The 288,358-nt window shown below is 32.3% G+C and overlaps 12 protein-coding genes and 1 long non-coding RNA gene across 36 annotated transcripts; 7 read left to right on the plus strand and 6 right to left on the minus strand.

Annotated features, from left to right (window-relative positions):
* Positions 1-6,978: 6,978 nt before the first annotated feature.
* Positions 6,979-7,533, minus strand: LOC126743177 (adenosine 5'-monophosphoramidase HINT1). Its single transcript, XM_050450158.1, has 2 exons — positions 7,367-7,533; positions 6,979-7,306 (listed from the first exon to the last, which is right to left on the minus strand). Exons 1-2 carry the CDS (start codon positions 7,475-7,477, stop codon positions 7,037-7,039), a joined length of 381 nt encoding a protein of 126 aa, XP_050306115.1. The 5' UTR covers positions 7,478-7,533; the 3' UTR covers positions 6,979-7,036.
* Positions 7,534-10,832: 3,299 nt separating this feature from the next.
* Positions 10,833-20,461, plus strand: LOC126743004 (homocysteine-responsive endoplasmic reticulum-resident ubiquitin-like domain member 2 protein). Its single transcript, XM_050449919.1, has 3 exons — positions 10,833-11,112; positions 15,901-16,361; positions 19,223-20,461. Exons 1-3 carry the CDS (start codon positions 10,978-10,980, stop codon positions 19,692-19,694), a joined length of 1,068 nt encoding a protein of 355 aa, XP_050305876.1. The 5' UTR covers positions 10,833-10,977; the 3' UTR covers positions 19,695-20,461.
* Positions 20,462-21,994: 1,533 nt separating this feature from the next.
* LOC126743274 (bromodomain adjacent to zinc finger domain protein 2B) lies at positions 21,995-116,101 on the minus strand. Of its 12 annotated transcripts, none has more exons than XM_050450296.1 (26): positions 115,790-116,032; positions 103,478-103,559; positions 98,985-99,019; positions 96,676-96,738; positions 92,722-92,842; positions 92,169-92,504; positions 81,553-81,850; positions 76,617-76,994; positions 74,736-74,756; positions 71,823-72,042; positions 71,484-71,721; positions 68,598-68,906; positions 64,883-65,209; positions 58,107-58,225; positions 57,883-58,043; positions 56,142-56,340; positions 54,102-54,167; positions 53,982-54,026; positions 53,612-53,665; positions 47,200-49,620; positions 44,735-44,913; positions 40,130-40,403; positions 37,744-37,865; positions 32,377-32,664; positions 28,241-28,588; positions 21,995-23,761 (listed from the first exon to the last, which is right to left on the minus strand). In XM_050450296.1, the coding sequence occupies exons 5-26, from the start codon at positions 92,825-92,827 to the stop codon at positions 23,605-23,607; spliced, it is 6,666 nt and encodes a 2,221-aa protein (XP_050306253.1). In that variant the 5' UTR covers positions 92,828-92,842; positions 96,676-96,738; positions 98,985-99,019; positions 103,478-103,559; positions 115,790-116,032; the 3' UTR covers positions 21,995-23,604. The 12 variants fall into 12 exon arrangements, with proteins under 12 accessions (XP_050306253.1, XP_050306246.1, XP_050306243.1 ...); XM_050450289.1 differs by having other exon boundaries at positions 40,070-40,403; positions 71,823-72,039; positions 115,790-116,031; XM_050450286.1 differs by having other exon boundaries at positions 40,070-40,403; positions 115,790-116,031.
* LOC126743276 (WD repeat, SAM and U-box domain-containing protein 1-like) lies at positions 103,906-173,708 on the plus strand. Of its 10 annotated transcripts, none has more exons than XM_050450303.1 (14): positions 103,906-104,121; positions 104,852-104,983; positions 145,600-145,726; positions 145,780-146,010; positions 146,069-146,155; positions 150,508-150,728; positions 150,785-150,962; positions 151,019-151,179; positions 151,237-151,477; positions 151,533-151,707; positions 153,038-153,180; positions 160,441-161,002; positions 161,062-161,257; positions 164,954-173,708. In XM_050450303.1, the coding sequence occupies exons 3-14, from the start codon at positions 145,605-145,607 to the stop codon at positions 165,265-165,267; spliced, it is 2,631 nt and encodes an 876-aa protein (XP_050306260.1). In that variant the 5' UTR covers positions 103,906-104,121; positions 104,852-104,983; positions 145,600-145,604; the 3' UTR covers positions 165,268-173,708. The 10 variants fall into 10 exon arrangements, 9 of the variants coding, with proteins under 9 accessions (XP_050306260.1, XP_050306261.1, XP_050306258.1 ...); XR_007662827.1 differs by lacking the exons at positions 103,906-104,121; positions 104,852-104,983 and adding an exon at positions 118,953-119,336 and having other exon boundaries at positions 164,954-165,335; positions 173,340-173,708; XM_050450305.1 differs by lacking the exons at positions 103,906-104,121; positions 104,852-104,983 and adding exons at positions 127,102-127,529; positions 127,583-127,652.
* Positions 173,584-179,126, minus strand: LOC126743277 (nucleolin-like). Its single transcript, XM_050450307.1, has 5 exons — positions 178,960-179,126; positions 177,932-178,666; positions 174,919-175,034; positions 174,020-174,292; positions 173,584-173,960 (listed from the first exon to the last, which is right to left on the minus strand). The coding sequence occupies exons 2-5, from the start codon at positions 178,656-178,658 to the stop codon at positions 173,727-173,729; spliced, it is 1,350 nt and encodes a 449-aa protein (XP_050306264.1). The 5' UTR covers positions 178,659-178,666; positions 178,960-179,126; the 3' UTR covers positions 173,584-173,726.
* An 859-nt stretch (positions 179,127-179,985) lies between these two features.
* LOC126742928 (uncharacterized) lies at positions 179,986-186,840 on the minus strand. Of its 2 annotated transcripts, none has more exons than XM_050449805.1 (3): positions 186,234-186,826; positions 180,334-180,479; positions 179,986-180,270 (listed from the first exon to the last, which is right to left on the minus strand). In XM_050449805.1, the coding sequence occupies exons 1-3, from the start codon at positions 186,658-186,660 to the stop codon at positions 180,214-180,216; spliced, it is 630 nt and encodes a 209-aa protein (XP_050305762.1). In that variant the 5' UTR covers positions 186,661-186,826; the 3' UTR covers positions 179,986-180,213. The 2 variants fall into 2 exon arrangements, with proteins under 2 accessions (XP_050305762.1, XP_050305763.1); XM_050449806.1 differs by lacking the exons at positions 179,986-180,270; positions 180,334-180,479 and adding exons at positions 182,303-182,379; positions 182,440-182,529 and having other exon boundaries at positions 186,234-186,840.
* Positions 186,841-188,418: 1,578 nt separating this feature from the next.
* On the plus strand, positions 188,419-191,909 carry LOC126743115 (uncharacterized). Its single transcript, XM_050450078.1, has 3 exons — positions 188,419-188,791; positions 190,292-190,482; positions 190,542-191,909. The coding sequence occupies exons 1-3, from the start codon at positions 188,554-188,556 to the stop codon at positions 191,706-191,708; spliced, it is 1,596 nt and encodes a 531-aa protein (XP_050306035.1). The 5' UTR covers positions 188,419-188,553; the 3' UTR covers positions 191,709-191,909.
* Positions 191,910-197,558: 5,649 nt separating this feature from the next.
* On the minus strand, positions 197,559-206,514 carry LOC126742996 ((Lyso)-N-acylphosphatidylethanolamine lipase-like). The gene is made up of 6 exons (XM_050449896.1): positions 206,200-206,514; positions 205,936-206,142; positions 198,413-198,739; positions 198,243-198,357; positions 197,999-198,188; positions 197,559-197,947 (listed from the first exon to the last, which is right to left on the minus strand). The coding sequence occupies exons 1-6, from the start codon at positions 206,282-206,284 to the stop codon at positions 197,669-197,671; spliced, it is 1,203 nt and encodes a 400-aa protein (XP_050305853.1). The 5' UTR covers positions 206,285-206,514; the 3' UTR covers positions 197,559-197,668.
* LOC126742997 (putative uncharacterized protein DDB_G0267716) lies at positions 205,665-212,180 on the plus strand. 2 transcript variants are annotated; one of them, XM_050449898.1, is made up of 4 exons: positions 205,668-205,784; positions 211,323-211,613; positions 211,671-211,840; positions 211,899-212,180. In XM_050449898.1, exons 2-4 carry the CDS (start codon positions 211,467-211,469, stop codon positions 212,119-212,121), a joined length of 540 nt encoding a protein of 179 aa, XP_050305855.1. In that variant the 5' UTR covers positions 205,668-205,784; positions 211,323-211,466; the 3' UTR covers positions 212,122-212,180. The 2 variants fall into 2 exon arrangements, with proteins under 2 accessions (XP_050305854.1, XP_050305855.1); XM_050449897.1 differs by lacking the exons at positions 211,323-211,613; positions 211,671-211,840; positions 211,899-212,180 and adding an exon at positions 207,821-210,191 and having other exon boundaries at positions 205,665-205,784.
* A 4,528-nt stretch (positions 212,181-216,708) lies between these two features.
* Positions 216,709-218,441, minus strand: LOC126742993 (BRISC complex subunit FAM175B-like). Of its 2 annotated transcripts, none has more exons than XM_050449890.1 (3): positions 218,259-218,441; positions 218,036-218,194; positions 216,709-217,205 (listed from the first exon to the last, which is right to left on the minus strand). In XM_050449890.1, exons 1-3 carry the CDS (start codon positions 218,340-218,342, stop codon positions 217,191-217,193), a joined length of 258 nt encoding a protein of 85 aa, XP_050305847.1. In that variant the 5' UTR covers positions 218,343-218,441; the 3' UTR covers positions 216,709-217,190. The 2 variants fall into 2 exon arrangements, with proteins under 2 accessions (XP_050305847.1, XP_050305846.1); XM_050449889.1 differs by having other exon boundaries at positions 217,312-218,194; positions 218,259-218,440.
* A 107-nt stretch (positions 218,442-218,548) lies between these two features.
* LOC126742992 (uncharacterized) lies at positions 218,549-243,940 on the plus strand. Its single transcript, XM_050449888.1, has 4 exons — positions 218,549-219,430; positions 229,904-230,013; positions 242,057-242,224; positions 242,941-243,940. Exons 1-4 carry the CDS (start codon positions 218,729-218,731, stop codon positions 243,095-243,097), a joined length of 1,137 nt encoding a protein of 378 aa, XP_050305845.1. The 5' UTR covers positions 218,549-218,728; the 3' UTR covers positions 243,098-243,940.
* Positions 243,941-272,499: 28,559 nt separating this feature from the next.
* Positions 272,500-273,810, plus strand: LOC126743143 (uncharacterized). Its single transcript, XR_007662797.1, has 2 exons — positions 272,500-272,824; positions 272,884-273,810. It is a non-coding gene; the product is annotated as an uncharacterized LOC126743143 (long non-coding RNA).
* Positions 273,811-278,016: 4,206 nt separating this feature from the next.
* Positions 278,017-280,135, plus strand: LOC126743230 (protein fork head). The gene has a single exon (XM_050450222.1). The coding sequence runs from the start codon at positions 278,635-278,637 to the stop codon at positions 279,958-279,960; it is 1,326 nt and encodes a 441-aa protein (XP_050306179.1). The 5' UTR covers positions 278,017-278,634; the 3' UTR covers positions 279,961-280,135.
* The last annotated feature ends 8,223 nt before the right edge of the window (positions 280,136-288,358 follow it).

The raw sequence follows: 288,358 nt of genomic DNA on the forward strand, positions 1-288,358 counted from the left end.
ACCGTGGAAGGGAAAGAATAATCATGAATCAGAACAGAATAATGTATCAATAGGCGTCATAACTATCTCGTTCTCGTTGTAATCTTATATGCGATGAATAAAGACAGATACATGCTAAGCGCTAAGACGCGACTTTTATTGTTTAAGCCTTTTATTGTAACAAATACTCTCCTTTATTTATATGATGTAGGTAAGTAGTGAGGGTATATTCCGTTTGTATCTTTGGCTATGAATGTAGTTTTTTATTTGCCCTTTGAAATGTAATAGGTCAAGAGCCTTAATACCTGTTGGAATACTATTATAAAACTTTGTAGCTAAATACCTGGTTCTATTTCTGGACCTTTCAAGTCAGTTAAATCTGGCATAAGATCTCTACAGTTGGGTAGTTGTAATAATAATAATAAATGTGAATAATATAAATAAATAAATAATGTAATAATAGTAATAATAATGTAATAAGTTTTGATAGACATGCAGCATAAGCACTGTAGAAGGTAAACAGAAGTTAGTGTGAAGATTTTAATGATTGCCTGCAATCTCACGATATCCCAGTTCAGTCAGGGTACGAATGCATTTTCTCTGCCGCCCAAACACCTTGTCTATATGGCAAGAGTGGCCCCATGACAAAACAGCATAATTTATATGAGCACAATTTGAAAGAATAGGATACTCAACTGTATTATTTCTCAAGGTAAAGTTAAGTATTTGAGTTGGAAAGACTATTTGCCAAAAACCACTGAAGAAGGTTGTTTTTCTGAAGGAGGTCTGAAAATCCATGTCATCAATATGCGAAGGATGATAACTTTGGTAGTAAGTTGTGTTGTCAGCAAAGAAAATGGGGCTTACTAATTCCCCTAGTAAAAAGACCATAATGCTGAAGCTCGTCTTAGTTTGGATCGCGTCCACTCTCATATATGGCGCATTGTTCCTCAAAATTGTATTGTCTTTGAGAAACAAGACACGTAGAGGTTGGTCTTCTATCGTTTAGTAAGTATTCTCGGATCATGCCTTCTGTATGCTTCTTTATTATGGTTTCCTAATTATGCAGTGCATATTCACAGGCTTGAATCAGTTCAACAAAAATTCTGCAAATTTGTTAATTTTAGGTTTCATAGTATATGAATGACAATTTTTTTTAAATTGTACAGGAAGAGGAAAAAACTACCTAAACTTTGCTTAAAGCTTATTTGACTATTGTTTTTTTGCGGAAATGTACCTGGAGATATATTTTATATATCACCTTCGTCTCTTTTGGTGTTTTTAAATTTCCCATGAAGTTATTGTCATATGGACATGTCTCCTTTTTGCAGTAAAATAAAACAAAATTCTATAATTTTGACATTTGCTTTATTCAAATAGTACATACTCATTCTACATCGCATTCTTCCTCACTTGTCGGCCAAGCCGAAATGATCCTCCAAAATTCCATATTATAATCGTCAGGAATAAATTTTATTGTATTTAATATATCAGTCATTTTTTTTTTGTTAATTGGTATCTTTTCAAGGTATGCTTTTTTAGAACATTGAGTTAATTCATTTTCAGCATTAGAAATAAAATACTTACCGGCGGTAAGTATTACTTACAGGGCAGTTTATAAACTCACGGCCAACTATCTGAGTGGCTGTTGAAATACTCAAATGTTGGAAGGATGCGATAGAAAACGATTTCTTTTGAGATCGTGGTACACTCTTTCCATAAGATTCATTACTCAGACAGGTTCTTTTATAAAATTGTGGCCACCAACGTTTGAAATCGTACACAAAATCGCTAGACACCTGAACAGTGGAAAATTTTGCTGGATTTTTGCAAGCCTGGGAAATTATTTCAACATAATCCTGGATGGTGTAAAATCGTTCTATTTTATTAAGCTATTATTTAATTAGGCAGAAGTCACGGTCGCAAGGCATAAATGAATGGCCTCTCATTGGGAAGTACATTTCAATCTCATTAAATCTCTTGAATTCAACTAAACTCATTAGAAAGCGAATCGCGGTATTATTTTAATTCTGCCCACTACAGTTGTAACAGAAAATGTGAAGAGTTTTATACGTTTGCTGATCTAAGTAATGCTTGAGAAAAGAGCATACGTCATTTGCACCTTTGCCCGCCTCCCCTTCATGGTAGACATAACAAGCAATATTATTAGATCCTAAATTATGTATCCCAAAAGTACAAACAGTGAGCTGTCGAAAGTAGTACAGATCTTGAACCGGAAGTTGTGGTAGCGATACATTCGCCATGAAATTAATGCAAATACATACCTAAGGTCTGCTCATCTTCAGTACAGCGCTTTTTTACCAAATCTAGAGCAGTATAAAACTTCTTGCTTCGTCTCTTGTGGACCATAAGCTCAGCAACTGCTACTCTTTTTGCATTATCGTTAAGACAGTCACTCTTTATTTTAGCATTAAGTTCCTCGCAGGTACTGCAAGTGTCTTTTGCTGGTCTACCAAATTTTAAGTTATAATTTTCTTTAAAATAGGACTAAAAAAATTTGTAAGAATTTTTATCAGTCGGATGTTTTTCTCTAAACATCTCAAACATTGTCTTTACTGATAATTTGCAATCTAGATAACGAATTTCTTGGCTCGTATAATGCCATATTTTTACCGGATAGGATTCAATGTGGTTCCGGATATTTGCAATAACAGATCCTTTTATTGCATTTCCACTTACATTTTTACCGCGCGTATCCTGAGGGGTTTTGTGATTTTTTAGGAGAAAAACAATGCGTTCGTATCGCTTCTTAGAGATTCCATAAATTGATAGAAATGCTCTTTTACAAGTCTATATTCTACTTGAACCATTAAGAATAAAATATTTGACACCTAAAGACTTTGGTTTACTATTAGAAGCGTCTATGCTACCCCTTTTTCGTCAAATGGAATGTATTTCTAAGAGTTCTTGTAAATGCATATCTTGGAAGTCTTTTGTTTGCAAATTACAAAACCAATTAAGCATACTTTGTTTTTCTTGTTCAGTCAGTCCACTTAAACATTTCTTGTACAAATTTTTATTAGAATGATTTGATTTTTAACACTTAAGCACCTTTGTTGACTAAAAAAACCCCAGATAGATTTCCTGATGCAGTCCCTGATTTCCATGCTAGTGTTGCAGTTAATTAATGTTGCCTTTCCCACTGTAAAGTATTGGCTTACAAAGGACTAAGAAATCTTCCAAAAATCTGTGCATCATTACAAAGCAAACTGACTGCCCAGCATTTCATTCTTACTTCAATTTCTACTGTTCATTATATGGCAGGCTTGCTAAACAATACCAGTATTATAATTGACTTAATGAGAATTCAAATATGTCTATGGAAGTGCATAAAATAGTAAATGATATCTGCAGTAACATTCCCAAATATGCATATCAATGAACTTTGCAAAAGTGGCCATTTTTTCCCCTTTGTAGTTGCAAAACTGGTAAACTTTTGTCTTACCTCAAATGACATAGTTACTTTCAATATAGCTTTCAAGAGGGTACCAATACAGAAATATAATAATGAAAAATATATGCAGCACTATTTAAAATCTCTTGCATGATCTAAATCCCCAAATAAATGGCAGTGGTGTGTTTTGCAACAATCTTTTGTGACCTATCATTTTTGGTTGTATTGGCCATGAAATTCTGCTTCAGAAGCTCCACTGCTATGGTTTTGGAGGAATATGGATTTGTAGTCCTGGTTTTAGAAATCTGGATATTTAGAGAACATTTACCTTGACACCAACCTTCATTTTTCAGGGCCCAGCCTCACCCCTTTTAATGCACTCCAGAGTACTGAGATAACAAAGAAATTCTCACTCTTACATGGTGGGAATTATTGTGGTTTTCTGAGCCTCTTCATTGATGGGAGTTTAAAGTTTGACAACCATGTTTTGGGCCTCTGGTTGTTTTGTAGTCAGGGTTGCAAGGCATGAGTTGGGAGGATTGTTTGCTCGTTCAGTTTATTTTGCCTTAATAGACTCTCATATCCGGTATGGGTTGCCATTTTGGGGTTTGTGCTTCAAGGGACTCCTTAACATAATTTTTTCTATTCAGAAAAAAGCATTAATATATGTATCAGTGTGGTGTTGGTCTGAGAGTCTCTTGTAAACCTCTTTTTGTAGCTGAAAGAATTTTAACAGTTTTCTCATTCTTTATATTGGTATACATAAGTCCATTAGTCCATCATCCTGTACCAGTAATAATATTCGTCAAGTAAACAACATATCTCTTTCAATCCCCTTACTTACGAGAAACTCTCTTATATTTATTAGTCGTAAGATATTTATACATGTTCCTTTTTCGATTAGGACTGTTACAGACCTTAAAAAGTTTAGGAGGGAACTAAAGAAATTAATCTTGCCAAAAGCTTACTACAGCATTGAAGAGTATTTTAACGACTCATTTTAATAATTAAAATTAATTATGTATCTATTGGTCAGATTTTTAAATTCTTGTTTTATGTTAGTTCTTGCCTTTTCTTTTTTTAGTTTTTTCTTTGATATGAAATATGCTCCTATGTACAATCAAAAATGGATTCTGTACCCTGTTTTAAGTTTAACCAAATAACTACTGGTATTGTAAATTCTAGGATTAGGAAGCTATTTACACAAGTTTGTAAACTTAGTAAATAAAGTATATTTGGACTTAATGGTAATTTTTAAAAACTTGTGCATTGGAGAGTCTAAATTGTTGAAAACTCTGCATTTCTTGGTGCCATCCTTGACAACAATCTTAAATTTCTAAGCCATGTTTTTGATACTGCTCATTAAGTTGGTGACCTTTTCTTCAGTTTTTGGCCTGTTGAAACTGTGCAGAACTACCACACTGAGTACCCAAGGAAAATTGATTTGGAAAAAATAGAGGCAAATCATACATTTATAAATAATGCTAGTACCCATCTCAAGGTATTTGCAGTCATTAAAACTTTTAATACTAATGTGGAAAAAATTGTTATCGCTCTACTCAGATGTTCAAAAAGTTTGCCTTACAGCACAGATGTATAAGATGAGTGATGGCTACTCTGAACTATAGAGTGCTAAAGTTGATATTTCAGTAAACTGAGAATTCTTACCCTCCCTTGTGCCTATTCTTTCCTATGTCTCTTATTTGTTAGTAAGTATCTTGAAAAATGTATGACATGCTTTATTAAATTTATGACAAAACTTATGTCTTTTCATACTGCAATATTTACAAATAATCTTAAGGTTTACCTTATGACGCTTCTCTTTAGAGGTGGTGAACCAAATGACGCCATAAATTACAGCAGTTAAATGTATTTTTAGGAATAATTTTAGACATACACTATCACTAATAACTGCTTCACACCTTTTTTTCATTGATTTTAATAGTCCATCAATATAGTCCTGATAAGTTGCTTTCCAGATATTTTGAATTTCCTGATGCAATTCGTTTACATTTTTTTTTATGAATTCTCCTATCAACTTCATCCTACAAATTCTCAATGGGCTTTGGGCTGGAAAAGGCATAACATCAAGTGTATTAATACTTTATATTATATTATAATATATTAACCAATTTTGATGTGTGTTGTGGGTCATTGTCATGTTGAAAACCCTTTCTTAAGCACATGTTGTCTTCTGCCGATAGTAGAATATGACTTTCCAATATATTTTGATATGCAAAGACATCCATAACACCTTCGATTTTCACCGATGGACCCATACCAAACCTGCTAAAGCAACCCCAAACCATAATGCCACCACCACCATGTTTTACGGTGGGTCACATATACTTAGGGTTAAATCTTTCATTCACCAGTCTCCTAACTCAGCAAATACCATTGGATCTAAATAGTTTAAATCAACTTTCGTCTGAAAATACTACTGTTTTCCATTTTTGGCAAGTCCAGTTAAGATGGTCTTTTGCGAATCTCACTATAGACTCTCTGTTTTTCTTTGAGATAAACAGCTTCTTTGTGGACTTTCTGCCATGTAAACCAGCTTCTTTAAGTCTTCGGTTTATAGTGCTTATGTACTCCTTTCTATCCCTTCCATTAAAATAAGAAACAGTTCTCAATGTTATGGATTTATTTGAATTTGTCTTTTGCTATTGTGGGGGATTGCTCCCCTTTTTGGAATCTTAATTTTCACTTGTGGTTTTTCATATTCCTTTTCAATAAAACGCAGTTTTATAAAGACACAAAGCCATAATATATTGAAGGGAATGACTTATTACTTAATATTAATTTAAATGTATAAATACATAAAAAATAAACCACATTTTGTTTTTTGACTGGGCACGGCGAACGTATAGTCCCTGACAAATCATCCAGCCAACTCACTGACAGCATGTTCAACTGCTGCAATATTTCTCCCACAGTACACAGAGGAAAATTTTTTTCCCCTGTGTACAGTGGGGCCCACACAGGTGCATAAAACCTCGCGACGGTGACGTCGTTTTATTAGTCCGGTCGATAAATGGTTGCTAAATTGTTAGTCTGGGTAGAGTAAAAGTAAAAATATCGAAAGTTCCGAACAGCTATTTTATGACTGTGTTTCTTCATTTCTTATTTTTTCCATAATCTCTTCCTTTATTTGCAGTGACAAATGTACACCTTGTTATTTTAAGTCTTTATATTATTAAATTCACCACAGATTATCTGAAGAGTACAAATGGAACTGAACAGAATTACAAATAAAGTTTAGTCGGTCTATAAATGGACCAAAAAAATTATCATCAAAGCCTGTGGTCTCCCAAGATTAACAAAAACATTCCGATCATTGTATTTGTTAAATGCTAAATCTTATTTATGTCTGAATGCCTAAATATTTTTAAGCCATAGGTTTTATTGTATTTTGGGTATATACATTTGAATTTCATTTTAGGTTTCTTAACTTGTGTAAGAATACTTTGCTATTGGTGAATAGATGAATAAATACTGCAAAATTACAGTTTTAGGAGAAATGTTGCTAAAAAAGTCTAGAGCCTTAAAGAGGTATTTGCTTTGGATCTATTTTAAACCACATGTTTAACAGAACTCTTTAGGTTTATTCCTGAAACTAATCAAAAAATATTTAAAATACAATTAACCTGGTGGCCAGTGCATTTGCCTTCCGCTCAACACGTGAATATGCAAGTGGTATACTGACTGGGCACCAATCGGTCCATCATTAACCACCAGTCGAAAGCCCTTATCCAATTTTCTTGTAGCGGCGATTTTCTTGGCCACAATCATTAAATGTCCAAGAAGGGCCTCGTCGGAGTCCTCGGCTTTGGACAGTTGCGAAATCGCTTTGCGAGGAATAACGAGAAAATGAACGGGGGCCTGTGGGTTAATGTCATCAAAGGCTACACACTAAAAAACCATGATTTATGAAGTGGGAGGCAGGTTAAATGTTGTTAATTGTATGGTTACCTGGTCGTCTTCGTAAATGAACTTACAAGGGATCTCTTTACGTAGTATTTTTCCGAATATTGTGTCTTCGCCGGCTTGGGCGTCTTGCGCCAGTTGCACCTCGTCCGCCATTTTTAAAAATGAAACAAAAACAAACTTTACGTCAGCTTGATTTGCTCTCTTTTATTGAAAAAAGGTGAATGAAGCAGCAACGTGAAGCAAGAAACATGGCATGATCTTCTTCTTCCTCTTCTTTTGTAAAAGTAGTGTTGCTATGTAGCAAAATCCAGAAGGAATGTATTTTTTACTTCACGTCGCTCATCTGTCTCTTCTTGTCTCTAATGTGGTTAATGTAATTTTTACTACACGTCATCTATTGGGTTGGTTTACATCGGTAACTTTTTATATCCCGATTCTAAATTATTTATTCGAGTCACTAATTTCACAGAGTATACTCATTTCTATTGATTAAGTATAATATGTAAATAATCACCTCCTAGAAAAGAGAAGGCAAAAGAGAAGGGAGGCTAATTATCAGGAAGTTTAAATAAAAAAAAAATAAGAGACGTTTTTTTCTTAGCCTAATCTGGATAATTTAATTTTGCTTACACGTCATCTAATGATATGGTTTATATCGGAAGCTATAGTTTATAAAGTCCTAATGAAAATGTTCAATGGAATCAAGTTACATATTAGAAAGAGATAAAAGATAAGAATAGAGTGCCTGTTTTTTCATTCACTATTTCATGCTCTCGACATTCAAAATTATTTGACTCTAATATAAAAAGATAAGCGACAAGGGGAGAGTGAACGTCTTTCCTTGTCTAATGTCAATTTCCATTGCACATAATTTCATTTACTGGTTTTATGTTGGAACTTCTTTAACTTCCTAATTGAATTAAAGTCGTTTGGTGAGCTGACGTGAAGTAGGAAATTAATGTGATTGTGATTGCTGGTCAATTAAAAAACTACACAATTTAAAATTAATATTAAACAAAAACATTTGTTCTATAGCATCGGTACTATATAGTGGACATTTATTTTTAGCTCATAATCGTTTTTATCGTTATTTATAATCCAAAATTAATTTTTTTGAACAAACAATCCTGATAGAAAAAGACACACAATCAGCTGATGTGCAATCACGAACTTAAAAATATACCTGGACTGCCAATTCAATGAAAAGTAAACACGAACTTAAAAATATACCTGGACTGCTAATGCATATGGCCACGATACCCAAAAATGACCACTGCATGGTGGCCGCCATTTTTATAGTGGTTGTGTCCTTTTGATGTTGGTCACTCTGAAAATTTTTAGAGTTGCCAACAAAAAATATATTAAATAACGGTAATGAAGTTGACATTTGACGTGTGAGTATAGCGGATTGCCTAGTTTTTGACGATTTGTAAACGACGCTTGGGTATATCGCCTGGAACAGGCGATGCATCTTTCTCCTTATTTAATACGTGAATAATGTATCACCATCTTTATTTAAAGGTATTTGGTTCAGTTTCTCAAAACCGAATTATTGTGAATTGTCCGTCTGTGTTGTTTATAATAGAATAATATATTGAGTTGTTGACAGAATAATGAATAATATATTTTTTCTATATAAACCCTTTATAATTACAAACCCTCATAAAATCATCTATATTTTGATTCTTATATATGGTTGTACCCATTAATGTGGAAACACTGTACATGGAAGGAAAGTAAAACTTGTAATAGTAAAAATAGAAAGAAAATAAGTGTTTTTAACTGAATTCGTTAAGTAAATACAAGCAAAAACTTAAATGAATATCATGGTATTAGGATTTATAAGATTCAAGATTATCAGAATGATAAAACAAATATTTTAAAGTGCATGCATCTATTCCAAGTTGATTGAAACGTTGTCTCATTTTAGGTGAGGATTACTTTCTTTAATAAATTTTAACTTTCATAATTCTTAAAGAAGTACCAGAAAAATCACAGATCTAACGCAACTATCTTAAATTCTTACCTATATGTAACTTTCTATTTTGTATTTTCGTAAACATAACCTCTCAAAAACTTTAATTGTTTTGTTTCCCTACAGTTGGCACAATTAAAATTTGTCAGAGTGACCAACATCGAAAGGACACAATCACGCAAAATGGCGGCCCCCTAGTAGTGGTCATTTACTTTCACGAACTTAAAAATATACCTGGACTGCCAATTCAATGAAAAGTAAATGACCACTACTAGGGGGCCGCCATTTTGCGTGATTGTGTCCTTTCGATGTTGGTCACTCTGACAAATTTTAATTGTGCCAACTGTAGGGAAACAAAACAATTAAAGTTTTTGAGAGGTTATGTTTACGAAAATACAAAATAGAAAGTTACATATAGGTAAGAATTTAAGATAGTTGCGTTAGATCTGTGATTTTTCTGGTACTTCTTTAAGAATTATGAAAGTTAAAATTTATTAAAGAAAGTAATCCTCACCTAAAATGAGACAACGTTTCAATCAACTTGGAATAGATGCATGCACTTTAAAATATTTGTTTTATCATTCTGATAATCTTGAATCTTATAAATCCTAATACCATGATATTCATTTAAGTTTTTGCTTGTATTTACTTAACGAATTCAGTTAAAAACACTTATTTTCTTTCTATTTTTACTATTACAAGTTTTACTTTCCTTCCATGTACAGTGTTTCCACATTAATGGGTACAACCATATATAAGAATCAAAATATAGATGATTTTATGAGGGTTTGTAATTATAAAGGGTTTATATAGAAAAAATATATTATTCATTATTCTGTCAACAACTCAATATATTATTCTATTATAAACAACACAGACGGACAATTCACAATAATTCGGTTTTGAGAAACTGAACCAAATACCTTTAAATAAAGATGGTGATACATTATTCACGTATTAAATAAGGAGAAAGATGCATCGCCTGTTCCAGGCGATATACCCAAGCGTCGTTTACAAATCGTCAAAAACTAGGCAATCCGCTATACTCACACGTCAAATGTCAACTTCATTACCGTTATTTAATATATTTTTTGTTGGCAACTCTAAAAATTTTCAGAGTGACCAACATCAAAAGGACACAACCACTATAAAAATGGCGGCCACCATGCAGTGGTCATTTTTGGGTATCGTGGCCATATGCATTAGCAGTCCAGGTATATTTTTAAGTTCGTGTGTGCAATTAATCCGATGCCTGGCTGGTTGCATACTATCCAAATAATAAACTAGGTCAAATATTCAATTAAATTAGACCTTTGTTTTTGTTGTTATGTTTTTAACAGGCAATAAACGAGCCCGTTATTACTTACTTCTCAGGAATCAAATTACATTTTACTACAAAATGCATTATCAGCACATTCAATTAGATTAATTTTCCAATTATTGTTACGGGGCGTATTCACGTGACTGTAAAAAGCTGACGCGGGCCAATCAGCGTGCGCCAAATACCGTATGTTACGAAACGTCACGGGGAAACGTCAAAATGGTCGCGAATATACGGAAGGGAAACTCCTAATCACAATACAAATCGACTGAAAATAATCGTGTTAAGTGCCAGTAAACCGCGTTTTATAGATTACCACACGTATAATTGCGTTGTTCAGTTTCGGACGGCATAAAAATGGACTCGTTGCCCGTAACATTGATAGTTAAAGCTCCGAACCAGCAAATCGAAGACCAAAAAATTAGGTGTGAAACGTCATGGAGTATAAATAAATTGAAACAGCATTTATCCGAGGTTTATCCCAGTAAACCAGTAAGTTATATTAGTTACATCCTGGTCGTTTAATATTTCCTTCCTTAACTGATTAGGCCCTTGTATAGTATGCTACATAGCACCTGTTAGTAAACAACGTTGCATCATCACATTACTATAATAATATTTATATTATGATTGCAATAAATTACACCGCCTAACAGCATGTATGTTGCATGGAATATTTTTATGATTCTAGGCTTATTTTTAATGCTGATATTAAATAATGTCATCAGTTTATATGTGTCAGCTCTAGTTTTTGAGTTAAAAGGAGGGAGTATTTTTTGGGAATTAAAAATACACTCAACGTACAAACATTTTTAATTACAAGAACTATACACTCAGGAATTTTCTTTTATATGATTTTCTACTAGTTTTGAATGAACTGCTACTCTGAATACTCCAGCAAAAATCGGCCAACATATGTGCATCCCAGCGACCCTGAAATCGTTCCTCCATGGTTCAAAGATCTTGGTGGAATCGTTCACCCTGTTCTTCACTCATGTCACCGAGATTTTCAGGAAAATGGTGTAAATGGCTGTGTAGGAAGTGCACTTTGATGCTCATGTTACATCCAAGTCGCTGGAAGTGTGACAACATCTCTTCGACGTGCGCAATGTAATCATCACCCTTCCTATTACCTAAGAAATTTTGGATAACCCAAACAAAGGAATCCCATGCATTCTTCTCAATTTCTGACATTGAGCTGGTGAAATTAGGATCGTTTACCAACTTGCGAATTTGTGGACCATCAAATATACCTACCTTGAGTTTTTCTGAACTTAGACTTGGAAATTTCCTTGAAATATATTTGAAACATTCACCATCTTTATTTAATGCCTTAACATATTGCTTCATTAAACCTAGTTTAATGTGCAGGGGTGGCAATATGATACGATCTCGTGGCACTAGAGGTTCATTTATAACATTAAGACTACCTGGAAGTAGTGCTTCCCTAGAGGGCCATTCTTTTTTTGACCAATGTTCTGATTTTGCTCTACTATCCCATAAACACATAAAACAAGGATATTTAGTGTAGCCTCCTTGTTGTCCTAAAAGGAAGTTCACCATCTTAAGATCAACGCAAATCACCCATTTATGATTGTTATATTTGATTTTGTTCATGACCAGTGCTATTGTGGGGTATTCTTCCTTAACTTTAGTTGAATGTGCTATTGGTATGGAGCCTAGTTTATTTCCGTTGTGCAATAGTACACACTTCAAACTCCGTTTTGACGAGTCAATAAATAAACGCCAATCGATTGGTTCATATTTCTGCAAGCCCATGGCAGTCATTAAACCAGAAATATTAGTACAAAATACAAAATTATCCTCCTCAGCGAAAAAGGGAAGTAAGTCTTTTTCTCGAGTGCGGTAATAAAAAACTTTAGTTTCTTTAGTTAAAAGATTTCTCTCTTTTAATCTGGAGGCCAATAATTCAGACGAAGTTTTGGATAGTCCAAGGTCTCTAATTAAATCATCAAGTGCACTTTGATCGAATGGTTTTGGTTCAAAGAGATTTTCTGGAACAAACTCGTCATCTCTCATTCTACTCAGTTCATTCAATTCATCAGAACTTTCTGTAGATGTAGATGGTAATGGTAAAGATGTATCTTTTGAGCTCCCTACAGGCCTCACAGCTGATGTTGATGTGGGGTAAATCCATTTGGAGCGGTTCGTCTTGTTGATTCCTTTTATATTAACAACGCAAAAATAGCAGTCATCGTGATGATTTAAAGGTTCACTCCAAATCATTGGGATTGGAATTTAAAAGAGAGTCTCTTCTTAGTGGCCCATAAACGTAATTCTTCAACACAAATTTTGCACACAATATTGGGCACCCAGCACTTGTTATCTGTTTCCAAAGGAAAACCAAAACACTCTAAATACGCTCGTTTCACAAAGTCTGACATATTCAATCGAAATTTTTGAAAAACATATTCACCACAAATATAACAAAAACAATTCGGATCGTTAATGCAGACCCTTCTTAGCGAAGTCATGATGAAAATTACAATAATTTATCTAAAACGCGACTATAATAGATAAAAAACCAAAAATAAAGATAAATGAGAAGAACGTAGCTATATCTAAACAACTCGAGCTGTTAGAGTAAAACTGACGACAGATTCGAAATCAGATGCCTCGAATTAGTAAAAAACAATAAAAATATTTCAGTCAACCTAAAATAACCTTCGATTTGTTGTGCAGTGTTATTTATTAAAGACATCAGATGTATGGAAAAAACTTCTTAATCTTAAGTACAAATGGTTCTCCGGGTATGGATATTGTACACCAGGGCGGTGGTACTTCCTAATGCCCTTCAGTAATAACATCTTACACCCTGTGTTTGTTTAGTGGTTAGTTTCTAACCTAATGGAAACTGGTGACCAAATATTCAACAACTCTCAAGAGTCTGTCTAAGCTCTTAAAGATAACCCATACTTTATAGGAGAACTCTTACTACTTTTGTTTATCAGTGATTTGGCTAAAGAGAATTGGAATTCAAAATATTTATTATTTGCGGATGATTTAAAATTATATTAAAAAAAATAAAAATATACAAGACTGTAAACATGATTTGAACAGGATTAATAGTTGGTCTAAGATATGTTCTACACTTTAATATTAACAAATGTAATGACCTTTAGAAGAAAAAAACTAAACTTACTTATCATTATAAGATTAATAGAGACGGTCTGCCTCGAGTGAGATGCAGAATTTTGGTGTCGTTTTTGATTCACAAGTTGATTTCAAAATGTATATTAGTGAAATTATTAAAATTGAGAACAAATCATACAAAATATATGGATTTATTGTCAGAAACAGAGAGAACTTTAACAATTTAAAGTGTCCCAGAATACTTTAGGTGTCTTACATAAGAACCACTGTTAGAGTGTTGCCCTAATATATGGAGCCCAAATTCCCAAATTTGATATCATTAAACATACAACTTAAAAACATTAGAAAGTCATGGAACTATGGCATGTTTGCATAAATTTATTAATGGTAGCGATGATCCTTATTTGATAGCTTTACTAAGTTTTTATTTATCAGCTTATCAAACCAGAAATTTTGTAGTGTTGTATGTTGATGGTGCATGTATAAACTATTATTTAAATCCTTCTATTATTAACATGTGTAAGTTATATATATAATAATGAAATAAATGAACAATATGATATTTTTAATATAGGTAGTCTTAAAAATCTGCTCAAAGAAATACTGTATTAATTTTCAGGTTTTATGTACTTGCATTAAGTTATTTTGTAAAATCCTCCTGCTCTGTAAATGGACATATGTCTGTAGACTTTGTAAATAAATAAATAAAAAAGTCTGAGTTAAAGCAACTGGGTTGGATTAATATGGGTAATCAACTGGAACTTAGCTTTGCAACATTTGTTCATAGGATAGTTTTGTCTACTAAAATTCCTCCAGAGTATAAAATGGACAGGATAATAAAACCTTTTTCACTCCTTGCCTAAATTTACATTAAGAATCAAGGCTTTTCATGCTTAGGGGGTGGTGGTTGTAGATTTTCTTCTCTATATACCAATTTCTTGTTAACTTCCAGATGTTTGTGTATATGAGTTGATCACAAAAATTCTAAAATTATGAATTAGAAGAAATACATATATCACTGCCCTCTTTTGCAAAGCAAAAAATGTGAAATAAATAGTCGGAACAAAAACCCCAGAAAACAACACCATAATCAACTAAGGCCAAGTAAGCAGTCCCTGCTGCCTCATAGGGCAAATCATTATGCATATGTTAAGCTTTCGGTTATTATTAATGTGCCTATTTATTAGATAACTGCCTAACCAGATATTATTCATGGAGTGAAACTTCTATAGACATTAGTCTTTAACCAGAGTCACACCATAGACTGATTTCTGCTAAATCTTTATGAATCGTCTCCAAAAGTTCCATGTCACTGGTTGCAAAAATCATGAATTTACAATAGATATTTAGTCTGACCATGCAATTTATGTACATCTATAGGACATGCTTTAACACTACAGCACTCTCTTAGAAATGTTTTAATTATATAGCTCTATCTAAATATATAATGTACTGACCAATATAAAACATCTATTATTGTATCATTTTTGCATTTTTAGGCCTGGTGTTATATATTCTGGCAAAACACTTTCTAGTTCTTAGTAGACAGTGAAAATTGTCTAAAATAGCCTATATTAACTGTGTTTCAGTTTAGATTCTTTAATCTCTGTATGTATATAAATAAAAGAAAATTTATTATTATTATAAGCTTCATATCATTTGCTGATCAAGCCTACTCATATTTCAAACTAATATTATTCTACCCTTTATTTTGTATGTTAGTTTTTCCATTTAAGTTCTGAATATCATATATTTTGATTGGAATATAATCAAAACAGGATGCAGATAACTCGGGTGTTTACTTTCTGGATTGTTAAATGTTTTTATAGAATCCCTCACACCCTGTACATAAATTAATTGTGAAGTTTATTGCTTATGTAAATACCACTAAATATGTATGTATATTTAAATAAATAAATACATTTCTTCCTAATACCTTGCTATGCTTTCCATGTATATATGTCACACATGAAATATTTTGTGTCTCTCACCATCTTAAACTCTATCATAAAGATGTTATTTATATTTTTCTACAAAAAAATAAAATAAACCTAATATTTGTATCAAAATTATTATATATATACACTGCTACGCAATTTCATTTCAACTTAAGATAAAAATCACACAATTAAGATAAAAGTCTTATCTCCCACCTTTCATTTTCAGCCACACCACGAACAAAAACTGATATATTCCGGCCAGCTTCTAAATGACACTGTGATACTAAAAGACATTCTCAGACAGTACGAGGGCCAAGATACTCATACTGTGCATCTGGTTTGCACACCTAAACAAGCAAAAATGGCCAGTAGTAGACCCAAACAGACCACTCCTGTGTTAGAAAATCCTAGTGGTGGAACCAGTCGTCAAGAACAAGGAAGTTCTCCAGAAAGGACAAACACACAACCAGAGAACACGCCGCAAAACAACGCGACAGCGAATAACAGGGTTCCACCGGCCTATCCTAATGCCCAATTTGCACCCAATGGTTACCCATGGTCGTATTTTAATGGACAAATTCCACAAGCCCCTCAAGTGGATTTTAATGCCCTGAACCAGTACCAGATGCAAATGGCTTGGATGCAACAGGCTTATTTGCAGTATGTGCAGGCTCAATATATGCAGCTGTAAGTATTTTTTTTTTTATATTAAATTGATTGCAATGAACTTTAACAATGGGTTTCTTTATTGTATTTCATATCAGTGCCAGTAAAATTCAATAGTCAGATTTTTGATAATATTTGGTTTATATTACTGTTTTTTATTGCATATTGTTAAATGTATATATATATTATTTAAATGTAATTGTATAGTATATACATGAACCCCACATAAATATTTACTTTGTAGATACATGTAAGTTGGTTATGATAAAGATTTAAAAAAAAGGTGACCTTGCAAATTGCTATTTGGCTTATCAAAATTAAATATACACAATTTACAGAATTGAAAAGTTTAGTTCACATTGTTATTTATTACTTTTTGTATTTTTGGCAAACAAATGAATAATTTATTAAAATTGCATTTTTAAATTTTTATGGATCCACAAAGGATGTAGTCAACTTAGCACTAAGAAAAATCAAGGTACAAGATATTCTGCTTTTGAATAAAAATGTGTTCATCTTTTTTGACTGAGCAAAGCCACGATTTGTCTACTAAATCACGTGTGCCTAATCAGATATTTCTAAAGCCAAAGGTCGCTTTGCAGTTAGGGCATTGGCTTAATGACCTTCCAACAAAATGTATTTTAATAAAACAAAAAATTAATTTCAATGCCTGTACGGTAAAAAAATGATCTTAAATATCTGAAAAACTTAATAAAATAGAAGTTGCTTAATTTATATGCAACACCTTGTATTTTCACCAATAATTGTAACAATGAATTTTTTTTCGAATTTAATTAGGTTTTCCTATACCTAAACCTTTATAAAAAATAGCAATATTTAAAATGAGGATTTTTTTAAACTTAAAACATAAAATAATAAATTTCATATCACATTTTCTTGTAATTCTTTTATTGTTTTATTAATTTTTGCCTGTTAAAGTAACTCCATAAGAAAAAATCCGGCACTGTCAAATCCGGCGATCTTGGAGGCCACTCCATAGGACTACCCCCTCCTATCCATCAGTTATCAAAATTATTATTTTAAAATTCATCCATTTGAAGCCACAGAATTTTTTGAAGGGGTAGAGGAATATTCTCCAATAATACTGGAAAATCATTATTTAGGAACTCCAAACGACTTGTACCATTTAAATTTGCATGAAAAAAATGTGGATCAATTACAGAGCCACTTATACATTAACAGATCATTTATGTTATGGACTACTCTAAACGCATTCAGATTGGAATCAGAGTAATGATGAAAATTAGATTTGTGGAAAGAGCCCATTATTGTGAAAAGTGCATTCATAGGTAAATAGAACATTGTTAAAAAAATCATTATTATCAACAACCTTATTCAAGACCCATATACAAAATTCAATTCTTCTAACAAAATCATTTGCCAACAGTTCTTGGAGATGATGGATTTTATAGAAACACTGACTTCTTGCAATTTGGTTTTGACCGATATGAGGATCTTCCATAACTGCAGCAATAACGGCCAACTCAATATCTTCGTTTTCCATTATGGGTTTTCTTTTAGGATCTGTCTTGTACTGAATACTTCCAGTTATTTTGGAGACACTCACTACGAATAAATACCATGTTAATTCGTTCTTCTCTAAAGTAATTTAAGCAAAACAAATTGTCAAAAGCTTTAATTTATAAACGAGAACTTAAGCAACTGACAATTTTGGTTTTTTCCATGTAAAAAACAATGCTTTTCATGGACAATTTCTGTTCTATTATAGTTAGAGCGTTGATTTAAAAACGACCAGTATAGAAATCATTAATTATAATAATGTGGAAAGTTTCAACGACCAACTCCCAAAAAAAGTCAAAATTTTGGGCAATTTTGGTTTTTTCCATGTAACAAACATTGCTTTTCATGGACAATTTCTGTTCTATTACAGTTAGAGCGTTGATTTAAAAACGACCAGTAAAGAAATCATTAATTATAATAATGTGGAAAGTTTCAACGACCAACTCCCAAAAAAGGTCAAAATTTTGGGCAATTTAGGTTTTTTCCATGTAAAAAACAATGGTTTTCAAGGACAATTTCTGTTCTATTATAGTTAGAGCGTTGATTTAAAAACTACCAATAAGGAAATCATTAATTATAATAATGTAGAAAGTTTCAACGACCAACTCCCAAAAAAAAGTCAAAATTTTGGGCAATTTAGGTTTTTTCCATGTAAAAAGTAATGGTTTTCAAGGACAATTTCTGTTCTATTATAGTTAGAGCGTTGATTTAAAAACGACTAGTAAGGAAATCATTAATTATAATAATGTGGAAAGTTTCAACGACCAACTCCCAAAAAAGGTCAAAATTTTGGGCAATTTAGGTTTTTTCCATGTAAAAAACAATGGTTTTCAAGGACAATTTCTGTTCTATTATAGTTAGAGCGTTGATTTAAAAACTACCAATAAGGAAATCATTAATTATAATAATGTGGAAAGTTTCAACGACCAACTCCCAAAAAAAAGTCAAAATTTTGGGCAATTTTGGTTTTTTCCATGTAAAAAACATTGCTTTTCATGGACAATTTCTGTTCTATTATAGTTAGAGCGCTAATTTAAAAACGACCGGTAAGGAAATCATTAATTATAGTAATGTGGAAAGTTTCAACGAGCAACTCCCAAAAAAAGTCAAAATTTTGGGCAATTTTGGTTTTTTCCATGTAACAAACATTGCTTTTCATGGACAATTTCTGTTCTATTATAGTTAGAGCGTTGATTTAAAAACGACCAGTAAAGAAATCATTAAATATAATAACGTGGAAAGTTTCAACGACCAACTCCCAAAAAAAGTCAAAATTTTGAGCAATTTTAGTTTTTTTCAATTTAATTTAATATGTATGTAACGACATTTCTCTTTTACAGTGCCACAGGTCAGCCATTAATTCCACCACCCCAAACAGTTCCTACCCCCGCACCACCCGCAAACAACCACATACCAAATGCCCAACCACAAGAAGTTCCACAAGCCGCAGCAGCTCAAGAAAACGTTGCCGCCGCTGCCCAACCCCAACAACAACAACAACCGGAAAACGAAGAACACGATTGGCTCGATGTGTTTTACATGCTGAGCCGAGCCATGGTCCTGTTCAGCGTCGTCTATTTCTACTCGAGCCCCCTCAGGTTCGTTTTCGTCCTGTTTTTGGGGGTCGCCCTCTACCTCTACCAAGCGGGGTTCTTCAGGCACATAAACATTAACAATAACAACATCGATGGGGCACCGGACGGGGCGGCGCCCCAGGAGGAACAAGCGCCCACCGGCCTGATGGTCGCGTGGACGTTTATAACCACGTTTTTCGCCTCCCTGGTGCCCGAAGTACCGAACATCAACGCGTGAACTCGTATTGAAGATTCTGTTTTTTTTTTGTTCTTTTTTATCTAGGGTGTAATTTTTTGCATTTATACACGACAAGGTTAATATCGAGGATCCAATTTTTGTCTTTTTATTGGTTTTTCTTAGATATATTGAATTTTGCCTAAAATTTGTACCTGATGTAACAATTTTGGCATTCTCCCGGGGTTGGGTTTATTATTAAAGATGTTCCCCCAATAAATTGTTTGTGAATCAAACATTTTATTATTATGTCACAGTAGTGTCGTCGATTTTCCGCTAGAAGTATTTCAGATGTTCCAAAGTGTTTTTTGTGATTAGTTTTATTGAAGTAAGTTTGGGATGTTTTTTATACAGGGTGGCCAAAGAACCTACATAAGTTTGGCCATTTACTCTTCTATATATTTCTTTTTCGGCTAATAAAATATATATTTTTTTGTTGAAATATTGTTATCGCTTATGTTTATTATTATTATTTGCCTTATTTAATATTTTATTTACAAATTGCGCCTTTTTTGTATCAAAAGGCCTTATTTGTTTAATTTTAGAGATCTGTTTTCATTACTATACACTTATTATGAATTTAAACTTGGATCTAAAACAACTTATATATAATTATAAAGTGCTTTGTTTAAAAAGTAATAATTGTATAAAAATTCTTAGTTACCTGTAAATAAACCTAATAATTCTATATTTGATCCACGTTTGTATTTTTAGCTTTAATTGAAATGTGATTTAGGTAAAAAACTGGAATAAAACATTTTTGATTAGGATTATTGGACTTTTATTCAGTTAAGTGTAAATAAGGTAGATTTAAGATACTCAGGCATACCTGACGCAAATATTTGGACCATCGCTTATCAATGAAGCGATTAGGGCGTCCAAATTCAATGTTTTATGGTCCAACATGTAACAAATCCTAATATAAGACAATTATTGAAATACTGACTGATAATTCAGTAATATAACAAATAACAATATCAAACTCACTGGTGTAATATTAAATTAATAGCAGGTAGTACATTAAATAATTAAGCAATCTGAAATAAAGATTTGAAATTATTCAATCTTCCTAAACAGAACCATAACTGAACAATAATTGTAATAAAATACACTGTGTCTTCTGATATGGATACAGAGGGAACAGCAAAATTAAAAGCCGAGACCTGACACAAATTTGATTGTAGCATATTTTAAATAAAAACACGAAACTCCCACAAATAGCAGATTGATGAAGAGAGTGCATTAAATTTTGAAAGCAATAACTGCTGCCCAAATTCCCATCTTAGAGTATATGAATCGCTAACTGCAGAAAGTGGACATCTCCAATTTCTTAGGAAATTCATATTTTCATATATTTAGATTTCATTACCTCAAATACATCGTTTACTGCATAAACGGGACATACGACATTGTCACACCATTTACTCGATAGCATTATAATTCTCGCTAACCGCAGAAAGGGGATATGTGAATGATGGAGAAGTAACCTTTCTGCGGTAAACTATTGACTTCGTTTCTTTTCGTACACCAATACAAAAGACCAGATAATATAATCACTAAAATGCAATAGAGATTCGGTGACCTATTTTAATGTTCCGCTCTGATTTATTTTGGTTTTTGCTGGCTGAGTAATAAAAAGCGCAGTCGTTTAGTTCTGTTTAGAATTTCATAGAAACAAGGAAACAACACGTGCTTATTTTATTTTATTTAAGTTGAATAGAAAAAATGAGTTCGAGTTCAGAATCTGAAGATGATCTGAGAAAAAAACGAAAAAAGAAATTATATTAAAAGGGCAAAATTGCAAGGCGTCCAATACGTAAATTATTCTGGAAAATGCATTCCTGCCAAAGAGGTTGCGGGTGATTTATGGTAAGTCTGGGGTTTTTTTAAATGATCGTTAGGCAAACTAGTTTATCCTTTTAGTCCAACTTGTACAGTACCCAGTTAAAGGGCTTGATGAGGTCACATGTTATCAATACCTGCAAGATTTCCTTTCTCAAAACTATTGCTCAATGCTGCTTGCAATACATAATATAGGCTGCCAAGTAAAATTAGTTAAGCTCTTAAGTCTCTTAACTAAAATATGATTGGTCTTAGGTGCAAATTAAGCACAATTTCCAAATATTTGCAGGACACCAACAAAATAAAACCAATATTCGACATCTACCAATATTGACCAATATCGGATTGGAAACGGAACTGATTTTTAAACAAAACTTCTTAAAAATGTATATTAGCGAATTATATCGTCATTTTAAAAATCTGATATAATTCTATGATAAGGTGAAATAAAACAATTGAAATACATTTATAAGTAAATATAATTAATATAAATATCTTACACTCAAATACATAATTCCTAGTTCTAAAGTTTGTTGCAAATTTTATTTGTTTGCACAGAACTAGCCTACCAAAACACATTCATTAAGTTTTATCTTTTATTATTATTTTTAAAAGTCTGCATTATATTTCAGCTTACATAAATGACTTTTCTTAAATCAGCTTTAGAGAGAATCGGTTACCATTATTTTTTTTTTAATAATTTTTTTTTCGAAATTGAGCGTAACTGCGCGTTTTTGGTTGTTATTTTTTACATATTTATACAAAATCGATCAACATACACGACTTAAATGCAATCAATTATTTCGGGGTCAAATTTATTTAAAAAAAAAACCGTTACTTAATACTACCGTAAGTACACAAAACAGCATGAATTTATTATATATATATCGTTCAAATGTCCAATTTGACCCTTCACACACGTGAAAATTGACCTACGAAATTCGATTTATCAATTGCAAACTATAAACGAAATACTGACAATAGTCACATTTGATCTGACGCGACACAAACAAATACCTAAACCTAAATAAATAAAAATCGATTGCTAAAAAAATACATAAAAATATCAAAAAATACGAAGACGGCTTTAATTTAAAATTAAATCACAAACTAGTAAATTAATTATTAAGTCTATTATTAAGTGATGTGGACCTTAAAAAAATACGCATCATGTTTGTCACATCTTGAAATGAGAAATTAGATCGTTAAATTTACAAACTATAGGCATATGTATTACATATGTACAATGTCAATTTTTATGTACAGTATTGTGCGTAAATATAGCAACAATTTTGTCAATTCTCTTGAGGCAAACTTGGGTGTATGAAAAAATGTGGATATATCTGTTGCTGCAGATGGATGTTATTTTCCAGAAGAATGTTACTTATTCTCCCATACACCAATGCTACCCAATACTCACAAGTCCATAATGCATTGTCTAATTTGTAATAGAAGAATATCAAATCGCTGCCTTTTTGCACAATACTGTATATTCGGAAAATTAATTTTAGGTAATATACTATAATTGAAGAGCCCCACTCAGATTGCTTAGCACTGATAAAAAAATACTGAAAAAACTGATTTTATATAAATTATTATTGTATTTAAACCCTTTCCAAGATTCTAAGACAACATCAAAGCTTACATAAAATTTACATTAATTAAAGGCTCAATTAGGCAATTTCAATAAAACAACGATCCTATACAGTCTTATGGGGTATCGCGATGAATATGAAACCCACCTCCCCAATCTATAGTCATAAAATCACTTTAAAAACTCATCGTTTTATTACTTCACCAAGAGAAAGCAACTATATAAAACATTTAAGCAGCAAAAACCGTGTGTCATAATCACCCTGTAACCAATATTTTAATCACTACGTGAGTGCCCTCAAGGTCACCTTAACACTGTACAAACCTCGGTCCTATATCCCCTATAGTCACAACATCCATATTATATTTTTTCTCGAAAAAGAAGAAAACAAAAACGAAAAACCGTGCCGGAACTCGAAGTAAATATTATATATGCATGAACCTATCAGCTAGTCAACTTGTACATATTTAACAATCCTCAACTGTGATTGGAGCACAATTCGTTCCACTTGGCCTCGAAAAACTGACGCATACAGTGACCCGCCTTACCGACCGGACTGTCATCTTCGTTAAACGTTTCGCAGTTATTGAAGATCTGACGTACGTCCGTGCAGAAGTCTTCTCTGGATTTGTAACTGGAAAACGTAAATTATTTATTATAATCCTTCTGTCCTAAACTGGATATGTACTGATCAGGGTAAAAATGTAAATTTTTTTGTCGAAAAAAAGATTTTTTCTGTTGAGCCTTCGGTTCAAAAAATTGAGGCCTTTTTGAGGTATTGGTATAAAAAAGAATGTCCCATTTAATCGCTGTTATGTCCGATATTTAGAACAATTTTAAAATAAAACGGAGTGACAAATAGTAAAAAAAAAAAAAATTGAACTGGAAACACCTTGTGCGTGGCCAGAGGCCTCGCACCACCACGCAATTTTTCCAGTTATCACAATTTTAGCATTTCAATTGCAACACTTTTACTAATACACTGTACAACATTTTATTAATATTTAGTACTGTTTGTCGTGTACTTTTAGTACAATTTAAATATAAGACTGGGTGACAAACAGTACAACATAATATTAGAACTTTCTACTATTATAAAAATGTATATCAAAATATCATTATACTTAAATAGTTTTGGTCACAAATCCGAAAAAAATGATCTTAAGTCACTACTAGAAGTGATTTTTTTAATTTTTACCCTTTATCTTAGAATAGAAACAGAAGAATTCAGAGCACATTCTTTCCAGACATTTAAAATTTTTAAAAACTAAAAAGCGAAAGGTACTAACTTTAATAGCAAGGAAGATGCAACGAAAAACGGGTTACAGTGTACAAACTTGATCCTTACAGTTGGACAGAGCCTAAGTCAGTTATTATACATGGTGGGAAAAAACTTATAAATATAAAAATTAAAGAGCTTACTTTAAATCAGCAGGAAGGACCTTTTTCTTCCGATTTCAAAAATATATAATATGTTAATGTTTGGTTTAGCAGTTCTCCAGCATTTAAAGAAAATCCCCACTACTATGACGTTCATTGTTAATACTGAAGTTATTTGTCAGACTGTCAATGTTAATGTTTTTTCTATATCATTTAAGTATGAGTTATACGGAAGAAGAACAGGTCGAAATTATTACGCTGTTTTCCAAAAACCACAATAATGTTGCGCTCAAGCGCAAGCTGAACATCACTGCAATCATGAGAGTTCCTGCTAAGTCCGCTTTTATTACATTGCGAACGCACAAATCTACAGAAAAAAAAACGCACAGTTTCAGCTAACGCGGATGAGAACTACAAATTTTATTAAATTTTCATGGAAAAACATCAATATTTAAAAACCTTATCAGATGTATAATTTATGCTTTGATTTTTTTACAAAAACCTAATTTAACAACCATAGATGCTAGTGGATACTTTAAATGTTCTAGAAAACTGATGCCAGTACAAAAACTAACAGATAAGCATGAAATTGGAAGACTAGCTTCAATAAGCTAGTCTTCCAATTTCAATTAACGATATTACAATTTACAACCATTACAATTAACGATATTTTAGATATGAAAAACAAAGATAACGATATACAGTTAAATTTCTCTTAGCGGACAGCTCTCAATACTGGAGTTTTTTGGCACGAGATTTTAAAGAACAATTTCCTATAAAATAAATTCTTATTAGCGGACGCTCTGTCGGACGGACAAGGACAAAAATTTTCAACCCCAAAACGCGCAAAATTTCCCAACAACGGACACGGATCTCCGAAAGCGGACAAAAATGACCGTTACGTTACTCCAGGAAAAAAATCACGCCACTTTAGTATCCACGTATGTATTGTTTTAGTACAATTCTTGTAATTGAAGCAGGTGACATGGCGCCCATTAGAAACTTTTTAACGCTGAGGCAAAAAATGGAGGTTGTAAATATTGCAGAACAGGAAAGTTTAAATGTCCGTAAACTGGGAGAAAGTTATGGGTGTAGGATTTTAATTTTTGTATTTTGTCATCACAATGTACATATTATTTTAGGTTTAATATAAGTAAAAGTCAAGCGGCGGAGATTGTAAAAAATAAAGAAATTATTCGAAGACAATGGCAATCGGGAGAAAATTTAGATCAGAAATCAACAAAATTGAAAGGTGAAGCTGCCCAAATAGACCGAGTTTGTTTTGAGTGGTTTGCCCGTGCAAGAAATCCAAAAATTCCCATCTCAGGGCCCCTAATAAAAACGAAGGCGAAAGAAGTAGCAATTGAATTTTGGGGCATCGCAATTTCAGCGCATCTGATGGGTGGCTGAATAAGTGGAGAAGAAGGCATAATATAAGCTTTAAGTGCATCTCAGGAGAGTCGGCAGATGTAAACCAAGAAGGAATATGTACCAGGAATGTTGCTAGGATATAGGCCAGAGGACATCTATAACGCAGATGAGAGCGGTTTATTTTTTAGAGCTTCGCCAGGTAAAACTTTAATGTTTAAAGGTGAGAAGTGCACAGGGGGCAAAATGTCAAAAGAACGAGTAACAATACTATTTTGCGCCAATATGGCTGGTGACAAAGAAAAGCTTTTGGTTATTGGAAAAGCTGCGCGCCCACGAGCCTTAAAAAAATTTACCACTTAAGAGTTTGCCGGCTACATGGACATCAAATAAAAAAGCTTGGACGACAAGAATTATCATGACAGACTGACTTTTGGATATCGATAAAAGAATGGGCTGTCAAAAACGAAAAATTTTACTTTTTCTTGATAATGCTGATTCACACCCAAGAGAACTTAACCTTAAAAATATTAAAATACTTTTTTTACCTCCCAACACAACTTCTGTATGTCAGCCCATGGACCAAGGTATAATACAAAATTTTAAATTATTTTATAGAAGCCAGATTTTAAAGCACATCCTATCAAAAATGGATGATGTATCGTCTGCTTCAGATTTATCAAAATCGATTAACATTTTGGAGGCATTACATTTTATTAAGAACGCCTGGAATAAGGTTACCCCACGCACTATACAAAATTGTTTTGTCAAAGCTGGTTTCCAAAAATCACCTCAAGGAGATACTCGAGCAGAAGACTACGATCCAGAAGATGACTTACCTTTGGTAACTTTAGCGGAATTCTGGAAAAAATGTCAGAAAGTTGGCCAAATTTCTAAGGCATTAGATAATGACTTTATTATATTGGATCAAGAACTTCATACAGAGGAAACATTTGAAGGAGGTCTAGAAACCATTGCTGATGAGGTACAAAATACAATTTTGCTGGAAAGTGATAGTGAAGAAAAGGAAGAAGAGGAAGAAAGGAAAGAAGCTTTGAGTACTGTGAATTCTTATGCCGATGCATTAAAATGTGTTGATGATCTAAAAAAATTTTCAAAAAATTATTTTGTCGCTTTTGAACACCTTAAAAATATCGAATCGCATTTTCAAACCTGCCTTTTTCAGGAAAAAATGAAAAAGAAGAAGCAGGCAAAAATATCTGACTTTTTTAAGGTATAAGATCTGAAATTTGCAACAAATTTTTAAGGATTTTAAATTTCCTAGTACCTATTTTGTTTATACTTGTAATTTTCATCAATACATGTTAGTTAATAAAAATTATGTACATACATTTACATATTTGGGTTTTCTTATTAGCGGACACTTCCTATTAGCGGACAATAAACTTGGTACCGTCAATGTCCGCTAATGGGAGATTACACTGTATTTAATAAGATGTTGTGAAGGGACGAAGCCGTGTTTACCACAGCAGGGATGTTAAATCGAAGAAATACTTATATGTGAGCACCAGAAAATCCTTACGGTTATCTTAAAATAAAAAAGGACGATAAAGATAGGACGTCATTAAATGTGTGGTGTGCTATCCTTAGAAACCAAATAATTAAACGCATTATGTTTCAAGGATCCTTAACTGGAAATAGATATCTCCTGTTTTTAAAAAATGAAACTGAAGGTTTCTTGGAGAAAAAATCTCTAAATCTCTCCCAATTTTCTATGACATTAAGTTTTAATGAGTGGATTGGAACTTATGGCTTCATTAACTGGCCACCAAATAGCCCTGATCTGAATCCGTTAGATATTCTTCTATGGGGGTATTTAAAAAAAGAAAAAAGTGAGAATTTGGAGAATTTAAGAGAAAGAATCCAAAAAAGTATAAACTACCTTAGTGAAGAACATCGTGAACCTATTTCCACAGCTCTGTTGAAATTAAACAGACTATAGAAACTGTATTAAAACAGCCCCATACAAAATACACATTTGTGAATTTTGGAAGAAAAAAAACGTTTCACAGCAATTAAGATTTTTTTTGTCAAAAAAAATTTAAATATTTCAAAGAAGGTAAACCAAATATTAACATATTATATATTTTTGAAATCAGAAGAAAAAGATTTTTCATCTAACATGCAATTATACAGGTGTTGTATTTAAAAAAATACTTTGTATTTTTAATAACGTTGCGATACCCCTGTATTATGTTTTAGAACATTTCATGACGATTTAAGGAAAACTTTACGATTTTGTTTTATAAATTTGTATAAATGTCTTTTTTCACCCCGTATAATAATCGAGCTTGGCTCTATCTAAACATAAGGAAGTAATAATGCTGTACAACAAAATACTCACGTTAAATCCTGTAGTCTTTTCTTAATAGTGCTCAAGTCCATAGGAATCTTAATAATTTTCTTATAAGTAGGAAATTGCTTAGTGTTCACCGGCAAGAGGAAGGGCCACGCGTCGTCGTGCAACTCGAGCTCGTCCAGGATCGCTTTGCACGGTGCCAGTTCTTTAATTAACTTTTTCTGGGCCTTTTCCTTGTCTTTCTCCTTTTTGGCTGCTGCCGAGGCCGAGGGCGAACCTTCCACAGTGATCACGCTGCTCGCGTTCGAAACGATCGACACGTCGCTCCCTTGGCTGCAGTTCGTTGTGGGCACGTCTTCGTTGGTTGTTACTGAACTATGGGAAGGGGTTGGACTGAAAAGAATTATTATGATTACAATTAAGAAGTGTAATCCTGGGAACAACGGGATTCCGGACAAAATTAAGTGTCCAAAAAATCCCGGGATTCTACATTTTAATTCGGGGAAAACAGGAATCACTACCAATATTATTTTAATCTCGAAAATCCCGGAATCAATTAAATTTCATGCTAAAAATTTTACGAAGTCTCCTATTAAAAAAGTGAGATGAGACGTAAGACTGCAGCGTTTTAAAATGTTAGAAAATTGCATATGAAAAGTTATGGTTGATTTAAAAATGCATTTTTTTTACTGATACTGAATTTGATGTAATCAAATAGTTAGTTCTAATATTAGGACCACTAAAATTCACTATAGACGCTTTATGTTAGACAGTACCTTTCTAACATGTACTTTTCTAAGACAGATATGAAAGAAATAAAAAAAATACATCGCTATATTCGTCATTAGGAAAAACTTTAATAGATTCCGATACAGTACGTATATAAAAACCCAGAACAGTTTTTTGAGGAATACTTGGCTATTTGGAAAATGCGATAAACCTCAGAACTGGAATATCGCCATTGCATAGAAAAGCTGTAAATAAATATTAGTGCTTAAAGTCCAATGAAGGCAATGGAAATGATTTCTAAAGATATGATATGATGATGGAACTATTGCTGAAATACAAAGGCAACAAATACGCCTGGAAAATCAATCTTTTAAGGAGAAACTTGAAATTGCTTTAAACTACGTTGAACCAGAGCATTTAAAGAAGCCAGCGTCAATCAAGAAACTTTCAGAAGAAATAGACTTGTTGAATGAATGACTGATAGTGGAGGTCTTGGTGTAAATCTTCAATTTGCTTCTGTCTACTTAAAAATCATCTTATTGACAAGTGTTGGGTCTAAAAAATGTTTTTCCTCAGCAAGGTTAATTTGTTCGAAAATTAGATCCAAATTAGAAGACTATAATTAGATGAATTGCTACTTTCGGAAATAAACAACGTGCGTTTTGTGTCAAGCGACTTTGTTAAGTTTCATTTTTAACTAAATTGATTAAAATATTTCGGGATTGTCGGGATTAGTCCCGGGATAGCAAACTCTAATTACAAGTAAATAATTAGTTACTACAGGTGGTTGCTATTTATTTAATTTAAAGCCAAATATCTACATTTCTATGTATGGGAGCTAAAAATGTAAGATTGGATTCAAATTGTGGCAAAGAAATGATCGTTTTAGTTGTTAAGTCAATAATTGAGCAATGTCAAAATTTTTGCATTTTTTTTGGATGCAGCAAGTAGAAGTAAAACTGGTTTCAAAGTATTGGACGACGTCCATTATATAAAAAAATATTTAGCACTTAAAGTCATTTTTTATACCTTACAGGCTTTAAAAGTTTTTTTAAATATTTTCCAGGCACTTAAAGCCATTGTAAAATTATTTCTAGCATCTGAAGCTGCTCCTTACTTTCGGGCAGCTAAAGTTATATTTTATATCTTGTAACTATTTAAAGTAATTTTTCATATGTCCCAGGCCATTGCGTTATTTTTTTATTTTATTCTAGGCACTTTACTTAAATTTTTTATATTTTGGAAATGAACGCCACACAGGTTAATTTTTGCCCTGTGCAAACCGTTTTTTTTTGTAATCACGGCGTTATCCAATTCGACATATATTTAGGAATATTGTCCAACTAAATGTATTAATAATTAATATATGTCAATAATTGTAAATTATATGATAAATAAATTAATTTGGAATTTGAAAGGCTGGATTCTGTATTCGAGCAATTAATTTATTTTAAAAGACAAAGTATTACGAGACATCTGCCAAAACAATTGTTAATTTATTAAAATTCTTCACTTTTTCATTTTTTTTTTAATGCAATAGAATTATTGGTTCACTTATTTCAGGAATTTTAAGTAATTTTTGAATCCAAAAATCTCATCCATTATTCTCTAAGAAACCAACATACAAAATTGACGAAAAACAAAGAAAAACACAAAGTCACGGTCTCACAACATGTAATAAAACGGGCTACACGTGTTTCGCTCTAATTAGAGCATCATCAGGCCTTTAGAAGCCATCTACACACTTCACAGTACATAAAATACAACAATATACGAAACACGTGTAGCCCGTTTTATTACATGTTGTAAGACCGTGACTTTGTGTTTTTCTTTGTTTTTCGTTAATTTTTGAATGTTGTCTGAAATTTATAAAAAAAAGATAATTTAATAATTTTTATATTATTCCACGCATTTAACCCACTTTTTTATATTTTCCATGCCTTTAAAATAAGGTTTCATGTCTTTCAGACATTTGCACTCATTTTATATTTTCTGGGCTTTTAAGGACATTTACCATGTCTCATTTTAATCTACAATTAGGGATAACTCATAATTTTTAGTATCAGCAATAAAGAGTATCTCAACCACTTTGACCTTGTGACTTTTTATGTTAAAACCTCTATTTGCTACACTGTGTTCGAAACTGTGCTTGTACTTGATTAGTGTTATTGTTCTCAGATTATTTAATTTTAACGATTGATTTATGTAAATGCTAAAAAACCAAGGTCCTCTTAACATACCTTGAGGCACTCCATATAGTAGTTTTCTGTTTTGCTTATTTGACCGTAATTTCTTAAAACTTCACAAATTGCATATTTACCAAGTAACTTTTCGAAAGTTCTACTTTCACTTTACCTCTTAGGCCATATTTCTCTAATTTGCTTTTAAGAGTATTATGAAACACGTACCGTATCAAAGTCCTTAGAAAGGTCGACAAATAGGCATAGGCTGCGTTTGTTTGAATTTAGAGCGTCAGTTATTTGCGTTGTTAAGTTAATTATTGCATCTTGAGTAGATAGTCAACTAAAATCATACTGTCTCTGAGAAAACGCATCAAATTTATTGAAGAACTGAACAATTTTTTCTAATACTTTCTCAGATACTTTTGAAAACACAGAAAGCAAAGATGCCGGTCTGAAATTTATTACTTGGTCTTTCCCGATTTATAAGGTTAATTTTTCCAGTTTTAAGGAAAGCAGTCATTTTGGAAATATGTTCATTAAAAAAGTTACTAGTTTAATTATTTCATTTTTTATTCGTTTTATAGTCTTAGTTTTAAGATTGTCCTAACCAGGGGATTTTTTTTTTTTTTTTTTGAGAGTTTATAGCAGAAAAAAAACGTACATTCGTCTAAAGCCTTCTAGATTTTCTCTTTCTTCAACTTGTGCATTACATAAAGGTACCCTATCTGCATAAGTTATTCCTAGAGTACAGTAACGCCTATTAAATTGATTACATAGATCTGTTTTGTCAGAGCTAGTTTGCCTTGTTCAGTTTTAACCTTATCAATCTTTATTTTAGTTTGTCGATATCTTGGGTCTACAACATTCACAGTCAGCTGATAAGTTTCTATTTGCTTTTGAATAAAATATTTTTTCTTTAAATTTTTGTGAGATGTCTTTATATAATTTTTACAACTATTATAATTAGTTTTTAGATCGTTGTCTGCAGGATTTTCAATAAGTTGACTATATAAGCAATGTTTCTCTTGCATTAAGTTTAAAAAGCCATTACTAGAGATCAAAATTGGTTACCCTCAATATTCCAGGGTTTCAAACTCATTTTCCCTAAATCTGGTAGCATCCCAATGACCTAACAAAGAACATTTTCCGTATTCTACGATACCTAATAAGACAAGGGCGGCACAACTTACAACAAATCTACCATAAAAAAACAAATTGTGCATTTCCCATTTTCATAAAAAAAACTCTTACCTCGATTAACAATCTTACCTAGCGGGTGGTGGAGGTTGTTCGCAGGACTCGCTCTCTTTAGCCGGCGTAGTCGGTGCGGACTTGTTCTTTTTCACCGCTTTCTTGGGCGGTTTCTTCGAGATGCACGTGGCACAGTACCATTTACCGCGAGGAACTTTATGGATTTGGGGTTGAATGCAGTCGGTGTGGTAGGCGCGAGGGCAGATCTCGCACGCGATCAGTCTGGTTCCGGTGGCGGACACTTTACGGCCGCAGACTATGCAGTTACGCTCGCCCGTGGCTTTGTTCATGCATTCGTGGCAGTACCTAAAGATAACAGAACGATATTATCAAAAAAAGTGAGAACCAGTGATTAAAATCAATTAAAATAAAACTATTTACAATGTAAATACAAAGTGATTTCATAATGGATACGTTTTTTTCGAAATAGAATCAGAGAAAAACAAACCACCGAGAAGCGACAAAACCCGCATTTACCGTTGATTTTCTGGGGTCCAATTTTAGTGCCCTTGAGCGGGCTTAAATGACTGGCGCTACATATTAAGTAACGGAGAAAAATCGTTTTGGAAATTTAATAGTTCCGTACACGGAGAGAAATACGACAATTAATAGATTAAAAATTTTATTGGGAATTTGAAATCAAAACTATTACATTATTTTACTGTTGGTATACTTAAGTTATAAGTATACCTAAACTATACCAGGTGACACAGGAAAAAGGGAACACGCAACAACTTTTTTATTTTTCAAGATAAACAAATGTATGAAAAAATAAACTGGGTGTCCCATTTAAAATAAGAAAGTTCGTGTCATTTCCGGTTCAACCGGAAGTGATCAAAAACAATTGAATACGTCAAAATATGCTTTTATAACCATTCTATTGACATACCAAATTTCATTTGTTTATCTTGAAAAATAAAAAAGTTATTGCGTGTTCCCTTTTTCCTGTGTCATCCGGTATAGTGCCAACTATAAAAATTACCATTTAGGATAAATAGTGGAAAACAAAAAATCTTCCAAACAAACTTTTATTTTTTGAGAAAATAATATTGGCCCATTGTATAATGAAACACAAAAATACATTGGCAATAATGAAATTAAACCTAGGTACATTTATACATTCCGCAAAATTTTTAGTTTTCGAACATTTGTATCTTTATTTGTTTTTAAGACCCTATTATTATATGTAATGGTGTAAAATATTTTCATAAATATAAATAATTTTAAGATAAAGGTTTTTGGAAAATGTGCACAAGGGTGTTCATAATTAATAGTTTTCCACACCCTGTCTTTGAATGACATCCACGAAAAGCACAGGTATAAGGCATATTATAAATATTTTTAATAAAATAAAGAGCACAACACACACAAAAAATAAAGACAGAGAAAAATTCAGGCAACACTTGACTAGACTAAACTAGGCGTCGAATATTACCGGACTAACCGACGGCTGGCAGGGGACCGGCAATAAGACAGGTATACCAAATAAGCTCGCACATGCGTAAGAAAAATCGGTCCCGGCTTTGTCCCTTCTCGGTGGTTTGTTTTTCTCTGATAGAATAGCAACCTGAAATGCCCAAGGATTATCGCAACCAGGAAAACTACATACTAAAGTATCCCGACCCCTAATAAATTTTTTTTAGGAGATTAGGAGTTAAAAAAAAAACATTTCTTTCATTTCATATGTCATATTACTTCCAGGGTCTTACTTATGGGTAATTATGTGGCTTCAAACAGGGTCGAATTTCAGAAAAGCATATTAGAGGATTTTTTAGACAAAAATTGACAACGAAATCTTTATCAGCATCACCAAAAACCCCCCTGTACAAATTTTTACCCCTCTAATGTAAAGGGTGTCCGAATAAAATGGTATTAATTTTAATAAAAATCGTTAATTAGACACAATTATCGGGCCACCCTGTATTAAGTATTTTTGAATTTTTTTGTCTAAAACACCTTTTGTTTGACCAATAAACTTCTCTGACCTAAAATGTAAAATACAGCACTCTTTTAAAATAATTTTTTGCGTTTAATTTTAACACAAATTTTATTATAATAATGCCTGGTTATACTTTAAATCAAAAAGTCGAAACCATATAATTGGTAGGAGAAGGCAATTGTAGTTTCTGAGAGGATTCAAATAAATTCAATCGGCGACATCCTGGAGTACAAATCAACCACAAAACGGTTGCTAAAATTAATAGACATTTTTATCAGCATTACGACTGCAAACCAACCCACTCGTCAACGTCGTCGACCAAGAACGGATAAAGAAATTGTTAACTTCTTTAGAAGAACCCAAGATCAAGCCTAAGAGATGCTGCCCGAAATTTAAACGCTTTAAAAAATTGGCTGTCCAAGGTTAAAAAAAAAAGGTATAAAACCTTTCAAACCAAAGCACCTGGAAGAAGGGTATTCAAATTCCAGATTAGATTACTGCCTGTGATTACAAAGGATGTACCTTGAAGATGACGGCGCCTTTTTAAAAAATATCTTCTACATGGCTGGAGCCACATTTACTACCAACCACGTGGTTTCATCATAAGACCTTAGGATGTGGAGTGAGACCAATCCGAATTGGGTAGTAGAATGTAAAAAGCAGCATTCTGTTAAAATAAATGTCTCTTGTGGTATAATGAAGGATAAAATAATCGGTCCTTTTTTTTGATAAGGAAACCTAAACGCGGCTGGTTTTTTAAACTTAACTTTTTAAAAACTGACTTTTCGAATGCCATTGACGAATTTAGAATATCTTCTATGATGAATGCCATTAGAATATCTTCGTAGCTGGCATTTACAATTAAACGAGGCACCAATTCATGATGCAAGGATTATTAGAAACTGGCTCAATCAAAATTTCCCTAATACCTGGTTCGGAAGAAACAGTCCTTTGGTTCATTGGTCGCCGCGGTCCCCGGATCTGACAACGCTCGATTTTTATTTATGGGGTATCTTAAAAAATAAAATCTACCTCAATAGACCTCAAACACGAGAAGAACTTCGCGATGCCATTACTGCAACGTGCAGAAGAATAAGGAACGAAGAGTTGCAAAAAGTTGTAGGCAATAATCGTCCAAGAGTTGAAAAGTGCATTCGAAAATTCGGTGGACATATCGAAATGAGCGTTATTTAAGCTTTAGATCAAAACAAAAAATCACCGATATTTAATACAGTACAATTTTAATTAAGCAGTTAAACTGTTTTAATTAAACTGAGTTTTAATCTTCTCCCGAAGATGCTAACGTTAGCGAAACACGTGTCGAGAATAAAATAAAGACTTTTGGTTAGTGGTACAACTGTCTTGTAATTTGAGTGTCACACCAAAGGTTCCAACCATAGAACTGACATCCATCCATGTCAGGCAACTAATTGAAAAAAACTCGAAAATTTAATACCCCTTTTCCTTTGTGCTTATCGATAAATAAAAATGGCAGCCACTCGAAGATGGGGACACCTGCCGACTTACAGTGGCGGCCAGCTAATTAAAAACGACACAAAATTTAATTTTTTTGGAAAACCATTTTATGCAGTTTTACGAATGATATTTATTTATAAGGGTTAGACATTAAACACATTCTACCATAAATCAATAGTAATCTATTCAAAAATCTAGGGAAAAAAATGTTTACAAATTAATGGACAACAAATTAAAAACGAATTCAATATTTTAATTTTACACCAAAAAAAATCAGTATTTGGTAGGATATCCTTTAGCTTCTTTTATTGCTAGACATCTTCTTTGCATAGATTCTATTAAAGTTTGACAGCGAGTAATTGGGATGGAATACCAAGCTTCTTGAACACCTTTCACTAGTTCGTCCATGTTTTTAAATTGGGTTTTTAAATTGGTTTATAATTTGGGTTGAGGTCTGGACTACACGAGGGCCATTCAATTACATCAACGACGTTTTGTTCAAACCACCTTTTTACTGAACGTGCTGTATGCTTGGGGTCATTATCCTGTTGAAATTTCCAGGTAATAGGTAATTTTTCTTCTGCATATGGAAGCATCACATTTTCTAATATAGATTTGTATTTCTCCTGATCCATAATTCCATCTATTTTATAAATTGGTCCAACTCCATACCATGATATGCAACCCCACATCATGATTGAACCACCTCCATGTTTAACAGTTAATTTTGTGAATCTTGGATTTATTTCCTCACCAGGTGGTCTTCGTACGTAAGTACGACCATCCGATCCGATGCGATTAAGTTTTGTTTCATCCGACCAAAGTATATTTTTCCATTGGGTAAGGGTCCAACTCAAATGATCTCGTGCGAACTGCAATCGGAGTTTACGATTCTTCTTTGAGACAAGTGGCTTCTTTCGGGAAACTCTTCCAAATAGTTCGGCGGCGAATTGTTCTTACTGATGGCTTCGGATCGTTTTGTGCATACATTTCACGTCTGATATCTACTGCTGTTAAATGGGGCGACTTTTTTGCTAAACGTACCATAATTTTATCCTCTCTTGAGGTTGTTATTCTAGGCCTTTTCTTCCTAGGTACATTTCTAACCGTGCCGTGAGTTTTATAATGTTTAATAGCATTATGAACCATAAATTTGGAACATTTTAGCATTGCTGCAACTTTACTGTATGAATGCCCTTCTTGAATCAAATTTAAAATTACTTGTCTTTTTTCAGAGTCACAACTCTTTTTTTTACCCATAACGTTTGTTTTATATTGACCTTGTATTACTTAAGTGAGACACCAACTAAATGATAAATAAATGCTACACATTCATATTCGACAAAAATTGATAAAAAAAAACAAAAGATGAATCGTTTTTATTTAGCTGTCCAAGGTATTTCTAAATTGTTAAAATATCAGATTCCAAACCTGTTTCAAATCCAAATATTTATGCATGTGCAAGCTTAACATGAAGTGATAAAAACATTTATGTGCAAATAGAAAATATACCGTATGATTTTAGCATAAAATATTAAAAATTGTATCGTTTTTAATTTGCTGGCCGCCACTGTAATTCAATTGATAAGAAACTTATAATATGTGAAAATAATCAGCGTATAGCAAAAATACGCAAACAACCATTCTGATAATTTCAGAATAGACACCGGTGTCAGGTAGGGCTGCATAATTTCCCAACTCTGTTTAATATCTAGGACGAACACATTATGCTAAAGGTACTGGACGGATTGAGGGGTAAAATATCAGTTGGAGGTCAGAAAAAAAAACCTGAGATATGCCGATGACACATCAAAGAACATTTAACAATCGCTTATTAGACTTATGTGTTTTTTTTAATACTGTTTTAAACACAAGCCCATCAACCCGGCTATGTTGCAATAATTGTTAAACCAAATTCTCTCTCACATTTGAGTAATTTTAATCTCTAATATTAAATAATGGAATCTTACCAGTCGCCGTCAGGTATATTATCCATTTTCGGCTTAAAACAATAAGTGTGGTAGCCTCGATCGCAACTATCACATAACAGCAGCTTGTCTTCGTTATCTCCGCTTTGGCAGAATTGACAGTTCTGCAATAAAAATTAACGGGTTAGTTACACTACTAAAATGACCAAAAGAACTACATATGGTTTAATTATTTCTTATATGTGCATTAAAAAAAATAACACTTTATTACAGCACCATATGTAGTTCTTTTTGAGTGTGAGTGTAGGGCAAAATTACACTACTCTACACGAATGCGTTTTTGGTTTTATGTACACGAATGAAAAACAAACAACCACACCGTGTGAATTAATGATAATAAGAAAACGGATTCAATATGAGAGGTGTCTTTTTCTGAAAGGTATAGCACTATTGAATACATTTCCTTATTGTTAAGACCACAACCACTCCCTAAGATTATTCTTTTTATGAATTTAAAAATTGCAATGATTTTTGACAGTTGGTGATCAGATTACGTGTAATTTTTTTGACATCTGTGTATAAATATTGAAAGAATTACGTGATTTTTAAAGGGCTGTTACTCGTTGAACCTTTAAGTCAAAATCCTCGCGCCAGATCGATTTATTTAAGATAATAGATATAAGAAAATACACGTATATCAAAAAAATTAAGTTTGTGAAGTGTAAAACCAAATTTAAATAAAAAATCACATTTACCCAAGCTTAATTTGCTTGTGCTTGTGTTCTTCATGCATTAGTTTTTGTTTATATGCGGGTGTAGGTTTCATTTGAAGCTGTTTTTTGGCCAAAAGTCTCTAATCAAAATTCCCTTCTTTCGCCAATTTCAGCAGGATTTTAGTAAGGAACAATGAACTTTCGCTAAAATCTTTCATAACTTTAACTTTTCCATATAAAAGTTGACACAAATTTACAAAACTCTTTATTTGCTCTTACAGTTCGTTTGCAAAACTGCTTGTTTGTAACGCCATGCTCTGTTTACATACAGTAAATCGAATATACTTTTTAGTTCCAATAGCAGTTTCATTGTGTAATTTTTTTTTTTTTGGTGCAATATGGATGAGTTAAATAGTGATAAGATTTAACGTTCTCCAAGAGGAAAAGCACGCAAGAAAGAACGACAATCGGAAAACTACGGTTTAACAATAACTAATTAGCTGAAATTATATTATTGGCAGAAATACATCACATTTGGTTCACAACTTGTGGCCATGATAGTAAACCCAGAGAATTATATTTTTATTGCAAAACTTATATAAAAAATATATAACCCCTGTTAATTATTTATTTTGCAGTTTGACCTTAAAAAATCTATTACTTTATCTATTTAAAACTCCATGTCTTCCTTAAAGTTTCCTGTTAATTTGCATTACGTTCTAGTGTTTCCATAAAACATACGGATAAGAAACGTATTTACGAGTCTGCGACTATTAGAAACTCTTTACTTGATAGCATACTTAACGCCTTCCTTTATAGCCAACAGTTCGGCCGAAAACACTGTTAATACGGGCTTTAAGTTAAATTTAAGATGTAAATGTCCCTACTGCAGAAAATGATTTTAATCCGTTGGGAGCAATTTGAAAAATTCTTAGAGAATATGTCGTTACATTTGATTTTTTTTTAATGCATGATTAGACCCGTCAAATTACGTACAGAGTGGGCATTTCATTAAAAGCCTACATCTTTTCGTAAATTAAGTGAAACGTTACGATCGTTGAATAGGGAAAAATGGATAACATTATTAAAGTGATACCAGGTCTAACGGCATACGGCAGGAGTCAGGGAAATAACCCGACTAAATCAGACATTTGGAATTTTTTAGTAGATAATGAAATGCTTCAAGAAATTGTCACTTGGACAAATATAAAAATTATTTATAGAAGAGAAAATTTGTCCAATTTCCATAACTCACGTTAAAGAAACACTGATATAGTCGAGCTTAAGGCTTTGCTTGGACGCTTCATCTTTCTTCAATCATGAAATTTTCCCATGAAGCTATACTTTAACTATTTTCTAAACATCCTTTAAGTCGCCCAATATTTAGAATGATAATGTCTTTAAATCATGAAGTCATTTTTCCTTTTTAATGTCAATTTTTATGTGTCCTGGTCCAATAGACCATATGTTTGAATTCTGTTCAAAACATTTTCACATTACAGGTTAAATATTTAAAAAAAATGAAACCTACACCTAAATACAACACAGACCGGCATGCATCTGTAGAGTAGTGTAAGTTAAACACCTTACACCGAAATTGAAAGAAAAAAATAAACAGAAAACAAAAGAAAAAAGGCAAAGGCACAAGCACCCACACTCAGCTTGCTGTTATATTTGCGCGCGTTCTGTATGCTAAATTCAGCCTGTTCGCTCACAGCTTTCATGATGCTCTTGTCCCACGCGATCGACGACTCCAGCGAGTAGAGGCACATCGCCAACTGGGCGGAGGTGGAGGCCCGTTGGACGGCCTCCCGCCACGTTGCCAAACCTTTTGGGATGTCGTCTCCCGTGCCGAGGCTGCACTGGGAGGCATTAGGGGTACCCGAGTTCGGGGTGGAGGGCTCCGATGGGCTGCCAGACTGTTGCGTGTTGTCTTGCGTTTGGCTGGTGGTAGTACTGTTGCCGCCCGAGCTCGACCGGAAGTTGGCACTATACGGAGAAATACATTAAATTCAATATTTTGTGTCTCTTTTATGCGAAATAATTATTAATATAATGATTCGTTTACAGACCTCGAAATGGTTATGTACAGTAGTGGCCATAATTATAGCAACAAGTACATTTTTCCTTCAAATTATATGATGTGGTAGATTAGAAAAAAAACTGGTATATATTATGATGTATTTTTTACAAAGCTTTTTATTTATGTTTATTTTTTTGTTACTTTATAAAAGAAATAAAAAATGGGAATTTTTTTTAGGAAACGAGTTGGACAAAATTATAGCAACACATTTTAGAAAAATCAATTTATTTATTCTCCAAAGTCAAAATAAGATTACAATACAATAATATTCTTCAGTATTTAGTATAGTACCCTTTAGCCCTTATAACAGCAATGCATCTTTTTGGCATGGATAAAATAAGTTTGTTTATAACATCATGATCGATTGACAACCAAGTATCCTGAAGAGCTTCGAAAAGTTCTCCAGCATTTTTGAAATTCCTGGTTCTACACCTGTTATCCACAATTTCCCAAAGATTTTCTATTGGATTTAAATCCGGAGATTGGGAGGGCCACTTCATAACATTAATTTTTTCATCACGGAGAAACTCTTTTATTAGCCTTGAAGAATGTTTTGGATCATTGTCATGTTAAAATTGATATAACAGCGGCATATTTTCTTCAGAATAGGGTAACATAACATTCTTTAATATATCCTTGTACATAAATCGATCCATAATCCCTTCTATTCTGTGAAGAGGTCCCATACCATACCCCGAAAAACAGCCCCACACTAAAACTGAACCACCACCATGCTTAACTGTAGGAGAAGTGTACCGAGGATTAAATCTTTTGCCTACAGGACGTCGAACGTATGCAGCACCATCACTTTTAAATAAATTGAATTTTGATTCATCGCTAAAAATAACTCTGCGCCACTGATCAATAGTCCAGCCCTGGTGTTCTCGAGCAAACTCAAGTTGGGCCTTCACGTTCTTCTTGGAAAGAAGAGGCTTTTTTGCTGGTCTGCGTCCAAACAACTTATTTTCAAATAGACGCCGCCTTATGGATCGTTCACTAAGATCGGAACACTCACTGCCATCCAAAAGCCCTTTAATTTTTGAAGAGGACAAAAATGGGTTTTGCCTGGAAATCCGAACAATCATTTTGTCACTTTTTTTTGAAGTTTTCCGGGGACGTCCCGAATTTTTTTTGGGTACTACCAGCCCTGTGTTATTGTATATTTTCACTATACGTGATACAACTGATCTGTAAAGAGCAAAATTTTTTGCAATGGATGACTGTTTGATGCCTGACTTATACTGATTAATTATAAGTTGCCTCACTTCAACAGACACGGTTTTACCACGACTAAGTTAATAATTACCAAGAAATCACAATATAAATTGTTTCAATATTGCACTTCAACAGATTGAAAGAGCACTAAATTTCAAATGTTGCTATAATTATGACCAGGTGAAATATTTGCAATTACAAATATTTATTGTCAGCAAAAAAAAGGTAGACTTTTTTTTATTTGAATGAGAAATTTTGTTTAAATATTAAGAGGCCATCTAAACCAGTGGCGTACTTTTACGATTAAAACATACATATAATAGTTATTATTAAATATTAGTAAAATTCAACTTATTTGCCTAGAATTTATTAAATATTTATTATAGTCTGTTTCTAAAAATCATCTGAGTAACTTTAAGGACATAGTTTAGTAAGCCATGAAAGTAGTTATGAATCAATGATTCTTTCGTAGAGTTATTATAGTCCTCGACATGGAATTGATTGATTATTAATCATTATAATTGACAACCCATTTATTTAAGATTGATCACAATTATTTTAAATAATTATCTACCTGTGTGACATTCAATAAATATTATTCATGTCTCAGTAGTTTTAAGGACCGCCGTAAAACTCGTAAAGGTGCAAAATTAGTTAATATTTATCCGGATTCCTAATTAGTATTCAATAATTAATATTAACTCCTCCCATGGCTATTCCAATTCTCAATAATTTTAGGATAAATTCTTCCTAAATGAGTTTCATAGAGCTATTAAAAATCACGATAATGCGACTCCAGGTCTAGATAATGTAGTTTATCCTATGATTAATCATGGTGGTTTGTGGCCAAGAAATTGTTACTTAACATTTTTAATGAAATATGGGTTATCACTACAGTCACTAATTGTCTTTAAAACTTTCTAATAGTATTCAATTCATAAACCCAAAAAAGACTCAAACTTAAGCAACTTATATGGATCTATAAGCTTATCCCCAGGTATTGTTTTTCAATTTCAAATGATAAGTCGGCAGTAGTTTTCTATAGAAGAAAAAGACCATAATAGCAGATTAATATTACATTACATTAAGTACATTACATTGAACAAAATACATTTTTCAGTATTAAATGGGTACAAATACTTATATTACTTAGGTGTTATTCTTGATAGAAAATTGTCGTGGAAAGAACAAATTAACAATAAAATAAAGAAAATAGAAAAGGAAAGAAATTTACTACTTCGACAAATACCTCGAAGATACTCGGTGTGTCCATCAAGAAATATGCCTAATGTTTTATATGCCTTTTGTTCACTCGATAATTCTCTCTCCCTAGTTTTTATGGAGCATCTTGTAAAATTAATTTATATAAGTAAGAAAATTAACAGAATACATTATAAAAATTTGTCTAGGAACAATGAATTCAGCATTGATTATTATGCAACATCACAATTATGATAAAATCATGATGATTATTGTGAGTCAGACAAGCCCTTGTCCATCTTGATTTGATTAAATTACATAAGTGATTTTAAAGGGTCGTTTACTTATTTCCTGTGCTTTAAATAAGCTCAAATTAACCCAAAATTTTAAATTCATAAAGAATCAATATAAAAATGTTAGTTTGCTTAATTTTTGCTATTGGTGGATATATGTAGGTAAAAAAAACTACTTCAGACGATCAATCATATAATTTGTCTCGATATCTCAAAACATAGATGGTTATAACAAAACAAAAAAAAATGAAAATTATAAACTCTAGAGCATGGAATTTCTTGTATTAATTGTGATATTACAGTTAGTATTATTAACGAGGATGATCTACAATACATGTAAGTGTATATGCAGTTTTTCGTTTTGATATAATCTTCCTAATGATATCTATCGTGATCCTTTTGATTTTTGAAAGGTTTAGAAATTGTGTTGACTGTTTTTTTTATTTTAGTTAAATTTTATAACCGATTTTGCAAAATAATTAATTTTATTCAATGTCATTTCAATTGTATAAAATTGGTTCAATGATTTTATTTATTTTTTATCTTTAAGAGTCCCGAGGATGATCTTATAGAGATCGAAACGTCTACAACATATATAATTGATACCTCAAGAAATACATACCTCATACATACCTCAAGAAAATATACACAGTGTGTAATTAAACTGAAGAAAAATGGAATGGAATTGAAGAAAACAGATCATGAAGCAAATATTCATGATCTGCTTCACTGTTTCTTCAAAATAGCTTGACATTTTAAGATGTGAATTATTTCTCCGGACCTCCTTTTTGCTTTTGTGGAACATAGGTAAAAAAAATCTACTTCAGTCCATGTTCCACAAAAGCAAAAAGGAGGTCCGGAGAAATAATTCACATCTTAAAATGTCAAGCTATTTTGAAGAAACAGTGAAGGAGATCATAAATATTTGCTTCATGATCTGTTTTCTTCAATTCCATTCCATTTTTCTTCAGTTGAATTACATACTGTATATATTTTCTTGAGGTATGCAGAAATCTGAAATTTTACTTTTAAGTTCTACATTAATGGTACCCAATTATTTATTAAGGAAAAAGTCCATTCTGAAGTAAAGTCAATGAAACATAAAAAAGTTAGTAGGGGAATTCTTTTCTCCACAAATTAAATGTTAATCCTAATTTGAGAAGTGATGCATTTCGGCAAATGTTCTTGCCATCATCAGACTAGTTACTTAACACACACATACTACTTATCAAGTCATTAGACTAGAAAGTTACTTAACACAAGTAAGACTTCTCCTACTAACTTTTCTAAGTTAATTTTTTGTAAAGGTACCAAAAAAGCTTTAGGGCAATAAGAGAGTAATGAACCGCTGACCAGTTCGTGAAAAAAAAACAATTCTTGGCTAAAATTGACCCCTTATTAAGCAACCCTGCAGGGATGTACTGATCGGATACAAAATTTAAACAAAAAGAAATATGAGCAAAAGAATCTACAGAAACTTGCGAATCGGTTGTCATAATTTTAAAATTATTTTAGTGTTAAAAACTTACTTAATCCCCAAGGGAGGCTTCATGTATCGCCTTTCAATGTTCATTTCCAACGAGGCGAGCTTCTCCTTGACAACCGCGACGACCTCGCCGTACGGTACATCCGAAGTATCCCTCTCTGGAACCTTCCAACCCTTCACCTGCATACTCGCACTCGCTACCTTATCCTCAAGCGCTTCCACCTAACCAATAAATCCAAATTATTACCGTTTACGTAACAATATCAATTTTAACGGTTATTATTTATAAAAGAATAAACATAATAACCTAAAAAGGGCAATACTTAGCGGCTAACAAGTGCTTTCGTTTATTTAACAAAAATGAATTGAATTAACTGACTTATATAGTGTTAGTTTACTCATGTTAATAATAAGAAATACTGTGATTGGTACATCCACCGTATTCATCAGATTTGGCCTCCAGTGACTTTTTCTTGTTACCAAATGAGAAAAAATGGCTTTATCAAAATTGTAGAAAACTGCTGAAAAACTGTATAGACCTGAGAGTAGGTTTTGTTGAAAAGTTAAAAAAAAAGAACACTTTTTTGAACGTGAACGACCCTCGTAACTCCGTTCATTTAAATAATGGAAATTTTTCGACCTAGTAAGGCCTATATCTCGGCAAGTATTAATCGTAAGGCTTGCGGAAAACTATTACTTTTTTATCAAATAGGCCATGAGAACTTGCTGGAAATTATTTTCATATTCCTAGGACGGCCGCTAGATGCCGCAACTTCTGTGGCAAATATTAAAATGGAATTTCTCCAAAATTTCAGGTAGGTATACCTCCTATTGCAGAAATTTAGATTTTTTTTGTTTAAAACATTTTTTTCTAATAAAATAAATGATGGATGAACTCACTATAATCGAGAGCGAAGGTATATTTTAAAATAAAGGTAATTAAGAACTTTTGTATTTATTACTATTTTTGCCAATATATTAGGTTCGAGAAAAGATATCAAGATGCAGTTTTTGCTGATTTCTTCACTTTTTTTCTTGTTTACTATTCGCCAAAATAAAACTTTTGTAATTGAAATTTTCGAAGAAAAAAACGCGCAACATTTGTCAACCTGTAACTGACGCAGCGCCCTCTAGTGCTAAAAACCTATTATCGTCGGCGTTCTGGCAAAACAAATTATTTCAAAATAATCATCCATTATTCTCAGAGAGAATGTATAGTCAAAGTCTCACAAATCAAGCGTCTATTAAAAGGATACGCGTTTCGCCGCGTTAGGGCATTATCAGACCTCATCTAAATACAAAAAAAACAAAAACTACATACTGACTCTCACTAACATAAATTTATTTTGTATTTAGATGAGGTCTGATGATGCCCTAATGCGGCGAAACGCGTAACCTCTTAATAGACGCTTGATTTGTGAGACTTTGACTTTGAGTATACTTTCTCTTCCTTTGGTAAAACAAATTAAGTCCACTAACTATGTGCCTATACATAAAAAAATCATTTAGTCCGAAAAACCTCGTTTTATGCCAAGCCGAAATATCTTACTGAAAAAGAAAATTTGTGATTTTTTGCATATCATTTATATTGCAAAATGCAACAAAATAAAGGAAAGCGTATTTTGTAACTTATATAGAATACTAGTATAAACAAAAAAAAAATAACATTCAAATTGATTCAGTTCTCACCTTAAATAACTACAAAATTGCGAGTTTTTCGGAACAAGGACCTTTGAATCTAAGGGTAGATTTTTTTCTAATTTTAAGAACAAATTTAAGTTTTAGTCGCAATGTGAGCGAAAACAAGTAAATAGGATTTAAAATTTTTATAGTTTAATTGCTAATTTTACATGTGCATTCTTTCTCGTGGCCTCAGTGTGTAAGTTCGCTTATTTTTTTTTTTGTTGGATATAGATAAAAAAAAACCACTTCAGATGATATATATTTCTATCGACGTTTCGATTTTGTCAGGTCGTCCTTAAGATTCTCTATCGTATATCGTCTTCTTAAATAATAATAATTGATACTATTAGTACAAGGTTTTATAGGTTTTCACGTGGTCTAGGTTTCAATTTTTATTACTCATGGACAATATATCATTGTCCAAATTGATCTCCTAAGATAGACCACAAAAAATTACCACGAAAAAAACCTATAAATCCTTGTACTGATTATAGATTTACAGTTATTAACGAAGACGATCTACGGTATACAGTCCTGAGGATGATCTTATACAGATCGAAACGTCGACAAAACAAAACGTACTCAATCGTCAGAAGTAGTTTTTTCCAGAACGACGACGACATAGTTGTTCTGATTCGCCAACCAAGTTGCACCCTCGAGCGGCCATTCTAGAAACGTAAATAATTTTCAGCAATAAATTACTCGAATATGACCTATGTCTTTTTTACAGTTCATATGGCTAATACTTCCCAAGTTAGAGCAGACAGCCATTCTTAGCCGGGACACGCGGTACATTGGTAAAATATTGTCAACAAATATACGAACCTGTTCCAACAAAAACATATCCACCCTATGGGCGATCGCTTTGCTCCACCATCCGGCTTCGTAGGGCATCGGCGCTCCACCTTCCGCCATCATGACCTCCTCCAAGCCCTCACCCGTCATATCGGTCAACTCGGGATGCCCCTGCTCTATAACCAGCTTGCCCTTGTTGTACATTTGTTGCATCGTCAACAAGAAACTCCTTTTCAGCTCACGCTCTCGTACTCCGCGCACGTGCAGGTTGTCCAGCACTTCCCGCAGCTGATCCAGGCTCCGCATTCGCCACCAACCGTATCGTTTCTCGGGCGGTACGGATTTCTTATTGGGCAACGCGGGTTTTCCGTGTTTCTTAATATGTTCCAGCTGGGCGCTTTCCTCGGAGGTCATCTGTAACGGTGCCGGACTGTCGCAGTTGTAGTTGTGATTCGCCTGATTGCTCGGGAACACCGGCACCCTCGGCTCGTTGCATTCTTTGGGGCACACGCCGTTCTCCCACTTGCCGTTCGTGGTTAAGTGGACCTCGTCGCAAGTGGAACCGTCTTTCGGCAGGATGCTGAACCATTTGACCTCCTCGTTCTCGTCGTATTCACTCTTGACGGTCGATTGTTCCGTTTTAATTTCCTGCTTCAATTCTTTGAGAATTTCATTTTTAAGTTCCTCCTTTACTTCCGCCTTCACGTCGGCTTTAAGGTCTTCCTCGGTTTTGTTCTCGCGCTCCATGCACTGACCCAGGCGCTCAAACAGGTTGAACTTTCTGTTCGAAATCGGTTCGGCGTACGTTTCCATTTTTACGTCTAAAGTTTCTTTGATCTTTTGTTCTTTTTCCCGCTCGAGGTTTCTCTCCAAGTTTTGCACGATATCGTCCACACTCCGCTTCAGTTGTTCCAAGTTCCTCTCGCTACGATCCATGATTTCTCCATTTTCAACGTTCTCTAATCGATTCGGGGTTTTTCGGTGCTCGTTTTCGTTGTCGTCAGTTGCCGTCTTGCCCTCCGCTTCCACTTTCACAATATTACTTACTTCCTTGTCCACCGTGTGATCGTTAATTTTTTCCACGTTTTCAATAACGCTATTTAGTTCGTTGAGGCTTCGGATGCCATTACTGATGGTCTCCTTATGGTCTCCTATTAGTTGCTCCTCGAACTCTTCCGGTTCAGCCGATTCCATCGCTTCGACAAAAATGCCGCCGGATTTCGATAGAGACCAGTAGCGCCTAAAGTACCGATCTTCCCCGAAAGTAACCGCCCTAAGCTGCGAGAAAGCGGTATTGCTGCTCGTAAGATGGTTTTCGGAAGTTTGCATGAGTTTCTCCAGTTTTTTGGCGAGTTCTTCTGTGGACAATTTGGCATCTTCTTCCTCTTCCGGTTGCGTGCCCACGCTCTCATTGTCGCTCATCTCATGCTCTTCCTCGTCCAATAGTTCATCTTTATGCAATATATGTGGAGAGTCCAAAGTACCATCCTCCCCGTGAGACTTTTCGATCGCCTCACTTTTTATTTTTCTATTATGCAACACTTTCAGTTTCCTGATTTTCTGGTCCAAAAGCCACTTGTCCCGCTTGTTTTCGATCATCGTCGCCATCGAATGATCGATTTGCTTTAAAACCGCTTTGTTTTGTAATAATTCGTTGCATATAAACGCCAAAATTGCCGCCTTATCTGTTGGCGATAGAGCCATAAAAGGTTTATCTTTTAACAGTTCGGACATTTTGTAGGTGCCATTGTCGTGCAGCAGCTCGTAATAATGACTATTTTTCCCTGAGGTAGTTTGTTGCATCTCCTCCTCTGTTTGATGGTGATCCGCGATCCGTCTCTCTCTATCTCGCTCAAAGTGCACCCCGGTTAAAGCTTTAATTTCCCCGGTGGCGTTGGCGTACAAATAGATCCTCAAAATTTCCGAGAGATTTGACGTAGTAATATCCGCTTGGCGTAAACTTTGCCCTAAAATAGTCGTGTGCCTTGCGGGATGCGGTATTCCGGGATCTTCGATGGCACATACTAACAAATGGGTCATGACAGAGAACAATTCCTCTTCCGCATCGAAGGAGTGCTCGTTGGACAAAAGGGCTTGCTGCAACGATTCTAACGTGGGCAAAGATTCCATGTCGAACCCTAAAGTTTCACCGAAATTGTGCAAAAACTCAAACACCATCAGACAATCGGCGAAAGCTTTGCCGGGCAGTTTAAGTCCGGGCATCCGTTCGTATTCCGGTAACGGTTTTTGGTTTTGCAACTCCAAGTCTTCGCACGGTTTCCGTAGCTCGGTAAGGATTTCCAAGTCGGCTTTTCTTTGTTCGAGTTTCTTTTCTTTGTTCGCTTGCTTCTCGGCCATCAGCTGTTGTTTTCTGCGCTCCTTTTCCTCCATTTTTCGACGGTTCTCCATCGCCTTGATCAGAGCCAAGTGTTGACGGCGTCGTTCTTTTTCCTGTACGAAAAAAAAGAGACTTATTTGAATTTTACAGTTTTAAATTAATAGGAAATTACGTTTGACATGCTATTATTGTAATGGTAGTTTCGAGAAGTTAATAAAGAAGCTTTTTCGGCATGTTAACCTTGGAAACGGTGAGGATATACAACATACACAGCCATACAGTTAACTTGAGCAAGCGGTGTGGTTACAACAATAGACTTGGAGGTTTTTCGAGATTTGTTTGACAATGAAAATTGAAAAATAAAAAAGTTTAGCACTGGTTAGGATTCGCATGTTTGTATCCGACGAAAGTTATTAAGTTGTTTCCATATAATGAATATTTGTTTTTTACCAAACTTACTATACAAAGCTATTTTTATTTTATTTGTTGAAACATAAACTTTTTACAATAACCTAAGCAAGTAAATGTATAAATTGCAAATAAAAAGGAGATCAAAGCAATTACGAACTGTTCGTAGTTCAACCCCTATGCAGTGCCGGCCATAAGTGGACAAACTTTTTGTTATTTCATTTTTTTCTTATAAGTAACTTTAAAGCAATTTTAAATATCATTTATGAACACCTATAAACCTGACCAAATTAAATAAATACAAATTTTCCAAAAAAAAAAATATTTGTCAATCTTACAAAAAAAAATTTAATTTTAAGGACAAAAATCGAGAAACTTTTGGGTTTCATGCTATATTTCACACTATTATACATAAAATTTTAAAAAAAACATCAATACTTTCTCCCATAACCTTCATTCCTTATAACCTCAGAACGTTCCAGCACGTCTTGGAATGGATTCAAGAAGACTGTGAATAACATCTTCAGAAATTCCAATCAATGCTTCCTCCAAGGCTTGGAATAAATCATCTTTATTATGGAATTTATTAGGATTTGATTTTCTAACTTTTCTCTCTAGGTGCTCCCACAAGTTCTCAATAGGATTCAGGTCCGGACTTTGAGCTGGCCACTTCAAAACCCGAATTTGTTGAGAGGTAACGTCTAACCTATGTAACCATCCGATCCGAATAAATTAAATTTACTGTCATCTGACCATAACATGTTTTTCCATTCATTATAACTAAGGCTCGGAATCAAACTCGGTTTATTCGAATATTCAAATATCGAGTTTTTGCAAAAAAATTTATTCATTTCAACAAATATTCGAATATTTGAATACTCGAATATTCGCATATTCGATAATTTGAATATTCAAGTATTCAAATATTTGAGTATTTAAATACTCGAATATTTAAATATTCGAATATTTGAAGAATGAGCATTTAAAGAAATGCTAAAAAGGGAGTTTGAAAACAGATTTAAGGAAATTTGCGTAAATGTTTCCGTTGCTAAGGGAGGGAATATTCAAATTTATGATTTATGTACTTTTATTGATCCTCGTTTTAAAACACAAGAAAGATATGTAGGTGCACTATTCAGCGTTAAATTGCACCTTAAAAATTTATTGGAATCAGGTAGTGAACCATTTATTAACCAAGATTACCAACCTACTCCAAAAAAGACTGCCTTGGATATTTTGTTTCCTAATGAACCATCAATCAGCTTTGATGAGGTAGATTCATATTTTGCTGAACCTATTTTACCTAAAAATATGTGACCACTTCAGTGGTGGAAAAATAATGAAAACAAATATCCAGGGCTAGCCAAATACGCAAAAAAATACCTTCGTATTCCGGCTACTTCAGTACCTTCGGAAAGGTGTTTTTCAAGTGCTGGAAACATAATCACTCACATCTCACATAGTCACACACGCATAAAGATCGTGCTTAAAGGGTGACAATGTCAAAAAATTATGTTTTCTTAGCGCTAATTTGTAAAAATGTATTTCTTTCATTTTATTATTTTGAATTTTGAGTCCTCTTCTTTGAAGTTTAACAGAAGTTTTTTTTTGTTATGTTAGTAAGTAAGAGTCATTTTTTTTCAGGTTTAACAGAAGTTTTTTTTTTGTAAGTAACTATTGTATATAAGTACCTTACTTGTTTCGGTTTCTATGTTATGAATAAAAAAAGGTCTTTAATGACTGACAGTTAATGTAGTTTTTGTTTTTTTGTACCTCGTAAATTTTAGTAAAAAGTTAACTATTCTTACATTTTATAAAATACCTTAGCATCCTTTATACATAATAACTGGAACTGAACTGAGAACTGGACACGAGGTTGAGAAATTATTATAAGAAGTTTAGTGTATTTTCAAATAGTCTAAATATAAATGGTTTTAAACTTAAACTCGGTTTATTCGAATATTTAAATATTCGAATATTTGAATACTCGAATATTCGCATATTCGATAATTTGAATACTCAAGTATTCAAATATTTGAGTATTTAAATACTCGAATATTCGAATATTTGTATGAATATTCGAATAATGAATAATTCAAATATTCAAAAAAAAAAAACGAAGTGTTATAGTATACTATATTAGTTATACTAAAATACCTACACTATAATTTTGAATATGAAACAAGCAAAATCTAAATAAAATAACAACAAAAAAATGTATAAAAATATAAATAAGTTGCAATAGATTTTGCACTTAATTAAATTCACGAAACATCAACCCTCTTAACATCTTTTTAAATATTTTTTGAAGGTTTTCGTAGTGTTATACTAGTTATAACTTATAAATATGATAGGAAAAGCTTTTTTGAAACAGAGACATTTCATCTGGAAATATGCCCTCTAAAAGACATGACTTAACTAGTAATAAATGGTAGAATTTTGGGGCATCATATTAAAAACATATCTATGTTTATTAAAATGAAAACTCGATGTCAACGATTGAACATTACACAGCTGTGTCTTCCCTTCACCTATACCAATGCCCTTCATATTTTGTATATTTATATTTTTTAAAGAAGCCAGAACATCAAAACCTTTTATTAATTTATTAAATTATGATACCTTTTCATTTATATATGAAATGTGTATTATATCTTCAAAAGTTATACTATTTAAAAATTCCAGTAATAATTCTTTTACATAACAACATATTTTCCATTATTATTAATTATTTGGGTATTTAAAGACCATTAGATTAGTACATGATCTTATATTTAGGGAACGTTTTTTGTCCAAAAAGTATTTTAATATAATTTTCTTCTTTACGTTGTACATTTAAGTCTATAATAGTACTATTTTTATCAATAACTGTAGTTGGAGTATTCAATATCTGTCGGAAGTAAAAAATCAACAAAATACTTAACAAATTAAAAATAGCTGTTTCCCGTTTATGTTATGATACACAACAACTCCACCACATTTGTGGGTTATATATTACTTATTTATATTGTATCAAATAAAGTATTTATGAGGGCACCCTTGTATTTTTTCCATTCAATAAAATTCACTCTCGCAGATATTCATTCACTCAAATTGCTAAAGTGTAGTGAACAACATTTATTTATTTTTTTTTATTGTTGATGTTTCTCCAGTTTGTATATTATTCATGGAAGCATTTCATCTGACACGAAAAATATAAAAGACGACTTTATAGTAATAAATTGACAATTACTTGAATATTTTAGGTCTAATGATGCAATGTTACGCACATTTATATTATTAAGGCCTAATTTCACCACACGAAAAGCCTCGATAGAAACCAGCCCTGAAAAAACGCGTTTTGACATCAACCCTGCAAAAGTGGGTTAATATTTTTTTCGTGCACCATTAAATAAACTCCAAAAAACTTCTCCAAAAAACTCCAAGTTATTGTTAAAACCAGCAGAAATAAAATATACAATATAATCAACGTTACCCGCAACCAAAAATATAAAATAGCCACACCAACACCGTTAAAATCGTACTTGTTAAAAAACAGAAACAGATTATCAGCAAATAATATTAAAAAAATATTGCTTGTCGATCATTGCATGAGAGAATAGGGTGTTATTCCCCGACAAGTCGGTTAAGCAAAAAAGATATAGAACCAAAGTAGAATAACACTCAATATGCTTTTTATTATTTTTGTATCCATACCAGCTCGACAGTGTAGAGCATTTCTCGTTGTTTATTGATCTCCTGTATGTAGATCTGGGAAGAGAAAAAATTGCGTGACAGTATTTACAAGTAGCTATTAGAGAGATAGTATAAAACATATGCGTTACATACAAAAACAAAAAAGCGACATAGCTTTCCAGAAAATAAATCACACGACAGTGTGTACACCACAACACTTCGATTCGTATAATCGAGCTCCCCCCATCCCACCCTCCCAATAATAATAAATAGAGAACACAACAAAAATTGTATCTAAATTCATGCCAAATCGTGAATTTCTAAAAAACGTCACACGCACACGACATCTGACAACCCCGGATTTAAAATTTACAAGTTTTTTTTTACTCACTTGTTCTTTCAGCATCGCTGCTTGTTGTCTTTTAAGTTCTCTCTCCTAAAATGGTATAGGGGAAAGAGAGTTAGTTAATTTCTTAATTTTCACACTGCGTTGAATTTTTAAAAAAATTACCTGTTGCTTTCGTTGATGCTCTTCGTGCTTTTGTTTGTCGGCTTCCTCTTGGCGCTTTCTCTTTGCCTATAAAGATAAATTTTATTTATTTATTTGTTACAGAATTAAGGGCAATAAAATATAGCAGTACATTAAAGCGATATTAAGATACAGTAAGAATATACTTAAAAACTAAAAGTCAGTATTACTAAAAGATAATACAACACCATAATCATGAAATCACAGTTCTAAACATTGCAGACTGATATTATAAAGCCCATCAGTGATTTTAATTGTTAATTGATTCAGAGAAATTTGGTAAATAGCAATATATTAATTTCAGATAAAATCCTAGGACAATACACCTCAGTCCTAATCATTTTAAAAAGAAAAACGATGCATATTTTATCCTTCTGTTTTCCATAGATAAAACTGCAAACATATGAAGCAGAGGCCAATTCTGGGTAGTAATCAAACTTAATAAAATATAAGTATTGAAGAAAGATTCTCTGGATACGTTCATTACAGTTAATCCAAGTATCACATTGCTGAGATCATATAAAAGAGCCATATTCTAGTTTTGGTACCACGAAACATTCAAAAAATTTAACACATACACTGTGATTTCCCATCTCATCTGCTTCTTTAACTTTGGTACCAATATCGACCTAAAATCACTGATTTCTACAATATTTTGCCTCTTTGACAAATATGATATCAACAACATAATAAGAGCAGGCATTCGTTCATTGAACAGCATTAATTATGATAGTATGTTTAACTTTGTCAAAAACTTTAACGAAGTGTAAACAATATGAATTTGGGACTCTTTTGTAAAGATATATTGGGAGAAAATCACTAAATTCGATAATGTAGACTTGTGCGGTAGGAAATCATGTTGTTACTCGGATATATGATGTCTAATATTCTTATACAGCTTTTCAGAAAAAAAATTCTCGAGCACCTTAGAAATAGAATTAATAATGGAAATTGGTCTATGTTTTGAACCACCCTTAAAAATAAGAATTATTTTACTAACTTTCCATTCACCGGGATTAAAAGATTAAACATCAATGTCAGTGGCTGTGGTGTTAAATTCATTAAAACTAATTCAGTTGATTTTCCACTTAACAATCCATATTGATTCGGAAATAATTTATTATTCTTGAAAAAGAAACTCAACAATCTGTTCGCTACAGGTAGTACGTTCGCCTTTTTTGTCAATCAAAGAATTACTATTACGCCAGAATATCTTTGATTTTTTTGAGCTATTCGAATTATTGTATAGACTGCGTGAAGTTCATAAAAAAAATTCACTACAATCGGTTTTTAAGCATTGTGCTTACATGTTAACAGTGCATATAAAAAAAATTACAATGGATTCAAACAAGAAAAACCGCCGTATGTATATGTTGCCTCTTATAAGCAAGTCATAACCAAAACCTTAGGTGTGATGTTAAAAACGCTTTTTGGCGAACCTTTGATGTTATGGGAAAAACACTATCTTAAAAAAGAAACACATCTTTCAAATAGAAGAAATCCTCTTCTTCTTCTTCTTCTTCTTCTTCTCAAGAACGCATTTCAAGACATAGAATTTCGAAAAAAAATATTTTTTATTTTTCTTATTTGGTAAAGCGATTTAGACTGCAAAAATGACTAGGGCCACTTTCTCATAAAATGTGTTATAATGGAAAAATAGCTCTAACTGGATAGACCATACTAATAGACCGAGCATACCAATACAACCTTAACCTAACATCTGCAAAAACCTGCGACTGAACGTCAAGGTACTATAATCAATATCAACTTAATTTAGATTATGCTTCAATTATAAATTTTCCTCTCGATAATTTAATGTTATAAAACAAACGATGTTACTTATTAATATTTGCAATGTATCGCATAATAATTTAGACATCAAATTATATCCAACCCAACCCAACCCGAATGGACCGATCAATTTAAAATGAAAAGGGCCATAATAAGATTTCACCTTCTGCCTAAATTGTTTGGAATGTTTTGGAAACATGTACAATATTAAGACATGAATACCATACTGACCTCCAACATTTGCTGCGTCCTGGCCTCTTTCTCCCTCCTGGCCGCCTCCTGTCTCTCCGTACGCTCCAGCTCCTTAGTCAGCCGCTGTTGCTCCCGATCCAATCTGGCGGCCGCCCGTGCGGCCTGTTGCTTCCTCGCCATCTCGATTCGTTGTTCTACCGGTAAACTTGTTCGCATTGCGGCCCTCAGTTCTTCTAACCTAAAAAAATTGCACAAATTTCCATGAACAATAGAAATATATAACAGATGTCTGAAAACTTCCGGTATAGATCGATTGGCAGGAGGGGACCAATTGAACGGCCTCCAAAATGACCGGATTTAACACCCTTAGACTTCTGTCTTTGGAGACATTAAATCCATTATATAAAGCACAACCCGCTGATTAAAAGGCGAACTGTACCTAGAATTATCAATTCCCGGTGAAGTTTTCCGAAATGTTCGGGAGGAGTTCGAAAACAGACGTGTTTATTGTTTAAAGGCAAATAGACAACATTTTTAATAGCTTATAAGATAGTTCTAAGTAGATCCCATGTGTTTTACTGTAGAAATTTCTCTTTTGCAAATGAAAAGTCATATTTGTCGCAGTAAAATACCTACTAAACAATTTAAAAAAAAATCTTTAAACTAGATTTTCTTCTAATCATTTGTCCTAGTCTTCTAATCATTTATATTACAAGGACACCCAATGCAATCGTTTTTATGTAAACACTAACCTGAAAACTAAAATCTCTGAGCTGGAAAGTTAGTTCCTGCAACTTTGAAACGCGATTATTCGGAAACCTCTAGACGAACAGTAACAAAATAGGATACCATTGAATAAAAACTTGAACGCACTTTAAAACGATCTATTACTAGAGCCCCATTTTTATTTAAGATTCCTAAGATCTAGGAAGTTGAAACAAGAAGGTAAGGCAAAATTTTCATTTAAAGTATCCCCCTTGCATATAAAATTGACGTGTCGTTTCGTTTTTAAAATGACACCTTGTCATGGTCTTTCCTCATATATTGCTTTGTTTTAAAATTAGTGTCCAGAGGTGTCAGATCTGGAGATCTCGCTGGCTGTAGTAAAATCTGCGAAATACTACTGCTAACATGGTAATTAACAAAATATTGTCAATTTTTCTGCAGTAGCCCAACATCTCTTGCCAGTTTTTTTTTGTGACATTTGCTTAAAGTAACTCACTTTTTATCACTCATCACTAATCTTTAATAAATCAACTTTATCTCCAGTTTAGTTTTGACACTATTGTAATCACAACTTACGTTATCCCTGAGTTTTATTAGGAATTTAATATTGTCTGTCATCAATGGATTAAAGGGTTTCTCATAAATTTACCTTTTGCGAAAAAGTGCATGCTTATTAAGCAAGTTATATTAAATTGCATATTAAACAGTCAGTTTATTATCTACCTCGCTAGTTGAATAAATTTGGTGCCATGGTATATTCACCCATTCTGTGCGATATATTTTTTTTTAATTGTCTTCAAGGGATTCACTTTTTGAGGCGTGTTTTGCAAGAAAATTATATGAAAACCAACTACTATAATCAAATCATGAAAATCTAAATTATTTAATGCTAACATAGTAGTAGTTTGACTTTTGTGTCAAATCTACTGGTTAAGCAACCCTGTATATATTTCTTTTAGGGCAAATATAAATTTTTTACATGAATGTGTACTATATTTTAGCCACATGCTCTACATAGTTTACAAATCTCGATTTCGAATATTAAAATGTGTACCTTTTAGTAACGTCTTCCTCAGTCAAATAAATGAACTCGTTTCCGTCAGTTTGCATTTGCATTTCCGGGGGTACCGGTTGCATATAGTCGCCAATGATGACCCGACAACTGAAAGTGAAGTTCTCCTTGGTCAGCTCGGTGCTTTTTTGGTATTCTAAGTACTGCAACCGGTAATTTATACATTAAGGCATCTTTGATCTAAAATTTAGGAGGAAATTAAATACCTGCGTGACGTCCGACATTTGTTTAAATTTATTGGACGAGTCGGGTGCCGCGTAAGTCACGTCCCCTTTGATCCCTCCGTTCTTCGTTACGCCTCTGATTATGGTTTCTCTTCTCCATCCTAAAATAACATTATAGTCTTTATAACATTAGTCACTAAAAGCATCAATCACTAATATCATTTATCTTCAATATTTAATTATTATTTCAAAATATAACCTTTATTCCTTTAACACGGCACTTTCTATACTCAAACAGATAGCAATTAACGGCTTTTATTTATTTAAAATAATTAATACAAATATAATTCATGTGAATTTTATGAACGACCTGCCTACGTCCCACATAGCTGAATATCAAGGGAACATTCCAGAAATAAATGCCTCGTAACTCAGAGGCAATAAATAGTAATTTAATTAACCTTAAAGGTATACACGTATTACCTTATTTTTTTTATAAAGGCGTTAATCATTTATAATTCTTAACTCTTCTATTTAAATTTGTTTCACTAGAATGTAAATGTATTTGTACTTGATTAACGTTATTAATTTTAGTTTTAAGTAACAATACACATTTTGCAATTTGCCTTACTGTTTCTTCAAATTCGAGCTGATTGAATCATGACCCTAAAGCTTTATTCGGTCTGTGGTATCCTTTATCGACTCAATAATATTTTTAAAGAAACCCTTAGATTTGAAAATCCTTATTACATTAAATATTTAACTGATTTTGTTAATTCCCTTAAAAATCTAAATTTACAGAATAATTCGAATTTTAATTTCCGTTGAAGTTAAAACCCTTTTTCCTAATATCCCTTCAAAACACTGTTTCCCTTCTTTAAAAGATGCTACGCTTTAACCCACTTCCAGAGGTCATGATGTCTTTCTTTAGTGTTAGACCAGATTTTTTCAAATTCAATTTACAGACAAAACACTGGGTTGGGTATGGGTTCATGTTTGTCACCTTAGTGAGGTCTTTATGAGAATTTATAAATTTAGAACAACAAAAGACGTCAAGTGGCTTTTCTAACTTCTTTCTTACAACCTATAAGAGATACGTGGACGACTTTTTATAATATGGGCAGGGAATGACGAACAATTGTCTGACTTTTAAAAATATGTGAACACTTTATACCCTGCCATAGAGTTTACATTGGAAAAAAAAGAATACTGGTAATTATTGACACGTAAGGATGACAAACCTGAATTTGAAATCTATAGTGTTCAGCCACTGACAAAATTATACAGTTTTCTTTCAACTCCTTGTATTCCCATAAATTTTCATCCTTCTGTCAGAAACTAGTTTCTTTAAAGAGTTTAACACAATAAAATACAATGCCTTTAATAATAGTTTTCCGTTAACTAACATTTATAAGCAGTATACGAAATTTGCCAACAAATGCAAATTCTCATACAATAGTATACTCCCCCAAGAAAAGGCTAAAAATTGTAGACGTTTTCCTTACTTTGTAGATCGGCCATTTCAAGCGATTTGGATTTTTTTTATAAAATACGAAAATGCATTAAAGTATATTTTTAAACCATATATTTATTGAATGTCATTTAATTGTCATAGAAACTTATAAAAATATATAAAAAATAACATCCGAAAAAAATGGACACTCATTACTTTCAGGTTTGTATTAGCAGGCTGTTTTAGGAAAAAATAGTTAACTTTGTATAGTCGGCCATGGATTAAAACAAGTGATACATTGAGACACTGTCATGGCAGAGTAAATGTCAGTGGTTTCAAGTTTTTTGTGGTGAATATTAATTTCGTAATCAAAGTAGATATATTTTTTCATTTAGTGTAATAATAAGGGTTTTTTGTCCCGTCCACAACCAAATTCTTAGAAAAGTAGGCATATCCCACTAAATAATAAAAAGTTTGAACTTTCAATTTTATTTTTTCTTGACTTGCATTTAGGGCAATATTATAGTAAAAGATTTTTTTTGTATTATGTTACTATTTTGCAAGAAAATTTTATAAATAAATTGTCCCGTCCGCAACCCATACATTAAAAAATATATAAAAATAAGATCCTATTAATATATATATCGAAAATATTTAATTTTTAATGCAAAACGGGCTGCAAAGTACTTATTTTAAGTAAGTTTTTTTTTTTATTTTTGGTGATCTATATGTATATCGCAACCGATTCGCTGAGAGCTGATACTCCACGAAGCCAAAAAAAAACATTTTTTTTAATGAAATTTATTATTATTATTTAATCTTAAGATAATTTTTCTCGGTCAATCTTATCCTAACTTATGAGTCCATATTTTTTTACAGAAAATGTGGCACCTAAGACAAATAAAGAAAAATCTATAGATTTTAGAAGAAAGCTCAAAGAGAATGTTGAGAAGCACATGCGTTTTAAAGAAAAGGATGCCAAAAGAAAAAGAGACCGCAGAAAGAAGCAGAAGAGATTGATTCAGGAAGGTTTTTGATAGGTTGGAAAGATATGATAAATGTAAAGAAAAGATAGCAAACATTAAGAAAACGGTTGTATCGTCAGAATAGAGTTGCAAGTTGAGAAAATCCAATCCTCAGATAATATCAGCTCATTTAAAACGCCACAATCGATGGGAAAGATGGTAAAGAAAATTAAGTCTGTATTGCCGAAGTGTGCTGAGCAAAAAAAGGAGGTTTTAAAGAAATTTTTTATGCCGAATTTCCAAAAGAAACAAGTTTAGTCTGTGCAGAAAAAGTAACACCTTGGAACAAATTGGAAAGCCAACTTAAGGAAAGTGTTGAACGGTTTTACACCAGGGATATGATAAGTAGACAGGCGCCAGGGAAAAGAGACGTTATTGCTTTAAAAAATGAATCAGGAATCAAAGAAAAAAAGCAAAAGCGTCACATGACTGTTACTGTGAAGGAAGCTTATCAGTTGTTCATACATGAAAATCCCGAATTAGATGTTCAATTAACAAAATTTTACGAATATCGACCCAAACATGTCTTGCTAAGTTCTCAAATGCCTCACGACCTTTGCGTTTGCAAGTACCATGCGAACTTTAATTTTTTGGTTGAGGCTATTTGCAAAAATGTACATGAATTTCCAAAATCTTCCAAGGAATTACTTTCAGCCATATGTTGCGATACAGATAATTTCGACTGTATGAATAATTTATGCCCAAACTGTGATACCGATATTGAATTTGCTTTGGTGCCTTTAAATACCGATTTGGAGACCGAAATAAAATGGAAAAGGTGGTAAGTCAATCTTCTATGGGGAAATTTAAAGTTCATTGCTTTGTAAAAACCACACAAGAACGCAATTTTGAGAAAGAAAAAAATAATATAAATGAAGAAAAAGATGTCCTGCAAGTAGACTTCGCAGAAAATTACTCATGTATTAGTCAGGACGAGTTACAAAGTGCGCACTGGAGCCACAGACAGGTCACAATATTTACGGCAGGAGCCTGGACTAAAAACATCCATCATTCGTTTGCTATCATCAGTGATGAGTTATCACATGATAAGTTTGCAGTCTGGGCATTTCTAAAAGAAATAGTTCATTGGTTAAGAAATGCCTATAGTACTTTGAGAACTGTATCGATATTTTCTGATGGCTGTGCAGCACAGTTTACAAATAAGTTTACTCTATCGAATTTATGTCATTTTAATGAAGATTTCGATATATCTGGCTTTTGGAATTTCTTTGACACTTCTCACGAGAAGGGGGGCTGTAGACGGAGTAGGAGGGAAACTTAAAAGAGTAGCCTGGGAAATGGTGAAAAGTAGAAAACTACTTATTAATAATTCCAAAGATTTTTTTAATGCACTTAATGGTAAAACCAATATAAATCTTATCTACGTTTCAAGTCAAAAGATTTAGGATAACAAAAACATGTTAACCGCTCGATAGGAAAGTGTCCTGCCCATTGCAGGGCTCCAGTCATGCCACTTTTTTAGGCCTGTGTCCGAAAAAATATTGGAAATTGGTCAGACCCATCAAAACAATATAAGAAAGATATCTCTAACAAAACATTATAATCATTAATTATTTATTGTTGAACTAATTCGTCGTTATCATTCCCTTTAATTTAGTTGTATTACAGAGTATATTGTTATTTATACTAAAATAAATTATAAAAAAATATTCTAAAGTTATTAAGGTTTTTTGTCCGGTCCACAACCGTCCCGTCCACAACCAATAAATATCATTTTTTAGTTACGAATTCTTAAAGAAAAATTCTTTCTTAATCATTTAATGTGATTTACTAGTATTTTGTTGAAAATTAAAAACGATATCTTTTTTGTTAAAATAACCATTTCAGAAATTTTGGTTGTTTTTTTATGTAACTTAAATGATACGGAATTTTCTGGTCCCGTCCACAACCGTCGTTTATTGCTATTATCTCTACTATAAAAACATGTTGCTTGCATTTATATTTTTTAAAATATTGTCTATTTAATAAAGAATATATTTGCTAATTTTGGTGAAGAAATATTACCTAATAAATTGGCAACATTTTTTTTCGCATATCCTATTTTGTGATTTGTCCCGTCCACATGCTTAAAATGGCCGAGATGTATCTTAGGTCTAAACTTTTTTTTTTAATTGATTTAACTACTTATTTTAAGACAATCAATACTCTTTTCACTTCTCAATTTACGTGGGGCGATCTGGTAAGAGTGTTTCTACAGGGTTCAAGAACATATAAGCTTGGTGGAGAGGTTTAGAGACTAGGAAGTTACTGGGACTAAGTATGCACATATTTGAACTGGTGAGTTAAATATTTTTAATTTGACTTATTCCCAAAAAGCATGATGTAGTTGCGATACTATGGTTATGCCGAAAAGTGATTTTTGTAGATAACACCCAGACATTAAAAGATACCACTGATACTGAAACTACGTCTCAGCAAGGACAGGGAGAACTTATAGACTCAGAAATTGCTTTACTAGTCATGCATGTGCCTTTATCAGCTATTTCTTCATTTTCAAGTACTTCTAAAGCATTATAAGGTACAATTTCTTCGTATTTTGATAACATGTACTCTACAAGACAACAACAAGATTGATGAAATATTCGCAATAGTTATTTATTTCTCAGCGGCCCCCTTAGATATGACAACGAAAAAAATATGGTTATATGTATTCAAAACAATGAAATGCACTCGTTGTCGCATACAGTTCTCAAATCCGGGTACACTAGAGTAAAAACCGTAGTTTCTTGAAAAATTAGTGAAGCACCTATCTCAAGTTTACAAATGGGTGGATGGTCTAATTGCAGAAATGACTCTATATCTAACTCTGGTATTTTATAAATCAACACATACTGAAGATTTTTAAGACATTTGCATACATTTTTGACCTCAGAAATTGAGTGTTGGAAGAACTGGGGCTTCACATTTTCTAGCTATTGCCACTAACAACGGAATTAACGTAAAAAAGGCTTGTCAAATAGTTCAAGTATGATTACATTACTAATTATCGTTGTTCTTTAAAGTATAGCATCTTTCCATTTTTTTAAAGAACATAATTTGAATTGTATCTGTGTTGAAAAATTCAGATATATTACATCCAAGGTTTGAAAAAATGTTCAAACATTTGAAACTAAAACTGTTACCAGGAGAAACAACACCAAATCATTCTGCTGGATCCAAAATGTTTTATTGTCTTGCGTGGGTTAAATTCTTGACCAGGTGGTCTTCGTACGTGTTGCTGGGAAAAACTCGAGTCAAATAAAACAATTTTTGATTCGTCACTCCACAAAATGTTACACCATTTTGTACTATCCCATAAAACATGTTCCTGAGCAAAGTTTAATCGCCTTCTTACTTGCCTCTGATTCAATAAGAGAACTTTGCTTGGTCGTCTAGCTATTAAACCTGTTTTAATCAGCCTTTTTCGAACTGTTGAACTGCTTATTGTAAGATTCAAATCATTTTTTATTTGACCAGAAGAAATAAAAGGCATTTTAGTTGCACAAAGTGGTCTTTCTTTTTTGGCCTCGATTTTCGACAGATTTTTCCACTTTTTTGAGTTTGCAATCTTTTTTGAAGAACAGGAGAGTGCTTGCTGAATAAATTTATAACTTTTTTCTTGACGTAACAAATGCATAATAATTTTTCGTTTCTCTGGTGCACTGTGCCTCGCGCGACCCATTGCAATTAATAAATTTCACAAGAAAATATACTTTAAGTACGCTAAACAATTTTTCAGAATTTTTACTTTGCTAACGCTCAAGGATGGATAGTCGTTTAACCTGATAATGAATTAGCTATTTATAAAGAAAACACGCTAGTTATGGATTATATAACCCCTTAATTTAATCCCTTACTGTTTTCTAGATTATAAATAAGAGTAAAAGCCCTATTGTAGAAAGATAAATTTAGACTTTAGCTTTAGTTAAGCTAACATTAGATTTGTCTCTAACGTTCTTGAATAAAAAAATTTTAAAAAGCTTTTCTCGAGGTTCCGTCTTATAACTCGCTGCTTTTACTTTTTTTAGAACAAATAATCTTTTACTGGAATTTTTTGCATTCTTCACATATATTTACGTTAAAATACCTTCATTCATTAAGGAGTTTTAGGATATTTTCTAAGAGAAACATAGGTATTATTAAATTGCAATTTCAATAAGTTTCGTTGCCACTACTATTTTTATGCACACCTCTGTATAAGTTATACAAATGTAAGTTTAGTTACAGTGTTTTATAATAGACATGGAAGTACTAATGATCTCTGCTTTTACTGTTTTTATCCACCAAATTCCCGCTTTAAAGAACGTTTGTTGAAACGACAAACTAACTAACTAACTGACCTTTCTCGAGGGGCACCCTGAGCAGCCTCTCGTCGTACTGCTTCTGCCTCTTGGAGGCGACCGCCTGCTGATGGTGGGTCGAACTCTCGCTCTCAAACTCCGAATCGGTGTGATTCGAATCGGTCAAGTTATCGGAATCGGAGGCCTCGGCCGCGCTACCGTCACTCAGCGCCCCCTTGAATCTCTCCTGCAGGAACTTGTTCAGCGCCTTCTCGTCCCCGCCCGCCTCCGAGATGTACTGTTGCGCCGCTAATATGTTCGACTTGAGCAGGCTCATTTGCTGGTTCATCGAGACGTTGGGGTCCAACATCGGTACCGGTTTGATACCTTCAATCAATGATAGATAACCGTGTAAGTAAAGGTTGTGAGTTAAATGATTTTTAAAAGGCGGAATTTTTGAGAAAAAAAAGCCGTAAAAGTGTTAAGCCGTTGGGTGTTTTCAAATTGTCTGTTTTATTTACATTCAGAATAAATTTATTTATCATTAGAATTAAAACCCAATTTAAAATAAATAATCCATTATGATAAATAGGACCATGACTCGATTACGAAACTGTTAGCAGAGGTGCAGACCTGTGTGGCATGGCCCTTTTAAAAACACGAACTTCGCCAACAGAACTACTATTAATAGTATGAAAGAAATTCTAGACGGAGGTGGCTTAATGGTATTTTTTTCAAATTAAATTCAGCAATTCATTTCTCTATTTCAAGTAAATTATTTTAAATATATGCTCATATTATTAAATGTTTAACATTATCAGGTAATTTATTCCAAAATTGAGTGGTTACAAACAAACGTTTTTTGAAAATTTGTGTTTCTCGCTGTGGGACTCCCAATAAGTTTAATATTATATTTATCAAGATGATATTTAAAATAATTCACTAAATATAAAGGTTCTCCAACAGGGAATCAGAATACAAAACATCACAGTAATCAAGTTCTTCAACGCTATGCGAGATTCAAGATTGGAAACATGGGTATGATATTGATAGAAATAATGTTAATATGCAATAGGAGATTTTTATCGATTATTATAACAGTTTATTTAATCACTATTTTCCCAGAACTAAAACCAATAATAACAAAAAAAAAATTGAAAAAATTGAAAAGTGCAAACATAAATTAGATACTCTTATGGCTGGCTTATTTCTGACAATAAAATAAAACGAAGTAAATGGGAAACAAAAATCAACAGATAGTTGTTTTAATGGTGACAAACAACAAATTTCTGAAGAATTTGCAAATGAATACTTGGCAAACATGATCTCTAGCAATCAATCTCTTTATCTCAGATCAATTACAAATAAAAAACTCATGGAAATATCATGCAAGTTAAAAAATAAATAAACTAGTGATGAAGATGAGATTCCAGCAAATAATGTCAAAGTCTCTATCTGTAAAATTACTAATATTTTAATACATATTTTGACCGATTCGTTTAAGTCTGCGATCTATCCCAACCAATTTAAATTAGCAAATCATAAACCTATTTATAAAAAAAAACTGACCTATCAGTGACTTCAAAAATTATTAAAGAGTGTTTGTTGTACAGAAGAGTTATCCGCGTTATTAGGAAGTTAGATTATTTAAGTACATATAGAAGTGATTTATAGCCCTAAATGTTATGACAGTAAATGCCTTATATATTTATAAATGTCTGATGTTTCTCTTTAAACATAAATATATGTTTGATGGCCCAGCAATAAAAAGATACAAAAGTAAAAATAATAACCCCCCATATCCTTTTCACAGGTCAACGACTTGACTCGACATGACTGAAAAAAGTCCTTAATATAGGTGTATAAAATTATTTAATAAATTACCAAATAGAATTAAAATCATTATAAGCCTTAGATCTTTTAATATAGAAATTAAAACACTTCTGTTTGTATTAGAGCCATATAATTTAAAAGACTTTCTGAGTCAACAAAGAAGTCAAGAAAGTTTTTTATTATTATTAGTACTAGATAGTAAATAATTTTTTAGTACATACAGTTTTTTTAGGCGTATCTATGCAATTTTAAGCTTATTTTTATTAAGAGTTTGAAATGTAGTACCACTGACAAAATACAAGCTTAAACTTTTTACCTCATTGACAACTGCTCGCTGAACATCTCGAATATGTGCATGAAAATTAGAAGAAATCTTAAAAGCATTTAATTTTAAGTTGTGATCCTGCGAAAAGTTATCAATACTTTTTTAACCTGATCAAACTGATCTGATAACTGAGATAAAGTTGGCAATCATCTGCATATCCCTATAATGTTGAGTGTTTTATATAAGGTCATGTCAGCAACATAGAAGGAAAAGAGCAATGGACCCAAATAGAAAAGTTGCAGCACACCCATAGATACAGTGTGGTAACTTCACTTTTCAGTTCATAATTCCTTATTTGAGTTCCAATGAGTCCTGCTAAAATAATGAAATAAAATATCGAAGGCTCTACTCAAATCTAACATTCCGTGACATGTGACTTCTTTTTTTTCTTCTGTGGTATTAGTTGTTAAAATTAGTTCTTAGTAAAAGTTCTTTTATTTACCAAAATTTTATTAATTTTTTTAAAGTACTTTAAGTTTACTTTTTCTAAATTTTTCAAAGATTTTGGCTAGGTATAGGCTCGAAATCTTTAAATTCCTAAAGATTAGTGCTTTGCTAAGGGTTTTATAATTGTCTTTTTCCAGATTGTAGGATAAAAATTTTGTAAAATGCAGCTGTTAATAATATTTACTAATAGATTTAAGCAAAAATGCATATAAAGATCTTTTAAATAAAAAGCGTCTTCACCAATTGGTTTACAGTAAATGGTTTTGACAACTTTAAGTAAGTAAAGTTGGCTGATCCATTAGAATAAATTTTAATTTAGATTTAATCTCATTAGATATTGTAAAAGCTGTTTTACTCAAATTTGTAAAATAGTTTCTAAGAGCCGTTGAATCAGAAAATGTATCGGGAAGATCAGAATCCTTGTTATTTCAGAAATCTTTGCAGCGTTTTTGAGACATTAAATTAAAATAAGTAATTTTTTCTCTAAGTAATGGCATGTTTTGTGTAATTTCTTACTTCTTTGGAATATTGCAAACGTGTTTCGGCAAGCGGCTTTATCCCTTTCCTTCATGAGCAATTTGATATTGATAATCCACGGCTTAAAAATTTTATCTTTCATATTTCTAATTCAAAGAGGAGCATGCTTGTTAATTAAAGACACTATATTTTTATTGAAAATTGTAATTAATTAGAAACTTATTTAAATGTATATTTTCATAATTTCTGTATTGAACTAGTTTAATGCCTAGGAAAATCCAATACTAGAAATACCATATTATGATCAATCCTATTTATAGATCCCGATATTTTATTATGAAAGGTTAATTAGTTACGATTAGATCAATAAGACCTGAACTTTTTGCAGTCAGTTTTATGCTGAAAACGACACCATCTTAAGGAATTTTTTTGAGATCAAATATGTCACATGTCCAAATGATAAGAACGATGTTTGTTCTTACAGGCACTCCTGTAATAAAAATTCAAATATTTTGATACTTTTTGTGAGGAAAGTTCTTTATAAAATAGCTATTAAAAACATTTGTCAACTGAGACATTTACTATTCTATATGAGACAAACGATGTTTATCCTTACAAGTAGACACTGATAAATGTTAACTGAATATATCGAGCGACTCAAAACTTTAACTCTATAACTTCTAAATCTCTCACCTAACGCGCGACTTTGCGCCAACAACGAGGCGACCGTGTTCTTCTTCGGTTTGCTCACGCCCCGGCCCAAGTTCCTCGGCCGTCCCTCCTTGTGATTGGACAACGGTCCCATCTGACCGCCCCCCGAGGTCGTGGCCGACGTGGAGGACGTCGAACTGCCCCCGTCCGATCCCTCGTTACGGCTGGGGGGTCGTGGCGACTCCGCCCCCGGATAGTACTGCGACTGCGTCATGCCGGGGGGCGTGGTCGGGGGCGGGGTCGACTCCATCGGGATCACCCTGCGCGGTTTCGGTCCCGGTTTACGTCGAGCTACGACACAAAATTTGTCAAATTAGTACTCGAGTGTATATATATCTTATCTCTCGGTTCAATATTCAAGCGAGTATATTCTAAAGTAAATAAGAGAAAATCTGAATGATGGTCTCCTTAAAAAAATGCATCAGTTATTGCTTTATCGTTAAGTAAATCAAAGGTTACTTTTTGTCGAATTAAATTTTACTTGCACAATGTTAATTATGATAAATTGTGTGGTATGCTTGTAGCTCTTTCACTGATGTGCACTTATTTTTAGAAGACTTAGATGATTATTATTCTTATAGGAATAAACAATAGATAGAGCCGATGACTGGTAATATGAATATCAATATTATTAACACAAAAGTTATGGATATCCTTTTAAATTCTCAAGGTTTTGTTAGCACTATAATTTGCTCAACAAGAGTAACATCAACCAGCAGCTATGTTTGGATTTTTATGTTTGGATATTTCGCAGGAACAAATTAAGAATAACTTTGTTGGAAAATACCTCTATTATTATGCAAAGCGACATCACAGATCATCATCCGATAATGATCAAGTTTTTTTTGTAAAGATGGAAAAGCAACAACAAAAAGCAAATCCCTAAAAATAAAACACGTTTTAAAAGAGTTGATAAAACTTAATGAAACCGAGAAATGGGAGGGAGTTTTAAACTTGAATGACCCTGACGTGGTAGCCCTGAATTGTGCAGATAAAATTTATATCTTTGTTCAAAAATCTACTATTAAAGAAAAATTTATTATACAGAACACAAGAATCTCAAACCATGGATTACCATGGTCTTATATTGGCAAATAAACGTGGCGATAAAATGAAGAAAAACCTCTTGATCGATAATGATATAATAAACAGAAAAAATTTTATATGCTACAGAAATTAAATAGAAACAATTATAAAGCATACATTTAACTTTTGCAAATGACTTTAAAAAAATCACTATAGAATCATATCTGATGCAGTTAATAAGAAGGATACATACTGAAAAATTAGACAACAGTAAATGTTCTTCAAATGATAGGGGAATGTCCGAATACTATAACAAATTCGTTCTTACTATTGGTTAAAGAAACGCCTAATAAAATTTTAGTTCCGAACCATTTGTTCAAAGTAAAGTACAAAACGTTGAGTTTCATGTTTCTAAAACCGCTTAATAAAAATAATGAAATAATAAAACGCATAAATTCTTTAAAAAACAACTGTTCACCTGGTGATAGGAAACACTGACTAATAGGAAACAAATAACTAAAGTTGGTAGAAACATCAGAACTACTTCGGCATACCTCAAGACACTGCTCTAGGACCCCTACGTTCTACACTTAATAATATAAGTTCTTTAACAAATATAATGATTGGTTTCGTGGGCTGATGATACAGTTGTAGTCTTTGTAGGTCATACTTAACAAGAAGTTAAAAAATAAACTGCTGTAGGTCTTCCAACAAAAAATTGGCTTGATACTTTTAAACGTTAAATAATGACAAAACCAATTACAATGCTGTTGACTTAATTTTAATTGCACTAAAGTCACTGTATTGGAAAACAAAATAAGAGAGGTACCATTCACTAAATACTTTATGGTAATCATTGATAGAAGTGGAAACAACATGTTAGTAAATTAAAAAAAACATTAGAAAGTTTTACCTAATTTAAGCAATTTTAGATAAACATTTATTAATAAATGTATATAAAAGCACTTGTAGAATCCTTGCTTAGATATGCAGTGCTAGTATGGAGAAAGATGTGTGAAAATACACAAATACAAAACTATATTTTGAAAATATTATTTAGGAACGGTAAACGAACACCGACATGTAAATCATTGTAAGTTTTAAGTGCTTGTTCTTTCATGTATCAAAAACCCTTGTTAAGAAACTATGTTGATCATTTATATTCAACACTAATATAGACCGAAACTTAAGAATACCAAATAGCATGACAAATCTGAATCTCAAAAAATCGATTGACTTTCGTGGATTGATCCTAAGATCTGTAGTATTTTAACTGGTGCAATAAAAAACTTGATAATAACCACGCCTTTAGGCATAACTTTAAGCGATATATTAGTAGGAATTTGGAAAATGTCATTCTAAATCCATTTATTCATTAATTAATTACTTTTTTTTTAAATCTTAATTATCTAGTTGTTAGATTGTTATATTAACTTGAGTTTGTAGCAGGTGTAGCTGATTGCTAGATAAATTGAATTTATGTTTTTTTTTGCAGAAATTTAGTTTTCTAGGTGCCAAACAAGAAAGAAGGAAAATATGCATATTGCATAAGAAAAAAATCTTTAGTACATGCATCCTAAAAAATTATAAATTCATAAAAGAACCAATACATATTTTTAAACTATAAAATTTAAAGAAAAACGCATTATTAAAAAATAACAAAAGGGGCTTAAAAATAAGTAAAACTGCTGGGAAACTGAAGAATACGATTGTACATTTTTAACTAAGGTATATGAGTCAGTTTCTGGTAACGGATGATGTCAAATACAAAAAAAAATACCAGGTTATTGCCTGGCTATAAGACAAATTTAATAATATAACGAGTACTGTATACGGACTTACATATTCGATCTGTGCCTATGCTGGCGCTCATATTGCTAAGGGAATTAAGTGAGGAGCTGGTGCCGGTATTCGAGGTGAAGGAGGCTGGTTTAAGGGAGAGATTAAGGGGCGCCTCGCCGGTCCCCTCCGTGGCCCCTGAATAACTGGAGATCCCCGAGGGGCTGCCATTGGTCGCCGGTAGTTTGATCACTTCTACGCGGTCCGAAGAGGGCGTACCCGGTGGGGTTATGTCATGATCCTAAAAGTACAGTGAGTGAGTGTTACGTTTATGTTTTTTTTTCCTGATACTTATGCTAATCCCTATAGTGGTTGATGCTGTACATCAGGCAATTTACTCACACTAAGTTTAGGCCTTTTGGACGTCCTCTCGATATACAAACCGCCGGATAAACCGCCAGACGGCAGCACGCTGACGCTGGGCGGGTCCAACGAGATCGTTTTCTTGCGCCCCCTGTTGGTCGTGCCGGGCACTTTCGGACCGACTATTGACGACGTGTACTTGATGATCTCGGTGTCGGGTGGTAACCTAACACCGCCCAAAATTGAATTAGGATCACTGCTGTAAAACATGCAATAGAAGTATGCGTCAATTTACCACACAGCTACGCTACTAGAGGAAATAAGAAGAGATTTACATTAAAGAGGAGTACATAGTAAAGCAGATATAAGGCTAAGAAGTGACATATTTTGTTACTATTATTAATACATTTAGTCATAAAAAGCTTTGATTGATTTGAACCAGTAGAAAATAGAGGTACAAGATCGTTCCTTATAGTTTCTCACCCCCTTTAGCTTTTTTCTCTGTATAATATAATAATTTTCCATGCTTCTAAGGTAATTTTTTTTGTTCCAAGTATTTAAAAGGAATTTGAAAATCGGAATATACAAGTTTTTCTAATAAAATTATTGCACGCCTATTTAATCATTTTTTTCCATTTTTTTTAAATCAAGAAATTAGCCAAGGAAGTTGAAAAAAAAATGTCTAATAAAAATTCTAGGGACAAAATCTAAATATATCTGAAACCAAGACAGTTAGAGACTTGTGAATTGAAACGTAGATTTTTTTACATAAAATCATTGGACAGCTCTTTAAGCTTTTTTTCCAAAAATTTTCCTAAAATCAAGAAATTAGCTTTGGAAGTTCAAAAAATATACCAAAATCCAGAAATTATGATTTAGTTTTTTTAAATTTCTAGTGGTAAAATTCTCATATCTCTGAAACCATGAAAGGTGGAGATCTCAAAATTGGAACACAAGTTCTTCTAATAAAATCATTTGACACCTATCTCATCATTTTGGTCAAAAATATTTTAAAATCAAGAAATTAGCCTTAGATTTCTAGTAAATGGGTTTTAACAATTTTTTTAGAGATAAAAATCCCTTAAGAGTATCCCAAAAACCAATAATAAATAAATTTTAATCACTAGAACTAAAGATATTCACTCGCCAATAAGAGACAAATTATTTTATTTCTTCCAGGCACTCCAGTGAGAAAAATGTTAGTATCTTGATTTTTATGTTACGGATTTTACTCATTTTTTCAGAAGTGCTTGAAAAGTCCATAGAGTATCACAGACATTAATAATTATAAAATTTTAACCACTAGAATACAAAATACTCACTTGCAAATTTTAGTGAGATTTCAAGGGACAAATTTCACATATTTCTAAAATCATTGGATACCTGTTTCAGCATTTTTGAGTATAAAAAAAATGATAATACAAAAGTTGTAGGTTTCACATGTAGTTTTTGCAAAATATAGGTTATTTATATAGGGTGTTGTAAAAAAGAATTACAAGTAAGAAAAATATCTTAAATATTAGATATAGACTTCCTATATTTAATTTTTCAAATGATAGGTTTTCTTATTATTATTTATAAAAATAGATGCATTATTAATCATTTGGTTCAAGCGTTTTTGAAATATTAAAGTTTAAATTTGATGATCTGGTCGCCTGGCTCTTATATTATAGAAAACTGTATAAGATGGTTAAATCTACATATTGATGCAAAGAAATTACATTAACAGAAAGAGAAACAATACTAAATTAATTTCTGTGAGTTTTATTATACTCGTGTAAAATTCGTAATACAAATGAAGAGAAATGTGAAATATTACGTTTATATTATCAATATCGTACTTCTTCTTCAATACTTCTGAGGAAAGATGGGCGATTATATCCAAACAGGGCTGATTCAGATCATCAACATAGAAAGAATTAGATATTTTGTTATTTTTTCAACGTAATTGTAATATACCATATTGCAATCAATGAATACATACCAATCTGTCACCCTTTAGAAAGTCCTAGTACGTCAATTCAAAACTCTTAAGAAATATTCTTATTTTCCATATAAAATAATGCCTGTTCAAAGATTGGATTAATATGCTCGAATGGTATTTTGTGCCGAGAAGCTGCGAAGAAAGAAACAGTATAATTTTTTTTATTTGATAAAATAATGTGGACCGATAACTGCACTTTTACAGGTAAGCGGAGTTTTTAAATGCGGAAAGTATATGCGGAATGCCTGTAGTAAATTGTTGAAATAATAGGTATTAAATATGAATAGGTAGGCGAGGAACCATAAATTGGCCACCAAATAGTCCAGAACTCACACCTTTGGATCCATTTTTGTGGGGGTTTTTAAAAGATAAAGTGTATTCACAAAGAAGTGCAAATATTGAAGAAATCAGGGCAATAATTTGAAATCCTATAAACCAGCTTAACCAGGAAAATTTAGACTGTATTTAGTAAAGCAATATATAAGATAGAGAGGGACTTTCAAAATTGTATTTATCAACATGGTAGGCATATTCAGAAAATGTGAAATTTTACTATTTTAGAAAAGAAAATAAATTATAATTATATAAAAGAAAACATTCTAATATTGCATTCATTTATATTTATCATTTTTTTATACATATTGGCCCAAAAAAGTTGGGTGGTTCAATAAATCTTTGTAATTTTTTCCTCGCATTATTCAAAGCCTTAGAGCAAAATAAATGACCCTTTGCATGTTCAGTTTTTTACATGATTATTATTAATCATTCAGATGATTTTTATTGAGTTTCAGGTAAAATTAATCTGCTTTAATATGTACCATAAAAATAACAAGTTTGTATAAGAAACCCAACATTGTTCCTACATATAAAAAAAAAACTAGATACACAAAAAACACTGTAATTCTTCAAAAGATTAATATAAAACAAAAACACACAAAAACTGCATTCAAAAGTTTAGAAAGCCTTACCTGCTTCCCTCTAAAGCAGCGCTAAATAAAAGAAAATATTCTGTTAGTAAAGAGGGGTTTTCTACTTAAAACGTATTAAAGAGCAACTTAATGGTTAAAACGATGAAATTAGTGGATTAGGTACGCAAAACAAACATTTAGTACGTTTCAATAAACTATTTTTAAGTGACGTGTTTATAAATAATAATACGTTATCAAGCATACGTTAATTGGATGTGTTTGAAGATATGCGAGTTCTCGCATGTGATTTCCTGGGTTTGAAAAAAAATACGATAAGATTACGTGCTTATTACATTATTAGAATGTGAGAAAGTATGTTATTAAGACTATAATTTTATATAGCTTAGGTCCTTAGGGCAAAGTGAGATGATTTGATTCTCAACTGGGATTGAAAAAAGACTGAATAATTTGTCTGAGTTTTGCAAAAAAAAAACTTTTTTGTAAGTCTTTATTTATTCTAGTGGAGAGGTTCTTAAAATTCAAATAAAGGCACTTGATGAGTGGTACTATCACTTAAAAATGACCATTACCCTCAATTGAGGTTTAATTTGATCACTTGAGGACCTTTTTCAAATCCCTACACTAATACAAGAAGAAATATTATTATTGTATTAAAAAGTACTATTCTTTTCTCATTGTTGTTGAGAAGGCTAAAAGAGTTAGCTCTATGCCTGATATTTAATTTAAGGGGTGCAAATTTGACAAAATAAGGGAAAATATAATATGAATATCCCATTTTTTCAACTCAAGTTTATCCTTGAGTTTTTATGCAATTCTGATGCGCTAAAATAAGTTGGGATTATGTAAAATTTTCCCTTTAAGAAGAACATGGTATAACCTTAATAGAAAAGAATTATATAGAAATACTTTATAGAAAAAAAATGTATATCTTATTAATGACAAGAAACTCTGCGTAATGGGCCTTTTTGTAGTTTTGTCATAAGCTTTTGACTTATGTATACCATTTGAACCAAAAGCTTTAGAGATAGTATTAAAGAGCACTCGTAAGCCCTAGGTACTTAGAAAATAAATGGCAGGTTATCAAGGTTAATGACATACAAGAAACTGGTATTATTTTTAGTTATATGTATATTTTATAAACTTCGAATTTGTGGGATTTTATTGAGTTTTAAAACTATACCTATAAAAACACATTGTTGATTAATTTCACGACATGTTATTAATTCTATTTATTTTTGCAGTTTCCTATAAATATATTTGAAGTATTCAAAGAATTTTGAAGATTTCTAAAAAAATTAATTAATTTCCTCAGAATTTTGTAAATTTGAATGAAATTTTGACAATTTTTTGAAATTTAATTTATTTTTTTTTTGATAATTTCCTAAATTTTTCTTAAATTTTTAAATTATCTAAAAGTTGCTGAAAAATGAATCAATGTCGTTCATAGGTATCTGATAATTTTCCAAATTTCTACAATGTCCTAAAATTTCCACATGATCAATTGCAAACATTTTTGTAAATTTTTATTTAATTAATGATCATTATTTCATAGAGTGTAATTTTCGTAATGTGATATAATTACATAGTATTTGCCTTTTTATATATTTTGTTAATAACTTTTGTAAAAAAGGGGGTTATCCAGTTAATTTCTATTAATTTCTTTAGTTCTTGTTGAATTAGATGCAAATTTGATGTTCGGACGTCGAGTGTTAGTTTAAAAGTATCAGTTAATACCAATTTACAATTTTTTTAATCTAAAATATTCAAGTGGTAAGTCTTAATCTAAAAAAAGAATATAGGGAGCCATAGAAGGATATGATAATTTTATGGGGATTCTCTAAAATTATGGGACATAGTTAATATGTTACCATGACGAATACATGCAAAAAAAAAACGATTCGATAACAACGGTATGCCTACCTTAATATACTAGCCGGTAAGCCTGCGACACTACCACTATTGACGGAATTTTGTAAACTAGCACTATTTAAAACGGACGCGACGCTAGTACCGCTTTTGTCCTGAGTACTGGCCATGCTGAGCGGATTCGTGAATATACTGGGCGAGTCCGAGGACGGTTTCACGCTCGTCGACGCGCTCGTTTTTTGTTTATTGTCCACTTTACTTAAATAATTCAGATCGTTCGCGGACGTGGAGGAGGAGGAGGAGGACGACTTACGGCCCCTCTCGCCTCCCACCGAGGAACCGGATGAGGAATTCGGAATTTTACTTATGCTCGGCTGGATGGTGAGTCCCGTGGGCGATGAGTATTTCAGCGAATTGTTCGACGACGATTTGCTGAAAGTAAATAAAAAAAAGATTGATATTAAAAACAATGTTTGAGCTCGATAGTAAAATATAAAAGACAGAAGTTGTTTTTGGGCTTACAAAAAAAGGGAAGCTTTGAAAGACCAAAGTATTTAAGTTTAGTAAGAAGTATTTCGTGCTTAATGGTGTCAAGGGCTTTGCTAAGGTCTAGCAAACCCAAACATGTAACATTTCTGGTATCCTTATTCTCTCTAACATCATTGATCAAAATAACAGAACCAATAAAAGTGCTAAACTATTTTCTAAGTCCTGAATGGGAATGTGGTAGAATGTGTGAATACAAAAAAAATCTGATCCATGACATGTTTTTATAAAATGTTAAATACTAATTTAGGTAGAATGCTTATAGGCCTTAACTCATTAAAAATTTATGGATTTGATAGTTTAGGTAAAGGCTTGATAATACATTTTCCAGAATACAAGAGTTTAATCTATTTGATAGTGACCTAACAAAACGGTAAGCAAAGTTTTAGGTCTTTTACTGACACGCCAACATTTTATATTGTTATCCTCAGGATGTTAGTTTTTTTTTACGTACAGAAAAAGGAAAAAGGTGTTGGTAAGTCCAAGAGATTTTCAATGTCTTCAAGTCCAGTTCCATTCTAATATTTACCGTAATTTTATTTTTAAAATCTCACTAAGAATTCAATATACAAAATATCAGTATAAGTCCATTTAGCAGCATTAGGTCATTCGAGTCCAATAACTCCCCAAAAAAATACTTAGAAGAAAAAAAAGAGAAATAAAATTTAAAATCACTTCAAATACCACAAAAACTTTGAAGAAAATGACTTTGGAATATCATAAATCTTTGGACACATAGAGAAAGTGATATTCAAGGCATTAGAAATTAATCTCAGCAACAGTCTAACTTGATAAGAAATTTTTTAACAGCTTAATTTGCCTTATAGATAATGGAAGGTATTTATAACATTTAATGCATAAAAAGAGAGAAAGAGCTATACTTAAAAAGATTTAGTTTATGCTGGGGTATATTGTGTTTAAGAGATCTAGTATTATGCTTATGATTATGTAAGATCTTTTGGAACACACACTTATATATATGGAAACTAGACCTGTGTCTTGAAAATATCCCGTATATGATTGTATATTGTTCATATCCAAAACTGTTCCTTAATGCTTGCATTTGCTCCAGCACCAGCTCTTAAGTTCGTTTGAGAACATAGTAAATCCCTTAAAAAATGAAAACAAATGCCTGGAAAAGGCAGAACAATTAATTCCAAAAAAATTAGAATATAATGAAAAATTAATTTAAATTAAATAATAAGGGTAAGTAAATCGTGGAAGATCTTGTGAGTATGAATGATGAGCCCTAACTTTTGTTAAGTCAATATGTAGTTATTTTTTTAATGAACTGGATTAACCCCATTACAGGAAAAAACATATTAAATTGTTGTAATGCCCACAATTGCAGTGTCCTTTCAACAGGGGAATAAATAGCGTAATAGGTACTAAGAAATGACTAGAAAAGATTTTATTCTGCCTCAGGTTTCTGGAGAAAATATTACAATTTATTTAACCAAGAAAATCAGGTTAAAAGAGGAGCTTTTATCCTAGATGGATTGAATATTGATTAGTAATCTATTGTATAAACGAGAGACATGTAATACGGACTCTTTTCTGTCAAACATATTAAACGTATTGGGTAGTTACCATTTTACTGTTCTTGTGTTATATGCATGGAACATTGGTAATTCAAAATCTTCTCTGTGATTCAAAAAGAAAATCAATGATTCCATTATATAAAGTGCATATATGGTTAAAATGCCCTCATTTCTAAAAAGTCCTCTACTCTACCCCAATCAACAGTACCATTAGAATGGATTCAAAATTTGCAAAATATATTATTTTTTGAATCTATGATTCGTGCTCCATATCAAATTAAGTTTTTTAAAAGATTAGATATATGATCCGACCAATCGAATAGTTTATTGATGTGCACACCTAGAAACTTGGTATTTTTTACCATATTTACCTCTTCATTAAGAACAAGCAAGCTAGTGGGTTTTTCTACTCTTGAAAATTTTGTTTGAAACATTATTATTATGTAGGATATATCTTTGTTTAGGATGAGTTTATTTTCTGTGAATTAACTATTTGCCTTTCTCAATAAAGTGTCTCCTTTGCTTACAACTTCTTTGAAGTTCACCCCCTTTACTGTGAAATTTGTGTCATTTGCATAAAATGTAATCTTTTCTGTTTGACCATCTGCTATGCAGAAAAGATTATTGATAAAAGTTATAAATTCTGTGTCATGCCTGCCTTATTATGTAATATCTTAGACATAAAATGGCAAACCTTCTGTATCAGTTTTACAATTTAAGTGGGGTTATGGGACACTATATAGAGTTTTTTAAGCCAACACATATTAACACAATTTATAGTAACCAGAGTTTTCTTTCTTATAACCAATGAATCTCGGGGCAAAGGTTTTTATTTGTTCATTTTGTAGGTATTAAATTGATTTAAGATTTTTTTTGTACATCTCACACAATTTGCCAGCAAGATATCTACATAGATCTTAGGAGAGATTTGGAAACTGTATGAGTCCACCAAAAATACCAGTTGTTTATAGAATTGATATACAATAAAAACAGAGTAGGTCCAAAATGGAGGGCTAAGGAACCACACAGACATTTCTCCCATCACTGTGACAACAATTCAATCATCAACAATTTGAATTGTTGATGCTCACAAACTGTTGCCTTTCCTTTAAGTAACTCTTGAGCCAATCCAAACATGAGTTTCATATACCCAAAAAATGTAATTCTTTAAAAGCAAATTATAATTCACAGTTTCAAATGCCTTACAGAAGTCAAGTGACACTTTTGCTTTCCATCTACCTTCATCTGTATTTCTAAAAATCTAAAACAATCCACAGATGCTGAATTAGTATCACTCGACCTGCGAAGGCCATATTGACATAATAACAAAATATTGTTTTCTTCTATACAGAGTGTCCCAACTTTATTTACATACAATTTTTTTCGCCACTATATATGATAAAAAAGCGTTTTTTTTTGGAAATACTTATTTTGTTGACAGTATTGGCAAAATTGGTACAGTGTCTTAAAAACAAAGTTTTCATTGTCAAGTAAGTTTTTTTTTAAATGGAACGCCCAGTATATTTTAATAAATTTTTACTCTTTGTTTAATTGTACATAAATATGTATAATATACTGTATGTCAAATATTGATGGTTTTTCAGATAATTGCTTATTATGACGATAATATTTAATTCCTATTCAACCTACTATTAAAACGGTTAAAAACGACTATAAAACTAGAATAATTAAAAAAACTTATAGTAAATGTTCAAACTGCTGAGCTTTCTCGGTTTGATAGAGTGCATACCCTTTTATTAGTTCAGTGATACATGCCCTTCTTATTAATTCTTACGGAATTGCTCTACAAGTACGTGTAATTTTGTTTGTTAAATCCGCCAAATTAGTGTAACCAATAAGCCAATCTCATATCATTAGTGTAAACTTGTCCCTTTAAATATCCCCAAGAGAAAAAATCTAGCGGTGTTAAGTCAGGTGATCGGGCTGGCCACCTGACATGACCTCTATTTCCGATTCAGTACCTTCCAAATCTATTGTCAAGGAAATCTGATACAATCTGCGAGTTATGAGGTGGTGCACCATCTTGCTGAAGCCACATATTACGTCGTTCTTCTAGCTTATTTCGGAAACCTTCAATATTTGACGTATAGTGTGTTATACTTTTTTGATGCAGAATTAAGAAAAGAGTAAAAATTTAGTAAAATATACAGGGCGTTCCAATAGAAAAAAATTACTTGACAATGAAAGCTTTGCTTTTGAGATACTCTGTACATTTTACCAATACTGTCAACAAGATTAGTGTAGGTGTAATTTTAATTAATTTATAGTGATTTTAATATTTTGCCGGCGATTTCAATAATTTTAATTAAGCGTGACAAAGCTGTCACAACTAGCGCCCTCAACGTGTTGAGTAAGACAGACGCGGGGAATCACTCGCGAAGTATTATAAAGACGATGGCGGTATGTGTAAGACGTAAAGGGGTAAAAATGTAAAAAACGAGTGAGTTATATTAAAGCGATTATTAAGGCAATACTTCTCCAAAACGGCGATATTTGTGTAACACGACTATGTCTTATTTAATTGTGAGCTGCTTTCTTGTTTTCGACCTTTATGACAATCCCTAGAAAAAGAAAATCCTACATTAGTAGTTCCAAACAAACACTTTTCATCTTAACTGTGTATAAATAGAGTTGGGATCCTGTAGCCAACCAATTGTAGTCAAGTCATTAACAAATTTTTTCTAAAACCTTTGACATTATGGTTAAGACTGACACTGCTTCAAGTCCTTGCTATCCCCAGATTTAAAGAATACATTTGCAACCTTCATACCTTTAGGGCCTATGCCAATTTCTATTACTGATTGATTGACCAACTTGCATAACATATCTTTTACCACTTTTCCATAAGCATTAAAATGGCAATTGAAACGAACTCTTCTCACCTCACACTAAGTCCCGAGTTCATCTTGGAATTGTGTTGATGGTCCATTTTGGTGGATCCGGAGGTCATCGAAGCGGCCGTCAACTTGTCTTTGCCGGCGTTACCGGCGGATCGCGACATCGAGGACTTGGAGGAGCTTTTGGACTTGCCGTGTTGTTGCATGGCCGCCAAAGAGGGGAGCCCCAGGGCGGCGTAGGGGTCCGCCGGCCCGCCCATCGAGAAATTCAGTCCGGAGGCTTGGAGACGCGCGAGGTAGTCCTGGGCCGCTAGGTGGGAAGCCATCGACCACCAGGCTGCACCTAGAAATCATTTTTTTTTTAGTCTTGTGAGTTGGAAGTGGTGTTTTGTGGGTAAATTTGTCAATTTCTGAAAAGAACGATTTGATTCTAGCCAACGTTTAGAATTATATGTAATTCATCTTAAGAGCTCTACAATAGATAGAAAGAAATGGTTTTTGAAAACTTAAATGTTTGTTAAAAAAATATAAGTTAATATTATACTACTACCGTGCGTAAAAACCGTCACTTTACACACTTCCCAGGCTTTGAAAAGTTTCACTTTTTACGCACTAGTGCCTAGAAAGTAATTTGACGTTTAATTTACAATTTATCAAAAAAAGTGTTGACGTTTGTTACGCACTAGTGCGTAAACTAATCTGGTATTTTTGATTTTTTTAATGTTTTCTTCGGAAGTAGAAAAAAGACATTCTGAATTTATAGAGGTGTTTTTTTTACTCGAAGTATGTCTTATTGGTAAAATTGATCATTTGTACTGAAAATTTACATTTGTGAGGTACAGAGAAGTATAGTGTTTATTATGGAACGTCAATCAAGAAATTTGACGGCCGAAGAGTGTGCGCAGGCAATGGTTTTGCCTGAACCGAAAATTTGGTAATTTTGCAATTACATTTAATTGAATAATTCAAGATTCGCTTATTAAAATTTTTTGAAACTTTGCACGTGGGTTTGCCAGATTGATCTCTTCAAAAAGTTATCTTACATTTTTTCTGTAAAATATACAGGGAAGCCAATAATTGACTCTCTTAAAATTTACATGGGATTTCCTATGTACCGCTCGGCGACGCACCACCCGGTAGGTATAATTAAAAGGTCTAAAAATATTTAAATGGTGTTAATTTTTTGTCTTCTAGGTCCGTACCTGTACTCCCTAGACTAGACAGAGTGGCCGAATTTCACACTTTTTATAATGGGTCGTTACTGCGATAAGCATTTATAATTACTTTCATATATCTATGGTACAACTATTTTGCGATTCATGTAAATCTGCTCTAGTTTAGTGAACATACTGTATAAAAAACTACTCTACTACAACAGTTGAGAAATATTAGTAAAGTGAACTTTACTGTCCTAGTAAACATCTCTCTTAGCGCCTATTTTAATAGATTTCTTAGCTGATACATCCAAAAAAGTTACTGGAAAGATGGCAACTTTTTCAGTATATACATTTTTAAAAATGAACTAGTAGAGGCCAAATGTCCCAAAAAAAACCACCTCCGTGACTCTCGCATCGTCTGCCGGCATCATCAATGTATTCATGTTAGCAGCTCTCAAAGCGAATCCGAATACTGAAGAAGGGCGCGGGGTTGGGGTGGATGGAAAGCAACATAGAGCATAAACATTAAACAAAGCCCTTACGCCACACGCTCAACAAAAAAAAAGAAACTCTCGACGTCTCTCTCCCTCCCACCGTTGGCGGCGCGCTCCGCCCATGGACGCCTGCCGCCGCCGCCACCACCGCCACCGCCGCCGGATTTGGTGCAGCATTTGATCTGAGCAAAGTGTAACGGCAAATGTAATTTGTTTTATTGATCTACTTTTCTTGGGTCGGGACTCGTCTTTGCGCTCACCCCCTCGCCACTCTCTCACTCTCTCCCTCTCACTCACTCTTGGCGCCCCAATCCTTGTATCCTAGCCGTCCTCCCACCTTCTCCCTCTAAACCCTCCCCCCTTTGATTTCCGTGGGAAAGGGGTAGGAATATGACTAATGACACGGCGACCCGGGCTTATAATTGATATTGAGTTTTGAGTTCATGCGACAGGCATATGAGCGTGTTTAGGGCATAGTATTGAATAGAAACGAGCGAGCGCATGCTAGGGTGAAACGAATTTAATAATGTAATGGCCTCTGGATTACCCGGATAAAGCCAAAATATAATATGAGAGATCATATAGGTACTTGTTGAACAACGGGCATCCAAAACAAGGAAAATACTGACGTATTCGACTATGACAGGACTTGTAACAGGAAGTGTTTAAGAGTCATGCCCTTTGGACTCGCAATACTTTAGCATATTGTCTTTTGGATAACTAAAATTTGGATCGATAATAAAAGAACTGAGATAGGGATATATAAATGAAAATTCGACTTTTCAACGTTTTTCTATATCATCGCCTAGTTTTCTTAATAGTGTCTGGATCGCCTGGAAATAGTGTTTTTCTCCTTTAATTTGTCAGATTATACCCGAAAAAGATCACTTTATTCCCATACTCTTCTAATTCTCAGACTGAGATAGGGATATATAAATGAGAATTCGACTTTTCCACCTTTTTCTATATCATCGCATAGTTTTCTTAATAGTGTCTGGATCGCCTGGAAATAGTGTTTTTTTCCCTTAATTTGTCAGATTGTACCCGAAAAACATCACTTTATTCCCATAGTCTTCAAATTCTCAGACTGAGATAGGGATATATAAATCAGAATTCGACTTTTCCACCTTTTTCTATATCATCGCATAGTTTTCTTAATAGTATCTGGATCGCCTGGAAATAGTGTTTTTCTCCTTTAATTTGTCAGATTATACCCGAAAAACATCACTTTATTCCCATACTCTTCGAATTCTCAGACTGAGATAGGGATATATAAATGAGAATTCGACTTTTCCACCTTTTTCTATATTATCGCATAGTTTTCTTAATAGTGTCTAGATCGCCTGAAAATAGTGTTTTTGTCCCTTAATTTATCAGATTATACCCAAAAAACATCACTTCATTCCCATACTCTTCTAATTCTCAGACTGAGATAGGGATATATAAATGAGAATTCGACTTTTCCACCTTTTTCTATATCATCGCATAGTTTTCTTAATAGTGTCTGGATCGCTTGGAAATAGTGTTTTTCTCCCTTAATTTGTCTGATTATACCCGAAAAACATCACTTTATTCCCATACTCTTTGAATTCTCAGACTGAGATAGGGATATATAAATGAGAATTCGACTTTTCCACCTTTTTCTATATCATCGCATCATTTTCTTAATAAAACTGGTTTTCAAAAACAGAAAAATTACTTATTTTGACTCGCTATACAGGGTTGAAGTTTGTAGCCAAAGGTTGAAGATAACTGTCCTCTTACTACATATTTTTCCATAAATATACACGGTATCCCAGAAAATCGAGCGAAACTCCAAGTAGGATTAAACCAAAAATGGTGTTGAGAAATGTTTATTTAAACTGACTGTACAGGGAGGGACTTTTAGTATGTTATAGCCCGGGCTACAAAATTGAAAAATTATTTATTTAGACCCACTGTACAGGTTTGAACTTTTGGTATATCGTAGCTAAGTATTTTTATAATTTTGGTAGGTACAGTAACCCTGTATCTACCTTATTTAACCTTACCTTACCTAAGTATCTAATATAGACACAAAAGAAAAAAAAATTAAAGCTTAACTAAACTAATACATCCAAAGTGTTTATCCCAATCAAAAAATGTACTATGAAACATTTAATACCCAATAGAAACGTATCATCCATTTTTCTCTAAGAGACCAAACGAAAACAAAAACAAAGGTAAGGACACAAAGTCACGGTCTCATCCAATCTATATAATTTATTAAAAAAAAAAAAAGCTTAAAAGCTACACGTGCAAGCTACACAACAAGGAGTTGTAATGTGATCTGTGTAGGTCTAGGCCTGATGATGCTCCGACGGGAGCGAAACACGTGTAGCTTTTAATCTTTTTTTTTTAATAAATTATATAGATTGGATGAGACCGTGACTTTGTGTCCTTACCTTTGTTTTTGATTTAATACCCAGACAAATTTACAATATTCCAAACTGATAAATAACAGCAACTCGCCTGGATGAGTTAACACCTGTATGTGTAGTACTGTTATCCAATAAACAATAAATAAAATAAAATTATAAGAAATTACAATTTTCAATAAAAAATTAAATTAAATACCTAATAATATACCCAAGTTATATAAAAATAATTTCTAAAACCACCAGGCTTTAAATTTGCATAGCTATTTAATTAACACTTGCAAACTTAAACTCACATCTATAAAAGAGATGTGAGTCTTTTATAAAAGAGTTTTTTGAAACTTTCTATGTTTTCAAAAATATATGATCGACATTTTTTTTAAAAACATCAATTTTTTGGCAATTTTTAATTTCAAGGGGAATAAGATTATTTATATCTCAAATTTGCATTAGTATTACTTTTAGGCAATTCTATAAAATTATTGCTTTTAGTTCTTGTTTCATACTTATGATTTACATATTTTTTCAATTCACAATTTTTATATACGAAAATACTTATCTCCAAGATGTATAAAGACCGTACATCAAAAATAGTCTCAGAGTATAACAACCTCGTAGGGTAAAGCCTGTTTTTTCTATAAATTACTTTAAGTAAATAATTTTGTACAACATTCAACGAACTCAATGTACTTTTATACATACCACCCAATACAACAATACCATATCTTAATAAGGATTCTATAAGAGATTTATAAACAGGTAACAAAAGGTTTTTATTTAAAATGTTTCTTAAGACATAAAATTTATAAATTATTTATCTAATATATGATGTTAGTTTTTCTACTTGATTTTCCCATTTCAGATGTCTATCTATAATGATGCCCAAGTATTTTATTTTTGAAACCTCTTTAATTTCTCGGTTTCAGTTTTCCACTTTTATGCTGTTAAAATCCGGACGGTTTGCCAAAGTTATATAGAGAATGTCAATTTAAAAGTATTTAACCAATTTTGTACCACTGTCAGTCCATCTATCACATTTCGTTTGGTTTCATTCCAAGATTTTGCATTAAAGCCACATTTCTCGAAATAAACAGAATTTTTATTCAATTACTCCCTTAATATACATCATTCGACTAATTTATTTAGCCTAGTAGAGGCCCTAATAGTATGTAAATTAAAACATGTCTCTCTTTAATACACGCTTCGTAACTGAATATAATCTTTCGACTTAAAAGACGGGCCTGGCTCGCGTAATTCCGAAAAAAAAACTCGTTTGCGTTTTTCATTTTTTGGGCCAAATAAGCGGTCAAACCCGTTTGTTTTTTTTGTTAACGCCAATATTAAAGACTAATGAAGGCGGCGTAATAAAACCGATCTCGGTCTTTTATAAGTGTATGGAAAAGGTGTTATTAATGGGGCAGTGTTTGGTGGCAGGTGTAACGTGTGTGGTTAATTTTACTTACTGCACCTTTATTTTTTATCATACAGGTTAAATAATAATTAAAGAGCCATATATCATAGGGAATATCTTTGGAAAAAACATAAAACGATATTGTAAATTCTCTCATGCTTTGTTAAGTCTTTTACTGTAATAGCAGATATATCCTCAAACTTGATTGGAAACTATAAAGTTCGTAAGTATCGGTCCACCCACTCATAAAACAGGAAATTAGAACGATTTGCTCAGAAGGTTCATTTCTGTGTCAGCAATTCCAAGGAAATGCAAGAGATTTAAGTCAGAAACAGGCAGTTTAATAAGTCGTTTAGTAATTTAATTAATGTTTAATTTATTAAAGTGGGTCAACATGGTTTTTTCCCACTTTTTTAATTTTCTTTTTTCTTTAATGGCATCATTAACTTGATTGGAAATTATAAAGTTTTTAAGTAAAACACAAATGACATCCTTGGTATAATCGGTCCATCTACACATAAAGCAGGACATGAGGAGTATTAGGGAAGAATCTTTTCTATTGCATAAACAATTCCAAGGAAGCACAAAAGAATTTAGATAGAAATTCCCAATAAATTAATTCGACTTTAAACACAAGAGAAAAAAATCATTAAAATATTCCAGGACAAATAAGCGAGAACCCACTCCTACTTAAAACAAACCCTAAAACAGTTTTATTTTTAACTTCGGGTCGGTATTGAGCTCGCTTTAAATTTTCAAATGGGGTGATAAGTGCCGCTACCTTTCCACCCTTGCATAAATTGCAACGGCAGGCAATAGGGCGGAAGTGCATATTACGGACCCCTCGAGGAGTCCGAAGGGTGGTAGCGGGCGGGGACGGGGGGGCTACGGCGTTAAAATAAAACGAGGGATCCGGGTTTGTAGGGTACGATGGGACAATAATAGAGAAAATGCGAAATTGATTATATTGTTTTGTTGCTTATGGGCGGACAGTTTGTCGATTACCAGTAATTTTTCGTTGATCTATTATGATGGTTTGATATTAAAATGGTGATTCTTTTAAACGGTAAAATTCGTAATAAAAATTATAACTTTTTTGCTCAGGCTTACGTATTATGTAAGTTTTCGTTTAAATTACTGAAACATATAAGAAAGTTGAAACGCTTACATGGTAACACACCTCTATACTGCATTGAATCTTACGTGAGGGATACCATAAAACAATTGTTACTTGACATTTTTATTAGACAAACATTAATTTTTTGAAACAGTTATTTGTTGAATTGTAAGGTAATAATGATTTTTTTTTATGCAAGGCCGTAAGAATTATAAAATAATATAATAAAATAAGAATAAAAACAAAACCAGGACACTATAAATAAAATGATCCATAATATTCAGTCCACTGATGCTGGTCATAATATTTTTGGACAAATGTTACAACTATGCTTCAGTTACTTGATCAACCATATTACTCATATTATTAAAAATTGTTTAGCAGTTACTTTTCGCAGTATAGAGTTTTAATAAAAGAGTCAGTTGAAAATTTGTTGTATCCCTAAGGTTCATAGTCCTGAGAATGTTCAGGACTTACGTCCAATAAGTTTGCTTTCAGTAATTTGTAAGATTCTGGAAAAACTAGTTTATTTACATCTCTCCTCTTATTTCCTGCCCTTTGAATGTGACAAAGAATATTGTTCAAGAGCTTGATAAAAAAACACAGTTATTATGACATCTCTCGATTATTCAAAAGCATTTGATGTTATTGATCATGGATTGCTTATTGCAAAATGAAAGTACTATGGTTGTAATGATATTGTGTTGTCATTTTTTAAGAGCTAGTTATGGGGTCGAAGTCAAAAGGTGCTTTTAAATGATTTTATATGTAATTTTTAGTATGTTTGATGATAATATATACCATACCACACGGAACTTGTCTCTAAGTGGTGTAATTCTAACACAATAATCGAAGACATATGGGTGAGCGTTTCTATAGAGGGGGGCAGAAAATTATTTTTATGCACTGTTTATATTCCACCTCATGCGGCAGTAAATAACTATCTAAACTTTTTGTCTAAACTAGAAAATATTATAAGCACTAATATTAATAGTTATTTTTTAATAATGAGTGACTTTAATCTACCTAATTTAATATGGTCACAAAAACCGAATGTTAAGGATTTATTGCCTATCAACGCCACTGATCCTTGCAGCAAAGCATTTTCTGATGCTTTTTCTTTAATAATCTAAAGCAATTTAATCACGTCTTCAATGCTCGTGATAAAATTCTGGATCTTATTATTTCTAATTCTACAAAAGTTATTGTAAATAAAAGTATGGATCCATTTGTGCCTGAAAACAGCCATCACATGTCTTTGGATATAAATGTTCATTTAATATCGGAGAAAAACATTATTAGTAATTCATATGACAGATTTAGAATTTATATAACAGAAATAAACATTGTCAAAGACGTTAAATATTTCTGGTCATTTTTTCACAACAACAAAAACACTAAAAGCTTACCAATAAAAATGAAATTTAATGATCAGGAAGCTTCGAATTGTGTTGACATTAGTGAACTCTTCTAAGTATTTTAGTGGAGTATTTGAACCTTCTGATACACCAACTTTAATTGAGCCTAGTCAATGTCAAGAATGTTTTGTAGTTAACAATATTGATATAAATGACATTAAATCCGCACTTATATCCATGGATCCTAAAAAGGGACCTGGCCCAGACGGTTTTCCTTCATTTTTTTTGAAGTCTTGTCCTAGCTTGTGCGAGCCTTTGCATATTTTGTATAATCAATCTTTAGCCAGCGGCATTTTTCCTAATATTTGGAAAACAGCTCAAATTGTGCCAGTATTTAAATCTGGAGAAAAAACTTATGTACGGAATTACAGGCCTATTTCCCTACTTAGTCACTTTGGTAAACTTTTTGAATCTTTGCTGTTAAAACAATTATTCTTTAAGGTCAAAGAAGCTATTGATGTTAACCAACATGGCTTTTTCCAAAAAAGATCGGTAATAACCAACTTAATACCATTTATTCAGAGTATAAACGAAAGTATGGATAGTGATCTGGAAACTTGTGCCGTGTACACTGACTTTTCCAAGGCTTTTGATAAGGTACATCATCCTACACTTTTCGTGAAGTTGGAGAATTTCGGTGTGCACGGGGCCCTGCTCAAATTCATTAAAAGTTATCTATCAAATCGCTCTCAGTACGTTGTCGTAAATGGAGTAAAGTCTTCTTGTACAACCGTAACTTCAGGAGTACCGAAAGGTTCTCATTTGAGACCGATTTTGTTCTCAATTTTTTTAAATGACATTGGTCAATGTTTCTCTACCTGTAGATATCTTGCATATGCAGATGACCTAAAAATCTTTACAACAATTAAGAAGGTATCAGATTTTCGTGCCCTGCAATCTGATCTTGCAAATTTTGAAAGGTACTGTACCTTAAATAAATTATTTATTAATCCAGAAAAATGTAATTCTATACTTTTTAGCAGAAAACTATCTCAGACACAAAACAAATGTGATGTCTATCTCGGGGGCACTATCCTGAAGTATGTGGAGTTTATTAAGGATTTAGGTGTGACGTTGGATTCCAGACTGCTCTTCGACGTTCATATAGAAAACATTGTTCAGAAAGCTCTAAAAATCTAGGTTTTATAACTCGAATTACAAAGGGTTTTAGTAATCAATCATCATTAATATTATTATATAATGCGTTCGTTAAACCTACTATAGAATATGCGACAGTGGCTTGGAATCCGATGTATCACAAATATATTGACCAAATTGAAAGAGTTCAACGAAAGTTTGTAAATATAGTAAATTTTCGCTTTAATAGACAGAGGCATTTTTTTACTTACTATGATAACTTAAAATTTTATGGTATGAAGCCCTTAGAGAGTCGCAGAAACAATTTTGATTTAATATTGATTTATAAAATTATTAATAATTTAATAGACTGCCCTTTCTGTCTGGAAAATTTACATATCAACGTTAATCCTTATATTTTGCGTAATAGATCGACCTTTAGCATCTCAAGATATTCTTCAAACTATTTGTCTAACTCTCCATTGTTCAGATGCGCCCGTAGTTTTAATAATTTTCAAGAAACTAATTTGAATGATGATATATTTTTCTCCAGTATGGCTTCATTTAAGCGATACTTAAAAAATTCTACCTAATTTCGTAAAGAACGATAAATATTGTCCTTTTTTTCCCTATTGTCATTATTCATATGTATATATGCTTCTTTATTGTTTATAAGAGATACTATTAAATAAGTTAGTTAGGTTTATATTGCTTGGTGTATTTGTTAGGTTTGGTGAAAATGTAATGTTTGGCAAAGCGCTTACTTGTATTTAAATTCATAAGATACTTTGTGCTTTCCTGTTATTGGATTGCTTAGTTTATTTGTAGGAGAGCCTTGTACTTAAATAAATAAATAAATAAATAATATGAAAAATGACTCAAAAGCCTGGATAAAATGAAAAATTATATACCACAAAGCCTGCAAGACATAAAGAAATTCGGTTTAATACCTGAAATGACTAAGAGACTGCACCAAAAGCTTGGAAAACATGAACAATTATTTCAAATATTCCTGCAACCTACAAGACATGAAGAAATCACTTTTAAGCAGAGCTTATTGTAGCTTGGAAGAGGATATTGTGTAGTTTTTTGGGTTCCTTTCTTACGAATTTGTCTTGTGAATTTTTTCCTTTGTGAATGAGGCTGAATTTTCATTTATATATATTTTTTAATTAGTTTTATAAGATTTTGATATTTTATTATATTTTACTGTTTTACAATTTTAGTCATATATTTTACTACTTTGTATATTTTATAATTTATATTTTACCTAATGTTGTTTTTCAACTATTTTATTGAGGTATACTTATTTTCATATTAAGTTATATTTTGAGAATAAGTGCATACATGCTTTGTTAACAAAAATGTATATTTTTTTACACAATAATCCACTTTTTGACTTTTATATCACTGCTTTTATATCACTGGCTATTTTTAGCTTTATACTTTTTCGTGTAAAATGTAATATTTTTATTTTATTTACACGACACTAGTACTCTATCAAACTTTGTTAAAAACAATATACAAATTTATTGTGTTAATAAAGCAAATTTTGAATTTTAAATAAAAATAAAACAGGCTACAAACTTACTTGCTGCCGGCATCCCGAGACTGGCCGCCTGACTGGCCGCGACCGACAACGTGTTCGAATAGGCGGCGTTACTGTAGGCGGCAGCGGCCGCCGCTGCTGAAGCCGACGAGGCCGAAGAGGCGGCCGGATAACTGGGCGGCAAACCGGTTCCGCTAGACGATGTGCCGCCTGCGCCGCCTCCTCCGCTACCGCCCCTGGACGATTGGGTGGCCGCCGCGGCAGCGCCGGGCGGCAACATGCCGAAAGGGAGGGCGGCAGCCGCGTGCGGCGGCAATCCAAAACCGCTCGCCGCGGCAAACAGGTTGGCGGCGCTGGCGTCGCCTCTAGGCCAATAGGCTGGAAACACGTCACGTGATTAGTTTTTAAATTAGTATTATGTTAAATTGAGACACACTTGTAAAATAAAATGAAATATTTACCGTTCAATGTTGTTTTTTTTTCTAAGTTAATACAGTTTTCACGTATCTACATCTTAATTAGTGGTAGTAATATAAAGGCAATATTAGGTGAATATTATTTTTTTAGTAATTAATTAATAATGTATAAGAATTACCTCCGAATAAGCTAGCGGCATCGAGTAATGCTGCTGGATCTTGAACGTTGGACACCTTGCTTGCACCAGAAGAATTCTCGCTTGTCTTGCCATTTTCTTTATCCATTTCCAATCTCCAACGCTGAAAAACCCCGTAAACACGTGAGAAATATATGCAACCGTTCGGTACGTTAGGTGAAAATCTACAATTTTCCGTGCCTTCCAAGCCGATTTTCCGCCCAAATATCTACCGATTTAGCGAGCAAATAAGCGGATTTCCGCGAGAGCACTTTTGAAATTAGCGTTATGCGAGCGTCAAAATGTTCAAACTAAGCTGTCAAACGGCTTTTTGAAAGGTATCGGCAAAAGGTGCAGCAAAAATTGTAAATTTCGCCGTTTAAGGTTATTTTGACAGAGTGGCCTCTGAAATGACAGGTAGAATAAAATTGGGAAAACATTTAGGTGGGACAGGTGTTAAAGCGACAAGAAGGAATAAGGTAAGAAAAATACAGGGTGTAACGAACATTTAATTAAAATGTTATAAATTTTAATCCAAATTCAAATTGAGAGTGAATGTTTAACTTCACCTGTGAGTTATAATTACGATTTTAGTCTAATACTGATTTAAATGTCAATGTTAGCAAACTTTACTCTGATGTATTATACGATTGTTTTGATATGTTTGTTCCCATAAAAATAAAGGAGTAATTTTTTAGCAGTTCCAGGGAGCTGAAAAATCTTATCGCACAAAAAAACAAACTATAGTTTCAAAATTGAAACTTAGAATTAAGTTTTAAGACAGAAATTAATTTTTACCAATGGCGTCGATAAGGGATTTATCATAAATATTATTTAATTTAAAAAAAAAGTAGTTTTGAGCAAATTTGTAGCAATTAAATTTTTTCAAAACTTAATGACTTATCCTAAAAAAACTGAATTTTCACTTATTTGCACTAAAAATGGCACAGTTGCAATTTTCATAGCGATACTCCTTGCTTTCGAGAAATAAAAGAGGGATTTTTCACTTTTAAAACGAAAACTTTAAGGTTATGTGAGAAAAGTATAGGTACAAAAACTATAGATGTTTGTATCACCTATAATTTTTTTAAAAAGCATCTTTCTCTCAGGCAATTATTTTTTGCAAAAAAAAACGTTTTTCATTAACCCCGCCCTTACACCCCCCACCCACCCCACACATTTTTCCAGTGAGAAATTGTTTTCAAAAATCATTGTTTTCCAAAATAATACTCATGAATAACAGCTGGTTTCGTCGTTAATATCTAATCTAATAACACAATTTATTTCTTTAAATTTGGTATAATTATCTCTATGTATATTAATAAATATTTAGTACAAAAACAATCAGTTTGGATATTATGGAAGAAAAACGGTGATTTTTCAAAATAATTTCTTACTGGTCAAATGTTTGGGGTGGGTGGCGGGGTAAGGGTTGTGTTGATAAAAAACAATGTTCTTGCAAAAAATATATATTCAATATTTATTAAAAACAGCGTTATTACATTGAATAATATGGACGAAATACAGTGATTTTTCAGAAGAATTTTATCAAATATTAGAGGTGTAGTAATCGAATTTAAAAACTAGATATGTAAATCCCGTGTCAATTCTTTTAAATGCTAATGAAATTTTCTCCCTTTTGTAAACAGAATCGTATATGATATACGTATATTCTACAGTTTAATAAATATATCTTGACCATATATCGTTGATAAATACACCAAAATCAAAAAATTACTAAAAAATCATTAAGTAAATATATATTTAACGATAATAATATATGATGTGTTGCTTGGGCAGTCTAATAATGGTTCCAATATTCATACTAAGGCTGATTCTGGTTTTCCTACTGCAGCTGAGCTCTTTGCAAAGCATTTCTCTAAAATATTAAGGTTGAACAATAAGAAAACTTAAGTTTTTTGTATTCATTATTATTAAAGATCATATTTGAAAACTACCTACTTACATTATTGAATCAGCCCCATTTAATTCAGTATTATACGTCTTGTTCACAGAACAACGTTGCAAGAGCCGTCGCTTACAACGTTGTACCCGAAAAAATGCTTTTAAAATGTCAATATCTCAGTAAGATATGATAGTATAATATTTTCTCTTATAGGTGATTTCACTCAATAAAAAAGCCTCGTATAATAAGAAATTGTAAATTAGAAATTAATTTCATTGAACAATCAGTGTTTTTTGAATTCCTGAAAAAATAAGTTTTTGTCACTTGCAACGTTGTTCGGCGGAGCCATTCAATTATAAGTTTAATTTAATCAAATAAGTCCTACTGATGTGGAAACTTCACAAGTTGATGCGATTCTCTTTATGTCCCTTTGTAAAAAATCATTAAAATTGAAAGCTGTCCAATGTGTATCCAACATTTCAATCTGGAAATAAAAACGATGTCTCTAATTACTGCCCCATAAGCATCATATCGTCCATCGCTAAGCTTTTTGAGCAACATATCGAGGCTGTTCTAAAAAAGATTTTTCAAGGGATTTTGTTTGATAATAACACGAATTTGTCAGTGGTTGTCCAGTAGTTACCAAACTTTTCATATTTAATAACGTTATTTTCAGTTCATTCTATGAAGGCCATGAGGTAAATGCCATTTATTCCGATTTTAGTAAAGCCTCTGATAAGCTTATATAACCATTCCATTTTGATTCATCAACTGTCAAAGCTTGGCATCACTAGCACCTTGTTATTTAAATTAAATCATATTTAAGCATTTTTTGGTGGTTTGTAATAAAGTTGGTGGTTGCTTGTCTCGACGCTTTTAGGCTTCTTCAGAGGTTCCACAAGGTTCTCATGTCGCCTCCCCTATCAAAATGACATTAATGTAATCTTTTCTTAGTATCAATTTTATGGCATGTCTCTTAACATTAGAAAATTTTAGAGATCCAGTAAAAAGAGGAGTCTTTACCCTGTAGAATACTCAAGGTATTCTACACTCTTGATTTAGTAAAGGATGGCTGTGTCTATTTATGTAAGCTGATCATATTTGATTGGTCATATTTTATGTAAGCCAAACAGAATGACTGAATTTCAGTAGTATTTTTGCATTTAGATTTTTGTATATATCTCTGGTCAAATCTAATCTTGAGTTTGCTAATGCAAAATGCTCTTATAACTATCAATTAAATACCAATAGGATTGAAAATATTCGGCACAAATTTGTCAATTTTATGAGATTTATCCTTTCAAGATCCCTTGTTTTGCTTTAAAGGTTCTAAATGGAATAACAAGATATTCTGGCTATACCTTGCTCTCTTCTCAATCCATGTTCCACCTTACTTAACTCAAAATCATTTATTTCTCCATGTCCCTTTCTGCCGAACAACATATTGTTTACAGAATCTGATCAAAAAAAATTTCTACAGCAGACAATAAGCAGGCAGAAAATCTGGATTTTTTCTGTTGCTCATTAAATTCCTTTAAGATAAATGTACCTCAGTATATCAATATCAGTTTTGTATCTTGGAAATGTTGTAACATTAATGGAAGAAAAAAATAAAAATTAAATTCATGTTTCACCATGGCAAACCTATCGATCAGTTTCACCTCCTCTAGGTCTCGTCCGGAAGGCTCTTTGAAATTAAAATAATAATTTAAGAATAATCAGTTAGAGAATCATTTGCTTTAGCCACTCACAAAGTAACAAAACAAAACGTGAAGATTTTCGGTCATTTCAAATATTTCAACCCCCGATAATCCCATTAGCCCTAACAATAATTTAATTAATCCATAAATAAATAAATTTAACAAACAAAGAGAAAATCATTAAACAACAAAGACCCCCCTAATGGATTCCCACGGATTTGCCGCGAGCACCCGACGAACTAAATTATTGATTATGTTATTGCCTATATCGAGAATATCAATCAATGGCCAGAACGGTATTTAATTACAGACAATAATAATCATTTTTGCCATTGTTGCCATTGTACGTACCTCTATTTATTGAAGTATTGCCTTCTGTCCAAGCGCTTTCCGTTCAGCCCATTTTCCTTCAATCTGAAATAGAAAAAAGAAAATTTGATAAATTTTTATGCGGCCAGAGATGGTATATTAGCGTTTCAAAGGCAGTACCTCCATTTAGTACGTGTAATACGTAATGGGAGTTCCAGGTCGAATTAATCGAGCAATTTAGCCGTTACCATAAGAATTTAAAACAGGAATATAATGATTGCGACTGTACATATCGTATAAAAGACGAGCGTTTACACAATTGCCAAAGGTGAACGATCTGAACCATCGCGGCGCGAACAACCAGAAAGCGAGAGAAACAATTTCGAATGCGTCAAATGGATGTACACACACTCGCATCTCGGAAGAAGAATATTTACTTTGTCTTCTTGGTTTACAATAATTGTTACGATTTATTACGTAAAACGGTCCATTCTGGGCTATTCTTACCGCCAGGCCCTAAGACAGTAATGATGCTTATAATTTAAAAAACGGTTGGCGGTTTTATGGATTTTTTTATATACCCCAGATATTTAACGTCACAGTAAAAGGACACGTTGTACAATGTTTCAGGGATGCATATTACAAAACTAACACCCCTAAGCAGGGTATAGTTCCGCGGTAGTAAGGTTTGTACTAAAATTCTTAATCTCACTTTTTAAATGCGATTGTTTCAAACTGTTGTATTTAATTTAATTGGATTCTCTCGTTACAGTTTCTACCATAAAACTTTTAAATTTTGATAATTCTCCCTGGCAAAGGGCCAATTTTGAGCTGAAAGGGACTAAATCGAGTTTGGAGCCTTGGAGTTTGATGTGCTTCTCAAACCTAAAAAAATAGACAATTTGACATCGCAAATTCAATATGTCAAAATATCATTGTTTAGGTTTTGATAATTAATAAGAATAATCAGATGAGGTTTCGATTAGACAAACAGTGAACATCTTTTAAGAAACGGAACCTCAAAAGGACGTAGTGTCTATGTTATGCTCCTCAATGGCCCTTTTGGACAGGCCGATAATTTACCTATTGGATGGCGCGTTTTATAACCTAAAAAAAACACATAATTTGACATGTGACAGCGAAAATCCACTATGGCGGCGAGATTAAAACATAAAAGGGCTGTTACCACGAACTGACACGATATGGCCACCATATCCAAAAATTAAATTCTTAGAGTGGTTGTGTCCTTTTGATGTTGGTCACTCTGAACATTTTCAGTGTTGCCAACAACAAATATATTAAATAAAGGTAATGGAGTTGACGACGCTGACGTTTGACGTGCGATCTGTCAAAACTAAAAACCAAATGATAAGAGTTTCCATAACTTTTGTTTTTAACTAAATTTGTTAAGTAAACACAAATAAAAAATTTAATGAAGGTCATCATTTTCATGGTATTAGGATTTATAAGATTCAAGTCTATGACACTAATAAAACACGTATTTTAAAGTGTATGCATCTATCCCAACTTAATTGAAACTTTGTCTCATTTTGGTGAGGTCAACAAGTACAAGAAAAATCTCAGATCTAACGCAACTATCTTAACTAAATGTAACTTTCTATTTTGTTTTTGTAAACACAACCTCCCAATAATTTTTAATGTTTTGCTTCTCTGCAATTGGCACAACTGAAATTTGTCAGAGTGACCAACATCGAAAAACCACAATCACGCAAAATGGCGGCCACCTGTTAGTGGTCATTTACTTTTCATTGAATTGGCAGTCCACGTATATTTATTAAGTTCGTGGCTATTATCTATGGCCTACTATTCTAGGGATTTCAATTACTCGGTGATAGAAATTGTATTAAACTTAATAATAGCCAGTTTTACATAACCTCACTTTTTATACAGTATTATAAGGCATGTGACTTCCAAAACTAACTTTACAACATAATTTTCTATTACCCTTAGTGCCAATGTCAACAAAGTAGGCCTGTTCAAAAAATAAAGCGCGAAATTCAAACGTTTAAATTAAATTCTAGTAAAATAGTCCAGTTAGCGGTGCAATAAATAAGCAAAACGTTTTAACTGTATTCTTGTTAATAATTAACGTTCGAATTAATTCCATTCTTCACTCACATCGCGTACTCCTCCATTAAACTTGGAAATAAATGCAAATTTTGAAACGGAAATCGAGTGAACTTGACCTTTACGGAACCTGAGATCTGGCCTTCACATCTTGAGAAATTCTTAATTAAGAAAATTGATCTTTGCAAAACTCCGAACTGCATTATTATTACATGTAGAGTTCATCCAACATTGCACGTTAAGTTTAAAATTGTTGAACTCACCTTATTTGGAAGAAAATGGGGAGCAGTTGTCTGACCTGAAACAAATAGTAAGAAATGTAATCAGGTATGGACAACCGGTTTATAGATAAATAATGAGGAAATTGCATGGGTTTGACAAGTTCAATATTGTTCCTATTTTCATAGATTCAATTTCTAGATGATTCAGGTACAAAGAAAACTTCTCTTATACCTAACCTCTCTTATACCCAAGTATTATGGAAGATCATAATAAAATAATGCTTTTAATAAAAAAGTGGATTTTTGGAATCGTATATTTTTATATTACTCAAAGTGAAATTGTGGCAACGGTATTCCGTGATCAGTCTGAGGCCTTTGACTTGATTGTTGCTCATTAATGCCAAAGATTGAATTGCTCTTGATGTCCTACAGCAATAATCTAACTCGATGGTTGTGTCATGTTAAAACTGAAATCAGTTGTTAATCCGTTTGTATCACCCCGCTGGATGGTTGGTTCCCTGCACTGCGGTCCGCTCTCTTGAAGTCCTATGGTGCCCCATAGATTTAGTCCCACATGTTCAGTTCTGTTGCTTCTAGGAAATCCAGTATTTTGACCATCTTATCCTCTCTGGTGAAGGTTCACCTAGGACTGTCGCCCTGATCTGTTGGAATGCTAATGAATGTGAAGAGTGGTTTCTTCCTTTTCGTCACAACCTCTACATAGCGGTGTATTTTTAATGGTTTTTGTCACTTGTATTTGTTAAAAACCTTAGCAAATCTTCAGTATTTGCCAATAACGCTCCAAACACTATTGACACTAGTAAAAAATTATTCGCGGCATAGAGTATTTTTGAATCACTAAACAAATAATTTAATTGGTCTTCAGCATAAAATATATAGGTATATGGTATTTTTAAATACTAATGCAATATCCGTTATGGCATTCTCTTATTTTTAATATTCAGTTTTGTTGCCTTTTTGTATAGGTCATACACATTTTACTTCAATAGTTTCCGCTATTGTCTCGCATAACGCCACAATTTTTTACTCCAGATCAATATGTCGATATGCTCCTTATTTACGGAGAGCTTGGAAAAGAAATGAAAAGTTTTTCCAAATCGTTGGATAGGTAGACGAGGGTTCATTGAATGGCCACCCAGATCGCCAGATTTAACTCCCCTGCTCCATTACTTTTTATGGGGATACTTATAAAGTAAAGTGTATGTCACTAAACCAGCGAGCTTAGAAGATTTAAAAGAACAAATACGCCAGGAAATCAGAAATATTACTCCCGATGTCATTGACAACGTTAAAAAATAATTTTTAAATCGCCTTGGTTATTGTCAGGTTGTTAACGGTACTCAATTCCAACATTTCATTTAGAAAGGTATTTCTTTAATTTTACATTTTATCATTATTGAAGCAGAACTGGTTTATTGAGAACGTTTTCCTAATCGTCCTACACCCTCATATAAGTCTTTTTCAAGAGTGGAGGAAACAATGCGCTCCGGATCATTACCAAATTTAAAACCTTCCCATCATCAAATTGCAGCAAGAAATGAGGAAACTATTATACCTGTGTTGGGTTATGTTGCAGTAAATCCACATGTTTCCATTCGCACTATCGCAAGAGAATGTAATATTGCAAGAAGTATATAGACTACACCAACATCGCCCTTTTAAAATCCACCTATAGTACAAGGACTTCGCCCTACTGATTACCAACGAAGGTTAAAGTTTATTGCATCCCTTCGGGTTTTCATTCATGACCATTCTGAAGTTTTGTCACAAATCTATTGGACTGATGAAAGTAGATTCCATAATAATGGGATAGTTAATAGACTTAATGCACATTATTGGTCTGAAAACAATCGCCAATGGTTAATGGAAACTTATTTTCAAACTATAATTGGCATAAACGTGTGGGCCGGTGTATTCAATGGACATTTTATTGGACCATACTTTTAAGAAGATATATTAACTTCAGAGCGGTATTTAAATCCTCTTCAAAATTCACTGTGTGAACTATCAGAAGACGTGCCTATTTTAGAGCGCAATTTATTGATTTGGCAACAACATGGTGCTCCACCCCACAAATTATTTAGACAATAGATAGATAATAGGGCCTTATTAGATGGCCAGCCCGCTCTCCAGATATGACCCGAATGGATTTTTTGTCTACTCTTGTACGAGAGAAATCTTTCGGCGATATGAAGCTTGCGTGGAAGCTGATGGAGCTCAATTTGAGCATTTAATTAAATAATACATTTAAATTTTGTAAAACTATATTAGTATGTTAAAATATTGTATAATAAATAAATTGAATTAAAAAAGAAATATGCTAGTTTGAATTTTTGCAACATGATTTTTTTATGAAATTGAATTAATAATTTTACGAACATTCCAAACATTAGAAGTGGTGGAATGGTGGTGCCATTTGTCGGGGGTAGTTTTTCTAAGTAATTTTTGGTAGTGGTCCTATAACAATTAAAAATACATTTTCTTAAAACAAAATTTATTTAAAAATAAAAAAGTTACAGCCTGTGACGTTGATTGTGGGATACCCTTTATACTTTCCCAAGTCTATCTAGATGTTTCCTGCAGGGTGGAGGGTCTGTGGGCTGCCCAAAAGTTGTTTGGAGAGTACCAGCTTTAGCTCTTAACCCCTTAATATTCCCTTGGCTTGAATTGGCTATCATTGAAATTGAGGAGACGTTTCACTTTATCACTTCCATCAGTTTAAACCCTGTGACCGCATAATTTTCCATATATTCAGTCAAAAAAAAAACAGGTTGAATTTAGTTAAAAACCATTAATCTTGCAGCGCTCCTCGACTAGAACAGAGCAGCCTCCAGTTCAGCGAACGGAGAGGAGAGCCGAATCCGGTGGATGGGAAAGAATAATTTTTCTAAGGAGAGATGTGTTTCATTTCATGCGCTCGGAGACATAATCCCATGCCGGAGGCCGCTTTTAAAAGCTATAAACAGAAACGATCAATAAGAGAGCTTTTCTGCTTTGTGTGTGCCTGTGTGCAGGCAGCCCTCGGGTCCACCGACCAGCATAGCATGCCTGCCTGTCTCTACAAATGAGAAGAATGGATGTAACGGCGAAATAAATGGTTATGAAATGAAACGTTTCTGTCCGTACCCCGCGACAGTTTATATGGATTTCTCGCGAGCTTTTCCGGGAAACAGGCATGAAAAAAAAGACCACTGAAAAAATTGTTAAAGCATACAGAATTCAATTAATTTAATATAAGTGCAACTTCAAGATTAATGGGACGAAACCTACACTCTACACTCCCTAACCACATTAGCAATACCCAATTGGTATTAACAGTCTTCTGATTATACATAGCGAAAATCATATATAATAAATTATTGCTGTATTCCAACCGAAATGTTGCGCAACTCCTATACAAGCTACGAGTTAGATGTATTCCGCGGGAGTGGCTCTAACAAGCACAAAAATAGAAAATAACTCTCATCTGCGAAACATTACCACTATAATTACTTCTAATTGTGCTACCATAATGTTTCGCTTTATTTCACGTCTAGTCACCAGGCGGTCGACAACCAACCAACGCGAAATGCGTTTAATTTGTCCTTTTATTTTGAAAAGCATCAGTGTGATTGTTCGTAAAATTTTAGGAATGACATCAGTAGTAGGTGTCATTTTATACCCCAAATAAAATTTGTATATTAACAAGCAAAAAGCAATTAAATTAGATGACAATTAGAGGAGTTTTATTAACCAGCAACTTTTTTAACTAAAAACCTCTCTTTACCATCTTTGTCTTAACTGAAACTGGGCTTTTACCCAATATGTATTTAGCAAAAATAGAGTTAACAGAAATAAAGCGGTAAACAACAAGACTGATCTTTTGAAAGAGCTTGGCAAAGGAAGTTGAAAATTAATAACTTGATTAGATAAGGAATAGCTATTTTATGAATAAAAAATCTAATCTAATCTAGCTTTACCAGTCATCAAAACACTTTATGGGCTTCTCGACAAGTGTTTTGCTGATTCTGAACATCTTCTTTTTATTACAAATTATTTTAATAGGAAATTTTGTTTTAGTTTCCTTACAACCTTAAACACACACAAAACTATTGCAACTTTAGGACCTAATGCTAGCCATCAGAGAAGTCAGAATATCATATCTACATACTGAAATCTATTAGCCGAGGCTGATTAATGGTCTTGAGTGTTAAATGCTCGAGAATTAGAAATTGGTCATTTGACTTTTGAGGGCTTAAGTAATGGAAACTCTGTGGGAGACCATGTGTGTCCTTAATACTGTATTTTTGTTGCTATATCTACATATATTATGTACAGCAAGAAGCACCTGTTAGCTAAATTTAATTGAGAGTAAGTGATATTATTATATTGCAACTTTTGAAAGGTTTTAGCCTTGGTTATTGTTTAATGGGAAACACCCTTATAGGAATTCAAGCAATTTAGATAATACTTAAGAAGGAATTTATCTGAGAAAAACCTAGGCCAAAATATTAGGGTGTATTTGAGGTGCTTACCTGCATAAATAACTTCCACTAGTCTGCATTTAGGGTTTAATTTGTATTAAAATATCCGATTCCAATAGCTGAACAGTTTGCTCTGAAACAGAAAAAGGAACATAATTAAGTAAATTAGCCGTTAGGTATGAGTCAATTTTTATTCAAAAACCAAAGATAAACAAAATTAAAGTTAGGTTATGTTTGTTTTTAATCATACGTGACACTGTTTGACATTTAATGAAGGCTAACAAATAAATCTTAGATGGATTTCATGCCAGTATATGCACTTTTTACAGGCAAAACATAAAAAAAAACATTTTTTATTAATTTTAATTTATGTTTTTCAAGATTAAAGTAGTTTTAATGCCATATAAAGAAAATAATTTCTAGGTTAGTAAAAACTAATGACACTGACAAGTGACATTGACAGGTAATCACTCTTATCAAAGCCAAAAAATCACAAGACATTTTGAGACATTAATATGTTAAGTTATTCCTTACAAAAATTGAATGTTTGTTAGTATTATTGGCAAAAGGAGAATGAAAGTATACAGCAACCGATTAATAATAAATGTAGGACCAGAAGGGCTTAGAGGGTAAGATCAAATTAATACAACAGTTTTAAACAAAGTAATAATAGTGCCAGGACTGCCAGGCAATAGGTCAGTAAGAAGTCCCAACACCTTGCTTATACTGTGTGTATGTAAAAAAGAATGTTTTGTATCTATAGTTTCAGTAAAATGGGAAAATACTCTTGTGAACCTATCTCTCGAGTATGCTTTTGTCACATTTGGTCATCATTAACCGCATATCTTGAAAAAGCACCTTTTTCAATTCAAAGAGTAATCATTAACCAACAGACAAATTTGTTTGCCTTTAGGAAATGTAACTTTAGGTCATAAGAGTCTTAAAAACCAAATTAAATTTTCCCTTCCAAATACACATGCCATAACCGAGACCATAATTAAAAAATATGCTTTGCCATTTTTTAAACTAGATTGTAATAAATGAGTGAATACAAAAAAACTTCAAAGTTAAGCAATTGTGAGAGGTAGAATACTTGAAGATAAAAAATGTTCATTATTTAATAGTATAGGCTGGTCTTGTAGTCTTATGTAGCAGGTTAGAAGATGTGGTGAGGGCTTTTATGACCAACCATCATTCAAGTTATATTTGGTATTTTATTTTATTGATGATGTTCATTTTTGAAGTGCAGTGAATAATTAGTAAGAAAAAAAAGACAAATTAAAACATAGGTTTTACATTGTTTGTAACCAGTGAAACAGTGTTGAGTCTGATGATGAGTTATCTCACCACTCAAGCATCACGCTTGAAACAAGATTGAGAAAAGACTTCCTTCTAAGAAAGTATCTTCCTTATTTTGTATTTTAGCCTGCCTGAAAAGGTCTCTTCTGCTCATCATAGAATTTATTGTTTAAATCAGTCTCAGACCACAACTTGATGGATTGGATGATTTTTGGTGGAAAAGTATATTTGTACTTTGTTTAACAGTAACTTTTTGAGGTCAGTATACCTAATTGTTTTTTTATATGGATATGGATCCAATAATTACATTTAAGAGTGTATATTGAAAACTGGACGGATGACAAGCAGTGACTTGACAAGTGACATCAATGAAACCACAAATAATTTTACCATAATGAGACATTTAGCCATCCGGGAAACTTTCACTTTTGGAAATCTGCCAAATCCCAAACTCCAACCTGTTGAAAACTCGACACACGCGTACCACTGACACCTTTTACTATACTTTTCCGACCCGCCCGGTATACCCGTAATCACTAAAACCAGTTGAAGGAATAAAACAATAATAAAATAATAATTCCGCAAGAGATAACAACTCGCCCGGTTCGGAGGACCGTTTTCGTATCGATTTCTCGTTCCGTTGCCGATGGATCCGTGTGGCGAGGTGATGCCGTTCGCCGACGCATATTTTATTTCGAGAGAAAGAGGCATTTTTCTCATCCGTCCGTTTTGTATTCCTACTGCTTGTACGGCATCTTATTTCATTTTTAAACTCGTTTCACAACAATTTTAATGAGTCGAATACACCATTCTACCTACCTCTTATTCTTTTTCTTTGGTTGGGTTGCTGTCGATCGGGGCCCCGACGTATAGGAACGTCGCATTCGGCCTGAATATGTCCCTGATGGGTGCTTTTTCAGACAATATCTTCAGCATATGGTCATTTTTTTTTTTAATGACGTTAGTCTATACTCAGATATTTCAATGTGATATATATTTAGCAGGCATATTATATGGGTGACATTCGGTCAGTGTTCATACAATATATTGTGCTGTTAGGGATGTACGTAACTAGACTAAGATTATGCATAACTACCACATCTTGCTTCTGCTACTTCAGGTCACAGAAACCTCCAACTAATCGACCTTCAATTTCCAATGAATGCTTTATTCAATTAAGTGTCATACTTCAAAGCGAAAGAATGACTCTGCCAATATTTAAATTAGCATATACTCGAATCCTAAATGCCAAACGGTTACAACCCAGTTAAAAAGTGACAATAAACACACAAGGAAATGAGTAATTATATGCTAAATGAAAGTAGTGCATCTTGCCAACCGTCTGCATGACGACGAATTTCTTAATAATTTATGATCGGATCTGGGTTATATTATAAGTGTAATTAAAAGGTATTATTTATTATGCAAATAAGGAGTTGAGAATGGACAAACCAGGGGTGTTCCCATGTGTAAGGGAAGCAGGGTAATTAAGCAATCAAAGATTGGTGCATGTTGCCAATGCTTATATGAAAAATAATATACTTATAACGAAGAATACCTTCCATATTTGGTCTACAAAGAAGTATGTTTTATTTTAGACACCTCCCAGTAAGTTGGCTTCTTTTTGTTTTATGTCATGCTATATAAATTGAAATGTATCAATCCTAAGCTCTTCCTTTAGTTTCGGATTATTGCTTTAAGTGTGAACTGAACCAATCTTTTAGTTATTATATACAGCGTTATCCAAATTGAATAACCACCATTGGTAACTTTGTTATTAGTGAGAATACAATGTTGTTTAAATTATAATGACTCTCTCCTAGGTTACAAATTAATGAAGTTGACACCTTGGAAACAATTAAATTGTATTAACAACATCAATAATCTTATGAAGACAAGATCAATACAAAAAAAATAACAATTTTTTTAAAGAAGATGCTCGAATATTTTTTTCAACTGCTCGAAGTGTCTTAAGTATGGTCCTACCATCTATTTACCTTTTCCCTAACTGCAGTCTTCGTTATCGTATCTTCGCTTGTAAATTTGGTTCTTTAAGTAACCCCGCAAGAAGTAATCAAGTGGGGTTAGATCTGGCGATCTGGGAGGCCACTGGATGGGGCCATATATCCACTGATCATTAAAAGTGGTACTTAGAAAATGATAAGTACCTCTGTAGTTGCGGGCAGGTGCGCGCCATCTTGCTGAAAATGCAGATGATGTCTACTTATAAGATATATTCAAAATTTCCATAATAAATTCCACATATTGTTCACCAGTTAGGGTGCCCTCATAAAATAACGGGCCAACAATTTTTGAACCGAACGTTGAGGCTGAAACGGATTTGTGGACCTCTTGTTAGACATTATAGAATTTGAGAAATTTGATTCATCTGTCCATAAAATGTAACGAAAGTTATTTACTTCTCTCTGAATCCTCTGCCAAAAGCGTTTGATGGTTGGTACTTATACGAAATAAATTTGTACTTTTTAAAATCCTTTAAACAGTACCAGAACTGAAATTATTGAATTCTCACGATAAACTTCAATAACCAACGAAATATCCAATAACTGTAATTTCCGTGACCTCGCTTATTATGAATTCTTTTTTTGCCCTTACCAAAAACATTTTCGTTGCCCCTAAATTTTCAATAGAGTCTCAGAAAATATCGTTCATATGGCTGAATGCGAGTGAGATATAATTCAGTGTAGTATTCTCTTGCTCTCAAAGAGGATTTACTGCACACTAAATAACATTCAAATATCATTAACACTGAAGAAAGTTATCAAGTTTCTAGTCAATTACTTGGTACACATGGGATGAGATTGATGGTGTTGGAGATGTTATTACCCAACGAGAAACACCTCATTTTGATTTCGAAAGTAACTTAAAAAATAAAGAAACAGCTGGAGGAAGTACTGTCAAGAAGAAAGGTGCTGCAAGGCAAGCAAATATCGAAAACAGAAATTGAATCTTCAATGGTTAACAGTGAGGAGGATGTACCTCTAAGTGAACAGTTGTGAGAGGCTTTGTCTTTAAAACTCCCTCATAAAATCCCTGAAAAGTGTACAGGAAGCATTATTTTTAACAATTCCTGCACATTGGTAGTGAAGCAGGCATCAGAAAGAGACAGGGACCCTATTAAAGTGAGGCAAGAAGACAAACATGGCTTTAGCTGTGACGGAACTGAAGAAATTTAACCGTAACGGCCGTTGCCAACACACACACACACACACACAAATAAAGGAAGAGGCTTTTAAGCGGCCCGATTAACATGGTGGAGGACTATTACCATGGGCTCGTGCGTTGCAGCTGCTCGCTTAATTCACAATAAAAATAAATAGGCTTGTCGTTGAAAACTGAGGAAAAAAAACGGTCTTCTTGCCGCCCTCATGGCCGCCATGAACACATGTTTAGATTATTTTACCCAAACTCAAAGCCCAAAAGTATATAAGCACAATATTCTCTGGAATTCTGAGGAGTCGCGAAGGGGGAGAGAGGGAGCGCTTAAATTATATACTCGCCTTTATTCGACACACATGCGACGTAGGCCCAGTGTTCAGATCGATAAGAATTGCCGTTTACGGTTAAGACAAGAACGATTTGGCTACGTTTATGCCATCATATGTCAATCCTTGAACGGCCATTTTTAATAAATAAGCATAGCGAGGGCACTGACCTTTATTAATTAATCGCAACGCTGGCACAATGTGTAAACCTTGACCCCATTTAACTGATAATGCCGTGACCTTGACCGCCTACTTTATCTGATTCAATTTGTAGGCTTCTTGTGTCTTTTCAATCCTACATTAGTCATCGTTTTAATCTTTTCGTTTGTCAGAATAGTAATTAATAATAATTCTGGATCTAATATGGTTACTTTTTATATAATTGGTGTCAAAATGCATCGGAGATCCTGAACAAGTCATCTAAGGTCGATAAAAACCAGTTTTTAGCAGGTATATTTAAGAAAGGAAAGATATTGCAATAGTGCTTTAAAATGGCATGAAGGTTGCCTAAATAATAAATTTAAAGCAGATCAGTACTTAAGTTTAGTCAAAATAAGCATTAGGGATTTATTGGAACAGTCAAATAGTGCAAGCAGTATTTAAGGAGAAAAACTGTATTTTATTATTGCTAAACCTAAATTTGTGTATGGGCAAAAGAGTTATTGGCGCGTTAGGTTAGTTTTGTTGACGTTATTCTTAACCTCAAACTCTAAGTACTTTTTATTTGCAGCTGTTTATTATAAACAATTATTGATTGTGTCTTCTCAGACATCCACTTTTTTAACAAATTTAATAAAATAACCTCATTGCCATGTGTAATGATTATCTCTTCAAATGTCAAAATAAGAAAGCAAAAACAGTGGACCATTGTACGGCAACTAAAGCCTAGCAGTATCCTTATTAAAATTTCCCTTATCTAAAACTATACTTCTGTGCTTGCGTGAAGGTCAAAATACAGCTGGACTTATTACTGCTACACCATATATAAGTGCCAATAATTCCCTAATTTTTAATTAAATTTCTAAAGTATGATGCAAAGAGTGCTAAGTCAGTACCCTGTATTTGCAAGAGAATGTGATATTCCAGTATCAAAGGCACTTGTGTGATCAATAAGAATGCCTTCATTAAAATAATTATTTAATATTTGCTGTGTCAATTGTTGAATTGCATCCTTAGTACCCATTTTACTTTTGAAAACCAAATTGACAATCTGACAATAATTTATTAATGCATAATGCATTTCCAATTTAATTTTAATGCACTTTTCAAATAAGTAGGTACTAATTTATTCAGGATACTTGTTATGGTAATAGGTCACTGGCTATCACCAGACATGAATATAGAAGTTATTAAATATCCAAAATATCCAAATAACTAAACACAAATCCATTGTTTCTTTTGCAATGGACAATCTTTTTATTTTGACTTTGACTGTGTCTCACATTAAATTCTACTACAAAAATTGAAATTTTATGGATTTAGAGGTTTTATACTAATTGGATAGAGTCCTATTTATCTAATAGGTGTCATAAATGATCTACCACTGGTATTATCTCTAAATTTATCCAAAACAAATTATATTGCATTTTCCCTAACAAGCACAAGTAGAGTGAATTTTACTGAAATGCAGATAAGTGAAGAAAACAATGGTTTTATACCAGAGGTAAAGAAAACTAAATATTTAGGAATAGTTATTGATCAGCATTTAAAATGGACTGAACATATATCATATCTCACAAAAAAAGTTGGCACCTTAATTCATAAATTTTATCTTCTTAGAGAATTTCTCTGCATTAAACTGATCAAATTAGTATACAAATCTCTGGTGGAATCATTGCTGGGGTAAGGCCTTGTAGTATGGGGAGGAATATACAAAAGTAATTTGCAACCATTACATGTAATACAAAACTCCATATTGTAAAAAAATATGTTTCTTTACTTTTTCTATACTTACATCATGGGGTAGAAAAATAGGATTTAATTCCACAGTTGTAAATAAATAGGAAAATAAATAAATATATGATACATTTACATTTTTAGGAAATACCTAGTATATAAGTATAAATATTTCAGTGCACATACAGGGGTATCAACTTCTAAATGCCAATTAAACAAAATGTTTGATTAAAAAAAATGCCTATAAGAACTCAAATGTATTGTATGACTATTTAAATTTGAATAAAATTTGCTTTGATTTGGTACTACAACATGGACGGTCCACATCATTTGCTGATAGCACTACACTTCTTTGGAGTGGCACGGATTCACATGCCCTCAGCATTATGATAAACCAGGATTTGGCAAATGTTAAAACATGGTATGATTAAAACTGTGCATCTTTTAATGTAACAAAGACAAATATCTTAAATTTTCAGTTTAGTTTAGATGATATGCATTTGGGTTCACAGCATGTTACTGTCACAAATTTTTAGGGTTGTTTATTGATTATAAACTAAAATTTGATGAACACATTGAGAAGCTTTGTGCTAAATTGGCATCTGGCTATTTTGCTATTAGAGCAATTAAGTGCAAGCTAAATAAGAGTATGTTAGAAAAGTTTGCTTTGCTTTAATTGATTCTCACTTAAGTTATGGGGTTTGCTTCTGGGGCAACTAATCACTTTCTTTATTTACTTTTGTGTTCAATTTACAGAAGCTTGCAGTTCAATATCTGTGTGGGCTTAATTTAAGGGATTCATGTAGGCTTATTTTATAAAAGAAAATATATTGACTCTCCCTTCAATTTTTATTCTTGAGACTGCTTAATGTATAATAAATATTACTCTATAATTAAATCTGTAAGTTAAATAATACCATCTTTTAATATAAATGTACCAATACCTTCTAGTTTGACACAAAACTAAATTTTTACAGTAGCAAAAAAATATTTAATCATCTTCCCCAGTCATTACCAAAGATTCAAACATATAAACGTTTTTGACAACAGACAAAAACAATCCTGCTTCATAAGGCATTTTATAGCTTGGAGAGATACTAAATCACAGAGTATTTTTGAACTTCGTAGTGTTTTGATATACACTATGTGATGTCTAGTGTTTGAGTTTGTAACTATGAGATTGTAATGTAAGTACCGTTTAAGCAATAATTTCTTACTGTTATATTTAAATAAAATAAATAAATAACGCCTTTATTCAAGTATTTCTTTGCACATACAATGCAAAAACATATGAAAATGTACACTCACATCATATGCACAAGAATAGCGCAACTGGCGAAGTTTAGCCTCCTGGCCATTCTTCCACTCAACCAATTCTCCGGATATTAAGTTCACCATCTTTAAATGTTAACAGAGAAAGTCCAATAGAATGCTTTTCAGAGATAACACTGAGGATAAAACAGTTTTAACCAATCATAACAATACAACAATGTAGTACATATATACATACAATATATCTGTCACTAAAAAAGTTCTAAAAATCTACTGCACATCTAATAAATACCTCTTGTACTTAGACCTTAAATAACCAGTATTGCATACCTTAAATTGAAGAGGTAAGTTATTATATAAGTTAACACAATTATAACTGAAGCTCTTTTTAAAAAAAGAAGTTTTATGTTGTGGCATTGTTAAATAATTTTTATCTCGCAAAAAGCGATTATGCACAGCCTCCGTATAAATTAGTTTTTTAAACAAATATACTGGTTGTTGACACATATTTAGTTTTCTAGAAAATAGAGTCAAGTTAAAATTATACTAGTTATCACACTTAAGCCAACCCAACTCTTATATTTTCTGAGACATGATCAAATTTTCTTAATTTATAAACAAATCTACAGCATGTATTCTGAACGTATTGCATCCGTTTTTTATTTACAACATGTAAGAATGGATAATATACTATGAAACAATACGAATAAATAGACATAATAAGTGACTCACACAATTTTTTTCTGGTTTTAAAATTTAAAAGGTGTCTGCTAGCATATAAAAGCTTCATTCTCACATAACTTCTTTTTAGTAAAGATTTTAAATGTTGTTCAAAATTAGGCTGTATATCTATACACAAACCCAAATTTTTACGGCAGTTAGCAAAAGTCAACCGAGTATTTTCAATCTGAATATTAAGTCGATTCATGAGTATGCCCCTTTTCTTTTCAGAACAAAACAGTACCATTGTAGTTTTTGCAGGATTAATTGTCAGATTATGTTCTGTTGAGTATCGCAAAATATTAGATAAATCTGAATTTAAAATCTCAGCAGCATTATCAGGACAGTCTGGATTAAACTGAAATAATAATTGTGTATCATACGCATATGCTTGTATGTGCGTTGATACAATAGAAAACATATCTGCAGTATAAATAACATACAACAAAGGGCCAAGTAGCCTTGTGGCACTCCCGAAATAATGTTTCTACTCTGCGATGTCTCACCACCTATCCTAACTACTTGCCTTCGACCTGTTAAATATGACCTAAAGAACAGTATTTCAACCTTCCCAAAACCATAATATGATAGCTTGGCACACATCAAAATCAATATAGCAGCCATTTGCCTATCTTGAATTTTTACAATGTCGTCAGTAATATTTAGAAGTGCAACTGTTGTATTATGACTAGCTCTAAAGCCCGATTGATGCACAGGAAAAAAGGCATTTGTATTAAAGTAATCAGTGATCTGAACATGAACCACTCTTTCCAGAACTTTTGATATTACAGGAAGCGGACTAACAGGCCTCAAATCTGTAAAACTGACAGGATCATGTTTTTTAGGTAGTGGGGTAACAAGAGATTCTTTCCAGCAATTTGGGAAATGACCATGTTTAAGACAACTATTGACAATATGAGTTATATGTAATATTATCACATGCAAACACAGTTTCACCATCTGAAGTGTTATGCCATCAATACCTGCAGCATTTGACCTAATACTCTGCACATACTTAAACACATCAGAGGGATCGACCAATTTGAAAGTAAATTGTATGCCTTCCCTTATTTTATTATTATTATAATATGCTACTTTATTATCACAGTTGTTTGATTTTTTAAAAACACTGCAGAAATATGTATTTATCTCTTCCACATTTACCAATTCAGGAGGAATCTGAATAACTGTATTTGTAGGAACATAAACATTGAGGCCTCTAAAAGTTTGCCAAACTTTTCGTTGAGCCTTTTGGGTCAAGCCAACTTTTCCTTATGTATAGAATTCTTAGTAAGATTTCGAAGCATTCTATAATGTCCAAAATTTTCTGTAGAGTTGTTTAATTTACATTTGAGCCGTACCTTGTCCCTTTCCCTCATTAAACCTCTTATTGCATAAGTCAACCATGGTGCATAAGGCTTAGTCACTCTAATGGACCTTACAGGAGCATGCTTATCAAATAAATACTTTATATTATAAGTCAGATACTTTACTATCTATATCATGAAGGTAGAACAATTCATCCCACCATACTTCAGACTGAAGGTCAAGTAAAAATTCAGGTTCATCGAAATGCTTAAAATCTCTGAAAAAAAAAATTCTGTTGTGCTATTAATTTTTTTATTGTCTTGTTACATTAATATGTTTTAGATTAATGCTTGATTGTCTCAGTGTGTTGATAGTTTTCAAAAAGAAAAATATATAGGTTTTTTCTTACCACAGCTTTCTTAACAACACCTTGGTATTTTGGAGGAATCAAGCTTTATTTGATATGCTTTATTATGGAGTTTTTCAAAATGCCTGTTTTTAGTACTAGATTTATAATGTGTAGTAAGAGCTTCATTAAGGTTATATAATTGTCTTTAATTAACAATGCAGAAACACCATTGCTTTTTATTTGCATAATTTTTTTTGACAAATAAAGAATGTTTATTCTTATAAACAGTATATTATAAATTTCATTGTTCAATTTGATGACTGATGAATTTTTACCTGAGACATCCCCAAATGCTAGGACCTCACTAAATTTATATATCCTACAATGTCTTTGTGTTATTAATGGTTTTTTGTTTTGTAGGTTATGTTAAATTTAAATGCACTTTTCAAGTTGGTACTAATTTATTTCAGGTTATTATATTGAGGTCAGGGGTTAGCACCAGACTTAAATATAAGAGTTATTAGGAGTTTTTCAGTATATTTGGTAAGCTGCATTAAGGCTATGTTTGTTTTAATTATCAATGCAGAAATACCATTGTTTTTTATTCTTGTACACACAAATAAAGAAGAAGGGAGATTTATTTTTGTTATTTTTAAACAACAATAACACTTTTAAAGATTTAGAGGTTATGTCCTATAATTCTTCCTATAAACTGATAAACTCTAGGGCTTCTAAACATGGCTGTACTAAATAAAAATAATTTGATCCATGGACCTAATAGTTCCGCGCGTTGTAAACGTAGCTAATCTTCTAGGTAAACCCTAAATTTCTTGTTTTCTAGGTTATGTTAAATTTTGATGTTTTTCTACCAAAAGCCTTTTTATGATAAACTTTACTTACTGCCATTGTATAGTGAACGACGGTTTTTGTTTCTGCTTGACCAATTATTATCCCCATAAAACCGGTTGCCTTTTTGTGTGTCTATTATTCATTTAACTATAAAAAGATTAAACAGACCAGAACTTGAAGGCTAAAAATCGTTTAAAGGATGCATAATAAACCCATAAATATCTACCTACGTCATTAATATCTCGCATTTTATGCGGGGAGTCGTCGGTAACAGTACAAATACATATAAGTCCATTGTGTAGAGAAACAGGCAAAATACCCAAAGAAAAAGCGATTATTCGCTATGGTAATTAACTTGTCTATCGGGGTCATTGCCTGATGGTAGTACACCATCGACAAGATATGAAATTTCGAACGCGCATTTACTACCTACGTCTATAATATCTAGAAAAGAAACGGTCTATTTATATTAATAACCAGGTTTTTATAATCAATTTTCCGTATGTTGTCTACTCACTGGAAATACCTGGAAGTCTGTAATTCCAGTGTTTTATTTGGAGATTCGGCGGCGCTCCCGTAAACTAGTATCGACCGCTGTTAAATTTTAAATAATTAACATTTGATTTGATTGTTGAGACACCCACAAGTCATCAGAGGTAATCAATCGGGAAAGTCCGGCCCTGTTATTTGGCATTTAAATGGAAACTTACATCTACATAATAATATGAGTGTGATAGCGCGTAATAGCACACAATAAAAAATATTTTTTATTATTAGTAATAGTTTCATTTATTCTAGCGTGACGTAGATATATGCGAAAAAAAAAAACAATTAATTCATACCTTGTGACTTTGGTTGATTAGGGGAGCACCACAAAGAAAAAACACTGCGATGAAAACAAAAACAAAACGTTTTCTAACCTAAAAAAATCGGCACGAAACGAAAAAAAAAAAACTGTGTGGGAAATAATTGATTAACAGGGCCCGGGGGTTCGTAGCTGGTGAACTTGCCGAATTCGCGTTGTTAAGAGGACTAGCGGAGTACAAAGAAACCGCAGGCCCGTACGGCATCGGCGAAAAGCGATCAAGAATACAGAAAAACCGACCGAAACGTATCGCTATAATTTCGTTAATAATAATATGTGATGTAAATCGCATTACTTACCTACTTGACGGATGACTGTTTCGTTTACGGTATCCAAATGTGTCCCGCCGACGTACTGTATCCGTTCGAAAGCGACTACTACTTCACTCACAAATTTAAAATTAAAAAAAGAATGAAGGAAACACAAAACAATTTACTCTCGGAGATTCTTAATTAAATCTCGCGTTGTGTGTCGCCGTGCACGTGAGTTTAATTGGTGTACGCACCGGGGGCACTGTCTGGGGATGACGGTACGCGATTTTTTTTCAAATAATTCACGCGGAATCTTCGATTTCGGGGGTGTTTTACGGACAACGGCGCTCGTCGTTACAAGATGGCCGGACCTAGGCTTGGTGTCAGTCCGATTGCTTTGCTAACCTCCCTCCCTCCCGCCGTGCACGGTACCCCCCGTAAACGTCCACAGTAGGTTTTCATTCTCGCTTCTCTCGACTCTCTCTTCGTCGCACATTTTACGTGCAGTTTACATCGAGCCGGATGCACACTGTAAAAATTACTCTGATTACTCATTTCGGTGTGTTTTTATCGTTTTTACGTACGGGGAGTGTTCGGCGAACGGCCTATTTTGTTTTCCCATCATCCGAGTCACTCTATACGGCAAGATTTTTTATTTATTTTGTCGTTTGGTTGTCTCTTTGTATCTTAAGGTTTCAATATTTTGTTTAATGTCGAGTCGCGTGAAATGGGGGATATTTGGGCGTTATCGTTTGCTTGTTATTGTTATTTCTGGTGGCGGTTTTTGAGGTTATGTCATGATAATCGAATTTCCCATTAGCGTTTTAAATCGACGTAGGGGAATGTGAGGTAAATATTAATTACTGTTTTTTTTTAGTTATTATTTATACAGTGAACGGCAAAAATATGGAATAAATTCATTAAAAAATAAATTAGGGCTTGTTCGAAAAAACTCGCACAGGTCGATTAATATTTTTGATTTCGCATTTGTTTGGGTTCTAGTCGACTTTAGGTATTTCCGAATTTTAACATTTTTGAATATGAAATTGTAAGCTAATCTTCTTTGGACTATTTTAAGCAAAAAAAAATGGAGGATGAATAACATTTTCTTTAATAAAATAATAAAAACAAAAAAAATCATGACAATGTGTACCTACGTACGACATAAACTCGTTTTCGAACATTCGCCGTAAGCGCTTTATGGTTTAGTGGTAATGAGAGTGAACTATGAACCGGTTGGTCTGGGTTCAGATTTCAACTGTGTCAGTTTTATTTTTTTTACTTTTTTGCGACTAAATTTTTCTTGTAATGAAGTCCCTTTATTTTTGTGTAAAAAAACATACGGAACACACCCATAATGTATTATTTATTGTTTTGGTACTTTTTAGATTTCGATCCTAATTAAAAATAATATGAAATATAGGCATATTCTATTTAAAATTAAGTCTAAAGAATATTTATTTTTCACAGCGCCGTAGCAACAACATAACGGGGCTGGGTTCGAGACTATATCCGCGGGCCCCTAAAGAGATACTAACCTTCGTCTCTCCCTAAATCGACGGCTTAAGGAAAGAAAAAATTAAAAGGCATTTATTACATGTTAACTAAACTTTTACGAAATTAATATTAAAACAGAAATACTAATAACAGTAGTTACGGAAAAATATAAAAATATTTAAAAACATATGTACATAATTATAAAAAACATTTACAAAAGGATACAAATACAAAGTTAATATAGAAGAAATACACCCATTAAAAAGTTACTTTTCGAGATTTAGCAGTCGAAAATGATTTAATAATTTCCTTTAAATCTATAGCCAAAGAAGATAATCGATTTTGATTCATCGAATTCCTTAAATTTTTGAATAATTTTAATTTTGAGAACGATCGTTCTGCCGATGCAACCGTTACAGGAATTGTCAGATATAGGAAGCATAAAGTTATTATTTCACTACTAGACGAATAATTGTCAACCAGGATAAATTTAAGCAAATCTTTAACTGACCTAATATTTTTAAGTTTTTCAGAAAAACATGTTCGAAATGCTAATAATTGATTAGAAAGTATATCTGATATATCATCTTGATATATTTCACGAATATTTTCAGCCATTTGGTATATTACTGTGTCACTAGAATTTAATAGAACTTCTGTATCCAAAATATTGAAGTTAGTAGATATTTGTTGTAAACTAACTGTTCTACATTGTAACTGACAGATTTAAATAACGCTAGCGTTATTTAAATCTGTGCTAAAGGCTAAAGGCTAGAAAAGATTTGCTTCGGCTGCGGATAGGCACATCGATGTAAGAATTTTAGCTGAGTCTTGGATTTTTATGTTTTTTATGTGGTTTGTTAGATTATATAAGTTCACAATATATTATTGAGTTTTAGTTTAAATTTACATCCTTTGTTTATTTATTTATTATTATGTTTATTTGCTGGCTACGGGCCCTTAAGAGTGGCGGGCCTGGTTCCACCGAACCCGTGGAACCATTGTAGCTACGGCGCTGATTTTTCATATAAATAACAAAAACAAAATTCCCTTCCACCTTCCTTCATTATTCTTTTTTATTGACGTTTGACATAACGCCGCGAGTTGACAGCGTTGCCATACATGTTCTTTGATTTAAGAATTTTTTATTTCTTCTATATGAATGTTTTTAGTGTTTTGGGCTCGGTTGAATTGCATTGGGTTGCGTTAGCACACGTTGCCTGTGTGTAGGGTTGGGATGGGCATTTAGTTGAGTTGGCTCGACATTTACGAGTCCTCTCTATATTTTTTCATATGAATAGAATCTCAAAATGTTCGAAAATATGGAGGCTACGAACATTTGCATAAGGCAATGAATTTTTTGCTTGTGTACAAATGTGTGTAAAAGTGAAACCCATTCACTATTATAGTGTAAAAACACTGCTATCATTTTGGCAGATAGATTTAGATGTCTTTCATGTTTTCTCTTATATAAGATATGCTTTTTAGATGTGCTTGTTTCTTATTACATATATATACAATTTGGCAACTGCGAGATCATATGTCAAAAGTTTGACAATGTAATTTGTCAATAGCAACGAGTTTCGATCATCAAATAGAGTAGAGTAGACCTCTTTTTTGACATAATTTAATATTATTTTTTAGCGTCCTATGTGAATAATCCGCAATTTTTTTTCTCTTAATCTATTCTTTTCAAAGTACTCTTTATGCTCAAATATTAAAATATTGCAAAATCGGAGATACTTAAAGTCGACAAGACCCTTTTTTTGTATACTATTTTGTTGTCTCATATAGCCCTGGTCAATACCAACTTTCTTATCTTAAGTGGAACACCCCTTTTATTTAACTAGTTAAAAGCCTCTAAAACTAATTCTACTAAAAATAGAAAAAAACGGATTTCACTTTTCTATTCTTACTTTGGTATTTATTTTAATTAACTTTTTTGCCGTTCACTGTATATCATGGATTGGAAATGTGCATGTTGGAACAGGGTGTCCCAAATTCGAGGGTGATCATTGGGATCTCAGAAACCATAAGAGTTAGAGAGTCGGTTAAATGGAGGCAAAGTTGCGCAATTTGGAGCTTAATAAAATGACGGGTAATTCTGCAGTTTAGCGGCTTTTGTCAAAACTAACAAAAAATGGTCGGGTTTTTTGCAAAGTGGGTAGATTTCGATATATATTTTTCACTAAGAGTGGCGGAAAGCCAAATTTTATCACGAAGAGGGTGTTATCACGCACTAAATCACTCACTATAGGACGCGATTAATCATTAGAATAACCTTGTATACCATTAGTTTTGTCAACAAATACGTGACAATTGAGTTGAGGTTAGGCGTGGTGTTGCCAGTTTTATTGCGTTTTGTCACTCTGCGGCTGAAGCCTTGTCTCCAGTCTGGTTTTCTCTAAATTGGAGAATTCACTTTGTATTTTTTTAGTTATTCATTATCATAACATATAAAAAATGATGAATGAAACTAGTGTATAATCATAACATTATACACTAGTTTCATTAGATATCACTTAAAATGTCAATTACATGCAATTAATTGAAAATTTATTTTTAGGAGTACATCATTTTTAAAATTTCCTTTTTTTAAGTTCTATCAAAATTCACATATTCGCGGCGAATTATATCCTATCATTCCGCCAGTTTTCATTTTTTTTGGGTAAAATTAGGCCATTTAAAAAAAAATTGAAAAAATACGCAAAATTTGATGAGCGGTGGTTGAGCAATTTAAGAACCAACCCAACCCAACCCATCCCATCCCATCCCCTCCCATTCTTGGGTGTTAATATCTCGGGGTGTTAATATATGTGTGGTGCTAATATAACGGGGAGCTTACGCTCCCCGTTGGGTTGGTTTGGGTTGGGTTGGGTATATCTATAGTCTGTGCGCAGCGCCTTATGTTCCCCTCGCGGTGATGAAAGAAACTAAACAAACCTATACACTGCACACATACTCCCAGAATCGACAACCCATTTGACAGATAGCGACTATCACTTAATTTATGCAAAAAAAACAGCAAAAAATTTCAATAAATCAGTTTACCTCTATTTGTGAGTACTTCACATTGTTTATAAAGAAACTATTTGCAAAATACACCTTCCGCCACTTTATTAATTTTTTCCAGATAAAATTAAGCTATTTAAAAAAGAAAACCGGTGAAAATACCTAAAATTTGACAAAAGCCGCTAAACTGCGGAATCATATTATTTTTAATTCGGACCAAAATCTAAAAATTACCAAAATAATAATACATTATGGGTGTCTTCGATATGTTTGTTGCACTAAAACAACAGATTTAGTTACAAGAAAAGGTAAAAACAGTTTTTGTGAATTTATTTTACGCATAATACCTAACATTTCACGTGACTAAAAAATATAGATTGAATTCGCCACTTTAGAGAAGGCACTCATGAGTCAGCCACACTGGGGACAAGGCTGAAGCTGCAGAGTGACAAAACGCAGTAGACGACAGAACTGGCAACACCACACCTAACCTCACCTTAGTTGTAACCTATTTGTTGTCAAAACTAATCGACTACAGGGTTATTCTAATGACGTTATTCTATTCATGTACAATAGTGAGTGATTTAGTGCGTGATAACACCCTCTTCGTGATAAAATTTGGCTTTCCGCCACTCTTAGTGAAAAATATATATCCAAATCCACCCATTTTGCAAAAAATCTGACCATTTTTCGAAAATTAATCGGACGTTTCGTTTTTTTTTCAATCATCATCAACTTAATTTTTTCTTATGGGCGCCATATTGGATTTTCTCATTTTTAAAAAGTATTTTTAATTTTTTAATTGCCTTTAAAATGAGATATCGCACTTGCATGTCCGATTACTCCTTCTAGTAGTTCCCATAAGAACTCCATGAGTCCAGGAGAGAATGATATATCAATGGGATTTTCAAATAAATTGATTTTATATAAACTGAAGCTATAAAATACTCTGTATATGATATAGTTTTTTTTTTAAACCAATTCAATGAAAATGTATCCTTTCCTAACCTAATATTTTGATTTATTTTAATTTATGTAGTAGGCTGTTGATCAATAGTACACTGCCCAACTATGGAAAAAGGCAGTATCTGCTAATCAGCAAATTTGTGGGAAAAGAGCAAAAACTTTAAGATCATTTGCTAAGCTTTTTTTAAAGCAAACTTTAAACAAAAATGTGTTCTTATATTAAAGACAAAAACGTTTTTTAGTTCTACAGTAATTAATAAAGCCAATTACTGCTTTTCTCCATTGTATTAAATATCCTTCTGAGGCAACCATAAAGCAGTAAGTGTCACATTACTGCTTTTCTGCATTGATTTTTTATTATACTGCTTTTAAGTGTTGGGTAATAATGAAAAATAACACAGGTAAACTTTGAACATTTTTATTTATTGAGTCACTCTTTTTTTGTTACATTTCTTTTTAATATTTTGTGTTTTTTGTGGAGCGGTAAACACAGGTAAATTAAGCCAGAATTCTTTTCGATTTTCGGTCATTAGGCTTAACAAATTTTTTATAATAGTTGCTTTTTTTCCTCACTAATTCCACATGGAATAGTAAACTGAAGAGGGTCAGAAATTGTTTTTATTTTATATACATAACTCCGAAGTAAATTAAGTGTTTTAAAGTTTTCACTGTCTAGATCACATTGGACCATCAAGTCAAAAGATCCTCGTGTTGCTTTTACATGGACAATATCCGATAGCAATATCTTTTCTTTGTTAGTTGTCATGTTTCTCTTATTAACTGATGACAAGTCTTTAAACTCATAAAAATCAGTTATCATCATTTCTTTTGTTTCAATTTTTCCTCCGTTTGCCTTTTGAATAGCGGTGACGAAATCATTAAAGTCACAAGTTTTTTTTTGACGCTTAAGTGATAGTTCAATTTGATGGTGTAGGGAATCGGCTGACATAAACGTATGACCGGCCTCAAAATAAAAAAAATCAATAGTCTGAGCTGCCACTCTTAAAGAATTGACAATGTAAACAAGAAATGTCATTATTGCTCAATTTTCATTTTGGAAAGAGTAGTTATCGAGCCAAAATATAAAATTTTCAGCGTCTCTATGACGAAGTATGAACTGAAAGAAACTACTTATCAACTTCTCTTTCCCTCTTCCCCGTATGGCTTCATGCCAAGTAACTGCAAATGGTAATACTTTTTTGGCATTGGATTTTTTTGAACCAAGGGGTGCAAAAGTTTCATTGTAAGCTACTAGCCTTTGAGTAAACAAAACTTTTTTAAAACTTTCCATCCTTGGAAGCATGATGATTTTTCTAAATCTGCTCAAAGGCAAACTGTTTTACAATCGTAGTCAGTGTTTGCATGTGCTTTATATAGATTTCTGGCGATTTTGGCCTTATTTATGTGATCTGACCATTTCTTGCAAACTGAGCACTCTGGGTTTAAATTTTCACTTTGGTGCTCATGAAGATTCATAACTTCGCAACTTTCTTATTCTTCATGGCCCAGTTTTGTAAATCTAATGTTTTCTGCAAATAATATTTTTCTATATGCTTCATATCCACATTTGTGTTCTGGGTGTTTTTCTATAAAATCTTGATGCATAGAAACAATGGTTACATCGCTGGGGAGGTATTTCACGTAAGGAGCATGCAAGTCGGTAGTGGGAAATGCTTGGATGAAACGTTTCGATATAATTTAATATCAATTGCCTATCAAAAAACAATTTGAACAGTTATTTTTACGTCGAATTTAAAAATAAAAAAATGTTACATTCATTTTTAAATATGCAGCTGAACTGCTTACTACACTACTTACCAAGGTTCTCTTCAAAATTAATAACTCCGTTTTCAAATATATTTCCCAAATTTTGTGTCCACATTTTATCTCTGTTATTATAGGATTCCCCAATTTCGTCTGTATCTAATCCTACCAGTTCCGTCTGCATAGTATTTACTGAAATTTTTTTGTATGAGTACCCATAATTTAAACTTATTTTTTAGTGCTTTTAGCGGACATAATATACTTAATTTAAAACATTTTTACAAGATTTTTACCTATGTCAGTACTTTCATTCTGCAAAATTATAAAGCTATGTTGAGACGCTTCTTCGATAATATTGTCAGGCTCCTCATGACATATTTCTTCCCCCATATTACTGGAATTTTTATTCATCGCCATTTGTAGAATCAATTCTGTTCTTGTCAAGCTAAAAATAGCATTAATTATATTAACTTGTGTGCGAAATTTGATTAAGATCCATTAAATATTTTAAAAGCTATGACAAAATAAAAACAATTAATTTGTAACTTTGACACCCTGTACCCTTGCTATAAATCATTTTTGAGCAAAATTTTATTGAAAAATTTTTTTATTTATTTTACTCCTTCAAATCCACATAAATAAATAATTGTCTCTTTTACACTTAGCTTTTTTTGTCCATTTTCACTGTGAATTTACAACTACTTACTAACTAAAAAAACTAATCAACGCTCGTTGTCACTGTGCAAGTATGACTGATTGAACACGCGGTATTATTTTTGCAAGGGCCGCAGACGTTAAATAGTAAGGTTACAAACTGAACAAAAGCACCCAATGCATTGCAAGAAAACAGCATCAATTTGTTTACCCAAAGAAACTGCCTACTTGTGTTGTATTATACACTTACTGCTTTTTTCTGTTGTCACAAAAGTCACTTAATCCAACACAAGAAAGCAGCAACTATTTTTTTACAAAAAGATTCTGCCTATTTGCTTTGTATTATATATTTACTGCTTTCTTCTGTTGTAAATGCTTTACTTATTTAAAAGGCAGTAAGTATTTTTCTTATTAAGTAAATGATTTTACTGCTTTTTTGCATTGGTTTAATATGTAAAATTTGCGTATCTTTCCAGCAAAGCAAAAAAAAACGATTTTTACATTTTTTGGCAGTTACTGCCTTTCTCCATAGTTGGGCAGTACAATTCTTCTATTATTACTATTATCATAAGTGCAGTTATTTCCGTTGCGCAACTCGGCTTTAATGTCGAAATGTAATCGTGTCATGTATCATTGATCTGTCTTGTCAGTAGTTATCACTTGTCATGTCATGTTTATAAGTTTATCATGCTTTTCTAATCGTTAGTTAATAATTTTCCAATTATAAAATAAATCCTCTAAAATCAAATTCAAAGACAAAACCAATTCAATGAAAATGTATCCTTTCCTAACCTAATATTTTGATTTATTTTAATTTATATAGTAGGCCATGACAAAATGACATTAGCCAGTTAAAATTAATAAAATGTGATAAGTCATTTTAAAGGCAATTAAAAATAGTTTTTAAAAATGAGAAAATCCAATATGGCGCCTATATATCTCCGGAAGTATCCGGAATTTTAAATTTTTTAAACGTCATTTTATTAAGCTCCAAATTGCGCAACTTTGCCTCCATTTAACCGACCCTGTAACTCTTACGGTTGCCGAGATTCCAATGGTCACCCTCGAATTTGGGACACCCTGTACATTCGTAGGCCAGGCTCAGACGTTTTAGCCGCCCCACTTTTTTGAAGGAGGGTTTAATTATTAAATTGGCATTTGCCTTTGCTTTCTTATAGAAGAGGGGCTTTAGTAGTAAGTATACAAGAATAAAATAATGACAATTGACACAGTAAGACAATTAATTTAATATAAAAGTGAATTTTGATTTATGTCATCTTGCTACCGGGGGTGTCAACGTATTCAAAATGTCGCCACTTTCAATTGAAATATATAAAAATATACAGGAGGTCCTATGTATGTAAAATTTAAAAAATTGTCATCCTTTTCTAGTCACAACAGATAATTTAATGATTAAAAAAAGCAATTTTAAAAAATCGATTTTATTTTTTCTCAGCTTATTTCTTATCTAATTTTGAAACAATTTGCACTTGTACATTGCCACTTTTTTCGTACTACATGACGGTGTTTTTAGATTTTTATTACGACGTTTCGTCTTTTGCCAACCAGCATCAACTTTGTTTTTTCTTGTGGGCGCCATATTGGATTTTTACATTTTTTAAATCTTTGCAAAACTCCCTTTTAAGTGATGTATTACAAGTCTTATTTTTTATTTATAAAAACCTGTATTTTTAGAAAAAAATTAAATTTGCTGCAGTAGGCTTTTTAATTAATTTTCACAAGAAAAACATTAGCTTGTAACCACCATAAATCGATTTAGTATTTCATTGTTAATATCTGGACAGAAAATTGACATTTCTTGGGAATTATAGATATAGGCATTGTATCGATTAAATAACAGCTGGGCGCGGACTATAAATAGGTTGCCGGCAAACGACACATGCTGTGTTCTCGATTTTGATTGGTGGATATCGAATGGAAATTAGCTTCACACACATTTACACACGGCGTTTACTGGTTCGAATAAGCGAAAAATTTACCAGATTATAACAATATACGTTTTATTAATATTTTTCTTCAAAAAATTAAAGGAAAAAGCTTAATTTTGGTGTCCAATACTCAATAGATACCTAGGTACTTATCGGTCGGACTTTTTTAGTCCGAAAAGATTGTTGATTAGTCTTAAAATATATATTATTAGTTAGCCAAGGAAAGAAAATTCTAAAGAGTACATTTTTTAGCTGTTACAAAATAGGTACAACACATTAAAAAAATATACAGTGGATTAGGAAAATTACCTATACAGGGTGTCTCACGACGAATAGACGCGATCGATATCTCGGAAACTAATTTTTTGAAAATTTTGAAAATTTGGCAACATGGCACAGTCGATGGGGGCTACACAACTAAAATATTTTGACAGTTAAGACGTTTCCGGTTATACCGGAAGTAGCGGTTACTATGACAACCGTCATGCCCAACTAATCAACAATCCTTGAGCCGTGTTTACTATACGGGTTTTAATATTAGGCCAAATTTAAACTGCCAATATTTCGGAAACTATCAATTTTTGGACTAGATAACCTTATACAAAGTTAACCTTATTTTTAATTATCTTTATGAAAAAATAATAAAAATAGGGGGTTTCCATTTAAAAAAATTGACTTATAATGATTTTTTCATCTTAATTTTTAATGCTAGTTTTTGACCCCCTTATATTTTTTTTTAGCCAAATATTAAAATAGTCTTTTAAAGTGGTCCTTCCTTTAAAATAAAACCAAAACTTACCAATAAATAAAGGCTACTAAAAGGGAGTAATCGGTAATTATGTTAGGGCTTATAAACATAGTTTTTCACGTGAAATTAAAAATATGTCAAAAACGGTTACACTTAGGTATAGGATATTATACACAAAATATACCTAGAATTTCACGTGGAAGCCAAAAATGTAAAAATATACAGGGTGTTCCGTTTAAAATAACGAAGTTGACACATACTTCCGGTATAACCGGAAACGTCTTAGGTAGGTAATATGAGAAATTGGAAAATCGATTTGACCCGAACACTTATTACGGCCTATTCTAGGCATTCAATGTTCTAAGGTCTCTGCCACATTTTCACCATTTTTATAGTGAATTTTAACAATTTTGAGCGCGTTGTTAACGCGTGTATCGTTCCATTTTTATTAATGGCGTATAGTTTCTACTTGTCAAACGTCAAAAACTGACAGCTTCAAAAGTGACACTACCGAAATAGCGGGCTATTCAAAATAACACCTCTCATCGGAAAACCCTTTAGGTGCACGTAAACCCTTATAGATAAGACTATTTATGTATATTAAAACAAATATTTGACATAACCCAAGACAATATAATAACAAAGCCTCGATAGAAACTAACCGAAATCGACACATCTCATAATCAGCCATCATCCATCCTTTGGCCCGGGTGACAAATACCATATTATCAGCGGGGGGTAAACCGGTCCAGGGGGGTGATGCGGGGGGAATGAGAGGCAGCCGCCCGCTCTACTTCGCCCCTTCCCCCCCCCTCGGCCGCCCTTTAGGCCCGGCATCAATTAAAAGTAATAAAATAACGAAATCCGGACTGTTTCGGTTGCGTGAACCCGGCTTTCGATGGCTTCCTTCCCCTGCCCGCTCTAACCCGCGATGCCCACCCATCCGATCGTTCAAACAACTGTCGTTTCTCTGTGTATGTGTATACTAAAACCGTTCCAAGAGTCCTCTTTATAGACGAATATTACCGGTAACGCGAAAGGCAACGTCGGACGGCACTGTAACAGTCGATACTTCCCTTATATTTTCCATGGTCTCTCATCTCTTTTGTCACAGCACAGCACAGCCGGATTTCTCTTAAAGAATATAGAGTTAGGAAATGGTCGGGGCCAGATTATGGAAATCGGAGTTTATGTGGACGTAAGATCGGCGCCAGAAGAGTTAACTGAGATTAACAAAAGGAAAAATTGCAGGTTTTATGGCAGAGCCTGCCCTTTCGCTTCAGTCCCTGTCATAGACGTGGAGGATAGAGATGTTGAAAAAGTAACTATTCCTTACCCACATAGCAAACGTATATTTTATGTAAATGCTATGTATATTCATAATATCCTGACGTATATATACATACAATGTCTATTTTCAATGCTCTGTTTATTTTATGGATCTGAAATAAATATCCATTTGTCACACACTAGGTAATACATGGAATATACTATTAGTACGTACAGTGTATATCCTGAATATACTAGATATTGAAACTATATCCGAGGGTTACATTCTATAGATGTTTCATAAACATGTATTATATTCTATGTATCTGTTACATGTATCTTTATAGAATATACCAATACATTTTTAATATTCCAGGATTAATAATAAATATTTCTAAGGTATATAGGTACCTATAACCATAAAACATGTTCTGGATTTACCATATATGCATAATTCCTTCTTGAATACGTAATTTTTCGTACTTTCTGGTCTACATGACAAGTCATTTTGACGTCCTTACTACCTTAAAGTAACGTACAAATTTCACATCCAAAATGAAGTCCTAAATAAAGGCTTAAGCGGAATTGAAAAACGCTTCTGGAGAACGTCAAATATTTAAATAGGATGACGTTTAAAGACTATTTTACTAGTCGTAAACCTATTAAGCTACGTAAGCCTAGACCTACTAACTAGTAGATCATTTAAAATAACCTAAAATAGTAAGTAACTTTAAGGTCTTAAAATAGTTTTCGAGGACTTGAATATCGAGAAAAAATATTTTTACTTAAATTCCAAATATACAGTTATTTATTCATTTGTGAGTATAACAAAATAAAACAGATATTCGTTGGTCAAGGAAACCCTAAAAAAGAAGGAAGGAGAACAGGAGGAAACATTCGGCACAAAAATACTGACTTGTAATTTTAATAAATAAAAGTTCGCGCCCACAAAATATGCCATGCTTTCCTGTATTTTTTTTATTTGTATTTATCTTATAAAATAAAACTTTTTTGTATATAACCGGTATATTTCGGGCGACAGAACATTACAAATAGAAGTAAATATTACATTATAACCAATGTAGCTTTTTACATACACTTATATAACAAATATTTAAAATTATATATGGTTCTTATTGCTTTTATTGCTTAACTTAAAATTAAATCAAATAAAAAAAAATAATTCTTGTCGATATTTAAACCCTTAAAATATGAAATAATATACTTGATCTAATCCAATTTGTATGCTTAATTAAAAAAAGTTAATTGCATATCTTATTTTAGTCAGGTGATAGTTTAAAGTTAATAGGCTTTGGTTTAAAAAGCAAGCCGCCTTAGTACGTATTTGTTGTACAACAGGTGCAGGTGATTCCGGGTAGAATTCTCGACATTGGCTGTTCTTTTTTATTTTTTTTACTACTTTTATTACTTTAAAATTTTGTTTTTTTTTGACTAATCAGGACGACATAAAGTTCTTCCTAAAATAACGCCAAGAGACGTCATTGTCGATGTACAGTGTACAGTATACAGTGCTTTTCTTTGAAGTCCCCCCCCCATTTATTTTTTGAACGGGTCAAAAAAAATTTTTGAAACTTGGCCTAAGTAAATTGGTCTATAGATACTATTTTTCACTGTAAACTAGGTAGTTGTAAATTCCAAGATGGCGGCTGGGCGACATCTTGAGAAAAAATTTTAAATAGAAAGGGGGGTCGTGTGGTACCTCATTTTCAAGGTCTCAATGAGTACTTTATAATCCTGAAATATTAGACCTATATCTTAACTCGTTTCAAAGTGGCGGCCTAATAAAAAAGTATTTTTTTTATTTTAACGTTTTACATTTTTATGATTTTTGAATAGGTAAAAATCAGTATACGAAAATAAATGCGTCACTATTTTATTTTGACATAAAAACGACAGTTCTAAATGTCAAAATAACACATAAGCGCCATCTTGAATAAATGCATTAAATAGAAATCTTGTGTTACCTCATTTAAAAGGTTTTATTGAGTACTTTTAATATTTATTACATGGACTCGGTGGACTCCGTTTTGACCTGTCTAAAAGTAACAGCCAAAAAAATACACTGTTGCGATTTTATTAACGTTTTTAATAATAATATACAAATAATTTATAATTTTTGAATTTTGGATTTAAAGATTAACTTTATAGAATATACACGATATTTTTTGCACTTTCTGGACTTTATAGGTATATACAGTGGATATCACATGCTATGTGGGTAACTCGACTGCTCGTTAGTCGGCAATTCTCGTAGTAATGAATACCGATCTCAAAATTAAATAATTACTTTGTCTACTAGTATTAATCTAATAATGCAATATAATATACTAATAAACAATTCTCGAAGATGTAAATGTTTTGACGCTTAATATATAGATGTAAACGTTATCTTAGCCGCTGTTCGACAGTTGCCCAAAAGTGTTCAGGAATGTTTCGAGAACAGTGTTCTCGAAATAAGTGACACATTTACCGCTAACCTAACGATAGCAAAAAAAAATTCTTTCCAAGAAATCCTTTTAATTTTATTCTTTGTGATTATTACTCCTTACATTTTCTAACCTCATTTTTATTTGATATTAAACAAACTATAGATATTCTATTAATATTTGGTCTACAATATTATATCGCTAATTTAATTAGGTATCCTTATTTAAAAATTGGAAAGTATCTAAAGTTACAATACGATTGAGGATTTTGCAGCTCTAGAATCAGACCTCAATTATTGTTTTATTTTGCTGGATCAACATAGGGATTATCTACTAGGATGTCCATTAGAAGTACATATCGTGGGCGTACAAAGAAAACCCTGTAAGTCCACTTTTTTCAAAAAATCGTTTTTTTTGCATAGCCAAATCCATTTAAATATAACCTATCATACGAAATACCCGTTACAGTTAAGTCCAATATAGTTCAAATAGAAGAGATACGTCTAGCTTCCAAGTTATTAAGTCCGAAGAGAGTAAATATTATTCAAGAAAAATCTATTAAGTGCACTTAATTGATTTATAAATTATTTGACACTCAGAAAAAAGTCCAATAATAAGTTTGCGATATTCGAAATTGCATCCTGATATTATCGAATATAAATACGAACATAGCAGCGATTATAAGGTTATTAGAATTTGGGGAAAAGGTAGACCACCAGCAATTCCAAAAAAACTAGAGAAACTATATGAAGGCCCTTTACCGATAAGCACAAAGAAAAAAGAAGATCTTTTGAAATTATGCAAAAGTGGTGCTATTCCTTCGGAATTCCATGGGTGGTACCAGTCTCTTTCTACTGCAAAAAATATTGAAAAAGTCAGTATTTGAATTTCCGATGAAGAAACTGATTCCGATTCCGACAATGAGCCTCTTTCTCATTATCTTGTTCAGAAAAACTAATACAGTTTATGAAGAAAAATGTGATTAGTTTGTCAGCGAAAACCCATTAAGTGCAATTATTATTTAAAAATGCTAATAAACAATTTGTTCTAAAAAATAATGTATTTTAATTTAACCTAATTTAACTCTAAACAGATGTTACTACCCAAAAAATGCATTTAGCAAACATAAAAAATAAAATTGGATTTTACATAAAACTTGAAAGTTTAAAATCGCTTTTTTTCACATTTTTAGTTTTAGGACTTACAGGGTTTTCCTTGTACGCCCACGATATTTGGTTATCTCCATCATTAAATCTGAAATAGTTGGCAGTCGTTGCAATCTCTCCTCGCTTTTGAGCCCAAAAATCGGCCCTAAACATGCGATATCCCGGATAATCTGATCGGTACGATCTTGAAGATGGTCTCATTGGATTCGGAAAGACGAAACTAAGACAAAGCTGTTGGAATTTTCCCGATAGTACCCATAGAAGCCGAGATATCGACTTCCAATCGTATCGAATTTTTTCACCCAAAAATTTTTTTTTTCTAATTCGAACTAACTATACCAGCGGATTGTTCTTATCAAGTAGATCACGAAAACACCGGGTTATAACGGGATTCGAACAGAACCGAACCCATTTTTGGGCTCTAAAAATGCGATATCTCGACTAATATGAGAGCTACGAGCTTACAGAGGGTCTGATTGGATTTGGAAGGACGAAACTAAGAGAAAACCGTAAAACGATAAAAATTGTAATATAAACATAAACATTTAAAGAATACAATACATTTCACTAATTAGAGACTCCTGATATTTATTTTTCTTGTTTAAAGGGCTTTTGTGCCATCAGCAAAAAGCACAAGATGATTATCGACAATTATTCTGTGTTATTTAAATAAAGAACAATAGACTTTTATCGTTCGTTCCTTATTTGTATCGCGTTATAATTCAAGTGGAAAATAATTTGTTTTTTAAGATTTTTGGTTGTTTTTAACTCTTCGTTTGAGCTTAAAGAAATTTTTTATTTCTGGCAATTCCTGAGGTTGGATGCGGCATGACGAAACATCCTTCTGGGTTAAAGATTTTCCGAGCTAAAGCTCTTGTTCTAAAAATTTCCCTGGGGTGTTTCCTGTATGTACACGTCACTCGGATCATGTGTACATACAATGAAAAATCATCCTTTTATTTTGGTTTAAATTTCATTAGGGGAAAAAGTACCCAAATTTAAATTTTTGTACAAAATTTGAAAAATTCTAACACATTTTCCCTCCCAAAAGCATCTCCTACTTAACAATTTCTTATCAAATTAAACAAATTTCCTCTCCTAGGATTTTCTAGTTAATAATTTTTTGAGTTAGAGCCAATTTTTGAGTATTTTTTCGTGCCTACTGCAGATTCCAGGTGCTTTCTGACCCGGAAAGCTGGTACCTCTTTAGAGTCCCTTGTCCAGGGTTACAGGTGAAGAAAATGAAAGAAAAACCACAAATGAGGAACAGCTTCTGGATGATTCGCTTCTTTATCAAAAGCTTGGTTTCCTTTTTCCTACTTTCTTGTTAAGATATAACAATAATAATGTATATTTATTTAGCATAAAAGCTACAAAGAAAATAATAAAAATTTACAAAGGCCTTCAAATTTAATATATAAATTTAAAAAAATACTTAAAGCCTAGAAGATAAGCCTGGCAGACAACAAAATGACGATCCAGAAGATTTGTTGTAGGTCGCAGCGAAGGAAACTCATAGATACAAGGTATCCCAAAGTTTACATTCTTTCATATTACTAGATTGGCACCTGGCACTAAAACTGACCAGTTGCAGGAGTTTTTGAGACCCAGTTTTTCCGATATCAAATACGAGTATCACAGCTCAAAACGGCCTGATATTTCTTCGTTTATGAAGGTGAAAATAAGGCATGAAAATCTAAAGAATGCCGCAAAGAGGTATATGGTCGAATGGGGAAATTGTATCTAAGTTTATTCGGAAGAGGAGGGTGCCTTTTCAGGAGAAGGACCCTCGGTAATTAAGGCCAAATACCAAAACAACCGAAGTATACTATCAGAATAGAAGAGAAAACAAAAGGAATTTTATACCAGCATACTTTCCAGGGATTACAACATAACTGCTCTTATCGAGACCTGGCTGTGATGATTTTTTTTTTTAACTCTTCTACCTGTTCAATGAGGGGTATACTGTGGTAAGAAATGATAGATCTATTTCTTTAGCAACCAGGAAGGGTGGAGTATTAATAGCAAGAATCAAAAAAATTGTATATGAAGTTTTAAAACTGTCTAATTACTGCAAAGTTAATGAGCAAAATAATAGTACTAAAAACAGCTTTTTTTGCGCTAGAGCCCAAACGGCTCATTTACGAACATATGTTTACTGGACAAAACATATTTATTTAGATATGCCTTACCACCTCTTGAAGTTTGTTGGTATATTTTTGAGACACCTTGTATAACTATAAATGAAACATGGATTCACTCCAGAGACGAAGGGACAATCACAACAGTGGGTTTTCGGGAGTGAACGGGCTCCGAAGAAGTCGAAAACGATTAAATCGGCCGAAAAGGTGATGGCCACAGACTTTTGGAATGGGCGTGGCATTATTTTCATCGATTACTTGAAAAAAAAGAAGAACGATCACAGAAGAGTAAATTAAAATGACGCTACATTCAACTTAACCCTTAAAAGTAAACACAATTGAACTGGGTTACTTATTAAAATCGGGAAAAGAAACGGATCAATTCACAACCTCTCCCTGTAGAGGCGCGTCCCGTTCCATGTATAGCGTCTTTATGTTCTTGTCTTTCATCGTCGAACAATAATTCTTCCAAGTCATAAGCCTTTGTTGTAGATCGGTTATTATTTCTCTATTTGCATTGCATAATAGATTGGGAAGCTTCTGTTCCAATATACCTGCCAATTCCTTTCCCTTTCTATTTAGGTTAAAAGTGGCATATTCTAGTTGCAGTTTTTCGATTTCCTTGCATTTTCTCTCATAAAAGGTTAGTGCTGTCCAATTTCGTTTCTGATTTGCTTTTCTCTTACAATGTCTTGCTCTTCCATGTCAGTCCCAAGACTTCTGTTATCCACTCTTGTCCCTTCTTCTGCTTCTCTCTTGTAAGTAAATTCTGGGCAAGTTTTATTACCGCCTCTTTTAAATCACTCCCATTCTAGATGCGTATTTTGTTGCTTTGTAGGAAGAAATCTTAAGTTTCTGTAAAACCATAAGTCACGAAAATCTTTCAATACTCTTAATTATCTAAGCCTCCTCGATTAAAAATTAATTAACCGCGTTTTTTTACATTTTAATTTAGCTTACTAGATTAAAATATTAAAAAAAAACACAGTTGCCCAATTTAAGTTTTCTATGTAGCAATAAGCAAGTCTCCAACGTCAAACCGATAATCAAAGAGCTATGTTGTTTCCAGTCACCGTTTGTCTTATACTGTAACGTGACAGCTTCATATTTCTAACTCGGCCGTCAAGTTTATAAATCGACATATCCGAATATAATTTGAATGATCCGGCATAATATCCTTGAATGCGTTTGCCAGTAATCGATATTTGTTTAAGGCCTTAAAATGGCAGTTTTTTAATAGGGCGTCGCGAAAAAACATTTCTTTGGAGTATATCCAGTGGGGCGCCAACTTAATGGTTTATCGATCGTTCGCGATTTCAGAACAAAAGATTCGGCAATAATACTTTATTATTTTCTGTTTTTTGCCGCATAGCAGATGATGTTTCTGATGCTTTATCGGGGATGTAGATTGGACGACAGCTATGGCTCGGTCCAGGCATCCCTGGATAAAAGAATATTGATAACGTTCCCGAACGGCAGCTGTGTGCGGTTTTTAAAAAATCCGAGCGTTTTCAATAATACGGCGACGTCGAACCTTGGGATTGAACAATAGTAATTACGATGATGCAAACATGATAAAGTTGCATAAATAGCATTCTCAAATTATCCTTAATTAATAATTGACTGTAATTAGAAATTCCATTGATTAATAAAGAGAAAACGAGCCATAAAAGTGTAGGGACCTTGATTTTAGGATATACATTTTTCCATTTGCTGACGACACATAGCTATATTGCCATTTTAATATCAATGATTGTATTGGAACATTAAATAATATAAATAGGGACTTAGAATTAATAACAAAAATTTCTGATCAACATTCTTTAAAATTAAATTTTGCAAAATCTAAGCTGTATCGTAAATCAAATTTAATGTAAGTAGGTGGAAGACTAAAACAGAACAACATATTTAGAGCTCATAAACATAAAATATATATTAGTAGTTTGAGAGGATAATAAGAGTATTTGTCCTATCCCAACTATTTACTAAATAAATGATAATTATGTTTATCCCTGTATCGTTTTATCGAAATAATTTATTTACGAAAATTAATGCAATTTTGTCGTTTTAGCAAAATATCCAGGGTACTAACTTATTAGTGATTTAAATCTTGCAAGGAAAAGGTACGTCATATTTCTCTAGATTATGCATATTTAAACTCATATTAGGTTAATGTAATGTTTTTTCTACAATCCTATATTAGAATTATACTCCTTCATTTCGTTTATCATAAATAAAAACTCATGAAAAACTATTAGTATGTTTTTTAGCAGAAATAAAAGTAAAAGCGTATTTACATATCTGAGCAATATAAACATACAGGGTGAGTTACTTATTATATTGGGTATTACGTCACTTATAGCAAAAATCAATTTAGAAATTTTTTTATCTAACACGCTCAACAATTGAAAAGATGAAGAAAATAGACTTATTCACGTATTTAAAAGAAATATGAACTTAAATCTGTAACGATACCGTTCGATATACTTAATTTAATTTAAGTTCAATAAGTTTTAAAATAATAATTTACTTGAGGTATAATAGATTTTTTATATACCTAGGAGCTGAGGTTCAATCTATTAATCTCTGAGCTCGTTTCTTCTTTTCAATATCCTACCTAACTTTGTAATGAATATTACAATTAAAAAACGATAAAAAACAACAAGAAGACCTACTTTTTTTAAAAATACCTAATTTGAACCTAAAAAAAGTAGATCTTTTTGTTGTTTTTTATCGTTTTTTAATTGTAATATTCATAACAAAGTTAGGTAGGATATTGAAAAGAAGAAACGAGCTCAGAGATTAATAGATTGAACCTCAGCTCCTAGGTATATAAAAAATCTATTATACCTCAAGTAAATTATTGTATTTAAAACTTATTGAACTTAAATTAAATTAAGTATATCGAACGGTATCGTTACAGATTTAAGTTCATATTTCTTTTAAATACGTGAATAAGTCTATTTTCTTCTTCTTTTCAATTGTTGAGCGTGTGAGATAAAAAAATTTCTAAATTGATTTTTGCTATAAGTGACGTAATACTCAATATAATAAGTAACTCATTATGAATTCGTCACAACAATACAGATTTAACATACAGGGTGTCGGACTTGAGATTTGCAATTTTGCTAGTAATTTGGGTATTTTAGTGGACTGTGATTAAAAAATCTTACATCTCTTTAAAACAATTGTATATTAGCTGCCTTATTCTACATGTCGACTTAAAAAAAAATGATGTGAGACTCTTGTTCTGTCTCATTTTAATTATGCGCAGACTTTATCTACGGACCTTGCCTTAGACAGAGTGACAGCTATAGAATACGAAAAAATTCAAGATATGTATTAATTTTTAATTTAAGAAAATTTGATATTATTTCACATAAAATAAAGAAAATTGAGTGGTTAAACATGTCAAATAGACCACTTCTCCATCTTGGCATTTTTTTTTTCACGAAATAATGAATTCAGAAAAAAATATCTCCTATACATTCAAAACAAAAATCAAAATTAATTCCGCTGTTCACTCTGCAAATACTAGAAATAAGGAAAAACTTGTTATCCCCAAACATAAAACTGCATTCTTTAAAAAGAGCTTTTTATATAACGGTATAGAACTGTATAATTCCATACCGATGACATGAAGCAGTTTACAACAAAAAAATTTTAATCCATAATTTATACTAAACAAGTGGATGAGTATGATCTAACCCATCACTAATCTTTTGCCAGTGACCCAGGGTGTGAAATGATTAGAATTAAGTAGGAGAATTGTTTTTTTTTAGATATAAATATTTTTGGAATATAATCATCTTTGTTTTAAAGTTATTTTATGCTATAAGCGCATATTTATTTATTTTTGTTAAACTTAAAAATAATTCTGTAAGAGGGTTGAGTTTGAGCCCTAGGCCCACTATTAGGATTGAATTGTGCATTTCAAATATTTTCAGTAAATAATTGACAAATAAAAGACGTTTAATATTATTATCATTATTATACAAGTCTAATCTCTTGTCACGTAAATCACAATTGCGAATAGGCGCCATCTTGAATGTTTTCTGCGTGTCACTATGATTAGTGGACTGTAATATATAAAACCTTAAGTTTTTATTTATTTATTTATTACGCCTTTAAGGTACAAACAAATAAAATCCAAATATAGTATCCTGATATTACAATAATAATTTAAACATACAATAAATTAACCAATAAGCAATAAGCATCTAACTAAATACTTAATCAAATTACTACAGTATCACAAAAAGTCACTTAAGTTGCAGTCTATTTTTTAAATAAAACAAACTTGTCGCAAAGAAATCCAGGTTAAAATCATTACAATGCATCTTTTAACATTCTTACCAAAGGGGAGTTCTGGTAATAATTCGTTCTACACTATTATTCTAGAAAAGAGATTATGATGTTTAAGTCTAGGTGCAAGTACATTAAACATAATTTTAGAATAAATATTTGGAGAGTTTGTCAAGGTTGTTAATCATGTTAAATGAAGCTAAAATGTCAGACGAAATTAAAATGAGATGGGGCTAATGTGGCAATTGTGGTCCGCAATTTACCAACGAGTTTTATAACATAAAAACCTCAAAAATTTATTCTGGATTTTGTCAAGTAGGGTTGGGTTGGGGGTGTTGTTTTTGTACCATATTACTAATGCAAATTGTATCTTACATAGGAACAATAAAATGCTATCACTGTTTTATCATTTTAAAAATTTGCACATAAAACATAAGATTCTATTACAATCATTCACTAGCTTTTCAATGTGTAGAGAAAAAGTAATTTTTGAGTCCAAGGTCTTCTATATGAGAAACCCTTTTCAAAGAATCATTTCCCAATTTCTTTTACCCTGAAAAAAGACAATACAGAACATTTATCAAGGCTTAAATATAATTGATTCTCATTGCGAAATTCTATTAGGTTATTAGTGCTTTATTGGAGGCTTTCTCAATCCAGAGTAGATTTTATTTGTAAAGAAATTTTAAGATCGTAAACGTAGCAAAGGAATAATAGTGTCTCTGGAAAAATATGAGGGAAAACTGTTATTCACACTTTTGCGAGGTGCCCTATTTTGCATAACCGTATTTATTATATAATAGAATAAATTAACATTATCATTTACATTGTTGCGCTTAGGAATATAAGGCCAGTCAAATAAAAAGAGCTTATTATTAATGTTTTTGTAGTTTGCTTGTTTCAAATTCCTAAATTGTTTAATTTCGCTTTTCTCTTTTAAGTTAGAGTTTGAGCAGTTAAATAAGATTAGGTTAAATGGTTAATATAAAATTTGTTACAAAAAACTAAATCTAGTAGTCTATTATTTGTATCATATATATTATTATTAGGTTGCATAAGAGCATAGTGAGAAAACAATCTCTACAAATTGAGAGTAAGTCTCCTTAAATTAGCACCAGGTGGCCCTTCTTTTTATCTAGATAAAAACATAATTTTGGTAAAGAGCAGGTAATCTTCATAGTGGGAAAGATAAATGCAGCATAAATAAATTTTAAAATGTCCAACAGTCAGAAGGACCCGTATATCTTCGGCATCACTATTGAAGTCATCTAGAGGTAATGGGTTATATTTGTTTTTTACTGCTACCACTGTCATCCTTCTGTGAACAAGTAGTGATCCCACACGTCGAAAGATGGAGCATATTTGAATGTTAATAATCTCATGGTCTAAAATAGTATCATTTAACCATGATTCTATGATGAAACTGATGTCATAAGAACTATTATCAAAGAACAGTTTAAGGTCCTTCAGTTTAGTATGACAACCTTCAATATTTTGTACATTGACTAATATGGAGGTAGCCATGTTTACTTAAGGCTATCTTCATGTAAAATTTTAATGGTCTTGAAGGAGGATGATTTTTTTATGTAAACTTAGCCATGTTATTTATAGGCAACCTCGAGCAATCACGAGCATATTTGAAAAACTTTGGATTTTCCATGGTCAAATGTTCGTTTACCAGAACTCAGAGGATTCTGCAGTAATCTTGGCAGTATCTTTGCGTTTTTAAATAAAAAGGTCTTTTTCCTTTTAGTGTATAGTTTAACCAAAATAGGAGAGTTCTCCTTTTCATGTAGTGCTTTATTTGTAATGATTCCAAATTCATCCACTTGAAAACGGCCTTAACAACATCGGGCACATTTGCCGAGTTTTGAATATAAATAATTAGATTATTATCTTTTTCTTTTTATTCAGAGTGTTCTTGTTCTATTTTGTTTTCTAGTGCTTTAATTTTTTGCTTGAAAGCACTATTTTCTTTGCTGTATGTCTTCAACAAGTCTGTAAATGCTGACAGATCCTTTTTTTGGTCGTCAAAGCACGGGGAGATAAACTGGTGGATTGTTTTAAATATCAGATATCTTTTTTTTAATTGTATTGGTTGTACTAATCAGAGTTTTACTGTAGGATTTAGGTGCCTCGTTCACCTTGAACCCAAGTTCACCATATCTTGCTGAATAACTTTGATATCCTTTTCCAGGCTGCCATACTTGCTGCAGATCCTTGGAATCTTCTTACACTGTCCATTTGCTTTATATTGCAAGTGGACAGAAGAATAGTACTATACGAGTTTGTACCATTAGTGCTCGTATATCGCTGAAGGTGAAAGTAAATTGCATGTCTTCAGTGACGACCACATAAATGCAATTTTTCTTGCACTTAAAACACGTACTCATATTTGGAAGTTAGGGTTTTTTTGGTCTCTCTAAAGGACCAACTAAAAAATGCTATTCCAATTATTCTACGGCCTCTACAATCAACAGTTATGCAAGAATCGCGACTTTTATATTTGTTTAATTCATATCATCTATATAAAAAAATAATTTGAAAAACAAAACGTGTGTTTTGGTACACATAACACATACGCCGCCGCCATTTTGTTTGGATAGATTCGTTCTTGACATCAAACTAGCAATTGAAAACTATTAATATAATAACGAGGTCTTTGTGTTGACTGCTCGACGACCCTTCGGGAGCTTGCATTGCCGTATTTATAGTAATCGATATACATAAATAGGAATGACAGAAAAGCGATATTTTTGTATCCGTGTACATCGGTTATGCGCGTTATCCGTGTTTTAGAGCAAGACGGGCGGGCGGGCAACTTTGGTCCTTTATGTTTTAGGCCCTATAGATACCGATTGGTTACAGATATCGATCAGACGCCCGTATATTCGTGATCTACGTCAAAATTCAGTTGAATTTGCCGGTATTACGTCTCGAGCCAGAAATAATGCCCGAATTACCGCCTCCGTTGTTACCGCCTCCTCTCCCCAAATTCGTTGTTATATAATCCGATAATATAAATTTCTATTGCGGGAATTCTAACAATTTTTGAACCGTGTAAATAACCATATTATTAATTGGAAATGTCTAATGCTCGAGTGTTAATAATTAATACGGAAAAATATATTTTTTTAATTTCGTTTATTGATTGAAACGTGACTTAATGGTGCTTTGCCCAGCATTTAGGTTATTAAAAATTTACTTAATGATTATGTAGAAAAAAATAAATCAATCATCCTTGAATAATTAATTGTAAGATTTTAAATAAATTGAAACTAAACTAAATCATAAGTAGTTCCGAGAAGAGTCACCCAAGCGCTGTCATCAATGTCAAAAGACTTTGACAGATGGCAACCTGACAAATGACATTGACAGCTGTCAGATCTTAAAATAAGCTTGATTATATAAATCGAAAATCGTTAAATAATTGACTGTAAAATGCTTAATAGGATTTTAAATAAAGAAATCTGTGATCAAAACTAAACTAAATCATAAATTTACTCCGAAAACTAGTTGCTATAAGGGCCACTCAAGCGCCGTCGTCAATGTAATAGGTCTTAAATAAGTGTTCAGTAGGCTTTGGCAGTTGACTTTGACACATGACAGATGGCGTTGACAGCTGTCAGATCTTAAAATAAGCTTGATTATATACATCGAACATCGTTAAATAATTAACTGTAAAATGCTCATTAGGATTTTAAATAAATAAATCTGTGATTAAAAATCATAAATTTACTGCGAAAACTAGTTGCGATAAGGGCCACTCAAGCGCTGTCGTCAATGTAATAGGTCTTAAATAAAAGTTCAGTAGGCTTTGGCAGTTGACTTTGACACATGACAGATGGCGTTGACAGCTTTCAGATCTTAAAATAAGCTTGATTATATACATCGAACATCGTTAAATAATTAACTGTAAAATGCTCATTAGGATTTTAAATAAAGAAATCTGTGATTAAAAATCATAAATTTACTGCGAAAACTAGTTGCGATAAGGGCCACTCAAGCGCTGTCGTCAATGTAATAGGTCTTAAATTAAAGTTCAGTAGGCTTTGGCAGTTGACTTTGACACATGACAGATGGCTTTGATAGCTGTCAGATCTTAAAATAAGCTTGATTATATGCATAGAACATCATTAAATAATTTTCTATAAAATGCTTAATAGGATTTTAAATAAATAAATCTGTGATTAAAAATCATAAATTTACTGCGAAAACTAGTTGCGATAAGGGCCACTCAAGCGCCGTCGTCAATGTAATAGGTCTTAAATAAGTGTTCAGTAGGCTTTGGCAGTTGACTTTGACACATGACAGATGGCGTTGACAGCTGTCAGATCTTAAAATAAGCTTGATTATATACATCGAACATCGTTAAATAATTAACTGTAAAATGCTCATTAGGATTTTAAATAAATAAATCTGTGATTAAAAATCATAAATTTACTGCGAAAACTAGTTGCGATAAGGGCCACTCAAGCGCTGTCGTCAATGTAATAGGTCTTAAATAAAAGTTCAGTAGGCTTTGGCAGTTGACTTTGACACATGACAGATGGCGTTGACAGCTTTCAGATCTTAAAATAAGCTTGATTATATACATCGAACATCGTTAAATAATTAACTGTAAAATGCTCATTAGGATTTTAAATAAAGAAATCTGTGATTAAAAATCATAAATTTACTGCGAAAACTAGTTGCGATAAGGGCCACTCAAGCGCTGTCGTCAATGTAATAGGTCTTAAATTAAAGTTCAGTAGGCTTTGGCAGTTGACTTTGACACATGACAGATGGCTTTGATAGCTGTCAGATCTTAAAATAAGCTTGATTATATGCATAGAACATCATTAAATAATTTTCTATAAAATGCTTAATAGGATTTTAAATAAATAAATCTGTGATTAAAAATCATAAATTTACTGCGAAAACTAGTTGCGATAAGGGCCACTCAAGCGCTGTCGTCAATGTAATAGGTCTTAAATAAAAGTTCAGTAGGCTTTGGCAGTTGACTTTGACACATGACAGATGGCGTTGACAGCTGTCAGATCTTAAAATAAGCTTGATTATATACATCGAACATCGTTGAATAATTAACTGTAAAATACTCATTAGGATTTTAAATAAAGAAATCTGTGATTAAAAATCATAAATTTACTGCGAAAACTAGTTGCGATAAGGGCCACTCAAGCGCCGTCGTCAATGTAATAGGTCTTAAATAAGTGTTCAGTAGGCTTTGGCAGTTGACTTTGACACATGACAGATGGCGTTGACAGCTGTCAGATCTTAAAATAAGGGTTTCTATTACAAAACAACCCTATAATTGTTTGTTTAATTATTATTTAATAAACTTTTTCTGGTCGCGAACTGACCTTGACGGCGCCGGATTTATTAATATTAAAACTAATTTAATGCTATTTAGGTTTTTGTTGTATAAAGACAGGGCAAAAAAATTACTAAGATATGCCAGTAGCATATCATATAGAAATAAATTATTGATACCGCGCCCATTATTGAAAAGTGCACGGATAGAATATTATGTAGTTGAGGAAGCTATAATTATATGTTAGCGAAGCTATAAAATTTGCTTTGTATTTGAGACCACGTCAGTGTTAGTGGGGCAAAAAAAAACTATCAGTGGTGTACCTGCCTTAGGTAAATTTTTAAAATTATTTTATTGAAAAGGAAACTGTATTTTATATCGCTTTAATCAGTCTCTCAATCTTAACATTAAAACATTTCACAAAAAAAGTCAACAAACAGCATTTAGAATTGGTAAAAACAGCATTTTGCGATGTTGCCAGATATTTTATCTTCGAAAATACGGTTATGTAATTTGTAAATGTAGGCAAATTAATTTTTTTTAAAAAAAGCGACTTATAAAACATAATTTTTTATCACCACAAAGTAAAAACAAAATAAATTAACACATTGGATTGGCAGCACTGTTCATGTGACATTGACAATAAACTGACAGTTGACAGACACAATATATTAAGGTAAATAACAAAGAGGAGAATAAATTCTAAGTCAAAGTTTCATAAATTTAACGTCTATTAGGTTTGGCGTTTCGTCTTACTTTAATGATAATAATATGGTAAAAAAAACTCAATTCATTAATAGACTCTTTAGTATTTTATTGGGGGAAAACGTTAAAAGACTATAAATTAGGTTTTACCATAAATAGTACCATAAAAAAAGGGTAGCGTGAGAATGGTTACTGTTGGCAACATTGTTTTAGCATAACATGACATAAGAGAAATCTAATGCATTAAAATAAGTTCACACGACACTGCAATATTGCAAATATCATTTATATTTTTATTACAATATAGTAGAAACATAGGCAATACTGTTCATTGACAATAGAGTGACAGTTGACAGACACTATTAGAGCAAGTTCGCACGACTAATTACATATTGATTGACGTTTGTTGACAGTTGATACACCCTAATATATTAGGGCGAGTTTACATGACGCTTCCTATATTTTCGTTGCCAAATGGCTTTTTTTAATGACAATGTGGTTAAAACAGAAAACATAATAATCCCATTTGTGTATATTTGTTTTTTTCAGGCGAAAAAAAAACACATAAAGGCCAGACAAAACAGGAAGTTGACCATCAGCACGTAGTTTAATGCGGCATAAAAATAACCAGGGATAGAAATTAAAAATGGATCAATATGTCTGGATTTAAAGTACATAATAACAATTTTGTTTAATGACTTTTCGAGCAATTTAACAAAGGCCATATAAAAAAACCTCCACTACTCAAATTATCCTCAAAAAGTAGCTTAACCTTAATAGAGCCTCAAAAAAAAATCTCTGTTTTTTTAAAAATGTTTCAAAGACACGTTTACGCTATCATGATGACGTCAAAGGCACGCCTCTGTAAAAATACTATTGTAGAGCAATTCTCGTTCTATAGTGTTGCCATGGCTACTCCGGGTGGTGTTTTATAAATAATATAGAGCGACGCTTTGAGGCGAACCTGGAGGAGCGTCAGAGCGTTTTGATGAACTTGTTGACATAAACGTCGCGACGGCATACCGCACAGCGTCGAGTTTGCATTTGGCTTTTTTTTTTCACTTTTCCGTTTCGCGGTTTGTGTTGGAATTTCAAATTTGAAAGAGACATTGTCGGTTTTTTCTTTTGGGGGTAAGGTTTAGATTTACCATTTGACGACGTTTCGTCTCTTGGATACCATCATTAACTCTTATATCGCTTATTCAAGTATTATGCACAAATGTAATTTTCTTATATTATATAGTACAACTTTTTTATTTCAGGCAGTTGAGATCATTGGTTGCTTCTTTTACAGCCTGGAAACAATTAAAAAAAATTAACAAAATTGCCTAATAAAGGAGCATTTATTTTTATTCGGACTTCTTGGGAGAAACAAATATTGTTTTTTTTTGTTTTTATTTAATTTTCCTTTACTTCCAAGCAATTGAAGTTCTTTCTCCTTCTTCTTCTGTAGCCTGAAAATAATCAACCGAGCAATTTTGTTATGCTTTTACTATATTTTTTTTTAAAGTTGAGAGATTTTTATACTTTATCCAGTCTATTGAATTTAAAGTTATAAAGAAATATAAGAAAAGGTGCATTTTTTTGTGGCATAGATTTACCCTCTGATGACGTTTTCCCTTTGGTCAATATCATCAATTTTATCTTTTTCCTATTCAATTTCTATGTTCACACATGATTTGAATGCTCCTTTATGCAAAAAAAATATAAATTAGTTTTCAAAATTTTGTTTTACCAATATCCCCATCATAATGTTAATCACATTTCCAAGTAGTCTTTAAGTTATGATATTTTATGATATTTCCCATCAGTTGAAGAACTTTAAAAATTTTTCTTCAACTCAGTTTCACCCTTAATACTTGGAAATTTTAAAATCAAAATCCAAATAATCAAATGTAAATATTTTTTTAATTTTTTTCAGGGACAATGTCATTACTAGATGGCCTGACCGCCCGAAATACCAACATAATCCAAACCCTCAAAGGTCACACCAGTGACGTCAATTGCTGCGACTTCGCACCAAATTTCACATTGGTCACTGGATCAAGGTAGGTAGGATCTGGCTTATCTGTGCTCCTTGATCAACGAAAATTCCCCTTAGTGATAAAACAGTTCGAATATGGGACTGGCACAAAGGTTCGGGATACGTGGAGCGTCCAAACTCCCCATTACGTGCCCACAAGTACCAAGTAACTTGCGTGAAAATATCACCGCAAGGTTCCATGATGGCCACCTCTTCGGTGGACGGTACCGCCCTACTCTGGAACCTACACTCTTTAAGCAAATTGTACACCATGACCCAGGTGAACGGGGATCCTATACGTGTATGTTGGTGAGTGTTGAATAAATTATTAAAGTGCCTGGATTAATAATTCTTGATGGGTTTGTAGCTTTTCTCCTGATAGTACTTTGTTGGTTACGGCCGGGGATAATGGTGCCGTGTGTATTTGGGATTTGGTGCATAGGACATTAACCAGGTATACTGGGTAGATTGATTAGTTGTAGCATTTTTTTTTCACCAATTACTGATTTAGTATTTTAGGCATTTTTATAAGACTTTCAGTCAAAATTAACTGCATAAATTTCATGCATCAAAAATTGTTGTAGCATAAATTGTCTCTCAGTTGGGCTTAGATTTATGAGGGATGAACCTTAAATTTGTCTTATATAAAGTCAAGAATTAAGTGACAGTCATCATTTTCTTGACAAATTATTATATTTCTTCTGGTACATGTATAAAAGCGTTCTCCAGGTTGAATTTCATGCATGAAGAATTTTTGTAGCTTAAGAATTCTCTGAGTTAGAAACAGTTTTCTGAGGAATTGACCTGGGCAAAGCTAAAACCAGAAATGCGACTTAGAATTATTCATATAAAGACAGGAACTAAGTGACTACATTTTTATATTTCTTCTTTAATTTATTTTCTAATCTTATAAGGTATTCAATATCCTTCAGTGACTATGTTCTAAAAATGTTTATCTTAGCCTGAGCAATAAATACATACAAAAAAATCCATATCTTTATTAAAGGAATGGGAGTAATTAACGCAGGGTCTTTTTTTCATGTGGATAAATAAATACACTTTTTGTACACATGTTATTAATTGAATAGTTCTTGTTCAGACCAGTTCATTTTTAATTTTTGAGCAGCTCAATTGTTTACCAGAATGCCTCGAGGTATAAATTTATCAGTAAAAGAACTTATAATTGAGAAGCACATTGCCGGAATTAAACAAGTGACAATTGTGACAATATTTTTTTATGCATGTGTAAAGGGATTTTCCAGGATGAATCGCACGTATAAAACATTTTTTTTAGATGAAAAAATGAATAATGTTGAGCATTTACAGTTAGGCTGTATTTAATAGAATTGTTGTTTAAAAAAATTGACTTGTATCAATGATAAGTAAGTAACTGTTTTAGGCATTTTTATGAGACTTTCACTTAAAATTAACGCAACTCTTAATGAAGAATTTCATGTTTGAAGAAATTTGTAGCTTAAGAAATCTTTCAGTTAGAATCAGATTTATGATGTGGCGACCTAAACATTGATTTTTCCAGTGTGTGTGCTGCTCAGGAATCTCTCCAGTCCATTTTCGACTCTTTTGGCTTAATCATGCACATTAAATCACGTACCAGAATAACTAAAACCAGCTATAGTACAATAGATTATGTCATATCTTCCTTTGAGCCAGATTTCGTCGAATGTACTGTCTTAAGCTCAGGTTTCCCAGACCATAAAGCAGTGTTAACAAAGTTTTCCATAACTAAGTCTAAAAGTAAAAATGTTCCACGCAAATTAGACCGTATTTTCTCGGATAAATTTTTTTTACATTTTAGGCACCTTTGTCAATCAACTGACTGAAATATTCTCTCTGACGACGTTGATTCAGAATTCTCTAGATTTGTAAGAACGCTATCTAGTCTTTCTCACAAATCCTTTCCTTAGAGACCTCTTAAAAAGAAGCAACATAACCCCTGGTCTACCCAAGGCTTGCGTATATCTGCTAAGAACATGCGCTTATTATCTCATCTTAAGAAATTTTCAGACAGCGCTTTTTTTCATGAATACGTAAGACTTTACAAAAAGATTTATCAGAGAACTTTAAAAGCCGCCAAGGATCTTTACTATAATAGGAGACTGGCTAAATCTAAAAATGTGGCTAAGGAAACATGGTCGATTGTTAATGCTTTGAGAAATAAGCCTTCTTTGTCGAATACTATCTCCACTTCATCTGAGAACCTTAATGATTATTTTGTAAATGTGGCAAATAATTTAATGAGTACCATAACTCCTTCCCATGATCCACTTTCATATCTTCCCATTGCAAATGAGAATTTCCACAGTTTTTTCTTTACGCCCGTAGTGTTACCAGAGCTTTGCAGTTCAATTAGGGAAATCAAAAACAAAGGCTCTTCTGGAATTGATGGACTTACTCTCAAAATGTTTTCAAATCTGCCCGAATGTACATTATGTAATCTTATTACTCTAATTAATCAGTCTTTTAAAAAAGGTGTTTTTCCTAATTGCCTTAAGATGGCGATAATAATTCCACTACATAAAGGAGGAGACAAAGATCAGTCTTCCAACTATCGCCCTATCGCTCTTCTTCCCACACTTTCAAAAATTATTGAAAGATTGGTTGAAAAAAGACTTCAATCATTTTTGCTAAAATATAAAATACTTACTTCCCATCAATTTGGATTTTTAAATAACAAATGCACAAATGATGCTATGTTTTCTCTTTTTAATAATGTATACTCTAGCTTAAACAACCAACACCCTACAGCAACAATTTTCTGTGATTTTTCTAAAGCCTTTGATTGTGTTAATCATGACATCTTATTAAAAAAGTTGCAATATTACGGGTTCAGAGGAGCGCCTTTTGAATGGTTTAAGTCGTATCTCAATAACAGAAGTCAAGCTGTGAGAATTGATTCGACTATGTCTTCTTGCAAGCAAATACAAAGTGGAGTGCCTCAAGGTTCCGTACTTGGCCCTATTTTGTTTCTTATCTTCATCAATGACATTGCTAATCTAAATATTAACGGTAAAGTCTATCTATTTGCTGATGATACTAGTTTTACCTAGAGTAATCCGGATATTTCTACACTTCATAGAACCGTATCAAGTTATTTAACTACTATCAAATCATGGTGCGACTCTAATCTCCTTTGTATCAACATTTGCAAAACTAAAATTGTCCTATAAAAATACTTTGCAATCTTTTGTACTTGGTAACGCAACAATTGACGAAGTTGATTCTGTAAAGTTTTTAAGGCTAACTGTTGATAACTCGTTAAAATGGGACACACATATTGACTCTTTATCAGGAAAATTAAGTTCCGCTTGTTTTGCGTTAAGATCAATTTCTAAGGAGCTTAGCCTGTCTACTTCTAGAACAGTTTATTTTGCCCTTTTTGAATCGCACCTTCGATACGCCCTTCCATTCTGGGGTACATGTAGTGCAACTCAATTTGACCGTATTTTTAGACTACAAAAGAGAGCTTTACGTTATACACTGAGACTTAAATACAGAAGTCATTGCCAGCATTTCTTCAAAAACTTTCAAATATTAACTCTTACTCTTCCATCTTTATTCATATTTGAGCCCGTTTGTCTAATATGCAAACACTGTTCAGCATCTGATAGGCCTTCCCATAGTTATCCACTTAGAAACACGGAACATGATCTATACCTGCCTACCCCACATTCAGAGTTCAGTCAAAAGTTCCATATTATATAAAGCAAAAAAAATGCACAATCATCTGCCATTGGAAATTAAATCCATCACATCTTTTTTTGCATTTCGTAAAGCATTAAAAGCATTCTTACTGGAGAGAGCTTTTTACACAGTTAACGATTTTTTTTTTGTCATCATTGATTTGAAATTTCGCATAATATTTTTGACTACTTACAATTTCTAAATTGTATTAATCTGTATATATTGTAGATATTCTATTTATTTATTTTTTTTTTAATTTTGTTTTGTTTTTCTTTTCTTTAATTGTGTTTTGTTTGTATTTTTGTGTCTTTTTTGTTTTACAGCTTTGTCCACAAATTGTAACAATTTCTTGACAATAAAGCAGTGATTGATTGATTCATTGATGAGGGATGGACCTGAGGAAGTCCAAAACAAGAAATGCGACTTAAAATTATTCATCTAAAGACAAGAACTAAGTGCCACTCATCATTTATTTGACATTTTTATATATTTCTTTTGAAGCATGTGTAAAGGGATTCTCCAGCATTAATTTCATGTATAAAACATTTTTTTTTGGTAAAAAATTTGAGCATTTATAGTTAAGCTCTGTTTGATAGAATTTATCCTAAAAAAATTCACTTTTATCAATGATAATTAAATACCTATTTTAAGGATTCTAATGAGAGTTTGATTCGAAATTAACGCAATTCTTAGTGAAGAATTTCATATATAAAGACCTCTTGTAGCTTAAGAATTGCTGAGCTAGACTCAGAATTGAGAGGAAGGTATCTGGGTAAGGCTAAAACCAGAAATTGAAACTAACATTCTTTATATAAAGAGAACTCCTTACATTTTATAGGAGAGGATTCTTGAGGTAAATAATTTAATTCCCTAGAGCTGTTTAGTTAAGCTCTATTTGATTTTTAGCAAAAATTTCAATGCTATTAATGATCATTTAAAAACAGTGTGAGGTATTTTTATAAGGGTGAACAACTTCATATACGAACAATTCTTGTAGCACTAGACTAAGTCTTATGAGGGCAGAACCTAAGAGCTACTAGAATGTACTACTTATAAGTTGCACATTCTCCAGACAGCTTCTACCAAGTAAAACATTTTTTCTAGAACTCTATTTGAACACGACGGCACAACCCAGGGTCTAGCCTTCACTCCAGACAGTCAGTATTTAGTGACAGCATGTACCTTAGAAGTGGTGAAGATTTGGAACCTACAAGACCTGATAGATACAACGACTGATAACGTATGCACCCCTTTAAGTAGGATAGACAATATTCACGACATGGGTGTGTTTTCCATAGATATTTCTAAGCATATTAACGTTGACGGTAAGAATGGTTATCACATAATTAGATGCAATACACACTCCTTTTTTTTTGTATAGAAAACAATCCCCTGATTCGCCACTATAGCATGGCCTCGGGAGGTTGCAACAACGAAATTAAAATCTGGACAATCACATCGAAAGCTTTAGTAAGAAATAAGAATTCGACTCATAAGCAAGTCACCATAGAGCTAGATAAGGTCCTAGAAGGGCACAATTCGTCTGTAACATGTTTAAGGTAAGGATTCCTCACTTCACTTTAACGCACATTAAAATATTATTGGGCTTTTGTAGATATAGTAATGTGGGTAAATATCTGGTATCAAGTAGCTTAGATAAGTCCCTAAAAGTGTGGGACACTAACAAGAATGGTGCATGCTTAATAAACCTTTATGGGCATCAGAGATATGTTAATTGTGTCAGTTTTTCTAAGGATATGAGCCTTATTGCCTCAGGTACTTCTAACACCCACATTTCTCTTCTAGTTTGCACCAACAAACAATAATTTTAAGGTTCCACAGGTTCGAATGATAAACTGGTAATAATTTGGGATCTGACTGGAAATATTACCCTGGAAACCGATCTGGTTATGCCCCTGGTGAGTCCCAGTGGTGCGGTTGAGACGCAACTAGCGGAAAACAGCGTGGGACAGAGCAGCGAGTGTGAACTTTTAGAGAAAATCGAGGATATCTTCGATGGTGGGGTGAACAGTTGCTGTTTTTACGGAAAGGATCTGTTGGCCACCGGATCTGGGTGAGCAGGTTTAATGTTGATGGCATTTGGTGATATGTTAATATCGGGCTTTTAGGGATAAGTGTATAAGGTTATTCAAGGTTATGGAGGAAAATAATAATGTAGAGGAGCTGTGCAATTCACCGTTAGAAGGACACACTTATGCCATAAATTATGTGGAATTTTCCAAGGATGGTACGAAATTAGCATCTTCTTCTTTGGACGGTTGTACTTTTATATGGAATCCGCAGGTGAGACCAGTATGAGTGTGATTAAAAAATAGAATATTCTTAAAAGAGTTGTGGTCAAAGAAAGAGAATTTCTTACTTAATAGTTTCATATAAGAACGCCAAAAATTTTTAAGTTAGAGGCAAATTTGTCACCGAAGGTCCACGAGACACCAATTTTAAGTATTTACGGAAATTTTCTAGCATAATTTAGAAGCCTATAAAAATATTTTCATATTTTTTTTCAATAATATAAAGGGATATCTGATGATGGATTTAAGGGTCAAACCGTGGTTCTAGATTAAAAATTTGGGTGCTTACGACAGTTTGGGCTTAAGAGATTTTTTTTTCTAATTTTTTACCAAATTTTCACTATTCTTGACAGTATTTCGACCAAAAACCAAAAAAATTCTTAAAAAAGTTGTAGTCGAAAAAAGAGAATTTTTTACCCAATAGTTCTGAAATTTTTTGATTTAAGGCAAATTTTGTGAACCAAGGTCCACGGCAGACCAATTTGATTTTCGGACATTTTTGAGCATAACTTAGGAGCCACTAAAAATATTTTCATATTTTTCTACACTAATATAGAGGGATATCTGATGATGGATTTAAGGGTCAAAACGTGGTTCTAGATTAAAAATTTGGGTGCTTAGGGCAGTTTGGGTTTATGAGATGTTTTTTTGCTAACCAAATATTCTTGAACAGACGGAGAATCAAGAGTATTCTTACAAAAGTTGTAGCCGAAAAAAGAGAATTTCTTACCCAATAGTTCAGTATTTGAATGTTTTCTTTAGCTTAAAAATTTTTTGATTTAAGGCAATTTTGTCAACCAAGGTCCACGAGTTTGCGGACATTTTTGAGCATAAACTTAGAAGCCATTAAAAATATTTTTATATTTTTTTACATTAAAATAGACGGATTTCTGATAATGGATCTAAGGATAAAGCCGTAATTCTAAGTTAATAATTTGAGTAGTTAGGGCAGTTTTAGTTTAGGAGATTTTTTTTTACCAAATTTTCATGATTTTTGAGAAGTAGAATATTTTTAAAAAGGTTGTAGTACTAAAGAAAGAGCGTTTCTTATTAAATAGTTTGATATAAGTTCCTTGTGGTTCAAAAATGTTTTTAATGGAGGCAAATTTCTCAACCAAGGTCCAAGAACCATCAGATTTGAAGCGGACATTTTTGCCTCTAATTTAAGATATATTTTTTTACATCAAATAGGAGGAATTCCTGAGGATGGATTTCAGGGTAAAAACTGAATGATTTATATGACTCAGACCGGTTTAGGTTGCGGCGTTTCCTAATCATGTATATACGTTCCAAACATATGAACATTTCTTTTATTATTTCAGAATGGGGAAAAATACTTATCGGTCCCAAAAAACAGCTTGTCAATCAAAATTTGCAGATTCTCCCCGAACGGAAAATTCTTAGTAACAGGCGGGGACGACGAGAAAGCCGTCATCTGGAACGTGGACACCATGGAAGAAATTTCGTAAGTTTCTCAGTACATAAATTCCAACTTCTCCCGTCCCAGTCAAATCATTATAAAACTTGATTTCCTAGTTTGAAAGTGCCATATTTTTCGCAAAAAACCCGGAAATTAATGAGGCAACCATCATCATTCATTTTCTGATTAGATATACAAAAGTACTACAGGGTGACCAATAATATTTTGTGTTTAATGACACTTCTATATATAGTTTGGCATTTCTATGATTTCCAAATTCTTTTTTTTTATCAATTGCAAGTAGTATCATTAGGTTTGGGGCTGATTTATGAGTTTTGCCTATTGTTTTCTGGTGATAAACGTTGAAAACAGTATGCCAGTAAATCATGTTTAGGTGTAAGACCTAAGGCCAAGGGATTCATAGAAAAAATTCTAATCGACGGACTTGCATATTTTTTTCATTGAAAGCTAAAGAACACTTCAAGCAAATTTCTGAATTTTCAATTAAAGAATATTTTTTAGTTGATTGAGATTATCTTCAAGATGAGATTTATTTGTTTTAAGATTTTCAGGGTAAGAAAATATTGGATTACGCCTCTTTTTTCTCATATACTAACAGACTTTATTTTCTTTTAAACATTTAAAATTTTTTCATTCATTTTCCAGCCATTTAATGTAATTTCGGAAGTTTTTAAAAGTTGAGGTTAATCCCAAAATGAGGTTTTTTGTTTTTGTTTTTCTTCAAGAAAATAAAATCTCCAGACTCTTAGATGGAAAATGGATAATTAAAAATTCAACTTCCTGGAAGAAAAAACCTTTTCCAGGCAGATTGAGGCATTTTTTATTATTCTCTTCATATTCCCAGACATTTAGTATGATTTTCATGATTTTTCAAAGGGGTTAAAATCAATATCACAAAGGCAATTTCTTTTAAGTTGTTTCTAGAAAAATTACTAATCTTCCACTACTTTAATTTTCTTTTCAATTCAACGACCTGGAAAGAAAAATAATTTTCTTCCAGGCAGTTGAAGCCACTTTTTCTTATCAAGAAATTATGATACAAATAAAAAGAGTACCAAGGAAACTTTTAAAGCATAAAACAAAGCCGATCCGAGCAGCAGAAGTGGATTTATGTCTCAAGTTACTTGAAATTGTCTCTCCTCTTGCACATGATTTTTACAAACTCGGATTAAAAAGCTTCTAATGCATGGAATTTCGTGATTTTTTCATAGAAAACTGAAGTAAATTCCAAGGAAACTTTTAAAATCAGGCCGATCTAAGGTCTACAAACTGAGTTATTACTCAAGTTACTTGAAACTGTCTTTCCTCTTCCACTGCTTGTGCACGATTTTCAATTGATTCATGATTTTTCCCATGGAATTTCAATCAATATAGCAAGCAAATATTAACATGATTAAAACCCCATTAAGAATTATTTAAGTACTACTAATTTTATCTCATTAAGTATGCCAAAAAACTACATAAGGTGACCTACTAATATTTTTTTCATTATCAAATTCTTTTCTTATATGTCAATTGCACATAGTATCGTTCGGTTTTGGGTCATTGAGTGTTGCCAATTGTTATCAGTAGGGATGTGCGATACTGAGGAAAGGACCGGTATTTCGGATCGTATCGTATCGTTTTAAAAGTACCGGTTGGTTACAATATCGACAAGTTCAGTACCGATATTCCAAGTACCGGTACGATTTAACTAAATATATATATTTTTTTTTAATTTTAAATTAGCGCGGACTGGTATGGTCAATACTGATATTTTTCGTATTATTTATTAAAATATTATTTATTAACAGCATTTATTTCGAAATAACTACAAGTGAAAATTTGAAATTTGTCGTCACTTAAATTAAAACCGAACAGAAAACATTAAAACGTAAGACAAAATTAATTATTCTAGAAATTGAAAAATAATTACAAATTCCAGTAACTTAATTCTAACGAATTTAAAAATAATAGCCTTGAAAGTCTATCTCCAAGAAGTCTGTTACGGCATTCATCCATTATCGCATCAGCCTTTGAAAATAGGCGTTCAGAAAATGGGTTGCATCTGCCAACACTACGGATAAACATAAACAGAAAGACAGAAGGAAACAGGAGTAAATCCGTGCTTCACTGCTTCATTCATATTAATTTATGTGGTATCTTTTTGATTAAGTTAAATTCATTTCATAGCATTCTTCGATTCGGGATACGATAGGTACTGCATAAAACTCAAACGGCTCGGACCGTATCGGACGTTAAACTACCGGTACAAAATATCGAGTATCGGAAGAAAAAATACCGGTACTCGAGAAAATCGTATCGTATCGCACATCCTTAGTTATCAGCCAGTAAATTATCTTTAGTTTTTAGGAAACCGTGCGTACAAAAAATTCAAATCAATGAATTTGCTTAATTTTTTTTTATTGAAGCTTAAGAACAGTCCAAAGAAACTTTTAAAATAAAAATGGGGCCAATACATGTGAAATTATGACTTCAGTTACCTGAAACTGTCTTTTCTCTTGGACATGATTTTTTAACACTCGGATAAACAAGTTTCTAATGCATGGATTTTCGTGATTTCTTAAGTGAACGCTTATGAACATTTTTCCAGTGGATTGAGTTTAATTTCAAAATAAGTTTCCTTTGTTTTAAGTTTTTCAAGGTAAGAAAATATTGGACTTGTTTCACAGGCTTTATTTTCTTTTAAACATATAAAATTTGTTGTTTAATTTTTCAGGCATTTAATTGAATTTTCTAAGGGTTTTTAAAGGTTGAAGTTAATCCTGTTAAAATAAATAGTGGAATAGGAAGACCGGCGAAAATAAAAGACTCTTGTCATAGCTTCTGATGATTAATAACGACTGTTTATTCAACCAAATAGTAGAGACTACAAAACTCGCTAAGCCGACGTTTTCACGTTGCTTTATTTTATTTTTATTTTTATTTATTTTCTTAAGGATACAAACAGGTAAACCCACAACAGTATCCACTCATAAATATAAAAGCAAATATAAACTTGCAAACACTAAAGTTAAATACACTTAACAATTGCTAAACCAGAAAAAGACTATTAAATTTTAAATACTAATTCCTACATAAAAAACAAAGTCTGGGACACCAATTATAGTAACTCTCTCTTCAATACACCTCTCAGGTTTTTTTGGGTTTCAAAAAAGAAATCTATGTTATTATAAAAATTTGATAATCTCATCATTCTACACAGTGGAGATGACTGACAACTGTTAGTATTTCTGAAAGGTAAATTAAAAAGATCACTAAGTCTTAACTGCCGTGATGGAACATTAACCCTCAACCCCTGCATCAAACATGGACAATCCACTTTATTATTCAACAGTTTATGCAAAAATTAAAGGTCTGAAATTTTTCTTCTGTTGTCAAGAGTAAGTATACCAAAATGTTTTCTTATATCACCTAAGTCATTAGTAACAATATTTAAATTATCCCTATAATAAAGACACTTTAAAACACTAACACTAAGGTATTAATATGTTTATCAAAAAGTAACTTCTCGTCAAAAATGATTCCCAAATCCTTCACCTCTTGAGCCCTTTTAAGATCAACATTATTTATATTATAATTAAATTGGATTTTTAATTTATTTTTAGTAAATGAAATAAACTGACATTTTTCAATATTTAAAAAAAGGCAATTGATCCGACAGTATCAAGGCTTTCTATATCCTCTTGCAGGAGCTGGCAGTCCTCGTGTGATTTTATAGGTCTAAAGAATTTAAGATCATCTGCATAAAGCAAAAACTCCGAGTGTTTAAAACATTTAAATATATCATTTATAAATATTATGAAAAAAAAGGGGGCCCAAATGAGATCCATTGTGGCACCCCCGACGTTACATTAGCTATTTCGGAGTTTACGCCGTTTATGCAGACTGTGAACCTTCGATTTGAGGGGTAAGATTCAACCCATTTTTAAAGAAAACCACCCATCCCTACCAAAGCTAGTTTTTTTTAGCAAAATTGAAATGTTAATTTTATCGAAGGCCTTGCTGAAGTCCGTGTAGACGCTATCAACCTGAATACGTTTGTCCATATTTTTCTTTAAAAATTCAAGATAGGTGAGAAGATTGCTGTCTATAGAACGGTTTGCAAAGCTTTAGAAATATATATTGGCATTAATAATAGAGGGCGTCACATTTAAATATTTTGAACTTATCTTAACACCCCCACTAGTTAAAAATATTTAACAAACAAAAGTCCAAAAAGGTTGAGAACTAACTACTAACATAATTTTGGTACTAAACCTAACAAAACTAAAAACTTGTAATGTTTGCTAGAACCCAAAGCCTTCATCAAAACATCTGCGTCCGTTTTAATATACTCAAGACTCACCAATCCATTCTGAATTACTTCCCTGACAAAATGGTGACGGAAGTCAATATGTTTAGTCCTTTTATGGAACACCGGGTTTGAAGATAGCTTTAAGGCACTCTGACTATCGCTAAATAACATAACAGGATTAAAAGAATTTGTCACTTCTCCTAACAAATTTCTCAAATTAATTGCTTCTTTTGAAGCCTTCGAGAGCGCCGTATACACGGCTTCTGTGCTTGACAAAGCAACAGTCTTTTGCTATGTGCTTTCCCATGAAATTACAGAATTTGCATACACAAAACAAAAACCGGTATAGGACCTTCTGTCTACTATATTACTACCCCAATCGGCGTCTACATAACCTACTAATTCTTTACAATCTTTCTGATATTTCAAACAATAATACTTTGTTTTCTGAAGATATCTAAGAAGTCTTTTAAACTTTTGCCAATGAGTCTCATTAAAGCAATTATTGAACTGGCTTAAATAGCTAACACTGTAGGAAATATCTGGCCTAGTCATTATAGCTAAATACATAAGTCCACCAATAACTTGACGGTATGACACTGATAAAACACTATTATCACCCTTAATTTAATTTAAATTCTTCTCCATTGGAGTTTCAACCGTTTTACAATCTTTCCTTTGAAACTTTTCTAATAAAGAATCTATATAATTGGCCTGGTCTAATGTTATAACATTCTTTGAATTATCTATAGAAATATTCATACCTAAAATTTGTTTAGCTTGTCCTAGATCTTTCAGCTTAAATCTTGAAGCCAATTCTGCTTTTTTCAACATCATTATTCGAGAAAATAAAACAATCATCCACGTAAAGTGCAATAACAGTCATAGAACCACTCTCTGACTTAATAAAAACACAAGGCTCAAATTTAGACTTGACAAACTCGATAAGAACAATCTCAACCTTTTGGTACCAAACACGAGAGGATTGTTTAAGACCATATATCGCCTTATTTAACTTCAGAACTTTGTTTTCATGACCTGGCTCTACAAAACACTCTGGCTGCCTCATGAAAACTGTTTCACTTAGCTCGCCATGTAAAAAGGCTGTTGTTATATCTAGGTGCACAATATCTAGACCTAAATTTACACTTAAACCTATTAACAATCTGAGGGTAGAGTGTCTGACTACAGGCGAAAAAGTCTCCGAGTAATCTACTCCTTCTCTCTGTGTATACCCTTTGGCTACTAGACGTGCACGATATGTTTTTTTTATTGTCCCTATCAGATTTTAACTTAAAAACCCACTTACATTCGACAAATGGAAACTCACTTGACCGCTCCACCAACTCTACACTGATTACCACTGATTACCATCAGGTCTAGACAACATCTGCGACACTTCTGGTGTACAGACCGGGTATCCAGTTGGACAGAAAAATACAACATAATCATCGTACTTCTTAGCTAACCTCTCTCTAGTTGATTTCCTTGGAGCTGCTGCCTCTAAGCATAGCAGTACATAGTCTGCATCACTTGGGTTATCCTGAAAAACATCATTTTCAATACCGTACTCTACTGAACCATATTCACTACTGATGGAACCACTCTCATCATTCTGCTCTGAAATGCTGTTCCTCCTGTCCCCCACTGAAATTACAGTTTCCTTTGAGAACACTGGCTCCATGGCTTTCATATCTTCATGAATTTGAGTATCCCTGCTAGTTGTGACGTCATCTATTTTTGGATCATAAATTCTATACCTTTTAATATTCTCTGCATATCCAACCATGATACACATATTAGACTTTTTATCCAGCTTAAGTCTCTTTTCTTTCGGAACTCCCAAAGATTTTAAAATGTGACAAATCTGGCTTGGAACCATGCCACACTTCATAGGGTGTCTTTCCATCCAAACCACTTTCCACACACAAAAAAAATTCAACATTCTAGAAGAAAGAAAAAAAGTCTTTTTCAGGTAGATTGTTCAGCCCTTTTTATTATTTTTTCATATTTCCAAACATTTAGTATAATTTCCTGGTTTTTAAAAGGAGTTAAAATCAATGTCAAAATGGCAATATTATTTCTTTTAAGTTTCTCTTAGGAAAATTGAATATTTTGAAAATTTTTGCGCTGCTTTAATATTCTTTTCAATTCAACAACCTGGAAAGAAAAATATTTTTTCTTCCAGGCATTTGAATCCACTTTTTAAAAAAACTACCAAGGAAACTTAAAAGAAAGCCGATCTGAGCACTAGAAGTGGAGCTAGGTTACCTAATAAAACTGTCTTTTCTCTTGGATTTGATTTTTTAAAACTGTTCTTTTAAAAGCTTCTAATGCATGGATTTTCATGATTTTTTCAGTGAAAGCTGAAGAACATAACAAGGAAACTTTCATAATAAAAATCAAGCCAATCTGAGCACTACAAGTTGAGTTATGTCTCAATTTATCTGAAACTGTCTCCTCTTGGACACGCTTTTTAAAAACTCGGATAAAAAAGCTTTTAATGCATAGATTTTCGTGATTTTTCAGTGCAAGCTGAAGAACATTCCAAGAAAGTTTTTCAAATAATAATCAGGTCGATTTGATCATTACAAGGTGAATTACTACTCAAGTTACCTGAAACTATATTCCTATAACAAAAAAAAAACTGAGACCATTGACTTTGTGTTACTCCAATCTCTGAATTTTCATTATTAAGAGGTTCTTAGAAAAAAATGGACTACTTTTTTGAATTTTAGCACACGATTTTACCGGGATAAAAAGGCTCCCCGATTTTCAATTGATTCGTGATTTTTCCCATGAAATTGCACCAATGTCCTCATTTCAATAATGCTCAGTACTAACATGCATATAACCCTATTCATAATTATTTAAGTAGTACGAATTCTATCTCAAGCAAAATTACTACAGGAGTCTAAATTTTCAAAACAGAATTCCCTAATTTATTAACCCATACAATATACTGCTATAATTACACTTTTTTCCAGTGTCCTTGATGGCCACCTGGACAGCATAACCTCCGCCTGCATTACCCCAGACAATAAATTCATAGTTACGGCCTCGTGTAACTCGGACTATCGCATCTGGAACCTGGACACCGCCAAGTGCGTTTTTATTAAAGAAGACGCCCACGACGGCGGTATCCAGAGTTGCGATTGTTCAGAAAACTTGGAGCCTATTCCCAACGTAATCAGCGAGGGGCAGAATTACTTGTTGGCCACCTGCGGTAACGACAGTATGGTGAAACTCTGGAGAATCTTCTTTGCTGTCGGAGAACAAGACGATCCGGTAATAAAACAGTGGCGTCTACTGCAAGGTCACGGAGGAAACGTCATTTCCGTGAGGTTTTCACCGACCGTTGGGGAAGTGGTGTGCTCCACAGCCACCGACAGACAAGCCAGGATATGGTCCGTTTACGGCGGAGACTGCTTGCATGTGTTGGATCACGATTCAATTGTCACGTGTTGCTCGTTTAGTTCGGATTGTTCGTTGTTGGCCATCGGTTGTCTGGATCGCACTTTGTGGATTTGGAAGTTGCCGCAACATCTTGTAAGGCGTGTAGCGAGTTAGGTTTGAAAAAAAACTAATTTTTTTAAAATTGTTTTAAGGTATTTCAAACGGCTATAGCGAGCAAGTTGAAAAGCCACACGAAAACTATAGCGGAGTGGTCCAATGGGGATGTCATTAAATGGCTGGATGAGATTAATATGAGTAGGATATCGGAGAATGTTGTTAATACGGGTTTGAATGGGGAAAAGTTGATGACGCTTACTGAGAATGAAGTTTGTTGTGGATTAGATTTGGGTAAGCTTAAGGAATGCTTGTTATTTAATTAAGAAAGGGTTTTTAGAATCATGTTTTTAACGTTAAATTCATCCTCAGGAAATGTTCTGTGTTAGGGTAAAAAAGTATCAAAATATTTTTAGTGGCTTTTAAGTTAGACCTAAAAATCTCTACCTTGATAAAATTGTAACTATTGAAACATAAAAAATGCCCTTTCTTGGGCTAAAACTCTTGTAAGAATTCGCTAAGAAATTAAAAAAAAATGCCACGACTAAAACTGACCGAAATACACGAAATCACGAAAGATTCACGCTTTTTAATCCATCCTCAGGAAGTGCTCTATAATTGAGTGATTTCTAAGTTACGACCATAGATAAACAGTTTATAGTGGTTACGACCAAAAATGTGTCCTAATGAAAAAAAATTGCAATATGTTTCGAAACTTCAAATTTGATCAGGATTGGACATTGAGCTTGCTTGTCAAAATTGTCTGTAACGAAGTTTTTATTTTAAGAATTTTTAAGAATAATTAAAATAATGCATAACCGAGATTCACATTTATACGCTCAAATCCATTTTCAGGAAGTTCCCTATAATTGAGTGAAAAAAAAATGAAAATACTTTAAGTGGTTCCTAAGTTTTGATCCAGAATGTCTCCTAATGAAAAAAATATTTAATTTGCAATATACGTGTTAAAACTTCAAATTTGATCGGTCTTGGACCTTGCTTGACAAAATTGACTGTAACTCAATAAGTTCTTGAGCTAGAAGAAACGTTCTTATATGAAATTACTAAGTAAAGACGCTCTTTTTTTTAAGGATACCATTTTCAAATTAGTCTTATTATTTAATGTAAATATTCTCAATACTAGAGACAATTGCTAAAAAAAATTAGTAAAAAAATGGCCCAACCAAAACTAACCTAAATACCCAAATATGTACCTAAGTCCGATTCACACTTTTATCCTCAGAAACTTCTCTATAATTGAGTAAAGAAACTATGAAATATTTTAAGTTGTTCCTAAGTCATGACCAAAGAAGTCCCTTAATGACAAAAATATTTGATTCAAATTTTAAATTTCAAATTTGATCATCTGAATGAAATTGTCTGTATCTAAGAAAGTTCTTGAGCTACAAAAAACTTTTTTTATATGAAATTATTAAGCAAAAAAACGCTTTTTCTTTTAGTGAAACTCTTTTAAGAATATTCTTATTATTTGATAAAAATATTCAAAAAAATAATGAGAATTGCTAAAAAAAAATAATAAAAAATGGCTTAACCAAAACTGATTTAAAAATCCAAATTCTTAACCTAGATTCACGTTTTTACCATCCTCAGGAACTTCGCTATAATTTAGTGAAAAAAGTCTGAAGATTTTTCCAGTGGTTCCTAAGTTATGAGAAAATGCACCTCAATGCAATAATTATTTAATTTGCAATAAACGTTTCAAAACTTGGCAATTTTTGGAACCTGTTTGACAAAATTGTGTATAACTCGGGAAGTTCTTGAGCTCCAGGAAATGTTTTGATATGAAATTATTGAGTAAAAACAGCCCTACTGATACTCTTTTATTATTTAATGAAAATATTCTCAATAATAGTGACAAAAATATGTAATAAAAAATGGCCCAACTAAAACTGATCTCAATACCCAAATATATAACCCAGATTCATGTTTTTATCCTCAAATCCATCCTCAAAAACTTCTCAATTCGTTCGTGACAAAAGTATGAAGATATTTCCAGTGGTTCCTAAGTTATGACCAAAAATGTGCCCTAAGGAAAAAATTTTTAATGCATAATATAAAACAAATTTGATCATTTCTGGACCTTGCTTGACAAAATTGTCTGTAACTCAGATAAGTTTTGAGCTACAAAAAACGTTCTTAAATAAAATTATTAAGTAAAATACTTCTCTTTTATTGAAATTCTTATAAGAATACTCTTATTTATTGAAAATATAGCTAAAAAAATTGTAATAAAAAGCCTCAACGAAAACTGACCTATATACCCAAAAACGTAACCCAGATTCATGATTTTACCCTCAGATCCATCCTCAGGAACTTCTCTATAATTGAGTAAAAAAAGTATGAAAATATTTTGAAGTTCTTAAGTTATGACCACAGATGTGCATGGATGCAAAAAAAATATTTAATTTGCCATATACAATTCAAAACTTCTAATTTGATCTTGGCAAAATTGTCTGTACCACAGAAAGTTCTTGACCTAAAAAAAATTACTTATATGAAATAAAGGACTTTTAGTGAAAGTATTTTAAAAATAGTTTGTAGCAAAAAAATTTCTTAACCAAAACATTCTTTAACCATCAATTTTTGACTTAGAAACACGTTTTTACCCCTAAATTTGTACTCAGGAATTCCTTTGCATTATTTTAACAAAATATGAGAAAATCTTCAGTTATACCCAAAAATTAAATCTATTAACCTCAACCAAAAATTGCTGGTATCAGTTAAAAACATAACAAAACAGACGCTCTATCGCAGTATCACAACAATATTTAATTAAAATTACGGTTACAAGTTTCGTTTGATAGGGCACCATCAGATACAGTCCCAAAAGTTATGGCTAAAATCTTTTAACATTTTGCAAAAACGCTCCGACCCGTCGATTTGTATTTCAAGTTGCGCGTTTTTTGTACGTCAAGTTTGTATTGTACAGGGTCGCTCAAACATAAATTTCAACCATCAACCTCATTTTTTCAATCGACAGCAACTTTTTTTTATTTCATTTTTGAATTTTGTGTGGTATTATACCTTTCCCAATCGATGGATAAGAAGGAGAGGACCCTTGGAAAGAAAGGATTCGCAGAGATGTGCGCTTCCTTACTCAAATATTTAAAATGTTTACCTCGTTTTATGGTTCCATTACCCATTAAATCCCTCTAATTAAAGGATTTCTAGTATATTTAGCTTCAAAAGGTATGTAGAAACATTTATTAGAAAAAAAATTATGCTTTATACGTAAAAGTCTCTTCATTGAGGATAGCCAGCAATCGATTAACTTTTACTTCCATTAGAGGCCTACTCCTTCTCCCAGTAAGCAAGACCAGGTTATACACGTACGCCATAAGTAAAGTTTCTTTAATATGATTTAATTTATTTAAGAGCACATCTACCACCAGATTTCACAAGTTTGGACCACGATTTGAACTCTGAAAATAACCCCTCTGGAACTCTTTACTAACTATATAACTACCAAATTTATGCTGAACCGTTTTACTATGTGAATAATTAATTTTAATATTAAAAAGCTTTAATGGCAAAAAGATTCTGATTGATTGGAAATGATTGAAAACTTGCAATGAGAGTTTATTGATCCTTGGATATTGTGAAGTCGTGAATGGCAACCATTTTGAACATTTAATTTAATTTTTGTTATTTTTATATGTTACATTAATATTGTTTTTTTCTATAACTGTTGACTTTAGGTACGCATGGAACATACGTAGAATTCTACGAGAAATTCAAAAATTAAATATAAAAAGGTTTTTTTTTTATTTGAAAAAATGAGGTTGATGGTCGAAATTTATTTTTGAGCGACCCTGTATATACAAGCTTCACGTACAAAAAAGCGCAACTTGAAATAAAAATCGACGGACAGGAGCGTTCTAGCAAAAAAAAACCCATTGCTTAATTTTAAATGATTATAGTCATAACTTTTGGGACGCACTATACATCCAAATAAAAATCTTATTCTAGATTACGAGACGGCAGAAATAATGACGCGCGAACTAAAATGGCTAAAAAAGGTGGAGGTACAAATAGAACGGCCGCCGTCCATCGACATCCCCGAAGAGTTCTTGTGCCCCATCACCCACGAGATCATGAGGGAACCGGTAACCTGTTCGGACGGGTTCACGTATGAAAGAAACGCAATCGCCGAGTGGTTCATGTCGGGGAAGTTCAGTAGCCCGATGACGAACGAGGTGCTGGATAATACGGACTTTAGTCCCAATTTGGAGCTGCGAGATTCGATTAGGCGGTTTTTGGAAAGTAGCGAGGAAGAAGAGTAGACGGTTAAAGCAATAAATATTATTGACTTAGTCTTTATATATGTGCCTTGGGATTATAATTAAATAAGGTGGGGAGAATATATATGATCCAGTAGAGACTTTTTTTAAGCTAAACTGATGAAATTTGGTATGTATATGTTTGTGTTCTGACATATTCAGTTGTCACGGATTTAACTGAAAATTGCCTTATTCAGAATCTGCTGGTCTAAAGCCAACGATATCTTGGTTAGTTTATTTATGTCTATGGAATAGAATACTGTGTTCTACCCAATCAAATCCCCAAGTAAAATCGTGAAAATTATCATGGGTATGCAGACCCTCCTTCCTTGCCTAAATCACCGAGTACCTTGACTGTAGAACGTTCCTACAATTTCGAAACATGCCGTCGGAATTTCATTCTTTATTAAAGGTTACCTCACCCAAAAGCAAAGCCAAGTACTATATTTGGCATTCACCAGAGTTTAACTTCTATACATTTTTTTTCCAATTTATTAACTTTGTCCTTGCCTTAAATTTTGCTTCAATTATTATTTATCTTGTGAGAATTTTATATTAAGGACAATCTCTTTAAATACTTGGAAAATATTTTTAGTGAGAATTTTATTTAAAAACGGGGTACAAATATATTTTGTAATTGTTTCTTGTGTTGAATTTTCCCAATCTTTTATCATTTAAAGTTTGGGTTATAACCATTATTGTATGCTATTCGTTTTTGATAATGTTGACTTCTGCGTTATAATCTGATGGTGAAAAAAAAATTAATTGAATGTCAAAAGTAATTATTTTAGTAAAGATTTCTTGGAAGAAAAGGGCTTGTGATGGACCGCTTAAGAAATTATTGTTACCATTTCTTTAGTTTTATTATTTCCATTTTTTTTTGTACAAAAATCAATCTATTACTGGATGTCAAATATAGGAAAGAGTGAATTTTGTATTAATATATATTTTTTTTAATAATGAACGCCTTTAAAAAAAAATCTGAGGGGTCCATCAATGGCACATTATGTGCCCATGTTGGCCCCTGTTGCAAATAAATATTATTTTATCTTATTAACTTCTTTTTTAAGCTTTAATAAAAAAAATAATTCGTGGGGTACAAAAATATACATATAAACTCAAAAAATTAAGTACATAATGCACAAATAAATGATTTGCAACGGTAACTAACACCCGCACACTCAATGTGGCACCACGATTTACATACTTGACAGCGAATCCACTTTTCTTTGCTACGTGAGTGAGAGAATAACTCGTTGCAGTAAATGCAATTGGCATCATATGTGTCTTCTTTACCTTTTTTAAGGAATTCCTTCAAGATAGACTCATCTTCGTCAGAACTGTCATTTTCAATGACAAGTTACTACCTTGTTGTTTTCTTAGTTTCGTTTCCTTTTAAATAACTTTTTCTTTGAGTTCTTGAATTTCTGGAGTGGAATTTAAATGACCAGTTTTTGCACGAATTTTGCATATTCTTTTTTCAACGCCCCCAGGTACCACTTGAGGTGGAGGTAAAATTTCTTTCAGTGACACATTTAAAACTGAAGATGAAGAGGTGTTAAAACCAGAAGTACTTGGTTGATTTTGAATGTCTAACTCGATGGTACTGAGTTGAGCCTCCAATGGAATCTGCCTATCCGTTGCTAAAGCTGGTGCAAACTCCCAATCTTCAAAAATATCGGGATTAAAAGGATGAATTCCCGTCTTTTTATATGAATTTATTGCGTTAGATGGAATAGCACTCTTCAAAAAGGCTTAATTAAGAAGCTTGCTATTTTATATTGTGTGACTGCCTTTCCTGGGTTTTGACGCAGCCATAATTGGATTTCCTGGTCAAAATAGGTGTGAAGAGGACGAAAGAATCCGACATCTAATGGTTGAACGTGATGGGAACAGTGCGCAAAATACTACAACACCGTTTTCTTTAGAAAACTGTCTAGAGACAAGGCTTTTATGGCTACTGTGACCATCTAAAAGTAAAAGAACCTTGTTCTCATTAGATGCTTTTGAATACCTTACAAAGTGCTTTAGCCATTTACAAAAAATTTCAGTGTTCATCCATCCTTTTTCTTGCACAAAAGCTATGCTACCAGCGGGAGCACCATTCATAAGCTCATCATTCATTCTTTGACGAGGATAAATAAGAGCAGGTGGAATATAAGTACCTATGGCATTCGGTGCACTTTACAGTGACGTGTTGCCCCCGCTCTGCACTGCTGAGTGCCCCAACTTGCTTGCGTCCTTTTGCAGCGTAAACTTTTTGACATTTCTTTTGGACTGGGGTCAAACCTGACTCATCCATATTATATATGTTTTCCGGAAGAAAGTTAAACTGCTCTAGAGTATTAGATAGTGCTTGAAAATAGGCTTGAATATTTGGCTTGTTAAAAGCCTGGGCTCTGGCCAATGACGTGCTTTCTGGGCATCGCAAAGATATTCGTGGGTTACGTCTTAAAAATCCCCTAACCCACTTGCAACCTGCCATTTTTGTTTCCCGATTAAAATCATGTTTTATATTATTCCTCTCGGCTACTTCAAATACCATCCGTCGCAAATCTTTAGAAGTTGGTCCAAAAAATCGTTTTTCCATTTCAATAATATGTTCGGCAATTTCCTCTTCGATGGCTTTAGAGAACGTTGCTTTTCGTCCTCTCAAATTTCCTTTAGAACAGTCCCGCTTAGCCAAACGTCTTCTTAAAGTTGTCTTCGGTACATTGAAGGTTTTGGCTGCTAACTTAAGCACATATTGCTATTTCTTACATTCTCAATAGCCTGCCGCATGTCATCCTCATCCCACTGTTGCCTTTTTTTGGATGCCATATTTAAACCTAAATAGAAAAAAATATATCTATAGAATAATTAAATTTGTATATTGTTGCCAATGACGGACCCTTGGTCCATCAACAACCTGAAATTGTCCATCGACAATTTCAAGGGGTCCATCATAGGCTGTTTAGCACAAATCACATAAAAATAAAAAATTCTTCGCCATAACCTCAATTTTTTCCCGGTAGTTAAAACGAAACAGTTTTCCTAAACAGCAGTGAGAAAAACAGATTCAAGCAAATAATAAAACAAAAGTTATCTAACATTAGGTTAACCTACTTTGTTATATCTGTACTTACCAATTTTAACTTTTCTGTTTATTTTCATAAAATCACTTTATATTTGCACGAGTACATATAAACAACTTAAGAAAAGCTTTAATCAACCTAACCAATGCGACGAAAATGTATTTTGTGCGGTAAATTTAAATATTTAACTAGTGGTCCATCATGGGCACTGATCCATCATAGGCATATTTCCCCTATTCTCTACGCAGGACAAAAAATAGAGTTCATTCACTTTAATTATGAAATTTGCATATCCGCATTGCCTCATTTGTAAAAAATGTGTCGAACTAAAAATAAGGGGACCCATGTTCATTTATTTTTTCAACCAATAAATAGGCTCCCTAATACTGAATTTATTCCAGTTAAAAATTCCACCCTGTATGAAACTAATTGTTACTGTTTTTAAATTATGTATATAAATTTTACTAATTTTAAATTGTGACATACCTACGTTTGTTTAAATAGTGTCAGTTGTCCTAATGTTTTACGTTTTGACTCCTTTACTCAGACAGTTGTTTGTTAAATTTTTAATTTCTTAAATTATATTCTTTACACCTTTTCGGTAACATTGATGATAGCTATTTATTACCGAAAAGCTCTTTGCTATTAGTTTATAAAAAATATATACAAGAAATACAAATCTCACAGTTCATTAAATCTACGTGTGTGTACACAGTCACTCTTGCAAGTTAAAATCTTTGAGGCCTTATTAAAATGGCCTCTCACTCTCTCTAATCTCACTGACTAGACAGCATTGTAATGTTTTTATTCACTGTTTATTATTATTTCACATTAATTATACGCTGTATTTATTTCGTACAATTTGATTTAATTTTAAAGTCGTCCCTTTATTCGGAATGTTCCAGAACATTCACCAACTCTCTACATGTCCCGAGTTGTTCTCGATTCTTGTTGCACCTTCGGGTCTAGGGAACGGACGAGATGATTCTTATATACCGAAAGAGCAACAAGCTGGTATATTCGCGGCTGTTAAGATGGTTACATTATTATTCAAAGCTTTGATTAATACATTTCTCATTATACTCTATTTTCTTTGCTTGAGATTAAGACATAGTTTTTTCACGTGATTTTAGCCGTATCTCGAATACGCGTTTAGGTAACATATCTACATACCAAAATTCATTTGTTTAGCTTAAAAATTAAATGAAATAAGTGATAGGCCTGTGTGATAAGTGTTCCCTGTATCCTAATTTTTAGATTTTTTCCCTATAGTCCAGACAGACCTTAAAAAATGACTTCTAATGCCTGAAATAACGTCGATTCCCCGGGAAACGTTAAGTGATTTTTATTTCTTCCCGGGAATTCTTAAGAAAAAACTATTTTTACGTCTGAAAGTGACAAAAATCACTTTAAGTACCTAGAAGTTTAAAAAAAAAACAGTTAGTTGAACTCGAAGAAATATTCAATTTTTTCTCAAAGAGACCGGCTTATATTAAATAGTAATAAATTAAACTCCAAGTCACAGGTCTCAAATATATTGAATATAAGGAGGATTACATGTGTTTCGCTTGTACTAGGCATCATCAGATCTTCTTATGCGTTCACTAATAAATAGAAAAACACTACATATTACAAGTCTTGGGTAAAAATTAAAAGATAATAAAATAGGACGGAAACTAGTTATCACATATTAAAAATATAAACAAAATAAAGGAATCGTTTTAGTCTCCGTACCACTTTTATTAACTTTTAATGTTTTTTTTTCATATTATTATTGAATATATAAGAAGATCTGATGATGTACAGACGAAACACGTGTAATCCTCTGATCATATATTCAATTATAAACTCCTGGACAAAATTATCGCACCACTTGATTTTTAGAGATTTTTTTTTTATAAAGATAAAAAAATAAGCAAACTTATAAGCATTGTTAACTATGCATTATTAATTAACAAAAACAATTATATTCTATTTAACAAAACGAGATTTAAGTAACTAAATTCAATACAAGGAAAAGCATCGATTTTCACTAACTTCAATTTTGATACAAAAATAAAACAATAGACCCATAATGAATTCTTAATAACGTGTATTGCCACCTCTAGATGCAATGACCGCTTGAAGTCTTGGCAGCATTCCTCGTATCAAATTATGAAAACTTTCCTGCGGATGTATTCTCACTCCTCACGAGCAGCATGTTCCATGATAAAGCATAAACATAGTTTTTGTCCAGTTCTGCTTTTTATACGAGAAAAGATATTATAACTGTTTTAACTGATATTTATTTTTATTTAAATTTATCTTGATAAAAAAATTAGTGATGCGATAATTTTGTCCAGGAGTTTAATAAGACTTGTGACTTGGAGTTTAATTTATTAGTATTTAAATGAGTGCAACTGCCTGGAAAAAAGAAATAATTAGAAGAGGTATTTTGTGGGTAAATTGGTTATTTGTTAAAGAAAACTATTTGTTTCTAACCAACGTTTCGAATTATATTTATCTTCAGGGCTGCAATAAATAGAATTCGTCTTTTACTTTTTTTTACATGTATTTGTTTAAACAAATAATAAAAAATCTCTTAAGTTAACATTTATGTATGTAAATGACAGTATGCGTATGTCATAGAGATGTTCAATAAAAGGGGAAAAAGGAAAACTTTGAAAAACACCGAAGTCGTAGTTCTCTTTCGTTAAATTAAAAGAGTACACCTCAATTTAACGAGAACTACGTCTTCGGAAAGTGTTTTTGAAAGTTTTCCTTTTTCCCCCTTCTTGAAACTCTATGACATGCTTACTGACTTATGTTATTTACATTTTTTTTAACAAATATTTATAAAAAAAGAAAACACTGTTTGTTTCTATCTATTGCAGAGCCTTGAAGACGTATTAAATAGAATTCGAAATGTTTGCTAAAATTAAATAGTTTTCTTCCAATTCACCCACAAAATACCACTTCTAATACCCAATCTTTGGTCACAAATTCACAATAATAAAAAGAAATAATATGTGGAAAATGACTTTTGCTTTATTTGAAAATTTATACAAACAAACCTTGAGAAAACTATCGCCTAATTTCTTTTATTGGTAATTTTTTCCAGGCAGTTCAAGACCCGTAAAAACGACTCTAAAATATTTATAATAAGAATTTTACAGTGAGGGACAAAAGTATTGGCACACCATAATTTTATAAAGTAATTTATCAATGTTTACTATATTTATGTAACCCAATAATAACTATCTAACTAAAAACATATAAAAGATTTAGTACAATAATAATAATAATGAAAAATAAAACAGATTTCCTTAAGCATAACGAGAGCATAACAAAAAAATAAAAATTACATTCTATTTAAAATGGACATAACTACTATTGGCACAACAAATAAAAATAAAATTTAATCCCAGTTTTAATATTTTGTAGGACCTCCTTTTCTTTTTATAATATGAGTGAGCCTCCTTTTCATGGAATGGACCAGCTTTTGCGTATAGGAAGGCTCAAAACTATTCCATTCTTGCAGCAAAACACATTTAAGCTCTTCCTTACTGGAAATAGCCTAGATCGATTCGCTTTCCGCTGGAGATTGAGGAGGTGTATTTAAAGTATGAGGGACATTAAACGCAATCCACTGCTTAACTATATAGACTGTATGTTTCGGATCGTTGTCCTGTTGAAAGTAATAATCATTTGCCAAATTAAGTTTTTCCGCACTAGCTCTCAAGTTTTTTTTAGAATATTTAAATATACATTTTTGTCTATAATACCATCTATAAAAACCAGATTTCCGACCGATGACATACAGCCCCACACTAGTACACTACCACCACCATGTTTCACAGTCTTATGCAGATTTTGTGCATCTAGTTCACAATTGGGCTTCCTCCACACAGTCACTTTCCCATCTGAATGAAAAATGTTGAATTTACTTTCATCAGAGAATATCACTTTGTCCCAAAATATATTATCTTGATGAAAGTGTGCATTCGCAAATTCAAGACTTTTTTTGGTTAACCTTATTAATAAATGGTTTATTCCGAGCTACTCTGGCACTATTTCCAGCCCTATGAAGAACTCTTCGTACTGTTTTTGAGCTCACGTTGATGCGCTATCTTCTTCTGTCAATATAGCCGCAATTTCAGAAGCGCTAGTTCGAGGATTTCGCTTAATTTTATTCACAAATTTTCTTTCTTGCCTCTCCGTTAACTTTGGCGGACGTCCAGTTCTAGGCTTATTTTTGAAATTTTCTGCAGTTTCAAACCTTTTTAAGACACTACGCACAGTAAATCGACTTTTCTTCACAATTTGGACAATCGCTGAATACGATTTACCCTCTTTTCGCTGCTGTACAATTATTTTTCGCTCGGATTCCGTCGTTTCTTGGCCTTTGCGACACATATTTGCAATGTATGCAAAATATTTTACTTCATATAAATATTCTGTTAAAGAATGTAAAAATACTGCTTCAAAATTCTCATATACAAGGCACCTATTTTTAAACACTTTGTAAACATGTGTGCCAATACTTTTGTCCATGGGATTTTTGATAGAATTTTAATATGGGTTCTTTTGTAAAGCCTTTATTTATTAAATTTGTATTAAATATTAAGAAACGAATGCTCTTGGGTATACACTTTAAATTAGAAAATATTTAAATGTAATAGGTCTAGTAGCTTAAGAGGATAGATACGAATTTTAATAAAAATCAATATGTGCCAATACTTTTGTCCCTCACTGCATTCATTTGAAGTCATTTATTCTTGATTGTTCCACCTCCTATGCTCTCTAATATGGGAAAGTCACGATTAGTTTCCATCTTACCTATTAACCTGTTTTAAAGCAGTTAGTTTAAACTCGAATACGAATTAATGCATTTTGAAAAACATACTTTCTGCTGCGAATCTTAAGGTCATATGATTCCCAACAAACATACAAAATTCATGAATCATAACTTGCCATATTATCATCACATTTTTAAACACACTGAAAATAACCATTTTATAGGATTTTTTTAGAGACTTTCATGGATTGTTTAGATCCCGAGTTAGCCCAGGGATTTCATGGATTAACTCTCGAATTAATAACCCACTAAATATTACATAAGTGTAATTTTTCTAGATGGTTTGTATAGTATATTTGTATATAACATAATTACACTATAGGACAAATAGTTACGTGTAAAACCTTACTAATATCTATGTAATTTTATTTAAAGGCAACTAAATGCACTGTTATGTAAACGAATATATCTAACGATTTCGTGCCTTTATTTACATGAAATACCTTTTTATTTATATTATCGAATGAGTCAAAATCTGTGATATATATTGTACGTTAAAAACTTCTAAATAAATACTGTTCTGTCTGTTAAAATTGTGTTTATTTTTAACCTCAGTCTTGTTCACTCTGTTGCTTATTAAGTTTTCCTTTATTTCGCCTGAAAGTTCTTTTATGTGTTTCTTTGACGCTTCCCGCTAATTTTCCTTGTCGCCTTAACGCGTGCAGTTTCATGTTTTTCGCTTTGATGTCTTTTTTCTGTTGGTCCCCCTTCTTTTTTCCGCCCTGCGTGTAAAGCACGTTGATGCGTCTACTCTTCAGCTGAGAGTGGTGCATTGAAAGGCATTTCTTCAAAAAAAAACCAATTACAAAAATCCCCGTACGTAAATTATTTATCTATAACTTACCTCGTAAGAAACCTCGTCTTTCAACTCCAAATAAGCGAACCCCCTGGGTTTATTGGTTTTTTGGTCGGTGGGGATTCGAATATGCACGATTCCACCCGCTTTTTGGAAATGTTCCGCTAGTTCTTGTTTGGTTGTATCGTACGCGATGTTACCCACGAACAGCACGAATCTTTTCTGGCCCTTTTTCACAAGATCTTTGTTTTTCAGGTCCTCAATGGTCGGGTTTTTATTTTCCTCACGTGGTTTTTGCTCCGGCTGTTGTTTCTTCGTTTTCTAAACGGAAATGTGGGCTTCACTTGTTATTATACCGGGTGTAAATGAAATGGTATATTTTTAATACAAGGGAATGTATCTTGAAGGACTTTTCACACCCTGTATGTGCCTACGTTTGGTTGTGAAATGGCTAAATATTTAAACAAATAACTTTTGCTGACCATCCGAGACCAAAAGAAGGAAATTAAAAAAAAAACTAACAAAATAGATGATAATGATTTAATATTTCAAAGACTCAGTAATGACAAATTAACGTCAAACAGGCATGTAAACACTTTCAAATGTTGAAAATTACTCGATTTTCACAAAACTATATACTCGTCAACTTAGTATAAAAATATAAGTATTGCTCCTTGTTTTTTGGATATATTTTCAATAGTCATTATCGAGCACTATTGAAAAACTTCATAAATGGACTCAAATTACATAATACAAAAAAAAAATCGGCTATACAACATTAATCCACCTAAATAATTGAAAACATATCCAAAACTGATAGAAACTATATAATGTAATTAATAAAAAACACCAAAATAGTAATTACTTAACAAAAAGTCTCACACACTAATCTTAATTTAAATAAAAATCTACTTCTTTTTGTTGGGTTTTGCTTTCTTGTTACTAACCTTGGGCGCTGGTGCTTCTTCTTCTGATTCGTCATCATCTTCTTCATCGTCATCTTCTTCCTCATCATCATCATCATCATCTTCACCCTCTACCTCTTCACCACTGTCTTCTTCTCCTGAAATTAAATTGATTCGTTTTAACCAGACCCAATTACAATTAAGTACTAATTTTAAAGTAGAATTAGTTAACAAATAACATAATATTTAAAAAAATTAATGATTGGATTATACAGCTATACATATGTGCTCAAATTCCATGGTTTAAAGAGTAATATATATCATTGTCATTCTTACAAGCCAATTTTTCTCTTTCGATAGATTTTAAATATTAGTGCAGCTTTTTTGTATTATTTTAAATAAAATAAATATTTGTATTAACTTAAGTACACACACAAATCTTATGAACCATTGTGTTGCCTGAATCAAAGTTGTTAAATTATAATCCTGTATTTTTTTCTTTGAAAATAAATTTAATTTGAAATCAGGCAAACTCCAAGTCAAGGTCGCACAACTTTGTAATTGAAAGTTATACTTTAAAAATTACATGTTTCACATGCCTGAGCATCATCAGGTTATTAATAATTTATATGATTAAGTATTTATACAGCTAAGGTGGTTTTGAGCTTAACAGATCTGATAATCCATATTGACAACCTGACAAAGAAAGTTAGGTCCCATGTCAATATTCTCAGGAATTTGGAGACTTATGTGAGCACTCATAACCTGAAAGCTGCATATACGAGTATGTCCCCTCTCACTCTACAATGACTTATAGCATCTTGGTTTAGGACAAAGTAACAAATGTCTGAATAGTGTTTTTGCACTTCAGAGGAGAAAGGTCAGGGTTATTGCAGGTAAAGGGATGAGTGTAGGCTTTTATTCTGTATATGAACGTTTTTATTTTAAAAAATTAGCAATCTACACAACAAGGCAAAATCCATGATCCTGACAACAGACAGAGGCAGAGTATGATTGCTTTACTTTGTAGGCATGCAGAGGTATCAGTTAAAGTTCTTATGGGAATAACATTAATTAATAGGCTAAAAGAACTCTTAAATAGGTTTTATTAAAAAATTTATCCTATAGTATTGAAGAGTTTTTAAATTTTAAATTTGATTCATATTTTTAGGTTTTTAAAATTAACTGTTAAAGAGCTTCCAATGGGCTTGTTACTCAATTGCAGGAAAGAATTAGATGTAAAAAAGGAAAAAGAGACAATAAAAGTATTTTGAAGGACTTTAGTAGATGCAAAGCAAAAAAAATTAAACATGCATATATAATATTAAAATAAAATATATAAAAATTAAATAAAAGTGCACAACACCCTGTGTACTAAGGCAGACTATATACCCCTAGAAATACCCTCCAAGACCCAACTAATTTATACACTTTATAATGGATCTTAAGCTGTCGACAAAAGTATCACACAATTCATGTAACTTATTATTATTATAATTCTGACAAATTATACAAACAAGAGAGAGATATTAAAAAAATTACATAAAAAAAACCTAAGATGCCTAGAATGTATGCATTCCAACTGTTGTGACTGTTCCAACTATTGTTGGGTGAATTTTATTTAGCAAAATCATTTTACAGTTAGTAGTTATGTACATATATATTGAACTTTATCCTATTTCATGTGTGTAAACATTTTTTGATGTACTGACAATAATAAAGAATCTGAAGTTGCCAATATTTAACCACAGCATGTAATCTTCAAGTATAATTTGCAACCAACTTTTTGACTTGATTTTTATTGCAGAAATTTGTCTATTACAAACTTAGATATACAAAGATATTTTCTGGATGAAATCTCTTTAATGCAATGATCATCCAGAATCAGTTGAAGAAAAGCTAAAAAGATATTAAATGCATATCTTTCAAGAAAAAAAAATAATAAATTATAATTTATGAGATACAGTATTGAATGCCGTGACAAGATCTAAGAAAATAGAATTATGTATTTAGAAAAAGTTAAAAAAAAGTCTGTTGTCTTTTATTACTTGTATAGATGACCAGTCAGTAAGCAGTAATTCTAAAGCTCTGTTGTATGCAGATTATATGAAACTGTATCAGAAAATTAATAATGTGAAAGATTGATCCAAGAAGATTTATATAATACTTTTTCTTGTTTGTTGTTTTAACAACCTATATTAAATATAATTTAAATATAATTAAATGCTATATAGTAAGTTTTTCCGTAGAGCATAAATGGAGTGATTTTATCTCGATTAGATGAAAAGCAAGATTTGGGTATTACTACTAACTGTGTTAGAACTCTCTATGTGTCATACACAACTTACACAAGAAGCATTTTAGAGTATTTTTTCATTGTTTGGTACCCTTCTTACAACCTGCATATTTTGAATATCAAGAAAGTGCAGAGTAAACTATTAAGATATATGAACTACAAGGATACAGGTATGTATGAGCTGCATATTCCCAAATTGGAGATAATAAATAAACTGATATTTTTGTCCAAAGTAATTAAAGTGTAATAGTTGGTATGATAGCTTTTAATGTACATGTGTACCAGACAAGATGTCCAGTCCATTGCTTTTTACTGTGGAGTGTGCTCAAACCAACTATAACCTAAATTCTCCTGTAATATCCAGGTCACCTCTACAATAATTTGGAAAGTGAATGTGCTATTTTTAATTCATCAGTTACCTACTTATTTAAGGCAAATAGTATAATAGGCAAATTATTTACTTGCTTCATAACATACTCTATAATTGGTTTTTTACTGTAGAGTTTGTAAATAAATAAATAAATAATTTATGGGTGTCTAGGTACCTGAAAATTTCCCATTTCTAATATCAAATTAAATAAATGTAGAACTGGACTAATTATTCCTATTTTTATACCATCATAGCCAAGTGAACTATAACTTCTTAATTTACTCAAAACTGTACAAAAATAACCAGAGCAATCAGCAGTACCTCAGTCTAACCTAACATTGTTTTTTAAACACTACAAAATATATTAAACTTATGCTACTATAGCATACCTGCATCATCATCAGAATCAACTTCCTCTCCTCCTTCCTCATCTGATTCCTCCTCTTCTTCAGCATCAGAATCCTCTTCTTCCTCTTGTTTCACTGGTTGTTTCTTCTGTACGGCCACTTTGGCTGCCTGTGGTTGTTTCTTCTTTTGTTGTACAGCCTTTTGGGGCTTAGCCGCTACCTTGTCAACCTTATTTTTACCAGCCGCAGCCTTTTCAGCCTGAACCTTAGCCCTGCTTTTGGCTGCCGCGGCTTCAGCTCCCTCCTCACAAATAGTTTTCAATTTCATGAGAATTCCCAACTTCTTCTTGGCGGTTTTGGTCAGTTCTCCTCTCGTATTAATCGCTGAGATTTTGTCCTGAATGGATTTTAATAGTTCGGGATCTTTGCTGCCTTGTTTCTCTTTGACTAGACCGGTTAACTTTGAGAACTGGGATCGCCTCTTTCTTTTTGATTCTGCCGCCGATTTGTTGTTTGCCTTGTCATTTTCAGGTTTCTTGTTTGGTTGTTGTTGTTTGTTGAGCTGTTTGGTGCCGGCAAACGGTTTAACATCTTTTACATCTGAATTGTTTTCTGTTTTAATTTGTTTGTTTTTGTTGGGTTTTTGGGGGGAGCCGCCTTGTTTTTTAGGTGTGATCGGTTTGCCATTTTCTGCCTTCACTTTTTTCGCGGAGGCCTCGTTAGCAATGCTCTTGCGCTTATTGGGAGTTTTAATCTCTGCTTTGACCATTTTTTAAACTAGAAGCAAAAGTGATTGTTAAAAAAGGTGTGTTTTACTAATACTTGGATAAAGGTGAGTTTGTCCAAAAAAATCCCAAAATTAGTGATCTTTTGAAAAATCTAATTATGAGTTGTCGCGGTATGGCAAATACTAATTAAAATTTATCATAAAACTCAACAAAAACCAAAAATGCGGGTAATGTATTGAAATTTAAAAAAAACGTGGATACTTAATGCCACAACGCCACGATGTTTGGGTGTCGGAAAAAGGCATTTTACAAAAAAAAACTGTGATTTTTTGTTATACATACCTTATAAATAAAACGATACAACAAAATTAGATACGTGCGGGCGTCTAATTGTAAAAAAACTGTGAGAAAAAGACTTAAAATGTCGGAGAACGCCGAAACTATAAACACGCAGTACGCACGCCGAAATGAAAAGGTTATGATCGTGGTTTCGCCTTCTTATTTTACTTCACGTCATTCCTGTAGCTACCTAATCGGTCGAGAGATGTCGCTGAGCAGAGCGTATTTTTCCTAAATGATCGAAAACTATTACATTAGAGAGAAGAAAATTATTGTAAATGATTAAATTTTAATTTATCAATAAAACTAATTCTTAATTTAGGAATATAGTATGCCAATATTAGGCTGCTTGGTTGCTACATAGTAAAACCCCGTGACATTTTCAAAAGAAGATACATCTAGGAAATTTTTTCTTCACGTCAGCTTTTTGCTTTCTTTGTTTAAGACGAAACATTGAGGCGTATATTGACCGAGTTTACACCAGAGCCCTTTTATGTGTAGAATTTTGTTTTGCATGCTTGAATTTTTTGCAATTTTGAAGAATTCATTAGCTACGTTTACAACGCGCAGACCTATTAGGTCCATAGATCAAATGATCTATTTTTATTTAGTATAGCCCTGTTTACAAGGGTTAAATAAGTGCAGGATTATCTTTAGTATCATAATGTCAGTTGAAAGGGGTTTAGCAGTTTAGACAAAAAATTATAGGACATCAAAACTTTAAAAACCTCAAAATCTTTAAAATATACTAATACATTTTTTTAAGACTTAAGCTTGTCCTTTGTCTTGTCTTGTTTTGTTGATGGCTTTGCTGCAAGGCAATTGCCAGCCCAATTTGGGGGAGACTCCTTCTTTGTCTAGCTTGTCCTTTCTCTTCTTTATTTTTGTGTATAAAAACATCCTAACCTAACATCCAATAAAATGTCAAACTTGTCATTTTGGTACTTGGGAGAGGTTACCTATTTAATTGCAAGACAAGTTCTTAAGAGTTTGCATAAAATATGCAGGTTTATTATTAAGGAAAACACATTTAAAAGACATTATCTCTATAATTGAAACTGAAAGCCTTAAAATTAATATCAGGGTTTAATTCTTAAAAGTAAATAACTAAACTGAAGATCATGCCTTCGCAATCAGAACAGGAACGAGATTTCCGAAAGTTTTAAAATTAAATAATAAAATACTGAATAATATGGAACAAAACAGTTTAACAGCCCGATTTAAGATTTATTTTTGCCGAATTAAGTAATGCAAAAACTAATTGGTTCCTGTGGATCCAAAACCTCCTTCACCCCTGGCTGTGGTTGTCAGCTCCTAAAAAACGAATATTATTATTAAGAACCTTATAATAAAATAAATTTAATTAACGCCTTTTACCTTTGCTTCCTGTAATTCAGGGTAGTATATCTTTTCACATATAAGTTGGGCAATACGGTCCCCCTTGTTTACTTGAAAATCCGCATCTGAGTGGTTAAAGAGTACTACTTTCAATATGCCCCTGTAATCTTCATCTATGACACCAGCTAGAAAAACAAAAAGGAAAAGGTATATTTATTGGTGATTAATTAAGGAAGTGGTGACTTTTCCTTCATATCAATCTTAGGAACCTTCTTTGATTAAAGCCAAGTATTGCCTAAATGGCCAAAAACAAAAAAGTTTACATAAGTAAAACATTGTATATTGTAACTTGCATTAGTTCTGGTGTTCCACAGGTGACAGACATCTATCAACTAAATAAATATATGAATATATATCTACCTCAATAAAGATACTAACAACAAAAAACACACACACATACTAAATATTTAAAAAAATAGAAACAGAGAAGTACTATATAATCACTATTGAACTACTGAAAGACTCTCCAATGAACAAGTCCCAATTACTAAAGTGTGTGTTATACAATTTAACTAGTTGATCTGTTAGTTCTCTAAGGCCATAACTGGATCCAGAGAATGATGACAGAGAATTTTTTAGTGTGTAGCTCTAGTTAAGGAGTTTTAATGATACATTGTTGTGTCTTTCCAATCTTTGCAGACCAACAACTAGTTACTGACTTACTACATTAACTGACAACAGTGACATATTAACTAAAATAATTAGGGAACTTTCTTACGATGAAATAAGATAACTTTTTTAATATTAATTTTTGGTAAGTTTCCAGTGCGTCATTTATTAATTTTTATTCATTTTTATAATTATTAATGGCCTTTAAATTGTCAGCATATAAAAGAGTCACAATAATTAAATACAGATATGGATTCATTTATATATAAAAGGAATAAAACCAGACCAAGGGGTGATCTCTGAAATACCTCATATAATATATCAATATGATTTTATCCAATTCTGGTATGATCCATGTATTCCTATATTGATGAAAGTTTTTTTATTAATAGCCCAGAAGAAACACCATCAAAGGACTTTTGGCAATCAGGATAAATGACATGAATCTAATAGCCTTTATCAATCATACTATTTAAAACTCTGCCAGATATGTACTTCTTGACCTGTCCTTGTCAAATCCATGTTGCTTGGAAGAAATTTATGTACTAAAGGTATTAAACATTTTTCAATTAAAAAAAAAAATAATATTTCATCAGTAAAGATTGACTCATAAATTTTGGGAAAAAGGGAAAGCAAAGAGACCTCTATAGTTTTTAATATAATCTTGCGACCACATTTAAATATAAGGCAAAAGTGTTTGACAGTTTCCAACATGTGGGAAATAAGACTTCTGAAAAATGAGCTGAAGAGGCCTAACCAACACACTAGAGGAATTCTTGATAAACCAAGTTGAAACTCCATCAGGTCCTTTATCAACAACTAATGAGTTCAACTTATCCAATATTTCTTCCACTGTAAATATGTGATGTAAAAGAACTGAAAACAGATTCTCTGAAACTCATGCAATACGTTTATTGTATTAAGTATAAATCTATGATATAAATGTATTGCACCTGTTCCAGAAAATGTGTTATTAGTTCTTTTTCATCACATATTTACAAAGGAAGAAATATTAGATATGTTGACTATTGAGAAATTGGTGAAACAGGACTGAAAGTGGTCACCAAAAACATCAGTTATCTCTTCAGAAGTTCTCCTAATCATTCCTTTATATTCAACTGATTTTGGTATGTCCTTATCCTTGAGAAGACCATTAACATAAGTCCAAAAATACTTACAGCAGATTAATCATTGTTAATTTATTGATTTATCAGAACCAAACACATTTTCATGTAATTACAATGAGAAAGAGATGCCTACTAACTAAGAAACAATAAAATAAAAAGATATAAAATCTTCTTAAATCTCGGGTCCCTTATTGATATGCGATGATGTGACTTATGCGATGACTCGTTCTTCCAATGCTAAAATTCTGGCATTTCTTACTCGCCCAACAACTTCCGGTCTAAAAAGATCCTAAAATAAAATGTAAGCAGGTATTATACAATACCTCTTTGCTACATTTTTAGAATTAACCTCTTTCTCTTAAAACCGAACAATGTGGCACTTGTCGATCAAAAAATGCCTCCTCTAACAACTGTCTTGCTTCGATAAAATCAGCAAGTCCTTCAATAGATAAAATTAATTCATAGGTAAAATTCATTTTTGCTTTTTAAACTTAGTACACACCAAATCAACAAATGCGATTCTTATTATTAATAAATTAAATTAAAAAACACTCTTATAACTAATCGCTATGACCAAGTCAAGCGTATTTTACGATGACAATCATCGGTGATCTACAAAAAATATAAAAACCAAAATAAATTTCATAAGATTCTTCTGTCATGATACAAAAAAAGGTTTTTATGGAAGGTATTTACGATACACGATTTGAAAATAGGTATTGAATTTAATTTTTAATGCGTACTAATTTTACAATGAATAAACTTACATACATAACCAGAAAATTTTCAAAGTCAATTTTCTCGTAAATAAAACGTTTTTTTAAAAATAACCGAGTACCTTTTTTACGTAGAAAACTATAAAGTTTTATAATTTGTAAACAAAAAAGCAATAAGAAAGGGATGTTTTTACCTCTACCCACCGCTGTATGTGACACCGCTGACTAAAATTTTAATTTTTTTTAGTTAGTATTTAAACTACCATCTAATGTTTTATAGTACACTAATTTTCAAAATTTTATTGTAAACGGTTTTAAAGTTGTAGAGAAAAAATCGTCTTAAGGTGATTACGTCAACGGCGATGACATCAACATTAGCTTACCAAAGGCTTGTTCTCACTGCAAATTTCTCACAAGTTTGAAACTAAGGGGAATAACTCCCTTGGGAAGCTTTTGCGGACCCATATTAATAGGAATTTTTTGTGTTATTTATTTACATCCGCCAGATCACTTGGCGGAAGCATTATGAAGTTTGCATTACCTACCAAATTAGTAATTACATATTATGCTAATGCAAGTTACATTTAAAAATCGCCTTCGAACCTTACCTTTTTTTTCGCTTTATTCATTAAAGTGCCTAGGCCCATGGATGACCACAAAATATTCGGAAATTTACATTTTATTACTATCTACCTGTTTGAAATACAGTATAACTATAGTAAGTAACTATAGCATCTTTTCAAATCAGGTAATAAAAGGTTAACCCCATTAAATTACTCTTGATCTTAAATTCTTAACTATACTCTTAAAAAGCAAGTGCCGTTTCATAATAGCATTGAATATCGTCATGCACCCTTGACTTCCTTCCTCCTATATCTCCAATGGGATTAGACTGATTCAATGATTGGTTAAAAATCTCTTTCGATCCTAACTAAATGCCACATTTCACAGAAATCAAACATCAATTATTTTATTTTGTTTAGAAACTTTACAAACACTATAAAGTAATAGTAATTACATGTCAAGTGTTAACTAGTAGAAAATTTACTTTGATAATTAGGTGAAAAAGCAAATCAGTGTTCTAGGTGTTGTTATCTTTGTGTGAGTGAATTTTAGTCGACAATAGATTATGTTATCCTTTATTATATTCTGTGTCTGTTCTGTTAACTGCATGTAAATATGGCGTTTAAGGCTATAAAATAATTGACACCCCAAGAGAAAAAAAAACAATAATAAAGCAAAAAGATATAGATTCAAAGGCCAAACTGAGAAACAAGAGTGTTCAATATTAATAACAGCAGTTAAATAAAGTTAATAGGATTATCTTTATATATATTTATATTTAGGATGGTACCAATCTTTTTATCCTGTCTCAGTGGACTTATGAATAATTGAGATATTAAAATTTATTTTTAATTAGGGTGACCAATAATATTTTTCTTTACCCCTACTGACAGGTGAAATTTTCTTAAGTTTTAGGAAGTACAAAGATGATACTGCAATAGACCATTGGTATAAATCTTCTACTGAGATAAATCCAAGTGATAGAATGTGTGCTATAATATATGAGCCGCTCAGAGGAAAAGTGGTATATGTCAGTATTTTTTAATTTTTGAGTTATACCATTAATTATGTTTCTACTGGTCTAATATATTCAGTCGAAAACTGGTATAAGTCAAAATTTTAACTTAGCTAAGATAAGAGCTTCCTAATGTTATTCCTCTCAACATAATGGAGTAGTTTGCTGGAATAGTGGTATAAGTTAAGGCACCACGCTATTCTGATGTCGCGCCAGGTCCTATTAAACTCGCTTTTTCTTGTTTAGTCAGGTTTTTTTAGTGTTATGGTATGTAGTGTGTAGATCAGTTACTGTAGCTAAGAAAAAAGATATGATAGAACTTCTTCAGTGGATTCCCCCGATTCAGCATCAGTTCTTCCTGGACTTACTGACAAAAGAAGGAAAGGACGAATGACATTGGGCGGCAAAAATGTAATTAATGGGCACAATCAGTAAAAATGTTTACCATATGAAATTTTAGTACAGGGTTATTATAAATATGTACAAAAAAGTAAAGAATATGTTACTGTGATTTTTTAATCAATTAGGGAGTTAGACCACTTTTCCACTGAATGGCTCATATATGAATTGTGAGTCATTTAAACAAACATATTTGTAGAAAATATGGCTGTTTTAAGTGTCTTTATTCATATTATATCATAGAGCAACTAAAAACCACATGTCAATCGTTTTTTAGATAGACCTTTCATATATCAATGCTAGTGTGATTATCATAATGTGATATAATAAAAAAGTTACTTACTACATAATAAAAATGTTAAAATTTTACAATGGTTTCAAATGAGATTCCTACTAGAAACTTTAGATGAACTAATGAAATTTCAAAACTTTCATTATACAGATTTGATAGGTATCTATTTATATAAATAATTATAAAAAGTAAAAAGCTATATTATTCATTTATTTTTTTTAGAAATTAAGAATTTATTGTTTACTTAATAATTTTACATTTTCATTTTAGATGCCAAATCAGGCATTAAAAAAAAACAAAAGGAGAATCGAGCTCAAAATAGAAGACTGGATAAGAAGTATTCAAGTAACACAAACAAAACTTTAATCATTAAGAATAAATTGACCTCAATATTATGTTTGGGTTATATACCTAATTGGATAGTCCTAGGACTCAAAATTCTGTGGCAATAAAAAACACCCTGTAATTTTATGTATAACAGGTGTAATATTTGTTATGTATAACAGTAGGTATATAAAATATATTTTTGATCTGTCAACTTTCTATTGATTTTTATTTTAATAAGATCTTAAACAAATTTTACTTTGAATGAAATATTTGCAGTATATTTCCCGAATAAATATATACCATACTAGAAACATACATTCTGAAAGGTCTGAGCAACATCTCAATAAAGTGACATTACTGGTACATCTGTGGGAAATTACAGTCATTGTTGGGATGTTTCTCTTGTCACAAGAGGATGTTTCTGTGTTATATGGAAAGCATAATAGGACAGGATAATGTGAAGTTTTCTACTTTAAAAAATGAAGGCCTACAGTATGGCATCTGTACAAGATTTTGTCAGATGCCATACTGATTTTGAAAGACACCAAAATTCAATCAGGTATTTTGAGTAAAAATATTAAGGCAAAGTACACATTTCTAGCCAACTTTGTACCAACTTCAATGCACATTATCAGCTTGTTCGGTATATTATGATTTGAGATCAATGGATGTACCTATATATAAATAAATATTTGTGAGTGGAAAGTGCATTGACAAAATCAAATATTCAACAATCCCTTGCTACCCAAGAAGGAACGGCAGTTACACAAATCTCATACATAAAAATGGCAGGGGTTATCACCCATAATGGTGTGTCTAATTTTACTCACCACCAACATCAATGAAATTTTTCACAGCTAATCCAGATCTGGGCGCCACTCGTCCATAGCAACCCTCAGGAAGCTCGATCATAAGTCCGGTATCGATTAGGGCTTTGCCCCTAGCCGGTACAACGGCATCGATGGCACTTCTGAGATCGAAACCGGCCGCTTTATCGGAGCCCTTGCAGGGCGGATGGGCATCGGGGGTCACTTTGGTATATTTGAGGACCGTAGACTCTTTGGCTAGTGTAGGCATGGTGCTGAATCGATTGTACTCGCCGCAATAACTCTGATGATACTGGCGGGAGAATTGAGCCTCCACGTTGTTTATAATACGGCTTTTAGCGCCTATTTTTGACAAGCAAACCGTCAAAGAGTTTGAACGGAGAGCCAATTGTGGCGTTTGGCAAAGCCGCGAAATTAAAATGGGCATCATAGTAGTAGTATTTGAAATTTGGGAAATTTCGAATGGTTATTGGGCTTTAAATGTCATGTTAAATTAAACATGCTGGAAAAAATTAATAACTATTTTAAAGAGATTATTGGAAATAACTAGTAAGTAGTCAATTAACTCATATTTAAATATTTGTTCAAAAATATGTGAAATGTAAACAAGGAGGAATGACAGATGACATCTTTGACAGTTGCTGTCAACTTGAGGCTTAAGTACGTAGCAACATTTCTTTATTAAGGGGTAGCTGTATTTCTTAAACTCGCTTTACTGCAAATATTACTCAAACTTCTCCATGTAGAGAAACAAAATTTTATGGCTTAAAACCACCAATTTAATAAATATGCCAGGACTGCTAACCTATTAGAAAGATACGGACCACTACTAAGTGGCCGCCATTTTGCATGATTGTGTCCTTTCAATCTTCGTCACTCTGACTGAAATTTCAGTGGTGCCAATTGTAGGGAAACGAAAATTTTAAAGTTTTTGGGAGGTTATGTTTAAAGTTACATTTAGTTAAGAATTTACGATGGTTGCATTAGTTCTGATATTTTTCCTCTATTTGTTTAAGAAATATGAGTCTTATTGCTCTCATAAACTGGCATCTTACGAATCCTAATGCCATAAAAATGATGGTCTACATTTAAGTTTTTGAAAATAAAAACATAGGTTATTGAAACCCTATCATTTTGGTTTTATTATACCCATTTTAACAATTCTGATCTCTGGCATTAATATTTTAATTTAGCATTTGGTTTAAAAACAATATCAATGAAAATGATCAGATGGTGAACGACATAAAATAATGTAAATAAAAAGTGTGATGTACTTTATGGTTTAGATAACAAAACATAAATGAGACTAAACAATACATTAAAATATAAAATAAGATTATTATTTAAATAAAACGATAAAAAGGATATTAGTAGTTTCAGAGAGAGAGAGAGAGAGAGAGGAATGGACAGGGAAGAGTATTGGCAACTAGTTTCGCCACCTAATGAATACTATACTCCTTAGAGGAAAGCTCTCCAGAATCTGGACAATATCCTCCTGCAAAGTCATATTTTCAGGATATTAAGTTTTGAACTATGATTTGATTTTTATATAATATAGAGTATGAGTTCATTATTTATGAGTGAAGAAAGTGCACGACACTGTACGAGTTACGGCTTTTTATATTTTATTCATGACAGATCACATGTCAAAAGTAAGCGTCGTCAACTTCATTACTTTATTTAATATATCTTTTGTTGGCAACACTGAAAATGTTCAGAGTGACCAACTATATTTATAACTTCGTGCTTGAAACCGCTTATCTTATGTGTCAACTTTCCAACACCCGTTCTGTCACTGTCACAATTAAATGTCACGATTGTCAATTATTTTTGATTAATAAAAATAAAAACAATAATTTATTCTAACAATAACAATTTAAACAAAACAAATCTTCCAGAAACCAGAAAAGTTCAAGAGATGCCAGGCATTAACAAAGCAGAACACTCAGACCTACAAAGTGTAGAAATCAACGAAAACATTGAAAATCCGCCCCAAGAGATAAGAGAGATAACGCAAACTGATCGCATTAATAGGGCTATGCTGGTGGTACTTTTGGAAAGTATGGTTCCGCCCGTGACTGAAGATCCCATTGAATCATCGACGGAAAGTTTAAATAGCTCAGATCAATCGGACGATGCCGAATGGGATGACGATAAGGAAGACCAATCAGTGCAGCACTAAAACAATTTGTAAACAAACAAACATAACCCAACATTTTTATTTTTCGCGCCAAAGTGTGCCTTATGTTTCTTTCCATCCTGATTTCGGGAGTGTTTTTTGTTGTTTTAAATATACTTTACTTATAAGTTTTAATCGGGAACAATGTCGTCAGATGAAAATGTCAGTGAAGGGGAGGGAAATTTGGATAATATAGATGAGAATAATGACATTTTGGAGATTGGTGAGGACCTTGGAACTGAGGAACCAGGAGAACAAACTGAGGAGGTTCAAAGGGATGAAACTGCAGACGGAGGGGCAGAGGAGGGAGATAAAAACATTGTTAAGCCTAAGAGAGTTATTAGAAATCCAAGGCCTAAATTAAATGAAGACACACTCAAAGGTACAATCTTTTATTTTTAATAGAAAGTTTGATGTGAGGGGTGATGACTATAACTTTAGAAATCAGTGTAACTATTATGTTTTTGAAAAATACTTATTTTTTATAAGGTATAATATATCGTCAGTTTACTGGCAAAACTAGATAAGTATTGGTGATAGTATTTTGGCAATTATTCATTTTGCTCAAAACTGTGCAGCTAAAACAGAATAGGTGCACAAAACTAACAAAATGTTACTTATCTGGTTTTGGCAATAAGCAGACAATATAATACTATTCCGTTGAAATATTATGAGTCAGGAATAGAGGGCGATAAGAGTCGCAGGGCTTAGGTCCACCTAGATACTTAATGGTTACAAATATTACAAATGATAAGAAAATCTAAATAATACCCCAAAAAACAAACAAGAAATCAAAAAAAAATTAAAATATACAACTCTTAACATTTTAATTATCTTCATTTATCCATTTTTAGCCAAATAAATTATGTAACACTTTTTGTATTTTATTCTTTCAAAATTCTTATGAAGTTTGATATATGGGATTATGAAGTCCTTTGTTAGTTCTACTAAATTCCTGATAAATACTGTTATGGTGCTGTGTAAAATGATTATGAATATTATGTGTTAAATTAGAGATTAGAGTTTGATTTCTGGTTATTATATATTCCATTGTACATAGGTTCAAAATTCCTGAATTGATCTCCCAAACTCCTACACAAGAGCTCTGTGGGTTTTTACTGATCAAAGTTAAATAAAACTTTTCTTTCTGAATTCTTTGAAATTCTGTCACACCACAGGAACCTAGAATCAAGTATCGAAGATATGATACAAAATAAGCATTATAAATATTAAATTTGTTTTTATAGGATAAATAATTTGTGCATCTATATACCACAACTAATACCATTGGTATTATTTTATTATAAATATGAATAATATGTTAAGTTCTTATCCATAATAATCCCTAAATATTTAATAGATCAAATTCTTTCTAGCTGCACATTATTTATTATACTATTAAATCAGAGTCTATTTTTTGTTCTAAAATTTTTTTCACAATTTACCTTATTATTAAATTGGTATCATTAGCAAATATGTAGTAAACTGATGATATGCTGGTAAAATGCCTTTATCACAATCATTATTTTCTAGAAGGCAGACATATTCATTTAATTTAACATAAGGTTTTCTAGTATATAAATATGAACTCATTAAGTTAGGACTAATACCTATTTTTTTTTAACTTTACCATTATTTTATCTGAACTTACCACATCAAAGGCCTTTTTCAAATCAACAAATACTGCAACTAAACTCTTTTTGTTACCAAGATCAGATATTCTATTTACAAGGTCCATAGCAGCCCTTAAGAGATTACTATTTTTATTTGATACTTATTTATACTATTTTTTATTGAATGAATGTCAGTCAAAAAAAGAAAGTGAAAATCTCAAAAGCTGTTATCCAATACACTGCTTGTAGTATAAGGACTTAATTTGCAGGCCCTCGGGGTTTAACAGCTCTCCCAAAGTACTTTGAAAGGGTCAAATTTAAAGGAAAGGGACATGAAAAAGAAGATTTGAATAACATAATGAAAACTTATGAGTACTGGTGTCACAGGCTCTTCCCAAAATACCCTTTTGATACCTGCATAGAAAAGATAGAGAACTTAGGCAAGAAAAAGGCTGTACAGGTGAACTTTATTTGAATATTCATTTTCTCCTTTTTTATATAGTAATTATTATATTTTAGACTCATATTAAAAGGATCCGTTTTGATCTGTTTGTGGAAGATAAACCGATCGTTGATTCCTCAGATGAAGAAGCCAATGTGGATGGTTTTGTTGATATCACCAATGAGCAAATTAATCAGCAAAATCAAGTATTTGATCAGATGTTGCCTGCCCAAATAGTGCCATTAGAACTGACAGAAGAACAAAAAGAGAGGATAAGATTAAACAAAGAAAAAGCTGAAAAACTAAGGGCAGAAAGGCTTAGAAAGGCAACAGAAAAAGCTGAGGAACGCTTAGAAGTTTCTAGTCAATTACCTGGAACTAGTGGGATGAATTTGAGTGATGATGATGAAGAGGGTGATATAGAGAGTGTTACAGATGGTATAAGCCAAAGAGGAACTCCTGATTTTGATTTGGAAAGTAACATAAAAGGTAAAGCGAGAATTGGAGGAAGTACTGTCAAGAAGAAAGGCGCTGCAAGGCAAGAAAATAAGGAGAATATTGAAAATGAATCTTTAATGGATGCAGAAGAGGTTCCAAATGAAGACTTAAATGGTATTACTCCCTTGCAGAAAAAAGACAGGAGAATAAACAGATTTGCTGATAGCGATGAAGAAGATAGTATTCATGCTCCTAGTATTGAGAATGGAGCTTCATTGGATGTAGAAGAATCAACTTATAGAACCTCTTTTTCAAAAAAAAATAGGAAAAACGTAATTGCTGACAGTGATGAAGAAGATATGGTTCAAGGTTCAAATATTTCAAGTGATAGTACACAGAATGAAAATAGTCAGAAGAATCTGAAAAGAATTAGCAGGGTTGTTGATAATGAAGAAGAAAATAGTATTCAAGGATTAAATGCGGAAAGTTCACAGGATGGGGAAGATACAACAACTTTTCAGAAAAAATCAGGCAAAATTATGGATAGCGATGTAGAAAATGAAGTTTCAAACATTAAGGAGTCATCAAATGATAGCAATCCTGTTAAAATGGTGAAAAAGAAGAGTCACATGATGGTTGATAGTGATGATGATGATGATGAAACTTTAAAGCAAGGGGGTGATCAAAGTTCTGCTTTAAGAAAAAATTCCAAATTTATACTGAGTGATGAAGAGAGTAATAGCAATGAGGATCTAGAGCAAAATGGAATGGATATGCAAAGTGATGCACCAAAATCTAATAATTAAATGCAGCAAACTGATTGAGTGTGATGAAAGTGACCAAGAAATCCCATAAGACTTACAAGTAAAAAAGTTATGTTTTTTATTGGGTGTTTTTAGTTAAGTAAAAATGTTGGAATTAAATGTTTTTGTAATAAATTTTACTGCTTTTATACATATAATTATTTAAGGAGTATCTATGAAGAATGTAGTCAAGTTTTTGATTTATTTCTTGATTTAATTTTTTTGAAAACTGATTCTTATAAGACCCAATTGGCTTCCTGGCACTGCTGCTGAATTCTATCCCTTTCTCTCTTAACCAGAGAGCTTCGGAAGCTGTCGTGATAGAAAAAATAAATATCTGGTTTCTATAACTATCAAATGTTGCTACTTAGTAAAAATCTACAGCACAACAATGCAAAATGTTTCTTGCTTCACGTAGTGGTTTGAGAGAAAAGGAAAAAACTTAGCTGGCTATAAAAGTGGCTCTTACTACATAGCGACGGCACTACCATTTTTTGTTTTTAGTAAGAAACACTTTAGCTTGACAATGACGAATTTTTCTTACTTTACGTAACCGTTTGATAGAAAAGGAAAAAACTCAGCTGACATGAAGCTGGTTACAATAATGGCCGGTGCTGAAGCTTTGTAAGAAATACTTATATATATTATATTATAAGAAACACTCGATGAGAGATTTTTCTTGATTCACGTAGTTGATTGGTAGAAAAAGAAAAATCTCAGCTGACGTAAAGCTGGTTACAAAAATAATTTTTACTACAAAGCAATGGTAATATCAGTGTTGCTACGTAGTGAGGATCATTTCACCTTGTCAAAGGTTTTTTTCGCTTCACGTAGTCGCTTGGTGGAAAAGGCAACAAAATCAACTGATGTGAAATTATATGAGTTCCAATAATTCCCTATTATTTCGCCCTTTGTTTTTGTTGGTGTATCTTTACCCGGCAATAATTAAATATAAAAAAAAGGCTAAAGGTATGGTTCTTTCCATGCGTCTGCCGCAGCATACCGCTACCCGTGTTTTTAAATATAACCGTTTCTTTCCACGCGACGGCCACGAGCGTCAGTCGTGAAGGACTGCGATCGTTGCGGCTGCACTAGCCAAGGAGCAGGTGTAGCCGCAAAAGCGTTCAATAGATATTGAACTCGGTTGTATGGCTCAGATTTTATATCGCCTTTTATTAAGTCCAGAATAAAGTTAAACTCTGCTTTATTCAACCTAAAATATTCTCTAAATTTCACTTCATCCTGAATCAGATGTCGATTTATCAGTGTGTTATAACATCCCTCAGAACGCCTTTGTTTAAATATTGGATTTACAGGAGCATTGCTATTTTTCTCGTTGGCCAAATATGATAATATTTCGTCATCGTCCTTTTCTTCCAACAATAAATAAAGCACGAGATCATCCATCTTGTGCCTAGCACCTTAAACCTTCGCTGTCGCGTAGCATCCGAAGGAACCACCCGATTGACCGGCTGCTGCATGCGGCAGACGCATGGAAGGAACCATACCTCAAAACAAACCTTACTCTAACTTGATTTGCTCTCTTTTATTAAAAAAAAGATAAAAGAACCAGCAATGTGAAGCAAAAGCAAAGATCTTCCTTACAAGTATTGGCGCTATATAGCAACATCAGGGTTGGAAATATTTTTTACTTCACGTCGTTCTCGTGCCTTGTCCTGAAGGAGAGAGCTGCTGTCTTTTTTTGTCTAATGTAATTTTCAGTTACGTCATTTATTGGGTTGGTTTACATCAGAGAGTTTCATCTCCCACTCTTAGTTATTTAACCGAGCCAGGGGAAATATTAGGCATTTTTTAAAAAAATATTGTTCTTTTAGACCTTTTGTATATTGCTTTTTAATTATTTAAAAAACTCTATAAATTAATTGTTATTTATTTTATTATTATTAATAAATATAGTGGTCAACGGAATCATCAATATATAAATTAGAAAAAAATGGAAAACGAGGAGAGCACGTCTGTTTTTACTTGTCTAATGTAATTTTCATTGCAGTGGCGAAACTACCGGTGTGCCATGTGTGCGAGGCACACGGGCCCGGCTTCAAAAGGGGCCCGGGACGGGCCCCAACTTAGTGTGGGCCCGAGAACCAATCGACGGGTCGATATAAAAAAGCATTTTCTTATAAAAAAAAGCTAAACCCGCATTTCATAAAATGTTACCAAAACCTTAGATAAAAACAAAATATGGCCGCTAGCCGCTACTAACACTAAAAGAAAAGCCGACTTTGCACGTGTTAATGTTATAATGTTGGATTGGCCATTTTTACCACCCACTTACCCATTTATTTTTTATTATTTTACTCTTCCGTTCAGTACATGTTACATGTTCTATTATACTAGTACTTTATAACATAACATCTGAGCGAGTTAGATGTGTGGGTGTGAAGTGTGTAGAGTGTAGTGATTTAAAATAAAAATGAGTAGCTATAAATATAAATCGGGTGCGCAAAAACGCAAAGAACTTGAGGAGGCAAATGCAAAGAAAGCGAAGCTTCCAAAAATTACTTCTTTCTTTACTTCGAAGGCTTCTAGTAGTAATCAAAGTAAGTCAAAATGATGAAACTATGAATATATTTTTTTATTTGCATTTTTGTGCTTTTTAGATGAAATTGAGGAAAATATCACACCATTGGTAGAAGGCTCTAGTAGCACTAGCAAGTTAGAATTAGAATGCGAAATAAGTATAGTGATAGTAGTAGTATTAGTGGAAAAGTTAAATCAACGGCTGTGGCTGAGGCAAAGCAACCACTTTCACACACTGATAAAGGATATTACGATCCTAACTGCATTAACGGATGAACAGAAAATGTTTTTAGTTACTAATGAACCCTGTAGACCATTAGGCCCCTTTCCTAAAAATGAACAAGGTAGGAGTTTTTCATCTTTTTACTACACTAAAACGAGTATGTCAGGAATAAAAACTGAGCGTTTGTGGCTTTGCTACTCGAAAGTCCTGGACAAATGCTACTGCCTGCCTTGTTGGTCGTTTGGGCAGGCTAACGATGCTCTTGGGGCCGGATCTAATGATTAGAGACATCTTCAACAAGCAGTCAACAGGCATGGGCAAAAGCTTAACCATAACGTTTCTTGCGCCGTATTTGATCGCTGGAGATTAAATAAAACTATCGATGTTGAGCTTGATTTGAAAATTCGACATGAAATTAATGTTTGGAGACAAGTTTTGGAGCGTGTGGTAGAAGTTACACTTACATTAGCATGTTGCAATATGCCATTTAGAGGTCATGACAAAACTAAGAATTCTAAAAATCCCGGAGTTTTTTTATCTGTAATAGATCTGCTTGCCAAATTTGACCCGGTTTTACGCAATTTAGTAGAAAATAAGAAAAAACATTCTACCACTTACTTAAGTCCCGTTGTTCAAATCGAGGTTATTGAACTGCTAGGTAACACAATTAAACAACATATAATTAAAAATATAAAAGCTTCTCCATTTTTTTCGGTTATTATTGATACCACATAAGATATTGCTAAAATAGATCAGCTAAGTGTAATTATAACATATGTAACCACAAATTTTATAGAAAATAATCTATTTCAAATTATAATTCAGGAATCATTTTTGGGGTTTATTCCAGTAAAAAGCCAAACTGGTTTGGCTTTAAGCATAACGATATTAGACATTCTACGCAAAAATGAACTACCCTTAGAAAGACTTCGTGGGCAAGGTTATGACGGCGCGGCAAATATGAGTGGCATATACAATGGCGTTCAAGCCGAGATTTTAAAAGTATCACCAAACGCCTTATATGTGCACTGCGCTGCGCATAATTTAAATTTAGTTTTGAACGACGCTGTAAAAAGTGTTGAGGAGGTCAGAAATTTTTATGATTTGGTTGAGAATTTCTATGTTTTTTTTGGCCAGCATTAAACGATGGGTGCTTTGCAAAGTGATACTAAGAGTAAAATAACTTTAAAAAAATTGACACCTACCCGATGGTCATCAAGACACGATGCATTAGAAGCTCTTCGTTTTAGATATGTAGATATTTTAAAAGCACTGGCAAAAATAATTTTAACCTCAATAAATAGATCAGAAGTAACTGAAGCAAAATCTTTAAGAAAGCACGTGGAAGAATTTGAAACAGTTTTTCTTATTACCCTTCAAACTAAAATATTAAAAGTTATTGATACTTTGTCAAAAATTTTACAAAAAAAAGATCAAAATATTGAAGCTGCGTCCAAAATGTTTACGACAGCTAATGAAACCATAAATAAACTAAGAAATGACTTTGATTTTATTAAAACCGAAGCTGTTCAATTAGCAGGGCAATGGGGCACTACAAATGAATTTAAAAATAAAAGAATATCAAGACCAAAAATATATTTTAACGATAAAAACAACCATTATCAAGTTCAAACAAATGATGATTGGTGGAGAATAAACGTTTTTTTCAAAACAATAGATATAATAACAACTCAATTAAAAAATCGAAGTTCTGGGATTTATAAAATTTATTCCTATTTTCGTGTTTTAACCGCAAGTATTTTACGAGATCCTTCTTTTCCTGACATTGAAATTCACGAAATGTGTCAAGCTCTGCACCTTAAATATTCGGAAGATATTGCGGATACAATTTCTTCCCAGGTGCTTTCTTTTAGAGAATGTTTTAAGGAAGACTTAAATAAATTAACGTCTATTTTTGATTTATTAGATTTTATTGTTGTTAAAAATTATTTTTCGTCTTCGAGTTTCAGTGAGATTGTTACAGCTTGTAATATTTTTTTGGCCATTCCAGCTTCGGTTGCATCAGCTGAACGGTCTTTTTCAAAATAAAGTTAATAAAAACATACTTAAGGAATTGCATGGCTGAAGAAAGATTATCAGCTTTAGCAATTATTTCCATAGAAAATGAGGAAGCTCGAAAAGTAGATATTGCTAATGTAATAACCGATTTTGCGCATTCAAAAGCTAAGAAAAAAGATTTTTTTGGTAGTTTATAATTGTTTTAGTGGTTTGTTATTATTTTATGTATCTATTTTTTATTTTATTTTATCTTATTAATTATTGTTTTTTCTTTTATTTTGATTTTGTGTTGTTTATATTTTTTAAAATTATAGTGAGTTAGTGTCAACTGTTTTGCTGTAGATGAAGAATATATATAGCTCTTCCTAAAAAATTGTTTTACTTTTTTTTATAATAACCTATAGATTTTTTATTTTATTTAGGGCCCGGCAAAATTTTCGCACACAGGCCCGTGGTTACTTTGTTACGCCACTGTTTCATTGCACATCATTCATTGACGTGTAATGAAAATTACACTTATACTTACACATAATTATGACTGTGTTCTAAACTTTAAATTTGAGTCAAGATAAATAATGTAAAAAGGTAAAACAAGGAGAGAGTAGATGTCTAATGTGGTTAATTTAATTCTCACAATATGTCAAATATTGGGTCATTTATTTAAATCAATTTTATCTTTCCAATTCTAAATTATTTAACCTCAGCCTGATTGGGTGTCCTTTATTAAAATAGGCTAAGCAAAAAAAAAAATAAACCTTCCGCCCCGTCTATTCGTTCTCTTTTATTAAAAAAGAATGAATGAACCAGCGACGTGAAGCAAGAAACATGACGCGATCTTCTATAAAACTATTGTTACTATGTAGTGAAAGCCACCAGGATTGGATATATTTCTTACTTCACGTCGTGCTCTTGTCCTAAGGCCAAGGAGAGAACATCTAATATAATTTTCACTGCGTCATCTATTGTCTGGGTTTACATCGAAAACTTTCATCTCCCAAAACTACATTCTAGGAACTTTTCCCGTCCTTTCAGACCTATTGAATATTACATTCTACTTGAAAAAAACTCGGTAATTTAAAAATCTTTATTTATCACAGTGAGGTCGTAAAAAAACTGTATCTTCAAAGAGAAGTTATATAAGGCAAGACACTCTAAAAGAACCCTAATACTGGCATAAAATCTAGGAATCTTTTTCTCTCAGATTCTTTCCATTTTCTTCCTCTTTGTCGTCCGATACTTTAAAGGCATTCCGCTCCGCGTAGGATTTTTGTGCGTTTTTTTCATGAATTAAACCCTTTATCTTATCATGATCGAACTTTTCTTTTAACAGCTTCACTGTTTCACTCATCATTTCTTTAGTGTCGCGGTTTTCGTCGGCGATTCTGCACGTTTCCACCACATATTTGTTGAAAATTTCTGGTTGGTCCGAGTAAAGGTGGTGTCCAGAGCTTGGGATTATCTGCAAATAATCTTTTAATATTTGAAAAATTCACCGAAGTCGTCCACGTACATCGACATTGACATATGAAGTAGATTGTCTCATCTCTTGCAACAAACTTCCGGGCTTCTTATCGACCCAAGAATGTTCACCATATAATACTGTGATCGGTAAGTTTTTATCGATTTTATCGCTACGGTTTATCAAGGGACTTTTGGACCAAGCGAAACCGTTTAGATAAGAATGAAAAGCACTTTCACCACTAAAACATCAAAGTAATGAAGGTATGCCCTATTGCAGCACAATTTAAAGTTACCTGGGATGCTGCGAGTTACATTGATAAATGTAATCAGTAATCACATTCGTATCTTCAAACGAATCTTCATATCTGGCTGCGATATCCCCTCTTAGTTTTTTTATTAATGCAGGACCTAACAAGCGAAAAAAATTAAAAGCCTATATATAGAATAAAAGTGAAATACCTACCAAAAGGTCCTGCTGCTCGTACAGTTGCCAAAGGGTTAAGGCACGTTAAAGGATATAAAACAACCAATAGTACTCTAATCCACATTTTTGGCTTCAAATCATTAGGCTTTTCGCCAAAACCCCATGGGTCCGCCAAGATTAGATGTTTCACCCTATCCGGATGGTTAATGGCATAACTGGTTGCCAAATAACCGCCAAAACTGTGCCCCAGTAAAATAAACTTATCCAATTTAACTTCCTTCCTCCATTCTTCTAAGGCATTAACCCACTGTTGTTCTGATGTTTCATGATTTTTGGCAAAGTTGGGGCGAGAAGATCTGCCAAAACCTTAATTCAAATGTTTATTGGTAAAGCAATATGTAAAGCATTTTTACAAGTCAAAAGTAAAAAGTTATATGAAAAGAGTGTTTAAAATTGGACACTACACTAATAAAATACTATTTAAATTTCTTATTAAACGAACATTTAAAACATAATAACCAAGAAGATGAAAGATGTTAAGAGATGATATCCTTATTACCATTTACAAATTCTTTTCGATTTAGATTTTAATTCTTTCTTTGAAACTGCTGTAGCAGAGAACCCTAACATTTAGTGAAAAAGCGTTTAAAACATTTTATGCCTTAGTAGTAAGTCTCAAGAACTCTGGCGCCAAGTTACGGGTCTGGTATGAGTGAATGCATAGGTAAAAAACAGATAAGGGGTTCATCCTTACATAGAATAGAAACGCCAAGTATGAAAAGACAGGACAATGTTAGCAACCCCAGCTGAAGAAAAATATGATGGCAATCATCCCTATATTGCAGACTTCCTAGAATTCTAACACATTTCCTCTGTACATAAGCCAAAGAATTGTGGGCATGGACAGTATGTCTCTATTTCAGAATGGCATAGGTCATTTTTGAGGCAAAATATGATATAAAACTATAATAAGCTATAAGAAGGGACTTTAAAGAGACACAAGATGAAAAACTCGGAATAAGATAAAGTCAAAAACATGCTGGTCCCAAACCAAGGTGAACACTCAGGAAACAGACACAATGTTGGCTGTGTTTTTGCTGTATTAAGACAAAATTTATATGCTGAAAATTCCATTGTTATCAATGCCAGAATCTTTAAAATTGAAAGGTTCATATGTTTTGTAAAAGGTTGTATCATCAACAAACAGTATATTATGATCTCTGAACGTTTACCAGATCATTTACATATATAAGAAGAACATAAACAGCTTTGCAATTATCCTAATTATCGCTTTTTGTTATTTAAAAGCAATTAAAACATCCTTAAAGTTTTCCCAAAAAAGCACCCCACATAGTAATTAGGTCTAAAACATCCCCATATATGCTGTTTGAATCTTCTTCTTATGTAACCTGTACCTATCCACTCCTGAATGTAGGCCTCTTCCAGTGCTTTCCATGTTTGTCTATCTGAGGCAGTTTGGAGCCAGTTCTCCATGCTATTCGTTGAATGTCGTCCCGCCACCACCAACGCGGTCTTCCCGCATTTCTTTTTGTGGCTCTTGGGCGCCATTGCATGATTTTGTAAGTCCATCTAAAGGGGTCTTGCCTTGCAACGTGACCTGCCCATCTATCTCCATTTTAGTTCGGCTACTCTTCTCATAACATCCGTTACCTTTGTCCTTCTTCGAATCTCATCGTTTCTAATGTGGTCTCTTAAGCTAGTTCCCAGCATGGCGCGCTCCACGGCTCTCTGGGTTGTTCTGAGTCTTTCTGCGCTCCTCTTTGTCAGTGTCATCGTCTCGAGTCCATACGTTGTAACGGGTAATATGCAAGCCTTCCCGCTTAAGATTAATCGGGATGCTTCGGGATTTTAAAATGTATCCTAGTCTTCCGAATGCTGCCCAGCTAAGTCTTGTTCTCCGGGATATTTCGGCTGTTTGGTTTTGTTATCCCAGTCTGACAGCGTGGCCCAGGTATAGCTATTACTGTTTGTTCGTTGGTCATTATTTTGGTTTTGTTTAGATTCATCTTGAGTCCGATTTGTTTTGATGTTTCTTGCAGTTCTTCCAATATATCTTTTAGCTCGTTGATGTCATCACTAATGACAACAATATCATCAGCAAATCGAAGGTGACTTAGTCGAGCTCCATCTACGTTGATACCTTTATTTCCCCATGGCAGCTTTTTAAACGAGCTTTCCAGTGCCATCGTGAAAAGCTTAGGGGATATGGTATCTCCTTGGCGGATCCCCTTTTCTATCTTGATCTTATTTGTTGATGCTTCTTCGTTGATGGTCACTTGTAGTGTTGCGTTGTCGTAGATGTGTTTTATAAGTTTGGAGTATCTTGTGTCAATTCTCGCCTCGTCCATTGCGTTCAGGACAGCCCAGGTCTCGACAGAATCGAACGCCTTCTCGTAATCGACGAACGGCATGTGCAGAGTTATGTTATACTCGGAGCATTTCTCTATTAAAGTACGGACGGTTTGTAAATGGTCATTTGTACTAAATTCCTTCCTGAATCCTGCTTGCTCGACTGGTTGATAGAAGTCAAGTTTATTTGTCAGCCGGTTGGTCAAAACTTTTGTGAGAAGCATGTACAAGTGTGAAAGAAGACTGATCGGTCGATAGTTTGCAATATTGGTGTTGTCCCCTTTTTTAAAGATTAAAACAACCTCGGCATTTTGCCAAGATTCCGGTATTTTCTCTTCGCTAATACATTTGTTGAAAAGGGGACAAAGGGCATGCTCAAGCGCTGCTCCTCCCATTTTTAGCATCTCAGCGGAAACGCGGTCTTCTCCAGGTGCTTTCCTATTTTTCATTTGTTTCAGGGCCTTTCTTAGTTCGCTTCTGTTTACTTCTGGTATATCTTCGGATCCAACGTTCCGAAAGTTTGGTTTAGGCAGGGTTGATGTATACAAGTCCTTGTAGAAGTCTTGAATGACATTTATTACACCTTGTCTATCTGTAGCCGTTTCCGCATTTTTATTTTTTATTTTAAAAAGTGTTTTCCTTCCTCCAGACGTATTTGACCTGAGTACTTTCACGTTTGAGTTTTTTTCAATAGCTCTTTCTATTAGCTGATTATTATGAGATCTTAGGTCTTTTCGACATTCTTTGTTTATGGTTTTACATATCTCCCTGTATTCATTTGAGTCTCTGGCAGTTCTTTTCCTTTGGTCTATTAGCTTCAGTGTATTTGGGCTTAGTTTGGATGGTTTTTTTACTTTGTTGCTACCTGGATACTGCTCGTTATGCTGGTTGATAGCTCGTCCAGTTCCATTTTCTTCAGGTAATTTAAGTTGTGCAGTTTGGCTTCTAGAATAGTTTGGTATATTCGTCTACCTTTGACATCAATGTTTCAGTGGTTGGATAGTTTCCTTTTTGAACCATCTTTTTCCTTTCAGCTTTAGTGGTGGTTAGCAATCTTGTTCGGAGCAATCGGTGGTCGCTGCCTGTATCGAAAGTTTTTAAGACAGACACATCTTGGCATATGTCTCGCCTCGTCTGAATAATATGCTGTTTGAATAATGTTTTGATAATCGAATATTTTAATAATTTTCTGAACAAAAAAGTTGCTTGCAAGCTTCAAGAGCTTTTCTACACCAAATTTTTTTTTATACCAACCCAGATCACAGTAGTCAATGTTATATAATGCCTAAACAAATGGTAACAATGTTATACTTTTCCATTGTATCTGATACTACTTATTATATCTTGGAAATATATTTTAAGGGAATTATCTTTTACCTTGAGCATTACTTAAACAAACAAAAAATGGTTCAATATGCGAGTTAACTATCTATTAGATAATTGATTTTATTGAGTGATGAGGTGCTTCATATTTTCTACTAAACTTGGATATACATTTTTATAGATACTTTTATTACAATGTATTATATAATGGATTCCGTGAATATATAAATAATTTATTTAGGAATATTTTCTTAAACTAGCAGAGATTATATAATTACCAAATTTTTGTCAGAGGGGTAAAGGCCATTTTACAAAGTCCTGATTGGCAAAACCATTTTTATTATTATTAACTTTTAGTTGGGATTCCACCAAAGACCCTTTAAAGTTTTATGAGGAATAAGGATTCCCACTCATTTTTCTTAAGTCTACAAACTATCTCTTAAACTAGTAGTAGGGAATTGAAGGTAAGTAAAGTAGGTGATTGCTAGACCCTAATATGGAATGAATTCTATTGAAAAACAATAATGGATCCAAAAAGTAGTATACATTTAAAGAGATAATTAATATTAGCACTGAGGATGCTTTATGTGAAATAAGTTAAGAGACTTTCAAAAAGGTGGCTATAATAGATTAGAGGCAATTCGAATAAGAGGATTGGCAAACAAATGATTTAAATCTTAGTTAAGTAACATATATTAAGTTAAAATAAGAATTTCTCTAGTGTAACAAGGGTACTGTGTTGGGGCCCCTTTTTGTTTAATATTTATATGGATGAAATGTTGAGTATATTTGGTGAGAGTATTTTTTGTTTTGCAGATAATACAGCAATTATATTAACTGAAGACTCTTGGGAATCAGTGCTAGTAAAGGCTGAACAAATTTTTATGAAAGTTAAGAACTGGTTGGACTATAATTTACTTTCACTAAATGTACAAAAAAACAAGTATAAACATTTAATTTGAACCAACAGAATGTAACAAATTTTGAAGAAATGACTTTATTCAGTTCATTCATTAGAATGTACAATGGGACAAGAATGTTATAATACAATTTGTTCTCTTGATTTTATCTCCACATTAAAATATTTGGGAGTTTTATAAGATGAGGGTTTCTATTGGAGAAATCATGTTGAGTAGCACTAGAGTTAGAAAGTTTATTTAATAGTTATTGCAAAGAAAAATCCTTAAAATGGTGCACTTTTCATTGGTTGAGTATATCTTGACTCATGGTCGGGTTGTATGGAGAAGTGCATGTAAAAGTGTTCTCATATTTTTATGTGTGGCCCAAGAGTATACTCTTTTAAGAATTTGAATTTCATTATCATAATGTTTCTAATCAAAAAATAATTCTACCACAGGTGAAACTAACAATCTTATATACCTATTTGTTTTTTGGCTCCAAAACTTTACAATAGCTTACCATTATCTTTAAAAATAAAGCCTTATGTAATGATAAAGAAACAAATAAATAAATGGATTTTAGATGTAACAATACCCATCTGTAAAGTCTAAATTTAATTCCATTAACTATATTGACTTATTTTCTAAGGTTAATTGTTTGGAAATGTAAAATTATATTAAGGGTTGACCTATGTGAACTGTAGGATTGAAATAAATAAATAAATATTTATATGCCTACAATGGTGGCCAAAAGTACGGAAACTTTTTCAAAAAATGCAGAAAATATCGCAATGCAGAAACTCTCAAAAATATAAATAAACAGCTTATCAGCAAATAAAGAAATTCCAATGGAGGTAAAGCAAAAGAATGTTGTTTATTAGTTTTGATGAAAGAGGAGTTATTTCTTTGTGGCCAAATGTATGGAAACCTTTAATAAAATCATAAGAATTGTTTACTACAAGCTGTTTAACGGTACGACTTTGTTTGAGTGAAGACAGGCATCATGCCCAAGTGTAAATACTTATCTAGTGATTTAAAAAGTGAAATAGTTGAACTATACCAGAAGGGTTATAAACAAATTGAAATAAGTAAAATTTTAAACATTTCAAAGGCACTGTTTCAAAAATATTAAAAAATTTGAAGAGAGAGGAAATGTTTCGGTAGCCCATAAGCAAGGAAGACCAAGAAAGTTGTCCAAAAGGGCTATGAAGGTAATGAAAAGAATATCGATGAACGACCCAAAGAAAACTTCTATAGATATTTCTGGAGAAATGAGTGAAATGGGGATTTCCGTGTCTGCTCGCACGGTGATAAGAAGGCTAAATGAAGTGGGGCTTTTTGGAAGAGTTGCTGTAAAGAAACCACTAATATCAAAGAAAAATAGAAAGGATCTCTTAAAATTTGCACGAGATCATCTTACCTGGTCTCACCAAAATTGGAATAGGTACTGTATTGTTTAGTGACGAAAGTAAGTTTCAATTATTTGGGAGTGACGGGAGACGTTATGTCCGGCGACCAAAAGTTACAAGGTACAGCCACAAAAACCAAATGCCTGCCTACTGTAAAACATGGTGGTGGAAGCGTAATGGTGTGGGGTTGTTTCTCCCGATCAGGTGTTGGCCCCCTGGTTAAAATTGATGGAACAATGGACCATTTTCTATACAAAGACATATTGGAGAACAACATGTTGCCTTATGCTGAGGAGGAAATGCCATTGAGATGGTTGTTTCAGCAAGACAAAGACCCTAAACACAAGATCAGAATCCTGTTCCCAGATCTGAATCCCATAAAGAATTTATGGGATCATTTGGACAGGAAGATTTAAAACCATTCGATGTCAAACAAGGCTCAACTGTGGGAAATACTGCAAACTGAGTGGGCTGCCATTTCTAGTGAAGACTGTGCAAGACTTGTTGATTCTATGCCACGAAGATGTAGAGAAGTAATAAATTCGGAGAGATATGCCACAAAATATTAGCAGATTTTGATGTAATTAATATAAATAATTTTCTTCAGTTTCCAAACTTTTGGCTAGGAAAATATTAATTTTATTTCATTTTCTTTTTATAACATGTTTAATTTCAAATTAATATGTTAAGTTAGGTAATATATTATATATACTTTATCACAATATGAGTAACTTTATTATAGTTCCTCGTTTCTTAAAAAAAAATACAAATTAAAAAAGTTTCCATACTTTTGGCCACCACTGTATATGTTAAGTTTAGTCTTATGTAAGTAGTGCCATTATGATTTAAGGTTTTGAACTACTATAATTTAATGTGTTGTAAGTGTACATGTTGCTACACTTTACACTGCAAAATCAATCAAGCATTTGACACAATGAACGAGATGACAATAAGGGTGACCACCACTGAAGTAAGAAATAGGACCTGTGCTTAATAATGGATCACATTTTGAGGATGTAAAATAAATGGTCTGAACAAAATTGTATTTTATTAAACATTAAAACTTGAAATTAATCTCTAATGCTGAGAATTGGCCAGAGATTTGCATGAATGAAAACTTACAACAGAAACGAGGCATATTTTTAAAAAGGTTTGAATGATGAAAGCAATTTTATTTAATTCTCTCCAAGCCTCAAACAAGATATTTTATTTCAACTCTATCAGTTAATGCAGACATTTGGAATTTATGGTATTTGATTAAATAAACATTTGGCAAAACAAAATAACCTTTGAAACATAGATATCGATTATAACTTGCACTGTATTACCAAACAAGTGTGGATAAAATACAGAAGTTCCAATAAATAATTTAATCTATAAATGTTAAATGCTTAAAATGTTCAAAGTCAGGTGAGCTATATAATACCCTTAAAAAATTGCACTTACCTTCCAGAAACTTTTTATAAGTAGTGCTATTATGATTTATGGTTTTACTACTGTAATTTATATGGGCTTTGTCAAGAAGATAATATAAAGCTTATTTCTTACTTTCGAGACTTACCAAGTAAATCAATGGCATAAACAGGCCTGTCCTGAGCAATTTCATCGAAATTTTTACACCAGAACCCTAAGGCTGCTGCGAAACCATGTAGCATAACCAAAGGGGTCTTTTTTGCATCTTCATTAAGTAATATTGTCCAGATTTTGTCGTCTTGGCCCACCGTGGGGCCGATTGGGACAAACCATGTCCTGAACTTGCTTCGAACAACTAGGTATAAAGATTTCAATGAGGATTGCAGCTGAGTAAATTTAACTGAAAAATTACCTGACAAAATATGTTGTTCTAACTGGACGAGTCTGCTTTCTGAAAATTTGGTCCACCAGCCCCTGTTTTCACACGTCTCGCCCATTTTTTCGAAAACGTACTACGTAGTTTAAGCCGAATTAAAGATAACACGATTTTTTCATCTTTTTGCGCATACGATACACAACTTTACACAATAGAAATTCTGGGGGATAATTATTGGAAACGGTTGGTTATCCATACATGATGATCATGATGACACATCAATTTCGATGAGATAAGATAAATAATGATTATAATATTAACTGTAAATTTTTGCAATGTCATTCTGTTGAATTTTTGTATTTTTTGACGATTTGGACTTTGTTTATAGTCGATAATTGACACATGGTTGCCACGTTTATCGAAAGTTTTTCATTAAATTAAAAAATCCTGGTATCATTCTACTAAATTAAGAGGAAGAGGACAAGCATAAACCTTTAAAAAATGGATTAGTTTATTTTTAAACACCAATAACACTTTGAAAAATTTAGAGGTTATGTCCTATAATTCTTCGTCTAAACTGATAAACTACTGACAGAACCCACGCCTTACGTAGGGTTAAAAAAATGTATACATGTGTAGATATGTAATAATTATTCTATTGTAAACTCTTTTTATTTATGTAAAGAATTTATCAGTCTATACTGTGTCCCTAATAATTCAAAAATTGTAAGAAAATCCGTTTGACTTGGCAACGTCGAAAAGTCTCCCGCGAAGGTCAGAAAGAGATGACAATAGCTTTTACGTTATTAGAAGACACTCAAGGCCACGTCAACAAAAAACATTGGCGTATCATTCATTATTTTTATTTCATGAATTAATATGGGCCAGGGCAACACCACCGAAATAACGATGTGTTTTTATTAGTGTTGGCCAGGGACTAGCTGAACAAATTCTAATTTAATATAATAAATTCGGCCTGGCATTTGAAAGCCGTTAAATAAACTGAACGGAATGTCGTACTTTATTAAAAAAAAAGACGAATGCACTAGCGACGTAAAGCGAGAAATAGAGACAATTTTTTTAAAACTCTAAACTGCAAGTACTGTGTACACATAGTACCACAGATATAACTAGCTAACGCAACTATAACTTGCGTTAGCTAGTTATATCTGTGATAGTACCCATAGAATAATATTGAGGGGGTATAGAATAATATTGAGGGGATAGTACCTAAGAATCAAAAGTATTTTTCACTTCACGTCTCGTGGCTTTGTTTAAAGAGAAAGGGCTCTCTTTCCTTGTCCAATTATGATTCACGTCACCTAATGACTTGGTTTACATTGGAAGCTTTGAATGATTTTCAGTAGGAGTTTTTCCATAATAGCCCGAATTAGTTTAAGACCTTGTAACGTGTGTAACTTGTAATGTAACTGGAGGCTTCTGAGAAGTCAGTGTAGTGCACTTTTTCCCTCCTTTTCAAAGCCTCCAACAGATCAACTCATATAACCTTGTTAACATACCATAGACTTGATTAATGTCATTTTTGTAAACTTAGGGAGTTGTGCATTTTTCACACTGTTGATATATTTAGAACTCACGGGAGTTATGCATGTTTCAAAGTAGCTATAAGTAGGTATAAACAAGTATTTTGTTTCAGATCAGCTATGGATCGTACGAGCAGCGGTTTCAAACTGTTGAGTTTAACAAGACATCCGACCAACGCTTTGAAGGACATAATAACTAACGATAGTTCTGCAACATTAACTGGTGATTCTATAGAATTAAACACGACAATAAAACTGTTCAAAGGCAAAGATCAAGACAATCATACTGATACAAAGAGCGCGGAAAATGAAAAGTGTTTTGAAGAAGAAGACGAGGAAAAACTACAGTCAGCTCTAGCAGAATTACATGAAGAAATTCATATGACAGAAAACATTTTTAGACATAGGAGGAAAAATGATTTATCATCCAGCTTTTTCAACAATGCAATAATATCCGGCATAGAGCAAACGGATACAAACTTTGATAGTTTTATTTTTTCCGATGAGATGCTCAATGCAAATACAACAAACGATATAGACGCGCCAACAGAAACTCCTTTAGATTTGGAAAAAAACCTACAAGAAGGAAATATTAGCAATGAAGATAATGATGAAGAAGATGCAAAAAATCATCCAGAAGAAGAAGATAATGAAAACAATGACCCTACATATCAAATCGGCAATGATAGGGAACAATATTCTGATGAAGAAAATAATGATTCTAGTGAAGAAGTTTCACGAAAAAGGAAGAAGTGAAGATTTTCTAATCCTGCAGAATGGAAATATAATGCTAATAAAAGAAATAGAGAGAAACGGGTTGAGTATATGGGTAGAAAAAATAACAAATTCGACAGAAAGAAAACTAAGAGAGTAATGAAAGCGAGATGTCTGTGTTCAAACAAACCTTTGAAAACCGGCAAAGAAATAGTGTGTAATTCAGTGTTACAATTTGACGGATGATGAGGGAAAATTAATTTTCGCAAAATTTTGGTTCCTTTCGTGGCCTGAGAAGAAGAACTACATTTCTGCAAAAGTCTTAAAGAATAAAACGAAACGATCAAGGCATAGAAAGGGTCCGGAATTAAGCCAGAGGACAACTTCGTATAAGTATTTTCTTAAAAGGAAAAGCGAAGAAATTAGGGTTTGTAAGCTTATGTTTTGTAATACATTAGGAATTTCTATGAGAACCATATTAGAGTGGATAAAAGATGAAATGTCTAGCCCAGCCAAAGGAGAAGATGAACAGAATAGTGATAAAAATATACAAAATAAACCTTCACGATTTGATGAAGGAAAGATAAATTTGAAAAAATTCTTTGAAGACCTGCCTAAACTTGAATCACACTATTGCCGGAAATCGTCAACAAAATTATATGTAGAGCCAACGTTCAAAACCAAATCAGAGCTTTATTTTCTCTATAAAGATAATTGGTGTGTAGAACATAATACAACTCCATTATCCATTGCCACATTCTCAAACATGTTTGAAGATCTGAATTTAGCGTTGTTTTTGCCAAAAAAAGACGAATGCGATGTCTGCGTAGGCTACAAGACAAAAAATTTAGAGGAATCTGTTTACAGGGAACACATTATCAAGAAAGAACAGCACGGGAAGCAAAAGCAGAAGACAAAAATTCAAAAAATAAGGTTTTTACGATGGACCTTCAGTCAGTACTGTTGTGCCTGAAATCGAACGTATCAGCTCTGTACTATCGGACGAAGCTTATTGTACACAATTTTACAGTGTTTGATTTGCATTCCAAAGATGGCTATTGTTTTCTTTGGCACGAAGGTCAAGGGGATCTCAGTGCCAATTGTTTTTCATCAATAATTTGTAACTTCTTGATTAATAATGTAATTCCTCAGCTTGAGCCAATGCAACAAATAATATTATATAGTGACGGTTGTAGCGCTCAAAATCGTAATTGCACTTTAAGCAACGCCTTGGTAAATCTTGCACTCAAAAAACATGTTTGTATCATCCAGAAATATTTAGAAAAGGGCCACACCCAAATGGAGTGTGACTCTATGCATTCTACCATAGAGAGGAAATTAAAAGGTCTCCCTATGTAAATTGGCTCGAAAAAATCCTAGATCGTATGAGGTGAGCTATTTAGATTACACTTTTTTCAAAGACTTCAGTAAACTTAATTTAATAAAATCCATTAGACCTGGATTTAAAGTTGGTGATCCAACTGTCAACAATCTTAGAGCTCCGAAGTATAATCCAGATGGTAAAATCGAGTTTAAGATTCAACATTCCGGGGAATTTCAAGATATGCCTATCAGAATAAAACCAAATTTAAATTATGTATCGATTGACTCTCTTCCCTTATTGTACAAAGAACAATTGAAAATTAAAAAAGAAAAGTTGATCGAACATCTTATGTTTTTAAAAAAATCTTTTGCCAGAGATTATCATAATTTTTATGATAATCTATTACTTAACCATAAGACTTATCCATTTGATTCTTTTTTAATACTAATATATAATGTATGTAGTGTATGTACTATTACTCTTTTTCCAAGTTCTTTATGTCGTTTTATTAGTACTTATTTTCGATTTAATAAAAATAATGCCTTAGGTAGGTAAATAATAGTGTTGTTTTATTAGGTGAAATTTGCATAAGTCCCTGTTCATATTAAGAATGAATTTTGTATAACTCCTTTACTTTTCAACAGGTAACTATTATAAAAAGAATCAATACTTGATAGCAGTTCCCTAATGTATTTTTCATCCAAATTCCATTTTCACCCAAATTACATTATTTTTAAAGAATTAAAATAGTTTTTTTGCTCTCCTGTAAAATTTAGGTTCTTGGACTTGTGCAATTTTCACATTAGGCCGACGATATATAGTTGATTGTATAATTAACGTATCGAACAACTTTGCATGATAATTTTTCACAAGCTTTAAACATAGATGTTACATAGCTTTCTTTCCATCTAGTAGGGAAGATACATGAAAGCAAAGCTAAAAAAAAACAGTAAATATAATAAGGATTTGGTAATAGTAAATGAGCAACATTCCAGAAAGTAGTTCAAAGTGTTACCTGGTTCTATTGACGAAGAATTTCTGAGTTGACAAATTGCATCATAACTTTCAGAGACTTGAATATTATATAAAGAAATGTTTGCTTTTGGACCTGAATCTCTTTTGGGTAATTGGTAAAATCATATACAAATGTCCAGCAAAAAAGTCAGCTATTTCAGCCTAACATTTTGTTTGTAGATATTTTTTAGGACTATATATTTTTTAAATATCGAGAGAACCATTAAGGAAAGCGAAAGTGTAGTAGCTTTTATTGCTCACTGTAGGAGTGTACAATCGCAAGTTCATCATTATACCATATTGCCTCAGGTAAATTATAGTCACTCAGTATTATGAATACCTGCTACATATATCTGTGTGTTCTTCTGTAACCTTCCAGTGGGGATCTAGGTGGTAGATAGATTTTTGAACACTTTTTGGAGCGCTCAACTATGATTTAATAATAATTATAATATCATATGAGCAATGCAGTACTAAAAGCTCTCACTGCTAAAATCTAATTCTTAATCCCATCATATTCTAAAAATTTGCTGTTAATGGGGCACTATCTTATGCACTTTTAGATTGAAAATGTCGCGGCAAACATTAATGCCGCCCACACAAGCGCTTAATTAATGAACGTCTTGTTTTGCATTTAATTAGTTGATTCACTTCGATAATTTGGCCTACATTAATTGTAAGAAAAATGTTAGTGTTTCAATTGGTTTATGGCAGTCGGTAATTTACTCCGTAAAAAAATGTCCGAAATTTTAAATAATTCTGAAAAGCATCAAGACGTTGACGGCAACGAAAAGTCCAGTTTGGAAGTGCAATTACGGAAAAAATGGCAATTATGTGCGAAAACTGTCGAACTGGTAATTTTTTATTAATTTGGTCACTTTTATGGCTAATTAATTGTTATTTTTTTTTAGATATTTTGCGTCCTTTGTTTGGCCCTTATAATGGAACCGGCCAAAAGGGGCTACTTGGCTCAACTGCATCTGGACCATTTCAGTATAATTTTTCCTACTTTTATAGGCTATATGACCGTTGTATCCATCTTCTTATCGGCTAAATTGCTTCAGGACAAAATCCCTTACAAGTAATATAGCTACTATAATAACTAATTATTATTCTATTAAATTGACATTGTCTTTTAGGACGGGGTTTTTATTTTCTGCAGTGGCGTCCTGGTCATTTTTTGCCTCCGGGGTTCTACTAACTTTAGACAGGAAAGAGCAATACTTTTACGACGAACGATTCTTCAAACCTCCAGATTACGTTTTATATATGTTACAGTCTTGCATTGGCTTCTCGTATTTAAGCGCCATCGTTTTTGGGGTCGAAGCATGGTTTATTTGGAAATTTAAAGAAGATTTTTAGGGAGTATTTCCTTTTTATTTATAACATTAATGTAAAATATATTGAAATTATAGGATAAATTGTCTTTTATTAATGTCTCCCTGTATATGCAACTCATGCATTGAGAATATATTTTCAAACTTCCAAGTCTTCCAAAGTCTGTTCCAAAGCATCCATTTATAACTTTAATATCTCAGATCCCAGTGCAGTAATAACTGAATTTCCTAACAATCTTTCAAAAGAAGTAGAGCTAGAGAGACAATGTAACCATATGCAAGTAATGGCCTGTTTTATTTTTTATAACCTTGAAAGCAATATTAATTGGGTTTCTTAAAATGAAATAGCATATCAACTGAAGATAAAGTTCACTGTTGTCACTTTCCTTTAAAATAACTTTAATTTGGCCTTCCAAAGTATTGAAGTTCGAAATAAGAAATCTGGATTGAATTATTTTACATACTTATTTTTAATATTATCTTTGGTTTAATGATGAATTAAAAAACCAAAGGAAGTTCTCAAACCTTTAATCAAAGCAGAATTAGATGCCTATGATACATAGCTGAAATCTCAAAATTACAATCCAAAGGACAGCCTTGGAATGAGGTACGTGTAAACTAGTATTTTGAACAAGTAAAAAACAAACAGAACCTCAATTATCTCCTGAAGATTTTATTACTTTTTTTTTAACTAAAATAGCTTCGAACATTATAAATAGCCTACCCCTGTCCCTACAGAACAATATTGTATTCAACATAATATATCTAATCTAAATCTGCCTGATACATATTTTCTTTTTAAGGGAAATAACTACTGTTGAACCACAGGAACTCATTAAACATTTACAAAACAAAAATTTGAGGCTTTTATAGTATGAACTCCCCACTAATTATATAAACACATTATCAGTCTTATTGTGTGTCCTTTGATCAAACTTCTTAATATGTATATTTAAATTAATCCTAGTGTGCTCAAAATCTTTAGAGTTGTGCCTGTATACAAGAAACGTCCTTGCAATGACCTAACTAATTAGCCCAACCCAACCCATATCAAATGTGTCAATTTTTCAACAATATTTGAAAGAGCATTAAAACCTAGTATAACTGATTACTTTGAATTTAATAATCATTTTAGTACTAAGTAGTTTGGCTTTAGAAATGAAAAATCTACTACACTAGCAATTAGGATGGCTGGGCTCCCTATTTTTGCGTTGTTTTAATCAAAGCTTTCGACACACGAGAATACACATGACTTAAAGACTCTATAGGAATTTGAAAAGGAATGCAGCAAAAAATTCCTACTTTAAATTCCAAGCACCTGAAAAAAACATATTATGTATTTTATAACTCAGATATTCTAACCGAAAAAAAAAATAAGAAAATTGAATATTCTTGGAACACAAGAGGCGTAAAGTCCCTAGGGCCTACCTTAAAAGTGCCTGTAGTAGCCTAATTTGAACATCAGGTCATAAAAGAATGGGTAAATTGCAGACCAGCTTGCCAGGGATGCTGCACAGACTGTAGGCTAAACTATTAAGTGGCATATCATTAAAGAACACCTTAGGAATATGGGAAAAAGGGCAGAAAGACTCACAGTGGGCATAGGGTGAATTCGCCAGTGCTCGGACAGGTAACGTGAAAATGAACTTTAAATTGATGCCAAAAAATAATTTTTTGTTGAAACCTTACAAATAAGGGTTTGTTGTATAGCTTAACGTTTTCTTTACATAATGGCTAGATTAGACATTTTATACCATAACTTATGTATTTTTAAAAAAATATATCCAAAAAATTTGCTTTTTTCCAGCGAACGGACAGCGCCAGCTATAGTCTACCGGGCTATGCCGGTTGTCGGACAGGGCTGATATCGCACAGAGCCGTAATAAAGAAATTATGAATTTCAAGATCCGAATAATAAAAATCTCTTAAAAACAAAAAAATTTATTAAATAAAATATAAAACTCTTAAGGAACAGAAATAAAATAAATCTTAAACATTTCTAAAACAAAACTTATTAATTATTACAATACTGGCAGTAAAATAAAAACAAATTTCTAGAACAAGTAAACATCTGTTATTTATGCGTCAATACAAAGATCACAAATAAAATCCTGATATTGAACATCAGAATATTGTAAACCTTTGAATTTTGTTCATCCCATTATCCCATGTGATACGATTTTCTAAGACTACAATTTTGGGTTCATCGTTAGCAACTGGCTCCAATATTCCGTCATAGCCAACCTCATACTCAACTTCCATCACATTTTTTAATAAGTTTGGTTCCAACATTTCATCAATAAAAACTTCTTTGTGTCCTCTAAAATTACGTCAGGACGCTCGACCTTTTCTTCTTCAGCTTCATCTATTTTCAACATTATTATCATATTTAACAAAACATCAATATCAATTCCATTTTCCAGCAAATCCGGTTTCAAAATAGTTATCACTTTTGATGCACTTTCTAAATCCTTTAGTTATTTTGGTTTTAAGGTTTACCGTTTCATTAAGGTTGTGATTTTGCTGCATGTCTTCAAGCGTATTTTGTACGCATTTACTGTAATCTGGGGCCTCTGGGTCAAATGGATAAAGTCCACAAGCCCTAAACCCATTTTTTATGTTGGTCGGCATGTTTGGGCGTTCTAAAACCTTAAGGAATATAGGACAAAACTCACTTTTAGTAACAATTTTATTGTCATTCTCGTACATATTGTCGCCAATATTCTTTCATAGGCTTGAATACTGAAACATCTGCCTGGCTGAATTAAATGCGTTGCGTTTGGGGGCAATGCATAAAGGATAATTTGATTTTCGTCACAAAATCGACTTACTTCCATAGACATATGGGAGCGGTGACCATCCACTAAAAATAAAATGGGTCTCTGTATATCTTGTTCAGTCAACCAATTATTGAGGCTGTTGGCAACAAATTCAAAAAAAATATCCGAACGCATCCAACCTGACTCAGATTTTCCGACTCTTCTACGACTGCTTTTGGCGGCCGTACATAAGGGAAAACACCTAGAGGCGGACATATTTTGCCATTGGCTGTAATTATCATTAGAACCGTGAGATTCTCCTTCTCGTTTCCTTTTTTTACATTATATACATTATGACCTTTAAGTCCTAATATTTTGCCAGATTTAGGACAAAGACTAAAACCTGATTCGTCGGCATTTAGAATTCGACTTGCATCCTTTAACAGATCAGCGCAGCCACATTTTTCTAGATATTTTTCTAAATTTTGAAACCATAATTCAATATATTCTTTGGTTATTTTGGCACTTGAAGAATCCAGTGATTCTGCTGACGTCATTGCCAATTTTGGTCTTCTTAGAAATCCAGAAAACCATTTCTGGCCAGGGCGTCCATCTTTAAATGGTGTATTTAAGTTACCTTCTTTAACCATTTTTTGAACTGCTAGTAATAATTCCTCTTTTTTCAAAGGAAATCCACATTTTGCTAAGGTTGTTAACCATGTTACTATTTTTTATTCGTTATTGATACTCAAAACTGGATCAGACCCCATACGACATTTAACGTCCATTTTTACACGACCCTTAGTCCAGGACAGTCGACTTCGGAATACCATACTGGAGACAAACTTCTCTTAATTTTTGGCCGTTGCGGACTTCTTGGCAGGCGGCAATTAAATTATCTTCTGAGTAAGCAGCTCGTGTTCGTTTTTTATTGGAATTCATGGCTTGTTATTCACCTTTAACGAAAAAAATCCTAAATTAGGGAAAGAAACATAGAAAAAAATATGTGGACGAATACTGGAAACAATACCGAAAACGAAAAAGCCCAGTGGTCGGACACAAACATGTGTGCATTTATTTTTAAAACATGGTACAAAAAAGTGTCCGTCCACTGGCTAGTACAAACTAAAATTCGATTTTCCATTGTTAATAAAAAAAAACACCAATTCATACTTTTCACAAAACAGATAAAGATGCAAACACTAATGATTAAATTTACCGGTAAGCGGACACCTGTCCGACTACTGGAAATTTCGCAGACAATATATTCCAATATCCGACCACTATGTTTTTTTAAATAAATGAGAAAAATCTCGCTGTTTTAAAGAATAGTTCACATCTTTATGCTATGACTAATACACGTCTAGAATTGATGATTTAAAACCTAATTAGGTATATTAACTTACCATACAAATGTGCACTTCTACTATTTTTGTTTAATGAACATCACAGACACTCAACAGCTGATTTTTAACGGTCGTTTGGATCATGAATATTTTAGATTATGTTGCTTAAAATGTTTGAGTCTGCGCATATAACATGGATGGACAGTGACGTGCATTTACACCATCTATAAATTTCGCGTATATGTTATTATTTGAAGTTAAAGGCCATTTGTCCGCTAACTGGTTATGTCCGGCTTACTGGCGAAGTCACCCTATGCACCTGCCAGAAACCCACCTAGTCTGTGAATGTCAGTTACTGACTCATTAAAGATTGAGCAACCTTGAAAATATATATCATTTACAAGCAAAGAGTACCAAGCTACTCTACTAAATAACATAATAATATATTAGATGTTTTTAAAACAAAGGGCATAAGAAGGAAATATAGGTATTAGTCAGTATAACATATAAAAATAATGTAATTTTTATTTACACTCATGTACTTTTAACATTGTTAGCCGAAATGATAACAAAATCAGCATATACACGCAAAAAATATACACAATGGAACAAAATATAAATGATTAAGTAAAAAACAATTTTTGCCAATAATTAGGTGCAAATCAAAGTATTATTTCACATAAACAATAATAGTTTTAGTCATTAAAAAAAAACACATTTTTTCCTTAAATAAGTAAGCAATTGAATACCTGCTCTTAACAAGTTATAAAGGCCGATTTAGCCGAGGCAAATCATTATAATGCTCAATGGTAATTAATATATATGAGGTTACTTACAGTCTTTTTTCATGTTTATCAGCAACTCTGCATGTTCAGGGCATGTATTCAATTTATAAACAGGGTTTCTTTGGTAAACCTAATTAAATCTTATATACTTAATACTCTGTCCAAAAAACAATTGATCTTCAATGTGATTTTCTCCTTACACACTTATAACAAGCCAACCTGAAAACAATATAAAAAATATCACTTTTTGTGATAAGACTTAAAGAGCATAAAATAACAAAAATTTTAAAACTTGAGGTAGACCATTATGTAAACTTTTTCCTACCCCTGCCTCGTCCCCTAGACTTTGGAGTGGATGGTTTCTTTATAACTTCTGCATTAATTTGTACATCAGTATCATCTTTATTTGAATCTGGTAAAGGAGTTGTTATGGTGTTTTTACTTTTAAGCATCCTTTGGGACTTTCGTACTGTTTCAGGTAACAATTCATGAGGTGGTCCCATAATACTTTCATCACTTTTACCTAAAACTTTTTTCACTGCAGGCTTTTTAATGGCTTTTTGTCTCCTCAATATCCTAACCTCATTCTCTAAGTCATACAGGATTTTTTCAGCCTTTTCAACCTCTGTGGCTGTCTGATATATGTGGTTTTGTAAAGCATTTTCAATTATTATCACTGCCACCACCCCTTTGGCGTTTTCTATGTCCATTTTCAATGTGGAAAAGATCTTGTTGCAAACTTCTGAGGGAGGATCTGGATTTTTATAAGTATTGTTCGATTCACTCAAGTTTGGCATGTGCATGTTAAGTTTATCAAATACCCCATTAAAATACCTGGTGAAGCTTTGTTGGTAGTTATAACTGGAACAAGTGTCTGTGTATTTCGTGGTAAGGAAGCACACTGACAAAAGGTCTTGTGGTACATCAAATAATTCCCTGAATTGTTTGTGCAGTGCTCGGTCTATTAGGGTGAACTTTATCTGAGATGATGGCTCGAATTTATACCAGCCGACTACTTTAGAAAAGTTGGGCCCAAGAAAACTTCTCACCTTTTCCTTATTCACTCTGCCATTTGGGAAAAGGTCCCTGTTGGGGCATGGAATTCCTGAATTTATCTTGATGACCTTTGAAATGTAGACTTGTTTTTGATCGTTGTCTGTTATTGATGTTATTTCCTTGTGAATAATCTCCCCAAGAAGGAAACCCATCTGGAAAAAAAGTGTATATGTAGTTATTTGGGTGCATAAGCAGCGTTTATATGGGCAATTTTACCTGTTTTACGGGGCTTTTGCATGTTTCATATAGCAAAAATGAAAAAGGTGGGTCCGATATGACCACAGAGGCTGATTGAAACATAATTTGTGTGTCTTTGTTATGGGGGATTTTAAAAAAACACAAAATTTGCTTGTTACATCTTAAATGTCATTAAAAAGAAAACCACCCGAACAGAAAAAAAATCTCCTTCTCTTCTTCTATTCTATGTGGTTACGACAGCTGAGGTATATACTTCGTGACCCCAAATTTCACACGATTGTCAACAACGTCAACTGTCAAGAAAGAGCTGTCAAGAAACGTCAGAAACTTTCACCGTTTGTTTTGTGTTTTTATTATAACAATATAATTTATTCCTTTATTGTTTAATTTCTCCTGCTTCATAAATAAGTTCCTACACGCCTTATTTGACACCGTTCCCAGTGTATAACAGCCACCATTCGACTCGTTTTAATAATCAACCAGGTAAGATGTCCCCAGAAATAAATGGAAACCCGCCAAGTGTTACAAAACGAAAGAAAAACCGTGAGAAAAAGCCCCAAATGGACGACCTGCAAAACTTCGACCTCAACATGCCCAGCTGCAATTACTTCCCCGTAAGTCAACTACCATATCCCATGCCCGAAATGGCCAATTACTATCCGTATATGAACTATACAAACCCTACCGAGCCTATGTCCCTTCCAGTTTACCCCATAAACTACCCAGGCTACCCTTGCCCAGGAAACATAATGGGTAGCACCGGAAACGTATCCAGACATTCCACGCTATCAAACCACACATTTAATTTACCAAACGATACCCGTGAATACATAAGCCTTCCAGTTTTAAACAATGACTTCATAGAGGACTCGAAGCGTAGATTTTCAGACCCAGGCCTCCCCAACGATAGCGATTCAGGCTCGAATTCTTGTGACGAAACAGTACAAAAACTCACACAGCAGATAAATGCTTTGAAGGAAAGTAACAATAGATTATCAAGGGAAGTAATGGAATTAAGAATAGAAATGAATTTGATGAAGCAACATCAGGCCAATCGGCATTACGAAAGGGAATACGAGCCAGGGATGCTTGTGGATGTTATTAGGGAGGTAAGGGAGGCAGCAAGGGTCAGAGAAGACGCATTGCTGGCGAGGGTGAAGCATATTATGGAAGAAAAACATCTGAATGTGGTAAGTGAATTTATAATTTTTTTTTGTTAAACAGGTGTGGTCGAGTGATAAATATTCTGGTTAACCAACCTTGATTCAAACCCAAATTTATATTTAATTATTTAGGGATTGGTTTTATTGGTTTCTTTATCATGTTTTATTGTTATGTTAATTTATGTAGTACCTAGATAAATTATTGAGGAAATGGTAAACAAGTAATATTTTTATAGGGAGGTAAATTGATAACAGAAATAGGGGCAGTCTTAGGAAATAAATCATGAATATATGAATTTTTATTGCTGTTTTTAATAACTTCGTGTAATTTTTATGATGCTCTTTAAAAGTGTCTTGAAACTTGTAAGGGAAGTCAAGAATTGCTTATGCAGTTTTTTTGCCCTTAAATATTGGGACTGATTTAAATTCACATCATTTATTCATGTCAAAATGACAGAAGTAATGTGTCCCATAAAATAATAAATGCTTAATTTTAGACACATGCAAATATGTATTTATATATAGGCGTCAGATTATATGATATGCAAATTTTGAATAAAATAATTTAATAGATATAGAATAAATAACTAAAAGAGAAAGTGGGGTCATCAGCAAACTCAAAAACTGATTGTCAATAAAATTAATAAGAGTATAGGTTCAAGAATGGAACTCTGGAGCACTACAATTTTTATTTTTTTTCTCTGATACTTGTGTATTAAGTAAGATTCTATGAGTCAGATATTCTTTTAACCTAAGCTTATCTATAAGAAGGAATCAATGGTTGTCAAAAGCATCCATGACATAGAATATTAAGTATACTCTATATTCTTCTGTTCTTCCTGAACCCTAATTGACTCTTGTTAAACACTTATTCTTTTCAAAGTACTGCTTCATCTGATCACACAAATATTTTCAAGACTCTGATATAATAGGAAGAACAAAAATTGGCCTCTAGTGTTCTGCATCATCTGCATTTCCTTTCTAGAATAGTGGTACAATGAGGGCTTCTTTCAAACAGCTTGGAAGTCAGTTTTCCCCTGATACCTGCATCAGTAATTCTAGTTAAGGGAGTGACAATAAGTTCTAATATTGGTTTAAGAACTTTCACAATAAATATCTCTAGTATTTTTATTTTTAAGCTAATTTGTTACATTCCTATAGAGCCGCAATCCCACCAAGATTCATGAAAGGATCTCTATTTGGCTCAGGTATAGTACCTATTTACAATGATGTTGGGGAGTATTTAAAAAATAGTCATAGGAGTACTAGAAGAAGCTATGTAAACGGCATTTTCCACAATTTTTAATTAAATAATTTTTTTTAATTAGCTTTTGTGTACTGAAAGTAGTGAAACTGATTTGGAGAGGTATTGTATTGTTTCTTAATGCTGCCTAACAACTGTAAATGCTTTCTTATAGCCTGAAGTTATGGAATATACCAACTAATGTTATTTTCAGATCTTATCGTATAATTCTTACTGGAAAACATTTAACAAAATATTCACACTTAGGTGCCTGCTTTTAGTAAAATCCCAATGTATTTCAAAACTTTATTGTAAAACCAATGCAAACCTGTCTACGTAATTATACTCTAATATCTTATCAATTCCCATAACTTAGTTAGAAACTTAGACTTATAATGGTAGTTCATCTAAAATCATTATTTTTGCTTTATTCCATAATAATTTCTGTTCCATAAGATAAGAAATCAATGATGGCTGGTTCCTGATAAATTCCCTAGATGGCCCGACTAGTTAGAAACCACAATTTCCTTGCCTTTAATTTTTCACTCCCTTTTCATGTGTGCTTTGTACATAAAATAAAGTGTACAGTACACTGTTTATATTTGTCGAGTAATATTGGCCTGTAGATTTAGTTCATTCAATTTTACCACTTTTTACGGCTTTTCCCCGTTTGTTCGGCGTTTCCGACAGATTTTCAGATTATATGAATTATAAGTGGGGCTGGTTTTTGTTTGGGTCTTTCTTTTGTCTTTCTTTGTATACATTCAGGTTGTTAAACGGGTAAAAAGGTTGTTTTTTTATATGATTTTCTGCTGTAGTTCGATCGATATAAAACGTAATTAAAACTGGAGTAGTTTTTATTTTAATAACCCGAGGCCGCACCTAAACGTGAAAAATATACTGGGGACACAATTAAGGCAGGGCATAATAATCGTGCGCCCGCACCCTCCCCATATAAACCGGATAACCCGGAAATAGCACGTTTACCCTATATGCGACCCGGGTATATCAGAAGGGATGCTATGCCGGTTCGCACTTTTAGAGTTAACCGACGTTATTTTACCTTTTTATTGGTTTTTATCTCGGGGTTGATCTACGACCACCCACGGTGAACACGTTTTATCCTAAAGGTTCCGCAGGGTTTATCATAATTTTGGACAGTTTTTGCTATTAAGGGTGTTAAGTGCTTTTTTGTATTTTGACCCCCTGTAACATCCCTGCTGTATTAAAGAAGACCATACGTAAGTCATAAAAATGTGAGTCAAGTGGAATTTGTGTAGCCTTCCTGCAAAAGGGCCTGCTGCAAATTAAATAGGGAAGACCGCCAATCAATTGTATATCGCCAATATATTGTGTAAGAGGAGCCGATTTCAGCTCCACAGTGTTGCAGGTTTTTGGGATTGACAATTTATTGCAGACTCAAATTTCAGGATACATACATAATTAAAGTGTGCAGTAGGGTGTCATCAGATTGCTATGCCCTTAGAATAATTTCTAGGAACTTAAATGTTTACATTGCAAAAAATGCTTATCATGTCCTGTGGAGTCACATCTTCGCTATGGGATTTGTTTCTGGGGATCATGTGTCTACTATCTTTTTAAAACAGTATTTGTTCTGCAAAAAAGAGCCATTAGAGTCCTTTGTGGAGTGAGGTCTTGTGTATCTTGTCGGCATCTTTTTGTGCAAAATAGAATCTTGTCCCCTTTGTTGCTTATATATGCTTGAAATAATAACTATGGTACTCAAAAAGAACCAGCATGACATTGTAGGAGGCAGTTCGTTTGATCGTCTTACATACACCCTTCGCTTCGGTTGCCCATTACACATTCAGAGTAAGAGAGAAGTTGTTTTATTTACATGGGTAAAAAACTGTTCAGTAACGTTCCTCTTAATATAAGAAAACTTAACTCTTATATTAGATTTAAAAACCTTTTAAAAAGATTGTTAGTTACTAAAGCATATTATACATTAGACGAGTTGTCCCGATTACCAAATATGTATGTGTAATTTGGAAAAAAAATATTGTAACTCTATTTGCTTTCTGATGTCTATTAGTCCTAAGTTTTACTGACTTAGATTTAATAAGGCTTTGTCAATAACTCTGTTTGGGACAATAAAGCTACTTTTTGAATTTGAATATATATATATATATATATATATATATATATATATATATATATATATATATATATATATATATATAAACAGCTTCTACAGAATTTTGATTGGTCAATTGTATTAAATGAAAATAACTATAAAATTGCTACAAAATTTTTTTTACAAAAATACCAACAGTTGTTAGCAGATGTAACAAAAACTTACATTCTAAAAAATCCAAAATACAAAAAAATTAAAGCATGGATTACTAATGGTATTATTACCTCAATCAGAACAAGGGATAAAATGAAGAAAAAATTATCAAAAAATTATTGTCCCATTCTAGAAAAAACATATAAAGACTACAGAAATAATTTAAACAAACTTATACATAAACAAAAAAATCAATATTACAAAAATCAAATAGAAATTAACAAAAATAACATGAAAAAACTTTACGAAATAACCAAAGAGGCCACTTATAAAAATTGTAATAACAAAGACACTTTTCTAAATATAAAGAATAAAAATAATGCAAATTTCAGTAGTCCACTTGAGGCATCTAATTATTGTAATGAGTACTACATTAATATAGGGGTTAACATGGAAAAAGCAATTCCACCACCACAATATGTTCAACAATTGGAGCCTCCAATATCAAACTCCGTTTACCTAATCCCAATAACAAAAAATGAACTAATAAAATACATCTCAGAACTAAAAACGAATAGCTCCCCTGGACATGATGGTATAAGGGCCGATCTTATAAAAAAGACCCATTTAGAAATTATAAACCCACTTTTACATATACTAAATTTAATTTTAGAAACAGGTGAAATACCTTCACAATTTAAAATTACAATTGTAACTCCCATTCACAAAAAAGGTACCAAAACCTTAATAAATAATTATCGACCTGTCAGCCTCATTAGTAACTTTTCAAAAATTTGTGAAAAATGCATAAAACATAGAATAATAAACTTTTTTAAACTAAACAATGTTTTATCCACAAACCAATTTGGATTTGTTGAGGCATGTAGTACAGAAGATGCGATGCATAGGTTAATAACTGAGGTTGTAAATAATTTAAACTCAAATAAAAGGTGTTTAGCGGTATTTTTGGATCTTGCCAAGGCATTTGATACCGTCCCTCATAGGGATCTTCTCAATGTACTTGAAAGATATGGAATAAGGGGAAGAGCCCTTCAGCTCTTCTCTAGTTATCTGTCGGAGCGGTATCAGATGGTTAGGCTAAATAATGTGTTGAGTGAAAAACGAAAAATAAAAATAGGCATTCCTCAAGGAACGGTCTTAGGCCCGATATTATTTATAACATATTTAAACTCCCTTTTAAAATTACAGATTGATGGGTTAACAGTATCTTATGCTGATGACACGGCAATTGATGTTTCGGGAGATTCTTGGGAAAGCATAAGGGACAAATCCATGAACATATTGGTAGAAATAAAAAACTGGCTAGAAACTTCTAAACTAACTTTGAATTTAACAAAAACTAATTACATAGCTTTCTCTTTGACTAGTGTAAATAGACCTGAGTATACCTCCATTTTATTTAATGATGATTGCATTAAGGAGACCTCATCTACAAAATATCTCGGTATTATAATCGATAAAAATTTAAAGTGGAAAACACATATTGATCATGTCTCCAACAAAGTCCGAAAACTTGTTCATAAATTTTACTTGCTAAGAGAATTTTTGAATAAAAAACACTCACTATCATTTATAAAGCATTTGTAGAGTCAATTTTAAAATACGGAATACTGCTGTGTGGAGGACTTTATAATAACAGCTTATATAAGTTAAATATAATACAGAAGTACATTTTAAAAATAATTCTTAAGAAAAACCGTTTATATCCTTCTCATTTGCTTTTTAATAAAGATATTCTAGATATTAGATCGTTATACAGTGCGAACGTAAAGGTTGGAATAAATTCATTTAAAATTCAGGGGTATGTTCAAAAAAAAAAACGCTCGGACATGTCGATTTTTATTTTTAACTGCGGGTTTTCTTACTATAATTTTATGTATACAGGGTGGCCCAAAAATAAGTCACGGTCATCAACGTAATTTTTTTAAATGTAAACACCTATTTTTTATTTTAGATTTAGGTTCTACATCAAATTCTAAGTACATTTCATGTACCATGTCCTATACCTAAACTCGACTGTTGACGATTGAACACAATAAAAGGCTATTTTTGGAAGAGTTATTTATATCAAGCAACCTATCAGTTATTGTTTGGTTATTTACATTTGTGGTTGGTGTTTTTGATTGTTAACTTGTCACAATTTGTTGACATCAAATAATTTTGAGTGAATTTAGTTTGATTTAGATGCCTAAGCAAAGTTTTGCTTGTGTTAAGTTTATCAAAAGATAAAATTAAAATTTCAAAAAATGGTACGTCTTAGTGAGCGAGAGCGAATAGAGATTTTGATGATGATTGGTTATGGAAACAGGATGCGCACTCAGATGGAAGTCTGTGAAATTTATCATGCCAAGTATCCTGATAGGCCACGTATATCTCAAAGTACTGTCAGTAAAATAGAACAGAAATATCGGGATTTGGGTCATGTCAGGGATAATTATACGAAAGGTCGGTCAAGTATATCAGAAGAGAAGCAACTAAATGTTTTGCTGGCAGTTGAAGAAGATTGCCATAAAACGACTCGCAATATTGCGTTAGAAAATCAGATATCCCAGACATCCGTCGTTAAGTATTTAGGTATAAATAAATGCACCCTTACAAAGTTCAATTGGTTCATGAACTAAATGAAGATGACCCAGATAGGCGTTTAGAATTTTGTGAGAGACTTATGGACTTGTGCCATGCTAATCCGCAATTTTCAAAAAAAATTGTATTTTCTGATGAGGCAACGTTTTGTCTTCATGGTAATGTAAACCGGCAAAACTGCCGATATTGGGCTACTGAAAATCCGCACTGGATGATGGAGTGCCACAGCCAAGTCCCTCAAAAAGTAAATGTTTGGGCGGGGGTGATTGAAAACAGGGTTATAGGGTCCTTTTTCTTTAAAGGATACTTGAATGGTCAGAGGTATTTAGAGTTTTTAGAAAATGACTTGGTTCCATGCCTTGCCACTTTATACCCCGATCCAGAAGACCCGGATATATTAGATAATTCCTTATGGTATCAGCAAGATGGAGCTCCAGCCCATTACACGCGTCCCGTGCGCCAGTACCTGGATACCGTTTTCCCTGGACGTTGGATTGGTCGGATGGGTGCAATTGAATGGCCGGCCAGATCACCGGATCTGACTCCTTTAGATTTTTTTTTGTGGGGGTATCTTAAGTCCAAAGTTTATGTTAATCGGCCAAACAACATTGAAGACTTAAAAATTAGAACAACGGAAGAAATAAGATTGATAGAACCTTCTGTTATCGATAACGTTTTACAAGAATTTCAGCATCGACTGGGATATTGCCAAGAGGTTCGTAGCAGCCATTTTCAACACTTAATAAATTAATTAAAATATTTTTATGTATTCTTGCTTGATATAGATAACTCTTCCAAAAATAGCCTTTTATTGTGTTCAATCGTCAACGGTCGAGTTTAGGTATAGGACATGGTACATGAAATATACTTAGAATTTGATGTAGAACCTAAATCTAAAATAAAAAATAGGTGTTTACATTTAAAAAAATTACGTTGATGACCGTAACTTATTTTTGGGCCACCCTGTATACATAAAATTATAGTAAGAAAACCCGCAGTTAAAAATAAAAATCGACATGTCCGAGCGTTTTTTTTTGAACATACCCCTGAATTTTAAATGAATTTATTCCAACCTTTACGTTCGCACTGTATATACTTACAACATGTTCCTATATACACACTCAACCTAACTTAAAGATTTTGATAGATCATTCCTATGAAACAAGAGCTAGATATCACGAGCACATAAAAATTCCGACAAGTTTAAATAATCTTAATCTGAGGTATATAAACTACTTTGGCCCAAAACTTTATAACTTATTACCAAGAGAGGTAAAAATATGTTCTAGAATGAAAAGATTTAAATTACTAACAAAGAATGTAATCTTTGAAAATCACCATCAATTTGTAAGGATTTTTAACTAGTTTTTGTGATTTTATGTCTATTTGGGTAGATTTAGGAGATCTATGATGTTAACATTACTAATCTTTTGATTGTATATGCAAATTGTTATAGGAGAATTGTTTTTGTTTTGGTTTTCACGGTGTAGAATAATATTACAAATAAATGTAACAAATTATTAGAAAACTTTACTACGCACATACAGATGTTTTTACATCTAGGTGTTGAGTACTAAGACTTGTATTAGATATAGCTATAGTTTAATTTTTGAAATAATTAAATAATATCATTCTATTGTAATAACTGATATATTGTGAAAATAAATATATTTTCTAGAAGAAGTTTCTTCTAGGAAACAAATAAAAAAATAAATATACCTGTAATAAGCTTGACACCTAAATTATTAGCAAGATTGTTTACATCTCTGTTCTGTTAATTTTTCGTTGGTTGTATATTGACAATTAAAAAGTACCCATTGGCATTTTTGAACTCTGTGACGTACATAGTTCGTATTAACAGTATTGGTTATTATATACTCTTTTGTATTTAAGAAATACATGTAGTGGTTGTAGTCAAAAGTGTGTCTTGGAGCCTAAGAATGCTGGGGAAATTTCTGCTGTGTGAGGGATCTTCCGGTGTTAGTTCAACCAAAACTCCATTACCATAATTATGTCAAGCAGAACAATGCCCTTTATATGCAATGAGTGTATTCCTCAAATTGGAAAAGCATTTCAATTAAATGATCGTGTTACTGCTTTGAGGAAAAATTAATGGCACAAACAGGGTCCTATCTGAAATGTTTGAAAGGCAGAAAGATCCTTTAACTCGATGTTGTTTAACCTATCTGAGAATACTGAACAAGAAAACCTGCATAAACCTAACAATAAGGTGTGGTTGAGGCTCCAATTAATACAATGAGTGCTTCATGAATTTGCAAACTTAATAAACATGGCCACCGTTCACTGCATATTATACTTCAGTATCCAGATGAGATATGATATTGAGAAACAAGTCAAAACTGGACAGTTTTCAAAATTTTGTATTGAGTCAGATTTAATATCAGGCAATGGGTCGAACTTAATGATTTAAAAAGGGACTTGGCAAACAAAATGGTGAGAAAAACCTTTTGTATCGGAGTTGTTTGTGTACTTCCCAAATGTTGGGGGTCTGCATACTACATCTTCGAAAATGTCTCTTAAGTATCTGTAGTACGATGTTGTTGTATTTAATCAAACATGGTTATCCTGCAATTTCACAAATTCTGAACTACGAAGAATTTACTAGAAGACATTTACTATCATTAAGTAAAAACATTGAATATTTTTTTGTGCACATGGTAGTAAAGGGAAATCAGTTTATTTTTGGTTGCAACTTAAACCTTCGAAAAGTACGTTGAGTTTAGTGAATGCCTGGAGACAGTATCAGACAATATCTCCCAAATAGTCGATGATTTAAAGAGAATTGTCCTTCTGAGGCAATGCATTCACCTGGAAGATCAGTTAATAAGGTACAATTAGTCCAGGTACTTTATTTTATGTGTTCATATCGTAACGTATATACATCAAGCAAACGCAATTGTAAATAAGAGTTTTAATTTGGATTTGGTATTCCTACAGCTAACACCACCAACCCCTCACCTATAACATTCGATATAATTATGGTGAAAATGTAGGTAGCGGGATTAGGAAGTTTTTAATTGACCGACGTTTCGACGATATATATTTTTCGTCTTTATCAAGGAAAATATAAAAATTGTATAGAGGTTTTTGTAAAACTTATGACTACCAGCCTCCATTGCACAAATGCACATATACACAAAACAACGACCAGGAAAATTAATAACATTAACGTTGGAATTATAAAATACTACACGCAGACAATAACAGATGGAGACGACTCTGTTGTCAAGGTAAAACGAAAATCCTGCAGTCTCCCTCCACTTACATTCAATTTTTTAAACTGTGTCCGAAACATGCCGGGAATTTTAAAAAACTTAATCTTTAATAAATAAGTAATTAGATTAATATTAATGCACCTTCTCGTACAAGGCGTTCTTTTACGATCCTATCCATCGAATTAACTATGGCTCTAACACGTTCATTTCCAGGGGGTCTTGACTTGCGAATTAGTATGTTGACAATCTCGACTCGTGTTTTTCGAATTAAGGTGTATTTATATTAGAAAAACCACCTTGGATAGTGTCACTGATCTATCACTAAATCAAGAAAATAATAAATCCTTAAACAAAAATGCGGCGAAGTAATCCCAGTGTAGGCTCAACAATCGGATCGAATCGGAGACATGCAACGCAAGATGGCGCCAATCCCAAACATACCCAATTAATATAAAAAAAAAAAAATTCCCATCGACAAGAACTTAAAAAATGGCCGTAGACGACCCTTAAAATAATAAATCACGCGTAATAAGTGAAACAGTATCCCGGTGAAGTCAGATGGGCGCGCCACGGGAGGCTCCCTCGTCCGCGGCCAATCTTCTTCTTGTTTGCCCTCCGAGGGGGCCCTCCCGCCCTTCGGCGGCATCGAAGAGGCTCCGGTTACACCGGCCGCAATCCGATATACCCCCCGTGTCGAACCCATGGCGACCTTAATGGCTTTTTACTTAACGTGAGAGGTCTAATTTTCACGACCAAGAGGTCCCCGAAATCGGCCGGTTATTGGTCGGGATTTGGATATCCCTTTAATTAACCGAAGACGAAGTAGTGGCAGCCATCTCTTTCCCTTTAATATGTAATAGGGGTTTTCATAGACGCATTAATTAATTAAGGCGAAGTCAGTCATCAGTGTGTATCAGCGAGTTGATAAGTCGGTTAAACTCAAAATGGCGGAAGGGTGCCATTATCGAAATGTCATCAAGTTGTCTCCCATCCGCCATTTTGAATCTTGCCAAATAGATGACGCCTATGTCAATTTGACAAGCAAAAACAGGGTGTCGGACTTTTCTATATTGACTATTTTTTTCTTAGAATGAAATTGGTGACTTGGAAGCCAGAACATGAAATGGCATAAATTAAACGATTTTAACGAAACGTTTTTGTTTCAGAACCAACTAAGCATGGTGTCAGAAAAAAACAGACATAACGACCAAACAGACCGACGAATCTCCAAGCTAGAAGAGCAACTGAAGAGCTTAACAGTGAGCAACTGTTCAAGGTAAGCATAATTTATTTATTGATTATACCGGGTGTCCAGGAAGTGTATCCATAAACTTTACAGAGTGATTCTCCAACAAAAAAATAAATTGTATGAACGTATATCCTAGGATCTACAGGGTGTTAAAAATTAAAAAAAAAGTTATATTTACGATAAACAAATTTACGAAAATTAATTTTTTTACCAGTGGAGTCCGTAAGGAGTTTATCGTAAATACTTTTTAATAAAAAAGCAGTAGGCCACTGCATTTTTCTGAAATAAATTATATTTTTTTAATCCCGGTTTAGTTTTGAGCAAATTTGTATTTCTGAGTTACTGAACTGTCATTTTGAAACAATTTTGTTAGACATCTATTTCAGCGTTTTTCCAAATTCGTACAAGAATTTTAGAACATTTTTTTTCAAAAAAATTTATATTTTTTCGATTTATTTGACGCAAAGTTCATAACTCAAAAAATTGACCCGATGCTATTTTAAAAATTTGTACAAATAATCTATGGACAATTTCGTTACACACTTATTTCAGCGTTTTTCCAAATTCGTACGAGAATTTGAAAATATTGATTTTTTTTATTTATTCGACACAAAGTTCATAACTCAAAAAATTGACCAGATGTCATTTTGAAAATTTATGCACATAATCCATGGATAGTTTCGTTAGACACCTATTTCAGCGTATTTCCAAATTCGTACGAGAATTTGAGAAAAACATTTTTTTTCGAAAATATTGATTTTTTTTTCTATTTATTCGACATAAAGTTCATAACTCAAAAAATTGACCAGATGCCATTTTGAAAATTTGTACACATAATTCATGGACAATTTCGTTAGACACCTATTTGAGCGTTTTTCCATATTCGTACGAGAATTTTTTTTTTTTCGAAAATATTGATTTTTTTTCTAGTTATTTGACACAAAGTTCATAACTCAAAAAAATTGACCAGATGCCATTTTCAAAATTTGTACAAATAATCCATGGACAATTTCAGTAAACGCATTTCACTATTATTAAAAGTTTCTTTAAATTTTATTATAACGCTAAACATAAAATGACAAACAAAAATAAATTTTTTACATAAATTTTTTTTTTTAATTTTAACTTTTTGTAACGGTTTTGCATTTAGTTTATGACAAATCGTAGTGTAATGCTAGACTAGCTCAATGCAGGTATGTTGAAAAATCTCATAACAGAAGACATCCATTGCACTCTACGTGTACTGCACTTCATGCGACCCATTAATAACGTTGATAATGAGGAAATTATTTTAGTGACCGTTGAAAAATTCCTGTAGTTAGTGTAAGAAGTCTTGCTGCGGTTACTCATTTGTCAAAAAATCATCTGTATGAAATATTTTACCTAAAAAAAATTGCATTTTCAAAAAGTTCAGGCGCTTTTGGAACGAGATTTTTCCTACCCTCTCTCCCCGTTTAGAATTTTCTCACTGACTCCAAAATTAAGAAAAAAAACCAAGATCATCAGTTTTTTTGTAAAATTTTGATTGGCGATGAATCGTTTTTTATTAAGAATGGAATTTTTAATATTCATAACGCCCATTATTACTCAAATGTTGAAGAAAATCCTCATGTTTTTAAGGAAACCCATCATCAACACAGTTTTAAAATTAATATTTGAATGGGAGTAATTGGTAATATTTTATTAGGGCCCCTCGAACTGCCTGATCGCTTAAAAGCTAATAAATATTTAAAAATTTTACGAAACATATTACCACAAGGAATTGGATGAAGTGACTTTAAATATGCTTCATGCATGATAGCTGTCTCGCACACTTTGCTGTACATGTTCGGCAGTATTTAAATCAGACATACCAAAATAAATGGATAGGAAGGGGTGGTCCGATTGCTTGGCCTCCTAGATCCCCTGATTTAAATTCCTGTGATTTTTGCATTTAGGGTTATTTGAAATCGGAAGTTTATGTCATTCCTAAAGAAATTTGAGAACAGTTTTGGGAAAAAATAAAGTGGGAATGTTCAAAGATTTCGCTATTCCTTATCAAAAAAGTGAGCAATATTATGTATTGAATCTGGTGGCCGTCATGTAGAACATTTAATGCAAATATTTTTTTTTGTTTTATCGTTATTTCATTTAAAATAAAATAACGATTTTTGATTTAACTTAAAGTTTATAATAAATAAAGTTATTTAAACACTAGAACTTAGTGCCCAGAAATTTTTAATTTATTAGGAGTTTATACTTAAAAATCACTACTTGTGGTTTGCTTTTTCTCCCAGTTATCCTATAAAATTACATTGATTTTCCAAGAAGATTATTCATTTTACAATAATAAACATAGAAAAAAAATAATTTAATAATTGTTGAGTAAATACTACACTGCGGAACAAAAAAATAAAAAAATTTGCGACATTAATTTTGTTATTTATTTTTGTAAACACTTAGATTAGTCATGCACAGTATGCATTTACTTTTTTTGAAATATCACAGTTTTTTGAAAAGACCTACCAAGCATACTTTGACATAAACATTACACAGAAGAATAAATTCTGGGTGCCCAATATCGTGTGTAAGTCTTATGTAGAATCTTTGCGATACTGGAGTCAAAGAGGACGTAAAGGGCTTGAATTTGGAGGGCCGATGATAAGGACTGAGCTAACTAATCATTTCAATGATTCTTATTTCTGTGCAGTGAATGTGAAAGGTATTAACCGGTATAAAAAACGTACTTGGGTTTATCTTAATGTGGAATCGGCTAAACCCCCAGTATTGCTCAGCGATGATTTGCCAATTCCACTGTTCTTCGGATCATCTACTGCCAACTGTGATGACGTGACAGTGAAAGAGTTTGAAGAAAGTAGTTTTTGTAGAACTACTTTCACAAGGATTTTCTCAAGAGGAGCTTAATGACTTGGTTCGTGATTTGAATATATCAAAAAAATCGGCCGAAATTCTTGCTTCCAGACTAAAACAAAAACGCTGTCTTCAACCTCGTTTTACTATTACATCCTTTAGGACCAGGGAGCAAGACCTTCTTCGTTATTTTGTAACAATGTTTCCGAACTCTTAACTATTATGGGCCTTCCCAAATATAAGGCTTTTTATAAATAGCTCAAAAAGAAGTCTAAAATATGTATTGCTGCACACGGCAGGAATGGAAATATATTTTGCTTCGGTTCCAATCGGTCATACTACCAAACTAAAACAAGAATACCAAAGTATTAAAATTGTTTTAGAAAATATTTTATATGCACAACATCAGTGGTCAGTTTGCATCGATTTGAAAATGGTGGATATCTTATTAGGCCAGCAAAGTGGATATGTTACGCTCAATAGTCGAATTCGGGCATTGCCTGAAAAAAATACGCAACTCTAGTTTTGAGCAAGAAATATTTTACAAACCCGAAAAAAATATTTTATACGACTTTTGAGCATTACAAAATAAACAAAACTAGTTTTGCCCAATTTAAAATGCACAGATCTAGTTTTGAATATTTCTAATTGACCAGGTCTAATTCTGCTTTTTTTATTCAATTAATTAGCGCCAGCATCGGAATAAATTAGATATAAAGTTGGAAATGGTATTTAAATTTATTTTATTTAAATTAAAAATATTCTAACAAATACAAAATCAAATAAATAATTATTCTTTGGTAAGTATCCAGTTAATTTAAAAGTAATATTTATTTAAACAAGAGCTTGAATAATGATATTTAGAATAACAGAGGATTTTTTCTTTCGATAAGAGCATAATCTGCTAATACACTTTTTAATGCACATACATGAAATAAATCCTTGTTTAGACCTTGATATATTGAATGATGCTGTTCTAAGTGATATTTCTTTGTCGTTCTTGTCGCCAAAATTGTTGTTCTCTATAAAAATATTATTATCCGCCAACTAAACTCTTGTTTTTACAAAAATGTTTTTTGTAAAATTCCAGACTTTGTTGCTAATTTGTAAAACCCATCATCAATTGATTGAACAAATGCCATTACATTTCGTGGTGCTAATCTGCCACGATCCACGTCTGGTATGCTTACAAGAACATTGTCGCCAACTGAGGCTGGTTTAAATTTTTTATTTGATTGTGCGAGCATTAAATTGGCTTGTACTTCCAAACCTCTTTTAGCGTTTTCACGATTCGTAATTATATCGCAGGAACGTTGGCAAAGAAAACATCTCTGATTCCAATTCGTTGTTAACTTTTGAAATGCTGCAGGCAGCATGAATTTTTCCTTTGCACTTTGAACAATTTTCCACGATGGTGTTAGACTTTTGATACACCGTACATAACGAAAGTTCATTTTCGTTTCTCGTGTTTTCAATGGCTATATTAACTTTAGAAGTTTGTTATTCTCCTTTTTCTCTATCTTGAATAAAATCCTGCACTTCACTATCTGCCATATTTTTTAAATCGATAATAGAAAGTTGCACTTCGGTATCATCCATATTATCCTTGTTGACTATAAGAACTTGCACTTTGCTATTTGCCATATTTTCCCTATGAATCAGAAACTTGCACGTCATCTTCAACTGTTTCGGTTTCATCTATAGATCCTATAGTATTTTGAAATTCGTTGCTTTCATTTAACAGTTTTTCGAGATCGTCTTCAGTATCCAAAGAAACAACTAAATCTTGGGGCAAGTCAGTATCCTTTAAACCATTTCTCTGAGCGAGACCAAAAATAGCCTCGTATGGGGATCGCTTAATTGCACTGTGGTAGCTTCTATTTTTTTTTAACTGGACGAAACACAGTCCATTGGCCAGTGTTTTGTTTTTTCATCGGACATCCAACATATAAGAGCATCTCGCACATCTCTGTTACACCGTTCCACAGAACCTTGACTCTGTGAGTGGCGCGGTTTTCTATGAACGATTTTCAAATGTGGCCACTGGCATTTTAAATTATTAATGACCTGATCGGAAAATTCACGGCCATTATCAGAATGAAGTATTGACGGAGCTCCAAATAAACAAAAAATTTCTATTAGGTTTCTGGCAGTTTCTACAGCAGTTTTACTTTTCATTGGGCGTAGAACACAAAACTTAGTCAAATGGTCTTGATAGTTCAAGATGAATTTGTAGTTTCCATCTGGGTCGGTCTGCATATTAATAAGATCAACTTGGCACCGAGAATTCATTAGTTTACTTAAAATAGGCTTAACAACGATTCCCTTTCTAGGTGCCGTTTTTTTCAGTTGACATATTTCACACAGTCTTAGGTATATGTTAATAGTTTCTCTAGTAATGTTTGCGTATTTTTTCTTTAACTCTTCTTCCAATGCTGAAACAAAGTGCATGCGTTATAAAAAAATTCTAGATTGAGATCTAACGTGCCGGTACCGGTATCCGAATAAATCCCGGTAATAAGACGTTATAGCCAACCAATAACCTAAATATTAGTTTATTGGTTGCTAATAATTTAAACTAACCTTATAAGTTATTGTTAATTCTTGTAGTGATCCTACAACTTCCTGGCATTTGTTTGGATACCGGTAGCGGGAGGCATATTTGCTAAATTAATTTAATATTGTACAACTCAAGTACCGCCCGGACGCATCATAGCGTGCTGTCCCATTGGCTAGACATCCGTTAAAAACAGCTACATATTTCAGGATTCTATTGGGTGATTTAGTTTACAAATTAGTGTGTGTTAATCCAGGTTGGTTTTGATTAGCTTAAGTTAGTTTTTTTGATTATTCGACCCGCTAAATCAAAACAAACCAGATCAAACCAACCTGAACTAACCCAAACTAATTTGTAAACTAAACCAGCCAATAGGATCTTGTAATATATGTAGCTGTTTTTAACGGCTTGTCTAGCCAATGGGGCAGTACTTGCATTGTGCAATATTAACATTAGATTTAGTAAATAATTAGTGTTGTTCCGAGACATACCTTTATGCCCCGTAGAAATATGTGCCTGGTGAACAATAGGAAACACTTCATCCGTGGAAACAAAATATAGTATGGCATCAGAATCTTCTTTGCGTTTTTTAATTAACTTTTCCACGCCACTTATACTTATTATATCAAAACGCTTTATTCTTCTGTACTGTTTAGCAGATAGGGGTTTTGATTGGGCTTTGCACAAATTTGCCTCCTTTACATCATTAAGTTTAGTGAGGTAATGATCTTTACCCATAAGATTATGTTTTTGAGTACCTGAAGCCTCCAATAACCGAACCAATTGTGACTCGAATTCTGCTTGCATTTTTTAGAGGTAAATGGTTAAATATCTATTTCAAAATAAGCAAAACTAGTGAGAACACTAGTTTTAATAGAAATATACAGAACTAGTTCTATTTATTTCATATTGCACAAAACTAATTTTGTTTATTTTAAAATGCTCAATAGTCGTATAAAATATTTTTTTCCGGGTTTGGGAATATTTCTTGCTCAAAACTAGAATTGCGTAATACCCCTGTTTCATTTGTCTATGGGATATTCGAGCAAAAAATGAACATTGGCCTTGAAAGGTTTGGCCTTTGAGAGAAGCTATGGAGGAAGGAAAAAAAGTGGTTCATAAACCACTGATAAGCCGAGACAATATCCTTCTTTCACACATCAAGCTTGGCCTAATGAAAAAATTTATTAAAGCTCTTTATAAGACTGGTGACTTATTGGTATTTTAAAAAAGTGTGCCAAAAATGTACAGCTCTCAGTATGGAAGAATTGAAAGCAGGTATTTTCGATGGACCACAGATACGTATTCTTATAAAAGAGACTGAATTCATAAACCATATGACAGAAATTGAAGCACCAGCATATGCAGAATTAGTTGCTAAAATGCTACAAAATTTTAAGAGATTAGGAGCATTAAATTGCATTTTTTACACAGTCATTTAGACAGATTTCCGAATAACCTGGGCGATTACAGTGAAGAACAAGGAGAAAAGAAAGATACTAAGGTCGATGGGACAGCCACATGATGGCAGACTACTGCTGGTTCTTACTAAGGCAATATCCTAAGCAAAAACATGCTAGAAAATCCCACAGGAAAAGTTGTTTGTAATTTTTTTATGTTTTGAGTAAATAGAATACATATTTTTTGTATCATTCTTAAAAAAGAGTTCAATAAAAATTTGTTTTTCTAAATATATTGGCATTTTTATTTAGGTTTCTTCAGTAAAATAGTTATTAGTCTCTATCTCAAAAACTAGAGCCAATTTTACAAATCTGATATTGATTTAGTATTTAGCACACTAGTCTTATAAAAAACTGACCTTAACCTTTTAGGCCGCAGAATCACTGTTGTCCAGTGTTATCAATTTGACCATTCCAAAAAGGGTTTTTATTAATTTACGCAAAAACAGTGCCTCAAATCAAAATAACTCGAGAATAGAAATTTTCTCAAAACTAAACAAGGATTTAAAAAATAAAATTTATTTAAAAAAAATGCTGTGGTGTACTGTTTTTTTATTAAAAAATATTTGCGATAAATCCCTTACGGATGCCACTGGTAAAAATCATTTTTTTCTTGTATGCCAAAAAATGTCTCAGTTTTTAATATTATCTAGTACTTCACACCCACAAAAAATGCCACTATTAAAAAAGAAAAAAAAAGAGAGAAACCCTGATCGTACATATATCAGGAGAGCACACGTCCTGCACACGTATCCCCTCGTTTTAAAAATCTCAGCGTTCTTCGGCGAGCGAATCCTTTTTATTATTATTATCATCGTCGTCGTCGTCGCCGGGGTGGGCCCCACGTAGTCCCTGGACCCTGCGATAGCGGCCGGAACATGTCTTATCGCGGCCCATATACTTTCCTGCAGCCGACGCTTTCCGCAGCTCCCGCTCTCCTTGTGCAAACAGAATTTAAAGGACACATCTGCTGGAGATTGCCGGTTTTGCACCCTCCGCCCCTCGCATGGATGTCTGTTGTACTATATGAAGGTTTAAAAAAAAAATACGAAACTGTATATCCTGGATATTTCCAGGCTTGGCGGAGTAAGTAAATTTATTATATAATAATATGTATAAATAAATAAATAAGGTCGATATTATACCAAAATGTACAAAGGCGAAGTCTAGCCTAGGGCTAATCAACTTAACCTCTAATTACATGAACAAAAATATATACCAAATTACATATATAGCAGTTATAGAACGAAGGTAATAGAAAACCCGTGAAATCCATGAAACCTATCTTGAATTGAAAAATAAGCAATGACATAAAACTAAAAGAAAAAAAAATGTACACATTTTCCCTTTAAATTATAAGGAGATCATCTGGAACGTGAGTAAATGCGCCCTTGATTTTACTTTAAAACCAGCAATGGACATGCACTTAAGTGAATTCGGAAGTTCATTATACATCGAAACAGCATTAAAAAGAAAACATCTGTGAAATAAGGCAGAATAAAAACGAGGAGTCAATAATTTACTTATACATCTTAGATTGACCAGCACATCTCTTCGAAACCTGAATTTTTCACGAAGGTAAGCAGGGGAGGCTGTACCAAGCAATTGATGCACAAAAACGGCCAACTGATGAAGATAAAGATTCTCAACACGCAACCATCCAAGAGTACACATTTTTTCTGAAACTCTGTCATATTTTCTTAAGTTAAAAATGAATCTACAGCACTGATTTTGAATCTTCTGCAAACGATACAGGGTGACTTTATCTAAACAAGGAACATAAACAATGTTACAGGACTCGCATAATTTTGCGTACTTTGTAGATTATCCAAGACAATTTGTTTCTTATTTTTTGAAGAGAGACACATTACAGAACACTTGCTAGGATTTAATTTTAAATTATTGCTCGCCGAGAAAGTTGAAATACATGACAAATCTTCATTTATTCTTCTACAAACCCCCAAGACGTCATCGGCTTTAAAATAATAATAAATTTGCGTATCATCCGCAAAAACCTAAATACTGCAATATTTAACAACCTTATACATGTCTGCATTAGAATAAAGATAGGACCCAAAACGGATCCTTGTGGTACCCCAGAACTTATATAAGAGCGGTTTGACTGAGCTTGATTTCCTAATACCACCAGTTCTTTCTTTCAGAAAGATACGACCTAAAGAAGTTTAATGAATCATTATCGAATCCATAATAGGTCAATTTTGCTAAAAGCAGACTGTGATCCAACGTATCGAAAGCTTTAGAAAAGTCAAGCAATACGAGCGCCGTAGTATCACCTCTATCCAAAGCCTCAATGATTTCTTGAGTAACTTTTAACGAGGCAGATGTGGTGCTGTGCCGCTTTCGGAAACCAGACTAGCCCTGCGGGATTATGTTATTTGTGATAAAGAAATCATAAATCTGTGGCTTAATAAACTTTTCCAAAACTTTCGAAATTACTGGAAAAATGGATATAGGTCTAAGATAGCAATAGTCCTTTGGGCTACTGATTTTAGCTAATGGCATTATAAGAGAAGTCTTCCAAACATCAGAAAAACAACCTCTTTCCAAAGAGTCAAGTGAGGAGCAAGATGATGAATATAATGTCGGAGCATATTCGCTGAGATGCAGTCACTACCACAGGCAGCAGATTTGAGATCTAAAACTATTTTTGAAATTATTTCTACAGTGGCTAAGTGAAATGAGAACTGGAGATCACGACTAAATGTATGATTAAGAAAATATTCGACTGTCTTTGGGCAGTTATCTGAAGGACTATAAACTAATGAATAAATGAAAAATAATCATTTATTTTTTTATATGCATGTCAATCTAATAAATTTCTATAATAACTATCTGAAAGCAGAAGAAATCGATCAGAGCATGTAGCAGTTAACAAATGATGCAGTAATTATTGCATTTTTCTGATAATTGGTTTCACGTTATTCAGTATTATCGCCAATTTAATGTGATACTTTGAAATTAATTAGGCCCTGGAAAATAGGTAAAAACTTAAATTCTATTGTTTTCAAAGTTTGTCATACCACAACAACAATAAGATCAGCAATAATAGGATTCCACTGTCATTTTGTCACACAAGATTTCTCTCATCTGACTGACTGATTTCCTATGGGTTTTGCAACTAGGCAATCTCCCCAGCTTTCTCCCAAGTTCTCGTCGAGTATACACTCTGCCTCCTAAATCAGATTCTGATTTGCTTCTATATTGTCTGTCTCTATGACGGAGATTTGTTTTACTTTCTTATTTACCATTTATATTATTATAAATTTTTGATGCCCCTGTTAGTAATTAATAACACTATGGATTTAGATAGGATATAGGAATTATAAGGAATATCTTGAAAGATCCTTTTATAGTTTTTCTTATAGAGTAAATAGTTTCTGGTCTTTGCTACAACAATATCCTTTATAATTTAATACGGTTTCTGCCCAAATATTTTCTTGTTGGATTATGAAGTAATGTTTGTAATGAAAAAGGAATTTGATTTCTTCCTTATCCCCAACCTGTTCAGATGATGTAGAGTTAAGCAATGTCCCGTTTCTTCCTATGTTGGCTAGATTGTCAGCGATTTCATTCCCTATAATGTTGTAGTCCTACGGTTGGAACCCTTAGTGTGACACTGAAATTACGAGACAGTTTTACCACTAACCAACTCCACTGTCGAGAGTAAGATAAAGAGTGGTAAAACTGTCTCGTAATTTCCCTGTAAAGTTGTTATGACCTGGAATGCAGGCTTTATATATTTCGAAGTCACTATTCTTTGCATTTCATTATGTGTTTGGTTAAATAAGAGATCTGTCTTTATTTTATCTGATGTGATTTTTTTATTGCATTTCTGAGTTTGAAAGTACAATGAATTTTTTTATATCCTTTTCCAGGCAATATGTTATTGCATTGTGGATCGCTACAAGTTCTGCTGTGCATATCTGGGTATTATCTGGTAACCTTGAGAATTTAGGGTTTTCCTGTTTGTCGATAGATCCATCTGTATACAGTGCTTTTATTTCAAAACCAACCACCCATAATAAATTCTTAAAAAAAAAGACGTCAAAAAGATAGACTTTCTGGACATCTATGCACAATTATTTACATCTATTTACAATGAATATTATTTCTAGTAAAAATCGCAACAATCTCTCTCAAAATAGCTTGTAGAAAAATATGATAATAGATTGAAGCCTGGGATAATCACGCTGTCAACAGACAGTTTGCCTTAGCCCAAGTTTCTGTGAAAAACTTAAAATTCAGTTTCAAATTTTCTTATTGAGATATGAGAAAATTTTGTCAACTCTAAAGCCCTGAATATTTTAAGAAAGGGAGTCAAATTGATTATTATCTAAGTGAAATGATTATTTATTACTCTTGTATGAAAAAAACGATTAAAATAGTGGCTAGCCGGTCAAAGGATTAGAGTCATGGCTGTAGCAAGTTTGCTCTCACTCACTGTTCTTTAAAGGAATAACCTCAATATTAGCAGTTTCATTTTTCTACTTGAACCTCTGGGGAAATTGGTATAAGGAAGTCTTTCTCCGTATTATATGCATGTATGGGCACGATGTTAAATTCTCGAATTACTGACATATCCTTGGACCTTTCAGCAGAATATTTAAGGAACGTCCTGTGTCGGCAATTTGTATATATGTCAAAGAATTTCCTCTAATGAATTTTTTATGCAAAGGCTCTTGGACCTTGCTTGATAAAATTGCCTCTAATTCAGAAAGCTTTTGTGGTACAAGAAACGTTCTCGTATGAAATTATTGGGTAAGAAATGCTCGTTCTTAGGCTAAAACTCTTTTAATTAAGAATATTCTTATTTTTCGTTAAAATATTCTCAAGAATAGCGAGAATTTACTAAGAAAATTATCAAAAAAAAATGAGCTAACCAAAACTGGCGCCTTAACTACCCAAATCCTTAACCCAGAATCACGTTATTATTATCAATATAACTCTTCTTTCTTAAGTTATACCCATAGCTGTCTTAATGTTGCAATATTCGTTCAAGAATATTTTATCCTTCCGTTTAAACTAATAAATGCATTAGGTAAACTTGGTAACAAGGACATTCCTTCGAAGAATCCCCGATATTTCGAGGATCCTATTATGATGTTTTCTATTCGTTCGATTGCAAATTTGCTTCATGAACCCTTATGCTTCTATTGTATGCCAACATTGTTTCCTTTTACAGGTCTCTAGATTCCACAAGTGCCTTAAACTCCTCGTCCCTCACTTTGACCGACGAAAAGACCAAATCTGCCCGCCAGGTCATGGACCTAGAAAGAGAAGCCTTAGAACTAAGACGAGAGCTACAAGATACCCGCGCCAAGAAGGAAGAAGCTGACCAAAAAATCCTTAAGTAAGTAGAACTGTTCAATGAGTTTCGTGTTAAACCTAGTCACTACTGGCACGTTACGTTACGTTAAGGCGTCGTAGTCCTGCTCATTTGCCGCTTTTCCGACATCTAATCCGCTCTTGTCATTGGTCACTTTTAGCATCTTAGAAAAGTACTTAAAAAAAAACCTCACATCAGAATGAGTTGAAAATTGGTCAAAGTGTTTCTTATTCGATTCCGCACAGATTCACTATTTTGTTTTGTGATATTCGATCTGGTTATCTTAAAATTTAATAAACTGTAAATAAAATACCATCGGTAAAACTGGCAACGACGTGAAAACGCCCGACCAAGATGCAAGCCAGCCTGAACAGCTGACGAGGGAAGCCAATAATAGCAAGTCACAAAATGTAAATTATAACGGATCGCCAAACAAAATAGTGAATCTGAGCGAAATCGAATAAGAAACACTTTGACCAATTTTCAACTCATTCTGATGTGAGGTTTTTTTTTTAAGTACTTTTCTAAGATGCTTAAAGTGACCAATCACAAGAGCGGATTAGACGTCGGAAAAGCGGCAAATGAGCAGGACTACGCCGCCTTAACTAGCGGCTAAATTAGTATACCATTCCGACGTTGCCAGGTAGGAAAACCAATTGCTCACTGGCTTAAATCCTGACGTCAACACTGCAATAACTATCGCTATATTTATATTTAAGTTTTAAGTATGTATGTTCAAGGTTGTCAAATATGCTGCGGCGTAGCGATGCAGCCAGCACCTCGGAGCCCTCTGACGACGGAAAAACTTCGGCGGACAGTCTCTCGACCGTCACGACCATCGCATCATCGGTTGCTTCCCCCAGGGTGATTTTGACCGGTCCGGTCACTAGTTTGTAAACGGCAACACCCGATTGGCGAATCCGTCCTAGCAATGTTGCCACAGGGTTCAAAACAGCAGAGGTATCTGCTGTTTGAAAAAAGAATACTTTACTAGTTTATCTTATTTTATTAGTCGTTAGGGGTTGCTTGAATCAGAACGCATTGACTGCATGTAATACTGCTGTGGCAACACCGATTCGTAATCGTCACGACTCGTGGATATCCGCCTCTACTGTGTTGCCATATACTCGAAGAAGTAGTAAATATTTTCGTTTTGTCGTTTTGATTCAAGCACCATTCATGCGCCTTAATAACTTAAACCGACTGATTCCCAAAACAATCACAATAATTATTGGTTAATGTATACTAAAAAAAAGTGTGTTAACGCGCATTCCATTGAAGGGTTAGTGAATTTATCGTTAATGTAAGTAAATTAGGTTTAAGGGTACTAAACGAGTTATAATATACATCCTAATTGACTGATTAAATGAATCTGACTTATTCGTTGCCATATTTCGACTAATTAATGATTTGTTGCTCTCTAAAATAAATATGGTGAAATAGATAGGACACCCCCATCTCGATTTGGTGCTAAAAAAGGCCTTGAAATTGTCAATGTTTAATGTGTATTTTTAGTTTTAATTTATTAAGCATACACACTGTTATAGGTAGAAGCAATAGCTGGGTAATAAATCAAAAAACAATCGATAAGGGCTTTCCCTAGATTAAAATAAATATTAATTTATCTAATACATTTTATGGGTTATAGGGTTATCGTCACTGTTATCACATATCTCACAACCTGTTAGGCCTAGAATTAATTTCTTGTTTTGATACTGAATAAAGTTATTTTTTTAACTACGTGATTGTTTTTTTATGTTGTACCCTTCAAAGGCTTCACTAAACTTATTGGGAAGACAATTTATACTGTGAAAGCCCAGTTTAGATGTTCATATTCAACTGCGTGGAATATGTAAATAATTTTCCCTGGAAACTCCCTGAAATAAAGAACAATACTGCCAAGTTCAAAGGAACTCGACCTAAAATTTAAATTCACCCATTTATGTGTTGGAATAAAACGACAATTTGACTGCCTGGACTCGTAAGAAAAATGAAAATGAACAACCTGGAATAAGCAAACCAAATTCAGCATTAGAAGTGCAATAAATAATTTTTAACTTCATCAAGTAAATAAATTATATTTTCAACTGCCTGTGTGCTTTTGTTTGTGTGTTTCAATTGATCTGATGATGACTCTTCCTGGACGAAACACGTGCCATCTTTGGACTTTGATTAACTAATATAGGCTGAGACCATTGAGTTTTGATTATGTTTTAGGTCTCTTGTACTTATCTCTGTGAGTAAAATGGTCTTGTTTTTTTAAATTCTCATGTCCAGTAAACAGTTTCCAACTGCCTCTGGAATAAGGAAAATAATTTCTGAACTTGCAATAAAATAAGTTACCTGTCTGTATCAGGTTTGTTTTGATAATGTACCATCCGTGTAAACGTTTCATTGAATATATTTTTATTTTTCATATTTTAATACCATCATTTCATGGGTATTAAATGGGGTTTGTAAATAAAAAATTATACGAATTTAAGATATATTTATTGATTTGATGATGGCCACCAGTTGGGCGAAACACGTGTAATCTAACCGTTACTTTCACTATTACTTGTCAGATCTCGACTCGTAGTTTTCTATATTGTAATTATTAATTATTATTATTAATAAAATAAGTATCTTTGAGAATAATAAGGATTTTTTTTTAACCAAAACAAAGCTTTAATAGCCTGGATTAAATAAAGGCATTTTCAACTCATTGGATTTAAAAATAACGGAGCGGCCTTTTTGAGTTTCACGGAACAAAAAAAAGTAGCAGTCTGGAATAGGTGAATAAATAGCTTTCAACTTTTCGGAATTTAATAAAACAATACTGCCTAGAATATAAAAATAATTTCCAACAGTTTACGGATCAGAACTTTTCATTGCCTGGAGTAAAAAACAATTAATAGCTTGTAATAAATAAAAAATGACAAAGTCAACTGTTTTGAATAAAAAAAACAACTGCCTCGAATGTTTAAATAAACTTCAATTGCCCGGAATGGAAAAATGAATTTTCGACTTTTTCGAATAAAAAAAGTCAAGTGCCTGGAATATGAAAATCGTTCTCAACTGCCTGGAATAAATAAATACAAATTTTCAAGTTTTGAGCATTAAAAAAATATATTTTTCGGAATAAGAAATACTGCCTGGAATAAAACAAAAAATACTAGCTTGGAATCGATTAAAAAAAATCAACTTTTTGGAATAAAAAAACAACTTCCTCGAACAAGAAAATTAATTTCAATTGCCTGGAATGAAAAAAGGAATCATCAAGTTCAGGACATCAAAGAAATTGTCAACAGCATGGAAAATGAAAATTTGTATAACTGCCTCGAATAATAAAAAATCAACCTTATATGGAATTAAAAAAAAGGTCAATAGCCTGGATAATAAATAAAAAATGTTCAACTTTTTGAATTAAAATTATCTAGAACTATCTAGAATGAAAAAAGGAATTTTCATACTAGCTTGGAATAGATTAAACAAAATCAACTTTTTGGAATAAAAAAACAACTACCCGAAATAAGTAAATGGCTTTTAAACTGCAAAAATCAATTATCTGGTATAGGGCAATAAATAATTTTCAACAGAAATGACGAAAATATCAAAAATATCAAATAGAGCGCAATTAATTGTTTATAAGTTCAACTGCCTGATACAGAAAAGAATTTGAACTTCTTGAAATAAAAAAAGACACTGCCTGGAATAAGAAAATTAATTTCAATTCAACTTTTCAATTGCCGAGAATAAGGAAACAACATATAAATAAATAAATAAATAATTTTCAACTTCATGGAATAAAAAAAGCAACAGCCTAGTTTACTAATATAAAAAAATACTGCCTGGAATAAAAATATAAAGATTCAACCCTTTAGAATAAAAAAGTACTGCCGGGAATAAGAAAATTAATTTTAACTACCTGGAACATAAAAAAAAGAACTTTTAACTTCTTGGAATGAAAAAACCACTGCCTGGGAAAAAAAAGTAATTTCAACTTTATGGAATAAACAGAGCATAAATTAACAGCCTGGAATAAATTTAAAAAAAAAGACCTTTTTGGAATTTTGGAATAAAAAAACAACTTCCTCGAACAAGAAATTTAATTTTAATTGCCTGGAATAAGAACAGGAATCATCAAGTTGATGACACCAAAGAAATTGTCAACAGCATGGAAAATGAAAATTTTTATAACTGCCTCGAATAATAAAAAATCAACCTTATATGGAATTAAAAAAAAGGTCAATAGCCTGGATAATAAATAAAAAAAATCAACTTTTTGGAATCAAAAAACAACTTCCTCGAACAAGAAATTTAATTTCAATTGCCTGGAATAAAAAAATTAATTTTCAACTTCTTTAAATAAAAAAAAAAAAAATAACAGCTTGGAATAAATATTTAAAAAGTTTTTGAAATAAAAAAGTAATTTCAAGTGCCTGGAATAAAAACAGGATTTTTCAACTCCTTGAAATTAAAAAAAAAAACAACTGCATAGATTAAGAAAATAATTTTCAACGATTTCATGGAATAAAAATACATGCCTGGAATAAATAAAAAAATAACAGCTTGGAATAGATTAAAAAAATCAACTTTTTGGAATAAAAAAACAACTACCCGAAATAAGTAAATGGCTTTTAAACTGCAAAAATCAATTATCTGGAATAGGGCAATAAATAATTTTCAACAGAAATGACGAAAATATCAAAAATATCAAATAGAGCGCAATTAATTGTTTATAAGTTCAACTGCCTGATACAGAAAAGAATTTGAACTTCTTGAAATAAAAAAAGACACTGCCTGGAATAAGAAAATTAATTTCAATTCAACTTTTCGATTGCCGAGAATAAGGAAACAACATATAAATAAATAATTTTTAACTTCATGGAATAAAAAAAGCAACAGCCTAGTTTACTAATATAAAAAAATACTGCCTGGAATAAAAATATAAAGATTCAACCCTTTAGAATAAAAAAGTACTGCCGGGAATAAGAAAATTAATTTTAACTACCTGGAACATAAAAAAAAGAACTTTTAACTTCTTGGAATGAAAAAACCACTGCCTGGGAAAAAAAAGTAATTTCAACTTTATGGAATAAACAGAGCATAAATTAACAGCCTGGAATAAATTAAAAAAAAAAAAAGACCTTTTTGGAATTTTGGAATAAAAAAACAACTTCCTCGAACAAGAAATTTAATTTTAATTGCCTGGAATAAGAACAGGAATCATCAAGTTGATGACACCAAAGAAATTGTCAACAGCATGGAAAATGAAAATTTTTATAACTGCCTCGAATAATAAAAAATCAACCTTATATGGAATTAAAAAAAAGGTCAATAGCCTGGATAATAAATAAAAAATGTTCAACTTTTTGAATTGAAATTATCTAGAACTATCTAGAATGAAAAAAGGATTTTTTTAACTTCTTATAATAAGAAAAACAGCTGCTTCTTAGAATAAGAAAATTAATTTCAATTGCCTGGAATAAAAAAATTAATTTTCAACTTCTTGAAATAAAAAAAAAAATAACAGCTTGGAATAAACATTTAAAAATTTTTTGGAATAAAAAAGCAATTTCAAGTGCCTGGAATAAAAACAGGATTTTTCAACTCCTTGAAATTAAAAAAAAACAACTGCATAGATTAAGAAAATAATTTTCAACTTCTTGAAATAAAAAAAAAACTGCTTTGAATAAAATTATTTAAAAAGTTTTTGGAATAAAAAAGCAATTTCAAGTGCCTGGAATATAAACAGGATTTTTCAACTCCTTGAAATTAAAAAAAAAACAACTGCATAGATTAAGAAAATAATTTTCAACAATTTCATGGAATAAAAATACTGCCTGAAAAAACCACTGCCTGGGAAAAAAGTAATTCCAACTTTATGGAATAAACCGAGCACAAATGAACAGCCTGTAATAAATTTAAAAAAAAATCAACTTTTTGGAATCAAAAAACAACTTCCTCGAACAAGAAATTTAATTTCAATTGCCTGGAATAAAAAAATTAATTTTCAACTTCTTGAAATAAAAAAAAAAAATAACAGCTTGGAATAAATATGTATTTAAAAAGTTTTTGGAATAAAAAAGCAATTTCAAGTGCCTGGAATAAAAACAGGATTTTTCAACTCCTTGAAATTAAAAAAAAAAACAACTGCATAGATTAAGAAAATAATTTTCAACAATTTCATCAAATAAAAATACTGCCTGGAATAAAACAAAAAATACCAGTTTGGAATAGATTTAAAAAAATCAACTTTTTGGAATAAAAAAACAACTACCTAAAATGAGAAAATGGCTTTTTAGCTGCAAAAATCAATTATCTGGAATAGAGCAATAAATAATTTTCAACAGAAATAGCGAAAATATCAAAATAACAAATACAGCACAATAAATTGTTTATAAGTTCAACTGCCTGATACAGAAAATAATTGGAACTTCTTGAAATAAAAAAAGACACTGACTGGAATAAGAAAATCAATTTCAACTTCATAAAATAAAAAAAGCAACAGCCTAGAATAGGTGAATAAGTAATATTCAATTTCTTGGAATATAAAAAAGTACTACCTGGAATAAGAAAATTAATCTTAACTACCTGGAATATAAAAAAAAGAACTTTTAACTTCTTGGAATGAAAAAACCATTGCCTGGGAAAAAAAAAGTAATTCCAACTTTATGGAATAAACAGAGCACAAACAATAAAAACAAATAATAAAAAAATATAAATAATAAAAAACAATAAACACAACAGTCTGGAATAAATTTTAAAAAAATCAACTTTTTGGAATAAAAAAACAACTTCCTCGAACAAGAAAATAATTTCAATTGCCTGGAATAAAAAAAGGAATCATCAAGTTCAGGACACCAAAGAAATTGTCAACAGCATGGAAAATGAAAATTTTTATAACTGCCTTGAATAATAAAAAATCAACCTTATATGGAATTAAAAAAAAGGTCAATAGCTTGGATAATAAATAAAAAATGTTCAACTTTTTGAATTAAAATTATCCAGAACTATCTAGAATGAAAAAAGGAATTTTCAACAAATTGAAAAAAAACAACTGCCTAGAATAAGAAAATAATTTGCAACAATTTCTTGGAATAAGAAATACTGCCTGGAATAAAACAAAAAATAACAGCTTGGAATGGATTAAAAAAAATAAACTTTTTGGAATAAAAAAACAACTACCCAAAATAAGCAAATGGCTTTTAAACTGCAAAAATAAATTATCTGGAATAGGGCAATAAATAATTTTCAACAGAAATAATGAAAATATCAAAATATCAAATACAGCACAATAAATTGTTTATAAGGTCAACTGCCTGATACAGAAAAGAATTTGAACTTCTTATAATAAAAAAAGACACTGCCTGGAATAAGAAAATCAATTTCAATTCAACTTTTTAATTGCCGAGAATAAGAAAACAACCTTCAAGTGCCTGCAATAAATAAATAAATAAATAAATAAATAAATAAATAAATAAATAAATAAATAATTTTCAACTTTATGGAATAAAAAGAGCAACAGCCTAGAATAGGTGAATAAATAATATTCAATTTCTTGGAATATAAAAAAATACTGCCTGGAATAAAAATATAAAGATTCAACCTTTTGGAATAAAAAAGTACTGCCGGGAATAAGAAAATTAATTTTAACTACCTGGAACATAAAAAAAAGAACTTTTAACTTCTTATAATGAAAAAACCACTGCCTGGGAAAAAAAGGAATTCTAACTTTATGGAATAAACAGAGCACAAATTAACAGCCTGGAATAAGTTTTAAAAAAATCAACTTATTGGAATAAAAAAACAACTTCCTCGAACAAGAAATTTAATTTTAATTGCCTGGAATAAGAACAGGAATCATCAAGTTCAGGACACCAAAGAAATTGTCAACAGCATGAAAAATGAAAATTTTTCATGTGCCTGGAAAATGAAAATTTTTATAACTGCCTCGAATAATAAAAAATCAATCTTATATGGAATTAAAAAAAGGTCAGGCTATTGACCTTAATAAATAAAAAATGTTCAACTTTTTGAATTAAAATTATCTAGAATGAAAAAAGGAATTTTCAACTTCTTAGAATAAGAAAAACAGCTGCTTCTTAGAATAAGAAAATTAATTTCAATTGCCTGGAATAAAAAAATTAATTTTCAACTTCTTGAAATAAAAAAAAAATAACAGCTTGGAATAAACATTTAAAAAGTTTTTGGAATAAAAAAGCAATTACCTGGAATAGGAAAATGAATTTTACGGGCCTGGAATAAAGAAAGGAATTTTTAATTTCTTGAAATTAAAAGAAAACAACTGCCTGGAATTAAAAAAAAATCTGGAATAAATTTAAAAAAATCAACCTCTTAGAACAAAAAAATAACTGTGTGGAATAAGGAAATCAACTTCAATTGTCTGGAATTAAAAAAAGGAATTTTCAACTTCTTGAAATTTAAAAAAAAAAGACAACTGCCTAGAATAAAATAAATAATTTTCAATTTCATGTAATAAAAAAATCATTAGCCTGGAATAGGGGAATAAATAATATTGAACTTTTTGGAATTAAAAAAAAATGTCTGGAATAAAAGAAAATTAACAGTTTGGAATAGATTTACGGAAAGTCAACTTTTTGGAATAAAAAAATAATTGTCTGTAATAAATAAAGGAGTCTGGAGTCTTTAACTTCATAAAATTAAAAAACGAAGACAACTGATCAGAATAAGAAAATAATTTTCAACTTCAAGAAGTAAAAACAAATAAGGAGTGAAAGTAAATTACAAGGAGTGGAATAAGAGAATAATAATTCTCAACAGAAACAGCGAAAATATCGAAGGTATCAGAAGCCCAATTTATTATTTATAAGTTCAACTGTCTGATAATGACTTATACAGAAGATAATTTGAACTTTGAAAAAAAAACAATTTCCTGCAATTGTATGTTTGCAAGAAAATAATTTTCAATAATTTTTTGAAATAATGTCAACTATTTAGGGAAGGAATCGAAATTTAAAATTTTGTAGGCAAAACAAATTGAATTGAAAGTGCGTTGTATTCACTCAAGTTTTTCCACATTGTAGTCGCTTAATTAATCAAAAATTTGAATATAAGAAGTATGATTAATTGCAGTAATAATAAACATATTTAAAAACAATAATAATAATCAAATATCTTTCAATATACTCTGCTTGGGATGAAAAAACTATAAGATGTTTAAAAAACTATTCTAAACTCAACTAATTAGAACTTGAGACAAGAGTTAAAAACCTTTAAAATTGAATTCATATATATTAGGTCCCATGTTGGGCACCATTAGGCTTACTTTGAAACAACCCAACGTTCCCCGCATATCCCTAGAAAAACATTATCGAACCAACAATCTTCTACACATATTATTAAATATTAAATATATAATATAAAATACTGCTCGAAAGCACTCTGTTGTTATTTCAAGCGATAATATGTTGGGAAAAATCGCACTTGGTCAAACTACCTCCCACAGGGATGAATAACAGGGAAGTTTACTTAACGTTAAGAAAATGATTGGGCGATAATACGCCCTCAAAGTCGCCCTTATTATCTCTTGTTGATTCTAGCCCATTTTCCCTTAACGTGGAAATATTTAGGTCATTAAATGGAAAAAAGAATTATATGTATGCAATAAATTTCAAGTGCAATCCTTTACACCCATCAAAACATATATAAAAACACTTTTCTTATGTTTCCTAATTAACGAATGAATATGTTTAGTTGTTATTGCGCCGCTTTTAATGAATACTGATTGGAATTAGAAGGAGAACGATGAGTGGGTCTTGCTGTCAAGTATAGAGGTGCAGCCACATTTTAATGATTTAATGATTATTTAAATAATAAAAAAATTTATGTAATTAAATTAAGGGCTCGTATAATTGGAGGTCACGTGGCAATACACAAGCCGAAAACCGCCCATTTCCGGCGGGATGGCAGGAAGTGAAACTCGAACACGTCAGGAGTATTTACGACTCTCTTTTTGTAGTCCTGGGAAAATATTTCCGGTTGCTTTTTATTTGTATCTTAGAAAATGCCTATTTTTTTTAATTATATGTATCAGTATTTGGGACGCAATAATAGAATAGGTTACTGTACATTAATAGCCGAGCCAGTGCCCATGTCGTGGCATTTAACAACTATAAAAGAATTAGTGGTGTTATGACAGGCCGGTTCTAATAAAAACGTGTTAATGCAGAAGAATAATTTACGTCGGACTTGGTCTGGACTAAAAGGTCTTTAATGTGAGAAAACCAGTGGTGTGCCCAAATAAAATATGACCATAATATTAATCTGGTTGTGTCTAACTACCTGGAATAAGGAAATAATTTTCCATTTCATGTATCTTGAGCTCTTTGGAAAATCCATAATTCAAAGTAAAAGAAAAGATATTTACAGAAATCTATTCCATGCGCATGCTTACTTCTATACTTAACTTAATAAGAAACCCAAATTATCTATTAATTACCCTAACCGTGACATGGTTATATATAGTTGCCAGGAGTAAAAAAAAGCAACTTTTGTCTCGTATAATTAAAAAAAATAAATCAAGTTTAGAGAGATTATGAAAAATTCCCTGTATAAGCCCATCACCGAGTAACTCATTAGAAGTACAATTTACGTCTTCATGTGCAATTGCCTGGGATAAATACACTATTTTTCAAGTATCTAGAATTTAGAAAAATAGTATTAAATATACTGACCGAGTCCAAAGAAATACAATCCAAGACTTTACCCTTTGAATCACCCTATTAAAAGCCTAAACCCCCGTTTATATAAAAATGGATGGAGCGAGGAAATAAATCTCAACTTCCTAAAATAATTAATTTTAACCGACTGGAATACTTAACAATCTGGAAAAAGATAGTAATACCAATAAATTCAAGAAAACTTATTATACAAATTAATCCTTACAACCCATGAAAAAATTATCCATTAAATATCTTTACCATCACCACGTGCATTTGCTGCCTGGAATAAATAAATGATTTCCAAGTGCCTGTAATAATAAAAAAACCCAATTTACCTGCTCATACAAATGCCTAGAATAAATAAATTATTGTTACAACTGCCTGGAATTTATAGTTTTATAATAGATCAAATATTATTCCATTAAAAATCACTTAATTCAGACGTGGTGTTTTGTGGGAAAATTGGTCAAGTACTGTTTTTACGAGTATAATTATTTCATCTTCAGGATTCGTTCATTTAATTTATCTATGGCTATTTAGGTATTGTGTTTCTGTAGTCTACCAGTTTTTTAAAAAAAACTTTTTGACTAATCAAAGTTGGACTTTTTTTATTGCTTTTTAATTTCTGAAATTTTCTAAAAAAATTTCATTTATTTTCGAAATATAGAGAAGCCTTTTAAAAAACCAAAATTTGGATTGTATTTTTGATTTTTGGTCATTGAGACCAACCTTAATTTTTTTTTAATACAGCGTGTTTGGCTTTGTTTAGATAAGGTTTCTTTTTACTTTTATAAAGCACACTTTGCTTTATTTTTACGTTCAGGTAGATCAAAAAACGAAAATTATTAGTTCCAGTAAAATAAAAATTATTTTCCTAATCCAGGCACTTTTTTATCACATATGCAATAGGATTGGAATGGTTTTGCTCTACATTGCTTTGAAGTTAGTGCTGTTTTTTATTTCAAACAATTTCTATTAGAAGCCTTAAACTTTATTTATATTCAACTGGCTGGAAGACATAAATAACTCTTAACTATTTGGAAAAAATCTATAATACCAAGTTAAAGAAAACCTATTACAAACTCATTATTACAACTCATGATAATCCTAAATTATTTATTAAATATTCTAACCATCATCAGGTGTAACTGTCGGAAATATATAATTGATTCCCAATTGCCTGGAATAAATAAATAATTTTTATAACCCGCTAGAATTTATATTCCATTAAAAATCATTTATATCAGACGTAAGGTTTTCTGAGTAATATGGTCCAATACTTTTTGTTCATCAATCAATTATGGCTCAATTGCCTGGAATTGAAAAATCAATTTATGGCTCATTTGCCTGGAACAATACAACAACTAGACTGTCTGGAATTAAAGAAAAATATATTATAACTTATTTGCTTTGAATTGAAAACTTTATTTGTTGCCTGGTGTAAAACAACTAGACTGTCTGCAATTTAAGAACAAATCTCGAACGAGCAAGGTAAAGCTAACTTGCCTGGAAAACAACTAGCCTCTCTGGAATCTGGAAAAGAAGTGGTGAATTTAGAAAAAAACATCTACGTAATCCAAATCCGTTTGTTTTTTGGGGTTAGAGTTAAATATATTAATTACTATTCTCTATGTTTTATATCACCCCAGAATCTACCATTCCAACCTCTGCTAATTAAGGGTGAAAGTCCCACATTATATTCTAGAGAAATAATACCTCCAGCTATTTTACATTTTGGGGATGATCTTTGAACCACTTTGTGTTCATTTGTATTCATGTTCAGAATTTACTTAATTAATTCATCTACAGCCTTTCAGCTACTGAAGTCTTGGTTACATTATATATTTTCCTCGTATTGTCTCTTGTACATAACCAGCCCTAAACTGTTATATATCGCTGTAAATCTTGTGATATACAAGATATATTGTTTTATACGAGAAAAAGTACTTGGCCAGTTTACCCACAAGACGCCACGTCTGATTTACAACTTTTCATTACTAATTTAGAAGGATTTAATTTTTGAAAAGATAAAGAAGGTCACCTTTCAGAGTGATAGTAGATTCATTATATATCATAGTCAATAAAACTTACAAATATTAGGGTTTATAATTAGGAATAGTAAGGCATTGGAAGACTATTATTAGGCTTTACAATGCCCTGGTGCCATTAGCTCATACTCATGTTGATCACTTCGAAAAGGTACGAAAGAGGTTCCTGAGATATCTCTGTTTGAAGAAAAATAACGTATATTATATTTGGTCTTATACAAGAGTGATCAGCTTCCAGTTTACTAGCTTACTGGACAGCGGAAACAAAGAGGTTGTCATTTTTACACATTCTTTGATTGTGGTTTAACCAAGTACATACATATATGAATATTCCTCAGATCAATTTAAGTAATTTAAACTATGATTTCTTCATAAAATCTAGTCCCTCCTTCACCAATAAGTAAAATGCTTTATGCTACTGAGATGTAACCCAATATTAAAAAAAAAAACCTTCTATGATATTTTTTATACTAATTTTAATCAGAAATATGTAAGTTAATGTGTATTGCGTGGAAATGGATAGTATAGGTGTAGTTAAGTAAATTCATTGGATCAGTTTCTTTTTCTTCTTCTTCTGTTTTAGTTATTAGGATTTCTTTTATATTTACAATGTTTATTTTTGCCATTTCATTTTTTGTAAATATACTCATGGTATTTGTAATGTATAACAAACAAATAACTCGAACTGCTTTATTTTTCATTTCAGGCAGTTTTTTCAATGCAGGTAATTGAATGAAAATTGTTTTCTTATTCCAGGCAGTTGGACACAATTAGGAGAATTGGTCTCCTAATAGATTGGACATGTATTAGTTTTGGTTTAGATAGACAGTTTAATTAAACAGAAAAGGGTTTTCGTTTTTATTCCAGGCAGTTGAGAATTATTTTCTTATTCCAGGTAGTTGCGCTTAAGTAGGAGAATTAGTCTCCTAATATTGGAATAGGTTGGCTTGAAGTACTTTAAACTTAGTATTGTTAAATTGTGAAATTCTCTTAGCTCTTTTTGGGCTATCTAAGAGCGGTAGTAGTACTGGGTGCAAACAATGCACCTAGGGTGTTACATATATTATGTTTGATGACAGTTTCTACAATTTTAAACACTGTTATAATACTTTTCCCAATATGTGTGCTGCCTTTTGCATGCTCAAGAGATTGTGTGATCCTTTATTACGTTGGCTGTGACTTTGTTGCTCAGATGACGAATGGGCGATAGTTGGATATAAGTAGGAGAATTCGTCTTTCTTAGGTTTCTTTGAACTTGGCATTATTATCTTTTTTCCATTCGGTTTTTTATATAAAATTTGGTATTCTTAAGAAATCATTCCTAGTCTAAGCGTTAGGCTCCCAGTGTTACCCATAAAATACAGTTACAATAAAAAAATAAAAAATTATTAAAAGGCCATTAGGCCCACAGTTTCAATCCTTTTAGACCTCATAAAATGAAGCAATAAATCGGTGAATAATGCCTACGCTTATGAAATTACTCAGTAGAGGACGAGGCGACGACGACGACGACGACGTGTAGATCGAAAAAGGTTTCGCTTAGTTAACACTTCGGCACCGTGGGTGGTCCGCGGGGTGGGTAAATATTTAACATTTTCATTTTTCACCTGGGTACTCGAAGAACCCCCAAAAACAATAATGCTCAACTAGGTGCGTTTTTGTATTGGGTACCGCCGCCGCCGCCGCTTGGCGGGACCTTGGATGTATGAAAAAAACTGGTACTTGTATGGGATTTCGGTGGCGTAGAGTACCTCGGGACAGGTATAACTTTAGGTTATAGGGATATTGTTTTAATTCATAATTAAATTAAAAAAAAAATCAAGGAAATATATTGATAATTGATAAATAATCCTCATTTTGCTAAAATTGTTTATTAAACTCTAATAATGTCTGATACCTAAATTAATTTTTTTTTGAAATCCGAGGCATTAACGCTTTTACATGAGTAAGATTTAAAATTGAAAATTTATAGTTTTTGGTTAATTTTTTTTTGCCAAAGTTTACCAAGTGTATTACAAAAAATCAAAAAGAATTGCATATAATGACTTAAGATATTTTGTAAAATTTTTAATTTACTTAGGACTTTATTTTAACTGTAAAAGAGTTTTTGAATTTATTTACAGACATTTTAATGATTTTAAATTTTTTATCGTTTTTTGACGACAGAAAAGAACAAAATAAAAAAATTTGAACAAAAACAAATACTAAAGTAATAGACATGAAATGTAAGACCTATGAAAAAAAAACGTAAATTATCAAATTTTTTTGGACATTTAACAGATTTTAGAAAAGTATAAAATACATAAAAATATTGAACTTGAAATAATTAAATTATATTTTAAAATTTGTGTTTTGTCTTTTTTTTTTTAATTAAAAAATTTAAAATCTTAGATTTGAGAATATGGTTAATTAGAAGCTCCTTTAAAATATTCTCTAATTTAAAAAAAAAATGATAATATTTGAAGGAAAGGCGGAAAACTGAATTTCAAATAATTAAAATATGAGATTGGAGTGAAAAATTTAAAAGAGAAAAAAATTTAAAAAAATACGTCATTGAAAGTATTCTCGAATTAAAAAAAAAACGAAATAATTCTACAAAATATTTTAATTTTTGTACAAAATACTTAAATTAGATTGAAAAAAAATTAACTTTTAATTGGTATTAATTATTACTTTAACTGTCTGCGAAAATTGAATTAATCAGTATTATTTAACCTGTAACTATGCCAAAGTATTTGATTTTATTTGTCTTTTTATTTCTATTTTTTGTGCTCAATTTTAAGAATCCTGAGGATGATCTCATAGAGACCAAAACGTGGACCAAAATAATTAAATCGATCGTCTGAAGTAGTTCCTATTTATTTTTTCCTATATCCAAGAAAACAATGAACCTTGGTCTTGCAAACTGAGGTCACAAAATCAAAAAAAAAAACATAATTTTTGGAAAAATTTTAAAAGTAAAAAAATTTACAGGAGCACACTTAAAATATAAACACAGCATTTTAAATATTTACAAATTAAAGGAATATTATTTGTTATTTATTTCATATTGGAAAGGTTAGAAATACAAGAAAAATTAATCTATGCATTTTTTCTTGCATTTTAATAAGAAGTACTTTTGAAAAATTAACAAAAAATTAAATAATTTAAAATATATTGAATTAAAAAAACATAATTTTTGTTTTTTTTTTTGTCTTAATTAAGCAGATTTTTGGAAATATCTCAAGACAAAAAAATATATTTTTTCCTTTTTAAATTAGGGCTTTTCTTTTGCATACTGAGCAAATAAATAAATATTAAATTTTTTGTATTTTTTTGAATAAAAAACTGAACTTTTAAAATTGAATAATTAATTTAAAGATATTGAAATTAAAAAAATCAGTGATAATTTTAAAGAAAATTAATTTTAATTTGAGATAATTTACGCATATTTTAATAGTTTTCTTGAGTTTTTTTGTGATTTTTAATTAAAAAAATTAAATATACAAAAATTGATAATAATTTTATTTAACAAAAAAATCTACTTAGACAAATATTTATAAATCAATATTTATAATATCTAATATAATTGAATTGAAGAAAAAAAGCGTTATTCTTAAAATGTAAGCTTTTTCAATCAAAAACATAAATAAATGTAACTTTAATGCTCTATAAGTGTATTATTAACGGGATATTCGTGATATAGGATGTCTTGATTTTCCTAGAGTTTCTTTAATTATATTCATGTTTGATCTCTCTCTGGTTAGAATATTTCAATTTTTTTGACAAGGTTCTAATAGATAAAAGCTAGAAAACCTGCTTGTTTTCATTATTGGAACAAATGTTTAAATAATTTTCTTTGCACTTGAAATTTTGAACCAACCCTTATTAGGAGCATAAAAAAATTACAAATAAAGAAACCCATTTCGCCTAATCAGATCTAAAACAATGTTGACATGCAAAACCAGACATTTTCCCTTTTTTCATTAACTTTCTGGGTCTTCTTGGAAAACTGTATAGTATTTCGCAAGACTTTAAAAAACTTACTTTTTGAGCGAATTTTAAGGAATAATGGTACCTCAGCCCTAATTCATGTACTAAAATAATAAAAATTCAATTCTAATCCGCCCCTGGATACATCCCCTTTTATCACGACAATGACTAAGCTTGTACAAATATGCCCGCTTAGAGAGAGATTCACGACACTTAGTTCGCACTAAAAATAATACCGCCCGTTAAATTAACGTACTGAAGGTTAGGGGGGTGTGTACAAAAACGATAATTCCGGGGGGGTGGTTTAAGTGTTATTCTTTCGTAGCAACCCTTAATGTTATTTCAAAATTAAATTATTGAGTTTTTTCTGGAAAATTTGTGAATTATTTCAACGTAACGCGAAGAGTCATTTTTCTTAGATTAAGAGGAATTGACTGGATCACGACCGCAAGCTGGTATATATTCAACTCAGAAGCAGATTTTAATATTTACTTTATTATTAATTAATGCAGTATCTTTGTTTTAATTGTTTTTGTTTCTATTGCTGGTGCACACTTGGTATAGCATAAGTAGGCAATATTGACGGACAAGTGACAAATAATTTTTTTTATCAAAATAGTGTAATTTATATATACAACTTTGATTTACAATTATTGTGGTTTATTAACAAGGTAAATTATTAAATAAACGTCTAATGTATAGGTCAAACAATAAAATGTTTAGTTTACTAACATTTGGTAAATATTTAAACCAATTTGGTCTGCGCGTGGGCTTTTTAGTAAATAACGAACGAAGAACCTAATTATTAACTTTAAAAAAAGAGTCTCGAATTGCTCCCGATGCGATGTTAAAAAGAAATTTAATTATTAAGTAATATTGCCTTAAGGAAAACAACTTTCTGATGTTAAGTAAGCAATTTAACGCTTTTAAGATGACGACGACCGGGGCAATAAAATTATTTTATAGGGAAAGTCTACCTATATAAAAGTAATAGTTTATGGAAAATTTTCTTTATTAATAGTTTGTTTAAGAAAAAATTTAGTCAGTTTTCTTATGGTTGATATTATCACAAAATTTGTTTTACCATCAAGTTACAGGGAAAAGGGAAAGGTGAGGGTTAAGGGAAAAAAGTAGCTGAAAGTGACTTCCATGATAGGTTTTGCGATAGTGATTGATATAGTATTAAAAATCAAGGGTTTATCATTGGTTAACTTAGAAAAAAACAACTAAAAAGGAGTACCATATACCATATCAATAGATTTCTTTCGAATAATTTTGTTAATTTAGGTTGGCTTATTGTGTAACAAGTTTCTTGTTATAAACTTACTATTATTATTATCAATATAATGCATTTTCCAGAAGACTTAGCGTTTTTCATGCTGGTGTACCATAAATGATTTTCTATCTAAAATCAATAAAATCGATACATGCATTTTTAAGATATTTGCCAGTATTCAATTTATTTTTTAATTAATGGAAAAACTCCTCAATAACTCCAAAACTGCTGCACTTCCAAGGAAACATGTAAGGACCTTAATGATACAGAAACTGATTCGCTTTCATATAAACCTAAAATCAATAAAATCATTGCAACCGTTTTCAAAATATTTCAATTTTTGTAAAGCCTTTGACAGCATCAAGATTTTTTCAGCTCCTGGAAAAACCACCCAATAACTCCAATAACTCCATCAGCTTTGATATGAAACTAAAATCGGTGCATGCGCTTTCAATATATTTAGATTTTAGTGAAGCCTTTGACAGTATCCAATTTGTTTTTTATTAGTGGAAGAACTCCTCAATAACTCCGAAACTATTGCAATTACAATTAAACTTGTATGGTCCTTTTTTGGTAAAGAAACGCATCAGCTCTCATGAAAATTGAAATCAATAAAATCGATGCTCGAGTTTTGAGAACATTTGGATTATTGTAATGCCTTTGTCACTATCAGCATTTTTTCGATTCTTGAAAAAATCACTCAATAACTTTGAAAGAGTTGTATGTATAAGGAAACTCGTAAAAGCCTTTCTCATAAAGAAACTCATCGGCTTTCGTATGCAATTAAAATCATTAAAATTGGTATATGGACTTTCAAGATATTTGGGTTTTAGTGAAGCCTTTGACAAAATCCAAATTTCTTTGATTCATGAAAAAAACCACTCAATAACTTTAAAAGGGTTATATTTACAACGAAACTTGTATAAGGTTTTTTGATAAATAAAATTATGGGCTTTCATATGAAACTAAAATTAATAAAATCGTTGCATGCGTTTTCAAAATATTTCAATTTTTGTAAAGCCTTTGACAGCATCAAAATTTTTTCAGTTCGTGGAAAAACCTGCAAGTGAAGTCTTTGACAGTATCTAAATTTTTTGTCAATTCATGGAGAAAGTCAAATTTTTTTTTGTTTAGGAAAATCCAGATTTTTTTTAAATCACACAAGATATCAAAAATCTGATTTAAATTAGAAAAAGGCTACTAAAAAAGGGGGTTCCATGTTAATGAATTTATTGCCACTTTTTAGAAATATTGAAAATACTGACATCATGAAAAAAGTTTGCCAAAATTTTATCATTCAGAGAAAATGGAGTTTTATCGCTTAATTCGCTTAAAGAGGAAATATACGTTGATGACAATTTTTTTTCGGTCAAAAGTCAACCTTTAAATCACTTTTACCCTATAATCTTTTACTTTTATCTTTTACTTTTCTTTTACTAAATATTTTCAAGATCAATTGTTAAAGCCAGATCAAGAGCATGAGGAAAATCAATTATCAAAATCAACTAGCAACCATGAAACAAAGATTAAGAAAAACTCGGGTTTCTCATCAAAATCTAATCAAAATATTCGGTAACGCAACTGCTATGGAAAAAACTATTGGAACAAGAAAAAATAATCTTTCCAAAGGAAGAACACCCTTCAGCAGTCAAGGAGATCTTTATTTACTCTCTAGAAGAATGTAAAAATCAAATCCAGAGAGTTCTTATTTATCCAGATATTTCCAAAGCTTTTGCCTATGTGTTTCAATATGATGTCTTGGTCTTTAGCCTGATAAGTAGTATAGATATCATTGACGCTTGCATATATTTTTACATATATATAAAGAAACTTCTTAAATATGGTAGATTTTCCCACTCGGCCTTAAAATCTCTTTATAACCATTTTACTATTTGAGCGCATGCTGGTATTAGCCTTGAAGAAGGTCATTTTAGTAAACATGTCAGAGAAGTTTGAATATTTATATATAGCGATATTGTCAATAAAGAAGAGCTTAATTTAAGGTATAAATAGACATCAATTATCTAATCTGATTACCACCCTTGTTTGACACTTGGATCCAGTCATAAGTTTGGACATTGGAGAATTACATCAGCATCAAGATATGAAAAGACAATAATAAGAAGATAATAAGATAATATTGAAGTTCAAAGAATTAAAAAATCCATACAGTGTAAGAACTTTTGATGGCTTTCCTTGACTAATATTGACCAGCGGCTTAAAAGCCTTAAAGAAGGTCACCGAAAATCCATAAAACTTCTTTGATCTATGGAGAAGAAGAGAACCCCATTATATTATAACAAAGAAAGATAAATATATAATCCTAGTGCTGCAATTTACGTATATACTCATAAGTCTAGTTAACCATAATCCGATGGCCCCCAACAAATCTCTCATTCATTTTTTTTAACATCTACGCTCGCCGTGTGGTCAGGTGCCTTGAGATCCGCTACTCGACAGATCGATGTAGGCTCTAAAAGGTGAATTTAATTCGTAATCAATTCACACATACGTCCTGGCCGCATCATCGACTTCGGCCCAACAAAGAGCGCTACTGTACGGCCCCATTATAAAAACCACTTTAGGCATCGCATCACTCATCAGTCGTGAATGTGAAGGAGTAGCAACGGAGGAGAGACCCGATGACAGGAATGAATCTACTCGCAGTGGTGGCGAAGATATTTATTAAGAATCAGTGTTTTTAACAGTTGAGATTCGAACATATTGCTTCGATGGGTTCCCTCCTACAGGAAAAATAGACTTAGTATTTGAATCAAATTCACTCATGACCAGGTTTGAATGAAGGCATGAAGAAAACTTCTTTTATTATTCGTTCTTTCTATTTGATTTTTAGTAAATTTATCAGGAAAATTGTTCATCATCTGAGATTCAATCACATTGAAAAAGAATTACGTAGCTGTGTAAATTAAGACAGTAAGAGACATCGATTTCCAAAAAATTACCAGCAAATATACCATATTTGGATTGCCCTTATCAAACTCCTAATTATACCAAATTTAACCATGCACCAAATTTATAATCAGTACTATGCTTGTGATGATCATTTTAAAATAGCTTCTAAAGAACCAAACACCAAGAAAGGAAAAGGGTTGCAAAAGCCTCTATTTTTAGAGAATTGATATTGAAATTGAGAATAATGTTCTTCTTTGAATTTCTAACTGATGTATTGCTATATCTCAATAGGAATATTAATTTTACATAAACCACAGCTTCTTTTATCCAACTTAGCTAATGATAAAGTCAGATTCTTGATAACAACAGTCACTGCCAAAAAATTCTGCAATTAATGATGGTTTCTTGGTATCTAGCAGGCATTCTGGTTTGGTCTTCGATACTAAACTTCGTATGATTGTCTTCGAAGTAAAGGCAGTCTTGATGTTGAATTTTCTGGTAATTCAAAGTTCCTTTGATCTATGGAATCGTTAAAAATCCTGTATGAATCCCAAGTTGCTGAAGCTCTTTCGTTGTTACGTCTGCTGCTTTCTCAATATTTGTCTTTATTAATTTGCTTGTATTCTGCTGTATGTCTTTTTTGATGTTTTCTATTTCCATACTGAGTTCGTTTTATTATTGTTGCATATTGTGGCTGCCATCCCATAGAGGGCTTTCATGATTTGTTGAATCAGGATGAGTTGCAGTAATATTTTCCTATGTATGTTCGCTTACTATTAATCTATCATCATTGATGTCCTTAGGTATCTATTGTAATCCTTTACTGCTTTAACTTGTCCTTTCTTGATTATCCTTAGGGATTTTCCGATGGACACATTTCTATAAAAGCCTTCAGTTCATTAGCTTTTCGGTGGGTCTAACGTAAGTGGCCTGAAAAGGTTCGACGAAACAGCGAAACATCATGATAAATTTAAAATAAAGCCAATGAAAGTTCGAAAATTATAAATTTTTCTACCCCTTGACATTTATTACCCAATAAATGGCATAATCCATCCAAATCTTAGGATATTATCGGCTGAAAATGTTGATGCTTACCCTACCGATGAAACTCACCTACAGCAAAAGGATTTCTCTAATATTGATGGAGCAGGGTTTTATCTTCAGTATTGCTGTTCCTTGTTCTAAATGGATATTATCTCTAGTAAAAAATATTTTACCCGTGAAAATGTTTCCGAAACTTTGGCTCCTAGATTCAAGCATAGGTGCCTCCGAAGCCAATTTATTTCGGCGTTTTCTTTGATTTATATCAGGCAAGCCGCCGTGCTACTCGTCTTAGTCCAAGCGTTTTTTCCTTTTTTGATGTCAAATTCAAAACTTATTAGAAGCATATAAGAACATCATTAAAAGAATCATTCTTCTAAAAACTCTTCAATAGAATAATGCCTTTTTGTGCCTCCTGTTTTTAATGACAGGTTCAATATCAGATAGTTCAAAGTAGTTTTTGCTCTAGCGATCGATATTGAGCCATTGATATTGTTCAATAAATTGATATCTAGTCTTTTGCTCGTGTAATTGATTCTGTTGCAGATGATTTTGTCAATACGGTATTTTTAAAAGTAGGTATTAACGTATGAAAAATATATAAACAAAGGAAGCTAGTATTCAATTTGACCTAAGCAATCTCTCTAACAATAGTCAATAGGATTATAGAATTACTGACAACAGTCTTTAGACTTCTTATATTAAATATTTCTAGTCGTTGTCAGCAAAAAATAAAACCAAACCATCATTCAAAGTCTGCTCAAGATCGTTTATAAAAATCAGAAAGTGTGAATCTGAGGTACTTTTTGGACAACGGTGGCCAGGTTAGATCCAGTATCGCTTATCTCAATTTACTTTTAACAGGCACAAGAAATCTGGTTAAAACCATAATGTATTACGCAGTCAAAAGCTTTAAAAAGGTCGCAGAAAACAGTAATCAAAAAATATCCGGATTCAAATGCTCCGGAGCAAAATGCAGAAACTATATTTTCAATTAAAGCGTTTAGAGTATCAGAGGTAGATATGTTTTTGCCCTAAAGCCATGTTGATATAATGTTTGTCTAAAAAAAATGGATTATGATATTTGTCTTTTGAGGACAAATTCAAAGACTAGAGTCTAATGATAGAATAGAAATTTGTCGATAAATGCTTATATCTTCCAATGACACTATCTTATAAATTATGAACATAACCTTGGCTATTTTATCAGGATACACACCTTTCTTTATGCATAGATAATTAATTATTAGTCAGTGAAATTATTGGTAAATTTTCTATACCTTTTATTATATATCTCATATAATAGACATGTTTAAACCTCTTTATTTTATATGGAACATGGCCCAAAGAATTCGTTCATCAAGAAAGTATCCAAACCTTTTGAAGAATTGATAAGGTTTTTTGGTAAAAAAAAAATCTTCGAAATTAGTTGTTACGTATTTTTTATTGCAAAACCCAGTATCAAAGTCTGCATTTTTCTGAAAAATTATAAGACACGGTGCTCATTTCCAGCGATTAATTTTTTTCAAATCCATACATTATTTTTAAATGAATTTCATATATATGTTAGGTCGAAATTCAAATAATTTATTACAGGCACTTAACGAATTAATTCTGTCCTTATATCAAAGGAACGATGACGTGTGGCCAGGTGTGCATCAATGCACACGATAAATTAATAAAAACGTGAAAATTGCTCGATGACTTGACGGAATCAAAACGTTATCGTCAGATATCGGTTGTGGGGGAGCTTCTCCCGGTCAAGCCGTCATCGATGAAACGGTAATTGGGTGGCATTTCGATCCACCCTCGCTTAGAAAAAGGGGTCTTAATAATAACGCAGGGTTGCACTCATTATTCGATCAAGTAAGGCTTGTTTGTTCAAATATTCCTGGACTATTTCTGTGCCAAAAGAAACTGAAACCATAAGTCAAGTGGGCATTACACAACTCTCAACCAAACCTTCTATTATTCTTCTCTCACCTTCGTCACCTGTCACAACAATAATCATAATTTACCTTCTCGCTCTCCCTAGGTGGCTTAACGCTCACCTTTTAAATATATTTATACGAAAATCATATTTTATTTGTGTACGTGCCCAAAGGGCCAAACGTTTGTAGTCCTATCAAAACAATTTGGACCAAGGACCGCAGCACCTCGAGGTTTAACGTACAGGGTGTCCACTGAAGTTTATAACTTGATAACTCGCGATTGACCTACTAATTGGAACACCCCCCTATGATGACTCAACTATTTATTTCTACATATTAATCCTTGAGGGCAGCCCACGTGGTTTTTAAGTGAAGAAGCTCTTACTACCAAATTGAGCCTTGGCCTCTCGATGGTCCATTGTAAATTATTAGGCGCATGTATCAGCAGGTTTTTTTTGTAAAGACCACACACACGTTATCCGTGGAATACTCGTACGTACACAGAATGTTCATGAAAAGTGCGATAATATGGGAAAAAATAGTTTTTGAAGATACCTGAGAAAAAAAAATAAGACAATTTATTTTTTGCCTAATAATCCAATATGGCATTTAAAAGAAAAACAAAAATTGATGATGGTAGTCGAAAGACGAAACGTCGTATTGAAAATATGAAAGTTGCCATATGTAGCTGAAGAGATTTTAAGATTTTGATAAAAAGCAAATTTTTGGCGCCCAACGCTTTTTTTAAAATTTGATACTACGCGTAATAAAAATTGGATTTTTCCGAAAGTTGCTACTTCAACTGTCATTGTACTTCTGGTAAAGACGAGAACACTTTTTTCATACACTTTTGTTACTTTTTCGATCAATTATTCTCAGTTTAATTAGCTAAAGAAAAACAACAAAACTGATAAAGATATCCCCAGAAAAAAATTGAAAGACGATTATTTTTCTAGAATTTATCACATAGTTTTTACTGTAGATCGTTCTGGCTTTAAAATAGTAAAATAAGGACTAACATAAATATTGGAATTTCATGGATAATGAAGGGTTTACCTTCATTATCCAAAATCCTAATAAAAAAAACTGTGGTGATAATTGACTACGCACAAAGTAGTTTTAATACACATTTTTAAACGGAACAAAGTTCTATCAACATTTTTTATCCATTATTAGTCGAGGGTTAATTTTAAAAATTGTACAAAGAAAAAAGACTTTTGCGTGGTCAAGCGCTACTTACCAGGGTAACTACTTACCAGAATGACTAAGGATTTTGTATAAAATGGCAAATATGTAAAAAAAACACAGTTTACATCCATAAATTTATTTATTACACTTTAACATACATATAAAACTAAAATAGCGACTTGCATATCCAATCAGTCGTGTTCAAAGTTAAAAATGACATATATTTACGATCCTTATAAGCTATGCCCATTAAATTTATTTAAAGTGAATCTAAGTAGAAAAAAAAGGTAGAAGAGAGAAAAGGGTTTTCTCAATAGTTACATTACTCTACACAAACCAAGAAAAAAACAAATGAACCGCATGAAAAAAAGAGGAAGGGGGAGAGAGACAAAGGTGTTTTAAAAACGTTTACATTACTCCATAAAATCCAAAAACAAACTGCAATTCACTTGCCGTCTCTCTTTTAGGAAAAACCTCCTAAATTCCTCGAACTAACTAAAAACTCACCACCTCTCAAGTTCAAAAACCGGAACGTTGGTTTTTATAGGACCATTTAGGATGTGCTAATAATAACAAAAGGGCGTACACCAGGTACACAGCGGTCCCCAAAAACAGACCCATTGACTTGTCACTTATAAAAGGCTTATGGGTCGAAACCGAGAGTTACGAAATAAAAATAATATTGTGCCGTATCATTATGGTCGGGTTTTTTTGCCGAAATTTTGAGGTGTGTGTGGTCTGGGTGGCGTTAAGTGTGCTGTTTACGATCTCTGATGAATCCATTGAGCAGAAACACGTACCAATTTTATATTAAAAAAATATGTTTTTTACTGTAGTTATGCAAGAAGAATACAATTTCCAGAAGATCCAGAGAATAGACAACGAGTTAAAAGTCGAATTTTTCGAATTCTTAATATCCCCTTAACTAGTTTTATTAATTTCCTTAAATTATATGCTAATATAGGGCCTATTGCTATTAATATTGTTAATTTTTAAAATTCGTTGGGCGCCAAAAATTCTAAACTTTTCAAATTTTTGTTTTGATTCCAGTAGGCTCAGAAATGGAAACGATTTTTCTTTAATTAATTTAATTAAATAATTAACGGATAATGATAACTTAGAAAAATATTTTTGTTATTGTCATAAAAACTAAGATTTTTTGAACTGTCTTAGAAATCTTTGAATACGGTAATATCTTAGTGTGTTTAAGTCTATTCTTAGAAACTTTATCAAAAATTGGAAAAAAAAATTAAATTGTCTCTAGGTAAATTAATTAGTTTTGTCTTTTTTTATTAAATTTTATTTTAAAGAAGAATATTTTTATGCAGATCAACTTTCGAAAAACTTGTTGGGTGCCAAAAATTAAGTTTCATCTTCAGATTTTTATATTTTTAAATATTTTATTACCGGAAAGCTAGAATTTAAAGAGATATTTTTTTAAATTAACTTTTAGAGGAAGGATTATTGGAATTTAAATCTATAGCATTTTTATTAATTTATTCGGACAGTACCAAGTTTTTTTATTAAAATCTAATTTATAAGGAAACTCTCCAAAAACGTTTTAAATAATTGTATAATTAACTTTATTTAATTATCCTTTTAACCAAATTCTTGACAAGGTATTATAAATCAATTTTTTTTAATGATTAACAAATTTCATCAAATAACTTAAATTAGGATAGTAAGTAAAAGACCCTTAAAGTATTTTAGGAGCTTTTTTAAGGCTTCTTAAATCGCGTAATGTTTTCCGTCGGATCGTAGAACAGTATAGCAGTAAACACTAAAAATTTTAATTTATTACCTATAGTGTACATTTTGGAAAAACGTGTTGGGCACCACAAACTTGCTTTAAATTCAAATTTAAAATGTATAATCTTTCCTGTTTAATTATTTAATCTGATTTTTTAAAAAATTATTAGAATAATTATTAAGCAGCTGTAAAAGGAATCTTTTGACAAATCATAATCAAATATTTGATTATATTACCTACCAAATACCTGAAAAATACGGTGTTAACCTAAATTGTAATTGTTAGGCATTTTTAACAACGAATCTAAAGAAGAAGTAAATATTTTATTGGTTTAAATAATGGTTTTCTGTATACGTTTCAAACTGTAAATGTAATCCTTATATAACAACAAGTTGTTCTTTAAAATATTCACTTTCAAAAATGTGAATGCGTTCCGTCGGAGCTCAAAAATATGTGCCAATACATAAGGGTATACTATATAAAATTAAATGTACAAGCTACTTGACCATTTGCAGATTTTTAAAAGGTTAATAATCCATATTTGTGACTTAGTTAATTAATTTTTGTTATTATCACTTGGCTTTTGAATTTCAAAAAATATGATAAAGAGTGCTTATTTAGCGACTTTCCATTATTTCGTATTGGTTTAAGCCAAATCATTTTATTTTTAGAAGTATTTAAATCCCAGATTACAGCGAATTTCTCTCTTATCTGCAGCTTCTTAGTTTTAATAATTCACGATATATGATTAATCGGCAAATTAAAAATCGATCAAACAGGAAATTTTCTTATTAAGATGAAATTGGAATAAATGGTGAGTCTATATTTAAAATTAAAAAATAAATTTTCGTAGATTCATGAATTCTTTCATAAGAAGGAAATGCAGAAAAAAATGAGAATCAGATTCCAATATTCCTGATAAGACCTCAATTTATCTACATATTTCAAAATTATCGTACACTCTTAAAAACGTCATCGTCGTGAAAAAAAATCAACTCTTTGGCACCCAACAGGTTCCGTAAATTGATACAATAAGATAATTTTTAAATTAAATTCATAGTTGCACCCCCGTTTGCTACCCTTTACTTTATCAAACTGCAGACAAGCAAATTTAAAAATTACAAATTTAAAATTAGTATGCCTTATCTCTTAAGCTCATTCATCCCTCGCTCGAGTTTTTGGACAAATAATTGCATATTCATAAGGAGGCTAAAACAGAAAAAGAAGGACGATACGTTAATTTTAAAGGGTATCATCATAATGAGGCAACAGTACTGACTCATCATCCTAATCTCCAAAATATAATAACGATAACAATAAAATAAATATTGGGTCTAATGCGATTTTAAATTACCAAGCAGAAGGGACTTTTATTGATGAACCCTGTACCGAACTGGTCAAATAAATAAATTACGAAGGTTATTAGCGTTATCGTAAGGTTTGAGGGATATTTTTTTTCTTTGTTTATCATGTATTGTGCACGTATTGAGATCCCGTGTTTACCGTGACGTTAAGGGTTTTTGATAACAATATAAACTGGTAGCAAGAATTATGGTACAAACTGATAATATCAAATCATGGGAATCGTTGATGCGTAGAAGACAAACAGATTGTTTTGATAGAAGTGGTTGTAAAACAATTACTAGTTACGGATGAATATACTAAAGGTCTACTTTTTTTTTGGCTAAAACGTGTTTAACTAGCTGAAACGTATGAGCAAAGGAAACATATTGCAACAGTTAACAAAAATGAAAGATTAGAATGGAAGAGACTTAAAATATTAAGGAGAAAAATGCCTGGAATAAAATACTAGAAAAGATCAAAAATTATTTGAAATATGTAAAAGACTTAAGAAATAACTTTGACTACCTGGAGTAAAAAGAAAAATTACTCGAAATATCTAAATCGTGTAAAATAAATCATGATTTCAAATACTTGGGATAACATTACTTTAAATACATAGAAGACATTCAAAAGTCCTAGAATGAAAGCCTGGAATATATAAAAAATAGTACAAAAACACGTAAAAGAATTTAAAATAGCCTGGAAAACATAAAAAATTACTTAAAATATTTTATAGTTATTTGTTTAGTCTTTTACGTATTTTAAATAATTTTTCATTATTTCCAGGTCTTTATTCCAAGATTTTGAATGCATTCCAGATATTTAAAGTAATTTTAATCCCAGGTATTTGAAATTATTATTTTCCCGTTTACTCTTAAGAAATTCACTTCAAATATCTGGAACGTGTAAAAAATTGAAGGCACAAAAATTTAAGATTTTAATTTGGGAAATTTTGTATTATACCCGTGAAAGAAAGGTAAAAAATTATAATTTCTACTAATAACTGGAATAGAATTACTTAAAATACCTGGTAATAAAGCCTGAAAAACATAGAAAATTACATTAAATACTAAAAATGTGGCATAAAAATTCGAGGAAAATATGATAAATAAATGTTATTAAATACTTGTGAATCGTCAAAGAATATATTAAAATTTCTCGAATAAATTGAAAATTGGTTTAAAATATTTTCTAATAAAAATTACTGAATAAAGATGTTTTTTAAAACATTTTTTAACTTGAGTAAATCATTGATAACATTAAAAATTTGAATAGACCCATATCGATAGATTTATGATAATTAAAAAAAAATCAAATATTAGGTTACCTTAAAAATTACCTGAAAATGTACCATTTCGATCAGAGGTTTTGTTTTATCAAAATTCAAAAAGACAGAAAAAAACAGTTAAAAAGCTTATTAAATTTTGGAGAAACCATTGATGGTATCCAAACTGTAAATTTTTTTTAAAATTTTAGGACTGCTCTAGAACACCCACCTTCAAAGGAACGTTTATTTAACTAGGGTAAATATCGTAACCTATAGCATTCATTCAGCAAGTAGGTAGCTTCTGCATTAAATATTAATATTTGGCAAACAAAATTACCTTTCGCAGATCATTTTATAACCGAGCCACGTTAAGTTAAACAATCTAATTAACGAATTATGCGGATATAAAACCATCCTATTTTGCTTTTAATCATTTTATTACGTTTTATGAGGCCCATTAAAATATGTTACTTTAGTACCATTGTTTTGCAATATACGTTCAATGGACTTGTAGAATCAAGGTGGGTCATCTTCAAAAACCATGATTTTATTGTATTTTATAGGTTGAGAAAATTAAGAAAATTAAAATTGGACTTGAAAATAGTGGAAATATTGTCTGGATCTACTGGAAATTGTAACTTTCACAATAACAATAAAAATATCCATTTTAATAAATAATTGATACAAATTTCTGCTCAATAGATTCATCAAAAAAATTGTAGGCACGTGTAACGAAAAATATAATATTGTGAAATATTTAGAGAGAAAAATAGCTATTTATGTATCAAGGGCATTGTAAGCACGATAATGCCCGTGGTGCATACAATGCTTTATGTTTTACCTAAAAATTGATTCTTATGAACAAAAATAATTTTAATATTAATTAAAAAATAGGGTCTACCTGTACAGGTAGGTATACGTACATACCTACCTACAGAAATTTATTTATTAAGTGACTTGCAGTGATTATTTAAGTTTGACTTTGATGTTTCTGTCAGTTGGCATTTTTTGTTTAAATATTTGCTTAAAATGGAAGAAATTCCACAAAATATAAGAGAAAAGGCCATAAAAGCGACCGAAAATCTTTTGCCAGTTAAATCAAGGAAACAGTATGATCGGATGTATGGCATATTAGGTATTTGGAAAGATGCCAACGCAATTGTTCAAATAACCGAAACCGTTCTAATGTCATATTTTCAGGAACTGGTAAGTTATTGATTTTATTTTAATAGGTATATATGTTTAACAAATTTTAATATTTTTAGTCGGAAAAATACAGTCCGAACTCTCTCTGAACCAAGTATTCTACCCTAAGGTCTACGTTAATGGTCTATAAAAATATAGACATCTCGCAATACCATCGTCTCATATCTTTTTTAAAAGTTAAGTCAAAAGGATATGTCCCGAAGAAGTCTAAAGTTTTCGAAGGAGAACAAATAATGAAATTTATTAAGAAGGCTCCTGATGATATCTACTTGGTACACAAAGTCATATTGGTAATGGGTGTTTTTGGAGGTTTAAGACGAGATGAGTTGGTCAAAATGACCATTGATGATATTGAAGATAGAGGAACGGTCTTGATTATAAAGGTACCAGAAACTAAAACTTCAACTTCAAAAAGTTTTACAATCATTGAAGAAGATTTAGGCGCTTTAAATTTAATAAAAAAGTACGCAGCATTAAGACCAGCTGGAATAAAGGAGCGAAGATTCTTTCTTACCTATAGAAAGAGTCGCTGTACAGTACAACCTGTTGGAAAAAATACCATAGAAAGCGTCCCAACATTGATTGCAAAATTTTTAAAACTGGATAATGCAGAAGCTTATACCGGCCACTGTTTGCGTCGCACATCGTCAACTTTACTTGTTGAGGCAGGTGCTTTGTTTGAAATGCTAAAACAACATGGGAAATGGAAAAGCTCTTCAGTAGCTGAAGGATATATAGAAGAAAGTATTTCATCCAAAAATAAAGTAGCCAAAATGATTGCCAATCCAGTTAATTCCGAGGTTAATTCCGTATCGACTATTGAAAATTCTTTAATGGACAATTTACAAACTATACAAAATAGCGTTAGTGCTGCCACCTCTGCCATCACAAAAAACACCGACCATTCTATAGTGGGATCAGCTACATTTTCCGGGACATTTCAAAATTGTAATTTTTATTTTGGAAATAAAGTTTAATTTTTAGTATTTAAAGAAACATTATTTTTTGTATAAAATGGATGTTTATTCTTTATTATGAGTGAAATAAAATTGGATAAGCAATAAAATTTCCGGGCATTATCATAATGCCCGCTTATAATGCCCTAGGTGTGATAGCAGGTATTATTGCTACCATAACATATTCCGTTTCTAAGGTATTATAAATCAATAATAGATAGATAGGTAAAACATAAATTAATTTTTGGCGCCCAACATATTCTGAAATTCATATTATTGGTTTATTATTCCTATACCTAGTTATTTTATTATAATTTGGGCATTATTGTGTCAAAATGCAATTATTGAATTGATAAAAAATAAAATGTAAAGTACCCTTCTATTAATATTAAGAAAAAGTCTTTTTAGTATATTTGAAGTTTGGGAATAAGAATTAATTTTGGCGCCCAACATACTGGGTAAAATGGGTAATAATGGCATATAATAGAATTTAGCAAAATTAATAAAACCAAATAATTAAACTAACTTTCTGTATTGAAAAATATAGTAGTTTGTTTACTGTTTGCTTCTAACATTGCAACTTAATTGATTATCAATTAGTACTTAAAAAAAGTCATCCATTTCAATTAAAAAAAAAACCGAATAATTCTGGGATTTAAAAATAAATGGTCAAAAATACCTTCTAAATTTAGGAATGAATCATTATTTATTTAAAATTATTTTAAAAAAAATTAAAATTAATTAATTAAATGCAATTAATTTTTATTTTTAAATTTTTTTTTATATTAATGAAATATTAACTGTCTAAATTCGAAGAGCTTTCAGTTAAATTAAAAAAAGCAGGTTTTTGGCGCCCAACAAATTTTCCTATTATATTATTGGTTAAATAAAATGTAATAAACTAAGATTATTTGGGTATTACTGTGTCAAAATGTTTTAATTGAATTATAAATAAATTAATTTTTTAAATTAAAAAATTGTTAATACTAAAATTAATAGTACTAAAAATAATTAATTATCCAGTTATTGATAAAGTACAGACCAAAAAACGCTTAAAAAATTTTGAAAAACTTAATCTAAGAATTATTAAGTTTTTCAACATTTTTTACGCAACAATTACGTAAAATTATTTGGAAAAATTAATTTATAGCAACCAATGTTAATTAAACATTTTTTTTTATTTAAAAAGGCCGGTTTTTGGTGCCCAACATATTTTCTTGAAATTCATACTATTGGTTATAATTAAACTAAGTTTCTGTATTAAAAAATATAGTAGTTTGTTTACTGTTTGCTTCTAACATTGCAACTTAATTGATTATCAATTAGTACTTAAAAAAAGGTCATTCATTTAAATTTAAAAAAAAAACGAATAATTCTTAGATTTGAAAATAAATGGTCAAAAATACCTTCTAGATTTAGGAATGACTCATTATTTATTTAAAATTATTTAAAAAAAATAAAATTAATTAATTAAATGCAATTAATTTTTATTTTTAAAATTTTCTTTTTTTTTAATATTAACTGTCTAAATTCGAAGAGCTTTCAGTTAAATTAAAAAAAAAGCAGGTTTTTGGCGCCCAACAAATTTTCCTATTATATTATTGGTTAAATAAAATGTAATAAACTAAGAATATTGGGGTATTACTGTGTCAAAATGTTTTAATTGAATTATAAATAAATTAATTTTTTAAATTAAAAAATCGGTAATACTAAAATTAATAGTACTAAAAATAATTAATTATCCAGTTATTGATAAAGTACAAACCAAAAAATGTTGAAAAACTTAATAATTCTTAGGTTTACTAAGTTTTTCAACATTTTTTACGCAACAATTACGTAAAATTATTTGGAAAAATTAATTTATAGCAACCAATGTTAATTTTTAATTTTTTTTTTATTTAAAAAGGCGGATTTTTGATGCCCAACATATTTTCTTAAAATTCATACTATTGGTTATAAAGTTAAAGAACAGGCCTAGTTAAATTACGACAAAATGGGTATAACTGTCTAAAAATGCATTCTAGTAATATTAAGAAAAATTGGGTATTACGGTACCAAAATGCAATAACTAGATCCAAAAAAAGCAGGCTTTTTAGTATATTTGAAGTTTGGGAATGAGAATTAATTTTGGCGCCCAACATATTGGGTAAAATGGGTAATAATGGCATATAATAGAGTTTAGCAAAATTAATAAAACCAAATAATTAAACCAACTTTCTGTATTGAAAAATATAGTAGTTTGTTTACTGTTCGCTTTTAACATTGCAACTTAATTGATTATTAATTAGTACTTAAAAAAAAGGTAATTCATTTAAATTTCAAAAAAAAACGAATAATTCTGGGATTTGAAAATAAATGGTCAAAAATACCTTCTAGATTTAGGATTAACTCATTATTTATTTCAAATTATTTTAAAAAAATTAAAATTAATTAACCAAATGCAACTAAGTTTTATTTTTAAGAATTTATTTTTTTTGTTACTAATGAAATATTAACTGACTAAATTCGACAAATTTTCCTAATATTTATATTATTGGTTAAATAAAATGTGTGTATTTGGGTATTACTGTGTCAAAATTTTTTAATTGAATTATTAATTAAATTAATTTTTTAAATTAAAAAATCGTTAAAACTCAAAATAATTAATTATCCAGTTATTGATAAGGTACAAACCAAAAAACACTTAAAAAATGTTGAAAAACTTGATAATTCTTAGTTTTATTAGGTTGTTCAAAATTTTTTACGCAACAATTACGTAAAATTATTTGGAAAAATTAATTTATAGTAACCATTAATTTTTTTTTATTTAAAAAGGCGGATTTTTGGTGCCCAACATATTTTCTTGAAATTCATACTATTGGTTATAAAGCTAAAGAACAGGCCTAGTTAAATTATAGTAAAAAAACGACAAAATGGGTATTACTGTGTAAAAATGCATTAATTGGATCATGAATAAATTAACTTTTATTAAAATATCGTTAATATAGAGGGAATTTACGAACAAATAATTAAAAAACTAACCTAAATATATTATAAAGTTATTGATTAAGTATTTAAAAATAATAAAGTTAAAAGGAAAAAATAAATTTTACAAATTTGGAAAAATATATTAAGTAATCCATAATTAAATTTAAAATGAGAAATTGGTTCTAGATTCAAGAATAACTCATAATTTATTTAATGTGCAAAGTTATTTGGAAAAAAATAAAAATAATAAATTAAACGCAATTAACTTTAATTCATTATTTTTTAAAATTAAAAACAGGGAGTTTTTAGCGCCCAACAAATTTTTCTAAAATGTATACTACTGATTATAAAATTATGTGTAATGAACATGAAGTCATATAAAGAAAATGTATGTATTACGGTGCCAAAATGCATTAAGTGGACCATAAATAAATTAATTTTTATTAAAATATCATTGGTATAAAAGAGATTTTAGAAAAAAAATTGAAAAACTAAAATTAATATATTATCCAGTTATTGATAAAGAATCTAAAAATATTAAAGATAAAAAAAAAACATTTTTTTTTAAAATTTGGAAAACAATAATTCTTTAAGTTCAAGAATAACTCATAATTTATTTAATGTGCAACATTATTTGAAAAAATTTAAAACAATAAATTATATGCAATTAATTCAGTAAAAAACGAGTTGTTTGGCGCCCAACAAATTTTTATAAAATGTTTGCTACTGATTATTATTAACATATTTAATGAACATGTCTAGTAATATAAAAAGAATTTGTATATTACGGTGTTAAAATGCAGTAATTGGACCATGAATAAATTAATTTTTATTCAAATATTGTTAATATAGAAGTATTTTTACAAATCATTAGTCAAAGAAGAACAAAAAGATTTATATGTCATGTTTTTAATTTGTTTTGAAATGGTAAATTGCATACTTCAATGCAGTTATGTTATCCGACGGAATGCATTGTATGATTTATAATTGCTTGTAAGAGTAATAACTTAAAAGCAGCTAAACTTTACTAAGAATCTCCTACTTACTAATCGGCAACCCAATTTTCTCATTAATCACCACCAATTAAAAGAAAAATTCCGAAAAAACCCTTCATCCCCTCCCAAACTCAAATTGCTAATCACAAAATTACCTCGGCCTACTACGGCACGAATAAACGCGCCGTCATAATCCAAATTACGCCGTTAAAACACGCAGAAATTAAATCACTCTCTTTGAAACGACTGCGAGCGAGCCTTCATCTTCATTTAAAACTTAGAAACGGAAACAAAAACAAAAAGTTTACTCTCTCTCTACGGCTACATTTCCAAGAAACGAGACGTTTTAGCTACACATCGTCAAATTAGAATCGTTAGTTCGCGCGCCGGACCACCATGCGACGTGAGGCGTTACGGTCGAAGGCGTAGCCCGGGGATCCCCACCTAAGCCCCCCTCCACCGTTGAGCTTTCCGATTAAGCTCCCCCGGACCAATCGGGACTTTATTTCGAACCCAAATCGTCAAGGAAACGGTTAAACCCACCGCCACGATTGGTCGCTCCGTTTCTATGGCGACTACCCACCCTTCGCGACCCTGTGTTTGACTACCTAAAGCTCTTGGTACTTCACATCGGCTTGTAGTATCTAAGTAAACAGGCTGCAAGGAGTATTTGTTTTTCCAATCAGTGCAGGTTTGGAATACCTAAAGTGTTAACTTGTTTGTGAAACCGTTCGTGATGTAAACAATGAAACAAAACCTCCGCGACGAAGAGAACTTAAGAAGAACGGATTGATTGAGGTGCGCGCCGCGTAAACGACTTAATTTTCCCCCCGGTTTGTTGTTTTGGTGAGAAGGTTTTGAAAAGTGTCAGTGTGAAGAAAAATCAGTGAACATGTTGGCTACTCAAAAAATTTACCCGGACGTGAGCAGTATGGCCACCTCGGCCAACGCTATGACCCCCATGACCCCCACTTATTCAATGAACAGTATGGCCTGTATGCCTACCGCTTCTATGAACTGTTCCCCGCAAGCACCCATGTTTAGCTCGGGCATGTTAAGTTCCCATGCAGATATGACTAATAATAACATGGGAATTATGCCCAGGATCAATCAGAGGCAGCAGGGATTAAACGAGTCACCCCAGCTCGGATACACCGCGATAGGATCACCGATTTCCCAAATGACTTCTTGTATGGGCACCTCCATGTCGGGAATCCATGTATCCAACTACCCGTTGGTCAGAAGTGATTTGACCGAGGGAGACACCTCGCCCAATTCACTGGGTAATAGAAGAGGCACTGAGAAGCCTTATAGGCGCTCCTACACACACGCCAAACCACCTTATTCGTACATATCGTTGATCACTATGGCGATTCAAAACAGCCCGCAGAAGATGTTGACTTTATCAGAGATTTACCAGTTTATTATGGATCTGTTTCCTTTTTACCGGCAAAACCAGCAGAGATGGCAGAACTCCATCAGGCATTCATTGTCTTTTAATGATTGTTTTGTGAAAGTGCCCCGGACCCCGGATAAGCCCGGCAAAGGTTCGTTTTGGAGCTTACATCCGGACTCCGGGAACATGTTCGAGAACGGTTGCTACCTGAGGCGGCAAAAGCGCTTTAAAGATGAGAAAAAGGAGGTTATTAGGCAGCAGCACAAGAGCCCGTCGCACCACAGTATGGATAACAGCAACAGTTCCGGCAAGAAGACTCCGTTACACAACAACGAGGATAAATCTCATCATTTGGACAATATGAAGCCGACTGATAATAATTTGAACAGCATGATGAATTTGCACCCGAGCAAGCTGGACGTTGATCAGATGAACATTTTGAATGGGAACGATTTGAATATGCACCAGCAGCACCATCATCATCATCAAAATATGTCGCATGAAGAACTGTCTGCGATGATCAATAGGAGTAATCATTTGGCGCTAACTGCTGAGCATCAAGCGATGTTACATCATGGAACGATGAACCATTTGAAGCAAGAACCGACGGGATACACGCCCTCGAATCATCCATTCTCGATCACCAGGCTATTGCCGGCTGAAAGTAAGTCAGATATTAAAATGTATGCCGATATGGGTTATGGTAGTTATAATTCGTTGAACTCTTTGACGAATTCCATACATCCCCATCCTTCTTTGGGTAACGAATACTACAATAGTCCGTCTTTGTATCACACCTCATCGGGGACTACCAGTTTGTGACAGTATCCTTTAGCCTAGAAACAAATGTATTTTTGACCTCGAATAAATTAAATCATTATTTAAAAGCTCCGTTGCCTTGCAAATGATTAACTTTCGTGCAATGATGACCAAAGGCAAAGGGATTTTAATTGTATATATAAAGCTTGTGTATATAAAAGTTTCTTTTGTATATTAATATGAACTATTCGGAGTGATATTGTTAAATATTTGATAAGTAATGAAAATCTCAGATAATTTCGATCTGCAAATTAATCATTTTCTGTTCTCTGGATCCGAATTACGTAGTGTTGGTGCTCGGAAAAAAACACTGTTTTTTTTTTGTAATTTTGATAAAAATTATTGTAAATAAATCAGACATTCGTTTATTGGCAATTTTAAAACTTGAATAACGAGCGAATTGAATAAACTGAATTATTTTTTTTTTGTGTAATAAGTTGTACAGTAATTTTGTAAAAATGTAAGTATTCTAATATATTGTGATGTTCTCTTTAATATACTTAAGTATATTAAAATTATTATGGATATGTGCAACTGAACCGATGTGAAATTGTATAAATTTTTTTGAATATTAAAGTATATAATTTATGTATAATAACATTTTTTGTCATAAATAAATAAATAAATAAATGTTTCACATCCTACCATTCTTGTTTGTTTTTAGATAGTATATTTAGGGAAAATTATTAACATTTCAAATTGAAACTGTAACATTAGAAGTATAAAGTGACAAATTAATATTTGAGTAAAGTTTGTTTTTTTTTTGATTTAATATACCTAAGACTTTGAAAGTTACTTTTTTAAATATTTTTTGATTGTTAAAAATTGTCTTTAGATTAAACAAAAATAAAAAAAATACATTTATTTAAAGGTTGTTTATTACAAGAAGATATTAAGCAAATAAAAAAATAGGCTCCTTTAATTTTAATCTGGTTTCTAAATTTTAAATTAAATAGGAGCTTTTTAGCTCTAAATTATTAATATTAGAGCAAAAATGCAGATGCAGCATGCAAATCAGGTATTTTTGTTATTAAAAAAAAACACAAAAATTTAAAAACACTCTCTATATATATTCCTTAGAATTAATTATTACATAAATCAGTGTGTACAAATATTTAAAGGGATTGACACGTAAACTAATCATCGATAATATTTATTTTTGTTGGAATGTTCCTATATTTGTACCAATAATTTTTACTACAGCAAGTGGAGTAATAAGTAAATAAAATTTAAAAACAATTGCTATTTATATAAATGGGTAATTAAGATAATTAAAATATTTAGTTAAGGTTGGAGGGTGTAATTGCTTTTAATTTCTAATTGATGATGAAATTAAATAAGTAATTATAATATTTAGTGTGGATATCAAAACTAAAATTAAATATTGGGTAAAATGAAATTTTTATTAGATGCTATTTTATTCATGTAAATAAATATAACTAGCGAGCCTCCAATTATGTTAAAAAAAATAGAATCTAAATCAACCATTAAAGTAAAATATTCTTAAGAATATGCATATTAAAAGTACACCTCTAAGAGAAGGTGTCCAAGGTGATTTATGAAAATGAATATGATAGGAAATTTTGGAGATTTATAATACAGCCAAACAAGATCAGTATTCTTATTAAATTATTAAAACAATGCTAATATTTTATATTTATTTCTTAACTTTATTATTTTTTCAGGCATTTTTAATTTTCTGTAAAAAGACAAACATTTTCTTAATAATATTTAAGACTTGAATTTATTGTTTTAGCTTCATACGTATTTATATATGTTTTTTTAAATTGTGAGTATTTTTTGGCAGTATTTTTTTGACTATAGTGTGTGAAAGAGCTTTTGGACTTTATTGGTTCAAACTTTTGATAATGACAAATTAGGTAAAGGTGACTTCAAAAATAATTGAAAATTGCTGTGGGCATACAACGCATGCCTTAAAATAATATTCCAAGTCTTTTAGGGGTTCCTGAAATCATAAAAAGCTTTTTTAAATAAGACCTTATGTCTTATTACTTACAAAATATGAAAGAGGGTATTGGAAACTTCGAATTTCGGTTGGCAACATTAGATGAAGTGAAGTCAGATTTATTTTTTAAATCTATTTATAGAAACACTCATTAATTTTTAATATATTTTTTTTAAAAGCTTATCACACTTTTTGCTCATAGTATATCTGCCTTCATTAAAATTATTTTTTTTAAGACATTAACTTAAATATATTTTTTTATTGGCATTTAAGCTTAATTAATTTTTATTTTTCATAATCCAGTTTTTTTGAAAAAAAGGAGATTTTGTAAAAAGTTTATTTGTTAGCTGCATGTTTTATAAATTCTTGATTTTTTTTAAAATTATGTTTTAACATTAATATATTCCCTTTTTAGTTTATTAACAGAATATTTAATTGTACAGTAATTATTGTACAATTTGTGTCTCTTTTTGAGGACTAGTGGCCATTAAAAAAATTAGCACTGGTATTTCATTTTAGCATTTGTGTGGGGTTTGCTAATCTCCAATTTTCAAGGCATGTGGATACCCTTATTATTGTAGATATTGTTAGAAAAAACAAGATTCCTCTAAAATATCATATAATTCTATTCCAGGCCTTTGACAATTGTATTTTTTCTATTCTAAGCACTTAATATATGAGCCTCTCAGAGGAAAAGTGGTATATGTCAGTATTTTTTAATTTTTGAGTTATACCATTAATTATGTTTCTACTGGTCTAATATATTCAGTCGAAAACTGGTATAAGTCAAAATTTTAACTTAGCTAAGATAAGAGCTTCCTAACGTTATTCCTCTCAACATAATGGATTCGTTCGCTGGAATAGTGGCACCACGCTGTTCCGATGTCGCGCCAGGTCCTATTAAACTCGCTTTTTCTTGTTTAGTCAGGTTTTTTTAGTGTTATGGTACGTAGTGTGTAGATCAGTTACTGTAGCTAAGAAAAAAGATATGATTGAACTTCTTCAGTGGATTCCCCCGATTCAGCATCAGTTCTTCCTGGACTTACTGACAAAAGAAGATGCTGTTGACAGTGGTCCATTATCCGATTCTGATGAAGATTAATTTGTTTAATAACTTGTTCTTACTCTCCTTACTGTAAGTTTAGTATGTAAGATAAGTAGTAGTAATGTTTTGCTCTTCAAGCTCTATATTTTTTGAACACTTTTATCAGTAATAGATATCATAGTAAACATACTACAGCTATTATTTTTCTTTGGTTCATCAGTTTTGTGAAATTTGGTTAACTTTTACGAGGAAAAGTGATATAACTCTCCAAGTTATACCACTTTTCCGCTATGTTTTTGAAAAAAACTTACTGGAAGAATGACATTGGGCGGCAAAAATGTAATTAATGGGCGCAATCAGTAAAAATGTTTACCATATGAAATTTTAGTACAGGGTTATTATAAAAATGTACAAAAAAGTAAAGAATATGTTACTGTGATTTTTTAATTCATCCAGATGCAAAATATCAATTTTCTAAATTTCTACTTTAAGGGAGTTAGACCACTTTTCCGCTGAACGGCTCATATAGGGTCTACCAATAAGAATGATATAAGTTTAAATTGCTAAAAAATTAAAACGAATTGGTTAATTTCTATGATTGATATTTCACGTTGTAGTTTATTATGTAACATTATGTTTTAAATAAAATATCATTAAGATGTCCACCTCGGCTACTGCGGCAGACGTTTAGACGATGAACCCAATTTTCAATCACTTTTTCTAACAAGTTGGGCTGAATTTCGCGAATAACCCTAGTTATGTTAACTTTCAACTCATTGATGGTTTGAGGATTGTTGGAATACACCTTCGACTTCACATATCCCCAAAGAAAAAAGTCCAGGGGAGTAAGATCACAGGACCTTGGTGGCCAGTTGATATTGCCATGTCGCGAAATTATTCGATCTTCAAAACGCTCTCTTAATAAATTAATTGTGGCTCGGGCGGTGTGTGATGTTGCTCCGTCCTGTTGAAACCAATTCTGTTCGAAGTCTCCACCATCAATTGCAGGCCAAAGAAAGTTTGTTATCATGTCGCGGTAGCGCTCTCCGTTGACTGTCACAGTACGCCCCCCTGCATCCTCAAAAAAGTATGGACCGATAATTCCACCGACATGCAAACGACACCACAAAGTCACTTTTAACGGGTGTAATGGCACCTGTACTAATTTCTGGGGATTGTTCTGACACCAGAAGCGGCAATTTTGCGTATTGACAACGCCACTAAGACAAAAATGGGCTTCATCTGAAAAGATGATTTGTTTCCCAAAACCAGACCAGTCGGTAAACGTTCTTCGCAAACCATGGTCAGCAGGCTTCAATTCTTGAGTTAGAACCATCTTATCTATTAACTCTAGATGATCTTAATATTTATGGGAAACAAAAACACAATATAACAATACCAAATCATTTAAGGAATCCCGAAGATATAAACAATTTTTTTATAGAATCAGTTGATGCTTTGGCGATGGATATCACTGACGTTTGTATAAATAAATATAAACAGATACATCCAACAAGCAGTTTTCAGTTTACACCGTGTTTAGAAATTGATGTATTAAATGCAATTTTTACTATTAAATCAAATGCCTGTGGGTCGGATAGTATAACAATCCAAATGATTAAACTTTGCTGCCCGGTTATGGTCCCTTTTCTTACACATCTTTTTAATGAAAACCTTCTGTGTGGCCAATTCCCTGATCTGTGGAAATCATCTGTAGTTCTTCCTTTGCCCAAAAACTAATAAACTAGTAACGTTTTCTGACTTACGACCTATAAGTTTGTTATGTGTGTGCGCTAAGATCCTGGAAAAACTAATTTACGCCCAAGTGACTACTTATCTAAAGCACTACTCTCTCCTTGGCCCTAATCAATCAGGCTTTCGTAAAGGCTATAGTACAACATCTATTTTATTGCGCGTCCTAGACGACATATATGAAGCAGCTGATAAGGGTAATACTACAGCACTGGTTCTGCTTGATTACAGCAAGGCTTTTGACACGATAGATCACAAGCTTCGGTGCGCTAAGTTGAGTTCTTTGGGATTTTCTCTTTCGTCTATTCGTTTTTTTAAGAGCTACCTATTAGGTAGAACTCAGTCAGTGCGTTTTGAGGATGGGAAATCATCTTTGAGGCCTTTGACTAAAAAAGATTTTGGGACCCTTGCTGTGTGTTATTTATACGTGTGACGTGGATTCTATTATCAATAATTGTATAATTCAACGATACGCGGATGACACCCAAATATATACCAGTTTTTCTAAAGCAAATGCGGACGAAGCTGTTCTTCGATTGAATGAGTGTTTAGAGTCAGTAGCTGAATATTCTAAAAATATTGGGCTGCGACTGAATCCGTCGAAGTCAGTCGTAATATACATTGGTCCTGATCATGAATAGGCAACGAACAATTTGGCTATTCATGTATCCCAAACTCCAATTCCGATCATGAGAGAATGTAAGAATCTCGGCATCATAATTGATTCTAAGTTACGATTTCGCAGCCAATTGGCAAGGGTCCTTCAAAGGTCGTATATGTCATTGCGGAATCTGTACAAAAGTAAAGATATACTCGAACTGCCGTTGAGAAAGGTTTTATGCGAAACATTGGTTCTCTCTCATACTGCTTATTGTGATTTTGTGTATGGCCCAGCCCTGGATGTAACATCAAAAAAAAAAAAGATTACAACGCTTGCAGAATTCATGTATACGTTTTATTTATAATTTAAGGGCCCGTGATCACGTCAGAAGTGGTTAAATGTGCAGGATCGAGAGACGGTACCCTTCGCATGCTTTCTTCATAAAACCATCTCTAGTGGAGCGCCTGAGTATCTTAGAGATCGTTTAACATTTAGATTCTCCACTCATGATCGTATCACACGTCAAAATATCCTTTTAAATATACCAAAGCATCGCACAGCTATATTTCGACGTAGCTTTTCGTTTCTTGCTTCAAAATTATAAAACAATTTGTTGCATAATAAACTGTAGTTTGTCAAGTTTTAAGAAAAACGTAAAAGGGTTTATGCTGAGTAAATATAGTTTTATACCAGGGTTGTGAACTTTTAAATATATTTGGATTGAATTTTGTAAATTTCTCATTATCATAATTATTGTAACTAATTAGGACTGTTTATACCATGTAATTTATAATATTATGTATTGCTGATTTCTGTATTCTCGGTTAAGCAAACAGCTTTGGCTGCCCTTCGCCGAGTTTAATAAAAAGTCGCTTATTATTATTATTATTATTATTATTATTATTATTATATGGATGTAGGCCTAAGTCTTTCTTCAAAATGCGCCACAGTGCACAAAATGCTGAGAACGGCGCAAAACAGACACATTGTTATTCGCGTCAACACTTTCTCTTGCAGCGGCGATATTTTCAGCGGTCCTTGCACTTTTTTGTCGCGTTGGTGGCTTATTATCCAGAAGAGTGTACTCCCGTTCAAACTTATTAATTGTGCGCCTTATTGCAAGCTCAGAAGGCCGTCCACGATGGCCAAAATCTTCTCTAAGAGCACGATAACAGGCTCTAACCGATTGCGCATTTTCGTAATACCTTTTCACGATAGCTATACGTTGTTCTTGACTTAAACGATTCATGATGAAATGTCAAAGTATACTTAACACAACTGACGTTTGATCCGCGTTTTGACACATACCATTTTGCGTACAGGGTAAACTTCTATCACTTCTATTGGTAGACCCATTATATTGCACTATAATTTTCCTTTCAAATAATCTAGAATCGATTTTGGGAATTTTAATGGGTAATTTGGAATAAAGTTTAGAATCATTGGCAGTTATATTAAGTTATATATTATATTCCAGGCATTTGGATGGCTTCATTATGCTAGAATTTTATCCTAAATAGGTAGGTAACTTAGAATATCGTATAAAAACCTGTAAAAATTAGATTGAGATGATAATTTAATATTAGTCTTGAGATACCCTGTATATACATACTTTTATCATAAACCAAAGATTTAGGTAATACTGAAGGTGGTTTTTAAGATATACGGTTAGTTTAGTAATATATCATATACAGATATGCGAATCATATCCACTTTAGTTATGCATACTGCAGTTACTAATAAAATAAAAATCTAATTTTTGCAAGTACTTTGGAAAACAATTTTTTGTATACTGCAAATAAAAACCTATAAAATTCTGTTCCAGAAATTTCAAAGATTTTTTAAAATAAAATTAGGTATTTTTGTATAAATTCTAACTCATGGTTTACTCTAAAAAAAATACACAGAATTTTCTTTGGGATAATTGGTAGATATTTTTTAGTATTTCAGAGTATTTTTGCATCGAAATTTTGAAATAAAAATATGTTTTATTCATCAAATTTTTAACAGCAGGGCCCTCAGAAAACCAGAACTTATACTGAGTTTTAAATGTGTATAATAATACATTTTTTGTCATAAGTAAATAAATAAATGTTTCACATACCATCACTGTTGTTTGTTTCTAGATAGTGAAGCTGTTTGTAGCACGGTGAGGTAAAGTTGAAAATATTTGTGTCTTGAAGGTTATTTTCATGTAAGTGGTTTAAACGTTTTTTTCCCATAATTAAGATGTAAAAAAAGCATGAATTCATTGGCGTTTTAAAAATTGTTCTCAAGTTATTGTTGTTTTTTTGTGTATACGTATTATAGCCGAATTTAATTATTTATTAATTTTTTTTCATTGCTTAATACTTACTATTTAAAAAAAAATTTTTTTTAAGAGAAATTACAGACTCTTGGTGGACGTTGGAGCAATTAATTGAAAATACCAGCTTTAATAGAAATAAATGCATTACGTTTATTAGACTTATCTGTGGTCATGGCAATGTATAAGATACCTCTTACACAAGACGAAGGTAGTCAATAATATGCAATAATATAATTACTGTTGACGATCTAAGCCATTGACATTTTGGATGTCAGTCAAACCAACGTTAAACAGACATCTGCTTTGTTGAACCAAGAACTGGAAAAATTAAATCTGCTACCAACGAATGCATTATTTAGAATAGTAGTTTAGTAAATATATCGACGGAAGACAGTAGATTTAACCATTTTAAGCTTTAATTAAGTTTTCCTATGTATTTTACCTTATGTAACAATCTTTACCTTCCTGATCAGTTTAGTGTTATGTGTATACGGGATATCCTATAAATAATTAAAGAGTTCTAATGAAACTACCTAAGAGGTTACAAAAGCAAAAAAAAAGTTAACACTATAATCCATTTTTTTTAAAATCTGACGAGATCGCTATGACTGAAATTCATTTACAAACAAAAGTCAAACTATAGTGAAATTCGCATAAACAACGTTGCCCAAGTGTATTTCGTTAAAATAGCGTGACCATTTATTTAATGTTTCAACTGAAATTGTATGT

The sequence above is a fragment of the Anthonomus grandis genome, chromosome 12 (assembly GCF_022605725.1).
Source record: "Anthonomus grandis grandis chromosome 12, icAntGran1.3, whole genome shotgun sequence".
Taxonomy (NCBI): Eukaryota; Metazoa; Arthropoda; class Insecta; order Coleoptera; family Curculionidae; genus Anthonomus; species Anthonomus grandis.

Coding starts and splice junctions, on each gene's coding strand:
- LOC126743230 (XM_050450222.1), top strand. CDS start 278,635: ATGTTGGCTACTCAAAAAATTTACCCGGACGTGAGCAGTATGGCCACC.
- LOC126743177 (XM_050450158.1), bottom strand. CDS start 7,477: ATGGCGGACGAGGTGCAACTGGCGCAAGACGCCCAAGCCGGCGAAGAC. Junction 7,307..7,366: donor TCATTTACGAAGACGACCAG/GTAACCATACAA, acceptor ATGGTTTTTTAG/TGTGTAGCCTTTGATGACAT.
- LOC126743277 (XM_050450307.1), bottom strand. CDS start 178,658: ATGGTCAAAGCAGAGATTAAAACTCCCAATAAGCGCAAGAGCATTGCT. Junction 174,293..174,918: donor AAGAAGCACCAGCGCCCAAG/GTTAGTAACAAG, acceptor ATTTCCGTTTAG/AAAACGAAGAAACAACAGCC. Junction 173,961..174,019: donor AAGACGAGGTTTCTTACGAG/GTAAGTTATAGA, acceptor TTTTTTTTGAAG/AAATGCCTTTCAATGCACCA.
- LOC126743004 (XM_050449919.1), top strand. CDS start 10,978: ATGGACTCGTTGCCCGTAACATTGATAGTTAAAGCTCCGAACCAGCAA. Junction 11,113..15,900: donor AGGTTTATCCCAGTAAACCA/GTAAGTTATATT, acceptor TTTCATTTTCAG/CCACACCACGAACAAAAACT. Junction 16,362..19,222: donor CAGGCTCAATATATGCAGCT/GTAAGTATTTTT, acceptor TCTCTTTTACAG/TGCCACAGGTCAGCCATTAA.
- LOC126743115 (XM_050450078.1), top strand. CDS start 188,554: ATGTCGTCAGATGAAAATGTCAGTGAAGGGGAGGGAAATTTGGATAAT. Junction 188,792..190,291: donor AAATGAAGACACACTCAAAG/GTACAATCTTTT, acceptor CTTAATTTGCAG/GCCCTCGGGGTTTAACAGCT. Junction 190,483..190,541: donor GCAAGAAAAAGGCTGTACAG/GTGAACTTTATT, acceptor ATTATATTTTAG/ACTCATATTAAAAGGATCCG.
- LOC126742997 (XM_050449897.1), top strand. CDS start 205,762: ATGCTTAAAATGTTCAAAGTCAG. Junction 205,785..207,820: donor CTTAAAATGTTCAAAGTCAG/GTGAGCTATATA, acceptor ATTTTGTTTCAG/ATCAGCTATGGATCGTACGA.
- LOC126742993 (XM_050449889.1), bottom strand. CDS start 218,342: ATGTTTCAATCAGCCTCTGTGGTCATATCGGACCCACCTTTTTCATTT. Junction 218,195..218,258: donor GCAAAAGCCCCGTAAAACAG/GTAAAATTGCCC, acceptor CTTTTTTTCCAG/ATGGGTTTCCTTCTTGGGGA. Junction 217,206..217,311: donor GTCTAGGGGACGAGGCAGGG/GTAGGAAAAAGT, acceptor TATTGTTTTCAG/GTTGGCTTGTTATAAGTGTG.
- LOC126742928 (XM_050449805.1), bottom strand. CDS start 186,660: ATGATGCCCATTTTAATTTCGCGGCTTTGCCAAACGCCACAATTGGCT. Junction 180,480..186,233: donor AAATTTCATTGATGTTGGTG/GTGAGTAAAATT, acceptor TTGTTTTTCTAG/CTGGTGTCATAGATGAAGAT. Junction 180,271..180,333: donor CTGAATTACAGGAAGCAAAG/GTAAAAGGCGTT, acceptor TTCGTTTTTTAG/GAGCTGACAACCACAGCCAG.
- LOC126743276 (XM_050450298.1), top strand. CDS start 119,294: ATGGAGGCAAAGTTGCGCAATTTGGAGCTTAATAAAATGACGG. Junction 145,727..145,779: donor ACATTGGTCACTGGATCAAG/GTAGGTAGGATC, acceptor AATTCCCCTTAG/TGATAAAACAGTTCGAATAT. Junction 161,003..161,061: donor GGAAGTTGCCGCAACATCTT/GTAAGGCGTGTA, acceptor AATTGTTTTAAG/GTATTTCAAACGGCTATAGC.
- LOC126742996 (XM_050449896.1), bottom strand. CDS start 206,284: ATGGGCGAGACGTGTGAAAACAGGGGCTGGTGGACCAAATTTTCAGAA. Junction 198,740..205,935: donor TTATGCCATTGATTTACTTG/GTAAGTCTCGAA, acceptor ATTTGAATTAAG/GTTTTGGCAGATCTTCTCGC. Junction 198,358..198,412: donor ACGAGCAGCAGGACCTTTTG/GTAGGTATTTCA, acceptor TTCGCTTGTTAG/GTCCTGCATTAATAAAAAAA.
- LOC126742992 (XM_050449888.1), top strand. CDS start 218,729: ATGTCCCCAGAAATAAATGGAAACCCGCCAAGTGTTACAAAACGAAAG. Junction 230,014..242,056: donor ACAGTGAGCAACTGTTCAAG/GTAAGCATAATT, acceptor TTCCTTTTACAG/GTCTCTAGATTCCACAAGTG. Junction 242,225..242,940: donor GCTGACCAAAAAATCCTTAA/GTAAGTAGAACT, acceptor TGTATGTTCAAG/GTTGTCAAATATGCTGCGGC.
- LOC126743274 (XM_050450285.1), bottom strand. CDS start 92,827: ATGGATAAAGAAAATGGCAAGACAAGCGAGAATTCTTCTGGTGCAAGC. Junction 74,757..76,616: donor TTACCGGCTAGTATATTAAG/GTAGGCATACCG, acceptor TCTTTTATTTAG/CGCTGCTTTAGAGGGAAGCA. Junction 53,666..53,981: donor CAGCGATGCTGAAAGAACAA/GTGAGTAAAAAA, acceptor TTCTCTTCCCAG/ATCTACATACAGGAGATCAA.